At 36.7% G+C, this 288,358-nt stretch overlaps 2 protein-coding genes across 6 annotated transcripts; one reads left to right on the forward strand and one right to left on the reverse strand.

Annotated features, from left to right (window-relative positions):
• The first annotated feature begins 4,445 nt into the window (after positions 1 to 4,445).
• GFRAL (GDNF family receptor alpha like) lies at positions 4,446 to 62,363 on the forward strand. Its single transcript, XM_067755852.1, is given in 11 exon segments — positions 4,446 to 4,467; positions 8,552 to 8,686; positions 10,791 to 10,895; positions 10,898 to 10,945; positions 23,069 to 23,125; positions 24,021 to 24,351; positions 29,542 to 29,792; positions 58,701 to 58,796; positions 58,883 to 58,952; positions 61,428 to 61,446; positions 61,448 to 62,363. Coding segments are annotated over 11 exon segments (1,188 nt in total). The 3' UTR covers positions 61,502 to 62,363.
• Positions 62,364 to 78,938: 16,575 nt separating this feature from the next.
• On the reverse strand, positions 78,939 to 217,402 carry HMGCLL1 (3-hydroxy-3-methylglutaryl-CoA lyase like 1). Of its 5 annotated transcripts, none has more exons than XM_067753465.1 (10): positions 217,263 to 217,402; positions 216,834 to 216,958; positions 166,448 to 166,528; positions 166,113 to 166,220; positions 149,362 to 149,457; positions 147,019 to 147,167; positions 136,323 to 136,386; positions 132,084 to 132,272; positions 84,395 to 84,520; positions 78,939 to 80,259 (listed from the first exon to the last, which is right to left on the reverse strand). In XM_067753465.1, the coding sequence occupies exons 2-10, from the start codon at positions 216,939 to 216,941 to the stop codon at positions 80,158 to 80,160; spliced, it is 1,023 nt and encodes a 340-aa protein (XP_067609566.1). In that variant the 5' UTR covers positions 216,942 to 216,958; positions 217,263 to 217,402; the 3' UTR covers positions 78,939 to 80,157. The 5 variants fall into 5 exon arrangements, with proteins under 5 accessions (XP_067609566.1, XP_067609568.1, XP_067609564.1 ...); XM_067753467.1 differs by lacking the exon at positions 217,263 to 217,402 and adding an exon at positions 186,699 to 186,814 and having other exon boundaries at positions 216,834 to 216,957; XM_067753463.1 differs by lacking the exon at positions 217,263 to 217,402 and having other exon boundaries at positions 216,834 to 217,073.
• Between the last annotated feature and the right edge of the window lie 70,956 nt (positions 217,403 to 288,358).

The following is a 288,358-nucleotide window of genomic DNA, read 5'->3' on the forward strand; positions in this document are numbered from 1 at the left end:
TGCGTCTCCCTCCCTCCCACCCTCCCTATCCCACCCCTCCAGGCGGTCACAAGGCACCGAGCTGATCTCCCTGTGCTATACGGCTGCTTCCCACTAGCTATTTACCTTATGTTTGGTAGTGTATATATGTCCATGCCTCTCTCTCACTTTGTCACAGCTTACCCTTCCCACTCCCCATATCCTCAAGTCCCTTCTCTAGTAGGTCTGTGTCTTTATTCCTGTCATACCCCTAGGTTTTCATGACATTTCTTTTTCTTCTTAAATTCCATGTATATGTGTTAGCATATGGTATTTGTCTTTCTCTTTCTGACTTACTTCACTCTGTATGACAGACTCTAGGTCTATCCACCTCATTACAAATAGCTCAATTTCGTTTCTTTTTATGGCTGAGTAATATTCCATTGTATATATGTGCCACATCTTCTTTATCCATTCATCCGATGATGGACACCCAGGTTGTTTCCATCTCCTGGCTATTGTAAATAGAGCTGCAATGAACATTTTGGTACATGACTCTTTTTGAATTATGGTTTTCTCAGGGTATATGCCCAGTAGTGGGATTGCTGGGTCATATGGTAGTTCTATTTGTAGTTGTTGAAGGAACCTCCATACTGTTCTCCATAGTGGCTGTACCAATTCACATTCCCACCAGCAGTGCAAGAGTGTTCCCTTTTCTCCACACCCTCTCCAGCATTTATTGTTTCTAGATTTTTTGATGATGGCCATTCTGACTGGTGTGAGATGATATCTCATTGTAGTTTTGATTTGCATTTCTCTGAGCATTCTTTCATGTGTTTGTTGGCAGTCTGTATATCTTCTTTGGAGAAATGTCTATTTAGATCTTCTGCCCATTTTTGGATTGGGTTGTTTGTTTTTTTGTTATTGAGCTGCATGAGCTGCTTGTAAATTTTGGAGATTAATCCTTTGTCAGTTGCTTCATTTGAAAATATTTTCTCCCATTCTGAGGGTTGTCTTTTGGTCTTGTTTATGGTTTCCTTTGCTGTGTAAAAGCTTTGAAGTTTCATTAGGTCCCATTTGTTTATTTTTGTTTTTATTTCCATTTCTCTAGGAGGTGGGTCAAAAAGGATCTTGCTGTGATTTATGTCATAGAGTTTTCTGCCTATGTTTTCCTCTAAGAGTTTGATAGTTTCTGGCCTTACATTTAGGTCTTTAATCCATTTTGAGCTTATTTTTGTGTATGGTGTTAGGGAGTGATCTAATCTTCATGCTTTTTAAAATTGTTTTTATTTCATATTGGAGTATAGTTGATTTACAATGTTGTGTTAGTTTCAGGTGTACAGCAAAGTGATTCAGTTATACATATACATATATCTATACTTTTTCAGATTATTTTCCCATATAGGTTATTACAGAGTATTGAGTAGAATTCCATGTGCTATACAGCAGGTCCTTGTTGAAGTAATACCTTCAACAATACCTTGTTGAAGTAATACGACCACAGATGCTTTTTAAAAAAAAAAAACTGCCTTTAAAAATATTCTAAGGAGGTGCGGTCTATGGAGAAAGGAGATTGATGGCACAATAAAATGCTAAAAATCCCTGCTTTAGATGGTGACACAGCTGACTATTATTTTGAATTAAGCGGGAATATGACCACAGATGCTTTCTATACTTGTAAGCAATAGACCTCAGCAGCTGTACCTGTTTGGAAAAGATTAGAGCCATTCACCCTATGCCCTGCATTCAGTCTGCATAGCACCACTCTCCAGAAAGTTATAACTAACCTTCCTTGAACAGGAAATAGTATTTTGGTATTCTTTTCTTTTGTTTCATCAGTTTATTTTTCTTGTGGTAGCCCCACATAAATTCAACATTTATATGCTTTACTGAAAATGTTTTTTTTTTTTTTTCCTACCCAGAATTCCTTCACATGTGGCTCCTAACACCACAATTTTCCTTGGTAATGCATCTCTCTCCCACCATCAGTTCTTGTGGGTTCAGTAGGGCCGCTTCCAAATGCCTCTATGATGCTGGGCACCAAGTGGGACCAGTTCCACTTGGCAAGATTGATGGGCATGGGGCCCATCTAGAACCGATGTGAACTCAATTCTGGAATACTAATGGGAAGAGCCCCACTTCCCACTCTGGCTTCTAAGAGAGAAGGATGCAGGCTGAGAGCTTGACATCATCTTCCATCAAGAGGAAAGGAGCTGCCTGTGAATGGAGCCGACAGAAGAAAGCAACTCAGAGGCAGGATGGCAAGCCCTTCAGACCTCGAAGGTTTAAAACATGCAGGAAATCAGCTCTACCACTGGACTCTTCAACTAACAGAACCTCTTGGAGGAGGTCATCCAGGGCGTGTTACTGCAGTTTGATCTATGAGCTGGACCCAGGCAATTGGAAGATCCTTCCTGCCTCCTCTGTCCTCCGAATGTACATTCTGTCCACTGTTCCCACAGTGGGGCTGTTCTGAAGGACTCAGCCTTGAGAGAGCTCTGTGTGGTTGAGACCATCTGGATGGAGCACATGACTGAACCCAGTTAAGGCCTCTCTATAAAATTTTAAGATTCTGGTGGGTGGGTGCGAATATCTAATTGTCTGTTGTTCACCCCAAACAAGTTCCTTGTATGTAAGTTCCTTTGCTTATTAAATCTGATACCTACCTATCCGGAGTGATCTGCCCCTTTGTTCAGACTCTCCTTGCCCTTTGTGTAAGGGACCAGTTTGCAAACCAACAGAGCCACCAAATCTTTCTTGAGCTTAAGCCATTTTTAGTCATCTTATATCAAAAAGAATAACTATCTCAACAAAATTTATAATATAAGCTTAGTGACTCAGTGCCTTTTAAAAGGAAATAATTGATTAATTTTATGACATTATAATTATTGGTTAAATAATAACTAAGCCAGTGGGTGCAATATAACTGCCATTTGTTTATCTCTTGTAATATAAACCTCACATACATATTTAACATTTATAGCAACCATGGATACAGTCAGCCCATTTTACAGAGTAAATATAAATAACTTCTGATTGAAAGTCATTTACATATACCTACAGAGAAAAATAGGGTTATAATTTCAGTTTGTTGGACTCCAGAGTCTGTACTTTTCCATCATGCATTCTGAAAACAAAATACGCTATAACTTATTTTCTAGTGTAAATTAAATATGGACAAATGCAATCAACAACCCTCTCATTGTGTAACTTCGTACACACAAATGCTCCTCCCCCATCTCAAGATAGTTATCCGTACCTGTCTTTTCCTAATTTCCTGTTATGCAGCATTTTTTTACTTCCTAAGTGTTCATTACAAAAATGTCTCAGGTTATTTTAAAAGTCAAAGCCTCAGGCTGTCCCAGGTAGATGATGTGTTCTAGATTCTGGTGAGGAAGAGCACAGTCTAAGTAAGAGGAGATAAATACTGCCTGTCTAGTCCACTAAGGCTGTTATAACAATATACTGCAGACTGGGTAGCTTACAAATAACAGAAATTTATTTCTCACAGTTCCAGAGACTGGAAGTCCAAGATCAAGCTGCGAGCACAGTCACGGTCTCACGAGGATCCTCTTCCTAATTCATGGCTGACAACTTCTCACTGTGTCCTCACAAGGTGGAAGGAGCAAGGGACTTTCTGGAGTTTCTTTTTTTAAAACATTAATCTCACTCATAAGGGTTATGCCTCATGATTTAAGTAACCACCAAATGCTCTACCTAATGCCATCTCCTCTGGGGTTTAGGATTTCAACATATGAATTTGGGGGGACACAGATCTTCAGATCATAGCAATGCCTCTCATTGAAGCTCAGAAAAATAGTGTCGAGTGGCAAATGTCGAGGAGTCATTTCGTACACATTGCCCTGTTTGAAGTGTTAGAGGAACTGTGGCTAGAGCAGAACAAGTTTTAGGCACACTGGGGCACCTGTAAAGAACATTTCTTGTTTGGAAAGATGAAGTACACTGTTTTGATCCTAGTGGAACTTGAATTCCCCATACGTTTTCCTGGGCTTTGCTTATGCCTTTTCTCCTTTTTCCTATCCTCAAAGATATAAAATTGCCTGAATTATGCTAATTAATGAAGTAGAAACAGAGCATTCTCAAGTGTCTAGGAAAATTTTGAGTTATAGTTGGGAAGCTTGTACACAGTTTAGCATTCTAGTTGAATGGGGAAAAAACCCACCTTTTTCCTGATTGCACAGAGTATGTATCACTTCTTAGTATCTGGCTCTTGGGCTTTCCTGGAAGCATAATATCTGAGATCAGTACACTCAGAAGAGAATAATTGAATTTGGACCTATTTAGGAAAGTTCACAGCTCAGGAAAGATTGGTGAGGAAGTGGTGACAGGAAGCCGACTAGAATCAGTGATGTTTTTAGGAAGCAGGAGTACAAACTGAAGCTTTGTTGTGGATAGTTGCTGTTAAGAAGGTGGTTGGAAAAAGATATCTGCTTCTCTTCCAGGTGAACAGCCCCAAGTTGGCTACCATGATAGTTTTCATTTTCTTCGGTAAGTGAATTATGCTTCCGGTTTATCTGAATTCATAACACCAATTCTCAGAGAAACAAATGCTGTCTCCTGTCACTTAACTGTCAAGCTAACAAATGTTTATAATATAAAGTATTAATTGCAAATTTATACTTTAACAGAGCTTCTTAATTTTGCAAAAATGTGCACTTACTTTTACTCATTTATAGCTCTATAGAAAATGCACAATGTGAGAATTGCATTAACAGCTCAGGTTGTTTCTTTTTTATATATAGAATAATCCAATCACTTTAAGTAATTGATCAGGATTTATAGAATTGACATCTGTACTAGAGCCTTTTAGAAATGAAACCTTCCAGTACCTATTTACAAGTTATAAGATGACAAATTTTGAATTATTATCTATTTTTCTTTGGTATTAAATTGATATTAGATTAATTTAAACCATTCAATTTCCCTGATTTTATGTGTTAATATTTAATAAGAAGGAGGCAGTTAGTAGAGTAACACAACATGACATCAAATGCTTCTTCACATTTCAGTCAATTTTTGTAACCTAGAGATAAAGTGTGAACTTATCTCTCTTGTCTTGGGTAGTGTGAATTCATTGTAAGATGTTAGTAAAAAATAATGTATACGTAAAAGTAGACTCTATGAAGGCCTACTTGCTATATGTGTTATTGGAGAAGCTATTTATATTTTAATCAGCATGCAATAGAATCTACAAATTGCATTCAGAAAAGGGGATAGTTATAATTGTAGCTGAATATTAATAATTTACTCATTAAAACAAAGCCAGTGTATTTTCTGCTTACTCTCTGCCAATAGATATTGATGAATAAAGGCACACTTGTGGGCAAGAAAACAAAGAAGGTTATTTCAAATTATGTTGGAAGTCAAAATAAATCTAGTCAAAGAAAATAAAGGCAAGAAAGAAGAAATCATTTATATATTTTCAGGTTTGGGGGGGTTTAAGTAATCCTTATTCAAAATTTTGTTCCTTGCATTTATTGCTAATAATGTTTCCTTACTTCTATCATTTATAATAAGGAGAAATCTAGGAAACTTTAATTTTTGTAAATCAGGCAGCAATACAATGAAACACATAAAATAAATTACAAACTCATTATGGCCCCCATTGCAAAGGTAGTGATGGCCTCTTGTTTTCAACTTTCACTTCTAAATTAACCTAGACACTAGGTTGCATGAATAAGGGAAATCATACCTAACACTGTTAGGGTCAAAATTGTGCTATCTGATAGGTTTAATCAATATTTCCCATAGTGTGTGCTTCAGAATATTTGTTCAACATCATTTAAATAGGCTTTGTGATGCAGGAAAGTTCTGCAGCCAAAGAAATGTGAGACATAGTGAATTTTTAAAACAAAGCATTTAATAGCCTAATGAGTCTTATACATCTTTAAAGGGTGATAAAATGTGCAATATTCTCCATCTTATTTATTTTAAAATAGAACCTGTTTCTCACTTATCATTTCAAGATGCTCCTCGAAAACTCCTGGCTTAAATACATGGCCAGAAATCATAGTCAGGAAAGAATAAGATTCTGGAAAGCTGAAGTTATTTTGATTTTTCTGGGCCAAACCACTGAAGTGGTTTTCCTACTTGATTCAGTATTTCTTCTGAGTGGAAGGTGTGGAAAATCACGTAAAACAATCAAGATGATTATTCAACCTAAAATTTTAAATATGAAAGAAAATAAAACACATTTGGGAAAAATAATGATCATTGCACTGAGATACAAGTGAGGTTTGATGATATACCCAAGAGACCATCACCTATAAACTTCCTGAGAGAAGTATTCACAAGATAATAGCGATCAATGAAAAATGAAACTCTAGTTGCTTATAAATTGACTATCTGACATGAAATCCCTACTTCAGGATCTTTGGCAAGCTGGATTGAAGTAAGTAACCTTGGGCCAGAATGGAAGTGGCTCTTTCTCTTTCTCTAGGCTTGCTAACTTAGAACAGGAGCTTGGCTAGGTGAGGTTATCCATGAACACATGAAAACACGGAAAGCTGATATGTCAATTTCCACTCTAGCCCTCAACAAGAAAAATGTGACCAAGTCACACGCATGGGCTTAATCTCCAAATGCAGTGATTCAGCCAGTAATACATATGATCCAATCAGTTTTCATGGGTTCTCCTTAGGAGAAGAGGTTTGGAAAGAGGTAAGTTTTTTTTAAAAGAAGATGTTGTGGCTTTACTTGAAGCCTATAACTCTATGTTGTGACAAGTCGTTCATAATAACATCATCTTTTTAAAAATTCAAATAATTTGGCTCTGATTAAGACATAGCTTGAGGTCTCTTGACTATAGTTAATACACTGTCTCTAGAACTCAATTGTAATTCCCATATTTTTCTATGGATTGATTAAGCAAGTGTCAGTTTGTATGCTTGCAGAATTAGTTTGAGTAATTGGTACAATATACTAAATTAACATTGCTACGTTCTTGATATTTTAAAAAACTTTCTGGAATCTTTTCTCTTCTACCCAAAATAACTTGTAAATATCTAGAAGATGTTATATTTATTGAATATTAAGAGTTATTTATATATAACTCATCCATAAAGAACGATTCAAGTTGGTTAAGTCAACATGCATTAACTGAATATGTATGATCCATCATTGTGTTGATGATAGGGATATGATCATGAATTAATGCCTGCTGAGTAAAACCCCAGAACCCAGTGGTAAAGGCAAAAATAAATATACACTTTCATTATGGAGCAATAAATGCTATAGTTGGGAAATTCCCAAGATTGTAGTGAAACAGATGAGGGGTGTTGAATTCAATTTGAATGTAGGAAAACAGGTATTGAATTCAGGGAAATTTTCCCTTAAAATAAGTAGTTATTGTGTTGAGTCTTAAATGATAAAAAAAGTGTTATTCCAGAGTAAAAAGAAAAGGGGTGACATACAGTAAATGCTCAGAGGTACAAGGCAGCATGAAGCATCTGAGAAACTATAAATGCTTGAGGACCTCCAGATTGCACATGATGAAGAATAGGAGAGTCATGCTAAGAGTCATGCTAAGAGGACTCTTAGTCATGCTAAGAGTCATGCAAAGGATGAAGCAGAGAAACAGCAGGACTAGAATGATACATGAGGCAGATAAGGGGGTGTAAAGAACCTACCTGAATAAGATAGAACTGGAGGCAGACTGACTAACTGGTGAGTTGGTCAAATATTCAAAATGAGAATCAATGAACTATACAAGAGTGGATATGGGAGAGTAAAACTGAGGATAGAAAAGGAGCCTATCATGAATCCAAGGTTCCCAGTGTGGGTGCCATGGTGAATGGTGAAATTGCTGTTGAATTAGGGTGGTCCAGCAGGGAGTGATGATGAGCAGGACACTACTGATGATAATATTGTCTGGAAGTGTGTCTGGAACATTTAGGTGGAGAGAACATCATCTGTAACTGGAATACTGGAAAATAACAGGATTGAATTAGATATTTGAGAATCATCAGTCTAGATATTTTAGCTAAAATCATAAATACATGGAATTGTCCACAGAAAGGGTGTAAAATGAGAATAAGACAAGTCTGAGGATAGAACCTAACCTTCAAATATACTTTAATAGAAAAGTAAGAGGATCCTGGGAAGAATTCTAACTGTGGTCAGAAAATATCAAACAAATAAATATCAAGAGAATTAGAAGAGAGGGTTCCAAAAGAAAAGAGTTTCAAGAACAAAATGACAATGAAATGCCCAATGATAAAAGTAAGCAAGATGAAGTCTTAAAACTATTAAATTTGATGTTATGGAGATGATTGGAGCATTTTTTAAAGTAGTTTCAATGGAGCAATAGAAATAACAATAAATTATACGCTGAGAAATGAATAGGCAGTAAGAAAGAAAGAGGGCAAATACAGACTTTTTATTTAAGAATCTTATATAAGAGAAACAGAGATCTGTAGCTAGAGGGGAGGTTAAGATCCATTCCAGATTTGTAATAATTTTATCACATTTCAGTTTTCATAATTCTGGTCTTGATCATTAATCACTTAGTTTTGAGGTAAATAACTGCCATATTGCTGTTGTTTTTATTGTTCTGTTATTGTTGTTATTCAAGCTGTGGGGCTATGCTTGGAGAATGAGTCCACTTCCCAAACCATTGATTGCACATATTTAAGAGAACTCTGCCTAAGTGATGCAGATGGATGTAAACATGCCTGGAGAATAATGGAAGATGCCTGCAATGTGTCAGGTAAAACACGCTCTATACTAACAAAAAGTTTAAAACACACTCAAATAATTTCTTTTTACAGAGATAAAAATAGAATTTGTTCTTTTCTTTCACTATCCTAGGAACTAAGTTTTTTCTCTAAATACCTTACTTAAACTTGGTATTCAAGTGATTTGCCTACAATTACTTATTAGTGAATTTAGATACAAAAGACTGTTCTTAAATTACTCAAAGGCCCTAATGCATTGACACTGCAGGCAACTTTATGCAGGATTTCAGATTATTATTTTACTTATCTCATTAATGTTACAATTATACACATACCTCTCAGAAGCATGGCAACAATTTTTCAAATAAAATGTTCTTTTGCTTATATGTTACTATTAAGGATAACATAGGAAGATAACATTTGTCATAATCAAACACATTATTTATTTGCATGTACATAATGTGAGTTTTATATTTTTGCAACCTATACACTATTTTCCATTCCAACTGTGTCAAGAACAAGTTAAAACATATTTTTGCTTTTAACTAGTCCTATATTCCAAACATTTGAGAGAAGGCCCAATGGGTAGAGAATATGAAGATTGGAAAGTCACTGTCATTTGTTTAACAGAAAAAAAAAGTACTGAATATATCAAGTAACTGAATATATATTGAATGAGAGGATTATAGTAAGACTCCATTCACTAAAAATGATAAACGTATTATTTAAGGGGACATTGCCCTAATATTATTATGACATAACTTTTCAAAACACCCTATACTAACATAAGTTTTATCAACTTGTATAATGAATATGATAAAACCGTAAAAACCCAATAAACTTTCTGGCATATTCAGTAAGAGAACTCCAAAGTGAAAAAATAAAAATATATTCTTTCATGACTCACTTTGCTACTCCAACCATTTCATGAAGAATAAATTCTGTACTGCTCACAACCCTTTCCTATCTGCCTGAGCTTCCTCTACCTCCCAAAAATGTAAGGTGGAGTGTGTTGGGTTAAGAGGCAACCACCCATAGTTCTAACAATGTCAACATTCACAATCTCCAACATCAGAGCTCCTGTCCAGCCACAAGATTTCAAGGAATTACATAGGATGTAGACAAGGAGCAAGATTTCCTTTTCTTCCCTGCCCTTGAAAGGAGTACATGCAATGTTCGTACGCCAAAGAAAGTTATAGGTTTCTAATCCAACATTCTCATTACAGTTCAGGAAAAGAATTTCAATTGCAAGTTTTCTCAAATAACATAATAATATTAAGATGAGAATAAAGGACAATGACAAAAAAAATCTGTTATTTGTTTTGATGATGAATCTCCTTGTTATATTTTATAAGGCAATTTAAAATATCACATTCAGCGTGTCATGAATTATAACATATTTATTGATTTCAGTATACAAATAGCAAGTCATTTGCAGTGAATGGTAAATTTGCATAATTATACCATGCATGAAGTTGAAATAGAAATATTCTCAAATACACAAATGAAATGTACTCAAGTAGTTTTATTCAGAAAACTGAATAAAAGAAAATTGTTGGGTAGATGAATATGGCCTTTTAAATTAAAGCAGAACATGAAATATTGGTAATTATGAAAGATGCACTATTCAATAATATTAAGTGCTTTCTAAGAGTCAGGACCACATTTTTTTCCATGATAAATTTAGAGCCACTTGCTTGTCTCTTATTATTATCTTGGAATGACATGTAAATAAAATGAGGTTAAGACCAAACAGCTAATACAATTGCTAAACTGACAAAATAGCTAAGATTACAGAGCATTCTGGTCACCTCGTGTAAGGGCAGCCTTGATTATTATTAAAGAGAAAAAGTTGGCATTCTAAGTGGGGACAAATCTCCTTTAAAATACAGGAAGTTTTATTCTATTTTAGAAAGTAAATATTGGTGGAGAAAACAGTAGAAATAGTTTTTGCTTGAAAAGTCAATTATATGGACATGCTGTAGCAACCTCAACTCTAATAATGAATTACTAAAACTAATACGTTAAAAACTTTGGGTAGGGGGAGGCTCTTTAAAGCTTTAATGTATCTTGGATAGGAGGCCTCAAAAATTATATTCAGATTAATATCTAGAGTGTTATATGTTTGACTGTGAAATCCAGGCAACCCCTGCCAGATGAAGGATTCATCCACCCGTAATTTAAGTATCTGGCCTTTAGCAGAAAGCAATTTCCAATTTAAAAATTGTTTCTGCTGTACCTCTCCTGTACCATTAAGAAATTGCTTGGAAAAAAATGCATCAACAAATCAGGTAATACATTGTTATATGAAACATTTACTGTCATTGAAAAGTACAATGTCAAAATGAACCACATCTATGTAATTTGATGAACTCTTGTTTTTTCTGGTTACTTGATTAATTCTTCATGTAATTTAAGGTTCTGTGAGCTGTAGATCTCAGTAAGTGCATGATATATTTCTGTAATTGCTAACCACAATTTTCAAGTTTCATTCTATTATAATTCATTAGTATTATAGATTCACTCATTCAATACATATATTTGTGAGGCTCACTATGGCTTTGCACAAGACTTAAATGATAGAAGATAAATAAGGTACCATTTCTGTTGGTAAAGAATACAGGGTCTCCTGAGGAAGACCAAAGTATAACCACTTACCCAGAATTATGCTTGCCTTTGGATAGGAGAACTTGATTATTTAATATGCATGTATTTATTATCTACTCAAAGTGCCAGCCTGATGGTGAAGTAGTGGTAATCAAGCTTGTTGGCATGTGTCCTGAGCTTACAGAAAGATTTTCCAAGAGATACGTGGGATCCAATAGCCCTAATGTAATCAATTTCCATATCCTCAGTGTCCCTATGTACGTTCTCCGAAAAGTGGTCAGCTTGGGAATGCACCTGTTTTCACAGAGTTCTCACCTCTTCTTTCAGAATCCTCCTTCCCCCACTTTATAAGAGAAAGGTTTACCTCTCATCTATCTTGAATGGTTTCATTGTCCAGCCCCTCCAATCATTACTGGACAGTTTTCTGTTCCATAATTTTGCCTTTACCAGAATTTTATATAAATGGAATTATATAACATGTAGCCTTTTGAGCCAGTGTTCTTTTATTTAAAATAATATATTTGCGATTCATCAAAAAATTGTTCTCTTTTTTGATGAGTAGTATTCCATTGTATGGTTATTCCATAAATTGGTTATCCATTCACCACTGAAAGTCATTTACATTGTTTCCAGATTTTTAGAGATTATAAAGCTGCTATAAATAGTCACATATAAGATTTGTATGAATATAAGTTATTTCTCTTTGGTAAAAAAGTATTGGGTCATATAGTTAAGTGTATGTTTAACTTTATAAGGAGCTTTAATACTGTATTTCAGATATGAAGTCACCATAAATGTATGAAAGTTCCAGTTGCTCCACATTCTCAGAAGCACTCACGTTTTTTTTTGCCATTCCAAAACATATTTAATGGTATCACACTGTAGTTTTAATTTGCACTTAAATAATAATAATGTTGATCATATTTTCATGTGCTTATGTGTTACCTCTATATATTATTTGGTAAAGTCTCTCTCCAAAATTATGTAGTTTAGGTTCTATATTTAGGTCTATGATGCATTTTGAGTTAATTTTTTTTATATGGTGCAAGCTATGGGTCAGATATGTTATTTTGCCATATGGATATCTAATTGTCCCACCACATTTGCTGAAGATATTTTCAATTTCACTTTTCTCAAAAGATCACTAGGCTGTATATTGCTGGCTCTACTTCCAATTACCTATATTTCTATACTTTTGCTAATATTCCACAGTCTTATTTATTGTAATTTCATGGGATATCTTGAAATAAAGTAGTGTAATTCCTTTAATTTTTTGCTTTTAAATAGCTGATTCAGCTAGTCTCCTTCTTTGTTATCCCATATAAATTTTACAATCAGCTTGTAAATGTCTACAGAAAAATCCTGCTGGTATTTTGATTTGGCTTACCTCAAAACTATAGACCAATTTGGATAGCACTGACATATTTACTATGTGAGTTTTCAAATCCATGAACGTGGTATATCTCTCCATGTATTTAGGACTTCTTTGATTTCTTTTATCAATATTTTGTACTTCTGAATATAATAGTTCTTACATTTTGTTAAGATTTACAGATATGCTTCACTTTTTTGATGCTGTTGTAAAGGGCACTTTATTTTACATTTTAATTTTCAATTGATCATAGCTAGTATACAGAAATACAATTGACATTTTATATGGACATTTTATAGTTCTAGGGGTTTTTGTTTGTTTTGTTTTTTGTAGAATCTATAGGATTTTTTATATAGATAGCCTTGTTATCTACGAATAGAGAATAAAGAGAGTTTTATTTTTCACTTTCCAATCTGTAAACCTTTATTTCTTATTCTTGCTCTATTGTTCTGAGTAGAACTTCCAGTATAATATTAAATAGGATTGTTTAGTGTGGCCATTTTTTGTCTTTTTACCTATCTTATGAGGGATGTATTTGGCTTTGCACAATAAAGAATGGCTTTTGCAGTAGGCTCTTTGCAGGTTCTCTTTATCAGGCTGAGGAAATTCCTTTCTATTTCTAGTTGGCTTAGATAATTTTTATCACAAATGGATAAGTAGATGTTAAATTTTGCAAATGCTTTTTCTGCCTCTATTGAAATGATCATATGTTTACTTCTTTAGTGGTACTTGGTAAATTTTATTGTTGATTTTTGAATGTTGGATACAGCCCTTCATTCTGAGGCTACATCCTGCTCAGTCATGATGTATTATTGTATTATTCTTTTTATATATTGTTGGATTAAATTTTCTAATATTTTGTTGAGGGTCTTAAATCTATGGTCATGATGCATATTGGCATGTTATTCTCTCTTCTTAGAAAGTATTTGTCTGATTTTGTTGTCTGGGTAATACTGTCTTCAAAGTGAGTTAGGAAGTATTTTCTTCTCCTCTAAATTCTAGAATAATATAAAAAGAATTGGCGTTATTTTTTCCTTAAGTGTTTAATTCAATTTACCAATGAAGATATCTGTGCTGTTCTTCACTGGAAGGTTTTTAAATGTTCAGTGTGTTGTTTCAAGACTGTTCTATTTCTTCTTTTGTAGTTTGTCTTTCAATGAATTTGAAAGACATTTGTTGGATTTATGTTGAATTTTTACTTTTAGAGTTTCCATTTTACCCTTTCTTTTAGTTTCTATCACTCTGCTAAGTTGTTCCTAATATTCCCAAGTTGTCCTTTAAAAGTCTGACAAAGTTCAGGTGATGTCCTCAGTTTTGTTCAAGTACTGGATATTTGTGCCCTTCCTTCTCTCTCTTTCTATGTCTGTTTCTCTGTATTTACCTCTCTGTCTCTATCTTTTTTCTTTCAGTCTTTCTCTCTCAATTTTGCTCGACATTATTTCTTTTGCATTTGATTTGACTTGAAATTGATCCTCACTTTTTAGTTTCTTAAGATGAAATCTTATCAGCGATGTAAGCATCTCATTACATGAATTTCCTTCCAAGTGCTATTTTAGTCACATCTACTAATTTTAATATCTTGTGTTTTCATTTTTATTTATTTCAAAATATTTTCTTATTTCCCTTCTGACTTTTTTTTTATTTTTTTGCTGTACGCGGGTCTCTCACTGTTGTGGCCTCTCCCGTTGCGGAACACAGGCTTGGACGCACAGGCTCAGCGACCATGGCTCACAGGCCTAGGCATTCCGTGGCATGTGGGATCTTCCCAGACCGGGGCACGAACCTGTGTCCCCTGCATCGGCAGGCAGACTCTCAACCACAGTGCCACCAAGGAAGCCCCTGACTTTCTTTCTGATTCAAGGTTTATTCATAATATTATTGTTTAATTTCCAAATATTTGAGGATTTCTTAGATATCTTTGTTAATCATCTAATTCCAATAACATTAGAGAACATATTTTGTATGGTCTCAATTCTTAATGAAAATGATAACTGCTAAATATCACCTATACAATGTGATACACGTGAGTTGATACACATGAGATTATACACACACAATTACACACTTAAAGTTATACAAGAAGAAATAATGGAGACTTAGAAGCCTTCATAGAAGAAATAACAGACTTGGGCTTTTTAGGGTGAACTGGGCTCAATAGGGAGATGAAATAAAATGGATGTTCTAGACAGAGGAAGTAGAATGAAGCAGAAGACATTGGAGAGCAACACGTTCTTGGTAAAGCTGGATTATAGAACAGAGGAGTCTTAGGAGATACTGGAAAGAAACCAGATGTTAATAAGAAGGAGGAACTTATTAAACTTACATATCTTTCTAAGGAGATTAGACTTCAAAATGTTGTTTTGAGGAACTACTAATGCATTTTAAACAGAAGACTACAGAATCAGTATTTTGAAGGATATCGTTTGTTGGCAGTGGTGTAAAGGATGGAATGGAGGCAGGGAAGGATGCAGGCCAGGGATATCAGTTAAAAAGCCATCAAAAGAGTTTGGGAGAGAGATGACTCATGCCTAAACTATCACACTGGTGCTGAGGACTGTAAGGATAAGAGATATTTAAGAAATATTTATAAATTACAATCAATAGTAATTGGTTTCCGTTGGATATGAGGAGTATGGAATGTTGTTAAATGTGTGGTAGAAGCTGCTGGCTTGAGACAAGGGTATTGCTGTACATGGAGACAGGACTGGGGACAGAAGTGGTGAGTTATATTTGGAGAGTTTGCATTGGGAGGGCACACTATGGCACATTCATGTTAGAAATGTTAATATTTTGTTTTACTTTTCACATGATGAGTACATAGTTTAAAAAAAGCAATGATGGAGTGGACCTCATCTGGCTGGCATTTGGAAACATGGGTCTCACACTGAGGAGAGTATCCTAAAATAGACATACAGATTTGGGAGTCAATGGTTTGTAAGAAACAGGTACAAGAATGCAGGAGGATAAGACTGGCCAGGAAAAGATATGACGTGAGAATATAAGTATTTTTATAACAATGTTTTCAATCTAGTTGATGAAACCACAAGGAAGTTTTTAAAGACAGGAAAAACAAAATCTACAGGAAGAATTTTGAAGCCAGTGAAAGAGAGAAAGACACAGAGGAAATAATCGACAATTATAAATGCAGAGAAGTCAAATAGGATAGAGACTAAAATGACATTAATTAGCTAATGAGTAGGTCTTTACTAGTTTTAGGTTGAAGTAGGCTGAAACGAAAGTGTATAGAAATACTAAAAATATTTATTGACTTTTGTTTCAAGATAGTAGGGCTAGTTCATTTATATCTCAATGGCCATTTCTATCAGACCAAGATGCTGGCAAAATATAGTTACCAGCCACAGGCACATACAAATTTAGAGCAGTTAAACTGAAATCAGTTCACATTTAAACCATTTTTTTCCATAATAAATACTTGTTAAATGCTATTCTGTTGTAATGTTGATAAGCCAGGAATATAGAAACCCTGTACAGAGGACCTGAATGATCTCACAAATGCATTTCATGATGGACCTGGCCTGATCATGGTGTTTACCCAGAGCATCAGCTGCTTGCTTATAATTTAGCTCAGAGTGGAAAAGGAAATGATAATTGAAATCTTATTATTTCATCCTATTTTAACTGTAGCATCCTCCACCAGCTCTTTGGTCATCACTCCAACAAGATACAATGCCTCTCTCTCTCTCTCTCTCTCTCTCTCTCTCTCTCTCTCTCCCCCTTGCATTCCCAAAACATTTCTCAACATATAACAGACGTGCACTTTTCTATTCTTTATTATAGATTGTAAACTTCTTGAGCAAATCAGCTTTGACATTTCTTCCTTTTTTTTGCTTAATATGATAAATTTTCAACATACTGCCTGATACCTAGTAACTGATCAATAAATATATCATTTAATTTTAAACATATTTTGAGCATCTAAATTATATATTCATTCATAAGATATTTATTATTCAGTTAATATGTGTAGATATCATATAAATGCTGGAGGATGGAAATAAAGATAGGTTAAGACAGTCCCTGCTCTTGGTTAGCTAAAAACATAGCAAAGTAAAATTGACATTTAGCTAGATTATTTCATTTAGCCTTGATTATTAAATATAAATATATATATATAAATACTCATACATATATATGTACTGTAAAAGAGATTGACATTTAGACAGATTTACAGATTATTTCAAAATATATAATTACCAATATAATAGAACTAATTATATGAGGATGGCATTAATTCACATATATCCCATCCACACAAGTCTTGCATATGCTGGCCAAAAGGGGTAGGAGAGATGTTCTCTGTTCCAGTAGAGAAGCCTGATTTAAATAATTATAGCAATCCATGTGAGCTGTTGTTTGATAAATGTGCAAAACTTTATCACAGTGTGTGTCTCCAAACCCATGCAGTACAGAGGCTATACTCTGAACAGTGCTTCTAAGAATGCCCTGGTAGTTTTTAAGTAAACATTTTCATATCATGAAATAGATTATACTATCTTTATCTTGCATGAGGCATTTGTAAAAACTAAGGTATAAGAAAGTTCATTTAATAAACAAAAGAGAACAACCCTTTTTTTTTTTTAAGAGAAGAATACCCCAGGGGAAAAAGTTACTTTGGGAAGAATGGTAGGGTCAAGGAAGTTTTCATTGTGGAGATCCACATGAAGGACCTCAGAGGAAGATAAGACATTTTAGAATTAGACAGTATACTTCTGAAAGCTTAGGTTAAGCAAGTAAGGATTCTTATATTGAGGTTGTTTTCCTTATCTTTTTTCTATAAAGTTTATATAATTATGTGCTTATTGGAACTCTCTAGTAGAACATGCATTCTCTATGAGGATATAACCCCCAAGGGGTGAAAATTGGTTCTTAGGGATGAGCAAAAAACCTCTCACTTATATATAAAGCATAGATATACATACAGTCCCTAAACAGATGCATACAGATGCAAAGATGCAACAGATGCAAACAGATGCAAACAGATATATATCTGTGGAATTAAAATTTCACGAGGGGTAAGGGAATTAGGAAAAAACTGTCTAAAAATGCTTCTTAAAGGGGAAATAATGAAAAACTGTGGAGAAACACTTTAGTATAGGTAAATTTCTAGGATAAAATGGAAATTCACAAAATTTTATAGAAGAGAAATAATGGATTATAAGTATTTTAAGTTACACATGATTTCTACCAAAATGATTTCTAATCAAAATGTAATGAAAAGATGAAATAAATGAGGATAAAATATTAAATGAAATTGAGCATTACCATTATGTTTAGTTACATAATCTATAAATAATTAATATTTTTCTTTCAGTTTTTTAAGAAAATCAAGATCATTTGTAATGGCTCTCTTGCAATATATTTTTTCAATGGCTTTTGAAAGACAATAGATATTGGTATATTTATAAAAGATATGTCTATACACTTTTTAGAAAACATTAAAAGGTCATAATATTTAATTTTTAGTCATTTTTTATTTATAGAAGAATCAGCACTGTCCTCATATTTGGCTGCACAATCCAACATCACACAATGGCTCCATCAGAAAGATACGTCATTAACGATTGACAAAAAGAGCTACTGCGTCGTGGCAGCACGTATCTGCCAGGAATCTGAACATTGTGCTCTTTTGTATGAAAATTTTAAGAAAGCCTGTGGGAGGGAATCAGAGCAATGCAAAACCCTTGATGGAAGCTACTTGTGTGCAGCGTTAAGAGAAAGTCTGAAAGAAACAATCTTGTGGAATTGTCAATGCAATGACCCTTCAGAAGTAAAATGCATTGAAATTTGGAAAAGCTTGTTTGAGGACATTTGTATACAGGATGCTCCGATGAATCCAGTTCCAGCCTTCAGTGAAGACAATGAAGATGAATTCAACCTAGACATTGTTTCAGGTCAGTATTCAAGGGAGGAATTTGGGAACCTTAAGTATAATCACAAATATGAGTTTACTAAAGACTTTGCTCTGCCATTTCCGCCTGTGTTTCTCTTAGACAATGAAAATTAAAAAACGTAATACTATGACTATGTCTAAAAGGGGTTATGAAGAAAGACATAAATGCTAAAAGGTTTTAGAATAATGTGAATTTTATTCATTCATTTATTCATTCATTGAACAAATACTTATGAGACATTGACAATGTGCTAAGTCTTAAGTCTGGTGCAGCAGGATCAAAACAACAACAACAAAACTGTCCTTCATTTAAGAAGCTTCCTATTTTTTAGGGGATTTAAAAAATTAAATAAATAGATAATGTAGTAAGGGATGATGATTTATTTACTTAATAGATATTTCTTTGAGTGCCTACCATGTCCTAGACCATGTTCTAAGACCTGGGGAAAAAGCAGTAAAAAAAAGTGAACAAAAATCACAAAAACCATTGCTCTCTAGGGCTTTACATTCTCAGTTGAGGAGTGTCTTGGTGAGTTTCCCTGGAAACAGACTCTGAGACAGAGGTTTGCATACAGAGTAGTACTGGGCTGAGGGCTCAGGAATAAAATCTAGAAGTGAGAAAAACAGGATTAGGTGGAGGGAGAAATTGAAAGGCAAGACAATGACCACAACAAACAGTTGATTCCACAAGATGTTTGGCTCTGTAATGGCCTTTTAGAGATGTCATCCATTGAGACATGGGAGCTGCTCCTTTGAGCCCTTCTCATGGACTAGCCCTTAGATAGGAGCTGTCCCCTAGAAAAGTCTGCACCCTTGGATGTGGCAACTTCCTTTGGATGAGGCAATGCTGGAAAAGGACCAGCAGATGGGGAAATGAATACTGGGATCACCAAAAGGGGGGTCTTAGTAGTAGGCTGTAACATCCATTAAGAAGAAATTAATAGGATAAAAGATTTGAAGATGTATATTTTAAACAGTATGAGTGCTACCAAAGGGGAAACATGGGGGTTGGGGAGCAATAAATTAGGATCTTGGGATTAACATACACACAGTACTATATATAAAATAGATAACCAACAAGGACCTATTGTATAGCACCTGGAATTCTACTCAATATTCTGTAATGACCTATATGGGAAAAGAACCTGGAAAAGAATGAGTATATGTATAACTGAATCACTTTGCTGTGCAGCAGAAACTAACACAACATTTTAAATCAACTATACTCCAATAAAATTTAAAAAAATAAAATAAAATAAATAAACAGTATGAGTGCTAAGGAGAAAAATAATACAGGTAGGGGAAAAAAGAAGTCTGAGTTGTTGGTTTGTAATTTTAATAGGATGGCCAGAAAGTTGATCTGAAGAAATTAATGTTTGAGTAAAGATGGAATGAAGCAAGGGAATGAGTCATGTGGGTATTTAGGGAAAGAACACTTCAGGCAGTAGAAACACAAGCTCAAGGTGAGCTAGGGATAGTCTGGAAGGTTGACGAAGAGCAAAGAAGACACTAGAGGTAGAGTCGAGAGAGCAGGGGGAGAGATGCAGGAGATGAGGTCAGAAATAAAACAGGGGCAGTATCATGAAAGGCTTTGTAGGTCATTTCAAAACTTTTGGCTCATATTCTGAGTGTTACAGGAAACCACTGAAGGATTTGAGCCAAGGAAGTGTCATGGTCGGATCTACATCTTTAACAGGATAATTCTGTTTTTTGTGTTGACAACTAACTGAAGAGAAATAAGGCCCAAGTAGGAAGACCAGTTAGGAAGCTTTTGTAATTATGGGTGATGGACCAGTGTGGACAGCTGTCAGATTCTCGATATGTTTTGGTGTGAATGGATCATATGGGGATGCAAGGGGGAAAAAGGAATCAACATTGACTCCAAGATTTTTGTCCTGAGTAATTAGAAGGATGTGGTTGCCATTATTTTCATTGACTAACATGGGAACAACTACAGAAGATGAGGCTTTGGTGTGGACAGAGGAGAGGTCAGGAGTCAGTTCGGGACATGGTAAGTGAGAAATATTTGTTAGATATCCAAGTGAAGAGATCAAGTAGACAGTTCTAGGTATGGAATTGATATCTAAATTCATTGCATGACACATAGAAGTGAGATCTGTACTGTAGGTATAAAGTGGGGGTCATTCACTGATGGATCGCAAATGAGACCATGTCACTAAATGAGGTCAACAGAGAAATGCATGGTGTCTTGGACGAGAGTGGTAGCAGGGTGAAAAGATATCAGAATCTGCATATATTTTGATATTAATGGATCAAGAAGCGGGAACAGTGTACATTTTGTAATGTGTATGATCTTATAACGCAGATGGAGGTCTGGTGAGTGCATGTTTCTCTGTGTTCCCATGACATACTGTCCTTTAGCTCCTTTTCAGCAATTAAGCTACTGTTTAAAATATTCTCCGGAAAATGTGTATATACCTATGTATGCACCATATATTAGGATTTAATGTGGATTAGGATTTAATGTGCAGATAATTTATTATAATGCATTACTCATATTATATAAAATAGCATGGGTCCATAATAGAATTTGTTTCACCATGGTAAAAGAATTGTTTTTTTGTTTTTGTAATAATTACTCATATTGTGAGTGTATTAGTCTGCTTAGGCTGCCCTAGTTAAATACCAGAGGTTGGGTGACTTGAACAACAAAAATTAATTTTCTCATCATTCTGGAGGATGGAAGTTCCAGATCAAAGTCCAGCAGTGTGATTTTCTGGTGAGAGCTGTCTTCCTGGCTTCTAGATTTCCTGGCTCCTTGCCATGTACTCACAGGACATTTCCATGCGGTGTGTGTATGTGAAGAGGAAAGAGTGAAGAAACACACTAAGGTCTCTTCTTAAGAGGACACAAATCCTACCAGATCAGGGCCCCACTCTTAGAACCTCATTTAATCTTAATTACTTCCCTAGAGACACCATCTCCCACTATAGCCACACCAGGAGTTAGGGCTTCAACATATAAATTTTTGAAGGAGACAGAATTTAGTTCATAACAGTAAGTGAACTCAGTTTCTTGAATATGTTTTAGTCAGTGGCACAGCCATACCCAACAGTTCCAAAGCAGAGCTATTAACCTATCATAGAAGATCTAGCCTAGACTTTTGTATGTTACAAAAGCTGTAGAACTCTCTGAAATTTGCTTATTGGGATTTCATTCAATATGGAATAGTAGCACAGAAGAAGGAACATCTCAGAAACACAGGAGAGTGTGTTTCAGAAGAGACAGTGATTCTTGAGCTGAGAATTAACCAGTAGAAAAATGAAAAAACATGTATAATGAGAACAGATGGAACAAGGAGTCTGGAAAGGCTGTGACACACCGGGAGGTAAAAAGAATTTTCTTGTGATTGTACCATCATATATGTGCAGTAGATGGGCAGGCAGGGAGTTTGGACAGACAGCTCAAGTCAGGACAAATTGAAACATGAAGAGACACTTATGCCATAACAGAAGTCAGTATCTTAATAGCCAATGGCAAAAATTGAATTTTTATTTTAAAATGTGATAATTCTATTCTATCTCTTTATGCATATGTCTATTATTGCTCCATCTATTTTATTTTGATTTTGTTTGTGTGTCTCTATTTCTTAATAGGTTTGACAATAGGGACTGCCGATTTGTCTTCAATATGGCACCTGGTATATAGTAGGGACTCAACCAATGCTTCTTTTCTTTTCTTTTTTTATAAAGTTGATCTTTGAAAGAAAGAACAATTAAATGAGATTTTTAAACATCATTATTTTAATTGAAGTATAGCCAATCTCTGCTGTACAGCAAAGTGATTCAGTTACACACATATATACATTCTTTTTTTAAAATATTCTTTCCCAATATGGTTTATCACAGGATACTGAATATAGTTCCCTGTGCTATACAGTAGGACCTTGTTGCTTATCCATTCTAAATGTAACAGTTTGCATCTACCAACCACAAACTCCTGCTCCATCCCTCTCCCTCCCCTCTGGTGATCTAGTGGTTAGGGTTCAGCTCTCTCAACCAATGCTTCTCAAATGAAATGTTTTAGCATTAGATGGTCACCAAGTTCACTTCCATCAATGAGAGTCTTCAATTCTGTACTTACAATTCCTAAAAACTCTGGGAGGCTAAGATAGAGGTGGAAATAGTCTTTAAATTGCTTTTCAATCTAATTAAGACCTTACTGGGAAGAGTTTTTTGGTTCAGACAATATTCCTTCTGTTCTTTCTCTCCAGACAGACTCTTTGTTTACTTCTGAGCACATGGCCTAGTCATTAGCATTTGTTTAAATCTTCCAGTAACTGGATACTCAGAACAGGGCTGTTTAACTGACTTGAATGATATTTCAGGGGTTTATTTTTCTTCATCTGTACCTCACTAATTTTGTGTATCAAGGGTTAAATAAGGGTTACATGAGCTTATATGTACTTTTGCTTGATTATTCACTCATAAAGGTAGTCCACATTCTCCTATTAAATTTAGAACATTGTTCACTAACAAAATAGACTCTTTGTTTTCCTTCTAGATAACATGAAAGAGGATAATAAATTCAAGTGGAATCTAACTACTCTTTCCTATCATGGTAATGTTTATAAACTGTTATTTTGATCTGCATTGTAAATACTGGACAATATAATTTAAAATGTAGTTACTAGGTTTCTTAAAGATATGCCATTACAAAATAAATTGTGTGGATATTTTTATCATTCTAATACTACGAAGTGCAACAAAATCAAATCAACTATACTCCAGTAAAATTTTAAATAAATAAATAAATATAATTTTTAAAAAACAAAAAAAGGCAACAAAATCATTGCATTTCTTCCACTCATGTAACATCTGTTTTGCCTATCCATCGTTTATTCATAGTTATGCTGAAGAATACTTTACAATTAAAACCAAAGACTAGGTCTTAATTAAATTTCATAGATATTTTGATCACGTAAATTAAATTGAGGTCTTTTTGTGTATATGGATGTGTTGGGGGCGGGGCATTCACACATACCTGTGTTTTCCAGAATGTGAACATTTTTATATGTTGGAATAGCTACAGCCTTTAGTCAAGATTTCCCCCCCAAATAAAAAGTGCAACAGAACAAGAACATTTTGATTCGAGCCACTGAACGCACCATTAGCTATATAGCTGAAATGCAATTTCTGAAGATTTACTGTTTACATTTGAGAAACCTGGACTCAAGAATTTTTTTCTGCAGCTCAGTTTTGGCCCTACACACTTCCCATCACTTCTGGATCACAATACGTAGCCAGTGTAGATGAAAGACGATTCAAATAGTCCACTATTCAGGTCCCAGTAAGTTCATACTAACTCTAAGGGGGAAAAAAAGGAATGTTTGCCAAAAATAACACATGGGTACATCATTGTATTTTGCTCATGGACTTCTCACAGTGTTTTGCAGATTCTGCATGTACAGCTTTTTGTTTACTTTTCCACGACCTGGGCATATCATTGCTTTTAGGAATCAGAGGGATCAGGTCCTGTTTGGAAGTGGCGGAGGAGTGTGTGGCGGATGTGCTCTGTAACACACAGTTGGCCCTTTACCTGAAAGCTTGCTCAGCAAATGGAAACCTGTGTGATGTGAAACACTGTCAAGCAGCCATCCAGTTCTTCTACCAAAATATGCCTTTTAACACTGCCCAGATGTTGGCTTTTTGTGACTGTGCTCCTTCTGATGTACCTTGTCAGCAGTCCAGAGAAGCTCTTCACAGCAAGCCATGTGCAGTGAACAGAGTTCCAGCCCCAACTTGCCTCGATATAATTCACAGCTGCCAAAATGATGAATTATGCAGGTGAGTAAAAACACACATACCTTACTTTCTGATTTTGGCACCTTATTTGTTACAGTCTAGTCCCAACACTTGATCTCATTACATTAGCTAGAGTTCCCACCATCATTCAACATGATGTAAATAAAGCCAGACAATTCATAGTTTTAAATCCATAGTACATGTGTAGTATCCTTTTCGAAATTCAAATGCAGAATATGTTTTTGGAATAAAAGAAATTCAGTTTGTCAGGATTGGGTAGTCATGAAATAGCATTATTAAAATTTCATATTCAAGTGAGACTCATGAATTGCTTAATAGTCCTGTCTTGTATGTCAGTTTTATTATTGTTTTTTTGGGGTGTGATTATATAAGGCTGCTAAATGTCATAGAATTTTGACGAGGTGACTCTTTAAACTTCAAAATAAATATTTTGTGTCTTAGGCTGGAGATGAGGAAAGAGCTAGAGTTTGGATTTCCCCAACACACGTGTGCCATGGTGTCAGGAATGCACCCTTTTTCTCTTCCCAACCTCTCACCCTTAATTCTCGAGGCGATGATGTTAGTCATGTATTTGTTTATTCAAAAAATAATTACCAGGGGCTTCCCTGGTGGCGCAGTGGTTGAGAGTCCGCCTGCCGATGCAGGGGACACGGGTTCGTGCCCCGGTCCAGGAAGATCCCACATGCCGCGGAGCAGCTGGGCCCGTGAGCCATGGCCGCTGGGCCTGCGCATCGGGAGCCTGTGCTCCGCAACGGGAGGGGCCACAACGGTGAGAGGCCCGCGTATCGCAAAAAAAAAAAAAAAAATTACCAGGCGCTTACTACTATTTTAGGCATCAGGGTACAAGATACAAAAATGCCTGCCCTGTGGAGCGCGCACACACACACACACACACACACACACACACACACACACGTGCAATAAGGGGAAATGTGAATGGGCAGAGTGAAAGAATTGCAATACAAATGGGGTGGCCCCAGTAGAGACATTTTATCAGAGTCGAATAAGTGAGAAAATGAGCTTGTCTCAGTAAATATCGGAAAGAAGAGATACCAAAAAAAGGACGAGCCAGTGCTGAGGAAGAAATGTGTGTGGCATGATCTCAGGCAAGGAGGGTAGAGTGCACAAGGGAAAGAGGAATAGAGAATGGATTTACTCAGAGAAATAAGAGCGGTACTGGGAGATTTTGAGCAGAGGTGTGAATGATGTGCTCACTTGTTAAAATATCCACTCTGGCTGCTAGTTGAGACTAGACTTTACCTTTGCAGGTAACTCCTCCTGGAAACCATAAATTGAAACCAACAACTTGGCTTTCTCTTCTCCTCACTGTGGTCTTCGTTAACACATTTCCTTATATATTCAAGGTGAATTGATCTTTTGTGTGGTAAGAAAGCCACAGTTAAGTGAGCCTCTTTGGACATGAGTCAGAAGATGGAGGAAAGAAAGAGGATACTGAATAAACTTGATGAATCAAAACTACCTGTAACATTGATATTATCACATTAAAGGAGCTTTATTTAACAACCAGCATTAATTGGGATGAAGCTTCTGCTTCTTCTTGGGATAATTATCCCAAGAAATTCATATTAATTTGTTTGCCCAGTACCTTCTATTAGGGACTATTTTATTTAATTGTATGTAAATGAATAAAACTCCATATATAACAAATTCTTTTAAAGGTCAAAATAAACATTTAGTGTGGAGAAGTGGCTAGGTGTGATAGCTCAGGGCAAGATTTGTCACATTTGTCACCTTGCTTGAACCACTGGCAAATGAAATTTAATGACATCACTTCCTGAATGGGCTGATTCTTGGTGAACTGCTTTCCTTCCGCCTTTTAACTATCCTCACACCTTTACTGTCAGGCAATCCAACTGGCAAAGTAGCTGCAGATCTTGTAAACATTTGTCAAAAAAAGAGAACTGCTTCCCTATAACACATATTCTGTAAGATAAAGGGTAAAGATCTCAGCAGAGTGCTAAACCATTGACTATTTTTTTTTTTGCTTCAACTTATATAGAATGTCAAAGTTCTTAAGAAAGCTTTATTTGCAGATCTTTTCCTGCAAATGTTTATCAGTTATTTTAAGTTTTACTAATTATTTCTCTTGAATGAATAATAAAATAAAAATATTTTTTACAATGAAATTAAAAATTTTCAAACTCATTTATATCTCAAAAATCCTTATTCAGTGTATTATTGTATTTCATTGATTCAAAGATGCAAAATTTTTGCACATTTTAATATCCCTAACATGTTTGGAATGCGTCTTAAGCTCAGTGACCAAAAACAAAAAGTATTAAATTAAAACAATAACAACTGGCAACAAGTGATTTTCGTTGTAATAAAATAATGGTATCTCCTATAATCAATGAAATGTGGTAAAAACATTTGATTGCATTATTTTTCTCATATCACAAATAAAATATTACTGTCTATCATCTATCTTCACTAGCAGTGAAACCAAATAACATTTTACCCAGCCAGAGGACACTTTTTTTTTAAAGTAATCCCTGTAAAAATGCCAGATGTCTCCATGGACGGTACCAAGCTTTACCTGATTCCACTGCCAGGGCCCTGGATATTCTACATCATTATCTATGAGTTATTAGTATTCAATTTTCTCAGGATGATATATCTGAGTTTCCCTATCAAATACCATATTTTAATGTCAAGTGATGGGATCCGCTGCTACAATCCTTGAGAAGCCCTGTGATGGATTCTGAAACACAAACTCTTGCATGAACCTCACTTTGGCATCAACACATCCTCAAACTGACTGATAGAGTTGGTGATTTTCCTCCACAAGGACGCCAGGGTTTCACAACCTCTCCAAAGTGCTTGGTGCAGGGTCTGGAACACGATATGCTCTCAAAAGACTTCATCTCATTTCCCTCTACTTTTGAATATCTGTACTTACTTAATTTTTATAATGTTTTAATATACAGATATATGTCTCTTCTTATGTAATTCCTGTTTTTTATATATTAATTCAGGGAGTAAGGATTGTGTGTCTTTTTCTTTTCACCATGTGCAAATAGTCTCTGAATGAACACTTTATAGAGGTGATGGAAATATTATACAATATTAGTTGTCAAGATGAAAAGACAAATTCTATCATTTTCTCAAGCAGATTTTGCCTTAGGGAGATTTCCAGTATTTATATTAAATTATCCTTAATGTAATTCAGATGGAAAAAAAATCTCCAAAGAAAAACAACTTCTTCAGTGAGAATGTTAAGACTTTATCATGGATCTTTCCTGCAGAAGCCCTTATACATGGGGCAAAGCAGAGCAATTGGATTTGAAAATACAACTTCTGTCCCTGTGCCCGCTTACTCTTTCCATGATTGGTCTTGAAACTCCTCTGTTTATTTGAAAAGGCCAAAGAAGATGACATAAAGAACTATTTTTTTCAATTAATTTGCCCCATACAGATACACACTGGGAGGTGAGATTATATTTTGCCAATTATAAATGTTTAGGAATTTACAGGAAATTACAATACATTGTTTTTCCATATGTATGAACTCCAGAAAGTAGTGAAAAAAAGTAATTGCTTACAAGAAATTTTACCTACTTTTTAAAAGCAAAACTCCACAATAGACATATTTAAGTGCCAAAGAATATTCACAAAGTATTACTATATATTAGGTCACAAAGGCAAATGTAATACATTCTGTGTGTAGAAATTACACAGACCATATTCTCTTACATTTTACAATATAACCAGAAACTTATAGCAAAACTAAAAACAAAATAATCAACTTTATTTTAAAACTTACTCTTTTAAATACTTAATGGTTCAAGTAATAAACCAGAATAAAAAATTTCAGTATATCGAGAAAATAAGGATAATGAAACAGCTACACAGCAAAACATTTCAAACATAAAACAAAATTTCTATAATATAAAATATTTTGCTGTATTTAATTTTTTCAAATAATTTAGATAGTAAGTATACCAAAGTACTTTTTATAATATTTTAATTTTTAATTAAATACCCTTCAGTTCATCATTTTTGCAAAATTTCACAACTACTTTTTTGAATGAAATAACTTTTATGAGGAGATAAATCATGCAACTTAATTTGTAAAACATATATTTAAGAAAGACTAAATGGCACCTGTCAACCTCATAGATGACAACCAATACTGCCAATGCTTACATCTAGATGACATCTTATATATAAAACCCTTAATTGCATTAAAGGAACATATTTGTTCTTCTGGATTCAGAATTATATGCTCAAAAACTTTTTAGTATTTTATTAAATATAAATTCTAATATATTAATTAATTTTTACCACTGTATTTAAAAGCTGATTCCTTTAAGATGACTTAAAATACAAGATTATTGAAAATAATGTGATTTATGGATTTAAGCAGAGTAACATCATGAAAGCAAATAAGCGCAGGACAAATGACATGTACTCAGAGGGTTTTCATGCATGTTTGATGGTGACATATTCAAGACAGCGAAAAAAATAATTATACATGATAAATAGGAAGATTAATATTCTTGGTTCCACTAAGTAGATTTTCTTACTGTGAAAGTTCCAAATATGAAATTATTGTACACTATCCAGATTTTATTCAATGCTAATACAGCAAGAATGATATATGTAGTGAGAAAAGTTATGAATGGATATGGTTCTAATGGATTATCTCGACCATTAAATAAACTCATGTTTTGCTTTAAATTAGCTCATGCTGCCAGAGAACCTCAGAGCATTTTGTTAACTCTAATTAGTCTGCCTAGAAATATTGAGAAAGAATACAGTACCTCCCATCCTGTGGGAAAACTCTCTGGAAAAGTCAAGAGACTTTTCTGAAATCACTTGGTGGGAGTCAATGGCCAAATGCTAGTCTCAAAACCACATTCTGCTTCAGAAATTATTGCTAATAAATCTCGAAGGAGTTCTTACTACAAATCATCGCCCAGTGAAATAAAATTAGTAATGAAGAAAGAGTCATCCAGGGAATCCTAAACTTAACCTCTGTCTTTCAACACAAAAGGAAAATAATTCACAAGTTTTCTTCTGCACTCTCTGTTGGGATGTTTAAGTGTACAAACTTAGTTTTCAACTATGTTTATAAGCATCTAGAAGGCATTTTGCTTTATGTCAGTCTTTCGTTAGGTGAGGCAACACTACATGTTAGTGTGAAATAATATTATTCAGAGACTAATTCCATTTCCTGACTCTTTCTAGGAGGCGCTATAGAACATTCCAGGCAAAGTGCTGGCAGCATGTGATAAGAAAGTGTCATGAGGATGAGACCTGCATCAGTACCTTAAGCAAGCAAGACCTCACTTGCTCCGGAAGTAATGACTGCAAAGCAGCTTACATTGGTACCCTTGGGACAGTCCTTCAAATGCAGTGCACCTGTAGGACTATTACCCAAAGTGAAGAATCCTTGTGCAAGATTTTCCAGCATATGCTTCATAGAAAATCATGTTTCAGTAAGTTACCCAATTATATATATATACATATATATATATAAACACACACATATATAATATATTTCTTGTTTTTGTCTATACAGCACAAAGTAGTAATTCAGCATAGAAAATTTGGTCACAAAGTCAACTCTATGTTTCTAATTTTAAAATTTATTTTCTGATTATGCTTTGCACATTTGCTATTTTACTCTTATCTGCAAGTGATACATGTTGTTAATTTATATGATTGATCACTCCTAGGTGTCACATTGATTTCAATATCAAGAGCCTAAAAGGTTTATCCTACCAGATAACGGAATGTAACAGGTATCTATTGCAAGTAACAAACCAACTCAAATCTTGGTGGCTTGAAATAATTATTTATTTCTTCACAATTCTTCTCACTGGGCTTGGCTCAGTTGGGTGGTTCTTCTGATGGTCTTGTTTGGGGTCTCTCATGAAGGTACAATCGTCTGGTGGTGAGACCAAGGCCAGTCTGTTCAGGTGTTGTTTAACAAGGACTGTTGGCTGGGATGGCGTGGTTCTTTTCCACATGACCTCTGCAGCAGTAGACCCTGGATCTTTCATGGTGATGGCAGCATCCCTAGCAGCTAATCCCCAGTGAACAAGTACTTGTCAAGCATCTGCTTCTGCTATATTTGCTAGTGCCCCACTGGACAAAGCAAGTCACATGGCCAAGCTCACAGTCACAGTGAGAAGGATGTGTATATCCAAAGCTGGATTCATCGGGGGTAGTTAACAATCTACTATATGGCTGTCCCAACCTAAGTAAAACGTATTTACCCTTGGATTTAGTTATCTCCCCTTGGTCTTTAATATGTCTGCTAATCTACCTGTATGAGGGAATGGAAAACACATTTTCTAAAGTTATTATGTACAGTATTTTAGGGATAAGAAAACAGATTTAGGAATTTAAATAATTTGTCTACAGTCTCAAAGGGAACAAGTGGTTGAGAGAGATTTGGCTATAAGTCTTCTAGGAAAAAGCCTAACAATGTGATCACACACTAATTCAAGACCTCTCCATCATCTACCTTCAAGGTTAATCCATGCAACTATGTGAGTCCCAAAACATCCCCGGCTCATAAGACCCTAGGTGTAACCAAACCACAAGCACCATTTCCAGGAAGGAATAACAGACATTTACCATTTCATTGCAAAAAATCTTTATATTCATACAAATTTTGACAGATACATATCTGTATATATCTAACTATAAACAGATACACACATTTTTAAAATTTTGTTCTATTTTTCTTTAAAGATACTAAAGCGATACACATTAGCCAATATGATCAAAATTGTGATTTGTTATGTATTAGGTAATAAACATACGACTCAGAGTGTATGGTTTGATTCCAACAGGGCTCTCTTTGGAATTTCTATAATTAGCACTACAGACATATTTCAATTGAAATCATGATACAAAGAGGAAAATCGCATGATATATGTTGAGTCATATTTTCTAAATAATCTTCCTCTTTGATTAATACTAAGTGGCTAATTCTGTTGGAACTAAAGGTATTTATAATGAATGGCTCATAACATTACAAAAGGAAATACCAAATAAAGTAACTTAAACCAACAACAATATATACAATTACACTATCATGATTATTTATAAGTGGTTTTTCCATATTAAATGGTGTCTGGGAAAAAAAAATGTAGTTTCTGCAAGTTAGTGGTAACCAATTCCTTGGGCATAAATTCCCTAAGAATGCCAGCACAAGCAACCTAATTCTACTTCCAAACCGAGTTTTCTCCCATGTGTTTTCAATAATTCTTATGTTTTGCTTTCATTGTATTTGACTACCTATATAGAGCAAAAATACATATATATTCATGAAGAAACAGTAGAAATGGACACAAAAATCCATAAACATTGACATACTCTATAATGTTTCAGAAAAATAAAAATTCAAAATGATTCACTTTTCTTCACTCACTTTGGAAGACTAAACATTTTTTCTCCTCAAACATTATTTACTAAAAGTAGGAATTTTAAGTGATGCGTTTATAGAATTAAAGGAACCTTAAAGGCCTTCTGTCAGGGTTCTGAGTACTTGAATTAATAGGAAAAGTTTCAGACAAAAACACAAATTAAATCCTTAGCCTGGCTAGTTCTAACAAACCCTCATCCCCTGCCCCATATACTTGGGAAGTGGTAGAACATGGAGATTTTTGAATGAACTCTAACCACTGCCTCTGACTTTTCACATCAGCCCAGCATGCTCACGCTTTATCAAAATACACCTGTATCTAACACATCATTGTTAATCAACTATACTCCAATATAAAATAAAAAATATTTGTACATTTTATCAACCTCTCAAAAAAAAAAAAACAAAAAAACCCCAGCTCTCATTACAGCTGGTTTCCAAAGCCCTTCACCTTCTGCTCATTTTACCTGAAAGGGGCAGAACTGAATAGAACAGAGAGGACAGTTGGAGAAAATTTTCCATTTGTCACTTTTGTTTGGCTTCAAGTCATTGTTTTTCAAACTCACTTGACCTCAGACCACAGTAAGCAATGCATTTGACATTAGATTTTTACATGCTATGTCTTCTGTTTTTTAAAAATTATTTTTCTATTCCATTATATTTTTTCAATGCTGACTACCTACTAAATTGACTTCATGACTCACTAATGTGCTGCTCTTGGAAGTTTGAAGAACACTTGCTTGAAACAAATCTGGAAGTCATCTACCTTGATGTATCCAAGTCAGGGTCTTATAATAATTATAAAAAATGAGAGAGTTGCTAGGAGTGCTTATCTGGGGTCACATTCCTCATCTAACCTTAATCATTCCATGAGCTGGACAATATTATTTCTGCAGCTTTTCACATGGAAGGTAAAGGCAGCTGAGAGGTGAGCTGGGTCACTTGGCTTCCATGTCCAGGATGCAGTGGATGCAGGATCCCAGCCCTGGCTGGTTGACTGCAGCCCACGGTGTTCTCCTGCCTGTAACACCATGAGGACAACAAGCTTGTGTTGGTTCAGGATGCTCCACAGCCCTCTCAGGCAGAACCTCTTTGTTCTCATCTCAGATCTGAGCTTTGAAAACATGTTGAAGAGCGTGCCTCGGTTCCAGTCTGCAGGACCACATTTGGGCACTGAGCATCCTGAAGGTGCTGGGTATTTGGCCACCAACTTGCACTCACCTGCACAACTCTGCATCCACAGACTCACTTCTCTCTGGCATCTGGCAGCCCAGAGCAAATTGTTGGCAGTTAGAGCTGAGAGAGGCATGAGAGAAACGGAAGAGAAAAAAATTGGTTAAGACAGAGAGGACCACAGAAATGGAAAGAATTAAGAGATTGGTGTTGCCTTTCCCTGCTACACTGAAAAATTCAATCTATAGATGTGTGTGTACCACATGCTGACAGGAATATTCTCTTTTCTCCTGGTGCAAAGTTGTCTTTTTATGCCAACTGTAGACAAATCTCTTAAAGAGGTTTGGAAATAGACCCATTCTGCCCCTGAAGGCTCAGCTTCTTTTTGAAGAATTATTTTTAAAAAGAATAAATACATAAAAAGAGACTACCTATTTCTATTAAATCCTATAGGGAGCAGAAAACATTATAATTGGGATACAAGCTTAAACAAAATTTAAAGAATATAGAAACAAAAATAAGTTAAATTCTTCCCCCAATCTCATTCTCTAGAGAGAGCCAACGTTTACAAGATTGGTGTACATTCTTTCTAACGCTTTTTTTTTTTTGCCTTGTAAGTATACGTACCTTATTTTGTACACACTCAAACAGTGCCTCCCTCTCCCTTACACACACACACACAGATATTTTTTAATGGAATCAAACTATACATCCTGCTCTACAGCTCCCTTTTTAATTTAAAAATATATGATGGACCCATTTGCAAGTTGTACACATATGATGGCTTTATTCTTTTTAAAGGCTGCATAGTAGCCTATATTTAGAGGACCAGCCTCTTCCCAATGTGTGTCTCTTTCTCATGATGGATTTCAAAGCCCTCTCCACTCAGCTGGAAAGAGGGTAAGACAGAATGCAGAAAGCAACATAGTCACAGAGGAGTATTTCATGGTTTGGTAGTGGAAGCCGTGTACGTCACCTACACCCACGTCCTGCTGACCATGACTCAACCACATGGTCACAGCTGTCTGCAAGAAAGGTGGGAAACTGTAGTACAGTTTTGAACCAGAAGAAAAGGCAACTGTGGTTATTAGCTGACAAGTAAGACTCTGCCACAATTCACCCAATGTCTATTTCACTCTTCTGTCTACAAAGAGAATGTACTTACCCTTTCCCCAAGGGAGATGACCCAGTGTTTCCCAAATGTTCATCCAGCGACAGTCACTAGCTCAAAGACCTGGATCTTGGGTGATGTGCAATCCAGATGATGTAGCACCATGGAGTGGACAGGCAGCCCATGAACTAGAAAGAGCAGTTATTCCCTACCATCCCTCCAACACAAATAACACACACACACACACACACAGAGAGAGACACACACATGCATGCACGCATGTTATAGGTATATTAACAGGGACAGCATAACATCAATAAAGACGCCCATTCAAAATAAGGTAAAAAGGGAGAGTTATAGCACCCAGTAATGAAGTCCTGCCTGGTAGTCATTTGAAGCCTCTCTGACAGATACCTGGGAAGAACCACACTTAAGGCTCCCATCTTGCCCTCTGGAAGCTTTTTCCTTATCCACCATCCTCCACAGCTGTATCTGCAGTAGGCTGGGGAAGAGGATGCCCTCTTTCTGGAACAGGAGCTCTCCTAGACCATATCCTGCTCACGAGTTTTGAGAGACTGTGAGTTGCTTTAACATTTAACAGTCACAGACTCTTTGCAAGCCAACCGGTGGCTTCCTTGGCAACATAATCTCTTAAAAATGTGTTAGGTTTCTAATATATTTGCTTTCAGTCAGTTCCATGTGCCAGTATCCACAATAAAAAAAGTATTTTCTTGACTAGTTCCCAAGTCTGCCTTATTGCCTGGCTTCTTCACCCCCATACCTCTCTCTCTAATGCAATGATTTAAGCTAATCTAAACAATGGACTTGAGTGAAAATGTATTCCCCTTAATCTGATTTTTGCTGCATAGCTGAGCCAATTTGTTTAACTCAGAAATACTGGGACTCTTATGACTGGACAATCTTGTTCAGTCGTATCTCTTACTATTTGGGAACTAAGACAGTCAGCTTTCATGTCATAGGGTCCTCATTTTAACCTCTCTGATCTCTGCTTGAAAACCAGCAAGTTTCTACCTGAGCTCATATCTTTATTGTAAAACTCTGTACAATGCAGTCAAGAGGAATCAACTCACACTACCGCTCCATCTCTTTCAAGTGTTCCTGTTCCTTTTGGGACCTTCCAAGGTGCTTTGAGAAATGCATCTCAGAACTGTCTTCATGGCAGAAGGACAGGAAAGACATCCTTTGGATTCTGTGTCCCATTTCTCAGGGGTGGCCCCATGAACCTTGATTCCCTGGAAATTGTGTATAGTACATACATAAATGCTGATGGAGCCTAATGTCCATCTCATGCTGCAGGGACAGAAAAGCACTGAGGAGGGAAGAAGGAGGTGTCCAGGGCCAGATCCAAGGGGAAGCACTGTCAGGTTGCATCTGCACAAAGATGGACTAGGCATTGGAGGAAGTATTTGATGGTAAAGAGCAAAGGCAAATCCATACCCAGAATAGGTATAAATTCCAGCAGGAATGCATCACTGCCTTCTTCAGGGTGGAAGGGTTATGGTATCATCAGTCTGCCACCCACGTGCCAAACTGTGGGTTTCTGTTGTTGCTGGGCTGTTTGGCATTCAGCACTGGCAGAACTTTGATGGGACGGCCTGAAAGAGAGGGAGTCCAGTCTGTGGGGCCATGCATGGCTGCCATCCTTGTCACCACATGCTCAGTGCACAGGCATTGCATGGCTGAAGAGGGCACGGTTGGCCTCCTCTGGGCAGGTCACCAGTTGACCTGGTTGTTGAAGGCCTACTCCATGGTGCATACTATCTGATCTGCCCACTTTGTGCTACTACCACAGGACCTTCCATATGCCTCTTCCCCTCATTCCCTTGTCTACAGTCTTTCAAGGACGCTCTTTCCATCTCTCTGATTAAGCAATCTACCACTGCCCACCAGTCTTAACTTCTATCCATGTCTGTCTTTGCAAAGTGGGCAATCAAGAGCCCTGCTTATGCTCTCCCTTGGGGAGGATGTCCCCTCACCACTGGTCTCTCAGGCCACATCTAGGTGGGTCTGTGGTGTGCCAGCTGTCCATTTAGTTAGCAATGATATCCTGTACTCACCTTTCTGGGAACCAATGACTTAATGAATTTCTTCATACCCAGAGGCATGTTAGGAGCTATATTTTAACTGGCAAATGGGCTCCTCCTACAGATGGTGGAGGCTTGCTCTAGAATCCAAGGGGTCTGTGCTGTACCTCTATTAGGGCTTGTCAGAGATGCCATATGCATCCAGAGATCTTGAATGAGATTAAGTGTATAGACTGCCTGTTACATAGCAGATATTCTATACATTTTAATCACCCTGACTTTAAATACCATTGTTGTTTGGCACTGGATTCAGGACTGGACTATTAGGTTTCTTTATCTGATGTTAAACAAAAGCTATACCCATGTTTAGGAGTTTCTATATTAATGTTTCGCTAAAGACAGCTGGTTCCCCAACTCTGTTAGGAGCAATCTTTTCATTATTAATGAAGAGCCTGATGATCACAAAGACAACCCGCAAAGTACTGAGAGGATGGACGTGGAATTCTTGGCCCTCAAACCTGTTCATCCTTCAGAAATATCTAAAGGTTTGTTGAAAATATAGATATTTGACCCTAACCTCAATTATTCTAATTCAGTAGGCCTGAGGCAGAGCTCAGACATCTGTATTAAAAAAAAAAAAATCACCCAGGTGTTTCTGATTTTCAACCAAGTTTGGGAACCACTGCTTTAATCCACAAGTGGGAAAAACCCAGGCACTTGCCGGAGAACCCAGAACCTCTTTTAGCTCACACCTCTCAGGGAATGAGAAACTCCTATGCACAGAAAGGCAAGACTGATACCATGCAGCTCTTAAGTTGGCCTGCTTCACCCCAGTGCCTAAAAACACAGTTGGCACACATTAGCTACTCAATAAACAGTGAGTGGATGGATGGATGAATGAATCAACTCTATCTCCATGGCAGCACTGCCTTCTGAATACCGTTGTTCTTTTCCCTCCTTATTAGACCTCTCGTCATAATATAGCTTTCCTGTTAAGAGCCTCACTCATTTGTGTTTCCACTTAAGCTGGAATTTTCAATTCAAATATTTGAGCAAAAGAATCAGGAATTAATAAGACTGGGCTGCTACTGCCCACTTTAATAAAAACATTTCAGGCTCCTTATATTTTCCAGTACTTTTCCTCTTCATAGTTCTACTTTCAAAAAAGTCTGAATAGTGGGAAACTCTTTTACAGTTGATTCTTGTGTGGTGTCAACACTGAAACAGGCAATTGGTTCTAACACATTTTTGCTCTTAAATGTGTGTTATCCCCTTAATGAACTGTAGGATACAGGAAGCCCTGTCTGTTAGTAACAAGGATGAAAAAAGACAGTCTCCAATAGATTTACAAAACTACCTGGCTTTTGTGAAATATTCATATAAAAACTCCTAAACATGTGTATAGCCTTTTGAGAAACTTGGGAAAAGAGCCCTCAGATTAGTAAGTATTTCTACAACTTTATTTCTTCCTGTAGCCAGACTTCTCACCCATCTGTCTACTGAGGTCTTGTCTTAGATATCAACATTGGCAATAAGACTGTCTTACTTATTTGTCTCCATTCAATGGATAGATTATTTATTTCACTGTTTCATCTTGGCTTACAATATTTCATCTGTCTATTCCCAGTGAAGGTCTTGATCTAAAAGTAACATTCCATTAATGAGCATTCTTATAGAAAGTCCTTTAAATACACCCGTTTAGGTATAGAAGTGCTTAATACATAGTTTTGTATATTTTTCCTAAACTGTATAACATTTTACACTTACTTTCAGGAAAATAATTTAAAGACTGTGCAAAGTGGATTAATAGAGGCTCAAACTCACTTTTGTCAATTCTTGTTTTAATTTTTATTGTCATCTGGTCAGTGGCTGTTTGAGAAAGTAAGGTTATAGACTATAAATAAAACAGTGAGCGAAGTGAATTGTGAAAGACATTTCCATTGCAAAAATCTCTCTCTCTCTCTCTCCCCCTCATATGCTCACACATATGCACACAGACACACAACACACACACACACACACACACACACACACACACCACCTTCTCTTATAGCCAATTCATATAGGTTGGTATTCCAGGAGCTTTATGTTAAGTTTTGGCTTTAAATAAATCACTTCATCTAGCCAAAACCACTGACTTTTTCTTGGTTCCCACACAAAACTCTAATTCAAGTCCAGTTTCCTTCAAATTCAGTCCAGGTGCTAAAAAAATCTCTTGGTTTTCCAAGGAACATTCAAAATAATTTCTCTACTCTGTATTCATATTTATAACATAGCTTCTAAATTGTCCAGTATTTTGTATTTTCGGGATTAAAGTGGCTCCATGGTGAATTTGTAGTACATCCAATTCGTAGACACTCACTTATAAATGTATGTTTTTCCTCTTAAAAATTATTCCTTTAGGAACCTGTTTTTCATTATTTGCAAACTCTTTAGAACTCTTTAGAGAACAGGCATGTGTGTTATAAGTTAGTAACATAAAGAATAATAAAAACAAATAAACCATTTCTTTAGAATGACTTAAGTTACCACCCAATGTAAAAAAAATCAGATCCATGGTAAACTCTGTAACTCTAGGCTTTTATGTTACTTAGAATTCTGGATATTTCTTTGGCTCTGGGCCTCAGAGGTAAATCAGTGCATTAAACCTTTATTAACTTTCAAACCTAAAATGCACACAGAGCTTTTTTCACCTCCCTTCTTCCTTGGCCCCAGCCTTGATTTTTTGGTTAAAAACCATGATCAACAACAATGCCTCTAATAGTCAGATCTCATGTTTGGAAGTGTTAATAGACCTTATTCTAGAGCCTAGTCTTAGAGAGGCAAAATGGCACCAGCATGCTGGGTTTGGATAATTTCTCCATCATTTACAGGATAAGTAACTGTGAACAGGTTACTCATTTTTGGCCTCAATTTCTTGTCTGTGAAATGGAAAATCAATGTTAACCCAGAATGCTGGTGCAAAGATTATATCAGTTAATTCATGTAAAGAAATATTCATAACAATAGTAAAATTCAGCAAATATAAACTCTTACTATAGACTTTCAGGGATTTGGAAAATCACACAAATCAATAATTTTTGCATAACCATTATGATGTCACACAGATGGTGTGGGAAACAGACTAATTTCCAGAAGTTCTAAGGTGTCATATTTTCTCAGAATAAGTGACTTCTTAAATATATGTTTGAATGATTTTAGGTCAGATGATGAAGTTGGACATTTGATCTTAAACTTTAATGTGTATAAGAATTACATAGTTTCTAGTTAAAATGCAGATTCTGATTCAGTTGTTCTGGGTGAAGGCCTGAGATTGGCATTTCTAACAAGCTCCCAGGTGATGTTAATGCTGCTGGTCCAGGGATCACACTCTGAGTAGTATGGATCTAGACAATCTCTCAAAGACCTTTAAGGAAAAAAAAAAGTATAATTTAATAAATATCAAATAACTTACATATCTCGTAACCTGTCTGCTACTAAGAAACAGATCAACCTAATCAGCCTGGTATATTGTGTCAATCTAGTAATCAGTAGGCATCATAGTGTCATGAAAGATTCCAAGCAGATGTCCTTATCATTCCTAAAACTTTTATTGAGATAGTGGCTTAGAGCAGTGTTTCTCAAACTTTAACTGCAAGAGAATCACCTACAGTGCTTGTTAAACACATTGTTGGGTTCCAACCCCAGAGTTTCTGATTATGTAGTTCTGAAATGAAATTAGGGCATCAGGTGTTGCAGATACAGCTTGTCTGGGTACCATACATCAAGAATGTCAACCAAGAAATGCTGAACACTGCAAGTAACAAAAAGAGTTTGTTTGCGGTCTTAAGCATTGCAGTCTTGGAGGCACTGATTCATGTAGCAACTCAAATGTGCTCTGAGGGAAATAGAAAATGGTCATGTTCATAAAGGCAACAGACAAAGATATCCCAGAGAAGTTACATAGGTTATTTTTATAGAACTACGGGTTGCCGTCGGCAGGCATTCAGCCACTTGCTGGTAGTAGATTGACTGCTAAACTGTCATCTCTAGGGAGTAAAGAAGACAGGTTCCAGGTGGTCTCAGGATGCCTGGGTCAAAAGTACGTTGCATTCAGGGCTGGATGTGTGTTTCACTTCCTTAATGGCCTTCCATCTCCACTTTAGGTCCCTTTGACGTAAGTGACTACATTTTGCTGTTCATGGTCCACAAGAATACTGGCTTGGAGTACTTATTGCATTGATTCTTTTCTGAAGTCAGCCAAAGTCTACCAATGTTTTCTTACATGAGTCATCTATATAAGCATACACTATCTGCATTGGAGGAGCTTCAACATTGGTTGTTTTGAGATACTGTGACATTGTGATTTAGAATAAGCAATACATATAGCTGTCCCTCAGTATCTACAGGGGATTGGTTCCATCTAAAATCCATGGATGTTTGAGTCCCCTGCCTAAAATGGTGTATCAATAGTATTTGCATATAACCTACGCACATCCTCCCATATACTTTAAATCATCTCTAGATTATACTGTTCTGAAACAAATAGACTCAGATATTTCTTCCACAAAGATGAGTTTATTAGGGATCAGCAGAAAATTGAAACTTGGGGTCTAAAATCACGGCAAGCCACATGCAAGTTCCCAAATGGGAAGGGAAGGAGAAGGTTTTTACAGAAGGGGAAAAGGAAGTCAGGAGGGCTGGAGTAAATAGATTCCATGGCTTTTCATTGGCTGAGTCCTTGCCAGGAAAGAAGGGGAGTCTTTCTTCTTGTGTGCCTCTACTATTGTAATAGCGTGTGAGAGCTCCCCATTCTGCTCTCCCAACTCTATTTAATTGAGGTTTTTGGTTTTTATTTTTTTTTATTTTTTTACAATTACTTATAATACCTAACAATGTAAATGCTTTTGTAAGTAATTGTAAATACAATGGAAATGCTATGTAAAAAAATAGTACCAGCATGCATCAAATTCAAGTTTTGTTTTTTGGAATTTTCTGAAATGTTTTTCCAAATATTTTCAATCCTCAGATGTAGGACCCAAGATACAAGGGTTTGGTCTCTACTGTATTTGGTCTTCAAACTGGACTCTGCTCCTGGCACAGAGCTCCTAAAACCCTATGATAAGAGCAATAAAGGTGTCCTTTGTTATGTTAATGAGGAGATTTTGGGAAAACCCTTAGGTAATCTGAATAAGGGGCTGGTGGCCAGGGAGCCAACCAAGGGATTAGAGGGTTGGAACTTCCAGCACCACCCCCACTATCTCCAGGGAGGGGAGAGGGGCTGGAGGTTGAAATCACACCCATGATTTAACCAGTCAATGATTTAACCAGTCATGCTTATGCAGTGAGGCCTCCATAAAAACCCAAAAGGACAGAGTTTCTATAGTTTCCAGGTTGGTGAGCACATGGACGTGATGGAGAGTGATGCCTGGAGAGGGCTTGCAAGCTCCGAGCCCTTTCCCCACACCTTCCCCTATGCATCTCTTCCATCTGGCTGTTCCTGAATTATATCCTTTCATAATAATCCGGCAATCTAGTAACTAAAATGTGTCTCTGAGTTCTGTGAGGCACTCTTAGCAAATTAATTGAGCCCGAGGAAGAAGTCCCGGGAACCTCTCATTTATGGCTGGTGGGACAGAAGTACAAGTAACAATGTGGACTTGTGTGGGGCGGAGTCTTGTAGGACTTTTGGAATCTGACGCCATCTCTGGGTAGATGGTATCGGAATTGAGTTGAATACTAAAACACCTCTCTGGTGACCCAAGAATTGCTTGTAGATGTGCAGATCGCCTGCCCATTGGAATTGGTTTCAGAACCAAAAAAAAAGAAAAGAAAAAAAATGCCATCCCTAGAATCATGATTCCTAAGTGTGTTTTAGTTTGCTTATCAAGCCAGTGGAACAAAAGATCTCATCACTTCCCATTTATCCCCATGCGATAAGATATCCCCAGAGTCAACAGCAAGAGAGGTTCTGGTTTTGATTAAAGAATGGTGAGGTGATGCCTGTTTCTTATTATGAATAAATTATTAATATACCCCAGATGTATTAGGACCAAGATTGTCATGTTATAAATATGAAAAAGCAAACATGGATCCCTGGAGGAAGTCTCGTTGGTCCCACAATTTCACTGTCCACAGTGATAACCACTGATGTGATGGATAAAAGTCACAAGTCAGAAATCCTCAGAAGAGTGTCATCACTTGAGTTACTGCACACTACACCCAATATTCAGAAAATAGTGCAGAACTGAGTGAAATTGTGCTTGGAGGTGAAGAGTAACCACGGGGAAGGGGGGGATCAGCTGGATAAGGTTACTTGTTTGAAACTCCAAAATGAAACCTGAATGTATTTGAATAAGTCATATTTCCCACACTAACCTCCACACAGAAACATCTCAGTTTCCCTAAGTTCATTACCGAAAATTAGTCCTTGCCCCCCGATGCCGAATGAGAGTAACAAGGACTAGGTTTTGAGGACAAAGGAAAGAGAAATGTATTGATTCGCCAACAAATGAGGAGGGTAAGAGACTAGCGTCTTGAAAACTACCTTCCTGCCTTCTGGGGAGAAAGCAGGAGTCTTAAAGAATATTCTTGGGTTTCTATGGTTAAGATGAGAGAAACAAGCAAAACCAGCAAGAATGCCCACCCATGTTAATCAGTAACAAAGAATGTAAGTTTTTGTTCCCAGCAACGGAGGGAGGGACAGGCAAAACAGTTTCATTTAGAAATCATCCATCAGTTTCATCCTTGTGACCTGTTACAAGTTCGCCCTAGATTTGCCCACCCTCCCAAGGAGAGCGGTGAGTAAGTAAGACTCAGTTTCCAGGTTTGACTACGTGGGATGCTCAAACCTCTGTGATGGTGGCCTTGGGGCTGCCCTGGAAGGCACCATCTTTAGAATAGGGATGTGGAGCCTATAGATGAGGTTTTCCTGTGCATTTGGCTCTATTGACATCACTTGTTACAGAAGGCAATGGCTATCAGGTGTTGGTGCTCTCCAAGCACATTATCACCTGCCTCAAAGAAACTGCAGAAAGAATGACTGATGGCCAGAAGCAGATTCCTACAACAGGGTGTTAATATTGTCAGGATCTGGACCAATGCTTGAAAATAATCCTCCCATTTGACAAACTACAAAGAACATTTTAATGGATATGTTTGCCAATTCACCTCAACAATGTGAAATAATAACATGGAAAAAACTGAAGTAATATAAGATACAATATCCTTAAGATGAAGGTTTAGGGAGAGGAATAGATTGAGAGTTTGGGATTGACATGTACTCACTGCTATATTTAAATAGATAACCAACAAGAACCTACTGTATAGCACAGGGAACTCTTTTCAATATACTGTAATAACCTAAATGGGAAAAGAATTTGAAAAAGATTAGATATATGTATATGTATAACTGAATCACTTAGGCTGTACATCTGAAACTAACACAACATTGTTAATCAACTATACTCCAATATAAAATAAAAATTTAAAAATAATTTAAAAGAAAGATGAAGGTTTAACAAACATCTAAAAATACTGCTTGCCAGTTTAAAGCTGTCCCCTGGCTATGGACACTAGCTTACTTATCTTTTATTTCCTTTGAGCCTTATGACCTTATTGAGGGCTTACTGTGTGTTCAACACTAGTCTGTTCATTTGATGTCTTGTTTAATTAATTTGTATAAGCAACAGATGAAGGAGATGCTTGCTCTTTCACCAAAGAAAAAGTTGGGGCACTCAGAAGTTAGTAACTTGCCCAAGGTTCCACAGAAGACAACAGAGGCAGAATTTAAACAAGGCAGTTTGGGGTACCAGAAATTGTGATTTTTAAACAACCATAATGTACTGCTCTCATGTAATGATGTGAAATTTATAATTGTCATTGATTATAAATGTTACATTTCCCAGAGAACATGTGTGTAGAACAAAAGCATCCTTGAAAGTGTGTTTGCTGGAAAGGGAGTATGTTATAATGTAAAGAACAAGAGCTTAGGAAACAAGTTTGATCCCTAATACCCTAGGTGGTATGGAGGAAATCAGTTACACTCACCCTAGACCTCAGGTTTCTCACAAATTAAATTTTGGTAACAGTTTAACAGAAATAGATGATCTTTGATATTAGATGTGCCCTGATATTCTTGGATTAGGTGACATGATATTTGAGGCCAGTACCTTTTTGGCAAACCTCCCTGCTGCCTATGTATAGGAACAGCTCTGGAGAGATTTTTTTTTTAATGCCAAAAAGATGAGTAGTCTGCCAAGAATTTTCCTTCCTATGATTATACTAAAATCTTATGAAAGCATGTGTCCTTTCTTTCTTTGCCCTTGGAAAAACTGCTCATTCTTTCAGAGATCTAAGTTGAGATTTGGAGTAAAAGGGTTTTCCTCTAGTGTTGAATTACCTTTTATTGCTTTGTTTTCCAAATTCTAAATAGCTTTATAAATAATGTATCCCAGGCTTAGTAAAAAATCATCATACTATGTGTTTCTTTGTTTCTATTCCTTATATGTTTAAATCTATAAAAATGCATATTTTTGGTGAGGAATGTGGTAATTTTCACTTAAGACACAGTCAAAATAGGATGTGAAACTTTTGCTATATACAAATCCAATAAGTTAGTCATTATTTGCCACTCTGACCAGGCACGTGTGTGTGTGAGTTTAAGTGGATGTGTGTGTGTTGGCTTTTGTGTTTGGAAGTACTTGTGTGGAGGGAATCATTAGCTGGTTTAATTGGGGTAATTTAAAATCAGGTTTCAGAGAGACACACAACTTCTCATCTCTGAAGATCTGACTAAGAGAGACATCAGACCTGGTTGTACCTTCCATTTTCATTGGCTAATGTTCCGATCAGATACTCTATGGAGTAACCTGGCAGATTTCTTTTAGGAACTTTCAAAATTCAAAACTCCCTTAAGGGAAGCGACATGGGGTAGGGGGGTTTTCCCTAAAGATGTAGCCCATTCCAGTGGAGACAAATGCTGGCTTGAGTTTCACCACTAGGTTTACTTGCATGCAAAATTTCCCAATAAAATCCAGCTGGTTTAAATTTTGTCTGCAGACCTGAAAACCAGCAAATTTGGCTTGGCTTTTTATTTTGCAAAAAACGCTTCACACAGCTATAATCTGGAAATACTGAAGTATCCAAACCCTCCACAGAAACAACAGAACAGCTGTCCCCTACCTTCACTTTTTCCCAGCTCTATCCTTAAAGGCTTAGATGTTAAGGGAGGGGAAAAACTCTGCCACTGAGCATGATTCTGTGAATCATCCATGACTACCTTTGTCGTGTGCTCTAAACCAAAAAGGAAAGATTAAAGCGTTGCCATTGATGAGTGAGACAACTCACATTTTGGCAGCACTAGAGAAGGAACGAGCATTTAAGATCATGGAGGGAAATGAAACAACAAAACAATACTGTTACAATTTGAACAATCACAGGCTCCAGTATGTGAAAGCACAGTGTTATCTTTTCCATTTTCCACCCTTATGCTTTCATTGGCTTCATATAATCCCCTTGTTGCCCATAATTGGGGATGGAGTTAGTGCCAGAGCTACATAAAACAAGCAGTCTTTCCTTTATACTTTCTGTGTATCATGATTGTGTATGTGAAGTCATAAAAATCATTTATTATGAGCATGTGTATTCCTGGCTTAAAGAGCCAAGTATTCTTGTGACAACAATATAATAGCATCAAATGTATTCCCATAAAACACCACATGTGGACACTTAATAGTTATTGCCCTGGCACCTACATGCTGGGATATCATCTTAAAGGAGGACTTCTTCAAAAAAACAAACGTTTGGTACTTACACAGATAAAATCCCCTAAGTGAGACAGGTTAGTAAGTGGTAAAGATTTAAGAATCCATTGATAATGACAATCTTTCATCTTCTCTTAGTATCAGATTGTCTCAAACCATCTTCTCAAGTTCTTTTCATGGGTTCAGGAAGACCCTTTACAGAATTGCAAACATCAGTAAATATTCTTTCAATCTCAAAGTTGCAAGAATGCCCTAACACTACATTGGTATCTAGTAAACATAATTCTTATTCTTCTCACCCATTACTATTTGGAAAGCATTTACTGGGGGCTTGTGGTACAAATCACAGTAAACAAATTGGTTTTCAAACTAGGTAAAAGAGTGTGGAATGGATAAAAGCTGATTTGTTGGGCAGTGTGAGTGTTTGGTGATGTTTTTAAAGTGTGTGTCTGTGACAGAGATTATTCCCACTGTCTCTTGCATTTCTGCTGGCTTCCAGCTTAGGGTGGAATGGCTTCCTTTGGTTGCCACTGACACTGAACACTGGGCGTTCCCAATTTACAATACACTCAGAGTTTGCCAGAACTCTGGGACTGATGTTTTACTCTTGCATTAGTACCTGGGTCAGCTGGTCAGACACTGCAGGCATATGGTAGGGACTTTCAAAGCAACTCAACTTCAGAAAGAGGCCAGAGCCGACTAGTCCCTGATGGTACATCTACTTCAGGTGGGAATCAAGGCAATCTGAAAGGAGGGAAGCCATATAAATCAGAGTGCAGAGCTTTCTTCAAAGGGCACCTTATCTTAGGGATACACTGCTGTGTGTCCCTGAGGTCTATGTAAGAAGATGCTGTGGGTGATGTTTAAGTTTCCAGACCAGCCATTATTCCATACCTGCCTCTCAAGTCTCTCACTCTTCCTAGTGTAGCAGACAGCCTGAAATGTACAATGGTATTTTGTTTGAAGTCCATATGGTTATTACATTAAGAATGTACACTAAGCATATGTCTACAATCCTCATAGCTCCTTCCAACACTTCTACATGGCTGCATCAACCCAGTTAATTTTTCTCACTGTTCTTTGGCCCAAACTTCCATTCCAACACCCCTCCACTACAATGGAAATATTGTTGGTTTTAATTGTTTTTGTTCTTTTAATGCTGCCAGGTAGCTGAAAGGGAACGTGTGAGTTGGTAAGGTCTCTTACTGATCCAAATATTGTTATTCTCCATTGGTAAAACTGGCTCGGCAGTGACTATCCCTGTATCTGGCCATGCCCACCCATTCCTGATTTTTTTCAAAGCTGTGATCTATTAAAAAACATAATTCTCCAACCTCTTCCTCTCTTCCTCTCTAACAACTTCTATTCCATTAGCTCACAATAGTGTGATTTACAATATGATCTGTTTCTTTCACCTCCAAAACCATGTGTTTTCTACTCTCTACCAACGGTTCTCTATCCTGACCATAACACTGAAAGCATCTAGAGAGATTTTGAAATTAAGAATGTCTAGTACTTTAATTCTCTCTTCTCCCTTGACCTATTAAATCAAAACCTATAGTAATAAGGCCAAGGAATCTAATTTTAAATGCTCCATAATTAATACTTATATGCAACCACAATCAAAACATACTTTTCAAATTAAAAAAAATTGTAGGTTCTATGTGGACCCTCTGCAATATACTTTATATGTCTTGTCTCACTTAATCCTCACAAGTCAATAAATGTTATTATCCTCATCAAATAGAATAGGAAAGTGGGTACAGAAGAGTTTTTTTGTTTAAGTACATCCAGTCACACATTTAGCAAATTTTAGAGCAAGGACTTGAGTCTGTGGCTTGAAGCCAAAGGCTGGCCTCTTTCCACAATGCCATACTGCTCCTCACTATATTGTCTGTATTTACTGGTAGCCTCTCTTTATTTTCAACTCTCATTATGTCTTTGTGGGATTATTTAATGTGAAGAAACAGCTGGAAAATCCATATTAACAAACTCCTACTATCTTGTGTTGTAATGCAAGTCAAAGGAGTTTAGGAATAAAAATAATGGGGCCCTATTTAATTTGGGTATAATTTAATCCCAGTAGAGATAATGATATTGCATCTCATACTTATTTTTTAAGAATAAGGTGAACATGACATTAGTATTGGTGCACGAAAGATAAGGAGAGACTGCATGACTATACATCCCATGGCCCCATATTTCCCCCAAAACAGAGAAAAACAGTCTCATCCCCAAAATGAAGACCATTCTTCAATGGTCTCACCACCTTTCTCCAAGTGCCCTCTCCTCCTTTCTCACCTTTCTTTAACCTTTTTTTCGCTTTTTTTTTCTCCCTCTACCTACAATTCAGTTGAGAGTTATAAGAAAGGAGAGAAGAAAAAGAGGTAATATTAATTAAGAAGCTACCATTTGTCAACAATTTTCATTTGTGGTACATTATTACCCCTGAATTAGTCAGCTTTTGCAGGGTTAAGCAGTTACATACAATCTCCAAGCTTCAGTGACTTACAAACCCAAAGACTGATTTCTAGGTTATGCCACATGTAGGCAGCTCTGGGCTGACAGCTGAGGCTCTGCTCCCCATTTCTAGACTTAGGCTAAAGGCATGGCCACTCTTTGGAACATGACATTTTTGTGGTAGAAACAAAAACTAAGTGACGGAATCACTCAGACTTCTGCTTGAACATAACATACATCATTGCTGCTCACATTTTTTTTTAATAAATGTATTTATTTTTTATTTATTTATTTTTGGCTGCATTGGGTCTTTGTTGCTGTGCATGGGCTTTCTCTAGTTGCAGCGAGTGGGGGCTACTCTTCATTGCGGTGCGTGTGCTTCCCATTGTGGTGGCTTCTCGGGTTGCAGAGCACAGACTCTAGGCTCATGGGCTTCAGTAGTTGTGGCACGCAGGCTCAGTAGTTGTGGCTCATGGGCTTTAGAACACAGGCTCAGTAGTTGTGGCACACAGGCTTAGTTGCTCCACAGTATGTAGGATCTTCCCGGACCAGGGATCGAACCTGTGTCCCCTGCATTGGCAGGTGGATTCTCAAGGACTGTGCCACAAGGGAAGTCTCAACTGCTCACAGTTTTGACTAACTCAAGTCAAGGTCAAGCCCAACGGCAGGGGGCAGTAAAACAGACTCTTCTCAGAGAAGGTGGTTCTCTAAGCCACATGGCATTGGGTGGTAGGAGTTTAATTCATTACAGTGAAAGAGGAGTGAATCCTCCTACAAAATAATACAATCTGGGGGGAGGGATAAATTAAGAGTTTGGCATTAACAGATACACACTACTATATATAAAATGGAAAAACAACAAAGCCCTACTGTATAGCAAAGGGAACTATATTCAGTATCTTGTAATAACCTATACTGGAAAAAATCTGAAAAAGAATATATACATATATGTATATATATATATGACTGAATCACTTTGCTGTACACCTAAAACTAGCACAACTTTGTAAATCAACTATATTTCAATCTTAAAAATAAATAAATAAAATAAATAATACAATCTATCTCAACTCCCTTTCTACACGTGAGCAGCATGAGGCTCAGAGGTTAAACTAACTTGTCCAAGGCTACTGCAGCCAGTGGATGACTCAACTAAGATTGCGATGGAGTTCTGGTTCCAAAGCCAGGGTTCTTTGCTATGAGCAGTCAAGTTGAAAAGTAGAGAGGTAAACGTTGCAGTTCTCCCCTCTATGACTCTTTCATCTTTCAAGCCAAATCTATTCTGATACATCGTGTTGTCTCAAGAACCTAAGGGTCATCTTTGATTTAACTTTGCATTTTTAATGTCAAATAAAACTCTAAATTATATAATACTTAAAGATGATGTAATTTATTGAGCACTTATTTTGTGCCAAGCACAGTTCCAAACTCTCTTTATATATTGTCACATTTAATTTTTAATTAAATTTTGTGGTTGGCATTATCCAATTTTAAATCAAAGGGAACAGAGGACCAGTAAGTTGCCTAAAATGACAGCTCTGGGGGGAGGCAGAATCCAGGTCTGATTCTGATGCTTCTGCTACTCTGCTTTCTGACCATTCTGCTTTCCAACAGAAAGCTCTTTGTTTTAAATATGCCCTTACACTTCCTCTCTTCTCTACTCCAACTTCTCCCACCTATTTTTATTTTTCATCTTCCCATGCCTAAACTGCTGCTGTATCTTCCTTATTAGATCTCCCCATCATGGATAGACTAATTCTCGAACTTTGACTTGATCTTGTTATTTCTGTGTGCTCTCCACTGCCCCTGCTTTCATCTCTCCCACATCTGAATGCCTTCATCCAATTTTCAAGGACACCCAAAATGTAAATCAACCTTATTTCCCACCATTCATCAAATGTGTACCTTTTCCCTAGGTGTCCCTCATCAATTCCCACTGCGCTTGAATCACAGTATTCACCTTACGCAAAATTCCATTGAGAACTTCATGAGAACAGGGTCATGTACCATCCCACGAATGTATCCCATGTTGATTGTCATGGCGCTAGCTTTGAAGTAGGAAATAATTACTCAACTGGAAAATCTTTACTTGGGTCCAAATATGCTGGTTTCTGTTCTATGATCCTGTGGACATTTATAGGTGATTAGGTATAAGTGATCCATGAACTCTTAGCTCTGCTGGAATGGCTCTCCAAAGTAGAGGGCAGATTCTAAATTCTCCATATCCCATGAGGACACGTTGAGAAATTGAAGAATAATAGATTAACTAGCAGCAAACCTGGAATTAATGTTGCATCACGCCAACCACTCCAAGAGGCAATAAGAGTAGTGTTTGGGAGGTCAGACATCTCTCAAACCACAGGGTGAAAATTTTTCTTGACTCCCGGGAGTAGAGAACAAGAGAAATTATGGTGTCAGGTGCTTGTGAATATGTGTGCTTAATAGAGGGCAGGATTATAAATTAGAGCCTACATTGATGGGCACAAAATATTGTTCGTATGGTGTTCTCTGAATTTCCATTGACTAAGTACAAATAAGAATCCTTAATAAATATTTATGCCCACCCAAATACATAAATATTTGCCTCTAAGTCACATATGCCCCTGTTTTGCAAGATTTTTAAATGGATTCCCAGATATAACCCATGGAGAAAATAAATGTAGGTAAAGTGTGTCCCACTAGTATAGTATATACTTGCAGCAAAAAAGCACATAGTTTATTTTGTCTTACCTAGAATTTTACAAAGTTGTCTACTTATGGGCTCTTTGATTTTTCTAACACATAAAAGTATTCTGCAGAACTAGTGTTTCATGGAACAGCTTAGAAAACTGCCTCTTCTAACAAACCTGGACTTTACTATGTCTACCTGGAATCAGGTTTCTGAAATAGAAAATGACAGGTTTTACTTCAGTCATTTGGCCTCAGGAAATCTTTCTAAGGAAAGGGGACAAGGGAGAAAGGAAGGAAGGGAAAAGGGAAGGAGATAAAGAACCATAAAAGGAATCCCTTCTCTTATCCCTGTTTCCCTTCCCTTCATCCCCACCTGTGCATACTTCTTCTCATGGAAGTTCCCAAGAGCTCTGTTATTTTAATATTATTTCTCACTCTCAAAAATCTTGCAAACATAGGTATTACTAGTCTCATTTTACAAATGAGAAAACTGAAGCTCAGAGAAATTCTCAAAATTCTCCTCATCCGATGACCAAGATGCTTACTCCTAGCCCATCAATGAACAAACTTGACTGCTAGAATTAATCACCAGGTGAAATAGTTTCTTAACAGATTTTTTTTGATTGGGCAACAATATGCATGGCAGTTGGTACACTGAATTTACATTTTAAGAAGTGGTGATAATATGTGATTAATGTGAAGATCCTTGGCTAATGTCAGTTAAAGATGAGAAAGAACTAAACATGATATAGATATATATTTCAAAATGTATGTCACTGCACAGGGACAGATGTGTTATTTCAGACATGAAACTTGCTCATACACACTTTTCGGCCATCAGATAATTGCATGGGCATGGCATTGTGTCATCCATGTTATACTATAAATTAGATGGATATGATGCCTATTCTCATGAAGGTTACTGTCTAAGAAGAATTAATAGTACATCTCATACTTTGATATTCAACTTTTTGCTGAAGTTTCGCAAATGTATGTGCATTGAAAAAATACTACAATTGTATACCATTTTTCTCATTTTAAAACTCAGTAACTTACAAAATTTTCTGAATCACCTCATCATTCCAAATGACTATGAAGACTCTCCAAAAATGTATCTCTACCCTTTATTTTTTTCCCTAACTCTCTTTTTCTTGGTGTTTTCCATCAGTGTTTGAAACAATTGTGTACACCTGCCAGGTAAAGTCTTGTACATTTCCAAAAGGGTAGACACTAGTGAATCATTCAGTTCCAAAGACATCAGAAAGCTATCTGGACAATTAATAGTATTGTCACGTATACTTTTTCATTAAAAAAATTCTGTACGTTAAAAACCTCCAGACATGAAAACATAAACTTTTAAAATTAATAAAATATAGTGTAGATTATTCCCATTCTTAGCTTACATTTGTCTTATTACAAGACTTCCTATATAATTCAAGGTAAAAATTCAAGATCTCCTAGAATGTAATTCACAGTAAAAATTACTGTTCAATTTTGGGAACACATTTTTGTCTATTGAACTCATTCCAGATATAGGCAGATTTAAACCATGGGATTACTTTATATTTTTCATCTGATACTCAGGTTATATTGATGTAGACATACATTACAGCAACAACAAAAAATAGTTACACTGCTGTTTTGTGTATTATTTTTTGTATGCCCTTTGCCTGGTGAATACTCTGGAAAGCTTTACATATGGTCCTAACTCTACGTCTGTAAAAACGGAAAATACTCATATTGATATCATAGTCTAAGATATCACCTTGAAAATTGCGGCATTCATTTTTTAAAATATTTCTGTTAAATGTCAAAGTTAAAGTGGTTGATTTATTTGATCTGAAATTGAAAATGATGAACATATTTCAGAGGTGTGTGCAAGTTGAAAAATCCTACAGGTATACGTGAGGCATTTCAGATGCTTTAGTTATTAGATTTTATGTATTCTATTGTGATTTTCATCAACAGAAAATTATATATATGTATATTATATATATAATCATGGAGATTTGTGATCAGATAATACTACTAAATGCTTCTTATTGTACAACACTATCAAATTCAACTGGTCCCTATTATTTTTCAAATCTATTTCCTAATCCATATGGCTGCCACATTAGAAAAACCTGAAAATGTTTTACATGCTTTTGTGGTCTCCACGACATTTTTTTAAAATATATATTTGGTAGAAAATTTTGCTACAAATTACGCCTTCACTATTTATCAACTCTGTGATCTTGGACAAGACAGCTATTCTGAGTCTGAGTTTCTTTAAGTTGAGCTAATAATTCCTATGTGGCTAGTTGTTATAAAATTTAAACAGTGTTTGTCAAAGTGCCTTGTAAAGTATGAAGCACCATATACATGGAAGTAAAGCATTTTGTATGTTACATGAGTACGTACATGCATCTCTCTCTGCCATTCTGTGTACATATATATGAATATATATATTCTTCCAGCATCATCATCATCACCTAGGAAACTTTAAGAGATTCAGAATCTCTGCATTATCCCAGACCTACTGAATCAAAATTGGCATTTTAAGATAAACAGAAGATTCATATTAATGTTTGGAAAGCATTGCTCTGTGTGGTCTAGTGACAGTGAGACCTCTCTCTCTCTATCTATCTATCTCTCTCCCTACAAACACACTTATACATGTAGCAGCCAGAGAGCTAGGCAGTGATACCAACAAAAGAAAGTAGATTTATCATCTTAAGTTGATAAAAGAACAGCCTAGAACGCTACTTCCTATTTTAATTAGAACTGACCTTCAATAGTAATAGAAGGGCAAAAAGTATTAAACGGCTCATTCCTGGAATGGTGATGACAGTCCAGAATGAGGCAGAATGGAGCACTGCACTGAAATTTTGACTAAAATAATCTAAGAAGTCCCATCCAATTTTGTAATTCTACCCTACATACACACTTGCGTATTTACAGATATATACCCTAACCACAAATATTCTATTCCTATTTTTGATCTATATCTTTAGATCTATTTTGTATGAGCCCAAAACTGCAGATGACAGATTTTTTTCTTACTTTCAAGCTTTAAAACATGGCCTTCTAACACAATAATACTATATTGATAAAATCTAGTGTTAGTTTTCAGAAATAGTATAATTTGCATTCCAATTGCCATCTCAGTGACTATTTCATTATTTGCAGAAACTATTAAGAAAAACATAGAACATTTGAAATATTTTAGTAATGCAGTTGAAACTCACCATAATCACCAAGCAAATCCATTAGACATGTGAACACCACTGTCATTCAACCACAGATAAAAGAGTGGTTACCAGGCTTGTCAATGCAGTCATTTACTAACACTGAGCTTTTGGCTCATGACAAAAGATCTAGGCAAATATTCTTGAAGGTATACTTATTCATTTATATGCTTTTTGGTTTTTTTTTGTTTTTGTTTTTGATATACAGAAAGCTGTACATATTTAATGCATACAGCTTGATGAGTTTGAAGATAAGTATACACCATGAAACCATCACCACAATCTATACCATAAGCATATCCATCACCTCCAAAGATTCCCTGCCATCCTCTATTATTATTTTGTGTGATAATGTAAATGATCAGGACCCTATGGGGCTTTCCTGGGACAGACCCCTCCCCCATACCCTCTGTTTTAGCTCCTAGCATCTGATGCACATTTCCTGAGTTTTTCAGATGCTTAAACCACCACCAAATGGAAGAAATTAACTACTTGATGATCATGAGCATGTAGTCTGAAACTTCTGATGCCTAAGGATTGATAATGTTAACTGCCCAGTTACCTCAATATCAACCAGTCAGAGAATTGTGCATGAGCTGATCACATACCCTGCAACCCCTCCCCTCCCCTGGCCTTTAAAATGCTTTTCTGGAACCCTGCAGGGAGTTCAGGGTAATTTGAGTATGAGCCACCCGTTTTCCTTGCTGGGCCCTGCAATAAACCTTTCTCTGCTCCAAACTCTGATATTTCAGTTTGTTTGGGCTCACTGTGTGTTGGGCACACGAACTTGCATTTAGTAATAATTTGAGCACTTAACCTAAGATCTACCTTCTCAGAAAAATTGTAAGCATACAATTCAGTATTGCTAATGATAGGCACTATGGTGTACAGTAGATTCCTAGACTCATTCATCTTGCATCACTGAAACTTTATACCTGTTGACTAATAACTCCTAAGTTTCCACTTCCCCCCAGCCCCTGGCAACCACAGTGTGTTTAGCCACAGTGGAAGAAAATAAACCTAAGACATGCTTTTATCTTCTTTGAAGTTTGTGAACTAAATAAAAGAATATGCCTCATTGATGCATACTATGACTGTTTAGGGAGAGCATATTATTTAGTTGGTTTAGTTTTTACTACATACATTTTAGTAAAAATGATGTTATATCCATGTTAGGTGTTTACACCTTGATTTATCGTATTATTAAAGTATTGGTTTTTCAAACTTGTAGATGCTGATATGTTTTCCCTTCTTCCCAGAAGCAATGCTCCTTAGATCCACTTCAGCAGGATGTTTTCATACACTGATGATCAAAAGAGTCCATGATACATGAAATCTCAATCCTGATCATTAGGTGAAACAATTCAAAACTCACCTCTAATTTACATACCTTCAGATGAGACAATATTGACCAAATTATGAATAAAACTGACCCTGGGATAACCAAGAAGATCATCCTTGAATTTTCATTCTCACTAAGATGTTGCCATGGTATTGGTGCTCTTTTATTTAAACTTAGAAAGTAGACAATAGAATTTTAACTATGCCATGAGATGCATTAATGGGGTAAATTAGGATTTTGGAATTAACATATACACACTACTATATATAAAATAGATAACCAACAAGGACCTACTGTATAGCACAGGGAACTATATTTAATATCTTTTAATAACCTATAATGGAAAAGAATCTGAAAAAGTATATATATATATATATATATATATAACTGAATCACTTTGCTGTACACCTGAAACTAACACAACATTGTAAATCAATTATACTTCCATTAAAAAAAGACAGCTACAAGAATATATTTTAAAAACTGTTCTATGAAAATGTTCATTTTCATCAAATTTTTCCTCCAATAAGACTCTTCTAGATTATGCTTTATTTAAATTTTAATTGAAGGTTTACAGATTTGCAGTTTGTGCTAAGTTTAATTTCTGTTTCATGAATTCTGACACTTATTTTTAAATCATTACTTTGTATCTGATTTACCACATTTTTTACAATGCATTTACCACTTCATATAAATTATGCAAAGTAGAGGTTTGGTCTGCATCAGCTCTCAGCCAATGCTGTACAAGGCTTTTGGAAGGAAAAAGGAGAAATGATCCCATCTCTGAAGCTCATTTGGGGAGAATACTATATAAATTTGTGCTTACTGTAAGGTTGAAATTAATCTTGATTTCCTGTCAACTGTACAGGGATTTTACAATATAGTTCATAATAATGTTTAATTCCTCTAGGGTAGGAGTTAAGATAAACAAGTCACTGACAGTGTTTATCTATAGATATAGCAGATGGTGTGGGACTGAAGTTGATTATTAACTCTGCCGACTTTAATTTCGTGGTTATAAAGCACAGTAAATCTCACTGTTTATAAAAGGTGGGAAAGAATCTCCAATGGGCTTCAGTAGCCAAGAAACCTTCTGTAACATTAATCTCTAACTGATATTTGGTATCCTCCTAGGGTGCAATATTTAAGATTGTGGAGTGACTGCTAGTCACATAAAAATTTTCACTGGGATCATTAGCTAGCATTTCTGTCATTGATCTATTATAACTTTGTTAATGAGTTCCATGTGAGTGAAATTTAGTGAATGAGACAATTCTTTCTATGCCTTGCTAGGTGAATGTTTAACAATTACTTTAGGCAGTTATATATCTAAAAGATAGCCTAATTAATCAAAATCATACCTTTTTTCTTATACAAAGATGAATTGTAATACCTAACTAGGCAAGATGTACTGAATAATCAGCCAGTGTACATTATATACATTTACATTTTGGTCATGAATCTGCCTAAAATATCACAAAATACCATAAAATTTAAAAAGAAACAAAATAATTTATTCTTAATATTCCAATTTATTTAAATATAAGATTTGATTATGATCACTTACTTCACTAAAAATCTGTATGCTTAATTTGATTGAAATTAATTCTTCCCCCAAAAAGGACCACTGTTATAAAAATGGTATTATTTGAAATAGCTCGATTTTTCCATTCCAACTTTCTAGTGAATAACAGAATCATTTTATAACCACAAAAGTGAAAAAATAATCACAACCTCTACCTCTATTGTTTTTACATTCAGAAGAGGTTGATTTTTCACTTCCCAAGAAGGTCAGACTTTTATAAATATAGGATAATCTGATATATGAGTTGGGGATTAAAACAATCTTGAACTAAAAATGTCTTAACTATGTTGGAGGTCAGACTCCTTGAGAATGAGTTTTCAGTGACAAAATCCTCAGTTACTTTTCTAGCTCTTGTATTGGGCTGCTTCTCCTGGACCCACCCTGAGAGTTTTATTACTGATCTGAAACAGTCTGGCTCCTGTGCTTTCTACCAATTAGTCTCAGCACAGATCTCAAACCTTGACTTCCAAGGAGCTGGCTTCTGACAACATCAGCCCTGGGTGGAGAGAGGCTGAATGGAGCTGTTGGTAATATACCTTCTCATCTCCTTTCCTGTTCAGAGCCTCCTGTCACTCTTGTCATTGGATGCAATACCCTGCTATTTGATACACTCACTTCCACAAAAAACTATCCACTCAGACTTAGACTTCCAGGTCTCAAAATGCATGAAACATCTATAAAAGACAGCAAAGGCTCTCTCAAGTGGAGGCTTTGTCTGTTCCCCACCCCCTTTTTTTAAGTCTCAAAACCCACCTGAACCAATTATCATCAAATAAATTGGTTATTGTGTTATTGGTATGTTTGACATTCATATATGCGTTGACTTGAATCAAAACTAGGGATGATTTCACTTCAAAGTTATCAATAAAGTCACCTAAAAGAGTTCTATCAGTTAAGTCTACAGATTACATCTTCTTGTCTTATGAGTTGTGATGTGAGGGTGGAAATGTGTTTAGAAAAACATGGTCGAGAAGACAAGGGCCACAGAATGGCCAAGAGGATCCCTTCGGTAAGGCAAAAATAGGTAAAAGCAATAGAAAGTGAAGGGGCTGAAAAAGGGAGACAGAATAGGGGAAATAACAAAACCGGATATTGAAGTGTCTAGGTAGAGAGGCAAACAGTGTGATTTGTTTAGGGAGTCTCCCTTACGTACTTTAAGAATTCATAAATACTGTGGGTCTTAGGGAAATGAGATATTGTTAAAAGCACATTCAAACAATCACTCTTGTAAAGAAGGACTCTTTTTCTGTATCACAATGGGTAGCCTTAAATTACTGTGTTTTTTTTTTTCCTAGTCTATGTATAAGGTACTATGAGCTGTCTTATAAAATGTAATCATTTTCCTAGTCATGGTTTGGGGAAAAAAAAAAAAAAAGAAAAACAACCACACAACTTCTATTATGAAATTATTTGATTAAAGGGTGAAAAAAAGCTGTTAAAATTGAATAAAAGTACTCCCCGTTTCACCCAAATCTATCATATTTTATTAAGATAATATCATAGAAATAAAAATTGTTGCCTTATAATACAAAGCAAATTACAACCCACAGGATAAAGATAATGCATGACTTTTAAATACTTTTATCTCATTTTCATTATTTTCTTTCAGATTATCTGACACTGCATAATGTCAAAGGCATTGCATTGCATAAAGGAAAACATGCAAAGGAAATAACTCTCAGCGGATTTCATTCCCCCTTCAATGGTCAGTGAAAAATCCATCCTCTAAAATATTTTTAGTATTTATTCTCTCTAAAAATCCAGTAATTAAAAAAAATCTTTTGTTTCTAGAAGTCATCTATGCTGTCATGTGCATGGCAGTCACCTGTGGAATTCTTCTCTTGGTGATGGTCAAACTGAGGTAACTGGATGCAAGTCAGAAGGGAAGGGCTAGAAAGGGGCCAGCCCTGTGAAAGCACATTTCACAATGGCAGAGCTTACCAGGGCCGAGAAGGAAAGCTTCTCCATTAAGACTTAGGAAACCATTCTTAATGTGGGATGAGTACATGAAAACGTTACTCTGTCTTCATATGTAAGGTAAATGTGATCACAGGGATTCTTTCATGTAGCATTTTATAAGCACATATGCATTGTTCTCCCAATGAAATGGCTCCCAATCATTCTCCCGGTTTTCCTACAAAATCCAGATTGAACTTTGCTGCATTCCTTAATCAGATCACTTGCAGGATTAATCAGCTCATATAATGGACCTGCTGTGTACTTCATACACTTTATACTTAACTGAAAATTTACTCTTCACTCTAATTTCTTATATGCTAATGAGCTTTATTCATATTTTACCATGTAGTTATTAAATGAGACATGTAATGAGGCCTCACTGGGTATCCTTAGAAAGACGTATTACTATTGCCTGATGTTAATTCACTCTTTCCAAATCTTCTGTTTCCTTGGCTGCCTTCATTGTGAATGTGAGACCTCAGGTTAGAGATATATCAACTTCTAGATTCCTACATGTCTAGGGTTTAAAATATTTCTACTTATATAACACTTACAAATAGATATAAAGTGGTGTTCAGTTGCTTAGTTTTAATTTAAAAAAAACCCTCATATTTAAATATCAATGCTGTTCACTTGCTTATTCATGATACAAATGTATACATTTTTGTATACAAAATGGATTACAAATATTCCACCACAGAGGTATAATTTGAGTATCATAAATGTTAATGAAGAAATATATATATTAAGTGTATATATACATATATATTATATACATACACATAAAATATACTTATCAGTAAGATTAGGCCTGAGGGCAGCAGAGGTGGTGGACATTTCTCTGATCTCATGACGCTCAGAGAAGAAGAGTAAGTAAACTTACTTACTCATCATCAGTAAACTTGATGATGCTTGTACACATGTGGTTCCTCAGACTCCAAGGCTTTGATGACCAGACAGATCAAGTGCAAGATTTAGTGGGGAAGGTGTATGGTGGTACCAAGGAGTTGGGCACGTGATGAGGGTGTACTCTGTCTACAGACATTCAAACTTACTTATTTTTAAAAGTAATCCCAGCTAAACATATTCCCTTGTTGGACCCAGCTCCTCTAACTGTTTAACTTAATGCTGACCAATATCAATACCAAACACACTGCTTCTCTCCAAGGCCTTAAAAGTTGTATTTGTATGAAAAGATATTCTTTGAGTTCCAAGATATAGTTTAAAGGCCAACAAATAAGAGTCAGTTTCAAGGGGGAAAAATAGCATTTGGAATTTATTAAACTTTCCTTTATTTGGTTTAAAATATTTGCGAGCATGGTTCAGTTACTGGGCCTGCCTAGATATTCCATCACAGAGGTATTGTTTGAGAGAAGCACCAAAAACTTTCTAGCTTAGCAAAAATCTTAAAGGTTTTCAATCTTTATTTTTTAGTCACTCACTTAATGTATAAACTTCACATCTGCCACCTTGGTTTTATTACAGATTACTGTTGTGCCCCAGGTAGATGAGGCCTATATGGCTACTCAAAATTTCCTATATATCAGCTGTTATTTAACCTTTCTTGCCCGCAGAGAAAGATATATTTCTTTACTGGATGACAATAGGAGTGTTATAGGCAAAAATCTTGAATTGACTCTAATATGTATTTAAAAGCAAATCATTCATATTATATATTATAATATTTTTATTAGTTATAATATCACATTGTAATATATTATAATTATATTATACCATTATTATTATATTACATTTAGTTATCAATTATTTTCCACGCAATTTAAATTTGATCCTTACATGTAATCTGAAAGATCCAGACCCAGGGTTAAGAAATGACAAAAGTAAAAGCCATCATGGAAAGAAGGAACAAAACGAAACAGAAGCATCAGTAACAACAAAACCTGTGTTACTTCACATTGAAGATCAATAATACCTTCTTCATAAAGCAGGCTGCTTGCCACTCACCTGGTGGGCAAGTCTAATCCATATGAAGCAAATCTTCATGTGAACCATGTGAACCACTCACCTGGTGGGCAAATCTAATCCAGTAAAGATGAAGGATTTTGCATTTGCTCCATGTTATGCTAAATTAAAACAGCCCTAAATCTTCAAAGAAATTTGCAGCGAAAACAATGATTAAAGTTTAAATATTTGAGACAAAAGACTATTTTTCTTTTCGAAAATGGTTACTTGGAGATCATAGTTAAGTGCATGATACTTAGAAAGACCATAGAATATTCTACTTTTGAAACTTTGCATTCAAAAACTTAATTATCTTCCCCTCCAGGCATAGAATCCAACCAAAAAATAAGCACAGACACATTTTTAAAATCCTTAAAATAGCATACTGTTAACTTTTACTTTTACTTTTATATAGAACCTTCAGAATATCAAGTCAAAACAAGAGACCCTTCACCAATCCAAATACCTGGAGGACTCATGATTCATTGAGAGTCACGAATAATTAACAATCACTTTCTTTAAAGCAAGTCTTTGTAGCCAGTCAACAGAATATCCTATCCATTGTCAACAAAGAAAATGTTAGGATGGATTTAATGGTACTGGATCATTAAGTATGTTCATGTAAGGTATAATAATTGGAATGATGTTAGATTTGTTTTTTCTTAGGAAAAAATTCAAGTATAAATTTACAGTGGTATCTTTGGACACTAGTATAGAATTACAAAGTTACCCTTGAAGGCAAAAAATAGTGTTATTCTAAGCTACACTCTGCGTAGTTTGTTTCATAATAAATGAGTCCATATAAGAATAATTTGTTGTATCATAATATAATTTTATAGTTAGCAGAGTATTTTCTGGTCAGTTTTATAAATACCTATTAACTTGCCAAAAGGAAACTGCTAATAAAATAACCAGTGTATGTGTCATTTGTATATCCATTTCCAAGTCATCAACTACATAATTAGCATTAACTTTAAGTTTCTAAATATATTTGATTAGATGATTAGTCTTAAAAATCGGAAGTGATATCTTTGGATTTTTGTAATTTGAATACTATTGAACTGTACTTTGTTAACTTGATATTTTTATGTCATGTTCATAAAGATGTAAAGCAACTACACTGGCCAAAAAATCCATGTGCATTTCAATGATATATTTCATTTGTAAATTTAATTTTTTCCTATGCTAATTATTATGAACTTCTGCAATGATAAAGTAACATGATAATTGTTACTTTCTATATTGTTACTATAATGTTACTTTTGGCCTGATTTGACATCAGAATATAAATGTGAATAGAAAATTGTGGAAAAGATGTTTGTTAAGTTGTTGATACATATGTGCTTTTTAACTCTCTGCAATCACATTATACCCATTTCTAAGAACATACACGAGTTAGTTTTATCTGTAGTGACACAGAGACTCAAATATTCAAGAACAGGAACATATATTTAGTGATATATTTACAATTAAAGGTCAAACATTTTCTACCTGTTGGTATCAGATCTATTGCTCTTCACTATACTTCAGATCAAATTGTCTACATTAAATCAAATTTAAAGTTAAAATTTGGCTATGTTTACTTGTAGTAATGGAAAAGCCATCCTTTATCTTTTCAAACAGGAAAGAATAACTTGGTGAATCACAAAGCTCCCTCAAGGAGCTCTCCATATTCCAGTGGCTGCTAATTCTCTTAGTTATATGAAGAGAATGTAGGTCTTTCCATTTCCAAGTCACTGCCATTTATTGCAGGCTTGCTAATGCCTAGGAAAAGAACTGTTCCCTAGAAAACAGAGGAACAAAGTCAAGTTGCTTTTAGAAATATGTTTGTGTTGAGCAGAAAAGGGGGGGATGGAGTATGAAGTAATAACTAATAGTTAAAGAGATTAAGCAATTTCTCAAAGTCTCACACTAGTCAATATAAAAATTAGTAATTGAGCACAGATATAGCAGATTTTAGAATCTTTTATCTTAATTCCTAAACTCTACTGCCAATCACTTATCCCAGCTGTAATTGTGTCATTTTTGTACATAAACAACCAGGAAATACCTGTTTTAAATATTCCTCTCTGTAGTACCATCTATAGCAACCTAGATTACATGTCTAGTAATTAGATGCTTTTACCTGTAATAAAATGTCTTAAATGAAAAGGAATACACAGTATTTCGTATATCAAGAGGTCCAAAGCAGAACATCTCAAGGGTTGGTTGACTTAGCAGTTCAGTGATACCTCCCAGGACTCAAATTTTTCTTTTCCACCCTTTCATAGTCAATGAATGACTGGCATAAGTCAGACTTTATAAGAAGACATGGAAATATAGGAATTCAAATTGCCATAATTGATACTCTAATCCCTGAATCACCTGAAGAAAGGGTGAATTTCCAAGTAAACTCAGAGTTCTACTTAGCAAGGATAAACAGGAGAGGAATCTTGGGTAGATAGTCAACAGTTTCTGCTACAAAAGTCTAGACTATCTCCTTTGTAAATTAAATGATGTCTCTCATGACCTCAAACAAATAAACTGAACAGTTTGGACTTAAGTTCTATTTTTCATTGGGCTCTTTGGAAGTAAAGAGCCCAAACCTAAAACAGTGTTTCTCAGGCTGTCAAGGAGCTCAAGTTCTACCAATTCAGGATTCTTTTTCTATTCATTAACGAACACAACTCATCTGGTAGAAAACAATATTTGTTGCTTTGTGTAGGCAAGAACATTTCATCTTCCAGTGAATCTTTTTCCAGAAACATGGAGATCATCCATTCGTTGGCAGGGGAAACACTTGAAGGCTGTGCTACTGACTGTCAAGTTACAGGATCCGGTGAGTGATGAGGTAAACACTACTGTCTGGGTTTTTTGTGGGGACTTCCATCCAAGCAGAGGTGCACTTCAGAGGACTCATCTGTGTTGGGAACCTCTGCCTCAGTAGCACTAGAAAGTTTAAATAAATGTTTCCCAGATTAGTACTAGTAGACAATGTATTAGTAGACAATGTTTCCAGATATTAATAAAATAAAACATCAGGGGTCCCTGATGCCAAATAAGTGTACCATCAGGACAGAAGGGTCATGTTTAGAAGGTAAAGGTGAGATACAAGCTATGAAGAAAAACATTGGGAAACAGAATTTCCACAAAGAGGAAATTCAGAAGTTATAGATGTTCTGCTAAGAGCAAGCTTCAGAGACACCTATTCTTTTGGGATCATGCTATCAAAATTATTCTCTGCAAACAATAAGCAACTGGACTAAAACAGTAGAATTTAAAGGTATTTAATAGGAAAACAAAATTTGTTAATGCCCGATACCTCAATAGTAGAGGTCTTTGAATGTTTGAAGATCAGTTTTGAGGTATTTGGAAGAGCGAAAAGGTTGATGGGAATATGTTGTCTAACATTTCATGTTTGTATTGAAACTTGTTAGAACTGGGGGCAGGCAAAGGGGGGTGTAGGAGTGAGGATGAGGAGTGAGCAGAAGGGGGAGTGATCAGCATTATTGGCGGAAGTATTGAAATTCACGAGGATGGTTCATTGTACAAATTATAAGGTGTATTCTACCCATCATGGTAGTTCTTATTTCAAGTGTACAACTAGGTAATAAAGAAAACAAAACATCATTTTACACACTCATCTGGCTGTCTTACAAATACTGTAAATTTTCATCACAGGTATTAATCATTTTCCATATTTTCGCCCTCCACTCCTGCCATCTTTCTTTCCTCTAATTTTTTCAAGTTTCATAAAGGACGGGAGGGAAACAACCTCAGGAAAGGAGAAATCAGTTAGCTGCAGAATACTGTAAAATAGCTAACAAAGAGGCACCGCCCATAAGAACATTTAGATCCACGCTTTTAGTCATTTCACATCCCATTCTCTTTCACAAATGCATTTCAAGTGAAATAACTTATAAAGTAACATGTACATTCCTTATCTCATAAGCCATCAGCCTGAAGACAATTAGACATTGAAGGTGATACCACCTCACACTTCTGAGAATGGCCATCATCAAAAAGAACAGAGGTGAGTGTTGGTGAGAGTGTGGAGAAAAGGGAACACTCCTGCACTGTTGGTGGGAACGTAAATTGGTACAGCCTCTATGGAGAAGAGTATGGAGGTTCCTAAAAAATTAAAAATAGATCTACCATATGATTCAGCAGTCCCACTCCTGGGTATATACCCAAATGATATGAAACCAGAATCATGAAGACATATCCACACTCCCATGTTCATTACAGCATTATTCACAGTAACCAAGATATGGAAACAGCCTAAGTGTCCATCTATGGATGAATGGATAAAGAAGACACACACACACACACACACACACACACACACAGAGGAATATTATTAAGCCATAAGAAAAGGAGAATCCTGTCATTGGCAACAACATGGAGGGAACTTGAGGGCATTATGCTAAGTGAAATAAGTCAGACAGAGAAAGACAAACTCTGCATGATCTCACTGATATGTGGAATCTAAAAAAAGCTGAACTCATAGAAACAGAGGGTAGTGTCGTGGTTCCCAGGGGTTGGAGTCTGAACAAAATGGAGGGATGGTGGTCAAAGGGTACAAACTTCCAGTTATAAGATGAATAAGTTCTAGGCATGTAATGTACAGCATGGTGACTGAAGTTAACAATTCTATATTTTATACTTGAAAGTTGTTAGGAGAGTAGATCAGAAGAAATGGTAATTATGTGAGGTGACGAAGGTGTTAATTAACCCTGGTGTGGCAATCATTTCTCAATATATAATTGTATCAAATCATCACATGTGTACTTCTTAAATTTACCCAATGTTTCATGTCAATTATATCTCAATAAAGCTAGGGAAAAAAAAGAATTAATCTTGATTTCCAATCATGTCCAGAAATACATGTTTGAGTCTTTGAATCATTCAGTAGGAAAAAAGAGAAAGTAGAGAGAACTATTAGCAAATAACTTATATTTTTATATAAATACTCAGAAAATTGGTAAGAATAGCCAGATTTTGGTTATGGGACTACCAAACCTATGGACTAAGCATGAAGGGAACATTGTTAGTGTGGGTGTCTGATGTAATGCATGTAACCCATGTTTGGACAGGCAACACCTAGAGAAGTTGGCTTCTGCCAGTTGCATTTCAGCTTATTCATCTTCTTTGAGTGACTGGGAGGCAAAAGTATACAAAGAATAAAAATTATAAACTAAGTATTTTAGGGGTTGAAGAAGACAAATAGTCCCTTTTATCTGTCAGGATACCATTTTATAAGGCCACATTCTCATCCTCTGCTGTTCAGAGTATGTTGCTTGGGGATATTCTTTGTTATTAAGACTCTAAATTTACGATAGTGGCAGCTCTAATATTTTAATTGGTAACTGCCCTCACATAGGAACATATGAAAGAGGTCTGAGTAACCAAAGCAACTTTAAAAACTGGAAAGGATCCAAACATTATACTATTGACTTACAACATATTATAGCATGTATGTAATGGTAATGGATATTTACATTTATTTATTCATGGTCTGGTCTCAGAAGCCTCTATTCCCCTGATGATGAGAAACATATCTTAAAGTTGCCAAGAAAGGTAACCAAAATGCTTATTCACCTGAACTCGGCCCTCTTGGAAAATGAATCAGCTATTTTAACTTTGAATTCCCAGTTCGAGGACATCTCACATCTTTCTCTCCTCTCCCTCTCCAAGAGGGTATATTTATGAATGTAGCTTATGCTTAGGTATATGCGTGCTGCCTTCTGTATCTTTGCTGGTGTCTGCTGTGAGTGACTGTCCTGTCTGGTATCTGGTCACACTGCAGCAGAGTCTGCTGAGGATGGCTGGTCCACCCTTCTACTTTGGGTACCGTGGTTCCTTGTCAAGGCTTTCAGTTTTGAGGCTCCCATATATGGCAGCTTTCTTCCTCTTAGGTTGGGCCTCTTCTGGCTCCCTAGAGAGGGTCTCTGCATTCTTGCATTCCTCTGAGGAGCAAAAGGGCCATCTACTTTCTTTGCACATGGCTATATTATGCACTATTTTGTTGAAGCTAATTTCAAATCTTTCCTTCAGTCATGGCTCCTGTCCTACTAGAGTTCCAGTGCTACGCAGATTTGGCAATATAATTAACGTACAACTTTGCTGAGAGGAAAGAAGTAAGGCCTCTTATGCTGGGATTTTCCCCAAACTTATATGGGTGTAAGCATTGTTCCTCATTTCTGCCCTGGTCCCTAACACCCAGTGAGATCCCCCATGGATGGGATGGGATGGTGACGGGGTAAGGGGGGGATTGGTGGTTAGGAAGGAGTTGGGGCAGGATGCCAAAGCTTAAACTCTCAGCCTATGCCTTTCTCTCTCCTCCATCTCTCCAAGGTCGCCATCTAAAGTGGGCTTTTCTTGCCCTATGTCCTCCATATTTTTTATGCTATATCTTTTAGTGCAACTTTATGACTCAAGTTTACCAGAGTTGGATCATGATATATACAAGGACAGTTTTATCAATAGAACTTAGAAAACGCTACTCTCTTCACAAAGCCTGGCTTTCAATGCCATTGTTCCTTTAAGTACTTGAAAAGGCTAGATTTTAAGCTCCAACTGAACAATGACTCCTTTGTTCTAAGACTGTACACAGTCTTTTTCAGGAGTAATGGATACTTTGTTGCTTTACTGGTTTTGGAGCTGTAGAGAATCATGATTCAAGGAAAATGAAAAAAAAAAATGTGATGGCTTAAGATTTTCCATTATGTTTCTATCACAGACATACAATGTTTCAACTAAAAACGAAAGTTATTAGAGAGGAAATAAAGACAAGGGAAATGAGAGGAAAAGAAATGAGGTGATGTGAGGAAATGAGAAGAGAAAAAGGGAAAAAAAAGAGAACAACGTGCCAGAGGATTTGACAAATTGGTCCTGTTTCCCTCTTTGTCCATTTTCTGAATTATCTCTGCTCTGTTGCAGGCAGAAGACAAGAGGGTGCCTATTACAGGGAAGAGCCCCGAATATAAAACCACCTATGAGACAATGCTTGCAGGTCTATTCAAATTAGGCCTTTGGAGGTTATAGTTTTGTAGATCACTGGAATTATCATCACCACAGGTCAATCAGAGAAGCCCCTAAATCAATTTCCCCACATTGGATTTAATTTGCTGGTCAAATGTAAAATATTTTTGTTAAAGTGCACAAGGGCATAGTTGAGATTTCTGAACTAGAAGTAGTTTGATTCCCCTTAGGAACTGATTTACGTTTAAAGTACCCCTGGTTATACAAACTTTTATGATATTTTTATTTTCTAATATATATTTGAATTTGCCTTCATTATCTACTTTATTTATGATAATACTCCTAGTAATAAGTGTAGCAAACAGGATAGGCTGGGTTATCCTACAGTAACAAGCAATCATGAAATGTCAATGGATTACAATAAGAAAGCTCAATACAGGGAAGCTCTGATGCCATAATGGGGAGGTCCAGGCTGACAAAGCAGTTTTTCTCCAGACTATTACCAGAGGTAAATTAGAGATTGTAACAAAGTACGTGTTGGGTCTTAAACGTTCCATCAAGGATAATACCTGACATTTCCACTCACATTTCATTGGCCAAAACAAGCCATATGGCTGCCTGAATCAGTGAAGTATAATCTTCCTCCAGAGAGGCCCAGGGAATATTTGGGGGTAACAATACAGTCTATCAAAATAGGTAGCATTTATTTAAATAATTCTTCGGAACCTGGCATTTTTCTAAGACAGGCATTCTTCTAACCCTAACCCTAAACCTAAACCTAACTTTAGACACTATTTTATACCAGTTCTTGTGGTGGACCTGGACGTGACAGTCAAGGGCTGAAAGTCAAGTAGGGGTGACTTAGACTAAATAATAATTAATATCAATTGAGGCAGCATTAAACATTTTGGCAACACATCCCTTTGCACTCTCATTACTTGGTATCCTGAATTTGACAGGAAAGCAACATGCAGATGTATTCATTTCAAGTTTACTATCAACAGAATGGTTGAATCTCAATGGAATGGTTGTATCTCCCCCAAACACATATACTGGAATCCTAAACTCCAGTGTGATGGTATTTGGAGGTGGAGCCTTTGGGAGGTCATTTAGGTCATGAGGGTGGAGTCCTCATGAGTGGGTTTAGTGCCCTTATAAAAGAGACCCCGAGAGATCCCTAGCTTTCTTTCCCCCATGGGAAGACAAGGCAAGAAGCCAGCAGGTTGCAACCTGGAAGAGGGTTCTTACCAGAATCCAAACATGCCAGCACTCACATCTCACAATCCCAATGTCCAGAGCTGTGAGAAACAAATTTTTATTCTTTATACGTCAGCCAGTCTATGGTACTTTGTTGCAGCAGCCCAAACTGACTAAGATATATTATGATTAATTTATACTATATAATAGAAGGCAGGCATTTGGAGTCTTGTAGATAACTATTCATGACCAGGCAGGGATATGGAAATATTTTTTTATCAGAATTGAAAACTTATATCTTGAAGCTGACCATTTTTGAAGGCTTACAATTTTTTTTAAATTTCCTCATGAAATTTAAAAAGAATTCTATTTAGTACTTAACAGATTACACAACAACATTCAAAAATAATTTCGCAGGTACTTATGAGTAAACATTAATGTAGAAAATATCTTTGTTAAAATTTCTTCCATTTCTTCTTATGAGAACTGAAATTATGTTATAATAGACTTCTTTTAAAGTCTATGAAAATAAGAAGTACTATAAATTTAACTTTACTATAATAAAAAGCCTTACATTTTCTGGTTTCCAGAATCTATAACCATACATTATGTTCATCCTTGAATATCTTGAAGCATACATACTAGGAAGTTTAGCATGAAAGAAACAGGCACTCAAGCTGGTGGATAACATAATTTTCATTTTCCTAATGTATACCAGAGTCTAAATTGCATCTTGCCTTCATTTGAAACCCAACCATTCAATTTATGGTAAACTGACTTGATGGGAAGTTTATCTTAAGACTTATGTAATCTTTGCCCCTTGTGTATCATGATATTTGGGGGAATATATTTTCTGGGGATAACATATGGTGGAGCAATCTTTCAGGTTACCTCTTGTGACCCCGAGTTTGCCTTATGGGGGAAAAATATGCTTCCAATTAAAATTGTCCTATAGGGACACTATTCTTTATGAATTCAGAGTGAAGAATAGCTAAGGACTCCAGTCCGTGTTTGACAGCTGGTGCAAAGCACCTTGTATCAATAAAACTGTTATTAATTCCATCCTAAGTACTTGCTATTGGTTCACCTTGACATGATTCTACAAAGAACTGCAGATTTGAAAACCTCTAATACAGGTTATTGTCCAGAATAAGGCCAGTATTCCTGAAAAAGGCCAACATACAGATAAAAATATTATAACATCATATAAATAAAGAACTTCACAACAGCAGTTTGTGGTCACTGTTTTAGGTACTTTGAGGGTCACAAAGAAATTTAAAGACATACTTTATTTCCCTAAATGATACTTCTAGAAAACAAGACATAGAACTTTAACTTAAAGCTATGTAGACCAGGGCTTCTAGAAGTTCTTATCAAATACATAAATTGACTTTGTGTCAAATGACAACCATTCTTTAAAGGTCTCCTAGGTTGAACCCTGCATAATGCTAAGTCTACTAAACATTCTTCAGAGTCAAGTAAAATCTAATTACGGGATAATTTATCCTTTTTTTTTTTCCTTACTGTTCCCATAGCATAGTCTTTCAAGTTCTTCCATATTTAGTTTATCATCCAGTGCAAAGCAGGACAACACAAAGCCTTGTTAATTATTCATCATTTCTCCTTCATGACACATCTCTAGTTTGTTACTATACCCTATTTGTTTTCTGGAACATATTTTACAATTTTACCCTCTGATTCATGACTGAGTATACAGATCCAAAGAGAAAATAATTTTCTCTTATGTTACTAGAGCCCCACATCTCCAGGAAAAAATCAACTTGACAGGCAATAATGGGAGAGGAGTTGACCATTCATTCCCTTCCTCCCATTACAAGAATATCAAGGTAATTTAAAAAATTTTAAAAGATATGGTTCTCACTCCAAGTGTTCCTTAACAGACAGTCAATAGGAGGAAAGATACATCCGTCTCTTTTTTATATTTATTTAGACCTAAGGAATTGAGCGTGGTTTGAGAAACATTTACTGGAATAATGACATATCACATGGCAAAATTAATTCCTCTTAAGTAATTTAGCCCTTTTTAAATGTCTGCCTTCTTTTACCAAAAATATACATAGATGCAAAGAGTGATTGCTATGTCTTATCCATGAGCACCTGGGTGTGGAAGAAGTTTGAGGCTCTAAACATAACTCCCAAGTATCTGTCTATCTGAATTCCTGCATATTATAATTTCTGAGCTCTTTATCAACCAGCTGTGTCCACACACCCACATTCCCCCATTTTCCCCTGTGCTTCTGCCACACTGACATTCTTTGAGTTTCCCAGATGCATCCTTCCTTCCAAAGGGTCTTTACACATAATGTTCCCTTCAACATGAAATGGTCTTTTCCCTCCTCTTCTACTATTTAACAACTTAATTCTTTTTTCAGGTCTCATCTCTTGAATCATGTCCTACAGATGGAAATACTTGACAAGGTCATACCTCTACCATGCACGTTTAAAGATTAGTTTCTCATTCATGGCACTTATTCCACATGTAATTGACACTTGATGATACTTTCTATGATCCCCACCATCAGACAGTTCCATAAGGGACCACTGGTCATTTTGCTCATTATTATATCCCAGGATCCTCTTTGGCCTGACTGATATAGGCAGTTGCTTTCCCGGGATCCAGTCTCATGCATATCCATACAGAGAATTATGATTTTGTTTGGGGTGGAAATATACTCAAGTAAAATGCTTGAATTCCCTGACTTTAGCAGCTAAGCACAGTGATGTGACACAGTTCTGGCCAATGTCAATGAGTAAGTTAAAATTTTCCTGAGAAAAAGAGACAGATGCACCAAGTCTTTCATTGTCCATCCTTCTGGCCTTGAATGTGAATATAAAGACTGGAGCTACAGAAGCCATATTGGGACCATGAGGAAACCAGCATAAAATTGAAAAATAACCTGCTTTCATTGTGGTGAAGCAGGAAAATAGCATTACAGGGTATAATGCTATCTACTCACATAGATGGGATGGGCCTCCACCAAAATGAGTTCAGATGTGGAGACTGATGATGCCAAACACACCAAGAGGGTATGAAGAGATGTATGTCTCACATAGGGATTCTTTCTGAGAAGATCAGGGAAGATATTCAAGCAGGTCTGAAAATGGCTTGTGGAAGGAAGGGGTGAATGGCCCTGAGATTTACTGTGCTGGGGAGTAGAGCCAAGGGGCGGAGTGGTTCCTGCACAGTTTGAAATTCCCTGCTGGTGATGGCATGATTTGAATTCCCCTCCAGCACCAATGGACAGAGCACCAGGGCTTTCTTAAGAGCTGGCCCAGATCTGGCACAGAAGGATAATGGGGTATGGGGGTACTTAAATGCTATCAGTGGTCACGTGTCAAAAATGGAGTCAGACATTTTATTGTTTAAGGTGTTAGAAAAATAACTGCAACCATGTACCTCTGTATTCTCATTAGTCACAGATACATACAATCCTAATTATACAGTAGGTGCTCAATAAATACTTATTATTTTTTTATTGAGGTATAATTGACATTTTAGTTTCAGTTGTACAACACAATGATTTAATATTTGTGTATATTACAAAATAGTTATCACAATAAATCTAGCTAACATCCATCACTATACATAATTACAATTTTTTTTCTTGTGATAAGGACTTTTAAGATCTAGTCTCAACAATTTTCAAATATGCAATACAGTATTATTAACTACTGTCACCATTCTGTACATTACATCCCTATGACTTACTTATTTTATAACTGGAAGTTCGTGACTTTTGACCCCCCTTTATCCATTCTGCCCACTCCCCATTCCCTGTCTCTGGCAACCACCAACCTGTTCTGTGTACTTATGAGCTTAATAATACTATATTATATACTTCAAAGTTGTTAAGAGAGTAGACTGTAAATGTTTTCATCACAAAAAAGTAATGGGAATTATGTGACATTGTGGAGGTATTAATTAACACCATGGTGGTGATCATTTTGTAATATATCAGTGCATCAGGTCACCTCATTGTACATCTTAAACTTACACTATGTTACATGTCAATTATATCTCAATAAAGTTGGGAAGGAAAGAAAGCAAGCTGCCAAAGATAGGTGACTAGAAACAGAAATGCACCCAGGGCTAAACTTACAAAACCATGACTGAGGTTTTAAGTCCCATCCACCAATTTCATAGAAAAGATTTTATTGAAATTCACTAGGTGGCTGCCATGTATATGTCAGTTATTCTTACAAAGTTACCAGAAGAAATTGGACTTTTATATTTTAAGCAAATGAATTTTAAAAAGAAAACTACTGGGGTTCTTGTTGAAAGGTTTTTAGACAAAGTGAAGGAGTCATTTTCCAATGTTGTCTTATAGTGAGAAGATAGGAAGTTTTTATGGGGGGCATACATTGTTTTCAGCAAAAATAAATCTAAAAATGGAAATATTTCCAAATAAACTATTTTCGGAAGGAAGGAAGGAAGGAAGGAACAAAGAAACAAAGAAAAAAGAAAGAGCCAGACACTGGTATTCCAATTTCATTGCTTCCCCTCTACTTCGGAACATACACACATTCAGAATATGAATTTTATCAGCTGACTCCCAGATGATCCAGTTACATCTAGATGAATCTCTTGGGGGAAAAAAGAAAAGCAGGTGGTGCTTCTCAGAAAGTTTCCAGAATATCTGCCCAACAATCCAATATATTAGCATCCATGTACAGATAGAGAGGGGCCACCGTGAAACTATCTGATTGAGAGACAGCTCTTCAGGATTCAGATGACTCAGGATAATGGTGTGGTTAGCCGTGACATGTTGTTGGTCTACTTTACCAATGATCTTAAAGAACTAGCTGTAGAAAGGAAAGTTCAGATGAAACAGTTACCAGAAGTTGTGAGATATTACCATTTGATTCCTAGAAGTGTATAAGCCTTTCCCTAAGCCACATAAGCTTGATACTATGGCTCAGGTCAGAGGATGGATCCCTGGAACCATGGCTCCATGGCTCCCATGGAACCAAAGAATAGTCTTTTTCAGCAAAGCTCACGACTTCATGATCGAAGCATACAGAATGATATTCTGTAGAACAAGGAGAAAAGAGAAGTCTGCCTAATTTGATAGCCCACCAAGGAAACACTGGCAGCTCTAAGGTGGCAATAGATACCAATCCAATCATGCAACCATCAAAAGAGTAGGAATAAATTCCTAATGTTTGTGATATTTCTGTCTTTAAGTGATTCAGGATATGGAGACTAAGGCTGTTAAGATGTTCTTTAGACAGGGTTACTCAGCATAAGTCTCATAGTAAGTTTCTACAGTAACTACAGTCCCATGAAATACAGAAAAGTCAGCTCAAAAGGCATAGTTCAATGACGCAGTGTAAGAAGTGAAGCATGGAAATTTGGTGCCAATTTAAGATTACATGGTTCTGGGGTTTAACGGTGAGCTGTCTCTTTTGGGATCATGGCAGGCCTTTTAAGACAATGTACCCTTTTCATGGAACAGAATACAGGATGATCTTTTATGAAAGCCTCCATGAGGGTTAAACCACTCATAAGGGAGGAGGAGTTCCACTCCAGGGCAGTGCCCTAGAAAGGGGCAATAAAAATGATGATAGTTAACATTTATTGACCACTTATGGGCACTTTGCCAAACACTTGTAAGCATTATTTCATGAAATCCTTCCAACAGCTGTGTAAATAAGTGTCATTATTATCCAAGTTTTATATGTAAAGGAAGTGAGTTTTGAAGTGAGGTTTAAAGGGATTGGTAAATCAACTGAGGTTGCACAGTGGTTAAGTAATAGATCAGATGATGCCAAAGACAACTCAGGACAGATGGATGGGCAGTAAGTCCAGTACACCTCCTCTCTTCTGGGGCTGAGCATTAGGGTCAGTGTCTCCTTCTCACAGTTGATGTGTATATTTTAATTTGCTGTTATAATAAGCTTGAGGGATACCACGTATAGAAAATTGGTGAAATCTGTCTCCGATCCAAGCATCCTGGAGAAATCCTGATGACAAGCCTGTTCAATTGGATCTTGCCAGGAAACAGAATCCAGGGGAGGAAGCTGGCAGGGGATGTGACATTTGTGTCACATACTCCCCTTCTTCTTGTTTGAAATTAACTCATTTCTATTTTTATTTTTCCACCTAACCACTATGTAATAGATAGCTATTACTCCAGTCCCTAAGGAAGTAAGAATGTTAAACACAGCAAAGACCCTGCCCTCTTAGAGCGTGTATTTTCTTGGGGAAAGAAAGAAAATAAACAACTAAATAAACAAGTAGAGAGTTAAATAAACAAGTAAAGAGTTAAATGAAACAAGTTGATGTGAGAGAAAGTAACTAAAGCCTTACTTTAGTTGGAGTTGTCTGGGAAGACTCACTAAGGAGGTGATATTTATGCTGTCAGGACCTGAGTGACCAGAAATCACAGCCAGGGAAGGAGCATGACCCATGACTGGAAGAGAGAATAACCAGGTAAAGGACCTGCAATGGGTCCCAGGCTGACTTGTTCCAGGAGCAGAGAAAAGACAACAGGCTAGGACACAACACACAAGGGGAAGTGCCACAAGGTACTTGGAATACATGGAGCTTCCAATAAGTGTTAGATACCCGAGAGGAGGTGTCAAACTGGCAAGTGCTTCTCAAACTGTAATAAACATATGAGTCCTGCAAGGATCTTGTTAAAAATGCAGATGGTGATGCAGTCAGTCTGGAGTGGAGCCCCAGATTCTGCTTTTCCCAAAAGCTCCCAAAAGCAGGTGATGACAAAACTGCTGGCCACAGAACACATTTGGATGAGGGGGCGGGGTGTAAGCAATTTTGCATTTGTGAGTCTCTAGTTAAACACAATAGAGAGAAGAAGGAGACCAAACAATGAAAGAGGTGGTAGGACCTGGGACCAAGGATGTAGTAGGACCCAGGAGAGAGCAGGGCCACAAAAATCAAGAAGTGCTTCAAGAGGGGAGAGTGTGTGGAACACAGGTGTAAAGGTCGCATGAGGACCAGGAAGTGGACTTAGATTTAGCACATAACAGCCCCTGGAAAACTGTTACAGAGTAAGTTAACTTCATTTTTTTTTAATTGAAGTATAGTTGATTTACAATATTGTTAGTTTCTGGTGTACAGCAAAGTGATTCAGTCATACGTATATATGTATATATCCATATTCTTTTTTTTCTATTCTTTCCCATTATAGGTTATTGTAAGACATTGAATATAGTTCCCTGTGCTATACAGTAAATCTTTGTTGCTTATTTATTTTACATATGGTAGTGTACATCTGTTAATCCCAAACTCCTAATTTATCCCCCCCCACACACCTTTCCCCTTTGGTAACCATAAGTTTGTTTTCTATGTCTGTGAGTCTGTTTCTGTTTTTGTAAATAAGTTCATCTGTACTATTTTTTAGAGTACGTTAACCTGTAATACTGCTCTGGGTGGGTTTCACACATTACCATTCTTCTCAAGCCCTCACTCCACCCCCGGTTTTAATGCTCGCAGATCTCACTTCCTACCTTCCTGAAAAATATAGAGACCAATTAGCAAGATGGACTACTTTCCCCTTAAAACCTACTCCTCTCACGTTTGAAACTTTTTCTATTTCCATCCATTCCTCCAGTTTCAGAGAACTTGGATACATCTCCTTCCTGAGAGGTGTGAGCTCTTCTGCCTTCAATTCTCCCACCCTGTCTCACCAGGAAACGTGCTCCTACAGGGTTCTCTTTCCCCACCACTGCATGGATCCACTCAAGGTCACCCATAATCTTGGCTTGTGTATCCTAACGGTCTTTTCCGCACATAAGTGGTTAAGGGAGGGGCACATGATGATGTTCTGCCCAGTGAAACAGGAGAGGAAGTTTGGGATGGGGTGGGGGAAATGCTCTTCATTGATTAAAAACAGGCATTCCAGAAGAAAAAGCCTTCAGCAGAGGCTGAGCCCTGTGGGAAGGGTGAAACCCAGAAGTGCTACAACCATCTTGCAACTCCCAGGTGCAGGAGCCCAAAGGTGCCAACAGGGAAATGGGCAGAAACTCTTATCTTGTAACATAATTGAGTCACGAAGCTAAATGATGGTGGAAAAGCAATATTTCTGAGATATCTGAGAAAACTGTTGCTGCTTAAGCCCATGGAGTTGAGGTTTACTATCGTCTGCAGTTTAAAGCAGCCTAACTGGTGCTTCTACCAGAGCAGGAGATGCCTTCCACTGGAGCTGCTCACAGGCAGGACATAAATACAGTTTCTCAACCCTCTCTTTCTCTCCCTCCCTCTCTCCCCACCGTCTCCTCCTCCTTCCATCCTGCATCCCTCCTCCCTGCCTTCCTCCCTAGCCCCCGCTTTCCTCCCGAGCTCTATACCTCCAAAACTATTCCTTTTTAACTTTTAGACCTGCCCCACACAAGCATAAAACTTCTATCTTCTAGTCCACAAAAGCACTTTGCAAACAATTATGGGTATTCACAGCAAGTCTTCACGTGCCTATTTGATACAGATTTCTGGAGGGTTCCCAGGCCTTATTTTAGCTCTCCTTTACTGCTGTGATAGGGATATTGGTGGCTTACGTATTCAATGCTAAGTAACCTGTCACTTGCACGTCTGGAGTTCATGCACATAAATAGAAATGAATAGCCATATAAGTGTAGCTAAAAGGGTATTTATTAAATGTTATAGTGATCAGAATAAGTAACATAAAAGGGCATTCTGAATTTTCTCAGCAAGTCATAGGCAGTTTCCATTTCTTTGCTTTATGAATTTCATGAATCCAGAATTTAGAAAATTTCTACGTTTTACAGTAGCCTTAAAGGGCAGATGTCATAAAAGTTTACTTCTATATGTATTTCATAATTGCTTTGCCATTCCTAAGCTTTCACCTAGGGCAAACCCTGGTGTGGGTTTATGTGTGGGTGGGTTGTTTGGGTAGGTCCTACAACAATTCCAAAGTTTCCTAGTTAGTGGAAACATAGCTTTGAGGGGATTCTGCCTATGGACTTCAGGCAGCTTTATTGATTATGTGATTTTTTTTCCCCAAAACCAGAAAAGAAACTCTCTTTAAGTTAGCAGAAGGGTTTAGATGGTTTGGGTGGAGAAAGGATAACAGACCTAAAACACAAAATTTCCTGTGATGCGTGTGATTAGGAATCTTCCAGGTGTTCTGGGATATGAACTGGTAGACTGATGTGTGTGCCATGTAAGTGTGTGCTAGGCTGCACCTGGGGTTTTCACGACTTGCTCTGCCTTTTGGAGAGTCCGTGGTTTTTATTTCTAAACAACAAAGTTTTGCCTTTCACTGTTTCTATAAGCAGTTTGCATCAACTGATGCTTTGCCGAACATCTCAAAACTAAGAATTCCACAGTTGCATAAGAGAGAGGAAAAGTCAGTCTCCTCAGAAGATGGGTAGGTATCCTGCTGTGTACACTAGGGCACGTGTCCCATTCCTGCCCCTGGGTGCAGTGTCATGTTCTTCCTGAAAAGAGATGATGTAACAGATCCACAAAGAGCTGCAATTTTGCTTGCTCTCTGCACTGACCCTGCCCCAGCACTAACCCAAACGCAAGGAATCATTCAGTTCTGAAGACAAGCTCCTGCTCTGTCACCCATCATGACCTGAGCGTTAGCCTTATCCGTAGGAACTTAGTTTTTGTCAATTTCCAATATGCTTCCCTTGTGATCCTTTTCTTTTGATTGTGTATCTTTAAAGTTAATGTAGGTATAATCAGTACTTCTCTTATTTTCTTGAATTTATTTCTGTGGTTTTGATGAATATTTAACAGAAAGCTCACAATGCTCACTTTCATATTTCAAATTCTATTCAAATTTATTCAAAGATAAGATCACCCAGTATCCTTGGAGAAGTCTACATAAATAATAAAACTGACGATTCAGATCCACATGGAATAATACTGTCCCCATATGATCTGCATAGGTTACAGAAACGTTTCTTTCTTAACATAGCCGTCCTGTGCCTCTTCTCAACTTTGATATATTAATTTTTGCTATTTCTGGCAATGCTATTACAAAAGATAAAATTTCAGCCACTTCAACATTAAAAATAACCATAAAAAGTCAACCCCAAACAGATGTGATTTAATCAAACTGAATCAATGGAAAAGTTGTTTTTTTTCATGAATTTTAATAACTGCCTTAATATTCTTAGGATCACAGTGACATTTCTTGGACAATTTGGAAGTGAGCTGAAAATGATAAAAGTACATGTATCACTCTATTCTCATCACTGCAACTTAGACATTGGGATGAAAGTTGTACCCCTTATTTCTCAATAGCCGAGTAACATGCTCCTGGTTTTCACTACAGCTGATGAGAGGGAAAGCAAGGTAAACTGGATGCATGTGACAAACATGGAAGGTAATATGTTTCCAGGGTGTGGCAACTTGTCACTGACCACAGCCTCCTGGAACAAGATAAAGCCACTGAAATAATTAACAGATGTTAGCATACTTGAAATATAAAAGTTCTATCGCTAAAAATTATGTAGGGTCAGATGGAGATTTGGCACTTGGTTCATAATTTAACTGACTTGGCAAATGGGAAGTTGAGATCCAGAGGCACATAACGTATAATATGGAGGCCACACACTTTGCACACCATGCAGGAGCTCATAAACTACTGATGATATGTATGCTGTGCTAAGCCAGCTTGATTAAGTATTAACACAGTTTTTGATACTTAGGGAAATCTGAAGTCAATTTTCACGTCGACTAAATTAAAAAGTTATTTCTATAAGAGCAAAAGAGTAGACTTTTCTCCAAGTTCAAAGCATGTCCACAAATTTTATTATTTAGCCCCGGCTTGCAATTCACCTGATGACTGGTGTATCTTCCAGTCAATTTCTGTAATCTATCCAGCCTACTCTTTTTCAAAGTATCTCTTTTTTCCCCCCACTCTTGTCTATTACTTCACATTTCAGAACAAGTTGGCAGTAATGATTTTCAGTTGAGTATCTGTAGCTGAAATGGAGCTTCTCAGCCTTAACTCACAAATGCATTCAAGTCAAGCGTTGAATGAGGCTTGTGCTACTTTAGAGTTTGTAGTTTTATTCACAGCTTTGCAGATGAAGTCACCAGCTTCCATCACTTTGTAAAGATTCACACCCTGGTGAGACAAAGATGACAGTGATACCAGGTGGGAAAGGGGGTTAAGGAGAAAGAAGACAAAACAGATTCCTTTTAATTGTATTAGTCGTTACTTAACCACTTAAAATTACTAAACAAAATGCTGTTCATTATTGATGGGGGGGGCGGCATTTATCTCCATGAATTATGTAGCTTTAGATTTTTCTGCGTTATTAAAACATATCTTGAATCTGACCCTAGTATAAAACCATAGGCTAGTCACACCTGAATAACTCAGTGTAATTCATGCTGATACCTAAACTCTACAAAGGACAACAGTGGAACCAGAAAGACTCTACAAAATATCAGTGAAGGGCAATTAAAATGATAATCATTTGGAGGAGTTCAAAGTTAAGGACTTAGGGGGGAAAAAAGACCCTCTTAGTATATCTTAGGATATGAAGAAACAAACCTGATAAAGCTGTAAGAAATATGGGAAAGATGAATGTATAATTTTTAACCATGTTCAGAAACACTCTTACTGGCATGAAATTGAAGGAGGTAGTCCAATAAAATGAAGTAGTATTTAGTACACATCTGGAACTTGTTTGCCTGAGAGGCTGTACTGTTTGAAAGCATAAGTAGGATCAACAAAGGCTTTGGTAAATCCATGGATGACAGATCGACAGTTGAGTATGAAGGCCAAGTTCAAGGCAGGCTCGGCATCTTGGGCTTGGTGGAGCCAAAGATCACCATCGAGGTTTCCACCCTGCACCTGTGCTGTCACTGTGGGGGTGGGGGGTGGGGAGGGTGGAACGGGGGCACAGTGTTAGGTGGATTAACCAGAGATTTGCCCCATGTAATATTTCGTAAGCTCCTATGTCCTCCCTCAACTCAGACTAGAAACAACAGGGACTTAAAATCAAACAGACTCAGGCTCCCTTGCTATTAAGGAGTAGTTTTCAAAATGTATGTAAGTTTGTCGTTTTCTTAAAACAGACAAGTATAAATACTCATAGGGGCTTTTCATACAAGTGATCAAAAAGAGATCATCATTTTGATATAGGTAGTTACTTCTCTCTAGAAACTTTTAGGGCACTGTTTTCTTTGTAGTTTACTTCTGTTTAAAAATCATCAAAGGGCTTCCCTGGTGGCGCAGTGGTTGAGAGTCTGCCTGCCGATGCAGGGGATACGGGTTCGTGCCCCGGTACGGGATGATCCCACATGCCGCGGAGCAGCTAGGCCCGTGAGCCATGGCCGCTGAGCCTGCGCGTCCGGAGCCTGTGCTCCACAACGGGAGAGGCCACAGCAGTGAGAGGCCCGCGTACCGAAAAAAAAAAAAAAAAAAAATCATCAAAAATATTTTGTAAAATGACAGGTAAGTAATTTTCACTGTTTCTTTTTATTGTGAAGTTGTTTTTAGGGTACTAACATGTGCTTTGGTTTTGTCATAGTAATGGTTTTGGGTGGAGTATCTGTTAGGCACATTTTAGTTTTACATCCTTAATCTAGTAATATGTAAATTTTGTAAATAATAAGCTACATGTGTGTCTTTCATTTCTGAATTACATCTAACAAAAGATAATAAGATTTTAGTCACCAGCATTCTTTTTTGCTTTCCAGTAATTCCATTTATAGCAATTACGCAGTGGGATTGGTTGGTATCGTACTAAAGGATTCTGTTTCGGCCTTCCTCTACCGTTTTATTTAATGAACAGATACCTTTATGAAATAATGTTGCATTTATTCTTAAATCTTTTAGCACTTAAACCAGGTGTTTAAATACGTGTCATGTACTATGATCCATTTGGGGGTTTCAAGAACTTCTCGCAGAATATGGTTTCTGTCTTGAGGGTGCCTGTGGTCAAGCAGGCAATATGGAGCCCTAAACAGGAAATCCAGTACTTCCACTAAAGTCACTGAGAGAGAGAGATGCTCGGATGATCGTGAGGGCAGAGCTGCAGGGTAGTCAACCCACTGAGGAAAAGGGTATGGAAACAAATGGAGAGGAGTGTGTCAGGGAAGGGTGCCAGGAAGGTAAATCCTAACCTGAGGCTTGTACGGACAGTATGAGTCCTTGAGAAGAAGTAAGAGGAATGAGGCATTGTCAGCAGAGAAGGGTACCAGACATCTGAAAAATACCATGGGATACATGGAAAGGAATGGGCCGACGTGACTCGAAAAGGTATAAAATGTGTAGAACACAGCCTTGCTTTTCAGAAAATGGGAATCCACTGATGAGTACCCAAGTAGGAGCAAGGCATATTCATATTTGTGTTTTAGATAAAATCTTTTATGGTAGCAAGGAGGATGAATTTAAAGGCAGCCTGAAGCCAGCAGACCAGTGTGGAGGATGAATATCCAGGAAAGAGATAAGAACTTGTGCTGATGTAGCTACAGCAAGGATAGTAAGGAAGGAACAAACAACCAAAATATTTTAGAAGTTGAAGCAGTAGCTCTTGGTAGTTGACTAGGCATGGGAGACATAGTGATACAGGTTGTACAGAGAGTCTTGGCTTGTTGGCTGATATCCAATGTAACAACTGTCTTTGAACTGTGAAATTCTTAGGAATGGAGACATGGCTTATTTGCATTTGGACCCGCATGGCCTGACACATATGAAGCAGAGTTCATATGTTGACTCAGCTGAGTTCAACCAAGTCATTTAAATCTTCAAGAAAGGATTTCTATGAATTGGGAGTTTGGGATCAGCAGATGCAAACTATTATATACCGGACAGATAAAACAACAAGGCCCTACTGTATAGCACAGGGAAATGCATTCAATATCCTGTGATAAATCATAATGGAAAAGAATATTAGAAAGAATATATATATATATAACTGAATCACTTTGCTTTACAGTAGAAATTAACATAACACTGCAGGTCAACTATACTTCAATAAAATAAATTTTAAGAAAAGAAAGGATTTCTACTTCTGTCACGGTCATACATTTCTAATGGAAATGATGGAAACAATCAGGCTACTTTGTAATAGCTATTTCTAACCAGAGAAGAGAGGCTCCTGGCGTTTAGTGCCAAGTGGTATCAGTCTTTCACTGAACATTATTGAGGGTCTCTAGGCAACAGGCACCTGTGAATCAGCTGTCATACTATATTTCTGCCTGCAGGGGGACCTAGACACAGAAAGAAGATGGTTCTACAGCCTTGTGGTAGGTTCAGAGGAAGACACAAAGGTAGCCTGGAAACACAGAGGAGAGGAACCCAGCAGTGTGGGCCTGGGAAATCAGCAGGGAGATGCTAGAAGGTGCGTTTTTGAGGATGGTGGTGCCTCACTTTCCAGGTGAAATCGAGTATGGGCAGTAAGGCTATTCCAAGGGGTGGTGAAAGCAGGAGCAAGGGGTGGAGGTGAGAAACCGAATGCCACAGGGAAGGAGAGTGCCGACAAGCTGGCTGCTGCAGGAGCATCGCTCAGTAGAACGAGGGAAGAGGAGAGAGAGGAGAGATGGAGAGGACAATTCCATTCTGCAATCCAGGTGATGCTTTACATCTCAGAAAACATTTTGAACTTCTGATAATCTGTGAACAGTTTTTTGCCTTTTATATTTTATCCTTAAAAAAAAAGAAAATCTGCCTTAGAGACTGGTAGGCCATTTTAACAAGCATGTGGCAAAACAAGGTACTAATTTTCGTGGGTTATTATAGAGCATGTGACTTTTTCAGGTAGCACTTGTAAAGAGAGTATTCTTGCTCACATGCTAAGTATTATTAAGCTGTGGTCCTCCACTGGCCATTTTAAAAGTGCCCTGGGCTCTCTTCCAGAAGCCCTACTTGTCACCATGAGAAAATCAAGATCTTAGTTTTCCTCCAAGGAAAACAAAACAGCAAAAACAATAATCATAATAGCAAAGACAGGCTCAAATTTGCAAAGTGTGTGAAATCAAACTGGATACTAGATGAAAAAGGACTTTGGAGGTCATGAAGCACCATAAAAATGTGAAATGGTAGCATTATTGGTGATCTAACTATAGCAATAAGTTACTTTATAAAGCCCGCCCCAAGAATTTTTTATTGTATTTTCCCACTATGCATTTTAGCAAAGAGCAAAAGTGTAGTAAAACTTGACCTCAAAGTTGCTTCCCAAATCCAAGAAGCATTCAAATTTGAATCTGCAAGGAATGTATGAATATTAAAATATGCTAAGTTAACTTACTGTCTTGACCCCCAGGCCATTAAGCATGTAGATCAAATCCTCAGTGGCTACGTTCCCAGAAGCACCTTTTGCATAAGGGCAACCACCTAATCCGGATACTGCAGAATCCACCACATTAATCCCCATCTGGAAAACAAACCCAAACACCCAAGGTTTGTCTCATTATGGCATATAAGTTGTTGCATCTCTATTTAACCTGTTCCAAAGAGCAAATAAGGAAAATCTGAACCACGATTCCAACCTATTCACTTACCCACCTGCTGCTAGAACAGTCCCCGAGGTGCTAATTTCTTTTCTGACTAATCTCATCTTTTAGGCTAACAGACACTCTGCTAAGGATCTCGGGAATGAGAATAATCTTAGGTCAAAACTGAAATGGCGTTTTCATTGATAACAGAACAAAGGTAGGGGATGAAGACTGAAGTAAGATAAATACACACATGGGGTGTATTTTCCAACCTAATTTTGAGCTTTAGTCTAAAAACCTTATATAACCAACAGGAAAGATTTCCAACATCCTGACTCAAAATCAAGGTGCCTTCGAAGACAGACGGGGGGGGTGGGGGGGTGGAGAGCTGTCCTTATGTTTGAACTTGTATTATGTGGGCTCAACGTATTCACTCAATTCATCCAATTTTTATTGAGCCATTACTTTATTTTGTGCACAAAACCCTGCTGTTTTGGGAGGAGTGAAGAGACATTTGAGAGGCAGGACATCCACCACTAACAATTGTAGCAGCTCACATTTACTGGGTCCTCACTAAGTGCTGGATATTATTATTAATACCTCATGATACTAACTCACAATTCCCACACAAACCCAGGAGGTAGATACTCTTCCATCATCCCCAAATCACGATGAAGAAACTCAAGTACAGAGGGATCACACATTTTGCCCAAGGTCACCTGTGTCTCCAGAGAATTCACATTCTGCTGTGATTTGTGGCCTCTGGAAACATGCAAGTTGGTTCATGTTATGAGTCTGGGGATATCCAAGGTGGAGATCTCTGTGGACTGGAAAAGTTGTGAAAGACAAGAGCACAAAAGGGTCTGAAAGGGACCCTGGGGATCAGATTTGAATAACATAAGAAAAGAGGCAAGCAGAGCAGCCCTCTCTGGAAAGGGACAATTGGGAAATCAGAAGCCACTAAGAGGCTAATCTGACTCTTCACTCCTGGACATTGAAGAAAAAGTAATACGACCTCATCTAAAACGAGAAGTGCTGGGAAACAGAGCCCTTGGCCAATCTGCTAGATCAGCAGTTCTCAGTCACAGAAGCAGAATCACAAATGGCTGTTACATCCCCAGAGTTTCTGATTCTGGAGGTCTGGGCTGGGCCCTGAGAATTTGAATTTTTAACAAGATCCCAGATGCTGTTCTCACTGCTGCTCTGAGGAATCACACTTTCTTTCTTTTTCCTTTCCTTTTTTGATAAACTTTTTATTTTAGAATAGTTTTAAATTTTCAGAAAATTTGGGAAGAAAGTACACAGCATTTCCATACATTACACACAATTTCCCCTATTGTTCACATCTTACATCATTATGGTATATTTGTCACAACTAACGAACACATATAATATGTTATTATTAACTAAAGTCCACACATGATTCAGATTTCCTTAGTTTAGAAGCTAATGTCCTTTTCTTTTCCAGGAACTCATCCGGGTACCACATTACATGTAGTTGTCTTATCTCCTGCTGTGGCTGTGACACCTTCTCAGACATTCTTTGTCCTCATTGACCTTGACAATTTTGAATTGTTACTTGTCATGTGTTTTGCACAATGTCTTTCAAGGTGGGTATGTCTGATGTTTTCTCATGGTTAGACTGGAGTCCTGAAGTTTTGTGAGGAGAGCAACACAGGGGAAGTGCCAGTCTTAACACATCATATCAAGGGTGCGTACTATATGGTTTACAACTGATGATGTTCACTTGACCCCATGCCCCCTTTTCCATATGGCACTTTTTGGAAAAAAGTCACTATGTGCAGCTCACACCTAAGGAGTGGAGAATACCTACCTAAATTATTTAGAAATTTCCCATATGAGAGATTTGTCTATTTTCCCATATTTATTTATTTCTTCAAATATTTGTTTATATCAGTAGAGACTCATGGGTATTTAGTTAGTACTTTGGGTTGTAATCCAATATTCCTTTATATGTCTTGTCACTCACGTTTGAGATTTAGCTGTTGGGAGCTCTTCAGTTGGCTCCTATCTCCTTTGACATGCCAAGGGGGCTGCACATTTTTTAAATTGAAGTATAGTTGATTTACAATGTCATGTTAATTTCTGCTATACAGCAAAGTGATTCAGTTTCATATATATGTATATATATGTATATACATATATATACACACACACACACACATTCTTTTTTATGTTCTTTTCCATTATGGTTCAAGGGGCTGCACAATTTTACTGTTCTGAATTTTCTCTGGTGAGACCTAGAATGTTTACCAAGGCTCCCAAGGACAGAACCATAGTCCAAAAGCCATAGATGCCTTTGGGACTAATGCAAAGTTTACAGATATAATTGGTTTGCTTCTGTACCTCCATTTCTCCTCATTATACTACTCAACATGGGAAGGTGGCAATGGCTCTTCTTCCTTTATCACGACCTCTCTCAAAGCTCAATCATATTTGGGTGTTAATAACTGACCAGCTAAAGTACTGGTCCATTTAGGGCAGTCTACATTTGCAGTGAATCAAAATAGTAAGTTTAAAGAATTATGCTCTAGGAGTGAAATCTGTGGAATTGTCCAGTAGTTGGAAAAGACAAAGGTTCAGACACTGAGCTCATCTCTGGAAGTCTGCCAGGACATCAAATAGGCAGAGGCATTCTTCACCTATAGGTTAATATTTATCTATTCAGTAGAATTGAATCTATCACTCCAGGAGAAAGAGGTTTCAGTGGTTCTCAATCCTTACCAATTATAATCACCTGGGGACCTTTTAAAACTAACAGCCAAGTTTCTCCCCAGAATCTTTGTCTGGGAATGGGGTCAAGCATTGGTATCTCTTTAAAGCTCCCTCTGGTGATCTCTTGTGTAATTAAGTGTGGGAACCCCTGAGGTAAGGTTCTCATCCATCTCCGACTTTATCAACTGTGGGTATGAGTGAGCTTTCATTTAGAGATGCTCTGTACCCTGAGGCAGCAAAGAGTTAATCAGGACAGATCAACTTTTCAAGAAAACCTGTTTTTGAAAGAACACCCCAAAAAGTATGAGGTAGTGAATGTCAGCAGTACCAGCATGAGAGGTGAAAGATGGCTTCAGTCTACCACGAGGGCTTATGATTAGTGCAATTTTCTGTATGTGCATTAGACTTTGATAAACATCAATGACAAAAAGGAGGTGTTGTTGGAACTGAAGGTAAACAAGAAAACTTAAACTGGTAGGAAAATAACCTGGAACATTTTTTCTGTTGAACAATTAACTAGTAATTAGTCTTAATTGCCAATATCCATTATCCTAGAAATTTCTATCAAAAAAGTACTTCCTAGGAATATTTCACAAATTCTAAGTAAATAATTAGGTAAGAAATAAAAACAGATATATATGGGTGAGTGTATGTGTGTCACACATGAAACACACCCCTTATATATAGATTCATTACAGTATGTTTTATATGAATAAAAATTTGAAAACCAGCCAAATGTCTGTAATGGGGACTAATTTAAATTAATTAAGGTGTAGCTATAAAATGGAATGATAAATGCTATGTAAATGCATAGTTAAGGGAAAGAAACAGATTACAGGACATTATCATGGTGTATGGAACCATAATCCCATTTTCTAAAAAAAAAAAAGGTAGAATTTGGATGATATACCAAAATGCCAACAGCAGTGATCACTGGGTGTGTGACTCTAGGTAATTCATTTTATTTTAATTCTGTTTGTCTTGTTTTCTAATGGCCCCACAATGAATGTAATTACATATATAATTAGAAAAAGAAAAAGAAAGGTTTCTGCAAACTGTAGCCTGTCGTAGAATGACAGTAAATAAATGAAAATGAGAATAAATAAACCTACGACTGAGTTTATTGACCAACAATTTATTTTGCAACTAACTGATCTTTCTAGGATTTAAGTGTGCATAATTTCGTAAAGGCAGACGTGATCTGGGTGAAAGCCTCCCTGGAAAATGGTCCTTCCCTCTTTCCTACCATCACATTTGCTCTGGAACAGATTATATTTCTGTGAGTGCTAGTCACAAATCAATTGAATCAATTCTAAGAGCAGTATGTGGATTTAAAATTTCAATAAGCAAATTTAAAGAGAGTTTATTAAAGTATACCTTAGCTGTGAAGGAGAATATTAAGATATGTGTTCCTTTTAAAGTCTCTCTTCCAAAAAAAAAATCACAGTACTTTAAAAATAGAACTTTCTACATAATATCCTCTCAATTTTGTCTTCTATCAAATGTGCAATTCTGTTCCCCAGAAATACATATCTTCTCAATGGATAGTGTTACCCATACACTAAGTTAGATAACTTTATTTTGGAACAAGCTGCTTTGTAAATTTCTAGTCATAGTCATCTAAGAAAATTTGATTTCACTGTGTATGTTTTCTTTACCTCGACTTCCCTATTCCATTAGAAACGGTACATATTATGATGTAAACAAGTTCTTAACAGAGCAGGAAGAAAAACATTATTTCTTCTCTGTTGTTTATGGTAAATAGAGGAAACATGTTTTTACTTTGCTACTGAAATCATAGTATTATAGAAAATGCATTGCTATAATATCCTCATGTATTTGATAATAGTAGATGGGTTGCATAGCTTATTTTATCATGCAAGAGACTGCATTAAAAGATTAGTCTTAGATATTTCCTTTCCCATGTCTCCAAATCTAAAACACTGCTTTTCAGATGGTCAGATTCCTGGCGTCTGTGTGTGTGTGTGTGTGTGTGTGTGTGTGTGTGTGTGTGTGTGTGTAAACACACAAGCACAAATGGTTTTCTGCACCATACAGTATGTTGCAAAACAAAGCATTTGGGTTTTGTTTTGAAGGAAATATCTTCAGATTAATAACCACAAGATGGCGATGTAACACCAAAATCCACCAAGTTAAAGTCAAGCATTGAACTGCCACTGTGCTCCAACCCAGAAACAGCAAATACGTAAGTAAATAGCTTTATATTATGCAAATAAATATTGTGTTACCTTTAAAATAAGGAAACTTTTACTAATGGTGCGTAGCGCATCATCTGTGGTTCAATGTAATCAGTATATTTTTTATTATTCTTCCTTTGATTTGAACATGTTTATTGAGCATGTTCTATGTGCCAGGGACTTGGAATACATACAAAGCTCTGTAGCTCATGGAGATTAGTGTTAGAAATTAATATTAGTATACATTTTGTCTGTCACTGAGAAATAGTTCACTATTGCCAAATGAGAAACGATCCTCTCTAGAACTCAGGGAGCTAATTCTCCCTAAAATGAAACGAATATGTAACTCAAAGGGTGGAGGTGACTTTGGCTTCCACTTCCCTCAAAGCTCATGACCAAAGCTATTAACACAGTGACCCAGGTTATGAAAAGCCTGGTGAGTGCGGTTATGGGCTCCATCTGCTTGAGCTCCCAGACGTATACTTGGACTTAAGGCTGAGGAAAATGGATAAAATATGAGTGACCACTTCTTCTGGAAAATTGCAAATTAGCTGTAGATATAACACGAGCATTATCACTCTGTACTACAATCTCAGGTGAGCTATGAGGAGAATTAACTTTGTTAATTTTGCATAGTGCTTGGATGCCCAGATCATGCTGATACAATAATACAATACAATATACAATTGATACAAAATACAATACTGAAAGTATCATCTCGACTTTTTCTCATGCTGTAAGAACTTATTCTCCAAACAAAACTGAGAAATATGATAAGAAGAGGAGTCAAAGAAATCATTTTCCAAAACATATAATCTTCCATATATGTCTGATTTCAAAATATTTAATGAAATCTACAATTTTACATATTGAAGTTAGTAAAGTATTAAGGAACATATAGAAGAATTTTGGCAATGTTATTTTTTGAAATGATGTCTACTTTTTTTGCCAAGACCAAATTTTTCTTTAGAAATCTGTAATAATGTTACATTTGAATTAAAATAACAAGTGAATCTCTGACAGGGAAATTACTCATTGTGGGGATTTAAGTTACTCATGAGGAAAAAGACAAATATTCATGTAGGGTAAAATATTACAAATATACTCATTTTTCTAATATTTTTCCCTTCAACTTGTTCCTCACAGCTAATATTCCCTCCAAAAGAGGATTGTAATTATCCACATGTGATGCGCTACTTCTCCCCCAGCAGCCAGACCAGTGTCACTAGTGGGTCACAGCACTCTTTCCAGGGAGCCCAGATCTTGCTCTGAGATGCTACTCACCCAGCACTCTAAAGAATTACCATATATGGAGTTTTGGTACCAACTACTTGCCATTCATGTGTACTGTGAACATACCATGCTTTATAAACCACAGATAGTGAACCATTGGCATGCATGAATAAAGCCCAGTGTTTCCATACACTGAAGTTATACACCAAAATTGGTATGTAAATCATGATACCTTGCTGTTGGGGGTGAGTAAGCTAACGTGATGGATTATTAACGCTTTCATAGACCATCTCTTGTCTTTGAAAAAGGTTTCCTGCACGTTTCACTCCTCCCTGCCTTACCACACATAATGAGATAGATTATATTTGTACTTTCATGTAGTATATTTCAAACTGAGATAGAAATGGGGGTGTGTACATAGAAGGAAATAAGGAAATGGAAAAACATAAGAAAGTTCTCAATTTCAGTAGACTGAGAAATAATAAATACTATTAGTGAACATTGATTGAAGGCTTATTATATCACAGATACGGCACCACATACTTCACATATGAGAAAACTCCACAAAATCATGGTAAGTGGGCAGTAATTCATGCTCATTTACTGATGAGGAAACTGAGGCTTAGAAAAGGGAAGTGACGGTCCATGCTTCACACAGTTAGTATGAGACAGAGTTTAACAGGTATAACATTTGTGTGCTACTGTTCAGTATTAATAGTTAACTGACTATGTGCTAATAATTAAATGCCAGCTGCATTACTAAACACTTTACACACCTGGTTGCATTAAATCCTTATAACAACTCCAGGGGGAAGGGTGTGAATTAGGAAGAGAGCCATTGACAGATCAAAAGACTTCATTTTCTGAAGACGTGGTACGTATATACAATGGAATACTATTCAGCCATAAAAAGAATGAAATAATGCCACTTGCAGCAACATGCATGGACCTACAGATTATCATACTAAGTGAAGTAAGTCAGAGAAAGCCAAATATCATATGATATTACTTACATGTGGAATCTAAACAATGATACAAATGAACTTATTTACAAAACAGGAATAGGCTCTCAGACTTCAATAGCAAATTTATGGTTACCAAAGAGGAAAAGTGGCGGGGGGGGGTGGTATATTAGGAGTTTGGGATTAACATATACACACTACTATATATAAAATAGATAACCAACAAGGACCTACTGTATAGTACAGGGAACTCTGCTCAATATTCTGTAATAACCTACATGGGAAAAGAATCTGAAAAAGAATGGATATATGTATATGTATAACTGAATCACTTTGCTGTATACCTGAAACTAACACAATATTATAAATCAAGTATACTCTAATTTAAAATAAAAATTAAATTAAAATTTTAAAAGGAGACTGAAAACAACAACAACAAAAACTCAATTTTCTCATCATACTTTCTTCAACTCTCTGAAGAAGTTTCTATACAACTCAACATTATCAAGAAATTGAGAAAGTAAAGGATTGTTGTCCCAATGGTTGTATTTCTAGGAAGCTATCCCAAGAAAATAGCCAGAAATGTTAATATAGACTTATGTTCAAGGATGACTATTCTTTGTATTATTATTTGTAACAGTGAGAAAAAAGCCTGTAAATGAAATGTACAACCATAGGGGAATAGTTAATAAGTTATGTAAGACAGTTATGAGACAATTAAATGGTTTTGAAGAATATATAATGGTATGGAAAAATGCTGATAAGAAAATGGAAGATAAAAGAGGAGAGTAACTATATTTGCTATAAGTCATTTGTATTTCCAGATTGTTAACAACTATCTGTAATAAATATATACCACTTGTAATTAGTACAAAGGAGCCATATTAATAAATGTGTACCCTTCTTTCTCAATCATTTCCTTCTTCTGCCAGGACAACACCCCAAAGTACACTGACCGACCTCAGGCTCTATTTTCTCATTTCCTGGGTTCAATCCAAACCCTACAGATGACTCCTCTCAGAATCAGCTCCTCTTTTCTGTGTGTGAGTGGATGTCACTGGCTCCCACGGGCACTCCTTCAGTTACCATCCATGCTCTCCAATCTACTGGCACAAAATAAAATACAGATTTCTGTGCCTTACCCAAAAATCTGAATTTTTTTCTTGTAAAGCCCAAGTATATGCAATTGTTTCAAACTCCAAGGTGACTTTTATGGATAATAAAGTTTGAAGATCTCTAACCTTTCAGTTTAGCGGTTCATCTGTAGCAGACAGTACTGGCTTTTCACCAAAAAAATCTGTCTCCTCTTCTTCTGGGACTCAGCTAGACAACATTACCTAACTGCCCTTCTGTGTAGGTGAGGCTGCCTGATGTGGGTTAGCCAATGGCATGAGAGCAAAGTGATGCAGTCCATTTCCAGAACAAGTCCTTTCAGAAACTACGTGTCTTCTTCCTTTTTAATAGTCAAATGCCCATGACAATAGGCCTGAGGGAATGGTGTAGCCACAAAATGGAAAGAGCCAGGTCTCTGAGCGAACACCTGGAGGAAAGATGCCCGCTGCCAGGAACACGTGCAGTGGACCATCTAATGAGTGAGGAACAAACATCCCTGTGTTTGAGCCATTATTTATGTTGGGGGGTTCAGGGTCTGCTATATCAGCATAGCCAAGTAGAACTAATACATTAACTGATATGGTTGGATTAAAATCTGCTAGCTATTTTCTATATGCTCTATTTGTTCTATGCTTTGTTTTTCTTCTTTTTCTATCTTTTGTTAATTGAGCATTTTTTATGACTATATTTTATCTCTTCCTTAATATTTCTACCTCTTCTTTAAGTTGTTGAGTATTTTACCCTACGTTTTATAGTATAACTTAATACAATTAAATTAATATTATTTAATTAATAATAGCCTACTTTCAAATATCTATGCCACATGGAGGGAAGGATCTTACAGTATTACATACAATATATTCTCAATTCCTTCCACCCATCCCTGGTGTTACTGTTTCCCTACCTTTTACTTTTACATGTGTAAACTCACAATACCTTGCTACTTTTTTTCCTTTAGACAGTCGGTTATCTCTTAGAGCAATTAAAAATAAGAAAAAAGTAATTTCATCTTGATTTATTTCATTTCTGAGTTCTCTGAAGGAACTTGTCTAGAAAAGAAGAGCAGAGATTCAAATCCTGGTATTTAGTGAACACTCACTTTTCGGAATTAGGAGAAGGGAGATGAATTAGTGCAGGGGGAAGTTCAGTGTCATAAGACAGCGTAGAAATTTCCCTAAATATACCACAGTGATGAATGCTGAAGGTAGTTAAAGAAAATGAGACCAGAGAAAATTTATTGGATTCATGCCATTGACAAAGGTTGAAATGGGTCGTTTCAGCAGAGATAGAACAGGAGTGAGGTGGCAATAGATTCAAAAACAAACAGAGAACCTACAGCCTTGTGCTTTCAAGATCAGTTTCAGGAGACAGACTTCTGCTTGAACCTACTCTGCCACCTGTTAGCTGTGCGATCTGGAGGATGTTACTTTACCTCTCTGTTCCCCCAGCTGTAAAATGAATTTAATAGTACTGATTCACGGGCTTGTTCAGGATACAATGTGATGTTCCACGGAAAGCGCATATCCCATAGCTTGGTACATAACATGTGAGAAGTCTTGGCTTTCACAAGTATATGACAAGGATATAGAGGCAGACGGAGGATGTGTGTGTGACAAATGAAGAAGAGCATTGGGGCAGATTTCAGTGTGGAAGTATGCAAATGGAGAGACAGGTGAGTTGGCAGCCATGAAGGATAGGGCTCACTGAATAGGGGTAAAGAATGAGGCTGCACTAGAGGAGAAAATTAGCCAAAAAAGCCTTAGGGAGGTGGGGATGAGTTTGAGGTTAGGGCAGAAACATAGAGCTGAGCCAGGAAATTAATAGATAAAACTGTGCCATGAGGTAGGGCAAAAGGAGAGGGCAGACAGAGTGCCAGAGAGTCTTAAAGGAACAGTGACCCCAAAGCTTCCAAGGAAAATCAACCGTCAATCTTCTCAGAAACACAGTAACTGAGTTCATCGGCTGAGAGTCCTGGAAAGAGTTGACCATCTCATTCCAGCTCCTCGTAGACCGAGCCTTACCCCGCTCCCATGATGCTCTCAACGTGTGCAGAAAAAGTGATGAATGGAGACAATGGTAACAAAGTGAGGGGGAAGAAAATGGGACACAGATGGATAACTAACACTGTGTAAACATTAAAGATTTTGCACCTATAAAGGTAGAAGTCACCGTGTATTTTAGTCAAAATCCCTTATACGATGAATTGATTAGTGGATTGATTCTGGTTTAAAGGGAAGGAGCTAAGCCCCAGAGCTCTTAGGGATTTCCCCAAAGTCGCAGAGGTCTTTGGTGGTGGAGACGGGTCTAGAATTCAGGCCTTTATGCTTCTGGAGTTGCACTGGTAGGAGATAAATAATTTCCAGTTCCAAAATGGATGTTAGTGGGAGGTCTGCCTAATATTGTGAAAATATAACTAAATGTTCAGAAAAGAAAAAAGAACGTTAAGAGAGAAAAAAATAAAAAAGGAATTGAAAACACAGTGGTGCTGACAAAGAACTAACAGCGTTATCAATACTCACAAACCAGGCAGGGCTTGTGATAATGGAAAGATTACACCTTTTTATTTTCTTTTTTAAGTCAAAGCAGCAAGCAATATACATTAGCATCATGAGGTCAAGAACTTCACGCTACCTCACTCCATGATACCCTCAGTATACGGCATAATACCTAGAACAGAACAAGTTACTATTCAAATGTTTTTGAAAGTGTAATTGAACAAATTCAAATATTTTGAAGAACAATTGCAGGATCAAGGCCTGAGTGCAAGTATGACTACACATGGTGTGAACTGAACTTGATCCAATCCAACTGGAGACACAGAACGATGCTCTGAGGATAGCAAAATCAATGAGCCATGTCAGTGGATCACTACCTACTTTGCTCCCTAAACCTTCTTCTCTTGGAAATGCCATAAAGATAAGTTTATGGCACCTGTTTGTTTGTTTGCTCAGTGACTCTTTGTTAATCTTGGCGGCAGCTGTTGGAACCAAAATTGAGTCAATCACAGGCTCCTCCCCCAGAATGTGGCACAGAGACAAAGACAGATTCTGTCTTTCTAAGAGGTGAGATGTACAGCACATGAGCTATGGACAAGCAATTTTTTCCATGGACGACAAGCAGCAGAGTAATTTGGTCTGTAGGAGGGGGTGGAATAAAACATTCGAATTAGAGAAATGCCACCTGAATTCCAGGCAGCTTTTTGGTTCTTCCTGAGATCCAGCTTCATTTCCTCCCCACCTCTGTTTTTTTGTTTTTGTTTTGTGTGTGTGTGTGTGTGTGTGTGTGTGTATAGTCATCTTTATTAAGACATCTAGATTCTCATGGGCGTCTGCTTTTCTCTCATTAGAAAATCCACGGTTTATTTGAGAATGGTAAAAAGGGACACTATCTTAGTGTCATTAGGACAAGTTTTCACCTCATAGGAAACCTGAAAGGGGCTCTGGGCCTCCCAGGTCACCAGACTGCCTTAACAGACCTGCCCACACTCAAGTATCTTCTGGAATTCCTTATAAATTTCAATGGGCACCCAGGCAACAGAACATTCTATTACTCTGCTGGTTTTTAAGGTGCAAGTCCAGGGTTAAATATTGTGTCCAAGCTTAACATTTTAAAATTGTCCAGGTTTATTTTCCAAAAATACTGTATTACTCACTTTACCAATCTCCGTGCCAAATAAAGGACCCCAAAGCATTAAATGATAACCACAAAGAAGTTCGGTGAGGCTCCTCTTCTCTCCCCAAATCAAATTATTTGGAATCCCAAGCAAATGCTAGTACCACAAATGCAAGGCAGTAGTCTTTCCCGAAAAGCCCCACCTTTGTTTCTGAAATAACATTTAATGAGAGCTGTGCCAAGTAAACCATGTAGTAATCCTAGGAAGTACATACTATTATTATCATCCTCATTTTATATGTGAGAAACTTGAGCCACAGAATGTTTACTATGACCACACATAGTGACACATATTGGCTAAGTGGTGAGAGCTGAGATTCAGAATCAAATGGGAAGGCTTCCAAATCTCTGCTCTTTGCTTGTCTTGTTCCTTTAAGAGGTTTTCGTGACACACCCCTATATCTTCATAATACAGTCTCTTTTTTGCTTAAGGTAGCTTGAGTTGGCCACTGTTGCTTGGAAACAAAGAGTAGTAACTAACACATCATTAAGTTAATGACCTGGCAGACCAGATATTCATAAATACAAAGAACTACAATGCAAAGTAGAGAGTGGTAGCTATTATGAAAATTATAAACGAAGCTGTCAGACACATCAGTGAGATGGTTTCTATATTTCATCATGAAGCAAGGTTGGGTGGGGTACGGTTAAAAGTTTGATGACTAGTTTGGCTCTGAATTGGGCCTTGAAGGATGTTGACAAGTGGGGGATGGTGATGGAAGGGATATTCTACAGGGAGGGAACAGCTTGAGAAAATATACAGATGATGAACAGGCCAAGGGTACACTGAGATTTTAATGAGACTTTTATTGTAGGGAGTGTTGGGGTGTGGATGGAGTACAGCTCCTAATCATGAGAGGCCTTGGATGCCTTTCTGTACAAGCTAAACTTTATTCTCTAGAAAATAAAGACCTACTTAAAGTTGATGAATAATTGTGCCATCATCAGCATTTTGTTTCAAGCAGATTTCAGTAGCAAGGGAGCAATAACTGAGAAGGATAAAAGGTTGAGAAATATCTAAGTAGAAATACTAGTCAGAAAATTAGTGCAATGCATCCAGTCAATGGTGGTGAGTATTTAAAGTGAAGCAGAAGTGTAAAAAAAAAAAAAGGTTTTTTGTTAAGGAATAAATTTGAGATAAATTTATGAGATAAAATGGTGTCTAAATAAATGAAGACTAATAGTAGATAGCATACAAAGTAAAGTAAGTCAAAGAAAGACAAATATCATATGATATCACTTATATGTGGAATCTAAAAAGATGATACAAATAAACTTATTTACAAAACAGAAACAGACCCACAGACATAGAAAACAAACTATGGTTACCAAAGGGGAAAGGGGGGATAAATTAGGAGTTTGGGATTAGCAGATACACACGACTATGTATAAAGTAAACAACAAGGACCTACTGTACAGCACAGGGAACTCTACTCAATATTTTGTAATACCCTATAAGGGAAAAGAATCTGAAAATATATATATATATATATATATTCAGTTATATATATATGTATATATATATACACACACACATATATATATATATATACGCATATACATATATATGAGGTGTCGTTAACAGAAGCCCTGTGATTTCTAGCTTAATAGCTAAGTGGAGGGTGCTCCATGAATGGGAATCGTCAACTCTAGCGGAAGGTAGAAGCTGCTTTCTTGAAAATCATCATAGATAGAGAAAACTGGATATTTAATACATAATGTTTCTTAAAGCCTTCGTGATTGTTCCAAACTAACTTTAATTCCTTTTTAAATCTTTCATTACATACCCATTTCCACTTGCTTGTCTGCTTTGGGGATGATCTCATGGATTGGTAATGCTCAAACTCATGATTCAGTATTCTTATAACTCAAAGTATTGGTCTCCATGGGGCAGTAAAATAATTTTAAAAGATATAACCATGTGCTTTCTGGGACCCTGAGAAGAGTCCAAGGCTCCTCCTCTCTGCTGAGTACCAGGGATGTGGTTGTGGGTAATGTGTGACAGAAATCCCAGACACATTTAGAGGAGCCCCAGAGCAGCAGGGACTGGTTCTGCTTCCAAAAGGGTGGGCTGGAGGGGGATTACAAGACTCAAGAATCTCCCATACAGCTGTGGGATGCCAGGGCAGCAAAGGCTAAGTGAGGTGCCTGGCAAGTGAGACTCAAGGCAGCTGGAAAGACAATAGGGCACTCACACCTGGCATAGAAAGCATACAACAATTTCTCGTTTTCCCCGGTGGGGCTGAGAGATCACTGGTGGGCAGGAAGGAACTAGGATCATGACCAGGAAGGTTCAGAGAATAAGCCAACATCCACAGACCATGGTCACAGTACCATCACAAGGACAAAGGATAAACAGGCTAGAGAACTCCATCTCAGGGCAACAAGGGAGGACTAAGATGCCATCAGACCAGGTGACCCTTGCCCCATGGCAGGATGATACTTCAGCTCCCATCAAACTTAGCTCTCCTGTAGGAACGAGAGGAAAATGTGTGCAGGAGAAACTTGAGACACTATTTTAAATAAGAAATGACTGAGCTGATTAACAGTAAGCTGATGAATGTATTCAGCCATTTATTAGGAGATATTCATTTGGGGGCATTTAAATGGACAGATTCATTAAACTGGACATTGTCATATATTTACATGGATAATAGGGTTTAAAATATTTTGTAATATTATGTCACTAAGTAGTACCACCCACCTCTTTATTGTTCATTTTCAATAGCTCAAGTTCAACTTGATTTCTAAATGAGTTACCAAGGATCTTGCTTATGCTAGAGCCACCATGATCAAAATATCTCACAAGATAGTTATGGTAGCAATGATATTAATTTTTCTAAGCAGTGAATACAACTTGAAAAAAGAGAAAAAGCTGAGTACACATGAAATCAAGAATGGATTTCTCCCCAGTTAAAGCCAGTTATTCAAAAAGTTGAGAAAACAAAAGTAGGTATAATTACAGTTAAATATATAGGAGATGAAGGAGGTTTGGAGCCAACCAACATATCTGGAAAACATGATACAACCAGTGTTTGAGGCATTTGTGAGTATTTATCTTGGGTAAAAATTCAGAGGTAGATGACGGTTATAGTTACATAGTTCAAGATCATTACATGGGCAAAAAAATAGATATTCTGTATAATTCTAGAGGAATATAGGCAGAGGTAGATTTTGGTTGATATGAGAAATAACTCTCTAGCCTTTCAAAGCTCCCCAAACTTAAATGAGCTCACTCTCAAGATAATGATCTCCCTGCCACTGAAGGTATTAAAAGACCATCTAAAGGTTGTAGAAGGAATCTCTTCTATGGTGACTGAAGCTTATTGACTTTGATTGTTCCTAGGGTTTTATCCAATCCTAAGGCTTTCCACAAATGCATGTTGAATGTAGCTTGTTCAATAACATCTAATTCTGTCATACAGCTATAAACATAGCCAAATAAAAATAAAATTAAGGGCTTCTGCTATTGTAGTTGAGACAACACATCACTGCTGTAGGTCCGTTCCTTGGAACATATGACAGGAAAATTCTAAGCAAGACAGTGACTTCTTGGGAAGGCCACATGCCATAAGCCTCCAGATGGCATCCAACTGGGATGTCCAGTGCTAATAGCCAAGAAAAAGTCATATAAAACACAGTTTTAAAAGAAAAACACTTGTTGAAGATTCTCCTTAAAGGTGCCAAACCCACACATACTTGGTATTTGTGGCCAGGCTGCCAAATACCATAGACATATAAAAGCTTCCACATGACCTGTAACATATTTTAGGATTTTTTTTTAACTTTAATACTTCTAAGCACCTAAAATTCAATGCCACCATTCGTTAAGAATGAAAGTAGAAAAGCAGATGGAAATCTTGAGATCTGAGTCCAATTCAAAAGCTATTTCCCTCACTGGCAAGATAACATTCAGAGAAAAAAAAAATCGCTTATAAGATATACAGGAAAATATACCAAATATCAATCATGAAAAAAAAAAAACAAAACCAAAACAGGTTGGCCAAATATCTTCTCTGGGCAAGAATACAAGTTAGGCTTCTCAGCTTTCCCAACAGAACAAGAAAAGTACCATCTGCACCTGTGTTCTCCAAAGGACACAGCCTTGTGACAGTCAAGCTGTTTGCTCCCAGAGGTCTTGCTTGTCCATCGCTGTTGTGCATCTTATCACAGGAGACTGATCCCTGCAGGTTGCATCCCCAAGCTCCCATGTCTGCTGGACTCCTGCTGGGTTCAAACAGAAGGCTCCATTGGATGGAGAAGAATAGCATCCCCTCTCTGACTGCTTCAGGTGGTACCTCTGTGCTCCAAAGGCCCCTGATGACCATGGTTCCAACTCCCTCCTGGTGACTCTGGATGATGGGCTCCAGTAACACTGTCCTCTTCCTTTCTCTTCCTTTCCTCTTTCATTGTCCATCCAGCCTGGGGGCCTCAGTGCGGTGCCAGTGGTGGTCCCCTTGCTGTTGCTAATCTCAGGAGTGCCTCCTTAGAAGTGAGGCACCCAGGGAGCAAGATTTTAGGAGACACTCTCAGGGTTGGGCAGAACAAGGTCAGCACCGGAACATGAATGCCTCCTAAATTTTGTATCCTAGGTGCCTGGCTTGCCCTGCCCTAATCCAGGCCCTGCTTATCTCCCGGTTACCTCATTGTCTGCTGTTCAATTGTAGCTTTCTCCCTTTGCCCGTATAACCAATTCTCTATATTCCATTGCTTATATGTAGCCGGCTTTCTGGCTGGACCTTGACAAATTCTGGCATCCCTTTCATGGAGTTTAATCATGAATTTGCTTCTACCTAGCTTTTGTCAGAGGCATACTGAGAGAATATTAAGACACCTTAAGAAATATACGTCCATCCTTTTCTAAGTATTTCAGTTCTATCTTTATGTCAATCTAGCTCACCAGAAAAACAGATACCTGGATCTCATTAGCTCAGACTGTTGCAGAGATAGCTTCCCTGAATCCCATTTTAAGGTTATTCTCTTGTCTTTTATTGACAGTCAGTATAAAACATTAAAAAAATAGATGTCTTCCCCCACATTTATTCTAAAAACACCTGCTGAAGATATTGTCCCCTAATTTTACTATATTGTATCATGTATTAGTCAGGGTGACTAGGCTGAAATATTTGAGGGAAAAAAAGAGGGAACATTTTTGGGTTAAGTGGAAAGAGTTTGGTGGAGCTGATCTTGGGAAAAACTAGACCAAGGACTCCAACACTATTTTTCTTCCTTCCTCTCTCCCCTTCCCTTCCCTTCCCTTCCCTTTTCCCCCTTTCTCTCTCCTTCTCTCTTTCTCTCTGTCTCTCTCTGTCCCTGTCTCTGTCTCTCCTCCCCCTTCATTTCTTTTCTCACTGTGTTGGCTATATTCTTTCACGTCTACTATACCAAAAGTTACAGGGTCTAATATAAGAAAAGTGAGCACTTTTTCATGAGCTCCAGCCAGAAAATTCTTGGGAGAGGAAAATTTACTGACCTTCCTTGAGTCACATTTCCATCCCTGGACCAGTTACTGAAGCTGGTTCACACCCAGGAGGGGAGGGGGGTGTGGGTGAAAATGCTGTGATTTCTAGGCCCTCCCAAAGAACCCCATGGTTGGAGTGATGAGGGGATAGTTTCCTAGATGAAGGGAGATGTGGCTGTGAGCAGACCAAATAATAAATAGTCTCTAGATACCTTTTTTTAGAAGCCATTCAACATCTTCCATTTAAAGTTCAATACTATAAAAAGTTTAATGAGTGTTAAGCTCTCATGCATCTCTTTTTGTCTTTGTTTTCAGGGGATTTAAAACATGATTTAATGCTTGGTAGTGACAACTGCTCACTCTATCACTGAACAGATATTTGCTGAGTTCCTACATTTTTCTGGGTGCCAGGTATACAGTAATGGAAAATAACACCTACAAAATCTGGGCTCTCGTGGAGCCAGCTGTGTGGTGGAGAAGGCAATCACCTGTGATGGTCAAACAACAAGAATGCAGGAAAGCAAGGGCAGAGATGCTCGTTTCGGTCATTCTTTCCATGAACAATGTTCTGCTAAGAGGTATTTGAACAGAAACCTGCATGAAGCAGGAAAGTGAACTAAGAATTTATCGGAAATAATAGTGTTATAGTATTATAGTGTTTAATGAAAAATAAACAAGGTCAGAGCAGATGTCTTGAACAGGGAGGTTGCTGGTATGTTTAGAGAGTAGGAGGGGACCATTAGGACTGGAATAGAGGGACCCAGGGAGGCAACGTGAAAACATAACAGCAGACACGTGGCAGGGCCAGATGGTGTGGACTGATCTTCCATCTGGTCAGTATAATCAGTGTGTCCGTTTGGAGACCCATCAGCATTTTTTCAATGATAGGAATAGAATAGAAAATATCTTTGTGTGTTGAACTTTCTTATCTCAAAACTCTCTGCTGTTTGACAGGCCACAATGTGTTGAATTAGTAAACCACAACTGACAAGGGAGCACGTTCTGAGCCAAAGTTCATATGAAGTAATTGACAAATTCATTGGGGTCATTTTTTTTATTATTTAATTAATTAATTTATGTTTGGCTGTGTTGGGTCTTTGTTGCTGTGCACGGGCTTTCTCTAGTTGCGGTGAGCGGGGGTTACTCTTCGTTGTGGTGTGTGGGCTTCTCATTGTGGTGGCTCTCTTGTTGCGGAGCACGGGCTCTAGGCTTGTGGGCTTCAGTAGTTGTGGCTCATGGGCTACAGAGAGCAGGCTCAGTAGTTGTGGCCCTCAGGCTTAGCTGCTCCACAGCATGTGGGATCTTCCCGGACCAGGGATCAAACCCGTGTCACCTGCAGTGGCAGGTGGATTCTTAACCGCTGCGCCATAAGGGAAGCCCCATTGGGGTCATTTTAATGCTTTCTTGTCAAATAAAATACGTTTACTTGAACAAAAGTCTCCTGTATTTATTACAGAAGATTTGAGTTTCTCATTGGACTATATGAATTTCATAAATATCTACTAGTTGAACAAGTTCTAATTTTACAGGGAGACCTCCTCTGCTGTCAAAATTACTATGGAAGGATATAGCTCTTAGAAGCACATTCAGTTTTATGTAAGTCAAAGAATAAATCAGGAAATCAGCCACTATTGACTAATTATTTACTCTCAAAAGGCTTAGTGTGCCAATATATGTAAGATACAGTCTGACTGAAAAGACTTATGATCTAGTAGAAAAGACATGATGTATAGGTGAATACTTAAAATAAAAGAGAGACTGTGAAAAGTACTAATTTAGGTCAATTAGGAAAAAGTTGTATGAGTTCAAGAAGGACGGAAATTATCTCAGGCTGGGTTAATCAGAGCAGGTTTCATAGAGGAAATGACATCTGAACTTGGCCTTGAGGAGTAGGATGATTCTACAGAGTATGGGGTTGGGGAGCAGTCCTTAAAAAACAACTAAAAACAACACCAGTGACTAAATTCATTAATATCAGTCTCCTGTTTGCTGATGTTTAACGTTAGCCCTGACATAACTCTGGATCCCCCCTGTGTGTAGCACAGTCTGGGAGAATTATCCCAAATCAGTCACTATTTATTAAAACATACTTATTAAGTGATTTCTATGGACAACTCATCATGGGGGACACAAATAAAAGTAAGATGTGGTATTATAAATAATTCTAGTTGCTTGATAGAATGGATTTTTAAGATAGCATTATGATGTATGTATGTCTTCTATATATAAGAATATATAGGGCTTCCCTGGTGGCGCAGTGGTTGAGAGTCCACCTGCCGATGCAGGGGACACGGGTTCGTGCCCCGGTCTGGGAAGATCCCACATGCCGCAGAGCGGCTGGGCCCGTGAGCCATGGCCGCTGAGCCTGCACGTCCGGAGCCTGTGCTCCGCAACGGGAGAGGCCACAACAGTGAGAAGCCCGCGTACCGCAAAAAAAAAAAAAAAGAATATATATATCCGTATATATTCTTTTAAAATTTCAGTCTGCTACAGTATTGAATACGTTTAAGATAGCTATATATAAATATATGTAGAGACAGGCATATCTATATTAGCTATCTATGTGTGTATGTGTATTTCAGCTACACCACGCAACAACTGTTTAATTTAGAAATTTTCACTTTCATTATGGCTAGTGTCTACAGGACGTCTGTAAGTACTATTGCATTTCTTTTTTTTTTGTGGTACGCGGGTCTCTCACTGTTGGGGCCCCTCCCATTGCGGAGCACAGGCTCCGGACGCGCAGGCTCAGTGGCCATGGCTCACGGGTCCAGCTGCTCCACTGCACGTGGGATCTTCCCGGACCGGGGCACGAACCTGTGTCCCCTGCATCGGCAGGCGGACTCTCAACCACTGCGCCACCAAGGAAGCCCACTATTCATTTCTTAATAGAAGTATGTCTGTTCTTGCTCAGTATTTCAGGCCAGTACCTAATCTTGTATCAATTACTCACATCACCTCACGTGTCTAGGAGGGATTTACATCAAAGTTGGTGAGCCATCTCACAGACGCATGCGTGTTTCTCTAAGACACAGATATATTAGAGGCTGTACAAGGAGGAACGCTTCCAGGCATCATATCTCACTAAGGATGAGAGAAATCCAAAACCTTACACAAAAAGAAGCACAGTACAATACAGTTATCTATGCAAAAAAGTGCTAGCTATTTACTTCAATATATGTAAAACCCCAAATACTATTTTCAAGTTGATACTTAGCTCTAAACAGAATCATGCATGTATACAAATAATTCATTTTCACTTTACCACAGACAAATGCCAGACAACTGAAATTCATAGAAAACACTTAAGTCTAATTTTATTCAAGTTTTTGTCCCTTTCACCAACCACATATTTATAAACATGATTCAAAACCAGACAAGGTTTGATGGAATCCTATGAAATTGTAATAAGGGAAGAACAAATCTGGCTCCATATTAGATCTGTTTCTTGTACTTTAACCTTTGTGCTTTGTGGCCTGTGCTTAGTCATGCTGGCTCTGTACCTTATGTAAAAGAATGTTGCCTGTAGCCTGAAATATACAGGATAGCCTGTTCTCAGGGCTCTGACTTTTAAGAGTCCATTCATATAGAGATAAAAAGTTGCAGAACAGAGAAAAACATTTGTCTTGTTGGAGGTTTGCAGGAACATTGTGACCTGACCTATGTGGACAGCTGCAAGAACAAAGGATTCCGGCACCAAGAAGTTTGCAACAAGTAACCACACTTCTCCCTCACCTGGCCTTTAAAAATGCTTTGCTGATACCCTTTAGGGAGTTTTTTTGTTTTGTTTTGTTTTGTTTGTTTTAGGCAGGAGCCACCCATCTCCTTGCATGGCCCTGCAATAAACCTTTCTCTGCTCCAAACTCTGAAGTTTTGGTTTGTTTGGCCTCACTGTGAGTCAGGCATACAATAACTTTCTTTTGGTAACAAAGATGGCCTCTGATTTTGTTTTTAATTCTTCAGTAACTGGATATTTGACTTTAGAAAAGTCAATTATTAGCTATAATCACCATGCTGTGTAATGATTCCCAGAACTTGTTAATCTTGTAACTGGAAGTTTGTACCCTTTGACCAATACTCCCAATTTCCTCTACCACCCCCCGCCCCCAGCCCCTGGTAACCATCATTCTACTCCATTTCTCAGAGTTTGTCTTTTCTAGATTCCACAATTAAGTAACATCATACAAAATTTATCTTTCTCTGACTTATCTCACTTAGCATAATGCTCTCAAGGTTCATTCAAGTTGTCACAAATGGCAGGATTTTCATCTTTCTCATGGCTAAATAGTATTCCATTTACACATACAAACACACATACACATGCATACTATCATCTGTTGATGGACACTTAGGTTGTTTCCATATCTTTTTTTTTGGCCGCATGCCCAGTTTGTGGGATCTTAGTTCTCTGACCAGGGATTCAATCCGGGCTCCCTGCAGTGAAAGCACCAAGTCCTATCCATATCTTGACTATTGTGAATATTGCTACAATAAACATGCAATTGTAGGGGTGCAGGATTCTCTTTGAGATAGTGATTTCATTTCCCTCAAATGTACACCCAATCTTTTGCTAGATCATATAGTAGTTCCATTTTTAATTTTTTGAGAGTTTTCCATACTGTTTTCCATATGGGCTGCACAAATTTACAGTCCTGCCAACGGAGCACAAGGGTTCCCTTTTCTCTGCATCCTCTCCAACGCTTGTTAAATCTTGTCTTTTTGATGACAGTCATTCTAAAAGGTGTGAAGTTATATCTTATTATAGTTTTAATTTGCATTTTCATGATGATTATGAGGTACAGCCCCTTCTTTGGAAAAAAAATTATATTTAGTTCCTTTGCTCTTTTTTAAATTGAGTTGCTTTATTTTTTGCTATTGAGTTGTGTGACTTCTTTACATATATTGGATATTAATCCCATATCAGCTAGATGATTTACAAATATTTTCTCCCATTCCATATTATCTTTTCATTTTGTTATTTCTTTTGCTCTGCACAAGATTTTTGGTTGATGTAGTCCCACTTATTTATTTTTGCTTTTGTAGCTTGTGCTTTTGGTGTCATAACCAGGAAATCACTGCCAAGACCAATGTGAAGGAGCATTTCCCCTATGTTTTCTTCTAGCAGTTTTATGGTTTCAGGTACTATGTTTAAGAGTTTAATCCATTTCAAGTCACCTTTTGTGAGTGGTATAAATAAGGGTCCAATTTCATTCTTCTGCATGTGGTTATCCTGTTTTCCCAACATGATTTATTTAAGAAACTATCTTTTCTCCATTGAGTATTCTTGGCTCCCGTATCAAATGTTAGTTGACAGTATACGTGACGGTATAATTCTGGACTCTCATTTCTGTTCCATTGGTCTATGTGTCTATTTTTATGCCAGTATCATGCTATTTTGATTACTATAGCTTTATAGTATAGCTTGAAATCAGGAAGCATGAAGCCTCCAGCTTTGTTCTTTTGAAGGATTGCTTTGGCCATTGGGGTCTTTGGTGCCTCCATAGAAATTTTAGATTTTTTTTTTCTATTTCTGTAAAAAATGCCACTGGAATCTTGATAGAGATTACATTGAATATACATTCTCCAGTTTAGGATCTTGGGAATGAAGAGGAGCAGGACTAGAGATGAGGCTGGGGTTGCAGGCCGAGGGCAGCCTGCCAGGGGTTTGGATCTACTTTGACGATTAAGGGTACCATGGAGTCACAGAAGACTAAGCAGAATACGAGTTCTTATGTCTAACAATGTACTTGATAAAGTAACAATGGATTCCGGCTTCATGACGTGGGGATTATTTGAAAATGAATGACCCAAACTCATCTCACAGACACATGCACACACACATACACCCACAACAAAGTAAAAAAACAACCAGTCAAGTCTAGCCCCTAGCAAAGAACAGTATCCTACAGAAGGTACTCAATAAATGTTGGATGAATTCCTTCAAGGAATACTGAAAAGTTCTTTCATAATGAAATATTGCCACATTCAAATACCCAACTAAATTTTAGACTCAGGGTTGAGAGAAGAAGCCAAGTTTCCAGTGGAAATGTGGAATTCTTGAGTGATGTTCCCGATTTTGGTATGAAGGTGAAGCTGACTGTTAGCTGAGGAATGAAGCCAGTAGGAAAGTTGAGAAAAGCTAACACTTCCAGTGCCTACTGGGGACCTACATCCATTTAATCCTCACCATCACTCACAAGTAAATACTATGAACACCCCAAATTTACAGATGAGAAAACATGGGGCATAGGAAAATAAAGTAACTTGCCCAAGTCAACATTGGAACCTAGACCTTAGACTCCAGAGGCCCTGCTTGCAACCTGTATGCTCCTCTCTCCCATTCAGGGGCGAAGATACCATACCATACCAACCAGAAAAAAACTATGAGTTGGCTTAGAAGCAATAGCTGTGCTTTATTACTTTAAATTAACTAATGAATTCATTTATGTATTTGCACATTTATTTTAATGAGAGACCACACCAGATGCTTGAAAACAGGGAGAGCAAACCTCTTAAGTAGCATGGATTTAGTGGGAAATTCTGTAGACCTATATGTAGTTGTCCATATTTGCTTTATTCACTAATTCATTTTATGAGTTTCAATCCAGGCTTTTAGGATAATTTTTGTCACTGGAAAAAAATATATTAACGCTGAAAAGAGGGATTTAATGAAAGTAAAAAACTTGAAAAAAAAAGACAAAAGACAGTGAAGAAAACAAATAAAAAACCCTTGAAATAGCAGTTCAAAGTAAGGAAATGTGCTAGGTGAAGTGGGGAGTGGTAGGCAGCCCAAACCATCATGGAAGCTAAAGGGAGGAAAACCCAGTCCAAATCATGGCTACAGTGTACTGCTGTTCTATATGGCTCATGCACACAACAAGATGCAGGCAGCTTCTACCCTCCACGGACCTTGAAGCCAGACATTTATACAGTGACCCTAAAAGTTACTTATTGATAACATGCAAATATATATGTAAAAATAGTTCTTTTGTTTTATTTCTTTGATTATTTGAAATATTTGAAATATTTAATGCAATATTTCAAATATTTGAAATAATATTTGAAATAATATTTCAAATATTATTTGAAATATTTAATGCAATGGGAGGGAGGGAAGAAAAGAGGGAGTTCTTGCACGGGAGAGTGAGTGAGCAGAGGCAAAGGGGAGAGAGAGAGGAGAGGGGAGGGAGAGGACAAGAAGAAGAATGACTTGCTACTGTTCACTAATTTTCACCAGCCAAATGGAACACATGTAGAAGGGGACAAATTACAAAGCCCAAGTGTAAACACAGAATCCAGGAGGCGTCTTAAGCCATTGGCTTGATGCAGGTGGATATCCATCTTTTGGTTCATGTGGGAAATGAAAATTCTATTCTTTATTCTAATTCCATTAAGTTATTTACAACTTGATCTGAAGGTTTCATATTTATCATCATGAAGTATCAAGCCAAATGTCCCTTCTTCGGGAACACCAAAGATTAACAGATTAGAATGTTTTCCACATGTCCATTTTTACTGTCAAGAGAGTTTTAAAGAAGTTTTCCAGCTTCCGCAACTAAGCCAGATGTCAGTGGGTCCCATGGTGAAACAAAATTGGCAGAGCAGCCTTCTCATGACCCCAGGGTTGTTTTATCAGGGATCAGTTTAACATCTAAGAGCCATTCTTTGCTGAAGACTGTAAAGTTTCTGGGGTCCAATCTGCCACAATTACAGAAATCTGCTGACTTGGTTGAACCTCTGAAACCCAGCAATTTTTCTTACAACCTTTCTCACACGGAGCTGTAATTGTTGTTTGTGTTGGCTCAAGAAAAGTAAAGGGTCTCATTTCCACTGTATGTTTCTGGTCTCTGGTTTCAGAAACATCCATAGAGAATATTTTACCAGCCACATTTTTTGTTGTGTAAACAAGCCCTGGTGATTTACCCTATTGGTCACTCCACTGTGTTGACCATAAGCTGAAAGATATCAGATGAACACTTTCTAAAATAACTGTAAAATAATATTTTTTATTTTAATTGATAGCTTTGGTTCAGAAAATCATAGCCAAAAATCCAAATGTGGTTATACTGATATAGTTTTTTTCTTTCACTTCTCATTTCTGGTATTGTTTTGTGTGTGTGTGTTGGGGGGGCACATTTTATTTTATTTACTTTTTAAATTTTTTTAACATCTTTATTGGAGTATAATTACTTTACAATGGTGTGTTAGTTTCTGCTGTATAGCAAAGTGAATCAGCTATACGTATACATATAACCCCATATCTCCTCCCTCTTGCGCCTCCCTTCCACCCTCCCTATCCCTCCCCTCTAGATGGTCACAAAGCACCGAGCTGATCTCCCTGTGCTATGCAGCTGCTTCACACTAGCTATCTATTTTACATTTGGTAGTGTATATATGTCAATGCTACTCTCTCACTTTGCCACATATATACAATGGAATATTACTCAGCCATAAAAAGAAACTAAACTGAGTTATTTGTAGTGAGGTGGATGGACCTAGAGTCTGTCATACAGAGTGAAGTAACTCATAAAGAGAAAAACAAATACTGTATGCTAACACATATATATGGAATCTAAAAAAAAAGGGTTCTGAAGAACCTAGGGGCCAGACAGGAATAAAGAGAAGACGTAGAGAATGGACTTGAGGACATGGAGGGGGGAAGGATAAGCATTTCTGTTATGGTTGATGTAAAACGTGTATTTAAAGTAGAAAGTTTAAAACATAATAAAATTAAACATACTTCTACTTATCACACAGTTTAAGAAATAGAGCATCAACAATAATTGTGAATTCCCCTGTTAGCTCTCCTTGTTAGCATGTCTCCCACCACCCACTCCCTCACAGAAAATTCTGCAAATCATTATTTTGTTTTTCTTTATAGTGTAACACTGTAATATGATTGCTAATTTTGTCTGTTTTTAAACTTAACATATCCGGAATATTACTTTATATATTATTCAATAATTTGCTTTTGTTCATGTGTTATTAAGTTTTGGAGATCAATTACGTGATCACACAGAGCTCTAGATATTACTTATCAGAGAATACTTCCAAGTAATTTGAGGTGGAAATTGGAACTGATTCAGTTTTTACAATTATGAACAATTTTGCTACAAACTGTCTTGTCATGTCTCCTGCTGTACATCTACAAGATATTTTCTAAGTATATGTGAAGGAATGAACTACTGGATCACAGTATGCACATACTCAAAATTACTATAAAAAGTCAAACTTGTTCAAAAGTGGTTGTATAACCACATATTCTTACCAGCAGTATGTGAGATTTTCTGTAAATCCACATCATTTCCAACACTCCATATTGTCTGACTTTTAAACTTTTGCTGATATACCAGCATAAAATGGAATCATATATTTTAATTTGCATTTTTTTCTGATTAATAACAAGGTTAAATATATTTTATGGTTATGTGGCATTTGTGTTCCATTTTATGTATAACGGTCCTTTGACTGTTTTCCTGTTACTTTCTTTCTTTCTTCCTTTCTCTTTCTTTCTTTCTTTCTCTTTCTTTCTTAAGGAAACTCTTTAAGTATAACATGCATATAGAGAAGAGCACAAATTTTAAGTATACAGAACAATGAATGACTTCACAAAGTGAAAACACCACCCACATCAAAAAAGAGAATATTACCAACACAGGGCACCCCTCTCATGTCCCTCCCACATTATCTCATTCCCATCTTAACATCTATCACTAAGGATTGGTTTTGCATGTTTTTGAATGTTATATAAATGTAATAGTTTAATATAGACTTTATCACATCTGGCTTCTTTTGTTCAACATTTTTTTTTAAATTTAACAATGTTGATTGTTAAATGCAGTGTTTTGTTAGTTCTCATAAATGATAAATATAGATACCACAATCTCTACGTAAATTCTCTTACTGGTGTACATTTGAGTTGCTTCCAATTTGGGGCTATTACAAATAGTGGTAGTGTAAACATTCCTGAACATATCTTTCAGTGAATATGTGTACACATTTGTGTTGGTATATATTTACAAATAGAATTGCTGGGTTCTAAAATATGCATATGTTACAAAGTGATGTACCAATTTAAACTCTCAAAGCATCACGTGAAAGTACCATCTGTTTCACATTCTTGCCAATACTTGGCAGCCTTGATAATTTTAGCAGTTCTTGTGGTTGTGTAGTGGTATCTTATCGTGGCTTTAACTGACATTTCTCTGATGAAGTTGAGTACCTTTTCATGCTTAATGGCCATTAGCATACCTTCTTTTGTGAAATGTCTCTTCGTCTTTTTCATTATTCTTTATTTTTTCATAGATAAGTAGGATTTCTGTACATGTTCAGTATACTACTGCTTTGTTAGATACATGAACGGCCAATATCTTTCCCCACATTGTGGCTTCTCTTTCCACTCTCATAATGGATCTCCTTGTTTTTTGTTTGTTTGTTTTTTGGCAAGGGGATTTTCTTTATTTGAGGAGGAACTGTTAGTTTTTGAGGCAAAGGACCCCAACGTACAACAGTACACGAAGGTCACAGCAGCCGTTCAGAATGCAATCCAGTGCTACTCGTGTCACCTATGAGAAAAAAAGAGCTACTACCCAGACATCACTGGATTGTTTTCCCAGGAGGGTAGATAGAATTGAATCCAGCAAGGAACCAGAACCTCTGCCATCAACGTCAGGCATGAGTAAAATTGCAGTTTGCCCATGGATCTCCTTGTTTTAATAAACTTTTTATTTTAGGGCAGTTTTAGATTTGCTGAAAAAAAATGTAAAGATAGTACAGGGAGTTTTCATATTAACCACATCCAATTACCATATATAATTTCCCCTATTATCAACATCTTTCACTAGCATGTATTCTGCTGTCATTGGTATTCTACAAATATCAATTAGAACAAACTGATTGATAGCCTGTTCATATCAACTACTGTATCCTTACTGATTTTCTGCTGTCTTGAGCTGTGAATTACTGCAAAAGGCATGTCTAAGTCTCCAACCATAATAATGAATTTATTCGTTGTTTTAGTTCTAATGGTTTTACCTCATAAATTTTGATGCTGTGCTGTTAAATGCATACACATTTACAGTTGTTATTTTTTCCTGGATAATTATCTTTTCATCATTATGTAATGTACTTATTTATCCCTGATAATTTTTCTAGTTATAAAGTCAGCTTCGTCTGAAATGAAAATTGCTACCCCAGCTTTCCTTTGATTGGTGTTAGCATAGTACGTATATATTTCTCTATTCCTTTACTTTTAGCACTTCTGAGTTTTCATGTTTAAGATGGATTTCTTGTAGACAACAAATAGTTGGGTCTTTTATTCACTCTGACAATCTTTGTGTTCAAATTAGTATATTTATACTATCACATAATATGATACTAATCATATAAATGATTACAGTTGGATCACAGGTGGATTAATATTTTCTTTGTAAATAAAAATGTTTTGTAAATGTTTGTAAATGCATTCTATTAATTGCATTTTTTTCTATTTTTCTCCCTCTTTTTCGTCATTCTCTGGTTTTAACTGAGCATTTTAAATGATTTTTATACTTCTTTTTAAAACAGAGTGATTTCCCTAGAGTTTCCAATATACATTTCTAACTAGTCTAATTTCACCTTCAAATAATACTATACCATTTCATACACAGTGCTGATACCTTATACAGAGTATTCCCACTTCCTCCTTCCCATCCTTTATAACATTATTATTCATTTCACTTATCCATATGCTAAAATTGACCTATATTTAGTAACTATTATTACTTTAAACAAAAAGTTTCCTATTAAATGAATTAAGAATAATTAAAACAAGAGACTCTATTCTACCTTCATTTATTACATCTCTGATGCTCTTTCTTTCTTATGTAGATCTGATTTTCTGACATATAATTTTCCTTTTCTATGATGAATGTCTTCAACATTTCTAGCAGGGCAAATCTGATGATGAAAGCCTTCGGTTTTTCTTTGTCTGAGAAAAGCATTTGTTTCTTTAGCACTTTTGAAAAGTAATCTTGTTGATTATACGATTCTAGGATGGTGGGGTTTTCTTTAAACACTTTAAATATTTCACTCCACTCTCCTGTTTTCTGATGAGAAATCCAATGTAATCCTTAGCTATGTTTCATTATATGCAAGATGTTTATTTTCTTCTCACTTGTTTCAAGATGTTCTCTTTGTCTTTGGTTTTTTGCAGTTTGAATATGATATGCATAGGTGTTGATATTTTTATATTTATCCTGTTTGGTGTCGTCTGAGCTTCCTGGATCTGTGGCATCAGTCATTAACTTTGGAATATCCTCAGCTATTATTGTTTCAAATGTTTCTTCTACTCTGTTCCTCTTTTTCTTCTCCTGCTGGTATTCCAATGGCACATTTGTTATACATTTTAAAATCGTCCCACAGTTCTTGTATAGTCCGTTTTGATTTTCCACTGTTTTTTTTCTCTTTGCATTTTCCTTAGATCAAGTTTCTATTGACTTATCTTTAAGCTCCCTGACCTCTCCTTGGTCATGTGTAGCCTACTGCTGAGTTTATCAAAGGCATTCTTCGTTTCTGTTATAGTTACACTTTTTTTTTTTCTTAATTTCTAACATTTCCTTTCAATTCTCTCTTAGAGGTTCCATCTCTCTGCTTGTATTTCCACCTCTTTTTTGTATGTTTCTACTTTTGCCATTAAAGACATTCATATATTACTCACAGTTAGTTTAGATTCCTTGTCGGAACATTCTAACAATCTCTGCTGGACCCGAATCTGGTCCTGATGCTTGCTTTGTCTCTTCAGGCTGTATTTTCTTCTTGGTCTGGGACCTGCCTTGTGATTTTTGTTGTTGTTGTTGTTGTTGAAAACCAGATATATTGTATCTGATGATAGGACCTCAGGTAAATAGGCTGTGTAAGTGTGAGAGTTTGTCATTCTGACTAGGAGTTTGGCTGTGTTTAATGTTTGTTGTAGCTGTAACAGCCAGAGGGTTCAAATTTCTCTAGTGTCTTTGATTTTGCCTTCCCTCTTCACTGTGGGCTTCCCTAAGTGTATTTCCTCAAGGAGAGTCTGCATCTGCAGCTCTTTTATCTGTAAATCACTATATTGGGGACGTGTTGGCATGATGATAAGATGTAGGGGAAGGGAACCATTCTATAATCTTATGAGTAAATCTCAGATGTTGGCCTGTGTCTCAGGAGGTGACCTTCACATGTGGAGTTGATACCAAAATTTAATAATATATCTTTTTATGGACAGAAAATTCTAATTTTAATGTATCCTGTTTATCAATATTTTCTATCATTAGCTCCTTATTAAGTAACATGTAATAAATCTCTGCCTATACAAAATATTATCTCTCATGCTATCTTTTTCCTGACTTTGATTTACAATCCACCAGGACTTGATTTTGTGTACAATGTGAGGTAAGTGTTGACTGGATGAGCTGGATGTCCCCCTGGGCTCTTTTCCCACTGGAGGTACCACAGGCTCAGGGAAGACCTCACAGCATGGTACTGCATGGATCTGGAGAGGGCAATGCAACTGGCATGTATTTGTTCCTCATACCCTTCTAATGCAATCTGTCTTGATCTCTGTGGTAAACTGTGGGGTGTGGAGTGGTGGTGTGGGTGCTTTAGCCTTACCCCCATGATCTAGGATTCTCTCATCACTGTCTTGTACACGAAGTTGTTGGCTGCCCTTCTTGTGATGGGGAGCAAAGTCAAGAATGACCTATCTGGCCATCTTGATAATGTCACTTCCCTAAACTAATTCTGATTTAGGCTATTCTCTCATGGGACTGTACTAATTGAAAGATTTCATCCCACTTAGTTTCTTTTAATGAAAAATATATAAATTCAATATGTCGAGGGAGAAACCTTCCTCTAGAAATGTATTCTTCACTAGTATTTCTACCTAAATTTAAATCTTTGGAAGACCATGGATTTGAAATGCCCCCATGTCTCTCAATTTGTCTCTTTTTTTTTTCCCTTATCTTCTAACAGTGAATGGAACTCTGCATAACTTTAAGTGGCTTTGACATTCAATCAAGGAATCTCAGAGATCACTGAGTCAATTCTCCGATCTTAGAGCTGAAGACACCCAAGTTATGGATGTAGGAGCCATCTTCACCCAGCTTGGACTTTGTATACGGATCACTTCCTGTGCAACAGGAAAGCTCTTTACCAGCCTGTTCACATTCTCTATGGGGGTTTTTACTGTCAGTCAGCCTAGTATCTGCTGAAAAAAATTTGCCAATCCTGTTGTCCTTAATCACACGTATGAAACACATAGAAATGGCACCATTTTCCTTACATTATATTTGTACTTTAGTGCTGCATATATGTTTACATTCTAACATATGTCTGAAAGTATGGGATGTGGCTTATTTGAAATATGGGGTCCTAATAAAATTTAAGCAGGCTGAATAAATTTCCTGAACCATTTTCATGGAATATGAAATTACAAGTCCCCTGCCACTCTCATCCTAACCTTTTCATTTCTATAACTGCAAGTGATCCTCAGGCAATATTATCCTTTCTCTCCAGCTTTGATATAAATGCTCTTTTTTTTTTTTCACTTTTGTATTTTCAGAGCAGGTCAGTACAATGTAGAAACTCACTTGTAGACATTTAATGATTTTCTTTCCAAACTAAAGAAAAGAAAACACTACTTCAGTGTATGGAAGCCTGAACATTAAAAGGATATACAGAAAGATAATTACAAGTGTACTTTGTAGATACATTCTACTCCTTGTAGAACATATCTACTTTGTAGATAGATCTATTCTACAGCTTTTTTTTTAAACATCTTTATTGGAGTATAATTGCTTTACAATGGTGTGTTAGTTTCTGCTTTATAACAAAGTGAATCAGTTATACATACACATATGTTTCCATATCTCTTCCCTCTTGCATCTCCCTCCCTCCCACCCTCCCTATCCCACCCCTCTAGGTGGTCACAAAGCACCGAGCTGATCTCCCTGTGCTATGCAGCTGCTTCCCACTAGCTATCTATTTTACGTTTGGTAGTGTATACATGTCCATGCCACTCTCTCACTTTGTCACAGCTTACCCTTCCCCCTCCCCATATCCTCAAGTCCATTCTCTAGTAGGTCTGTGTCTTTATTCCCTTCTTGCCCCTAGGTTCTTCATGACCTTTTTTTTTTTTCTTAGATTCTATATATATGTGTTAGCATACGGTATTTGTTTTTCTCTTTCTGACTTACTTCACTCTGTATGACAGACTCTAGTTCCATCCACCTCACTACAAATAACTCAATTTCGTTTCTCTTTATGGCTGAGTAATATTCCATTGTATATATATGCCACATCTTCTTTATCCATTCATCTGTTGATGGACAGATTTTATTCACGTTAACTCAGCAGAGTTCAACAAAATTCATTTTAACCTCCATTGCCTAATCATATAATCCAGAATTCCTCTACTTACTAAAGACCACCATCTCTATTTGAGTCCTGAATTACTAAGATGCCCCAAGTTCTGTTTACCAATTTACCATGACCTAATCCCACCACAACTATCTCCTCCTTCAATACTTAGATCATGTTTCTAAAACTCAAATGCTTGCAGGAGTAAACAAATAAGTGGGACACACGAAAATGAGATCTAAGAACTTAGAGCACACCCAGTCAGTCAGTGTGAGCTGGAGAGGCTGGCTCTATTTCAGGGGCTACTTGTACCTTAGTTCCACCCTATTTTTGTCAAGCCAGAATATGAACACACTTTGATAACCAAGTTAGCACTTCATGAAAAGCCACAGCAAAGCAGGATTTTCGTGAGAATTCTTACCATTTAAGAAGGTAAACAATCAATGGCTTTATACCTATTATCTGTTTGTTTAACATTGTGCATCAAGATTGAAGGAAAAAACAATACACATATTTGCCATATTTCCTTACTAACGCTCTCTTTCCAATTGCACAGTTCAAGTCAAATGGCCAAGAGGGTCTCCTTTTCCGCCTCCTCCTTACTGTTTCTCCCCTTTTTTGCTCAATGCACATATAAAATTTCCTTAAGGAAACAGTGGTTTCATTTTCACTTCTTCATAATTTAGTGATATCTTCCCACCTAGACCACACATGAACTCACTCACCTGGAATTTCAGACAAGAACACATTTCTTGTTTCCTGATATCGTGGTTTTAAATAAACACCATAACCACATTGGCAAACCTAGTAATATTTAAAAATCACAATTAACTTTAAATTAACATGGTTTCAGACACACTGGGAACTCTTAAACCTTGGGGAGTTCTGTGTTTTTATTTTTAAGCAAACAAGGCAACAATAAAGTACGATGAACTTCAGAAAGTTGCCTTTATCTCTTTAATGAAGTTGTCTCAGCAATCAAAAAGAATTCCCTTTCTTTTTAACAATTTTTTAGTAGATTTGCTATGGATAACACTGTTGGCCTTCTTACAGCTGATGTGGGTCCTAATTCTTTTCACTCTAAGGTCTGTTATCTATAAAGCCTTGTGTATTTTCAAGGGGAAATGTTCCAAAATGTCTATGTAGAAAAATAAATAAGATTTTTCTTTCCTTACAGAATAGAAACAGTATTCTTTTAATTTGGACCTTCAATGAAAACAGTGGGTTTTGGTTACTGCAGTGAATGTTTCCTTTAAGAATGTTTACTGAACTGCAAACATTTTACTAAGAAATGTGAGCTTTATTTAGTTATCTGTTGTTATTATGAGATCAAAGTAAAAGAATCTAATTCTCAGAGCATACTCTTCAAACCTCAACTTTTTTACCTCAGGAAATTGAGGTCATAAACATATTTTCCATATCCTGCAAGGAAAGCTTTTCCCCAAGAAATTGCTCAAGGTATTCAGACATTTACTATAAATAGATTTAAATGTTTTAAACACAACTAAATACAAGAATGCTCTGAGAAATTTGAAGAAGTACTATTGATTAATGAAGAAATGAGTCTTGGTGAGACATAATTTCTGAAAGTTATGCTCACCACTATACCACCAACGTGAGACTTATAATTTCTGAATGAAGGGAGGAAGAAAGATTGATAGAACACAGGAAGAATCATTTCAAAATCAGGAAGAAAAACAGTAGCACATATTACAATGATTCTCGACCAGGGAGGAAACCTAAATTCGTAGACCTTCCACATAAAGAAAATCACCAAATTTCATTTTTATACAAACAAAAACCTGGATAAAAGGAAAAACCTGTCAATTTCTTGGATGGGGAGATGAAATTCTTAAGTCAATCCTCTCTAAATTAGTCTAGGTATTTAATAAAATGGATATTTGGGGGATGAAATTTGGGACAAATTCAGTTTAAAATTCAATTAGATAAAGTTTATAAAAATTTAAACAGGTTTGATAAAATGACTAATAAAAGGGTCATGCGATACTAGATTTGAAATCTAACATAAAGCCACGTTAATTAAAAGTATGGTACTTACACGAATAAATGACCAAAGGGACAGGAAGAGGTAAGATAAACTGGGTTGGCATCCTTGTTCTACTACCTTTCAGATAAAGGGTTTTGGGCAACTGACCTAACCTTGGAAAGCCACAGTTGCCTCATGTAAAAAGTTATAGTTATAAAAAAATTACTTCATAGGATTGTTACAGGGACAAAATAAAATAATTCATGTAAAACATAGTTTAAAAATTCAGTAAATATCAGCCAATGTTATCACAGAATAGAAACTCTAGAGATCAACTCAAGAATATAACAACATAGTATGTGTCATAACTGAATATTTTGTATCTCTGAGGAAAAAATAGGTTATGTAATGAAGGGATAGCAATGTGTTTATATAAAATATAGATTCTCATCTTGCGTCATGAATAAAAATACAGTACAGTTGGATGAAAGACTTGATTATAAGAAATAAAGTCAAAGAAAAGATAGGTAATCAGTTTATATAAGTACTAAAGTTTTGAAGAACTCAAGGTCCTTCTCAGCAAAATTCCAAAGGCAGAAGCCATAAAGTGAAGACAGTATTATCAGTGTTGGTCCCCGTCTTCCTTTACCCAGCATTTCACACCGAGGATCACCTCCTCTTTGATAGACTTCTTCCTTTAGAGTCTTGCACTCAAGACTGTCTTGGTTTTCTCCTACCTCATGAGTCACTCTTTCTGTCTCCACAATATCCTGTTTTCTCTGATCTCTTAATGATCAATATTTGGTGCTCTATCCTTGGTCCTCTTTCTTCTCTATCATCTCATGCATTCCTTGGAATTAAATACTATATATACTCTGTTACTTCTAAATTCATATCTTTAGCAAAGACTTCTCACACCAAATCAATTCTTATATAACAAACTGCCTACATGTAAGGGTAAGGGGAGGGGAGGGAGTTATAAGAATCATGAAGTGCAGTTTATGTAGCTCAATATGCTATCAAATATTCCTTCGTTTTATGTATATACATACATACATACATACACACACATACACACACACACACACACACACACACACACACACACACACATATCAAAGAGGCAGACCTCAGAGATCTTGCAGATTTGGTTCCAGACTACCACAATAAAGCGAATATCATAATAACACAAGTCACATGAACTTTTTGGTTTCCCAGTATATATAAAAATGATGTTTACATTATACTGTAGCTATTAAGTATGCAATAGCACAATGTCTAAAAAAAAACAATGTATGTACCTTAATTAAAAAATAATGCTGTTGCAAAAATGGCACCAATAGACTTGCTCAACACAGGATTGCCACAACACTTCAATTTGTTTAAAAAAATCAAAATAAATTAATAAAGCAAACACTAATAAATTGTGGTATGCCTATATACATATATATATATATATTCATATATATATGAATGAGAATGACCTATTTTGGTAGCTAATACTAATCTTCCTTCTGAGGTAGGATTATAAGTAATTAATTTTTCTTTATACTTATTTATATTTTCAAAATATTTGAACATCAACATTATTTTTTAGCTATTAAAAACCAATCAGTAGGAGGAGTGATGTCACTGTGATGACAACATAGGTCATTCCTGCCTTTGCTCACCCTTCCAAGAAGAACAACTAACAACTATTCATGGTCAAGACACCACTATGAGAATCCTAGAACACAGGGATGAGGCTGAGCACCCCTGCACCACAGACACCAAGAGACCTCATTAGAAGGTAAGAGAAGTGGCTACACATTGATCACCTTGCCTATCCCCCAGGCTGGGGCAGCATTATGCTGAGAGCTCCCTCCTGAGCCTATGACACCTCCAGTGGGAAAGAGAGCCCAGGGAAACATCCAGCCTGCACCCAGTGTTGTGGGTCGCTTTCTGGGAGCCCCTACTTTGACTTCACTCCACAGGGATTTCAGAAGAATCTTCAGGGATCAACCACTGGGAATCTGACCATGACAGAGAAATTGGGTGGGAGGGCGGGGCTTGCAACAAGAGAACCTGGATCTTGGCAGCTCGAGTTCCTACCTGCAGAACCTAAGCAGTAGTGCCAGCCAGCAGTTTTGCTCAACTGCAGAAACCAAGTTCCTGTTGCAGTCTGACCAGGGAAATGGATGGGTTCAGGTCTGCCTAATTCAGGTCCTCAAATAATGACCTGAGTTTTGGTGGCTCTAAGAGCGTGATTTGCCCATTGCCAGGCAAGGTAGCTGAGTCACAGCCCAACAAGCTTCAGAATGTGACTGAAGGACCTGACCAGAAGGGCTGGTGAGAACACTTGGAAGCTTCATAGTCTGGCAACACTGGAGCCGAGAGGCAGGCAGGCAGTGCTGATCGTCCACAGAACAGAGCTATTACTGGGCAGGGAGGTTTCCCCTGCTACACCCAGGCAGGGGAATTAATCCATAGCCTCACCCTTGCCATTTCTATTCAACATAGTGCTGGAAGTCCTTGCCAAAGTAATCAGGCAAGAAGAAGAAATAAAAGACATCAGAATTGGAAAGAAAGAAGATAAACCATCTCTATTTGCAAATAATATGATTTTATATATTGAAAATCCTAAAGACTCCACCAAAAAACTGTTAAATGTAATTAACAAATTCAGTAAAGTTGCAGGATACAAAATTAATGTGCAAAAAATCAGTAGCATTTCTGTACACTAACAACACATTATCTGAAAAAGAAATAAAGAGAATCATCCATTTAAAATAGTACCCAGGGATTCCCTGGTGGCGCAGTGGTTGAGAGTCCGCCTGCTGATGCAGGGGACACAGGTTCGTGCCCCGGTCCGGGAAGATCCCACGTGCCGCGGAGCGGCTGGGCCCGTGAGCCATGGCCGCTGAGCCTGCGCGTCGGGAGCCTGTGCTCCGCAACGGGAGAGGCCACAACAGTGAGAGGCCCGTGTACCGCAAAAAATAAAAAAATAAAAAAAAGGAGGGTAGAGAGTCTTGAGAAGAGTGAACCAGGAGAGTGTTGGTAGGTGTGGTGAGAAAGATAAGAGGAGAGAGCACTGGGAGTAAAGAAGTGAGGGCTAAAATTATAAAAAAATAAAAAATAAAAAATAAAAAAAATAAAATAAAATAGTACCCAAAAAATACTTAGGAATAGGGTCTTCCCTGGTTGCACAATGGTTGAGAGTCTGCCTGCCAATGCAGTGGACACGGGTTCGTGCCCTGGTCTGGGAAGATCCCACATGCCGTGGAACGACTGGGCCTGTGAGCCATGGCCGCTGAGCCTGTGCATCCAGAGCCTGTGCTCCATAATGGGAGAAGCCACAACAGTGAGAGGCCCGCATACCACAAAAAAACAAAAAACAAAAAACAACTTAGGAATAAACTTAACAAGGAAGTGAAAAATCTTTACTCTGAAAACTACGAGACACTGATGAAAGAAATCTAAGGAGACACACATAAATGGACAGGTTTCTCATGTTCACAGATTGGAAGAATTAATATTGTTAAAATACCAATATTACCAAAAGCATCTATAGATTCAATCCAATCCCTACCAAGATTCCAATGACATTTTTTATAGAAGTAGAAAAAACAATCTTAAAATTTAAATGGAAACAAAAAAGCAATTCTTTGAAAGAAGAACAAAGCAGGGGATATCACAATTTCCTGATTTCAAGCTATACTATAAATGTATAGTAATCAAAACAGTATGGTACTGGCACAGAAACAAACAAATAGATCAATGGAACAGAATCAAGAGTCCCAAAATAAACCAAGTATATAAGTTCAACCAATATTTAACAAAGAACCCAAGAATACTCAATGGAGAAAAGACAGTCTTTTTTAATAAATGGCACAGGGATAACAGATATTCACAAGTAATAGAATTAAACAAGGCCCCTGTCTTAAATCATTCACAAAAGCTAACACCAGATGAATTAAAGACTTAAATGTAAGATCTGAAAATGTGAAATTCCTAGAAGAAAAAGTAGAAAAAATGCTTCTTGACAAGGGTCTTGACATTGATATTTTTGGATATGACACATAAATATAAGCAACAAAATTAAATATGCACCCCAATGTTCATAGCAGCACTATTTACAACAGCCAGGACATGGAAGCACCTAAGTGTCCATCAACAGATGAATGGATAAAGAAGATGTGGGGTATATATACAATGAAACATTACTCAGCCATAAAAAAGAATGCAATTTGCAGCAACATGGATGGACTGAGAGATTATCATACGAAGTGAAGTAAGTCAGACAGAGAAAGACAAATATCATATGATAACAGAATCTAAAAAAAATTATAGAAATGAACTTATTTACAAAACGGAAACAGACTCACAGATGTAGAAAACAAACTTATGGTTACCAAAAGGGAAAGGGCAGGGGAGGGATAACTAGGAGTTTGGGATTAACAGATAAACACCTCTGTACATAAAATAGATAAACAACAAGCACTTACTGTATAGCAAAGGGAACTACATTCAATATCTTGCAATAACCTACAAAAAGAATCTGAAAAATAATATATATACATATATAGGTATAACTGAATCATGTTACTGTACACAATATTGTAAATCAACCATACTTCAATAAAAAAATAAAATAAACAAGTGGGACTATATCAAACTAAAAAGCTTCTTCACAGTAAAAATAAAAAACGATCAAAAAAGTGAAAAACAAACCACCCACTTGGAAAAAGGATGTGCAGAGCATACATCTCATAAGGAGTTAATATCCAAAATAAATTAAAAAGCTCATAGAACTCAATATCAAAAAAACCAAACACTCAAATTTAAAAAATGAGCAAAAGACCTGAATAGACATTTTTCCAAAGATGATACAAGAATGGTCAACAGGTAAATGAAAAAAGGCTCAATATCACTGGTCTTTAGGGAAATGCAAATAAAAATCACTATGAGATATCACTTCATGCATTTTAAAGTGGTTAACACCAAAAAGAAGGGATAACAAATGCTGGTGAGGATGTGGAGAAAAGGGAAAATTTGTGCACTGTTGGTGGGTTTGTAAACTGGCACAGATCCTAGACAAAACAGTATGTAGACTCCTCAAAAAATTAAAAATAGAATTACCATATGATCAAGGGATTCTAATTCTGAAAATATATCCAAAGGAAATGAAAAACTATCTTGAAAAGATATTTGTACCTCCATGTTCACTGCAGTATTATTTACAATAGTCAAGACATGGAAACAATCTAAGTGTCCATTGATAGATGAATGGATAAAGAAGATTTTATATATATATATATGAATATATATAATATTGTATTATATATTATATATATTATATAATGGAATAGTACATATAATATATAATATCATATATAATATTATATAATGGAATATTATATATAATATTAAATAATATATACAACATATTTATTATATATATTAATATATAATATATTAACATATATTTATATAAAACATACAAATATAATATAATATATAAATATATAATCTTGATTATATATTAATATATAATCATTATATTATACAATATATATTACAATTAACATATTATATAATATTTAATAAATAATGTGACTATATACCACAGCAGTGGTAACTATAGTCATCATGTTGTACATTACATCCCTAGTACTTTATTTACCTTACTACTGGACGTTGGTACATTTTGACCACCTTTCTGCAATTATACATTATACATGTAATATATATATAATATATAACATTAATATATCATTAATATATTAATATAATTTAACCTTAATATATTATATTATACCATAATATAATATTATTAATATAATATTAATAAAATATATTTATACTATATAATATATGTTAGTGAAATATACATTATATAGTATATTTCATTTATACACTGTATATTATATATTATGTATTATATATTATATATATTCATATATTATAATATATTAAACATTACATATATTATTTATATTTCATCATATATAAAATATTGATTGTATTTAACAAAATATCAAATATTATGTGTAATATATAATATAAAATATAATTAATATATTAATATATGATTATTTTATATTAATATAATTATACAATATATTATTTATATAATAATATATTTATGTATTGCATTATATTGTATATAATATATACTATATATAAAAACATTAATATTATATAATATATTAATATATTATACATTACATGATATATTAATATTTCTAACGTATGATATAGGTATATTAATATATATATCTTATATTATTATAATTATATAATATAATATATAATATGTAATATATTTTATATATTATATATACACGCACACTTGTTTTTGTCATTAGTGGTGAGCCTACAACCATGAATTGGTTATGTTACAATAGGCCAAAAAAATAGTTATGAGAATAATACTTTATGTTCAATACAAAACTACCAATTTCAAGCCAATATTCTTAAGGAAAAAATCTGGGTCATGTTACATTAATGGGCAAGAGTATAAATATTCATAAAGTTTCCTTGTAAATAGATATTTTTGTGAGAGAAAAAAATAAGAAAAAAGAAACGTGAAACGATATTCAAAAAACAAAAAGCTTAATGTGTTCCTATACAAACAAAAAGCTTAATGTGTTCCTATACAAACAACAAAAAGCTTAATGTGTTCCTATACAAACAACAGAGCAAAAGAGCAAGATTTCCAAATTAAAGGCGCATGTGTTAAGAAAGATGTGACAAGTACTTGATTGGAAATAAGGTATTGAAAACGAGATTAAAACAATCGGATGAGATATTTACAGAATGAATTAGAGAGGTGCTCGAAAATGTAGTGAGTTCTGAAATTTCCACCTCTTACATCAAAGGAAAAATCATATCATATCCTGGCCCTAATCCCCATCAACAATAATCAATTTTTGTAAGATTTGCCTAACTGATCAGCATGGATTAATTGCCATGGGAGAGGCAGAGCCGTTTGGGGCATCTTCTTTCTCGGTGAGTTTCAGGCTTATGATCTAAGTGTAACTCACTACATAAAGATTAAATACTTTCATACTTAGCATATTAGAATCAAATTCACACGCATTATTTTTAAACACTGATTACTTGAATTCCCGTTTAAAATGCCATCTAGCTCAGAAGGAGTTTTATTCTAACTGCCCCTTCTGTGTATATAGAAACAGATAAAAGTTATATTATCTCTGAAAAAAAACCTGACCGATTACCTATAGCCAAAATCAGAGAGAAGTTTATATTAATAAAAAGATGTTGGAGATAAACAAAACAAAATTATTCACGTTTTCTCATTTTTATCACTAATATAAGCAATCCAGCCACTTGCAAAAAAAAATAATAGAAAGGAACTTTTTTCACCTTTTCTTACTGACATTTATGGCTCAAAGCCTTGTTTTTAAGCACTCAAAAATTGGACGGTGTTAAACTTCTTCTGGACTCCCTGTTCTCTTTTATTTACTTATTTTTGTCTTAAAAGTAGTTTTTAAATACTTGATAGTATAGTTGATTTACAATATTGTGTTAGTTTACCTCTTTTATTTATTTTTTGATGATAACTTACACCTCATCCCACCTGAGAATATTTTCAACATAATACTGTCCTGGAGAAAGTTAATTGTGTAGCAAAAAGCAAACAAGCAAGAAAACAAACAAAAACAAAAATACTATTTCATACTCAAAAAGCTTCTGGAGGTACTGAGTTAGACTAAAACACTTTTCTCCACAGCAGCAGGACTGCTCCGAGATTTTACATCTGAATCTAACATCTAAGACAGTGTCTGATAAAATGAATATTTGTTGAATAAATTAGTGATGCATTTCGTAAAACCTATGTAGGAGCATCCAGTTTTCAACTTTTTGTTTTCTTTCTTGCTTGCTGATTTCTATTTAGCTCTTTAATAGATGTTGAATAAATGAATAATATCTAATTCATGTATTTACAAATTTACACATTTGCAAAGCAATGCTTTATGCCTCTGGCTCCTTGAGTAATAAAGGTTATAATATTATTGCTATTAGTATATCAGCAGTAGTAATAGTTTTAACTGTAATGACGGTAATAGTATGAAGTATCAACCAAATGCAGTCACCAAGACAAATGTTCTAGAAACTCTGCACCTCATCTCAGTTTTGTAAAATCTGAGGACATAGACATCATTGTACACATTCTATAGGTATAGAATTGAGAAGAGAATTTGGAATTCTAAAAATTTTCTTTGAGAACCTCGAAAACAAATTACATGAGGAAATTGTTTGGTAGCATTTAAATGTGGTTTAGCAGGAGTCAGTATAAAGAAATGAATGCTTTGTTGTAAAAATTAGGTAAATGATTTGGTTCTTCTAAAAGAGAATACTAAACATATGGAAAACATCATGAGGAAAGACACATTAGCTAAATGTCTATTAAATATAAGAGAAGAAAAAGGCACACGGTATTTCTTTAGGGGAAAGCTAAATATTGCCTGTTCTACTCTCTTTGCTACCAGTTAATGGGGTACTGTTACTTGTGATATTGGAACTCATTTGTTTTACTCTGTTTTTACCCAGTTATGAAGACTCAGATCATTTGAGTGAAGAAAAACAGAGACTGTGCAATTGTTTAGTGTTAAGTAGATTAAGTAATTTGTTCACTGGTGTTTTACTTAGGTACTTGGGAATATGCAAAAGGGTGAGACTCAATTTTTACATAAAAAATTAAGACAAGTATATTGGGCCATGTACGTTTCTTCCATTACTGAAATGCTGTACGTTTTGTCACCTCACTTTCTTGCTCTTTTGGGTTTGGGTGGTTATAAATATCCCCCACTCAAATCTATAGTGTCAATTATTTCTCTATAGTAAGGAATATCTGATAATTATGAATTCTTGACTCCCATACAACCATGTACTGCCCTATAAGTCATATGTTTAAGTAATAAAAAAAAATACAATAAACCTGGGAACCCAAGAATGATCCTTCTATTACATTATTAGTATGTGCTTTCCAGACTGAGGGGGATGTTCCATTTATAACTCTCATTTGTTTCCTACCATCATGGCCAAGTTTCCACCTACTACATGTCTCCTTGCCATCATTTTAACTTCCAGTTTGGAGCACTGTAAACTGTTTCCTAACCCCTAAATTAAAACAAATGATATCCACTCCACATGCACCAGCAATCTGACTAGAAGCCACTTCAAAGATTCCATTTTAAAGAATGAAGTATGGCCACTGCTTCCTGAAGCCAGAGTTAGCCTAGTTCATAACCAAGTGGGACTTTCTCTGATTTCCCTTCTACTTAAACACTGACAGGTTTGGTTTTGGTTTTTGTTTTTATTTTTTTCCTAAGACATTTTTTCTCCTCTGCTCAAGGTAATCCTGGTTATTTTGTTGTTGCTGCTGCTTTTATTGGGAAGGGCCCTGGAGGACTCTGCCTCACTCAGCGTTGCCAGGGACCAACCAGTACACATATGTCTGCAAAGACATTCCAAGACAATGCTCCGCTGTCTGTGTGAGCATACACCTCCCCAAACATTTACAGACTGTCTCAGCTACACACAGTTTCAAAGAGAGCAGAAGTGTATATTTTTTCTTACACTGGCACTGGCTTATCAAACTGGATGAAAGTGGATGAAACTGTTTGAAAGTGGATGGCAGCAAACACAAACTCTACAACTCCAACGTTAAATTGTTCATTTAAACTGGCCACTCGGGCTGCATATTGCTTCTTACACAAGCTGCTCTTACCCTCTCCTCCACCCACTTACACTGCCACTACACGTCAAGGTCTGGGCAATGCAATACCACCACGCTCCAAGTGCACTTTCCCAGGCCCCTCGCCTCCCTTCTGCCCTCCCACCTCACGTACATGCTTAGAGCTTGTGCACATAGTAAAAGAATAGAAAACACAATGACAGATACTTGTGGACACGTTTCCTGCTAACTTGTGCCAAAGAGCACAAGAGATGCCAAAGAGCAAAATATCGACCCTTCCCCTGACAGACATACACACACACATACACACCTAGACATACAGATACACATAGACACATACACACAAATACACATATACATGTACACACACATGCATACGCACATATGCATATACATATACACATGCACACACAGAGACACACACAGGCATACATACACACACAGAGAGACATAAACACACACACATACACATACACACATAGACACATACACACACACACACCCCAAATAATTCAGCTTAAATTGAAGATATGTTCCTTCTGAAAAGATTTATATTCTTCCTGACATCTGTAGGTGCTACTAATTCACACCCATTTGAAAATAATTTGCCTGCTTGAGTCTTTCACATTCTGCAAGCAATGTGAATTTCAACCCTAAACTCACAACAGGTCAACAAATAGTTATGACATATAAAGGGGGCTTGTCTATTTCTCCTTCACCCATAGCCAAAGCCATTAGAATAAATATCCTTGCTGCCTTCTCCCGTTGTTAGGTGGTTTTTGCTGGTTCACCCTTTTTGACTGAAGGTGTGGTTGTTTTTTTTGCGGGGTGAGGGGCCTCAGCCTTATACAGGTTCTGGCCTGTGCTCCCCATCTTGCTTGGGCCCAAGGTCCTTTCCTGTCCCCACCCCGTACTGCTGTTACAGTATGGATGGGCAAATGCCCCAGAATTGCAGTCCGCATCTCTTTGTAAATGGAGACTCTGCAGTTCATCTAATTCAGCGAATGTTATAAAGCTCAGGTTCCCTCTGAATACAATAGTCGTCTTTCAGCTCCTAGGACATGCTCTTCCCTCTCCAAGGCCTTTTGCCCGAGTGGTGTTTCATGTGCTTGAACATTCTTTTCACACATTGATGCCCATACACACACACAAACGCATGCACACACACACACACACACACACACACACACACACCCCTTATTGAGGTTCCTTTCTTCTCATTCTTTATATCTGATTTTAAATCTTACTTTCTCAGACAGCCTTAACCGTCACAATCACAATGGGGTAACAGCAATATTTTGCAGTGGGGCATTTTCAACAGGCAGAAAGTTTCCAGAATCAGATCTTTGGGTTCCCAGAATGTGCACTATAGCCCTGGATCCCAAAACCCGAAACTATCACTCATTATATAATAAATATGCTACATGAATAAAACATGACTCAAGTGTTACCGTCTAGAGGATATATCCATATGAGAAATGAGAGAGATGCACAGACACACACACACAGACACACACACAGACCTCTCCAGGAACTTGCTGGTGAGGAACACTTAATAAGTTACAGTTGCAGCTGAACACAGAATCCTCCTGAAGTGATGCCTAGTTCTCTATTGTTTTAGAAACTAGAATAGAGAAGGAAAATTGTCAAAACGCCCCAAAGTCCATGGGATATCATTTTTTCTTCTAATTCAATACAATGTTCCTTGCCTGTTTCCAGAGGACAAATAAGGATTTGTGCACATATGTTACAAAGTCCAAATAAGCCCTTGTGGGGCTTGATAGTCACAGGTTTTTTTAACTTCTGCCAAACAACTGTGCACTGCAGGATGATGACATTAAGCTTTATGTATTGATTTTCAGCCTCACCAAAAAGCTTTCAGACACTCTTATATTTAGTTGTCAAAATCTTGGGTTCGAAGAACATCCAGTGAATCTATTTTTATCCGAGTTTAAGAAATAACATCAATTTAAAAATAAATACCTTAAAATGCAATTTATATCTACTCCTTTCAATAAATACATTAAAAAGAACTGAGGTATCATTAGAATGTAATAAGCAAGTCTTAATCCTCCAACTTTCTAGCTCTCTTGATTTTGATCAGAATATACTTGATAAAAACCAGGGGTTCTTTCAAAAGAATGCTTGCCAACATCAAGAAGACATCTTAAACAAAATAGTCTGTATTTCAGCACACCTCCTCATCACAGAGCACCAAATTATCAAAAAGAGCATAAGTTACATGATTACAACAGTACACGCTACTATCTCCGTGCTTTGCACTCCTCAAAAATGCCATCATTTTTCAATCTATCAACTTTTCAGGCTGAGAGCAAGTGGGAGTTGAAAAAAGCAGACATAGCTCTGAGAAGATTAATACTTTTAAAAAGAACAAATTCAGGGATTTTATCAAATCAAATGAACAGTAATAAGAGACATCATTGCCCTGAAAAGCATGGGCAATTTACAAATATTTCCTGAGTGCACGTCATGTGTCAGGCACTGTTTAAATGTCTCTTGATTTTTAATCTAGCTTTTCTTCTGTCATGTCACACTGCCTCCCTTCTAGTTTTCTACCAACCAAGTTACAGCTATTCAATGTTCTCCCTTCATTCTAAACCTAACCACAGCGTTCAAACAATGGCTCGATTAATGTATACTTCTACAATAACAATTTCTTACTGGGTCAGCATGTTAGGAAACTAGGAGAGAAGGCTTGGCATGGAGTCGGAAGCCCCAGTCTCTGGTCTCAACTCCAGCACTTTGTAGCTGTGTGATCTTGGGCAGGTCACGTAACCTCCAAATCCTGTTTCCTGATACGTAACAGGTTAATGCTATGTATACTGCAAAGGTTGCTGTGAGGGTAAAATGAAATAACGTACATGGAAGAGGTGAACAAAGGGCTTGGAACACTGTGGATGCCCAATAAGTATCAACACTTGAATCTCAAAAAAAAAATGTTATATTCATAGCAATTTATAAATACTGTCTCACTAAAGCTCTTAATATGTTTATATGGCAAATAAGTGTACACATCTTTATACATACACACAAATAATACAAAATACCTGAAGGGCCGTAAGGATATTTGCTAAGGCTTGTCCGTATGTGTCATGACAGTGAACAGCAAGAGCCCTGGGTGGGATTTCTTTCATGACACTTTCCAACATCCTCTTCATGCTTCCTGGAGTTCCCACTCCAATTGTGTCTCCCAGGGAAATCTCGTAACAGCCCATGCCATACAATCTCTTAGACACCTATCAAGAAAAGTGACAAGCTAGTAAAACAATGGAAATGAACACACTCAAACCCTGTTGTTCCTTAGCAAACATCATCTAGAAGTAAACATCACAACTAAGATAACTTGCATATCCATGGAAAATGCATATTTTAGTTTTCTAGTCCTTTTCCTTGCTCATTAAATCCCAAGCATTATATAAAACTTTGAATGACATTCCTGTAGTTATCTTTCTCTAATATTCAAGTTTGCCTCAGAATCGTATCTATCTAAGTAGCTACATGTTCATTTATGAAAGTATAAGCTACAATTTCATTTATGGGAGGCTTATTTTCTCAGCCCTTTAATCAAACAGAAGCATCACAGATTTACTTTGGAACTAGTATTTCTCAAGGCGGTCCAGAGATGTCAATCAAGTAGCTTTGTAATCGGTACAGACACTTGATATTTTTGGCTTAAATTTTCTAGCTCATAAATAGATGCTCTTGAGTTTGGTAAACTTTGTGCTCCCTTCAAGCCAAATAACTAATGTTACTTTCAAAGAGCAATATGAATTTTAATGAAGGCAGCATGGTATGTTGACAAAGACATGGCTTCTGGAATCAGACAGGCCTGGATTGAAATCTCAGCTGCCACAAATGCTAGTCATGTAATACTGGGCAGAAGATGAACCTTTTGAAGCCTCAGCCCCTATTCTGTAAAATACAAACAATAAAACACCATTATTTAGCATGTTTTCTAAGCCTTACTAATTAATTTTTCAAAATCACAATAATAATGATGAAGTGAGTGTTGACATGTTTGGTTGTGAAAATGAGAATATATAAAAATCACTTTGTGCAAAATCAGACACATGGTCACCCCTTAACTCATGCCTTATGTGTGTCTTTGGTGCTTATTTTACATCAGGTGCTGCCCTAGATGCTGGGATATGATGGGGATGCAGATGTTAAGGGTCCAGGCTCAAGGTATTATGGAATCTGGAGTCAAGTGAGGACAGACCCTAATCAATTCCACTCAGGAATGTGTAAACACAGCTAACATAATAATTTTGGAACAAAGAAACAGGATTCTAAGAGCATGTAGCAAAGGAAATTGACCTAGATCTGTCAAGCAGGAAGGGCCTCAGTGACAGCCTGAGATAAAGTCAGCATCAACTTGTCAAAGAGGTTGCGGAGGAAGGGTGTGAGAAGAACATTCAGGTGGAATTTCAGGCAGCTGAAATATCAAATACTAAGGGGATTCCAAGTAGGAAGGAAGGTCATGGGAATTCCCTGGTGGTCCAGTGGTTGAGGTTCCGTACTTCCACTGCAGGGGGCGCAGGTTAAATCACTGGTCGGGGGAACTAGAATCCCCCATGCCACAGGGTGTGGCCAAAGAAAAAAAAAAAGGAGGGAAGGTCAGATGCAAAGGACAGATGTGACAAGAAAGCAAAAACCAAGGGGGAATGGGGCTCCATAAAGCTGGGGAGGAAGGCCCGGGGCAGAGCGTACAAACAGTACACACAGCCTTGCAAACTGACCGGGTTTCAGATTTTGGTTGAGGTGTCTATCATAAGAGCAGTAGAAAGCCTTGACCAAATGTGGAGTAGTGGTGACATAATGGGATTTATGTTTCAGAAAGGCAGTATCAATACAACATCAAAAATAGTTTGAAGGGAACTCAGAAGGGCTACCTAGTCCAGGTAGGAGACAATTATTGGATGGACACTTGGATAAAAAAAGCATAATACTGATTCTCCTCTTTCTTCTCCTTTATTTAAAAAGGTACATACATTCAACTGTTAAATATACAGGTCTTTGGAATCATAGAAAGCATGTAGATGACTAACTGATTTTCTCTCTTCATTTCCATCTGTATGTTTTTGGCCTCACATAGATAATTAATCTCCTCAAAACTCTCTATTAAATGCTGGAATTTCTTAATGGCCACATAGAGAAGAATGCGGCTTCCATTCAAGTGGCTGGAGGAAAATCCTAAGTGTGGGGTCAAGGCAATCCAAGGGCTACAAGAGTGCCAGGGATGCTGACTTAAGGAAGGGAAGTTTTCACATGGAAGAGGCTTGAACATGTTCGAGTATCAGTGGGAAGGGCTCTGCAGTTGCATATACAGGGGAGTAAGCGACAGGAAGGGCTAGAGGCTTCAACAGAGGGAACACAGTCTGCAAGAATCATTTTGGAAAGGAGACAGGGAGTTGTTCCACACAGGGTAGTGTGGAAGAGAAGACCAGGTAAGGTCGCTGGTCATGAATTCCTAATGCTTCCAATCTGCCTGTTCCAGGATTCTCTTCAGCAACACCCTGGATATTATGGAGCAGGAATGCAGAGCCTGAGACTGTGTGTGGTCTGTCCAGAGGTGGCACAAGCCAGAAGGAAGAAAAGCAAGGGGTGGGTGTATAGGCAGAGTTGGATTCAGGTTTTGTGGAGTCTGAAGTTATACTATTTTGGAAATGTTCTTTAAGAAAAGAATACATAAGGACTTCCCTGGGAGCGCAGTGGTTAAGAATCCACCTGCCAATTCAGGGGACACGGGTTCGATCCCTGGTCCAGGAAGATCCCACATGCCGCGGAGCACCTAAGCCCGTACACCACAACTACTGATCCTGCGCTCTAGAGCCCGTGAGCCCCAACTACTGAGCCTGCGTGCTGCAGCTACTGAAGCCCGCATGCCTAGAGCCCGTGCTCTGCAACAAGAGAAGCCACTGCAATGAGAAACCCGTGCACCGCAATGAAAAATAGCCCCCGCTCGCTGCAACTAGAGAAAGCCTGTGCGTGGCAACAAAGACCCAACACAGCCAATAAATAAATAAATAAATAAATAAATAAATAAATAAATAAAAATTAAAAAAATAATAAAAACAGTAAACTGATTTTTAAAAAAGGGATATATAGTTGTGAATACAAATTAATAACAGAGCCTTAGAAGGGTCCCATGCCAGCGAAGGACTGTAAAATTTCAGTTTCATAAAGATGCAAACTGTTATACATAGGATGGATAAACAACAAGGTCCTACTGTATAGCACAGGGAACTATATTCAATATCCTGTGATAAACCATATGGAAAAGAACATGAAAAAGAATACATATGTATAACTGAGTAACTTTGCTGTATAGCAGAAATTAAATGCAACATTGTAAATCAACTACACTTCAATAAAATTTTTTAAATATTTAAGTTTCATTATTTTATAGTATTGATATATCTGCCTCTGTGGGCAATTGTCTTGCTTAATTAATAGATGATGGTATATCTCTCACTGGAAACATCTGCAGTTCAAATGAATACACAAAACAGGAATTGCTTTAGCCAAACCGAAAGTTTATCCTGTCTAAAGTTCGATATTCTAAAAATCCCATCTTCACTGCTTCAGCACCACATCCCTAAACTTATAAAAATTAACCTTAACAGCAGTGCACAAGAATATGCTATTTCATATACAAATGAGTTTCTGAGTCTAATATAATTTCAAAGACAAGCATTTTGTATTCATTGGTATCAATTAAGAAAAAGGAACAGGAAGTAGAAAATGAACTTCAATAAGTAGGTCCTTAATGACTATAATAAATTGCTGTAAAATTGCTCTGGAATAATAGCAACTTGAATCTCAGCAGAAAGAGCTATAGAATCTCAAAGGAACAAAAACATGGAAGCAGTATATACTCTGATACAAATGCCAAAATACGTAGGCGACAACAAAGGGACACTACCTGAGCAACCAAGGCAAAGTTTGAGTATATGTGCAAAAACCGCCCCAGAATTCTGATAGAAAGTAGAAAGGTTGCTCAATATGTTCTATTCACATAAAAACAAATCAGGTGTTTTTATTCCCTCAAACTTTGGACACCCATATGATAAGAATCAAATGTTAACTCTGGACAGTAATAGGCACTATCTAAGTCCTTAGTGTTAAAATAAAACTATTATCTAAGTGATCTAATAAATGCCTCCCAGTCCATGGTTCTCTTGGTCTAGTTGTGCAAATGCAAAAAACATTAGGAAAAACAGCCCACTTTTTAAAATAATACACATCATTTTACCATGAACCAGAAAACCAGGCGTATATCTTACTTCTGTTACTTTCTGCGGTGTGATGTTTCCTTCATATGGACAGCCCAGGGCACAGGATACATACCTAAATTTAAAATACAGAGCCATATAAATATGCATCTGGTGGATAAGCCGTTTCCTAATTTCCATTTTATAAAAATGAAGAAATAGCCAGAGTCATCAAGAAAATTTATTTTACTCTATTCCTTCATTATTATTCTCAGACCAAACAAAAACAATTGGAAACATTTTCAATTTAACTCACATTTTAGTTTTTCTAATAATTACAATTTGATATACGTTATTGGATGGCAGATGGGAATAAGACAAGTGTTCATCTCGTGAGATTGCTTAAACTATAGCAATACGTGAACATTCAAAGCAGAAAATACCAGTGAAATATATTGTTTTATTTCAATAAGTATATACATTCAACTGTTAAATATCCAGGTCTTTGGAATCATATAGAAAGCACGTAGATGACAAACTGAACTTCTCTCTTCATTTCCATCTGGCTGTTTTGGCCTCACGTAGATACAGTCATTAATCACCCCCAAACTCCCAGAACTGATCACAACCTCAAAGTTCACCTTGTTTATCTCTCATGGGTGTACCTAAAAATCATCCCCAACAGAAGAGTGTCTAGTCTATGTTTAAAAGGCTCCAAATAAAGATATTCCATAAGCTTCTTCAACAATTTAATATAAAAAGTCAAGCCTTTCTTGCAAGGATGATGATACATTTCCATCTTAAAGTATGAAACTAGAAAAAAAGCCTCTTTTAGCTATTTTCAGCTCAACACCAATCCCATTTTATTAAAGTTTTCTCAGAGATTTTACAACACTTGTATTAAAATAATGCACCATGTGTCTGATCATCAGGAATGAAGCAATTCACATGAGGGAGAGAGGGGTTGTGGGGAAGAAGGCTGGAAACCGTGTTCTTTGGGCCAGAATATGAAAGGCTTTAGATAGCAAGCCCTTGAATACTGTGCCATGGAGCTGAAATTTTGAGATCCCTGAAAATTATTTTGAGACATTCGTATGACAAGATCAGGTTTGTTTTCCAGAAATGCAACTCTTCATAAATTCTGGAAGTGGGTACCAAAGATGGAGGCAAAAACATGAGCAAAGATGATCCCATGTTTCCTTGATTGAATGTATATATATGTGTAACTGAATCACTTGGCTGTACAGCAGAAATTAACACAACATTATAAATCAACTATACCTCAATTTAAAAAACAATGCTGTCAATTGGAAGATACACTAATTTCACAACAGGTTTTGGGGTAAAAACATGAAATATAGATTCAATAATTCAATACATATTCATTGATCTTAAAGATATAACTAAATTTCAAAAGTATTAAAATGTGAATAAAAATTGGGTTTTGGAATTAAAATAACTAAGCAGCTCCATAAGCCGGGCAAGCAGTTATGAGGATAGAGAAGGAGAAAAAGAGGATAAAGTCAAGTAAAATTTGAAAGCCTATGCTGGACAGGAAACCCATCTCTCTGCTCTTTCAATCACTATAATTTCAGCTTAATATTCAAATGATTTCTATAAATTTACTCAAGATATGCAGAAAAGAAAATGTTCTTATGTGAACATAGTACTGGAGAAGGTGGCAAGGGATGAAAAAGGATTTTCTTTTTTTTTTAATATCTTTATTGGAGTATAATTGCTTTACAATGGTGTGTTAGTTTCTGCTTTATAACAAAGTGAATCAGTTACACATATACATATGTTTCCATATCTCTTCCCTCTTGCATCTCCCTCCCTCCCACCCTCCCTTTCCCAGCCCTCTAAGTGATCACAAAGCACCGAGCTGATCTCCCTGTGCTATGTGGCTGCTTCCCACTAGCTATCTATCAATTCAGGTACAATGATGATAATGTGTTGAAAAGAGAAGTACATTTATTCTGAACCCCAAATATCTAGATGTGATTAGAAAGAAAGTCCAAGCTATTCATTTACATGCAATCCCTCTAAATGCAAAAACAAGCAAAAGAAACCCAACAAATGTAAGACAATATAAAACAAACAAACCTCTCTAGCATTCTCTTAACTGAAAAGTAACAACCTGGCTATAGCTGCCCCTTTATGCCATGACCCTAACTCTCTCCATGTGCATTTTCACTCACTAGAGTTTTCCCTCTGAGTCCTTCCCTGGTCTATGGTTGGCCTGTTCTTCATTCTCCATTGCATGTTACCTTCTTATGTTCTTCTCCACCCTTCTTTAACCTATTCACATGTGGGGCTACTTTCTGCAAAGTGAATGCAATGGTTCTTAACTGTGCTCATTAACTATTTTAACACTCGAAAACAGAGGTTGGCAAGCTAAGTCCCAGAGGCCAAATCCTGCTCATGGCTCTTTTGCAAATAAAAATTTTATTGGAACAAAGCCATGCCCATCTGTTTACCTATATTCCGTGGATATTTTGCATTATAGCAGCAGAATAGTAGTTGCATCAAAGACCATCTGACCCACAAAACCTAAAATATTACTATCTGGCTCTTTACACAAAAAATTTGCCAACCACTTGTAAAAAGTGAGGGATTTTTGTGAGTGTGAAATGGCCTCCCTCGTGATGAGAATAGGCTACCACGTCTGCTTTGACTGGTGGCAAAAGTCAGTTTCTAGACCTCTGCACTTCTCTGACAATCTATTACAATGCTTCTCAATCTTGACTGTACAGAATCATCTAGGGAGCTTAAAAAACAAAACAGACACTGGTGGGTAGGACACACTCCAAACCAATTAACTCAGAAACTCAGGGAATAGAATCTAACCACTAATTATTTTAAAATAATTTTCAAAGTTCTATTAAGCTGCCAAAATTGAAAACCACTCAACTATTAGCAATACTTCCTCACCTGGATTGTTGGATTGACACCCTTATGTAAAAGTGATGTTACACAGCCATGAGAGTATCTAATCTCAGGGATTTCCTCACTGCTACCCCACAGCATCTATCTTTGATTGGACCCACAGCATTCACGACATTTATCCATATTGAATTGGCTGGTAGTTGATTTCTTATAGACCTATTCCAAATAGTTTCTACTCTGCTGAAGCCCTGACCTGCAACCTCTCCATTTCTTTTTTCTTTTCATTCCTTCCTTCTGGCTCAATGTCCATTTTATTGAACTACAACCTTTAGTAATTTTTTCAGCAAGGATAGACTTTTGCAGACTACTTTGTCAACAAATGGTTTTATTTCACTTTTATCAATGTGTAATAGTTTGGCTAGGTATGGAACTCTAGGTTGACAGGGTTTTTTTTTTTTTTGCCATTTTGAACATATTATTTCACTATTTCTCATCTCAGTTTTTGCTGATGAGAATTTTTCTGTCTAATGATAATTCCTTTATTTTTATAGTAATTTTTTCTCTACTGCTTTAGGATTATCTGTTTATACCTAATATTCTACATTTTATAATGAGTATGTCAGGACTTGTTATACTTCTTCAATATTAACATTAATACTTTTTTCTCTTCTAGAAAATCATCAAAGTACTAGTTCATCAAAATATCTATTTTCCCTGTTTTCTCCTTCTGGGAATTCTATTAGGCATTCTCTCTTAATTTCACTTTCAAAATTTCTTTTATCTTTCTGTGTTTCATGATTGAAGTTTCCTCAAATTCTACTTCCAGACCATTAATCCTCTCTTCAACTGTAATCTGCTGTTCAATGCAATTATTGTTTTTATTTAACACATGTATTTTTCATCTCCATTTCTTTTCCTTAAATCTTCATTCGTTTTTCCATAAAGACCTGTTCTTTTATTATGTTCTTCCTTTGCCTTTATAAATAGGTTAAGCATTAATTTACAATATCCTTTTCAAATTATTCTATGTCCTTCTTTTCAGTGAAAATTCTCCTGCTTTTTCTTTTTCTTCTGCTTATTTTTCTTAGGATAGTTTGTTTCCTCATGTGGCCTGTAATTTTTACCATTAGTGCCTTTTCATGGTGATTTCAGTTTCTGTAGAAGGTCCTGAAGTGACAGTCCTGAGTTATTTTAATGTCCCTATAAAGGATATTTAATTTCCTTTTTCTCTTGCCTTGCAGACTTTACCAGTTCCCAGGCAAATGCCTACCTTCATTTCTCAATTTGGGTTTCCACAATACTCATATGTCATAAATCCACAACCCATAACACTGGCACGTATTTCAGTGACTTTGCACTGGCAAGGAAGTGCTTCCAGGCTCCAAGAACACTCAGTTCCAAATCCAGTCTTAGAAGAACACCTATCTTTTCCCATATAGATTTTAAAATCCCATTTCCAAGCCACCAGGGATTATATCTGGAATAGATACCCCCATGTGTTAGTGGCATCAGCTTGCATCCTTACCACACTTTCTTTGATGAAATCTGAGGACTTTCTTTTCTTTTCTGAGCTTGGCTATATGTTTTACAAGTTGTTATATTTATGTGTCTGTAATGGGAACAGAAAAGGGAGTTTCTGTATCAGCTCAGTCCCCTATAGTCTCTCTTCCAGGAACAAATTCCCAATATTCTTATGAACATTACAAATCGATTGCTTGACACATTCACATGGCATATGAAGCTCAATAGATCCAAAATGATGCTCATTCCTGTTTTCCCCACATTTGCCATTAAAAAAAAAAGATACAGTCATTTTCAGCCACTAAATCACTTGAAGGTCAGCTTTGAGAACACGTTCATTAACCAGCATTGGCTGGTTCTTCCCTCCAGGCTCTAGAGCATATGAGCTCTGCCAGCGCCAGCCCACATGGACAGAAGAGTACCCAAGCCCCTCCCCAGGATGGTCACAGACGTCACCTAAGTGCCCTCCTTGCCTCTAGTCTCACACCACTCCCTCATTTGCACTCCAATATCTGTTGCCAAAATAATATTCCTAGAGCATATTTTTACACTCTGAAAATCCTTAATGGCTTGCCATTGTCTACTGAATAAACTTGATATTCAAATTCAGCAATTTGTGAAGCCTCATCTTTCTGCCTCTCTTGCATTTCACGGCCTCAAAAGCTCTTATTACAGTAAATATAAACTTCTCCCTCTTATCCAAACATTTCTGGAGATTTCTCTTCACTATGCCTTTGCTCTTTGTAGATTTCCTACCCTGCCTGAGGAGGCCATCATTTCTGATTATGTTTCCACATTTTTACCCATTTTTAATGATTTCACTTTATTGACACCTCCATGAAGGCTTCTACAAATAACTCCAGAGAAATTTAATACAGTCTTAATTTGAACTTTCATAGGATTTATCTGCATGTCTCTTAAAGTACTTGGCTTTTTTGACCATATAATAATTATCTCTATACATATTACTTCCCCAGTCTGCTGGAAACTCTTCGAAGTTAGGCTTTTTTTCATTTTCATTATTACACATAGCATCATAAGAGAGCACACTATATAAAACAATATTTCTTGAATGAATTAATGCAAAAATATCTTAGTAAAGATGTCATTTTAACCTTCTGAATAATTTCCTATGAAATTCCTAATCTTTACAATCAATGTATAGCCAGATTCATGTTCTTAACATTCTAAATTCTGTAGTCAGAGATGACAGCACATATTTGGGAGTTCAGACTTGGAACCATGTTTTAAACATTACGTAGGATGACAGGGTAATACAGGAATCACCAACCATATTAAAGCCAATTGCACTAAAATTACAATAAACTCTGGATAGAAATGTGAGTTGTTTTATTTGTGCTTGCTGAGGCCATTTATCAATATTATGCAAAATCATGATAAAAGATAAAACAGAAGCATTCAAGTTTTTAACAACTTTACCTAGCAGAACTGAAACATGAAAAATAACCTACAGTTAGGCCTTACTCAGGTCTACCTTCCCACAATTAGCCCATGTTCCTCAAATCATCCTGACATAAAGGAACCAAAAGATTGAGTAAAAGCCTTCAATAAATATCAGAAACACTTGGAGTGTAGTCAACCACTGCTATCCTCAAAAGAGAAAAACAATGCCAAGGGTGATGAGATGAGATGACATGTAATGTCAATTAAAGGTAATTAAGACATTTAAATATAGGAACAAGTTTGATGAACCCATGAAGAATATATCAACCTACAAACAATATAAAATAGCATTGCATTATTAACAAGCCACTTATAAATAAAGTTGAGAGCCTATGATGCACTTATCTCTGTGGATGATATAAGAAATAATGACCTTCCCTTGGTCTCAAAAAGCAATTCTGCTAAAATTCTCCTTTTGCTCTAAAATGCAAATTTCACGAGAAATGACAAAACACATTCTTTGCTCAAAAGCTGTACATGAAGGCTATTTAGATGTGACTTCACAAACACAACTTACACATATTAACTGTAGCTGGGTATGTGTTATCTGGCAGACAGCCGTGACAGAATAATATGTGAGGCTAAAATAAGTTGAACTCAAACAAAACATATGTACAAAAGAAAATAGTTTTAACAGATGTCTCACTATTAGAGTTTCATGTGCCATATTTTGGTAGATGATGATTTGAATTGCTCTTCCACACCAATGCAAAGGCTTCAGTTTAACAGTAGAAATTGGAAAGAAACTTTGACCAATAAACTGTCCACTTATAGGAAGATGGTGCCATATATGCAAGTGAGTTCCACTGGGATAGATTACCTGATGGAACACATTTGCTTCATCAATGAGAAGCACTGCCTGCCAGTCACTGTGTATTTAAAACACTAAGCCCTAAACAAGGAGGCTCATTATCTTACTCAAGAAGGCTGCTATTTCAGGATCAGGATCTATAATGACATTTTGCATGAGGCAGGGGAAGGATAGAAAATACATGTTCACACGACCTAGATGGTTTGGCTAACAAACAAGTAGGCTGCTAATTCTTGAAGAAACGTGTTGAGTTACAAATTCTCTCTCCAAGGGAAATCCAGTGAAAGCTGACCATTTTGAGAAAGAACACTGAGCCCTGACTTCACAGCTGTTAGAAATGGTTGCCATTTTAAAGGCTAGAAATTATATAGAGTTAGGCAACCAGTCAAAAATAACTAAGCACAGGAAGAATTTCCTAACATTGAGGGTCTTTCCTCAAAGAAATTGGTCACTGATATAAATGATACAGAATTTTATTTTATTTTTATTTTATTCAGAAGCATTTAAAAACCGATTGGGTTTTCATTGGTTTTGTATAAGAAGAAAGTAGGTGATGAAGGTGACAGTAGGTGAAGAGCTATATAAAATATGCACCTTAGACTCATTATGGTTCTATGAAACCCTGGTTCCTTGTCTCCTCCAAAATATCTATTAATATTAATCACATTGCAATATTAATCATATTGTAAAACATTATCGCATCCTAAAACTGTCTTTGTTTTTCCATACCTAAATGTTATCTGTGGCTGTCTATATTAGTTTAATCGCTAATTTGCTTTTTATTCTTCCTTCTCATTATTTTGTATGTCTACTTTTTCTGGGAATTTGAGAATAAATTCAGCATTGACAGTTCATGGTGAAATATTTTTGCAATTTGTATTTTTTTTAACAGTGGGTGAATAATTTTGTTTGGCTCCTAAAAATGTTATCAGTTGACTTCTTTCAACATTCAGTAGGCTCAGATTTTCAGGAAGTTAATCATGGATCAGATCATTCTAGGCCATTTTATAGAAGAGGCCTAAGATGTTATCATGTAAAAGCACATTGCTTTGATATGCACACCTGCTGACTTTGTGAATTTATAACATGTTTATAAGCATCTAATAATGAAATGAATAAGGCACCTTAGAGATAGTTTCCTTTCTAAATTAATATTTTCACAAGAAGAGTGAGCATGTGATTCTTGTGACGTCATTAAAGAGAAGCTGAAACTCACTTCAAACAAAAAGGAATAAAACCTGAATGCCTGAATTGGGGAATTGGGATTGACATGTATACACTGATGTGTATAAAATTGATGACTAATAAGGACCTGCTGTATAAAAAAATAAATAAACTTAAATTTAAAAATTAAACAACAAAAAAAGAAGAAAAAAAAATCTGAATGCCTTATATGATAGATGAGAACACTACTTCATATCAGAGGGATTTCAATTTTAAACAGATTTTGACAAACCAAGGGATAATTCTTTCAATAAATGCCATTGATAAAAGGAAAGAAAATGATTCAATTTATAACAGGCTTCTATTTTTCTCTGTCTTTTTAATGTTTTAAAAGTTAAACAAATAAGAGAAAAATAACCTACATTTTTTAAACATATGTGAAATACACATTAAAGAATGAAGTCCAAATTGTAGACATTTCATTGCTCTCTAACATACACTGTACGTGCAGCAGTAGTTAGCTGACTCTGCATTTTATGTCAACGATCTGGCACCATGTCTTTCCCCAATGTGTCCCATATGTTACATAAAGTTCAGAGCATGTATAAAAACGTGTACATAGGCATATGTATGTGTGTGTTTCTGGGAGGGGAGGAAACAAACAATAGCCTTCATAATTTTAATAAAAGCTGCTATTTAGAACATATGAAACTTTACTGTTTTTATAGAAGCTTAAATGGCTTTAGTGAGCCTTTATAAAATGTGTCCTGCCTCATGGCCTTTAAATCTGACAGCAGCTGGCGATATACATTTTCTCGGTGATGGTCCATGTTGATGCAGCTGTTGCCATAGTGACACTGGCTGGAGCATCTACTTCAGGTTCAACTAGTTGAGCATGGCTCTTTCCCTTAAATGAGTACCAATGACCTATGACTTTTAATAATGAGTACCTACAATCTAGATTGCCAGTGAAAATAAAATCTAATTTAAACTCTGTAAAAGTTTGGGAGAGAAGATAATTTTCAACTGCACAAATAGTGAACTCATATCCATCCATCCGAAGGCATAGTTCTAAAAATGACTAGTGTTTCAGAAAATCGAGGGCTTGTTCTCCAAAGGAAGGAATTCTGCGTTGGAAAACATACATCTGTCTACAGTATAACTACAATAAGTCTCTGATGTACTTTCACTGATTTCATTTGGCTGTGGGTGAGTTCTCGTCCGTCTGCACTTCTGTACTCTTCTTATCAAAGCTTGAAAAACTTCTTAGGTTGTAGCATGGTTAGAAGGTTCTTTATTGATAGGACAATATTAAATGTTCAGCAATCAGTATTAAAGGGGAGTTAGGGTTTCTATTAGCCTTATTAAGTTACCTATTCTATTTTATAAAAACTAAAATGATAAAATTTGTTATTATGTAATTTTTTCACATCCATCTTTCAACATTTAAAAAAAAAACACTTCCCATTTGAAGCATAAGCTTACATGTACCTGACTTCTTAGAGTTTTGTGTTTTTTCAACTTTCCAATGTGAATTACTTTACTCCACATTTAAACATAAATTGAAATAGAAGAACAGCATCTTCATTTTTTCCTTTCCTTTAGAGGGAAGAGAGACAAAGCAACTTATGTATGCTTGAATTTAGAAACTTAAAGGACATCTCTCCTTTTTGATGGTGGTTATGTAATTTTTGCCTTAAGAACAGACATCTTTTATTTTCTGTCTATGGAAATACATTATCTTGGTTTTTAAACTTTCTTGCACGCCCTCTGAATGTTATGTATGCATGTCAGTTACAAAAAATATCTTTATATATTTAAAAAGTCATGTTGGAAATTTATTAAGGAGAAAGGAAAAATAAGTTAAAAAAAAAGGAAGCAAACCAACAAGATAGCTAACTATGGTGTAATCTAATTCTACTTGCTCTCCAAATGACCTTGGTTGAATTCCAATCCTTTTCTAATCCAGTCACTCCAAATTGGATCCACTTGTCTTTCTTATTAATGACTGAATCTTTCTTGCCACTATGAACTTTGCTTACTTCAACCATAGGGAATACAACCGGCATCTAAGCCCAGTGACAGCACTCAGCCTTCTGTTACAAACACTATGCATTTTAATTTATGAAGATGATACAGCATGTTTATCATATCTCCATAATTATAAAAATAGAAAATTAACTAATGTCTGAGAAACAACTTCTTTCTTAAGTAAAGCGAATTTATTATACATTTCACAGACATGGGCCTGAGTATAGAGCCTGTTTGCACTAGATGCTCCCCTGCTGTCCTGGAAGCAGACAAGAACCAAACCAGTTTCCTCTCTCTTCTCCTTTCCCAAATAATTTTGCTTTGGGGTCACACAGAGAAAACCTGGAAGTCAGCTGTTAAGGGGAGGCTGAATGGGTGGAATGATGGGCCCAGCGCCCCAGTGCAGTTCTCAATTTTACATTTTACATAATCTATTGAATTTCTGTACAATATATTCTTTGAAGAAAAAGCATGGTTCTTTAAAAAATTTAAAAATTTGGAAACCACATTAGATGATTCCTTTCCAAATGCTACTATGAGTTCATAACAATCTATCCGTTTACACTAGGCTGAGATCCAAAAATGGCTGCATTTGGATAATTTGGAATTAATAAAATGAGTAACAATGTCAGTTGCGATGTTGGTCCCTCTGACCTCAAATGCATGACAACATAAGGGCTAGATACGCCCTCATAAATTATCAGCTGATATTAATGAGGTAGTTATAGTAATAAGTATATAATCATGGCCCTGATCACATAAGATCAGGGTATAAATAAGATACCCTATGTATATTATTATATGTCATAAAACAATGTCTAGATAGTTCATAAAGAGTTTTAACAGTTGATGTTAATGAACTAAATAGAATTTGTGGGATTTCATAAGTACCCTCGTGTTGGAATATTCATGTGTCTTGCAGACTTAACGACCTCCTCAAACTTCTCCATACTTTCTTCAATAGCACAGTTAATATTCTTCTTGCTAAAGGGTTCAGAGGCAGCACCAAAAACGGAGATCTCAGTGGCTCCAGCAGCAACCTGAAAAATACAAATCAAAGGCCAAAGCTAGTAATTCCAAAAACATAAACAAGAGCAGCAGAAGCAATGTTAACTACTCTATAAAAGAATACTTGAATTCTTTAACATTCTGCTTAGAATTTTAAATTAGATTTTTCTCAACTTGCTGCATACGCACTTTTGAAATGTAAAAATATTTTATGATAGCACAATAATTCCACAAACTACAACACTCATAAATCACAGAATATACAATGATGCTGTTCCAATTTAATTTTGCCTTTCCTAAAAGTTATCCTCAGCAATATTTTAACCGTAATTATGGAAAATACTAGCACCACAATGAAATCTCTTGATATCTATGGAAAACTTTATTTTTACTTAATTATTAAAATTGAGGCTAGTAAATGCTTTCTGCTTTTCTTCTCTTCTTACCATCCAACAGAAAAATATTTTTCCAAGTCATCATTTAGATTTTGCTCCAAATTTTCTCCCTATCTCTTAACCTCACTTCCACTGTTTCATACCTTGACTGTGACAACCAAACTCTTGCATGTCTTAAGACCTTAATCCTCTTGCAAGTCTTCAAATCCAAAATGTCGACCTAATCAATTCTCCCTTTTGCCCCTTTGGCCATCTTCTCTCCTCCCTCCAGGCTTCCCAGTGCTTGTTTTCAACGTCAAGCCTCCTAGTTTTCCAGCTGGATTTTTAAGACTTTCTATTAATATATCATCTGTACCACTGTGCCTAGATTCCCCTTTCTCTATGATACCCTATTAATACATTAAGAAAAAAATTCTGTCATCTCTCCTCCAACATTTTTTTAAAAATACTGGTTTCCACTCTTCCATCCAAGATAAATTTTTAACCTTTAAAATTAAAATTTTGTGGATAAACAAGTTCCTACTGTATAGCACAGGGAGCTATATTCAGTATCTTATGATAAACCATAATGGAAAAGAATATTAAAAAAGGACGTATATATATATATATATATATATATATATATATAACTGAATCACTTGGCTGTACAGCAGAAATTAACACAACATTGTAAATCAACTATACTTCACTTAAAATTTTTTTTTTTAATTTAACTAAATTAAAGTACTATTTATTGAACACCTACTATATGCTGGTGTTGTATTTTGCATGCCCTATTTCTAATCCACAAACAATTTTGTAAATGAAGTATTATTATGGTGATTTTACAGATGAGAAAACTGTGGCTCAAAGAGGCTAAAACACTAAGAGGAGGTCCCAAGGCTAGTAAAAGTTCTGGGGCCATGTTTCAAACACAGGCTTGCCTGACTCCCAAGCCAAAGTTTCTCCTATTACTTTCTATGCTACCCTGAGGGTGTACTCTCATATCTTTCTCAGGATGGTTACATTCCCTACTTCTTTAGGACCAGATGACAGCAATATTTATAATTTCTTAAAATGTCTCTGTCTTTCTTTACAATGTGATAAAATTTGTATTAATTCAAATAAAAGTGGTTTCACAAGATACACTAATAGGTGATACACCAACTAGCGCCCACAATTTCAACTTCATGCAACCCAGTCACAAATAGAAAAATGAAAAATATCCATTAATACCAAAAATAGCTGCTGCTCAACTTTTACAATAAAGCCATGTAAGCTTAACACCTCAAGCCTTTACTTAAAACTACACTGATTCTTCTAGTATGTGAAATTACGAAAGCTTCTCGGCATATAAATTCCCAAGGCACATAGGATTGGAAGAAACAAACCAGAAGACAAATAAGGAAAGTTGGTAGAGGCAATTCCAAAGACAGTGATTAGCACCATGTAGAGGGCAGGAACAACAGCAACCTCAGAAAAAGTAACAAAAATAATTATCCACTACAATAATATTAATAATTATAATATCGTATTGGGAAATCTTTGTTATATTTTGTATTCCTTGCTTAAGTGGGGAGCACAAAATATACTTTCAAAAGAATTTCATCAAAATGGGTAATTGTATTTCTATGTTTTAATTCTTGAATGGTTAGACTGGAAGAGCCATTATGTGGAGCATTTTAGTCCCCAAAATGCCACAAGGTCACTGATCTCCATGTACCTGTATTACGGGTATTAGTGATAGTATTTATGCAGGATAACGAGGGAGTCATATCACACCAATTTAACTTCGAAAAGATCTTTACAACAAGAAGCATATCAGTTTTAGAAAGATTAGTAGCACACTTACAGCACGGTGGAAACCCTGAAGATTAGGAGTAAGGACAGGATATCGAATTCCTGGATATTGACGAATGCCCTTCATCACTTCAGTGTGATCTGCCATCTTAAATACATAATAGTTATATAGAGATATGGGACTTGGAATATTCTATCAATCATGTTGTTAGTTTTTCAGGAGGTTATAATAATACAGGCAATTATATTCTATCAATTCATGTTTGAAATAGCAAAACCATGCCAGATAAGTAGTTCTCAATGTCATAAATACATAATAACCAGATCTGGGTGTAACGTCCTCACATAACAGGATCTGTTTAAGTGACTGATTACAGACAGTCAGGAATTCTGAACTCCGGTGTTTTCACTTGACTGATCTTTATTCTCTTCCTTTCATTTTATGGTCAAGACTCCAATACCCCTGATAGTGGGAAGAGTTTGAAAGGCCATAGGCTGTGCATTTACCTTCCACGTGAAAATTTTACGTCCAAATAATTTTTAACATATGAAATTTTACAATATTTAGTAAAGTGTAAATTACACATATCCATTAGAAGAATTTAACAAGTTTGAGACCTTAGTATATTATTGGTTTTAGTTAGTAACAGTCATACTGCTTTACGTAGTTCTATCCTTGAGTTACTATTTGTTCTTATAACGTGAACAAATAAATACAATGGAGCACACAGCAGGAAACTTATCCTACAAAGACTTCATTTTGTATATTTTCTATGAATCTATTAAAAAAAAAGCCAACTTTGAATTAAAATATCAAATTTACCAGTTTGCTACGAAGTCTATAATTTAGCCTCCTAGAGCAATAACTGATGATCAAATCCCATAATCATCACATAGAGAAATTACCATTGACATAACCATGAGCTTTGCATATTGAAGAATAATAAATTATGGCATGAACAATAAATATAAGGAATAATATATAAACAATGAAAAGTATACAAAATGAACATGGAGAAAGCTGTAAAAACATGCACCAAACCAAACTTTGTATCTTCAGTATGGGAACGGTTGAGGGAAGACTTGTTTTTTCTCTATATACCTTGACTTGTTAAAATAAGCATGTATTGTTTTTAATTTAAAAGGAAATAAAAGTAAATTAGAGTATAAATGCTTTTATTAGCATAGCTACACATTTTTTTTAATGTGAAATATTACAATATTTACTCTTACTGGTCCATTAGTCTTATTGACTCTGAGTTAAATGCCCGTAGAATTCAATTTAATACTTTCAATGATTATTCTTTGGAATAATTAAATGAATTTTTAAATACATTTTAAATTTAAAATTAAATACTTAAGATGCAAAAAAGCACTTCCCACTGACTGCCATCATGCCTTATTGACAATTAAGCCTTCATGTTTCATTCAATCCACACACATTTAATTGTGTCTAAAATGTGATTCTTGTTCACTTATTTCTTAGAGATCACAGCCACCATTGCCCACCCCATAGCTGCATCCTTCACAAAGACCATCCACCACAGACATCTACGATGCATAAAAGCCAAAGCTTATTTTATTCTAAGCCTATTTCACTTTAACCCAGAGGTGTATTGAACATCAATTGTGTCCAAAGCCCTATGCTAGGCCCTGTGGGAAATATAAACACTGGAAAGTAACGTCCTTGCACTGAGCAATTTGCAATATAGTTGGGGAGATCAAAGAGATGCACTAGGAAAGTTAACAATTCAAAAAAATATACTGGTTGTGAACAAGAGCACAGTTTATAAGAGCTCAGAATGGGGAAAGGTTGGCAGGGCCTATACAAATCTAGGAACGTTTAAAAGAGTATATGGGATAAGAACTACAGTCCCTAATATGACATAATGACATTTTTTTGAAATGGCCACAGCAGTATTTCCAATCCCACATGTTCTTCCAAAACCTCACCGATCTCCATCAAGAAGTGGATGCTATTTATCATCCACTTGAACCTAGACAGGCTTGTGACTGCTCCAACCAATAGAGCACAGCAAAAATAATGCCATGTGAATGATGAGGTTAGCTTATGAAAAAGGATAGAGCTTCTATATGGCTTTCTCCTTGGGGGGAGCCACCATGGGAAAGTCAGCTGATCTGCTCTGAGAAAAACTAGCTCCTGCAGAGCAGCCACAGGAAAAGGCCCACATGGAGAGTCCCACGTGAAGAGGAGGTGAGCCCCCGGCCAACAGTCAACACTAATCCTAATCCTAAACTTAACCCTAACCGTAACCCTAACCCTAACCCTTAAACTTGTGATTGAAGGAGCTCCAGGTGATTCAGCCTGAGGCCCCAGACTCTGTGTACCAGAGACAACTTTGCTCCTGTACCCTGTTCAAATTCTGACCCTAAGATTTGATGAGCATGTCAAATGTTTATTGACACCACTAAATTCTCAGATAATTCATTACAAAGCCATAAAGGCTGAAACACTGAAAAATCAATAGGGTTGGAAAAGAGGAAGAGGTGGGTGTAGCAGTAGGAATACACTATCCAGCTAGAAAAGATTATTGGTAAACAATCAAGAAATAGATTATAAATTAAGACAGGGGGCCACACACTTTGATGTGTCTTGAGTTAGGTTCACATTATTCTAAAAATTCAGGATTTATTGTGAAGACAGTAGACAGCCACGAAGAGTGGGTGCTGAATTAGCAAGGGAAGACTGGGATAGATGCAGTATTTTAGAACGATTAACTTGGGAGAGGTGCAGAGGGCAGTCAAGAGAAAAGAGAGGCAATTCTCAGGCAATGGTGAGGATGCAGCTTGTGACAAGTTCCACTGCACTGAAATGGCACTGGGAATGGAAGTACCAGAGAAAAATTAATAGGACACAGTGGCTGGTAGTATAAGGAAGGTGACTTTACTCAAAAATGTAATCCTCCCTCTTTTATAACTTCTTTTAAAAATAGTCAACCTTTGTGCAGATTTCAACATAGTTCTTGATTATATATCCAGTTTGTGTCTGAGGCTAGAGTGTGAGCTCTGTCTCTCTGTCTCTGTCTCTCTGTGTCTCTCTCTCACACACATATATATGCAAACATGCACTCACAAATTATCATAAAAAATTTAGAGCACTTATTCCTAATTTCAATCAGAAAGACAAGTAAAGTTACTGCTAGTTTTAGGACATTGTAATGAAATCTAAAACACTCTTACTAGAGAATAATGTTCATTGATATTACTAATACTTATGTCTAACTAAACACAGTATGTTTATTTATGAGACACATTTACATTAACATGATAACAGAAATCAATAAAGAGTGCTTCTCAAATCAATATGCAGTTAGAGAATAAGGTGTGGCAGTGCATCACAGCATGAAGGAGACAAGACAAATTTTAATCTTCAAGAAATATAGGCCATATTAATCTGTAAGTGACTATTTCACTCTATATGTAGTTTAACAAAAATCTTGAATCATTATGTAGAAATTTATGTAATTAAACTGTGACTTAATAGATATTTCAATCAGCAGAACTAGAAAATAAGCAGAGATGACAGTAACCAAATTCCCAGGTCATGAAAGCTAAACTTTGATAATCATTGAAATTAATGAAATTATGATAAATACATTAATTAGAATCCAACAAATCAGAACATTTTCCTTTTTAAAAACAGCCACACTATAATGAGGTCATTTAAGACATAATAGTATTCTGGCTAAATTTGGTCAATAAAGACAATTATGTAAAGAGCTTTAGGAAATCATGATAGGATATAATTTTATTACAGTGAATAAAGTAGAGCAGGTTTCAATTAAAGGTATAAAATCCTTGCTTTACTTTATTTTTTTACTCAGAGAGTTTATATTATACTTCAATCTGATGTTATTTTAATGTCTAAAGTCTAACTATTAGTCAAACAATAATAGAACTATTCCTTTACAGTACTATTTTGACATCTTAACAAAATCTTTCTACATCTGGTTTGAATTAACATATTTTTAAGATTTTGCTGAAACTTTTCATTTAAGATCATAAAAATTCCCATTATTTGGTTAGTAACAGGATTTGCCATCATCTGGCCACGGTGTGGGAATGGCCATACCTACCTAGCCAATCAAACAGGCTATACCATGGTGAATTAATTGTTCTAGGTATCCAAATTTTGATATGGATTCAAATAGTCACAATAATTGTGCAATAATTTGCAAGCATCTTAAAGATATGCAAAGCATCACAAAAATTAGAATGTAATTTTTAGAGCTTTTATTTAGAGGTTTTATTTTACTTGCTACTAACTCTATCATGGGGTGATTATATTTGGACACTCCACATTACACATATTTAGACATTTTACTAATACTTTGTCATTATCTGAATATAATAATCTCTCCTAAATATTTATGCTTTCAATGTGTTCTCCAGACAACAGCAGTGGCTAAAATATAGTTTAAGCATTGTTAAATGCTCATCCAAATTCCCTGAGATTATTGGAATTTCAAAATAATGCATATGAATATATATTTTACAAATAGACTATAAAATTTGTCATTGGTGGATACAAAAGCTAATTTTAAAATATCGTGAGACCTTAAAAATGGACTTTTTAAATGCCCTTCAATGTTTGAATATTGACTCATTTCAACATTTTATACACTTACAATATATCTAACATTATGGCATTAAAAAATGATGCAGAGGCAGTCCATATACATATAATACACAGGCTAGTGGTGGGAAATGTGTGTGTATGTGTGTGTGTGTACATACCAAAAATACAAAATAATACAAATGCCATGTGATCTGAAGTTCTATGAAGCAGGTAAGGAAGTATTTTTCTTGGCAACCTAAAGTAGAATAATGACAAATATTTAAGCTAACCCTTATCTAGGCCAAATGTAAATAACTCAGGGGCATGTTTTTTAAAGGAGCAAAATATTCATAGAGTTTAATGGAGTAAGACTATGCATAAAGTATGAAATTATTAAAAAATAGTCATAAAGCACAACTATTCATATATTATATATGCAAATATAATTTCTATGATAAACTATACTCTAGTATACTATAAAAGGAAAGGGTTTAATAAGCCCAAACTTAAAACATAATTGTTTATTAAAATTCTTCTGATAATTATGGAGATATTCTATAGAAATTAATTTTTAAATTCATACCCTTCTTTCATTTTCAAGTCCAATGAAATGAAAAGTAAAAGTATCTATACCCTTTACCTCTCTTCTGAATAACAGTTGATAGAGAAAACAAAATATTCATTGAGTAAATTTTGTTCAGTTCCAACTGAATATATGTTGTGTGAGACGTTCATTTAGAATCTAATCACTGATGAACATTTTTTTTCCTTTTCCCAGAACAAGTATAATTACAAAGATATCACATTGTACAGGTCACTAAGTTCCAGAGGTGCATTTACCATATTTTTTTTTTATGTGAAAGTCTCACACACGTGTATGACACATAAAACTTTTTCCTTTATGATTTTAACTCAGTAAGAGTGAGTCAATAAGGAGAATGCAAACTTCCTGAGAGGAGTTGAGCTGTTTTGCATCACCACAGAAATTATTCAATACATCATGGTGGCTCTGGTGAGGCAACTGTATTGTGTGATGGAGTAGAATTACTCAGAGTTGAAGTTAGCACTGTTTTTAAATGGCAAATGTGTTTAGAGTAGAATCTAAAATCCAGGTAAGATACTCCATCTTTTTTTTTTTTTTTTTTTTTTTTTTTGCGGTACGCGGGCCTCTCACTGTTGTTGCCTCTCCCGTTGCGGAGCACAGGCTCCAGACGCGCAGGCTCAGCGGCCATGGCTCACGGGCTCAGCCGCTCCGCGGCATGTGGGATCTTCCCGGACCGGGACACGAACCCGTGTCCCCTGCATCGGCAGGCGGACTCTCAACCACTGCGCCACCAGGGAAGCCCTCTTCAAACATTTTTAACCACCCAATGAGAGGGACAGTTTCTGTAGAAGAAGAAGTAGACAGAGATGGAAAGGATGAGGAGAATCACCCAGTGAGTGGGGGAGAAGGTACGGGACCCTGTCTGACTGTAAAGCACACTCTCTAATTCCTCTTTGTTAAGCACATCCTCCATATTGTCTAAATATCTTCAAAAATCTCTAACTTTTGTAAATTTTACTGAAACACATGACCAGGTGAGCACATTGCTAGGGCCCCATCCAGGGTCTTGGGAGGAAACTATACAAATATTTTGTGGTTATTTTTCTGTCTGTATCGTATATTGAGGTTCTAAATAAAGTTTCATCCAGGGTGAAAAAAGTTCCATTGATCAAAGAAAAATAATAACATTTCGGAGACTCCAAGCCTGGTTGAAATTTCCTACCTCGCTCTTAGTCATATCATCAAGATAGTTAAGAATCTCTCTGAAATAAAGATCTATGGTGTCTATAGTATTTCTTTTCCTTACCATTTGAGTTCAGTTTGGCATGTCTTATTCTTGGTATATCCATAATATTTCTGGGTATATGTATTTTTATAAAGTCTCTGCTAAATAAACCATCTTAAATTTTGCCAGGAAATAGATTTATTCTCATGGACCTATAACCCTCACTAATACACTGTGTTGAATAATTTTTTAAAAATATATTTGAAGGATTTTTTTACCCCACCATCACCCAGGACAGCATTCAGATCTCTTCAAAATGAGCAGACAATATCAGAAAGTGTTTGCATACTATCTCCACTGGCTAGATGATATCTCATTTATGGTAATACTTTTCCTTATGCAGCAGGAAGGATGGATACAGGACGTGTTATTTCTTCAACACATGCCACAGATTACTATACAAATGTAAATAATGTGGTTTCAGAACCTATAACTCAAAACTCAATTTGAGCAGTAACTCCTCTTAAAGGTACACATTCGTAAATTCAGCCATGAGAAAAAAAATGGGACTAAGCACCCTTCCTGACAGCCATAAGTGAAAACGCTCTACCCAGCCATGAATAGCTTATAGCCTGGGTACTCCAACCCTGTCTCATTCACAGACTCTTTCCACAAACCCCATATATCTTAGCCTCAGTAGCACAGAGGAAATCTTGGTCTGCTTGACGAAGTAAGACAGTTTTAATAAATCACAGTCTTACAATAATAAACACAGGAAATCTCTGGAAAATTGAACATCTAGGTTTTTTTTTTTTTCTACCCAGTACCCTGTCTTGGCTGCCACTGCTAAAATGGTCTGACACCATACTCACAAAACTTCTTAAGTCCAGAAGCCTAAAAACTAATTTGGGCTGTGTATAATTTCCTGTGCTTCCTTATTCAACATTACCTTTGTGTTCTAAGGGCCTCTGTACCGCCCTCTATTGGAAGGAATGTGCAGGCTTCTTAGGAGTGACCCAAGCAAGTAGCATACATGACCCACACTCTTTTACTGTGAAACCTGCAAGCCATTTTCATCATAATCTATTAATGTCTACAAATATTCATTTTTAAATTATAAAATAAACGCAATCTACCCAATGGATTTGTGGGTTATACACTAGGAGACTAATGTTCCAGACAGAGAAACCAGAGTCATCTTATTCAATAACATTTCCCGTTTCCTAAGGCAAACATAACAAATATGCATTAGTGATTCTTTGTTCGGGTCAATGCCTTTGGTGACCACCCTCCTGGTCGTCCCATGTCAAAACAATCATGTTCCCAACATGACTCTGAAGTAGGGGCAAGAAGTCTCAAAGCTCCCAGTATAATTTTCTTTCCGTTCAACTGTGTTGCCTCTCATATATCATGCCTTTGTGTTTGTTAATAACACTGTCAACAGTGTTATTTCTCATGCATGGGAGCAGAAGTGACTTTTAAAATACTGTGTCTAATTGTATTCATTCTCGATGACTGTAAATGGACTTTCCCCTCTATACTTACACTTCCTTCTGGAAGCCCCCCTGCCCACAGTGGAGAGCTGCGCTGGTGAGCAGAGGGGAAGCTTGGGAGGTTTGAGGCAGACCATCTCACTGGCAATAAGAGAGCGCTGTAGCAAAAAAGTTCTTGTTATGCTGGCAAGCAATGCAGTCACAATAGCCTGTAAGATCTAACTGCAATGATTTGACATCGTATGGCTCTGAAGAGCTCTGTCTGGCTAAGCACTACAGAAGACAAAACTTGAAAAGCCTGGACAGACAACCTCTTAAAGATAAACTGTTGAACATATTTGGATTCCTAGGTTCTATTTTATGACAGCTCATTTACAGATATTCACTTGATTTTATAACCTCATTATATGAGTCAATTTTTTTTTTTAGTGATTTCATTCTTATTACCCATTTTAACTTTACAATTGGATCATTATACAGATATTGCTATCAACCACACATTATTCAATTTTTGATTACAAAAAAGAATTCAATGCAGTGTTTAACAGAGACACAATAAAAGCAGTGAATGGGTGAATAAATGAATGGAAAGAATCCAAGGCATAAAGGATGAAAATACTTTGCCAAATCATATCAGAAATAAGTAAGAATCAGGTCTCAGATTTTCTGTCAGAAAATGTGTATGTTGTTATTTCTAACCAGATACAATGATGTCACTGAAAGCTCAGGAAACCTACAACCTGGAGGACTTGTGAAGAAATAACTATTTTGGGACTACTAAGAAATGTGTTTCTCACTATATACTATAAGCTGAATTCAATACATGATGCATCAGTCTTGACTAAGAACAGTGTTAAAATTTCTTGATAGTCCCACATCACAGCAGTACAAGGTCTGGAGTAAGTAGTATTAACGCTCTCAAGTTGTTAGTGTGAATTTGCTTCAATATGTTGATATTTCAAAGAGTACTTAATTTAGTTTATAAAGCAAACAGGAATGTGAGTGCCTAGAACAATTAAAGCAGCTCAGTTTTAAACTCTGAACTTTTGTCTTTACAAATTTGAAGTTATCCAAGATATTTATAAAATGAACAGCATTCTTCAAAAGAATGTCCTATACATTGACGATGAACAAATAGCTAAAATTCATAGATGTTACAAAATATTCTATTATTCTAAAAATATAATTCCAATCAGCCTTTAATTTGATAAATTGGATATTCAGGATAAATGAATTTGGATAAAAATTTTTAAGTATAAGAATGTAAATGTTTTATATTTACTCTAAGTGAATAATATACATTTGTATTCCTTTTATTTTATCAAATATGGAAGAAGTGAAATGTTAGCATATATATGTCTCATTAATGTGTCAGTTTGAAATATAAAACTAACCTATTGCTTAATATTATTTTTGGAATGTAATATTACTTTTAGCATTCAGATTTATCTAATTTCCAATGTTTACTATTCCATATGACTCCTAGAGAACTTTCCAGCAATTTAACCAGGCAATATTAGATCAGTGTGCGTGTTGTGTGTGTGTGTGTGTCTGTCTGTCTGTGTGTATATCTAAAAATTAGGAAAAAATACTTTATTTTTATTTTTAAAAATTAACTGGAATAATAATTCTTTATAAACATATCAACAAAACATGTCTTTAAAACCATAATCAATTTAAAAATAATTAGTATATGTTTCATTTTCAGTGTTCAATGTACAAGAATCGTGAATTCTTAAAAACAAGTGATGCTTGGCATACTTAAAACTTATGATCAAAACAGTCCACATTTAATCTTAACACTTTAAACTTTAAACCTGGTTTTCACTAATGGCTGTGATTCTTCCCATGAGAGTCATAACCATGGCACCCAGGAAATACTTTAGTTCCTTGGAGTCTGGTCCACAGGACAAACTCTGCTTCTCTTAAAGTGGATTGCATGTTAAGTGGCTTAGTCAGGAGTTATATCAATGGAATTAGTTTATAGTAAAATAAGATTGACAAACTAATCAGCATAATGCAGAAAATGCCATTAAAAAGTTAGAATCAAGTCTTTCTGTGCCAAACTGTACTCTATTCAGCTTTTATACAATTGTATTATATGCAAGACCTTTCAAACTGTCACTGCATACTGATAATTCATGGTCCAATTTTAATATAATTTTAATCATATACAAAAATGGAATTTTCATATGATCAAAATGCCTTTGAAAGTTTTTTTCTTTCATGGGTAAACTTAGAGAAAATTTGATAAACACAATATAATTGTGAGATATATATAAAAAGTAAAATATATAAAAATATATTTATAAAATATATAAAAAGTGAGATAAAGTATTTTATTTGAACATTTTTGGTACATTTCATAAATCTAAGAACCAAAAAAACAAATTTTTAGTCAAAATGTAATTGATCAGATTAAGCAATTAGAAAAGCAGTGCATGTTGAGCATAGTAAATCTTTGAGTAGAATCATAGTTTTTGGCCTCATGGGGAAAAAAGTCTAAAAAAGTATTGAATTATACCCTACGATGTGAAAAAAATAAGAAAATCTAACCAGTAGAATTGTGACATTATTGCTTTTCATTATAAGCTTTGCTTTTTTCTTTGCACACAGAAGTGAAATTACATCTTAGGTCGAGAATGAGTTACTGTTGAATGCCAAGTAATATGTACAGTGCTAGCAACTCATTTTTTTTCCAATTTTGTTCCAAAGTATAACCTTAAACAAGTTCAAAAAGAAAAAACATGTAGTGCTCACCATCCTAATAAAAAGAAGAAAACATTTTCATATTTCCATGTTCTTTTCTGAGAGAGACAAAGGTGTTTTAAAAATCTGTGACTATGCTTTAGGCAATCTGCATGCTCTCTGTGACAACAGTAGCAATGACGTAATTGAAGGATGGAGCCACTTTAAAATATTGCACTTCATGTTAATCACTCAAATACCAACCTGACTCCCATGTGAGGCAACACAATTGTATATAGGGAGTGGATAGGAGTCAGGTAAACATTAGCAGCCCTGAGAGTACTAAAATATATATATATTTTTTGGAATTTGGGGGTTTCACAATGCAGAACCCGCTTTTCTATCAGCTGTATTTATTCTTTAATTATCAGTAAGAAAAAACACATGCAGAACTAGATTAATTACTAGATCATTTTAAAAAACATAAGTGTCACAGATTAGAAAAATGGCTCCAATGATATCTCCCCACCCATGTGCTCCTCTACAACGCCCCTCCCCAGTCAAGAGGTGGCATGGATCCCCTCCCTTTGAAACTGGATGGCTTTGTAACTACATCAACTAATATGGTATGGAAAAGTGATGCTAGAAAATTTATAAGGCTTGGCTATGAAAGGCATACCATGTTTGCTTGTCTCTTGCAACACTCACGTTTGCAACTCTAAATCACCATGTGATATCCTAACTAGCCTATCTGGGTGAAAGGACTCCTGTAACCCCACGAAATGGGAACTGCGGTCTTGTAAATTTCACCAGGCTCCTCTCTGGCCGATGGCAGAGGGCAACTCCTCTAGGATATAGGGGATGAGACTCGCAGAAGATGAAATTACCTTGCCAAGGACACTGTGCCTTATAAGCAAAAGAATTCCGGGGCTCTCCCCAAAAGCTCTCCACACCAGTTCTTCCACTTTCTCTCTCCTTCAGTCACGCTCACACACACACACACACACACACACACACACACACACACACACACACTCAACATCTCTGCCAAATTATCCCCTTCCTTGCCTCTTCACACACCCATCCCCCTCAAAAAGAGCAGAACAAGAAAAAGAAGCCAGGGGGCGCTCAGGGGCAGAAGCTACTGTCTCCTGCACCTCATCCATGTAAATCTAAGTCTTAAACTTCAATCCAGTAAATGTGTTTTCATTACCGATAAAGCATTAATTGCATCACCACTAAAAGGAGGGCAAGGAAAAGTTTACACATTCCTTCCTGCTTACACTGTGCTTGGGCCATATTTTTAAGTGTTAGACTGATTGGTAAATAATTTTTACAGCCTTTTATGTATATTTCTTTCTACTTTACAGAGAAAATCTATTTCTGCCCCTTGCTGATGTGGCCAGACTTGGGACCCACCCATTCCAAAAGTTAAAAGTTAATGAGACAGAGAGCAAATATTTATAACTGAGACTTTGTATACGACAGACATAAACATACAGTGTCTTGTACTTTTCATGTATTCTTATTTTTAAATAAATGGTATTCACTTTAATCACTCGTGTGAATGAACGTGTTTAAAACCAAATGGCTACATTAAAGATAATGGAAAACTCTAGCTCACCTTCAAAAATTATTGTATTTATAATGATTTAAAAGGCTCATTACTGAGAGCCACATTCCAAAGTTGCAGTAAACCCATCGAGTTTTTATAAACACATTTTCTTTCTACTCTTACTGCTGTTCGCTCCACTGAAGTGAGGGGCTATGTGGACTCATTTCAAATGTCCTTAGATTATATGTCACTCTAAGGAAACCCTTTTTCCAGATAAGTTGTAAAGAACATGTATTTTTTAATGGCAAGTATTTTATCATTTCTGGCCATTTAGATTATAGGTGTGGGATCCTGTTTTATATGGCACCCTGCTACTGTGGAACTTTTCTTTCAGCTGCTTTAGTTAGAAAAGCTGTTGCCAAACAAAACAGTAGGAGGGAAGCTGTAAAAACGTTTTGAAATGCTAAAAAAAGAAATAAGTGAGCAAGCAGCAATCTAAACATAAACCGGAGGACTCTTCCCATGACCCGCGTTTAAGGGAAAGAAACAGAAGAAGATGCAGAGAATTAACAGAATACCAATTTCGAGCCACATTCAGGATCTTTAGAAGGATTAGAAATTATTCAGAAAATTACATGTAAGCTGGTGCACTAAAATCGTTCTGTCACAAATCTCAGACATTATTCTGAGCTAGACGAGCCTGGTGTCATGACATTTTCTCCAAAAATGAGAGGTCAGAGAACCTGGAAAAGAATACGTTTATGTATAACTGAATCACTTTGCTGTCCACCTGAAAATAATACAACGTTGTAAATCAACAATACTTCAATAAAAAATCGATTATTTTTTTTTAAAAAATGAAAGGTTATAATATAAAAGTTCAAATTACCATTATGAGTTAGTTCTGTTGATTTAAGGCCTTTTTCATTAGCAACAGAACAATGAAATTGGTAGTTACATAATGAGATAACCTCCAACCACAACAATAGAAAAGGCTCACTCAGGCAAGCTCAGTGAAATCTAGAATCCAAACACCACTATAGAAAAACAAATTGTAAAACATGGGATGCTCTCAAGACTGTTCTTTGAAAAACCCTTGATGTGCTATGTAATATGTGACCAGTATAACTTTGGAAGTTCAATTTGATATTATCTTTGATCCAGGCACACTGCTCTTTTACAGATATGTGATTTATTTAAAACACTCCTTTTTCTTTTTTTTTTTTTTTTGACTTGGAATGCATGTAACCAGATGAGTATTAAAAGTGAAATATACAACATATTCCTTAGTATTTGAAGGATGAGTACCTTTATTTTCTTTTTTTTCCGAGCCAATATTTAAACTAAACACATACTTCAATCTTTAAGAAAAAGGCTGTTTATCCCAGAGAAGGTAACTAACCTGCATGGAACCCGGAATAAGTCAGTCAGTTGTCTGTCGGTCAGGCATACGCTCAGATAACACTGATGAGCCTGGTTGGGGCCAGGTGCTCTGGACTCTGGGCATCCACAGACAGGGACCCATTCATGGGCTTTATTGCCCTAAACCCTCCCAGGCTGCAGGCTTCATTGCTGGGATTCCCAAGGTTCAAGGAGGTTAAGTCACTTACTCCAGCTCCAGACAGAGTGTAGACAGAACACAGAACAGAGGTACCTCTGCCCTGCCACAGCTGTCCTCAGGAGCTTGTGGGGAATTCCGTCAGTTATTCAATAATACTTTGAGCCTAGGCCGAGTTCATTACATCTCAATAGATTAAGTCAATGAATCATGTTATTTTATAGTCCCATCAAATGTATCTACTTCCTGTGAGGCCAGAAGGCATTTTCCTATTACTGCTCACAGAGGGACGGCCTTCCCTTTGTTTTGTCCCTTTTTTCTTTTAAGTAGCTGTTTAAGGAGAAGAGTGGCTCTCTGCAAGGGGCTCTAGTCTCGTCCTTTGAAATGTCCCGGGGTGTGTCCTAGATCAAACTGAATCCATCAAACAATTCCAGTACTGTGGAATAAGAGAATTTCCTGAGCATCACTGTGGTAAAGAGGCGTATTTTGTAGGCAGCTTCACAAAACCACTGGGAAATAAAAGTATCTTGAAAAGGACTAGGAAAATATAAAATGTGAAATATAACTTTGGCTGGTCATCATTAATGTTACCTGTCCTCCTTCCTAAACTTTACTCTGAAATTACACCAGCATATCCAGTTTCTCTCCAACAATAATCAAATATGTGAAAAGAGCATTAACTAAATCAAATAAAGAGGCAATGTCATGAAGACTTAAAGATGATAAAGGGTCTCACATGACAGCTAGTAAAATAATAGTAGCTCACATTTTACAAAATGACAAGTCAAAGAAATACGTCTAGTCTCATCAAGCTGTTTGTGTCTTCCTAAGGAAAATATTTGTGGCCTTCATAACACAAGACCAAATACATGATCAAAAAGTAAGAGTCACTTGTCCATGCCAGAAAATTGAGCCATGTTATTATGGTTTCAGGCTGATGGATTCATTATTCATGTCACGATATTTATTGAGCACCTACTTACTGCACCAAGCACTGGGGATACAAGTGATGAACAAGAGAGACACGGTCACTACCTCCATAACTCTCAGAGTCTGGGAAGCAGATCATCAGACAATATTTATAAAAAATATATAGGATTATATACAGTGGCAACTGGGATGAAGAAAAGTGATAGTTTGTTTTGAGGAGGAATCAAAGTAGCCCTGATATTTGAATACTGACTCTGTGAAAAGTGATGTATTACTAATACTATTAATCCTTTTGTGGTTTCTATTGTTTCCAACACCTTGTAATTAAAAGGGCTTTAATGTTTTAAGCCTTCTTACACCATCTTGCTATAACTGCAGGGCAGTGTAGAAACTGAGATGTACATAAATGAATATAGAAAAAGTGCTGTATAGCTACAGAGTCAGGATGTAAGGAGGAACAAGAGGCAGTTTGGCTTGCCAGGAGCTTCTGCAAAAGGATGTAGGGCCAGGTAAAGAGACCTTGAACCCCAGGCCAGGTTTCCAGACTTTTTTAACAGGGAGAAGGAAGGTTCTAAAGAACTGAGGTTGTGAGTTTGGGGAGGCTAGTATTTCTGGGAGATTATCTTAGAAGCAATAGGCAAAATACATAAGGAAGGGAGAAACAGTGCTTAGGAATCTCATTGAAGGGACTATCTCAATAATTATTCCATAAGTGTATGGATTACTAATACATCCATGGGATTGAAGAGAAGAGACTCAGGAATAGGCTCTCCTGAGGAGGAAGAATTTTTGTAACTGACCAGTAACTGGTCAGTAACTGACCAGATATAAAAGACTTTTGAGAATTCAAATTCAAGATTCCCTAAGGAACAGTTAGGCTATGAGCAAAAAGTAGGATCAACAATGATGAGTCTGACTTTGAACCTGCTGAGTTTCAGGTGCTAATGGCATGTCTGGCTGAAACTTATCAGAGAGGACAGGACTGGAAATATAGAATTGTCATCCGCTCAGAAGCAACTTTTGATTTTGGAAGGGTTGGCAAAGAGGAAAGCACAGGCAGAGAAAATTACTAAAGAATCTCAAGGGAACCTTAAACTTGGTGGTGGGGAAATGATTGTCAGAGGTGACAAAAAGAGCAATGGAGGGGGATAAGTGAAGGAGGATTATAGAGGAAACCAAGGGAATCAGATGAAGAAGTAATCAGTGAAGTTAAGTGCTGGGCAGAGACTGAAAGATCCAAGGAATGAGAACAGGGTCCAAGGAATCCAGGGATCCAGGGAATGAGAATTGGATTGGGAAAGGAGTGGGGGGGTGTCACTGTTTGCTAATTATTAATCACGTTTCAAAGATCAGGGCCAAGTCTCAGAAGTACTGATTGCTGCCATATGCCAGACAACTCTGGATAAGGCTCTATCCTCTTCAAGAGAAGATTCTGGATGACTACCTTTGCCTTGTCTTTGATGAATACATATATTTTCATCAATATATATGAATATATAAAACCCTCTAGCAAATATAAGCATTAAAAAAAAGAGAGCATGTCTACACTTCTCACTGCTTAAAATAGGATTATAATGGGGAAGGTATCAGGCAACACTCAGCATTACTTCCTTGTAACAGACAAAAAAGGTAAATCACCTGGAGATACTCAGATCACTCATAAAGTCAGTAAAATGTTAAATGGAGGACAGGACCCTAAACTGCTATTAAGAGTCTTAGCCTCTACTCATTATATCAGACCATACACTCTTGCAGGTTTAGGATGGAGTTCCAAATAACTTTTTTGTTTGTTTTTTGTTTTTTGTTTTTGCGGTACGTGGGCCTCTCACTGTTGTGGCCTCTCTCATTGTGGAGCACAGGCTCCAGACGCGCAGGCTCAGCGGCCATGGCTCACGGGCCCAGCCGCTCCGCTGCATGTGGGATCTTCCCGGACCGGGGCACGAACCCGTGTCCCCTGCATCGGCAGGCGGACTCTCAACCACTGAGCCACCAGGGAAGCCCCAAAATAACTTTTTAACAACTAAGTCCAAATAACTTTTTAGGACTTAATTTATATATTTCATTAAAGAGGTTTTTCTTTAATTGTATCTTAATGCATGGGCTAATAATTACTAATTTGCTATGCTCTTACAAAATATATCAGGCTAATATCACAATGTATATCACACTGTTCACTAAATCTTGTCAATGTTGAATTAAGAATCTAGTTAAGGAATTATGGATTTGCATACCTGTGGTATCCATCGGGAAGACACAAAGCTTGTCACTTCTATTACAGGCAAGCCAGTTTGGGAAAGTTGATTGATAAATTCAATTTTTATATCTGTAGGAACTATAATCTAAGAAAACATTAAGAATTATAAGTAATTTGCATAAGTTATTTATTGAAGCATAAACAGAAAATTAATTCCTAACTGAAAGCAAATACTATTTAAGATTTATAAATTCAAGTAGCAACTAAGAACAAATGTAATCATCTAACATATGAAATCCATATGTCTTTAGACTCAATAAATATTTAGATTTAGCATTTTTTAAAAACTGTGTAAAATTAATATCAAGTTACCTTTTCATTCTGCAATCCATCTCTAGGTCCAACTTCTACTATTTTCACATATTCAGGGAGTCCAGATGGCTGGGATGATTCCTAAAATTAAAAATACAAGACAAGAAAAAGAGATAACAGATCATCAAACTTGTTTACTTGAAAAGTCAAACAATTTCACTTTGTTGGATTAAGTTCTCAGCCTGGAAAGTTAAGAAAGGTAAGAAATTGATATAATGATATAATCCAAATACCAAGTTTATGTTATTAGCAACATGAGGTCATTTTTTTTTTACAACCCAGTGATATTCAGTCTAATTATGATTAAAATCCAAAAGATGAATTTCAAAGATAAAACTGCGGAGAAGGTGACTTACTCAGGATCTAAAGAGACAATCTGCTGAGTAATTCTATGCGTGATGATAAACGTACCATTGTTAGAGTTCATTAAGAAATTAGATCTTTGTATTAACAGACTTCTACCAGCCACAATCATCCAGCTGCCATACCCTGAACTTGCCAAGTGTGAATTCAGTTTTCTGGCCTGTGTCAGAGAATAAGATGTGTTGTTTATTTCTTGTCTGTGTCACACAGCACAACCCGCACCTAAACGCAGCTTCCTAAAGGACAAACTCCCCCCAGGAGGACCTAATCCTTGATATTCCCCTCTGTTCCTAAACTAAGTATTATGGTCACATCATGTTTAGAAGGACACTAGTTTGAAACAGGAAAAATGGAAACTGACTTTCTCAACTTCATATTGCAGTTAAAATCGGCAGTAGGCTACATCTTTCCAGACTGGACAAACATAACCTCCTGGTATCTCTGAGCCCAGTTAAGTGTGGGTAACCAATCATCAAGGCCTTCTAATGGATAGCTGATGGAACTGACCCAGATCAGCATGACCTGTACTTCAAAGTTATTTTTTTGTCTTGCCTTTCATAAAGGATGATGACTCTGGGCTGACCAGTTTGCATTGTCTCACTCTGTCCTTGTAATAACCACAGGCATACACCGATAAAGTGGCTATTTTGGATGCACAACCCAGTTCGTTTCCATCACACAGCACAATGCTCCCTGCCCTTTCTAGGGTCCATAGCTGTTACCTGGTTTTATTAACGTTCTGTGTTAATTAACTCAGCAAAGGAACCCAGATGATCTCTGTTACAATGTTTACATACCACCCTCCACAATTTCCATGAAATCAGGCAATTCAATAAGCAAAAATTAACTGAGAAGGAAAAGAATTCTCATCTCTGCATCTCCTGAGCAGGCTGTGAGGCATGCAGTTGGGAGGGTGGAGGTTTGAGCGAGGACACATGGGGTCCCCCAGCTTTAGGCTCAGTTTTGGATGACAATCATGAAATCATGCATTATTTACAGGGTGGCCATCATTTCAACCAGGCAATAAGATAGAGGGATGGCATGGGAAGGCAGAGTAAAAAAGAGAAGCTCACTCCTCTTTCTTATTACCTCCAGTCCTAAAATTGCAGGGATGAAAAAACAAAAACAAAACTAGGCAATCTTAAGCCATGTGGTCTCATTATCGCTGATTGTTTCCTGAAACTCATTTTCAATTAGCAATTAGCTAATTAGCTTGGAGCAATTAGCTTGGAGGATACATGGATGAAGAATACTACTTTATTAAACAGCAGTGTTTAACCCCAAAAAAGGAACATAGTGTTTTTTAAGGTAATAAGAATATGCTGAGTACAATTAAAGAGCTTGGGACCTTCCTTCGCATCACTGGTATAGCTGGCAGAAGCAACAATCTGAAGAAATTAAAGTGTAATCTCCCACTAATTATAGCCATTTAAGTCAAAGCAGAATATGTGCATACTTGATATTATTTTACATTTCTTCTTGAATCTAACACTCCCATTTTGTCTTCTAGTCATGGATCTGTATTCCCTCTATCTGAATACCCAAGAAATCAGAAAAAAGTTATAATGTGTTCAGTAAGTTCAAAGAGTAACAAGTTTCCCTTTAAACAGCATATAAATAAATATATAAATAAAGTCAATACGTAATTTTTGAGTATGTGTGATGTGAGAGCCCTATCTTGGTATTTTCAGTGTCATTCTGGGCATTGCTATCTCTGTATTGACGTTTCTAAGCAACTTCAGTTTTACATAAATAATGCAATGCCTACTGAGCAAATCCACCTAAATGTTGTAGAAGCACATAATTTTCAATGATGCAAAACTGATCTCATGATTTCTCTGCCTCATTCCTCTCCTCAGATATTCTCCCACCACCTACTATCCGATTCCATCTCTCTTACCACTTACATCTAATTGGTACCTAATTGGTATTTTTATTACTGGTTCTATTTTGGCATATACCCAACACCCAACACTTAGCTTGTACTTAATAATTGTTTGTTGATTGTATTAGTGAATCTCTTTTGTCACTGGCTGTATTTAAATTGTCTTCCTTTTCTACTTAGTCTATTGCTGTAGCTTCCTAAGTATTCTCCCTAATTTTGTTTTTCCATGATTAAAATGCTTCAGAATGTACAAGTCACCTTTGGAGAGATCTATCAACCTAAGATAAAAGATGATTCCTGACTAGCCTCTCACCTTCTACCACACTCTACTTCATGCATCCTGTGATTTTAGTCATATTAAAGTCATGTCCTGCTCACTTTCACGACTGTAGACATGAAGTTGCTATTGGTTGGAAATAGCTTCTATCTGTGGGGAAAATTTTCCACCAAAACCATTTCTCTTCTTCACAGACACAGGACTGGACCTCATTTCTCCCCTAAGAGTTACGTTTGAACAAGTTCCAGTTGATGGAACATCAACGTGAATGCTATGTACCGCTTTTAGGCTTGGCCCATGAAAATATCCCATGCACATGCCTCAATGCTCTTTCCCCTCTAGCCAGCTTGATGCAGATGAGTATGGCAGACTTGGAAGCTGATAAAGATAAAAAAAAAAATTGAAGGAATCTACACCAGAATCACTGCTTTAATAAGAATGCCATGCCTATAAGAAACAATTATTTTGTCCCTCATAGAGATGAAAATAGATGTCAACTCTCTTACACCATTGAGGGTATAGGTATATCTTTTATAGATCCTAATTGTGAAATGTTATGAAGGGTCTGAAATTTTACCCTACTTCCAAGCTAACAAGTGAGCCTGCCATGGATGCTGGTGGAAGGCACAAGACTCATTGGTCAGAGAAGGAAAAAAAGGCTTATCACTTACAGCAACAGCAGTAGCTAGAAAATCAGGATTTGTGCTGGTTCCCCAAGCCCCAATTCCCAGGAAAAAAAGAGGACCATACAATGCTTGCCCAGACAATGGGTTACATTACAGGAAAGGAACCCCAAGCACAGGAACCTTGAACCTTTGCTAATGGGCAGTACGCATATCGTTCCTTGGTGACATATACACTGTGTTTATCATGCTTGACCATGAGTATGCCTGCCTTTGATCTGAGAGAAAGACACTTCCCCTTGGCTCCAGAAGGAGACACTAGTTCTATCATTCAAAACTATTTTGCATTTAAAAAATCCTTGAAAAGAGAGTCTGGAACAAAGGTAATTATGCCTCTGCTTGCAAGAAATACAATAAACTTATGCAGAATTATTTCCCAATAATATCCACTCTTCATTTTTACACCATCCTGGTTTATGGCAAATTTTCCCGCTAGTAAACCACTCTGTTGGCCCCTCTGATTAACTAACAGAGGCTGGAACCAAATCCACTCATTTTTATCTCAGAAAACATTTAATTAAGACTACTCTCAACAGACCTTCAAGGAGCAGGAGAAGGCCAACCTGCAATATTGACTTCTGCCATGCCACTCCTCCCCAGGGTCCTGGATCCAACCAGTGGAACGAATCCTATACTGTAGTGGCCTCTGCATCAGAAGCTCAGCGTTGTTTACTTTGTGCCTATTTTATGATGGTGGATGTGTTACCATGTTCAATGCTATGATTTATCCAGGCAGCAACAGTGACAATATAGGTGATGGAGGCTTGATCCGCAGCGTGATTCCAGTGTGCCTCATCAGAGTATGGGCTTCAGATGATCCACCAGCAGCCATAATTTATTGCCATAATTCATAGCCTCCCCCAAAAGGTGTCTTTAACATCTTAGTCTACAGTTTCCCAAATGGCAGACAAATAAGCTAGGCCAATGACCCCAACCCAAGAGTCAATAAAAACATGGCAATGGCCTCAAGTTCTGTTGGGCAAGTAGAGCAATCACATCCCCTTTCAGTTCTGCATGGCGGCTGGAGAGGTTTTACAACTGCAGGAGCCCAGTGGTCATCATCAGATTTCAGTTCGGCCAAAACATCATCCAACCAGGCTAAGAAAAGCACCGTGAAGAGAAGGGCCCCCACTGAGCCGGTAGCTTTGTTCCAGGCAGTGGAACAGGCAACAGAGGGCAAGGGTTACTTTTTGTGGGTAAAGCTGAGATTGCACTGGGGACAGGCCAACCACTTTCTCGAATATACAATTTCCATTTGATTAGTGTGGCCTGTTGAAAATGTCCAGCCTCGTTAGTCATTGACTCCAAGTTGACCCCCCAAAACGGAAATAGGGGCCAGAGAGTCACAACGGCCTCCCTAACTCAGGTGTCCAGTTTCAAAAAGAGCTCCAAGGCAAGCCAACAGCTGATTTTTAAAAGAGACTTGGATGGCTGTGTCATGGCAGTAAGGGATCCACAACACCCCAAAGTGCCACCAGGTAGAGGCTGCCTGACTTTGACAGAAGCTCAAATTTGCAAAATCACCAGTCACAGAGACTTAGAGATCAAAGAGGTCAGAAGGATTTGGGGACCCCCAAAGTTATGTTCACTTCACTACATACAGCTCTTCCCATTGAGACGATACCCTCTGGCACTTATGGGACAGAGAATTACAATCACAACACACATCAGTTTTTAATATACATTCAGACACGCAAGCAACAACAGGCGAGTGTACTGGCCATGAAGGCCTCACCCACAAGGCTGCGTCAGGTCCCCTTTCCCACTGAGAACACTGCCCAACCCCATCAATTGAATCAGGACTCCCACCCCCATGGGACTGATAGGATGGTGACTTGGATGGCTTTATCAGACAGAACCAGGAAGGTTAGAGTCCTTGCTCTCCCCACCATTCCCCAGCACACTCAGATGGATGATCTCCATCACCAGGAATCATTTTTTTCCTTAAATAGCTGAAGGAGGAAGGTTGGGAAAGATGAGGGGATGCAGAAGGGAGCAATCAGCACAACAGCTGCCCACTGCCTCAATCCAATGAACTTGCAATGTCTTTGGTCCACACAAAGCCCTGTATCAGGCAGCAAAAATCATCATTCCTGATGCCATCTATTTTAACCTTGGGAACCCCTGGCCTTAGCTTCCATAGCTGTGTTTGTTTCCAGCAGGATCACTGGTTTTTTTCCCTCTGGCTGTCAAGGGCTAAACTTGTACATGCTCCATTGTCAAGATACCATCTCTTAAGTCTTCATCCAGTTACAATACAAGGACTAAGGGAGTCTTGCAAGGTAGCAAGGGTGACTCTGAAATTCATCTACAATTCTTTGGGTCCTTTCTCATTCTCTAGTGGGTTGCTTTTCAGCACCTTATACATAACCTGGGGCAGGAGTACCCCACAAACTAGTCAATGACTCATCTATGGCTCCTCACATAGGAGTTTGTCCATCCCAGTGAAATCTCCCCAAAGTTTCTGTATAGCAGCCAAGACTCACAGCAGACCTTTTGCTGCCATCTCTAGTTGTATTAAGTTACGGAGGACAGACTGCTGGATGGGCTAAGAAGGTCCAGCTACTGTTATTCCTTATTAGAAGCATTAATTATCCCATCTTATCTCCTCCCAACTCAACCAATCAAAGTTCTTATGATTCACCTGGCTTCTTCCAATAATGTTGGCCAAATTTCTTCCTTCTGCACTCCCAGTAATTTTTTTTTTTTTTTTTTTTGGTACACGGGCCTCTCACTGTTGTGGCCTCTCCTGTTGTGGAGCACAGGCTCCGGACGCGCAGACTCAGCGGCCATGGCTCACAGGCCCAGCCGCTCCGCTGCATGTGGGATCTTCCCGGATCGGGGCACGAACCCGTGTCCCCTGCATTGGCAGGCAGACTCTCAACCACTGCACTACCAGGGAAGCCCAACTCCCAGTAATTATTAATGGACAGAGAGAAAAGAACCTTCAGCCCACCCAGGACTCATCTTAGTGCTACTTTTCACAATGGATGGACCTGAGGCTGACCAGTAGATCTCCAAGGAAGTTTCCCATCTCTGAGAAGAGTTAGGACAACCAGGGCACCACTCGGCCTTTGAACCTACTTCCCTGAAATCAGACAGCAACCATCTTTCCCAATTCCTCATCTTTAATAGACAGTAAAGCAGAGGACCATTCATTGCTCAGTTGACTAAAATCTGGGCAGCATGTTTGTTACCCATACCCATGGACTTCCCTCAAATCCCTTTAACCATCTGAAAAGCCCTCATTCTCCCTTTTCCAGGAAGTGTCTCTCTCAACATTCCATCTTCATCAACAAAACTGTCAAACCTGTGAAGGGCTGAGATTTTATCCTACATACTAAGTAATAAGTAACCCTGCCACAGTGTTCTGGATGCTGGCAGAAGATATGCGACTCTTGAATCAGAGACAAGAGGCTTTACTACTCGCCTTAATAGCAGTAGCCAGAGGACCAATAGCTCTTGTACCAGTTCCCTGAGCATTGCAGGGACGGTGCTTGGGGAACCTGACCATTTCATAAGGGGCAACAAGCACGTCTGCCCTTTGCTTCGAAAGGACACCCTACTATCAACCAAGGCCATCTGCTACACAAACACCTTGAAAAGATATTTCCAAAGGAACTAGTAGAATATGCAGAAATGTGAGACACCCATGAAGAATCATTTCTCAACACTATGATTACCTTAATTACTGTCCTCAATCAAAATGCTTACTCACTAACCAAGATTCAATCTGTCATCTACTCAAGACTTTTCTGACCTCCCAATATAGAATTAAGTACAGTTGACCCTTGAACAACACAAGGGTTAAGGGCGCCAGCCCTCTGTGCAGTCAAAAATCTGTGTGTAACTTACAGTCAGCCTTCCATGTATACCCAACTCCCTCCCTTCCACAGTTCCTCCCTACCTGTTGTTCCACACCTGCAGATTCAACCAACCGCACGTCCCATCAGGTAGCACTGCAGAATTTACTTTTGAAAAAAGCCCACATATAAGTGGAACCCCACAGTTCAGACCCTGTTGTTCAAGAGTCAACCATAGTTTCATTTCTATGACCCAATAACACTTTGTAGAGGCTTATTTTAAAATAAATCTGTAATTACTTCTTTGCCTGCCTGTTTGCCATTTTTCATTTTAAACTTTCAGGATGGACATATACTAAGCGCTTAATTAACACTGTTTGTTGAATGAATGAACAAATTCACATCTAAAATTTAGAAAAGCAAGGTTTACCTTTCATTTATATTGAATACTACACTTATTAGCCAGCATTATTATAGTTATTGGATACATGGAAATGATCCAACCACACAAAAAATCTCTGTCCATAACAAGATTACGTTTTAGTGGCACAGGGATGTGTGTGTTACCTTCTGGGAAGGGGGTCACTGGGGACGTGGCACTGTTCTTATACATTGCATATATAAGAGTTGATGAATGACTTATAAGTTCCAAGGAATTGCAATCTAGTTTGCAGAAGTGAGCATCCTTAAACAGGTTTTTGGTCTAAATTTATTTTTATGGCAATAAAATCCCTGTTACTGAGTTCACTTTATCCTGTTTAATGTGGAGTAGTGTATGATACTAGTGAACAACAAAAGGTGTATTATCCAGAATGAGGGTTTCAAAAAGCCAAGTTACATGGCTGAATGTATGCCCACATCTGGCATCAGATTTCTAATGGTTCACTTTCACAGGGTAACAACCAAAGCAATACTATCTTGCATTTATATGTTGCTTTATTATTCCAAAGCACTTTTCTATCTACATTTCATCTGTGGAGCTACTCTGTGGGGTAGGCAGACTGAAAGAGAGATTAAATGACTTTCTAAGGTTACCTAACTATGGTCCCTGGCTCCTATTCTAGTTTTCTTTAGGATGAGGTTAAATACATCACCAACTATTGAAAAAGCTTTGGTTGAAAAAGTAATAATGAACCATTCTTTCCTGCAGAACATAAATGGGCTGCTTTAACACACATTTTTCAATCTTACATAAAATTAAATGGAAGGCATATTTTGATGGGAATTTCTCTGAAATATTTAGGGGGTGTGTGTGTATGTTATTATATTATATATGTTTTCTATGTATTATATAATACATATACACATATGTATGTGTGTATATGCATAGTTTCCCATAATGGGTGGCTTCTATATATACAATCAACCCTCCAAGTGGTGACAGATATGATGCCTCATTATTCACTCTACAAGCACAACTTCTTTTTCCCTAGGAAAATGATACTATCCACAGTAGAAATTTCTAAACAGAATTTTATATGTTCTACTCATTCATTTCTTGAGGAGTAATTCTATGTGTAAAAAAAGTCTTTATGGATATTGAAATACCCTGTTTCATAGTCAGTATTCCCCTGGAGAACTGCTACAATGACCAAATGAAATGCTCCCACTACACAGATGAAATGTCTGAATCAGGAAACTGCATGATTTTCTTTTGAAATTAAATTGGACTTTTTAGGGGGCATTAGATTTCCACTTTTCCAAAAGAATCTCATTTTGCCATCTCATCTGACATATGCACATAGTGCATCTTGCAGTAATGGTAAACCATCCACATTGTGCTATTTGTTATTTCTTAGATATTAATTTATCTTTTAATGAAACATAGTCAGAAACACATAAAGCATTATCACAGGAACCTTGGTTCTCTGGAGCAGTCTAAAGATGGTTCTCTCCCTGGGTGCCTTTCTGGGATGAAGGGCTGAATCAACAAAGCTGATATCTGAAACCTTTCTTTCAGAATAGCTGTGCCCCAAGGTCAATTCAAAGGCAATCTCTGACAGTTTAAGAAGAATTTATTTGTAGCCAAGTGAAAATAAATTTATAATAGACGACTAAGTCAAACTCCATGAACAACACATCTTATTTTCCTGAATCAAAAGGTTAAAGGAAGGTATCCACTTACCTTTTAGCAATTATTGGACAGCCAGAAAGAAAATGTGCACTACTTCATTCCTAAATGCATTTGGTCAATGTTTTAACAGAGATTAAAAGCAAGTTCTAAAATGTGAACAATCCTCTGTATGTATGTGTACTAATATTTGTTCTTGGCACCAGATGGAAAATTAGTACTGAGTGTTAGTGTAGATATATAACATGATTAAATATGAATTCCCTCTAGAAATATATAAATTTTTTGAACACTTAAATAAATATAAAATCACCCAAAATTATTTATTAAAATAAAAAATAAGGCTGTTAACATCTGTGCCACATAATTCGCTTCCTAATTAAATAAATTCCATTTTTAAATGTGTCGAGAAATAAATGTATACATATGTATTTAATAATCATCCATTAATTATTGTTTTAATACAAAAAAACTGCATTTTAAATAAGATAGTGTATAAGAGCTGAAAATAGAGAATATTAAAATAGATTTTGTAAACAGTTTACGAAATGTAGATAGTAATAGAATAAGAGAAACAAAAGTAAGATGAAGCACATGTAAGAAGAAACAAATTGAAGAAATCAAGAATAGCAATTTTTAATGAGAGAATTCAATAAACCATCCTATAGAAGCATTAACATAAACTTGAAAGTTCAAAAGAGAAAAACTTCCATGTATTGATAGAGCACAAGACCCCCGCATATCTAGTTTTATTGACATTATTTACTTTCAAGAAATACCATTATTTATTCCTTTATTCAAGGCAACTTAAGAATTGAAAAAAATAAACTATGGAAAAATCTATAGATTTTTCATGACCATTATCAGTATTACTTAATTGAAGTTTAGGATAGTAATAAAAGTGTTAATTAGAAAATCAAAAGAAAATGTTTGACTTGAAATACTTGAAGTATGAAGTTTCCTTTTCCTCAAGGTCTTCACTAATAAAATTTTTATGAAACCACTAAGGTTACTTTGCTTTTTGCAAACACAGAAGCAGTAAAATTGATTGAAAATATATGGATATTTTTGGAAAGGCTGAATCTCCGAGGATAAAATGCAGTATGTCATATAAGATACCAAGTTTCATCATGGAAATATTTTTAGAATAAATTTCTGAAAACAGTGGTTTAAAATAAAAATGCAACTAACTATATTAAGCTAGTTATACAAGCAGCATGACCTTATAACCACAAAGGTAAAAAAAACACTACTGGGATATATAATTTTGTCAGAGTTTTAGAGTTTATACTCCCAAGTGGTACAGCAATGCTTCTGCTGGGGAAGCTTGGCTTATTATTTGGTTAGGAAGACACCATTCATTGTTCTAAATAGTTATTTAAATTTGGGTTGTTATTATTAACAACAAGCCATTATATTGCTTTACATGACTTTTTTTATTTATGCCATGTTGGTTGTATAACAATAATAAAACGGGAAATCATGTCATAGATATACCATGAGTTTTCAGCTTTATAATGCTCTGCATTAATTTCAATAACCCTATTCAGCCATCCACAGAATCCATTCAGACTCTGAATAAAATTTTTCAGATCTTAATGAAGCCCCTTCATCAAAACACTCCCTTACATAATATGTATTTTCTGATTGGCAAAAATCAATTGGAATGCATGAGTATTTGCATGGTTATATACACTAGCACCAAAACAGATGATCTAAATAATAAAGTGTGGTGCCTTACACCTCATGATGTGTAAACAGTCTTTGATATTTGATGAACTGTTGTGTGCTAAAGGTGGCAGAATAAGAGGTGGATGAGATACTACCATATGTTAGTGAAGATAGGTGAAGTCTGTATCTTTGGAAATTTTTATTTCTATTATTAATGGACGTTCTGCTCAGATACCCCTTTCAGGACTGAGACATTCCCAGAAGCTAGAGGTTTGGCAGCCGATGCCATTTCACTGAGCCCTGTGTCAGGAATTGCCCTCAACTAAAGAAATCCACCTTACCCCAAGTCATGTCCCCTCTCCATGATCATCCACTGAGTGGTTGATGCAGGGACATAATAGCCCAGCTCCTTTGCCTGAGAGAGTACAACTCACCTTAGGAGAGGCCTGTGGGATGGACTCAGGCCTCCCTCTGCTGGTCCTACAGCTCTTACTTCCCCACAGGTACCGAATCAAGGGCAACAACTTCCTGAACGCAAATCTTTATCCGAGACTGTTTCCTGGGAACTAGACCTAAGGAAATTGGTGCCAGAAGTGAACGGAGGAAGCAGTCTCTAAAATGGGATTTGGGAGCTACCTTGCTGGTTATTTTCAGTTGGTTCTCATCCATGAAGTAGTTTTGACATGAACACTCCCTGGAAACCTGCGGCAATGTTTAAAGATTATTAAAAGACGCACTGCTGGGGGTAGTTTTGCCCCACAGAGGACATCTGGCAATGTCTGGAGACACGTTTGATTGTCACAATCACTGGGCACTGCTGGCAACTAGCGGGTAGAGATCAGGGAATACCGATAGAACCGTTACAGTGCACAAGACTGGCCTCCAGAACAGAAGTATCCTGCCTGAAATGTCTTCAGATCCAGGCATGCTGATCTATACAATTGAAATACACCAAGGATGTAGTTGACCAGTTAGCTGAGGTTAGCTGCCTCCATAAAAAGTCCCTTGCCTGGTTTCCGTATCTGAGCCAATTTTCAGACCAAAACCCAACTGCCTGAAGAAAAAGCCAGATTCCCAGATCCTGTACTGCTACAGCAACTATTTACAGTAATCCATCTAATGTTTCCCAAAGGGACCTACAGCCACTTACTTGAGTAAATGAACACTGTGTGAAGGGGATACCAAACATTACAGTCTCCTGCACACAGGGCCCAAGTTGACATTGATACTCAGGACCCAAAGTGTCATTATGCTCCCTTGTTAGAATGGGGAGTAGAAGGACCACATAATATATGGAGGCCTGGTCCCCTACGTCCCCATGGTCATTTCCAGTCCCTGAATATATAGTTGGAATAGACGCATTTGATAGTTGGAACATCCTGAACCATTCATTCCTTGACCTTATAAGACCTATCACGGGAGTTGTTTTTGTCATTATCATAAGGGCAAGTGGAAGCCTCTGAAAATGTTCATTCCTCCCATTCAGCCAAGACAGGATGGAAGGGAGGGAGGAAGGGAGGAAGGAAAAGGGGGTGGGGGAGGGGGAGAGGAAAAAAGAGAAGAAAAGAGAAAGAAAAAAGGAAAGGAAAGAAAAGAAAAGAAAAAAGAAAAATAAAGGAGAAAAAGGAAAAAAGAAAAAAAAAAGCATTTTGTGAGATCTTGGAGAAATGGCAGAGATTATTGCCATCCTCAAGTATTTAAAGAAAAGGATGCAGACGTGATGACCCCATCATAAGTCCATTTATTTTTCCAGCTTTATTGAGGTTTAATTGCCAAAATTTTAAGACACTTAAAGTACATATTGTGATGATTTGCTATACTTACACATTGTGAAAGGATTTCCTCCATCAAGTTAACATCCATCACCTCACATATTTACTCACGTTTTTTGGTAAGAATATTTAAGTTCTACCCTCTTAGAAAATTTCCATTACATAACACAGTGTTACCAACTACAGTCACCATGTTATACATTACACATTAGATTTTCAGACAGTATTCATCTTATAACTGAAAATTTCTATGCTTTACCAACCTCTCCTTATTTCCCCCACCCTCTAGCCCCTAGCAACCACTTTCCTGCTCTCTGATAAACCCCCTTTAATCACCAGTACAGTGGACTACCAAACTCAACCCCAACTGTAGCTTCTGTGCCAGTAGTGTTATCTTTGCAAAAACAAATTAACACTGCCTCAGGTACAGGTATGTAGCCACTGTTTGGGATAGTGCATTGTTTTCTATAACTGATGGAAAGGAGACCATAAATAATTTCCATTTGTTTGGGACAAACCACATTAGACGTTTATATAATTTTCCCAGGGCTATAATAACTCTCCTACCATCTGGCATATTTCAAGGGGTCTAAACTATCTGGACATTCTGCAGAACATCACACCATTCCACGACATCAATGAAGAGTTAATCAAAATTCTAACAGTATGAAAGGCTACTCAGTGTGCATTAAGAAATTGTAAAAGTAATTCAGGGGTCTTTGGGGTTGTTTTTTACTGCAGGCATCCAAAAGCAAACAAAACAAAATAAAAATGACTGCAATACTCAATACAGAAGTCAAAGCATCAAACAGCCTGATGAATACCATAGAAAACCCACCTCCATAGAACATTGTATTAGCCAAAAATGTCAGGACTGAATATGACCACTCCTCCATTTCAGACTCAGAGTGGAAAAGAGTATATCAAACATGGCAGTTTCTCACAATGGGTCCTGGTACGGGCTCCTGGCTTTGCAGTATAGCCACCTCCCGCAGTATCTCCGATCCAGGTACATACCATCAGTTAGATACTACTGCCCAGGTAGGGACCACTATCTAGCTCCAGACATCCACTATTATCAATGATTGAACCCAGCACCCAAGACAAAAATCTATTTGCCATCCCTGGTGTGATGGAAATGTTCTTCTCACCACTATGTACTTCCTTCACTCCTCTATGAAATGGAGATCATAATAGCTATAAAGAGTTGTGGCAAAGCCAAGCTTAGTGCTGTACCTGTAATAGCCATTAGACTCATCAGAGGTACAGGCAATCATTTTTTGTTCATTGATTCACTCACTTAATTTTGATTGGACACTTAACATATGCAAGATCCTATGCCAGAACTTGGTCAAAGAAAAGAAAGTTCATTTTGAGATGGAGATCAAATTTAAAAAGTGTTACTCTAGTAAAGACATTTCTAAAATAAAGCCTTACTTACTCTAGTAGCTTTGTTTCTAACACCACTACTGAAGCAAATCTCAGAAGTCCCTTAAAAATGAAGGTGTAGTAAGCCAGCCAGAGTGGTGGCGAAAAAATCCTGGAGAAAAACCACCTGGCTCCACCTTGTCCTGATGCTCAGACCTGAGAAAATCACTGAATTACTTGTCCTCATTCTCCTCTGTTTAAAGTGGGAAGTTGACTCTCCTCTGAGCCAAATGGCACTTGGCCCTTTGTTCTGTGAAAATTAAATGAGGGTGTGAATGTAAAGCATTTCCCACAGTGCTTGGTGAGGGGTTAACACCCGATCCATGTTTATCTTTTGCCTTTCTTAAGGCTAATTTGAAGACAGAGAAAGTACTTCTAATATTTTGAAAGATAGGATAGCTTAAAATTATTCCATTTAGCATTTTAAAATGGACCTACTTTGCTTAAAATGTGCAATGAAAGGATTCATGGTTGATAGCAGAGCAGATTACCTTATACAACCCGAATAATACATGGAAATTACTCAAGGTCTTTGCAGCAAGGAGCTCCAAACACTTTGGAGACATTATCCCATTCTGGAGCCCGCCAACAATTTTCTCCACCTCCAGTGTGGACACCACCAGCTCCACCCATCCTGTTCCACTTGGCAATGTCAATCTCAGTTTGAACCTTTAAGAGGCAACAGAGGGGCACTCACTTCATCATGAGGGTAAATAAGTGTTCATATTCAAAACCTGGCAGCATGATGCCATAAACGAGCATGGCGGTCACAGCTATTTACTTGTTGGAAATGTTTTTATGGAAAAAATACAAATTTAAAAGGCAAATTAAATACATGAATACTTCTGATTGGCATCACATCCTCAGAGGCAAGAGTACCCCAAAAACCCTCTATCCTCTTCACAAGCTAGATTTTAATTTTTTCTTTCACCCCAGGGAGCTTCATTTCAACTTCAAAGAGTAGTTTGGGGGTATAGGAGATCTACATTTTTTTTAATGTAGATCTTTTTGTGCAATCAGGGCTGACAGATGGATGGTTAGACATTCATACCACAGCACAAGGTTTAAGTGGACCCACACCCTTGTGTAAAAGAGACTTCACAATGCCTTAAAGTAACTCAATTACTCATTTTGTCATTATTCTTGGAGGACACTGATTACTCTAAATGTCACTAAAGCTAATGGAATGGAAAAGCTTCTTGACCTCAAAATCTGTCAGAATTTTCAGAAACCATACCATTTGGGACATTCAAAATATGAAATAAACTGTGAAAAACTAAAGCAGTGGAGTGGGACTTTAGACAGTTTTGTAAAAGTTATGCCAAGGGAGGCATGGAGCCCAGGCAGGGGCCCTACTTGTTCAAGTCCAAGAATACTTATGTCGAAACCTAAGACTAAAGTTAATTCTCCTGCAACCTGTTCCCCTGCAGGCTTCCCCATCTCAGTAGATAGCCTATCTTTTCTTCTAAACTGCTGCTATAGCCTGGATGTTTTTGTTTCCCCCACCCACCCCCGCAAATTCATATGTTGAAACCGAATCACCAATGAGATAGCAGGTGGAAGCAGAGCCTTGGGGAGGTGATTGGGTCATGAGAGTTGGAATCTCCATGACTAGGATTAGTGGTCTTATAAAAGAGATCCTGGAGAGCTCCTGCTCTACTTGTGCCATGTGAGGACTCAGTGCAAAGACAACTGTCTACCAACTAGAAAGCAGGACCTCACCAGACACCAAATCTGCCAGCACCTTGATCTTGGACTTCCAGAATCTAGAACTAGAAGAGATAAATTCCTGTGGTTTACAAGCTTCCCAGTCTATGGTGTTCTATGATAGTTGTTCCAACAGACTAAGATAATCCCTAATGCCAGCCTACACATGGACTCATCCTGGACGCCCCTCTTCTTCTTATACCCTTTATCAGATCAACAAGCAAACCATGTTCTATCTTCAAAATAATCACTTCTCCCCTGAATGACTGGGAGAGATTTATAGGTGGTCTGTCTGCTCCTCCCACTTTTTTTTTTCTTTTGGTAGCAGATGGACCTGCAGAGATTTAATCGATGTAGAAAACACAGGATTGTCACCAGAGTGGGTGGTAACACATGAGCTATCCCCAAAGCACATAGAACGATCCAAATAACAAAATGGACATTCTTCTATGTGGTAGACTGATGCCTAAAAAGTATCTGAGGGGGTAACAAGCAAATTGGATCTTAGTTTCTTATTCCAGGACAAAGAAAGGAGGGGTGGGATGGTGGAGAGTTGGTTCTATGTCTGTCTGTATTCTTGACACCCACTCTCCAAGGCTCATTCTTTTAAAACAGAAATCCAATCACATCACTCCTCTGGTTCAGTACCCTCCATGACTTCCCATTTCCATTAAAGAAAAATCCCATCCTTACCTCCATGACATTGCACAGAACCCCTTTCCTGAGCTCCTGGCCCACCCCTCCTACACCCCAGCTCTGGCCACACTGAATTCATTGCTGCCCCTTGAACTCCTTGGCATTTTACACCACCCCCACTGGACTGTTCTTCCCCTGTATGTCTCTGTGGCTCATTTCCTTCAAGCATCTGGTCTCTGAAAAAGTCTACATAATATAATATGAAAAAAAATTCACAACAACAACACTCCTCTCCACTTTCTCACCCTTAATCTTTATAATGATTCTAGCATTCAACACCACCTAGCATGTTGTACACGTATCTGTTCATTTGTCTACTGTCTACGTTCTAACTCTTCCTATTAGACAAGCAGCCCCTTGAGGGTTCACTGCTGTATCCCAGTCATTAGAACACCTGGCATACACACCATGTTCAGTGAACACTTGTGGAATAAATAAACAGGTATGATTCATCCAACCAGAGTTCACATAAGTTATATTACAGCTTTAGAAACTAACAAAAATCCACTATCCATAGTGCTCCCAGAAACTCTGAGGAAGACAACTAGAATCACTATTTGCACTCAAACTGTGCAAAGGAAGCCTTCAAAAACACTTGGATATCAAGCATTTAGAGAAGAGTTAACACCTATCCTTCGCAAACTCTTCCAAAATATAGCAGAGGGAGGAACACTCCCAAACTCATTCTACGAGGCCACCATCACCCTGATACCAAAACCAGACAAGGATGTCACAAAGAAAACTACAGGCCAATATCACTGATGAACATAGATGCAAAAATCCTCAACAAAATACTAGCAAACAGAACCCAACAGCACATTAAAAGAATCATACACCACGATCAAGTGCGGTTTATTCCAGGAATGCAAGGATTCTTCAATATACGCAAATCAATCAACGTGATATACCATATTAAAAAATTGAACGAGAAAAACCATATGATCATCTCAATAGATGCAGAGAAAGCTTTTGACGAAATTCAACACCCATTTATGATAAAAACCCTCCAGAAAGTAGGTACAGAGGGAACTTGCCTCAACATAATAGAGGCCATATATGACAAACCCATAGCCAACATCGTCAACAATGGTGAAAAACTGAAATCATTTCCACGAAGATCAGGAACAAGACAAGGTTGCCCACTCTCACCACTCTTATTCAACATAGTTTTGGAAGTTTTAGCCACAGCAATCAGAGAAGAAAAGGAAATAAAAGGAATCCAAATCGGAAAAGAAGAAGTAAAGCTGTCACTGTTTGCAGATGACATGATGCTATATGTAGAGAATCCTAAAGATGCTACCAGAAAACTATTAGAGCTAATCAATGAATTTGGTAAAGTAGCAGCATACAAAATTAATGCACAGAAATCTCTGGCATTCCTATACACTAATGATGAAAAATCTGAAAGTGAAATCAAGAAAACACTCCCATTTCCCACTGCAACAAAAAGAATAAAATATCTAGGAATAAACCTACCTAAGGAGACAAAAGACCTGTATGCAGAAAATTATAAGACACTGATGAAAGAAATTAAAAATGATACAAATAGATGGAGAGATATACCATGTTCTTGGATTGGAAGAATCAGTATTGTGAAAATGGCTCTACTACCCAAAGCAATCTACAGATTCAATGCAATTCCTATCAAACTACCACTGGCATTTTTCTCAGAAATACAACAAAAAAATTAACAATTTGTATTGAAACACATAAGACCCCGAACAGCCAAAGCAATCTTTAGAACAAAAAACGGAGCTGGAGGAATCAGGCTCCCTGACTTCAGACTATACTACAAAGCTACAGTAATCAACATAGTATGGTACTGGCACAAAAACAGAAAGATAGATCAATGGAACAGGATAGAAAGCCCAGAGATAAACCCACGCACATATGGTCACCTTATCTTTGATAAAGGATGCAGGAATGTACAGTGGAGAAAGGACAGCTTCTTCAATAAGTGGTGCTGGGAAAACTTGACAGGTACATGTAAAAGTATGAGATTAGAACACTCCCTAACACCATACACAAAAATAAACTCAAAATGGATTAAAGACCTAAATATAAGGCCAGACAGTATCAAACTCTTAGAGGAAAACATAGGCAGAACACTCTATGACATAAATCACAGCAAGATCCTTTTTGACCCACCTCCTAGAGGAATGGAAATAAAAACAAAAATAAACAAATGGGACCTAATGAAACTTCAAAGCTTTTGCACAGCAAAGGAAACCATAAACAAGAAGAAAAGACAACTCTCAGAATGGGAGAAAATATTTGCAAATGAAGCAACTGACAAAGGATTAATCCCCAAAATTTACAAGCACCTCATGCAGCTCAATAACAAAAAAACAAACAACACAATCCAAAAATGCGCAGAAGACCTAAATAGACATTTCTCCAAAGAAGATATACAGATTGCCAACAAACACATGAAAGAATGCTCAACATCATTAATCATTAGAAAAATGCAAATCAAAACTACAATGAGATATCATCTCACACCAGTCAGAATGGCCATCATCAAAAAATCTAGAAACAATAAATGCTGGAGAGGGTGTGGAGAAAAGGGAACACTCTTGCACTGCTGTTGGGAATGTGAATTGGTTCAGCCACTATGGAGAACAGTATGGAGGTTCCTTAAAAAACTACAAATAGAACTACCATATGACCCAGCAATCCCACTACTGGGCATATACCCTGAGAAAACCATAATTCCAAAAGAGTCATGTACCAAAATGTTCATTGCAGCTCTATTTACAATAGCCAGGTGATGGAAGCAACCTAAGTGTCCATCTTCAGATGAATGGATAAAGAAGATGTGGCACATATATACAATGGAATATTACTCAGCCATAAAAAGAAACGAAATTGAGTTATTTGTAGTGAGGTGGATGGACCTAGAGTCTGTCATACAGAGTGAAGTAAGTCAGAAAGAGAAAGACAAATACCGTATGCTAACATATATATATGGAATCTAAGAAAAAAGAATGTCATGAAGAACCTAGGGGTAAGACCGGAATAAAGACACAGATCTACTAGAGAATGGACTTGAGGATATGGGGAGTGGGAAGGGTAAGCTGTGACAAAGTGAGAGAGTGACATGGACACATATACACTACAAAATGTAAAGTAGATAGCTAGTGGGAAGCAGCTGCATAGCACAGGGAGATCAGCTGGGTGCTCTGTGACCACCTGGAGGGGTGGGATAGGGAGCGTCGGAGGGAGGCAGACGCAAGAGGGAAGAGATATGGGAACATATGTATATGTATAACTGATTCACTTTGTTATAAAGCAGAAACTAACACACCATTGTAAAGCAATTGTACTCCAATAAAGATGAAAAAAAAAAACACTTGGAAAGGGAGTTGCATGGGGTGAGGAAGCTTCGACCAAAGAACAGTGGGTCAAACACCTGGACCACTGCTTTTCTAAAGTACAAAATATCCTGTGATTTAAAGGAATATCCATATTTCTGCTGAACAGTCTCCCTCAGGGCAGGGTGGGGTAGAGTAGAAAGTCTCCATTGGCATTACTGACTCTGATATATTAAGATAATATATCAAGAGTCTTGACCCCTGGGCTTCCCTGGTGGCGCAGTGGTTGAGAGTCTGCCTGCCGATGCAGGAGACACGGGTTCGTGCCCCGGTCCGGGAAGATCCCACATGCCGCGGAGCGGCTGGGCCCGTGAGCCATGGCTGCTGAGGCTGTGCGTCCGGAGCCTGTGCTCTGCAACGGGAGAGGCCACAACAGTGAGAGGCCCGTGTACCGCAAAAAAAAAAAAAAAAAAGTGTCTTGACCCTGAGGGTCCAAATACCTACCAGTGTGCCAAATCTCTGGGAGGTTCTCTAAATTGGAAGGGGAAGAGCTGTGATCATAGTTATCAGTATCCACTTACTAAAGGTCCCATGGAATTCTGGGAGTAATGATGAGCTGAACTTTCTTTTGTCCATTCATTTGATGAGCTCTATAATATAGCAGTGAACAGAGCAGACAAAACACCCTTCATGGAGCCTACAGATTGCGGCCAAAAAAAAAAAAAAAAGAAGAAGACAGAGTAAAGGTCTGGGGAGGGATAAATTAGGAGTTTGGAATTAACATATACACACTACTATATATAAAATAGATAACCAACAAGGACTTAGAGTATAGCACAGGGAAATCTACTTGATATTTTGTAATAACCTACATGGGAAAAGAATCTGAAAAAGCATGCATATATGTATATGTATAACTGAACCACTTTGCTGTACACCTGAAACTAACACAACATTGTAAATCAACCATACTCCAATATAAAATAAAACTTAAATTTAAAAAATTTAATTAAAATTAAATAAAGTAAAAAGGAAAATATATAGTGATAAGTATTATAAAGAAACCAAGGCAAAAAGGGAAGAGGAATTTGGGGGACAGGAGCCATGCTGCAATTTTCCATAAAAAGGTGTGCTTTGAGAAAAGGTGGAAGGAGGTGGGTGATGGGGATAGGTGCAAAGCTCTACAGATATCCTGGGAAAGAGCCTTCTAACAGCCAGTGCAATGTTCACTGAACTGATCATGGGAAGTGCATCTCATGTATTAACTGTTCTTGGAAGGCCTGGAAGAAGAGTAAGCAAGGAGTAAAATAAAAAGATAAAGGGACCAGAAGTACAGAGAAGGCCCAGATAAAGACTCAGTCACAGGCTGATGGAAAAGGACTGGAGGGCTTTGGAGGAGAGGAATGATCTAAGGGACATTGTACTGGGCTTCTTCTGGCTGCCGTAATGAGAATAGGCTAAAGGAGGCCAGAGTGGAAACAAGGAGAGCAAAAATTAGGTTACAGCAATAACCCAGGTGAGAGATGACGGCAGCGTGGATTAGGATGGTTTGGGTAGAGACGGAAGAGGAGACCCTGAGGGTTCAAGAACTTTTCACCGTGACAAACTCAGTCTTACTGGGCTGGGCAGGACAGGTGAGAACCTTATACCTGATTCTCCCTGGACGTTTGACAACGTAAAATTCAGATAAAGTCAGAATACTTACAAGAGGAAAATCCAGAGTCCAAAATATAAGAAAAAGAAAATTGTTAAATATATTCAAAAATCTGCTTCTCCATGAAACTCCTTTCTAACTTCCCCCAGAATACTACTAAATATTTTCCTACAAGAAACTTTCTCACGTTTTACATAGTTAAATTCAATCATCCTAACAACACCAATATTTTGTTCTGTTTTACTCCTTAGCATCCAAAATTGAGAGTTCACCTGCATCTACTAATTGATACCAAATAGTCTTATATAAAGATGCATTTTTTTTTCCATTTACTAAGCTTGAAAGTACCATATGGCTGTGTTGAATCTTTTTCCCACTTTAGGGGATGCTCTCCAGAGCCAGGGCACACACGTACTTGTGTCACTCTTCCTATGACAGCTAATCCCAGGCCAGCCCCCAGCAACAAAGTCACATGCCAGGTTGCCTGGGGCATCTCCATCCTCCAGGACAGTATTTGTCATCAGCATCCCCAGCTCTGCATTTGGGGATTTCGAGATGGCTTCTCTCCCACCGAGGGCTGCACTTGCTAACACACTGACCCCTCCCGGCCCCAACACAGATTAAAACGTTACGTTGTGCTTCCCGAGAGGGCTCTGAGCCCAGCTGATGGGTTCGCTAATGGCTTTATTACACACGCCTTCCTTTCCAGGTGGTCAATTTCATCTAGAGATGCTTTATCTCGAACCCCAGAAGTGGCTCTCATGTTGGGGTTGTGAGCTGGCTGGTGAGGGGTGGTTTGAATTACTGATCCTTCCTAAATCACATTGTTTGTGTGTGTGTTCATTCCCTGTAAGCCAAAATCTTGCCCTGCTTAAATGTTCTCTGTATACTGGGGGTGTAGGGTGTTACTCAATAAATTATGTTGCCTGAATACAGTACAGCTGGTCTCCATACTGTACTTAACAGTGCTTCATATCCTTGAAGACTGTGCCTAATTCATTCCACAACCTTCTATTCTCAAGCTGAACAAGTGAACAACAGGACACTTAGATAAAAGTGTAACCTATCGGGGTCAGTCTAAATACCCCTGCCTCACCCAGGATTTGGTTGGTCCTCATTTAAAGAGACAGAGAACTAAGAAAAGGTCTGCAAAGCAATTAAAATAGCAGCTTACAGAAAGGGTGAGAGAGGATGAAAAGCACTGGGAGTATAAAAACTAACGGGCAATTTTCTAACTTACTATGTAAAGTGTTACCCTACAAAGACTAGTGTTTCTGTTGCTTTTTATTTAGCACAGGAATTAATTGAAACCATAGGTTGGGAATGAACATGAAATTTTCTTAAAGTGAGGGCTGTTAAATACTCAAAAGGGTGATTGTTAGATAAATGCATTATCACTGTCTTAAAAGTAAGGTGACCTCGGGACTTCCGTGGTGGCGCAGTGGTTAAGAATCCGCCTGCCAATGCAGGGGAAACGGGTTCGATCTCTGGTCCGGGGGAAGATCCCTCATGCCATGGAGCAACTAAGCCCATGCACCACAACTACTGAGCCTGTGCTCTAAAGCCTGCCAGCCATAACTACTGAACCTTTGCACCACAACTACTGAAGCCCATGCGCCTAGAGCCCATGCTCTGCAAAAAGAGAAGCCACCCCAGTGAGAAGCACCCACACCACAACAAAGAGTAACTCCCACTCGCTGCAACTAGAGAAAGCCCGCACTCAGCAGCGAAGACCCAACACAGCCAAAATTAAAATTAAATTAAATTAAATTAAATTAATAAATAAAAGTAAGGTGGCCATACAGCCCTTTTAATTTGAGGAGGTCTTGATTTACACCTGATGTCCGAGGATAATTAATACTATTTAATATGCCTGTGTTTGGACCATATTATGTGATCATCTCACTTAAATTACCCCTGTAAATTTACTTGGAAGAAATACAGGCTTAATATATTCCACATCCCTCCTCAACACACCAGAATGCACAGCTTTCACAGTAAAGATCAAGCTTCCTATCCCCCACGGCATATAATTCTCATGTGACTACATGTGACTACAATGACAAAGAACAACCACAAATAAGCAAAGCCACCCCTCCCAGAACCCCTATATCTCAATACGTGGACACCCCCCAGAAACTAAGCCTTTTCCAGACTCTGCTTCTATAGAGCATTTCTCTGGAAATGAGGGTAAGCTCCAGGCAATGTGAAAAAGGAGCCCTGTTCTCAGCCTTTCTTCCTCCAGAGCTGCTTCTTGACTCTTTTTAAAAATGTTCTTTCTATCCCTCAATAAGTCCACCATCCTCAGAGTTATCCAAACCGCTGCTCCTTCCCAAATCTCATCAGAATTCGCCTGACCTGGTACTTAATCTGGCAGGACTATGATCCTGGTTATCTATCTATCAGGGCTACAGGTGGAGGTAGCCCTGAACAAATGTTGGGCAGGTTGGCATTCCCATCTCTTTCACCTACCAGTGGAACCAACACTAAGACACACTTCAGCAGTCTGAGCTGCCTTAGGTTTTGACTTCTCAGGGCCACCTGATGAAATGACTGTCCTCAGGGAATGCCAGTCTAAAGAGCCTGATACTCACCAGGACTGGACAGGAGGAGAAGCCAGAGAAGTATTTAAGTGGAATTCAATGGGACTTTTTGTTCCAAAGTTTTATTGAGAAGCAAATACTATACATTCAGCTCTCTCTTTAATCTGCCCAGTTAGTTTGTCCTTGAAAGTGCCCAATTAGATTTACACTTTCTTATCACCCGGAAAAAGAGCCTGCCTAGAGCTGTGACAGGAAGGTTAAGTCTCTCTGGTAGAGACTACCATGCACACACTCACATCCGGTGGAATCATTTGAGTGAGTTCTGGACAATGGGGCAAAGCAAAGTGTGTCACTTCACTCCAGAAGTGGTAAGAAGTAGATATGTCTTTCCCCTGGTCTCTCTCCCCCTCCTCTAAATGGCATAGAGCAGGGCAGTGCCACAAAAAGAAAGACTTTGGCTCACTGATGGCCAAATCACTCAACCTGGACTTGAGCAAGAAATTACCTGTGATGATTTTGAGGCACAGAAAATGTGGAGTTGTGTGTTGCAGTGTTTACACATCCTAGCTAATGAAACCCATCTCTTAGATTTTGAGCCTTGAGTAAAAATGGAGTCTTATGTCTGCTGAGTCTCCATACATTGAGATTAAAGGATCTTTAAGAGATTTCTGGAAGGGATGACTGCGGGTAGAGCAAGGCACTCACTTCCATAACATTGCCTTCTCTTTCTCTCTAATATCTAACTCTTCCAGATGCTCAAGTATCTGGTATCAAGAAGAAAAACTTGTATTCAGTGGAAACTTGATTTTGTTTTTAAGGATAAACATGAGCCTTTGGGGGAGAAATAAACTGTCTTTCATCCCATATCATCTAAACTGAAAAGAGAATTTTATTCATTCATTCATTTATTCCTTTTTTCACTAATTCATGCATCCCTTTATTCACTAATTCATTCATCCCTTTATTCACTAATTCATTCATCCCTTTATTCACTCATTCATTCCTCCCTTTATTCACTCAGTCATTCATTTGCAGTTGGGAGTGGGGAACTGTGAGTAGGCAAGAGGGAAGGGCAGGAAGAAGAGATTGTGTAAAACAGTTTAAAGCAACGCTGTCTTTACACATTATGAATGAGTTAGCACCAAACTGCTAAAGTAAAACCCCTCACTTGATTAAAGCCTTGATTTCCACTTCCAAAACCCAGAGCTTTCTTAGGATTTTAAAGTAGGGCCAATATAATCAGAGTAAGACTGCAAAGGTGTAATAGCAGGATGTCTTTCCAACTCTAAGACGTGATTTCCAGTGGCTCGGAATAACGAGATTTCATCGCTGTCCTTTACTGTTCCAAAAAAACACGTCCCAGTATGTTCTGTATTATGTGAATCTCGTGTTCTATTTCATGTGATATCTCTAAGCTGGTCTGTCCAAATTCCAATTCCAGCTTTTTCTAAGTTCTGCTGTGATCTACGGTTCATTCTGTTAAGTCTTTTCCATAATCCCTCCACTCCATATTATATATATACACCTTCAGTGCTCCTTCCCTCCCTCACATCCTAACACCTTCCCTTAATCGCCTCTTAATCATTTGCCTGAAAAGTAAACTGTCCAACCACTTATTGTTTCCTTCCAGATGCTGCCGCGGAATGACTCTCCATGGACTTCCTGAATATTCCATCATGGTCAGTTGGCTGGGCAGACTGTGAATGCAGAACTCCAAAGATTTTAAGCTCTTTCTTTCCAAGAAAACTCAGAGCTAACACCATTGTTTCCTCACAAAAACAGCTAACATCTGCAGACTGGAGCATCAAAACAAAAAAAATTGTGCATGGTTCTGCTAAAGTTGGATGCAAACTTTCTCGGCCACTTTAGGCAATAAATCAATGTTCTTCTTTTCAATTTCTATTGAAAAATAAACCACAGTGGCTGATTTTCAATTTCCCCTCAGAGGAATACTTAACAAACAGGTTACATGCAATGACTAATTAGTCCTTCTGCCTTCCATCTAAGCAAAGTCAGCTTCTATTTGGAAATCCTCTGCTCTATCTTAAGCCAACTTTTAAAAAAACTATATGAATTACCTAAGAAACAGACACAGACTCACAGACACAGAGAACAGACTTGTGGTTGCCAAGGGTGGGGGAGGGATGGATTAGGAGTTTGGGATTAGCAGATGCAAACTATTATATATAGAATGGATGGACAACAAGGTCCTACTGTATAGCACAGGGAACTATATTCAATATCCTGTGATAAACCATAGTGGAAAAGAATATGAAAAAGAATGTATATATGTGTATAACTGATTCACTTTGCTGTACAGCAGAAATTAATGCATTTTAAATCAATTCTACTTCAATAAATTTTGTTTAAAAATCTATATGATTATGCTTAAGTAACAGCTCATCACCATCAACTATAAAATCAATAAAGTCCCTCTATCAATATGTTAAACTGATAAAATTAAAATTCCAATTGTTATATTAATACCCATTCGAATTCTGTACCTTGAATAGCACTTTCTAACTTCTTCCTTTCAAATGCCACTATTTTATTCCTAAGTGGAAATGATTTCTCTTTCCTCACTTGGACCATTCCAAGCTGGTCTTCTCAGCATACACTAGAGTCAAAAACGAATGAGATTATAAACCATAATACCAGATTCTCAAACAATTCTATAATATCTCTTTACAAAGTTCACAAATCATTTAAACATTTTTTATCCCTCTTTAAATGTACAGTGGTATTTTATAAATACCAATAACAGGAACATCTACGTATATTAGAGATCACTAAAAGAAACACATACACACACAGAAACTATTTTAATGCTGGGTAGTTTGAGAGAATGAAAGACGGTTGTTCAGAAAAGGCCTCAGGATCTGCTGCCCCTACCACCAGGCCACCTGCCCTCAGGGTGTCTCCTTTTAGTCCTTGTGGAGGGAAGGGGCTGGGACCTCAAACCTTAGGTGGTTCGGTTAGCAGTAATAAGAGTCCAAAGTCACATACTACAAATCTAATAACTTAAAATGGTCATTTGAAAACTTATTTGAGATAATATATTGAAGTCTCAAGGACCCTCAAAGATGACAGCAGAACAGGCTAAGCAGTCAACTACAAGGCAGGCAGGACAAACAGAGCTGCATTGTGGAAGATTCTATCCTAATGAATGCCTTGTCCTACACGCCCACTTTTCAGGGGTTCCTCTCAGCTCTTATCATATCAATCTCATACACAATGTCCTCAACTACCCCAGGTCAGAATTTCCCCAAGTGCTCTAACTCCAAAATTTATGCTTTGATATATTCCCATTCACCCAACAGTAATAAATATATACTCATTTATATTCATAGACATAAACCTACATACTTGAAGACCTACATCCATGCACTTGCAGACATGTTTGGATATGGATGGTGTCTCTTTCATGCACAAGTTGATATATATATATATATATATATATATATATATATATATATTTACAAGAACAAGTTCATGAGCCATAAATTTTTGCCTTCATGAAAATTAGAGCAACTAAAATTTATCAACACTTGAAAAGTATTCAAATTTTTAGCTAATAATAACTAATAAATTATAAACTAGTGTTCTAGGAAAATATTGATATATGCTGGCAGGGATGTTAAAGCCAAAATGGAAAAAATAAAACACATAGCCTCTAGACTGAATATGATTACACTCTGCCTCGACAGTAATACAACTAGCAAAACTGTATAAGAATCTGTTCAGTTTTTCTGACTTTCAATTCCTGTGAATTCTATGGTATATGAGATTTATATATTTTACTAATGATTAGGTACATATTCGATTTTTTCACACTTACTTTTCCTTCCTGGAAATTAATAAGATATCATTATGTTATAGCATGTCTCAGTTCAGTTTAATTATTTTAAACTCTCTAAAAGAGTTCTCAGAACAGACTTGTTGTTGCCAAGGGGGAGGGGGTTGGGGAAGGGATGGAGTGAGAGGTTGGGGTTAGCAGATGTAAGCTTTTATATATAAAATGGATAAACATGGATAAACAAAGTCCTACTGTATAGCACAGGGAACTATATTCAATATCCTGTGATAAACCATAATGAAAAGAATATTTAAAAAGAATGTATATATATGTATAACTGAATCACTTTGCTGCACAGCAGAAATTAACACAACATTGTAAATCAACTATACTTCAATAAAAAAATAAAAGAGTTCTCAGCATTCACTTTTTACTGTCCCTACTGTTCAACAGAAAATACCTCCAACAATACTATGAATCTGAAAACAGAAGATGGTTATTACATGTAGTTTGACTAGTTAAATCATTTGATACCAAGTTTTACATGTGGCTTCATTAAAACTATTGATAGCTAAATAGGAGTTCACACAAAATGAATGACAAGGATCATCTTTGTCTTCTCCTTCCCAAGTTTGAGAAGGAGTTGCTGGTCTTCTTTCACATTTGTTTTTAGGAAAAAGAAAAGTGGCATCAACTATCCAGGGACTTGCAGCTTTCCCAGAGGTGGATGGTACAGCCTCCAAGCCTGAGCCCCCCTGGAACCGAGGCAGTCCCATGGAGAGGGGAAGGGACCATGGGAGCTCCTGACCCCTCACTAATCTGCACTCTCAGCCCAGGTTTGAGAAACGCTGAGCAGTAATGCAAGGATAGCAAAACTGCAGGAAAGAGCGGTGTGAGAGTGTTCAGTCCTAACTCATGTTCAGTCCTAACGTGCCTGGGTCTGGTTCCTGAGTTACTCAGGCTGAGTTTCTCAAATGGAAGATACTGAAGTCCTTCTCCTGAGGGCACATTCTTGGCATTAGAACAACTGCTTTGACAAATGACAGAAAATTATCATTTTCTATGCTTCAAAAAACCCATGTCTTATTAATAAAAATTTTTATTAACCTCACAAGTGTACTTCAGAACAGGTTAGGTCACTGAGTTGTTTTCTGTTTTTGGTTTTGTTGCATTGTAATATGCCTTTTCTCTATTCACTATGGTTTTGGATGGCCACTCAAAAAAAAAAAAAAAGAATAAAGATTCAACAGTTAAAGTAAATAGATTTTTCTGACAGAAGTTATGCAGGAACTTTCAATATGTATATGAAGTCTGCATACACAATATTTGGTATATAGGCAACAATACATTTTAAATAAATCTGACCTTTTTGATACAATGGTACTTGTTCATTTGACCTACTTACTAAAAAACTAAGGAAGAATGCGTGTCTCAGAAATATCCTGTAAAACTATTAACTTGAGCTCAGGACAAAGAGAAGGCTGCTGGTAGATCAGAGTGAAAGGAGGAGATCATGAAAAGTCACAAAAGTCTTTGGAATCATCATAAAAAATCTGAATAACTTGTCTCTGAAGAAGAGTGATTTATTCAGGTCTGTCCACCTGAGGCTTTAAATACTGGCTCTCAAAATAAACTACAGTTCAAAGCTAAGCTATATCATCCTAAGCCATTTGTAACCAACTTCAGTGATAGATTAAGCTAGAACTTTACTAATATGTTAAAAAGAAAACACATTAAACAAATGAGTACAAAATAATTTTCCTGTAACTGAAGTTCCTACTGTTCAATTGACTGACATGATATAGTGAAGAAATACAGGCTTTGGAACCTTACACAGATTCAAATCCAGTGCCTCTACCAGGTATTTGGGCTGGAGGAAGTAAATATTATTCATTCCCTTTCCTCATATTAAAAATGAAAATCACAGGACCTTCTTTGCAGGACTATAAGAGTTTGGAAAGTATGTAAATTCCTTAGCAAACTTTGTTGATAAAGAGTGGTTGTTGTCCAAATGTCCACTGAAGGATGAATTGATAAAGAAGATGTGGCACATATATACAATGGAATATTACTTGGCCATAAAAAAGAATGAAATAATGCCATTCGCAGCAACATGGATGGACCTAGAGGTTATCATACTAAGTGAAGTAAGTCTGATGAAGAAAGACAAATATCATATGATATCACTTACATGTGGAATCTAAAATATGACATGAATGAATCTACCTATGAAACAGAAACAGACTCACAGGCATAGAGAACAGACTTGTGGTTGCCAAGGGGGAAGGGGAGTGGGGGAGGGATGGAGTGGGAGGTTTGGATTAGCAGATGCAAGCTTTTACATATAGAATGGATAAACAACAAGGTCCTACTATATAGCACAGGGAACTATATTCAATATCCTGTGATAAACCATTACAGAAAAGAATATGAAAAAAATATATATGTATAACTGAATCTCTTTGCTGTACAGCAGAAATTAACATAACATTGTAAATCAAAAATAGTTCAATACCTATGTTTTCCCCTAAGAGTTTTATAGTGTCTGGCCTTACATTTAGGTCTTTAATCCATTTTGAGTTTATTTTTGTGTATGGTGTTAGGGAGTGTTCTAATTTCATACTTTTACATGTACCTGTCAAGTTTTCCCAGCACCACTTACTGAATAGGCTGTCTTTTCTCCACTGTATATTCTTGCCTCCTTTATCAAAGATAAGGTGACCATATGCGTGTGGGTTTATCTCTGGGCTTTCTATCCTGTTCCATTGATCTATCTTTCTGTTTTTGTGCCAGTACCATACTGTCTTGATTATTGTAGCTTTGTAGTATAGTCTGAAGTCAGGGAGCCTGATTCCTCCAGCTCCATTTTTCGTTCTCAAGATTGCTTTGGCTATTCGGGGTCTTTTGTGTTTCCATACAAATACCAAACGTAGGGTGGATAGCTAGTGGGAAGCAGCCGCATGGCACAGGGAGATCAGGTAGGTGGTTTGTGACCACCTAGAGGGGTGGGAGATGGAGGGTGGGAGGGAGGGAGACGCAAGAGGGAAGAGATATGGGAACATATGTATATGTATAACTGATTCACTTTGTTGTAAAGCAAAAACTAACACACCATTATAAAGCAATTATACTCAATAAAGATGTTAATAAATAAATAAATAAATAAATTTATTAAAAAGTAAAAAAAAAAGAATAGTTCAATAAAATAATTTTTTTAAAAAAGAATGTTTTGTGGTATCATCATCATCATCATATAATTTCCTAAACTCTTATTAATAATATTTATTAACAATTAGCATAATATTATGTCTCTCATATATTCTTAACTTTGTCCCATGCAATAAGCCAGTTGCAAACCTATTGCGATTACGCTAAAATAATACTCCTGCCCTAAATAATAACCGGTTATCACTATGACATTCCCATCAAAAGGTCAACATCTATATAATGCTTCGGAGAGCAAATAGATTTAAAAGATCCAGCTCTCTAGAGATAAGTATTTATGCAAGCTTCTGTTCCATCTCCTTTAGCTCAAGTTTTCCCTTCAACATTTTCTAGAGCATACATTCAGCAGAATTACAGTGAATTAAATATTAAAATCTTGTCATATGGGAATGGGAACTAAGTGACAGCAGACATTCACGAGTGAGCCTCTGAATCACTCCATCTGTTTCTCCACCAGTTCTGCAAATGTCTTCTAAACCCACCCCTAAAATCTAGGCAAAGAGAATTCCAAATTGCCCTCAGCTTTTATGTGTGATCAGGTCCACAGCTTTCTGCAAAACTCAAGGTTTGAACGGTGACATAGCATTTTAAAAATCAGAGAATCCTTGGTCCCTACGTAAAAATTCTCAAAAAGTAGAAATTGTGTCTAACTAAAATAAGATTCATATTTTGACTTCAAGATTCAGCTATGATCAGCTTCCATTTCACAGTGAAATAAATATAGATTGAGGAAAGAATTTAAAAAGTGGATGCCAAACTCTGCACATCCAGTGGGTTACAGACATACAAAAGTATTGGCAGAGAGCCCCTCCACTTCCTTCAAGATCCATCTGGAAGGAAACCCCAGAAGGAAAGATGTCTGACAGACATGTTCTCTTTGGGGTTTCCTGCCTCCTTGTCTTCCAAGCTTCCTAGACCCCATCAGTTGTTAATAAAGTTCACCAAAAAGACTTTCTGAAAGGCTGATTTCACAGTGTGAAACTTATATTAAAGGCATTTTTCTCTAGTTGAAGTTTCCTTCCATCTGCATTTCCCTACTTCACAAATCCAAGAAAGCGTGAATTGGAAAGTTGCAAGCATAAGGTGACATTTGATGTGCTATCAGTGGGATACTCAGCCCAAATGCTGAATCCAACACTGGAGACCATAGCTTACACACTGCAACAGAGAAGCTGCATCACCCTGAGGGTATCATTATACCCCTCGACGTCTCTACTCCTTCTCCTGTAAAATGGAGTTATGAGAAGATGCATATCATATGCTGTGTGGATTAACCTAATAAAAACCTAGATATACTAAGTGAATGAAAAGCTAGATTTGAAGTTGGTTTTTCAGAGACAGTAGTCTGCCATTTTCTCGGTCTGCCAGCTTTCCGAACAAAGTCTTATTCCCTGCCTCAACACCTCGTCTCCGATTCATTGGCCTGTTGTGTGGTGAGCAGAGCCAGCTTGGACTCAGTAACGCACTTGGCTTAGCCAGCAGGAGGCTTGCTGCTCTTGGCTAGCCAGCCCCCGTCAGGGAATATTGGGGCAAGGCGCTAGCAGCTGCCAGGACAGTTTGTCCTGAGGACCTTCCCTTCAGAGTTCCCTGAAGCGGCACCAGCTACCCCAGCGCTTGGCGGTTAAGGCCAGGAACCTATCAACTTCCATTTGGGGCTACGAGTTGACGGACTCGATTTGATTCTGGAGGGAGACGGGGTTGCACTACAAGAAGCTCCTGGCTTACCCCTGGCTTACCCCTGGTTCCTGACCAACACGTGGCCAGAGAAATTGGGGAGAAGCCTCTGAAGAGACTCTTGTGGCCTACCACTGAATGAAGCAGACCCTGACTCAGTATTTCAGTAGAGTGTTCCAGAAGCCCTCCTTGAGGAATGTACTAAAAAATCAGCTTCAGAAACCAAAATAACTAAAGAGACATTGCAGTAAGAAATACTGTGTGCAACACCGGCCTCTGCCGCCGCACTCCGTGCCCCTCACTCCCCCCACCGCCTGAGTGAGCCAGAGCCCCCGAATCAGCGACTTTTTTAACCCCGTCCTGTCTGAGCTAAGAACAGACGCCCTCCGGCGACATACACGCAGAGGCGGGGCCAAATCCAAAGCTGAGCCCCTGGGAGCTGTGAGAACAAAGAAGAGAAAGGGAAATCTCTCCCAGCAGCCTCAGAAGCAGCGGATTAAAGCTCCACAATCAACTTGATGTACCCTGCATCTGTGGAATACATGAATAGACAACGAGTCATCCCAAATTGAGGAGGTGAGCTTTGAGAGCAAGATCTATGATTTTTCCCCCTTTTCCTCTTTTTGTGAGTGTGTATGTGTAAGCTTCTGTGTGAGATTTTGTCAGTATAGCTTTGCTTCCACCATTTGTCCTAGGGTTCTATCCGTCCGTTTTTGTTTTGTTTTGTTTTGTTTTTTTAAAATTTTTTTTGTAATAATTATTTTTAATTTTAATAATTTTATTTTATTTTACTTTATCTTTTTTCTTTTTTCCTTCCTTCCTTCCTTCCTCCCTCCCTCCTTTCTTTCCTTCTTTCCTTCTTTCCTTCTTTCCTGCTTTTCTTCTTTCTTTCTCTCTTCCTTCCTTCCTTCCTTCCTTGCTTCCTTGCTTCCTTCCTTCCTTTCTTTCTTTCTTCCTACTGCTACTAATTCATTCTCTCTACTTCTTCTCCCTTTTATTCTGTGCCGTGTGGATGAAAGGCTCTTGGTGCTGCAGCCAGGAGTGTGTACTGTGCCTCTGAGGTGGGAGAGCCAACTTCAGGACACTGGTCAACAAGAGACCTCCCATCTCCACATAATATCAAATGGCGAAAATCTCCCAGAGATCTCCATCTCAATGCCAGCACCCAGCTTCACTCAATGACGAGCAAGCTACAGTGCTGGACACCCTATGCGAAACAACTAGCAAAACAGGAACACAACCCCACCCATTAGCACAGAGGCTGCCTAAGATCATAATAAGTCCACAGACACCCCAAAACACACCACCAGACGTGGACCAGCCCACCAGAAAGCAAGATCCAGCCTCATCCACCAGAACACAGGCACTAGTCCCCTCCACCAGGAAGCCTACACAACCCACTGAACCAACCTTAGCCACTGGGGAGACACCAAAAACAATGGGAACTACGAACCTGCAGCCTGCAAAAAGGAGACCCCAAACACAGTAAGATAAGCAAAATGAGAAGACAGAAAAACACACCGCAGATGAAGGAGCAAGATAAAAACCCATCAGACCTAATAAATGAAGAGAAAATAGGCAGTCTACCTGAAAAAGAATTCAGAATAATGATAGTAAAGATGATCCAAAATCATCTTTAGACAAAATGCAAGAAACATTTAACAAGGACCTAGAAGAACTAAAGATGAAACAAACAATGATGAACAACTCAATAAATGAAATTAAAAATACTCTAGATGGGATCAACAGCAGAATAACCGAGGCAGAAAAATGGATAAGTGACGTGGAAGATAAAATAGTGGAAATAACTACTGCAGAGAAGAATAAAGGAAAAAGAATGAAAAGAACTGAGGACAGTCTCGGAGACCTCTGGGACAACATTAAATGCACCAACATTCGAATTATAGGGGTTCCAGAAGAAGAAGAGAAAAAGAAAGGGACTGAGAAAATATTTGAAGAGATTATAGTTGAAAACTTCCCTAATATGGAAAAGGAAATAGTTAACCAAGTCCAGGAAGCACAGAGAGTTCCATACAGGATAAAACCAAGGAGAAATACGCCAAGACACATATTAATCAAACTGTCAAAAATTAAATACAAAGAAAGCATATTGAAAGCAGCAAGAGAAAAACAACAAATAACACACAGGGGAATCCCCATAAGGTTAACAGCTGATCTTTCAGCAGAAACTCTGCAAGCCAGAAGGGAGTGGCAGGACATATTTAAAGTGATGAAGGAGAGAAAACTGCAACCAAGATTACTCTACCTAGCAAGGATCTCATTCAGATTTGATGGAGAAATTAAAACCTTTACAGGCAAGCAAAAGCTGAGAGAGTTCAGCACCACCAAACCAGCTTTACAACAAATGCTAAAGGAACTTCTCTAGCCAAGAAACACAAGAGAAGGAAAAGACCTACAATAACGAACCCAAAACAATTCAGAAAATGGGAATAGGAACATACATATCGATAATTACCTTAAATGTAAATGGACTAAATGCTCCCACCAAAAGACACAGATTGGCTAAATGGATACAAAGACAAGACCCATATATATGCTGTCTAAAAGAGTCCCACTTCAGACCTAGAGACACATACAGACTGAAAGTAAGGGGATGGAAAAAGATATTCCATGCAAATGGAAACCAAAAGAAAGCTAGAGTAGCAATTCTCATATCAGACAAAATAGACTTTAAAATAAAGACTATTAGAAGAGACAAAGAAGGACACTACATAATGATCAAGGGAACAATCCAAGAAGAAGATATAACAATTTTAAATATTTATGCACCCAACATAGGAGCACCTCAATACATAAGGCAAATACTAACAGCCATAAAAGGGGAAATCGACAGTAACACATTCATAGTAGGGGACTGTAACACCTCACTTTCACCAATGGACAGATCATCCAAAATGAAAATAAATAAGGAAACACAAGCTTTAAATGATACATTAAACAAGACGGACTTAATTGATATTTATAGGACACTCCATCCAGAAACAACAGAATACACATTTTTCTCAAGTGCTTATGGAACATTCTCCAGGATAGATCATATCTTGGGTCAAAAATCAAGCCTTGGTAAATTTAAGAAAATTGAAGTTGTATCAAGTATCTTTTCCGACCACAATGCTATAAGACTAGATATCAATGACAGGAAAAGATCTGTAAAAAATACAAACACATGGAGGTTAAACAATACACTACTTACTAACGAAGTGATCATTGAAAAAATCAAAGAGGAAATAAAAAACTCTAGAAACAAATGACAGTGGAGACATGACGACCAAAACCTATGGGATGCAGCAAAAGCAGTTCTAAGAGGGAAGCTTATGGCAATACAAGCTCACCTTAAGAAACAGGAAACATCTCGAATAAACAACCTAACCTTACACCTAAAACAATTAGAGAAAGAAGAACAAAAAAAACCCAAAGTTAGCAGAAGGAAAGAAATCATAAAAATCAGATCAGAAATAAATGAAAAAGAAATGAAGGAAACGATTGCAAAGATCAATAAAACTAAAAGCTGGTTCTTTGAGAAGACAAAAAAAAATTGATAAACCAATAGCCAGACTCATCAAGAAAAAAAGGGAGAAGACTCAAATCAATAGAATTAGAAATGAAAAAGGAGAAGTAAAAACTGACACTGCAGAAATACAAAAGATCATGAGAGATTACTACAAGCAACTCTATGCAAATAAAATGGACAACCTGGAAGAAATGGACAAATTCTTAGAAATGCACAACCTGCCAAGACTGAATCAGGAAGAAATAGAAAATATGAACAGACCAATCACAAGCACTGAAATTGAAACTGTGATTAAAAATCTTCCAACAAGCAAAAGCCCAGGACCAGATGGCTTCACAGGTGAATTCTATCCAACATTTACAGAAGAGCGAACACCTAGCCTTCTCAAACTCTTCCAAAATATAGCAGAGGGAGGAACACTCCCCAACTCATTCTACGAGGCCACCATCACCTTGATACCAAAACCAGACAAGGATGTCACAAAGAAAGAAAACTACAGGCGAATATCACTGATGAACATAGATGCAAAAATCCTCAACAAAATACTAGCAAACAGAATCCAAAAGCACATTAATAGTATCATACTCCATGATCAAGTGGGGTTTATTCCAGGAATTCAAGGATTCTTTAATATACGCAAATCAATCATTGTGATAAACCATATTAACAAACTGAAGGAGAAAAACCATATGGTCATCTCAATAGATGCAGAGAAAGCTTTTGACAAAATTCAACTTGCATTTATGGTAAAAACTTTGCAGAAAGTAGGCATAGAGGGAACTTTCCTCAACATAATAAAGGCCATATATGACAAACCACAGCCAACATCATCTTCAATGGTGAAAAACTGAAAGCATTTCCACTAAGATCAGGAATACGACAAGGTTGCCCACTCTCACCACTCTTATTCAACATAGTTTTGGAAGTTTTAGTCACAGCAATCAGAGAAGAAAAGGAAATAAAAGGAATCGAAATCGGAAAAGAAGAAGTAAAGCTGTCACTGTTTGCAGATGACATGATACTATACATACAGAATCCTAAAACTGCTACCAAAAAACTACTAGAGCTAATCAATGAATTTGGTAAAGTAGCAGGATACAAAATTCATGCACAGAAATCTCTGGCACTCCTATACACTAATGATGAAAAATCTGAAAGTGAAATTAAGAAAACACTCCCATTTACCATTGCAACAAAAAGAATAAGATATCTAGGAATAAACCTACCTAAGGAGACAAAAGACCTGTAAGCAGAAAATTATAAGACACTGATGAAAGAAATGAAAGATGATAAAAATAGATGGAAAGATATACCATGTTCTTGGATAGGAAGAATCAACATTGTGAAAATGACTCTACTACCCAAAGCAGTCTACAGATTCAATGCAATACCTATCAAACTACCACTGGCATTTTTCACAGAACTAGAACAAAAAATTCCAAAATTTTTCTGGAAACACAGAAGACCCTGAATAGCCAAAGCAATCTTTAGAACGAAAAATGGAGCTGGAGGAATCAGGCTTCCTGACTTCAGATGTACTACAAAGCTACAGTAATCAAGACAGTATGGTACTGGCACAAAAACAGAAAGATACATTAATGGAACAGGATAGAAAGCCCAGAGATAAACCCACACACATATGGTCACCTTATCTTTGATAAAGGATGCAGGAATGTACAGTGGAGAAAGGACAGCTTCTTCAATAAGTGGTGCTGGGAAAACTTGACAGGTACATGTAAAAGTATGAGACTAGAACACTCCCTAACACCATACACAAAAATAAACTCAAAATGGATTAAAGACCTAAATGTAAGGCCAGAAACTATCAAACTCTTAGAGGAAAACATAGGCAGAACACTCTATGACATAAATCACAGCAAGATTCTTTTTGACCCACCTCCTAGAGGAATGGAAATAAAAACAAAAATAAACAAATGGGACCTAATGAAACTTCAAAGCTTTTGCACAGCAAAGGAAACCATAAACAAGACCAAAAGACAACCCTCAGAATGGGAGAAAATATTTGCAAATGAAGCAACTGACAAAGGATTAATCCCCAAAATTTACAAGCAGCTCATGCAGCTCAATAACAAAAAAACAAACAACACAATCCAAAAATGGGCAGAAGACCTAAATAGACATTTCTCCAAAGAAGATACACAGACTGCCAACAAACACATGAAAGAATGCTCAACATCATTAATCATTAGAGAAATGCAAATCAAAACTACAATGAGATATCATTTCACACCGGTCAGAATGGCCATCATCAAAATATCTAGAAACAATAAATGCTGGAGAGGGTGTGGAGAAAAGGGAACACTCTTGCACTGCTTTTGGGAATGTGAATTGGTTCAGCCACTATGGAGAACAGTATGGAGGTTCCTTAAAAAAGCTACAAATAGAACTACCATATGACCCAGCAATCCTACTACTGGGCATATACCCTGAGAAAACCATAATTCCAAAAGAGTCATGTACCAAAATGTTCATTGCAGCTCTATGTACAATAGCCAGGTGATGGAAGCAACCTAAGTGTCCATCATCAGATGAATGGATAAAGAAGATGTGGCACATATATACAATGGAATATTACTCAGCCATAAAAAGAAATGAAATTGAGCTATTTGTAATGAGGTGGATAGACCTAGAGTCTGTCATACAGAGTGAAGTAAGTCAGAAAGAGAAAGACAAATATCGTATGCTAACACATATATATGGAATTTATGAAAAAAAATGTCATGAAGTACCTAGGGGTAAGACCGGAATAAAGACACAGACCTACTAGAGAATGGACTTGAGGATATGGGGAGGGGGAAGGGTGAGCTGTGACAAAGCGAGAGAGAGACATGGACATATATACACTACCAAACGTAAGGTAGATAGGTAGTGGGAAGCAGCCGCATAGCACAGGGAGATCAGCTCGGTGCTTTGAGACCGCCTGGAGGGGTGGGATAGGGAGGGTCGGAGGGAGGGAGACACAAGAGGGAAGAGATATGGGAACATATGTATATGTATAACTGATTCACTTTGTTATAAAGCAGAAACTAGCACACCATTGTAAAGCAATTATACCCCAATAAAGATGTTAAAAAAACAAAAAAGCTAGATTCTACTTTTTTTTGACCTTTACAACGATAGCCGATAGCCATGAAAGAAAATAATAGACTTTCAAGTTTCCAAAATGAACACCTGAATTTAAAAAACAGACGTTCTATTCCAATACAAAAAATAATAAATAAGAGTGAAAGCTACTAATTCTTGTTTACAAAAATAATAGCTTTGATATAATTAAATACATATTTTTGCCATTTAGAAAGTCAATGAATGTGGCTTAAACCAGCTGAAGTTTACTCTATGAATGAATTTTTACTATATCCAAACTAATTTATTCTGCAAACATTTATCACGATCTAAGTACTTAAGTCTTCTGGATAACAGAAAAGGTAAATAAAACATAGTTTCACTCCTTGAGAAGGCCTCAGTCTAGCACTGCAAATATTACATATTTACTAAAGAGATGTTTCCACCTACTCAACCATCTTTGGGAAGGAACTGGGCTTCAATGCAGAAAACAAACATGGGTCCACCGAGCAGTATTCAAGAACTGGGGTTGGCAGGGGCAGCAGTGAAGAACACAAGGAAATACTTATAAGAAAAAGTTTCACCACAAGTAAAAGGCGAGTATCCATCTTCAAATCAAGTATGAAAGTAATAATAAGGAAATTTTTAAAATTAGGGATCTTTAAATTATTATTTTTTGTAAAAGATTAGATATATGAAAAATAGATACATACTTAGATAGATACATAGATTGATTGATTGCTTGATGGATGACAGAGAGATGATAGATGGATGATAGATAGATTGATTTATTGGATGGATGGATGGACGATGCATGAAAGATGATAGATAGATAAATAGGTAGATGACAGATGGGTGAAAGAAAGAAAGATAGATAGATAGATGACAGATAGGTGATAGATAGATATTGTTAAGGCAATTTTTAACATTAGGGACCTTTAAATTATTTTTTTATGATAGATAGACAGATGATAGATAATAGATTGATGATAGATATATAGATTGATTGACAGATGGATGGATGATAGAGATAGATGATATATGGATGACAGATATGTAGTTGATGTAGCTACAGATTGATAAACACAGATACAGATACAGATTGATATGTTATAATCATACATATATATATTTACCACATAGACTACAATCATCATCACTAACTCCCCCGGCCCTGAATTAGAATAAATGTACAGGTTTGTGTTTAAATGAATTGCAAGAAAGGATTGTGGGGGGTGGGGGTGAGGGGAAGTGGTCCAAATAGAAAGCAAAGCCAAGAAATTAGCTTTCAGAGGAACACATCAATGAAGAATGAAAATGTGGCCTGGGCTGCACCCTTGGGACAGAATCTCCAGTGGTTCTACCTCCCATGTGACACTTGGCCCTCCTGCCCCACAGCATCCTCACCACCCGGCAAGCGTCAGGGTCAGGGTATAGATCTTCCCCTCCCTGGAGCAGGTGGAGAAGTGTCAGCTCCCCCTTTCTAGAGCATGATTGCAACTCACAGCTCCAGCCCCTTCATCACTACCTAGAAACAATAGCTTTCACTTAAATTTTATATTTTTCAGAGAGCTTTTCCATTCTTGCTAATCTTGGCTTTTACATAAATTACATGAAAAAAAAAGTCCAAAATATGCCTCTAGGAACCTGAATAACTTTTTAAATTATCCTCCAGTAAAATTCAAGTAAAAATCAGTCTAATTTCAGAATGAATGTGTTTAGAAATAATATCTGGTGATCAATATTTAGTTTCTATGAGAAAAGAACATAAACATTGGCTCATACATATGGTTTGATCCAGGAGAAGAAATCCCCAAACACCTGAGCCTTCATTTAGGAATGAATTCTGATCACTATGAAAAGGAAGATGGTCCCAAAGGGAAAAATGGCAAACTCCTGGTAATTTAAAGACTACTTCCTGCCTGCTGAATGATTACGATTACACTCTACACTGTTGGAAAATATGCCAATGTTTAGAAATGTCCTGGATGGTCTCATTAAAGCATCCCCATGTAATTGTCCGGTAAGGACCACAGAATCAAATATCCACATGCACAGGAAGATAACCTGGGTGCCCGAGGTAGCTAAGTATATGAGTAAAGAGTACAAATCCTGTTTAAGGCATTCATATGTACTTATCTTTTAAGTGTAGTCTTGATCAAACAAAACATTTCCAGAGGTTAAATATGGCTCACCTGTGTAACAGCAAATTTGCATCTCCTACTTAAACTAACAATCGTGAGACCAGGAAACTTGTTTTCTTGTGTTGCTTTTACTGTGAGGTCTTCAAGCAGTCTGGACAACACTTTCAAATCAGAGTTTCTGCTAAAATGATATTCCCCACATATATGAGTTTGTACGATCTCTTTTAAATACCATCTGCTCCATAAAAGTGACCCATCAAGTTATGGGTCTGCACAGTCTAGCCCCTTGGTTGATGAGGGAAAATCAAAAGAAACAAAAATAAAAGCTAAACTTGGAAGAGGAAAATGAAGAAAGAAGAAAGGGTCAGGGAAAGTTACAGCCCATAGTGAATAAGCAGAAAGGAAGCCAGAAAACTTGGAGGAGCTCAGAGCTAATGAAAAAAACAAGAACACAGGGCAGGGGGAGGAAAGGATGTGAAAGCCAGCTGGAAGGAGAGAAAGCAAGGAAGAGAGGAGCTAACAGAAATCCAAGGACAGAAAGTATTGGAGATGGGAGGGAACAGGAAATTTATTGGAAACCAAGTTGTTTTTCCTTATGCATCCAATGCAATTCTATTCCAGGCAGAACTCTAGTCTCACCTTCAAAGAGGAGAGAAAGGAAGTCAAAACTCATAGGAGCCCTTCATGGGTTGGAGCCAGGAGCTCTCAGAAGACAGATTAGAGGAAACATGAGCCTACAGCTGACCCTTTGACAGAAGATACAGAGATGAAGGGGCAGCAGCATCACTCAGTCCAGCATTTCCCAAAAGATAGGTGAAGCAAAAACAGTGAGAGCTGGGCTCCAACACTCGGCTCCAATGTACTGAATTTCTAGCACATTTAATAAACACCTCCATTGACTCCTATCACCAGAAAGGTCAGGAAGCACTGGTATAGTGGAAAACTGGGAGCTCTGGAACCTCAGCTGACGGAATTCAATTCCTAGATCATCAACTACTGACCATGAACAAATTATTTAATGTTTCTGTATCCCAGTTACTAAACCTATAAAATGGATTGTTATGGGGATTGAGTTATGGCATGTAAAGCAGTTAGGCAGTGCCCAATGCATATTGAATATGAACCAGGAATGAATCAAGACAAAGCAAAAGATAGCATTGTAAAGAAAAGGTTAATAAGAAGAAGAAAATATTTTTACCCACTTCAGGGCCATTAAATGGAAAGATCCAAAATAATCTCATATCAATAGAGATAAAATACTGTAAATTTAATCACTCATTGATTCATTCATTTATTTAACAAATTTTATTGACCTATGTCACACATAAGGAGGGAGTAAATAGCATACTGTTTCCCCAAAGCAAGATACTTAATTTAGGCAGCACATTAATTTTTATCTTTAAAAAATATCTTTCACAATTTTTACTTATAGTGAAAATCATTATGTCAGTTTTTCTGTAAAATATTATTTTTCATGAAGCAGCCAATCTTTTAATTCAATTTTTGGACTTTAAATTGTTACTCTATACAAAGTTCAAGCTATAAGATGAATAAGTTCTAGGAATCTAAGGCACAGCATAGTGATTAACACTACAGTTAATAATATATTATATCCTTGAAAGCTGCTAAGAGAGTAAATCTTAAATGGTCTCAGCACAAAAAAGAAATGGTAATTATGTGATGTGATGCAGATGCTAGCCAATGCTATGGTGACAATCATTTTGCAATATATGAATGTATCAAATTTATATACCTTAAACTTACACAATGTTATATGTCAATTATATCTCAATAAAGCTTGAAAAATAAATACACAAGTTGTTACTGTCAACAGTTTGCATATTACCTGGAATGTAACCACTTCAAAAGCTTTGTAATATGGTAAATGAATATATTTTTTCAATTCCAATTATATTGCAAAATAGGTGTTTTTTTTAATATTTCCCCTGTTATATTAGTAATTTTTTAACTAGCTTGTTCAAAACAAACTTCTCACAGAGAACCAGAAAATCTGGTGAAAATATTAGTGAAAAACACTTCTTTGATAGCCTTTGGAGTCTCCAAGGGAGGGTGTACTTCAGTGGCCAAGATACTCGCAGAAGAAAAACACAGAGGGGTGATACCAAAATTCAGCATGAACTTTCCTCTTGAGGCATTCACCAATTCTATGCAATCAGGTGAGAAGCTGAGAAGAGCATCAGAGCTTCCAGGGGTCTTAGAAGTTGGGGAGGAAATATTTTTGAGCTCAGGTTCAACAAGGAGAAGACATTCTGGTAAACACTCTAGGCTTTTAGTTAGAACCCCTGGAGAGCAACAAAATAAAAGTAAGCGTGAATAGAAAAGACAAGCCCTCACAAATGAAGTAGGTCCAGCCTTGAATCAGCTAAACATCTGATTGGCTTAAGGTAAGCTACCCTTGCACTTATTGCCTGTTAGAAGCAAAAGATAATCAATCCTTCCTGCACCTCACACCCATCGGAATGGCTATTACCAAAATGACAAGAAATAAGTGTTGGTGAGGATGTGGAGAAAAGGGAACCCTTGTGCAATGGGGAATGTAAATTGGTGCAGCCACTATGGAAAACAGCATGAAGGGTCCTCAAAAAATTAAAAATAAAACTATCATATAATTCAGCAATTCTGCTTCTAGCTATTTATCCTAAGGAAAGGAAATCATTGTCTTGAACAGATATCTGCACCCCCATGTTCATTGCAGCACTCTTTGCAATAGCCAAGACGTGAAAACAACCCAAGTACCCATTGACAGATGAATGGATAAAGAAAATATGGTGTATATATCTACACAAAGGCATATTATTCAGTCATAAAAAGAAGGAAATCATGCCATTTGCTACCTGATGGACCCTGAGGGTATTATGCTAAGCAAAATAAGTCACACAGAAAGAGACAAGTACTTATATGTGACATCTTAAAAAAAACAAAATTAGATACAGAGAACAGATTGGTGGTTGCCAGAGACAGGGTGTAGAGGGTGGGCAAAAGGGAGTGGGGGGAAGGTAATCATTTCTGGAGGACAGTATGACTCAGAGCCTCAAATTATGTCTATAACATTTTCATAACAGGTGTCTAACCTAAACTGAAAAATTAGTAGGCATTGCAAGAGGAAGGATACATGAAAGAGACCCACTGGAGATCTGAATATTGGAGTTACCAGACATGGAACTTAAAATAACTGATAAGTATTCAAGAATTCTTGATAAGATGGAGAATTGTGGCAGAGAGCTAAAAATTGGTTTTAAAAACCATATAGAAGTCCATTAATTCAAAAATATAACTAAAATTAAGAACTCACATTAAATCAGCAGCAAATTAGACAAAGCTAAAGAGGGTATTAGTGAAATGGAATAGGTGAGAAAAAATATTCAGACTGAACATGGTGAGAAACAAAAGATAAAAAAATACAAAAAATGAGTATATGAAATAAATGGGTCACAAGGAACATTCCAAGATTCTTCAAGCTATAGGTCCAAGTTGGGGGGTGGTTAAAAAAGAGACAGAAGCAATAGTTGAAGAGAATTGATTGAAAAATTTCCAAAACATATGGAAGCCAACAAGCATCAAGATCCAAGAAGTGCTATGAATCATTATCAAATATAAAGAAACTACCTGTAGACTCATCATAGTCATACTGTTGGAAACCAAAGATAACAAGAAGAGAATGAAAGATATATTATCATCAAAGAACTAAAAGTAAAACTAACAGCTGATTTCCCTCTGGTTTGTCTCTGGTTTCCATTTTATCTGTTGAGAAATCTGCATTTCGTACTGCTGTCATGTCATGTATTCTAATTCTTTATATGGAACATATATTTATACTCAATATTGATCATATTTATGCACATTGCACACGTATATACATAAATGTAATTCAAGCAAAGAAAAACTGAAAGAAATTATCACCACCAGATTTTTACTAAAGAAAGTATTAAAGCAAATATTTCTAGTTGAAGGGAAATAATTTCAGATGAAAGAATGGAGATGAAGAAAGCAATAAAGAGCAAAGGAAAGAGGAAATATATGCATAGATATAAATGTATATTGACTATAAATACATATTACAAATATACCATATAGAAAATTAATATATACAACAACAATATAGAAAGCGAAGGCAGTAAAGGGAGTTAAATTATCATATTTTTAATAAGTTGCAATAAAACTAATTTATATAATATTTTAATAAGTCAAGGTTGTACGTTGACATCTTATAGGTAGCAACTACCAGTACCATAAAAACAGTACATAACTAACAAGCCAACCCAAGGGAAAAATGAATTTTAAAATTTACATAATTTCAAAAGAAGTCATAAAAAAGAGAAACAGGGCAGTAAAGGACAAAAGAACACCTGAGACAAACAGAAAACAAACAGTGTAATGGTAGTTTTGTTCCTTTCTGAAAATTCCTCCCCACTCACTCTAATGTATTTTGTAAATGTACTAACAGCTTCAGAGTTGTAAACTGAAAAGCATATAGTTACTTTAATCTTTTAATTAAATTTAAGCAAAAATATTGTACATTCCAATTAAATTCAAGTGACAGTTTAACACTAAATACTTGGAATCATAATATTTGCTGACAGCAAATGTAACTTAAAGGATCAGGATATAATGTAAACTAACTATAAATTTAATCTCACAAAATCTACAATTTTGTCTTTAAAAAACTAATATATTTTAAGTGTTGTTTATGATAGAATTTAGGTCCTTAGGAATTTTATTGCTGTAATGGGGTATTAATACATGAAGATATTTAGCTACTGCTTAAGCAGCACTTGGAAATCAAAGAACGACTACTTTACAGGGAACCTAATTTTAACCCAAACTTTAAACCACGAGTTAAGCCAGCTTCATCATATCCATTTTAACAGAGACAAATATAGAAAATAAAACAGGCCCTAAGAGATACCTTGAACCATAGAAGGATCAATTTTAACCTCCTGCTCTATTAAGGAAATCTGAAAAACCAATGCCATTAGTTACAAAAAAAAAAGAGAGGAAGAGAACTAAAGAATTTAATTAGTGGAGCTGTGGTAGTTCAAGCCTTTAATTCACATTGACCCATTTTATGTTTGGTAATAAATTGCTAAACTTCAAATGTGTATATTTGTACTTACACACACACAATATTTAATTTTATCTTAATAATATATTGGTAGCAGAAAAAGGGCTAGGTTTTGAATCTTTCTATTGACTAGCACAGTATTCTTTCAAAATAGAGCACTCTGTCTGTCCCAACTGCAGCCAAATTATTTCAAAACTTAGGGGTCCTGCCCATGATTCCCTCTGCCAGATTTAACAGTGGAGAAATAGTTAAGCTCTGTGCATCTTTTAACAGCTTCCAGAATCCATTTTCAACTCTTTCCCTATCAAAGTATGACTAGATTCTATAAAAAGATAACACACAACCCAAACGTCCATCTACAGATGAATGGATAAAGAAGATGTGGTACATATATACAATGGAATATTACTCCACCATTAAAAAGAATGAAATAATGCCATTTGCAGCAACATGCATGGAACTGGAGATTATCATACTAAGTGAAGTAAGTCAGAAAAAGACAAATATCACATGCTATCACTTATATGTGGAATCTAAAAAAAAAAAAGATACAAATGAACTTATTTACAAAACAGAAATAGACTCATAGGCATAGAAAATAATCTTACAGTTACCAAAGGGGAAATTAGGGTGAGAGATAAATTAGGAGCTTGGGATTAGCAAATACAATCTACTATATATAAAATAGATAAACAACAAGGTTTTATTGTATAGCACAGGGAACTATATTCAATATCTTTTAATAACCTAAATTGGAAAAGAATCTGAAAAAGAATATATACATATGTGTATGTGTAACTGACTTGCTTTGCTGTACACTGGAAACTAACACACCATTATAAATCAACTATAGTTCAATAAAAAAAGGTAAAACACAAACAGTAATAATACCCATCTAACAGCACTAAGACCAAACTTTATTGACACCTGTCTTCTCATCACTTTGGCATTCACATAACAAATAGTTAGCATTTTATTACAATGTGCTAATCATTGTTTTGGACCCTGAAAAGTGCTATGAAGGATTTCACGTTCCCCATAAATCTGAGATGCTTATGCCCTAGAAGGAAAAACATCCATTCATTTGTTCATTCAACAAGTATTCATTGGCCATTAAAAACTAGTCAGACATTTTGTTCATTGCTGAGGATTTTGTGGTGGAATTTTTCCTTACTTTTATGATACTTAGAGTCTGGTAGGGAATTAAACATAAAATGATCACAACAATAAATGTAAAATTCATATTATTTGTAATGAACAGTGCAAAGTAAGATAACAAGAAATGCTTGCCTTGAGAGTCTGGGAAAGATTTCATGAGGAAGCAACATTTGAGTTGAGAGCTCAAGGTTAGTTATTTGAAAAGAATCTTCCTAGCAGAGAGTAAAACAGGTAAAGATCATGTTTCCAGAGGAAAGATGATTGGAAAACTCAAAAGAAGGACACAGTGGCAAGGATAAGAGAACATAGCTTAAGAGGATGCTGCAGAGAGATGCAATGAAGAGAACACCTGAGGCTTCCAAGAACACATTAAAGATTTTGCTTGCTATTCATTCCTAAAAGCAATGAGAATTCACAGAAGGTTGTGAAACGGGAGAATAGCATGATTCTGTGTAAAACAGAGAACTTCTCCCAACTAGCTGTAGAAACAATGGGTTGAAGGATCGCAAGAGTCTAGTAGTTCATTGGAGAGAGAATGCCACTTTAAAATTGATAGCAGCAGTAGAGTTGGGAAAACAGATGGATCTGTGAGAAATTCGAGGTAGAATTGCAGGACTTAGTGATACTTTGGTTATGGGGGAAAGAAGGAAAGGAGCTCTTGGTTTGTGCTTCCAGGGCTGAATGAATTGCAATGGCATACCCTGCAATAGGAAATTCTAGAGAATGTCTGGGGTTGGAAGGGGAAGAAGAACGTGATTCCGATTTTGCAAATGTTGGGTTTGAATTACTTTTGAGATACCCAAGTGATGATGTCAGGTGAGCAGGTGAACATCAGGACTGGAGCTTAAGAGAGAGATTGTAATATGAATCTGGAAGACATGAGTATACTAATAGTAACAGGAACTGTGAGTGTGCATAAAAAGTCATGAGGAATCTGAAGATTTACCCCTGAGCCAGTCTAGTTCTAGCCTGAGGAACCAGAGAGGTAGGGCTTAAAGCAGCAACAATGTTGTTAAACACAAGCCAAAGAAGAAGGTAAATTTCAGAGTGCAGTGTCACTGCTGCTGTGTATTCAATAGGACATGACCTAAAACATTACCATTTCACAACACTGGAACTAAAACAGAACTATGCATAAAATGCCATGAGAGCACAGAAAAAGGCTAGCAACTCTGGAAGGAGAAAAGGGTTGGTCAAAAGAAGTGATATTTAAGCTGTGTCTGAGGAATAAATAGGAGTTTCTCACTAAAGCAGTCCAGGGTTAAAACAGCAATATTTGGAGAAGGTATTGCTATTTCTCCAAAAAGGAACAAAAAGTCTTTATTAGGCTGATGAATGTCCAAAAACCCTATTCCCCGCATTCCTAGATCAGTCATCCTAGTCATTTTCTTTCTTTTTTTCATCCTAGTCATTTTCAATTTCCCCATTTCCACATCCCTGCAAGGCAAAGTAGACATCCTCACCTAGCAGTCTAGCCTCTGTCATGTTCTCCAAAGCCCACAAAATTAGAATATGGGGGTTGCGGGAGAGAAAAATAATATTAACCCAGCAACAAAAGTCATATAAAGTCTCAGACTTCGGGACTGGAAGGTAAGGATTCCTGATTCTGTAACAGAGTGAATATAAGGTTATATTATCTTTATAATACAAAGATCAAATGAGAAGGCAGGAAAATTAAATAGAAGACAAGAGAACATACAGGAAGATAAAGAATTATTTTCCCTTTCTTGATAGTCAGCAACAGTCTTTGAGTCAGATGACCAGGGCCATCTTTTAAGTAATGAGGAGCAAAGTATCTTTTAGAGAATCCACAAACGCTGAACTCCAATCTGTAGAACTAAAATTACAATGCCACATATTGATACATTGAACTGAAAATACACTAACTATAAAACTATAGAAAAATGGATGCCTAATATTAGAATAGTTGATTTAAAAACACAAATTTAAATTATGCTTACCCACTAAAATATTATACTTAATACAAATTATTATTTTGTACATAGATGAATCAGGAATAAACATTTTTGTATCCACCAAAATTCAAAACAATAATAGCTAAACCCTGAGTCTCCCTCCCTTTTCCCACGTTTTCACATTCACTTAACAATTATCACTGTTATTCCTTTGTGAAACTTTAAATTTTAAGCTCTTTTAAGGGAAAAGTCTATTTCTTTATATAGATTTTCTTCATTTACTTGCCGTTTCCGGTTGAGAGTGCATTAAATCGCAAGTATGTGGATACTACTCACTTGCCTAATAATTGTCTTAAAATAGGCTTTCAGGAATCAACATGGGAATACATTTTGGACTGAAATCGCTGTTATTTACCATTTTTCCCCAGCTTGCTCAAGTGTGTTGAAGCATAAATACATTAGGGATAATTAATGATATGACGGATGATTTCATCCCACCGTGTTTTCCCAACCTTCTGTGTTGGCTTTGTTCCTTTTTCCGCCTCATATTCTGACAAATTCGTCGTCTTTGTCACACAATAATCAGGAGAAAACTGAAAAGAAGGGCGCTATCCTCGGAGGAGTGCTGTGTATTATGACTCATCCCTTCCAAGGGAAACACAGAGAAGGAACAGTTTCCTTTAGGCGACCTGCACGTGGTCAAGATAGGGATTTTAGTGGGTCTGAGCTGCAGGGGTGGGTCTGCAATTCACCCCAGAGAGATGATGGGAAACCTTTTAAGGGGTGAGGTTTGACATTACAGAACTGTCGCAGGAAGGGCCCAGGGTGAGAGACTACACAAGAAGGGGAGAGGAGGCCTGGGGGATGACGGAAGAGGGTGGGGACCCCCTGGGCCGCGAGGTGGTACCTGCGCGGGCTCGAACGCCCCTGCCACTGAATCCCCGATCCAGAGATGCTCCCGGAGAAGTTGTTGGTAGCTGAGGCAGTGCTTCACCGCGGATGGCACGTTCCCCATGGCCAGGTCCGGGGCGGCTGTAGGCGATGGGAGAGAGCGGGGAGGAGAGAGATGCGGGCCGGGCGCGCGCTGCGGTCCCGCGCCGGCCCCCGAGCGCGCCTCCCGCCTCCCGCGCGCGCTGAGCCCGGCCCCGCTCTGTGTACTGCAGCGGCGCCAAGCCGAGAGCGCCCAGAGCAGGGCGCGCGGGAGACACCTGCGCGCACGCGGGCCACCCGGAGCCGAAGCGCGGAGGAGATATTCCCAGCATGGCGCGCCTGCCGCTCTGCACCCAGCAAGTAGGGCTGATCGCATCTGCACACGCCCCACTCACCGGCTTCTCACCTGGTTCAGAATCCACAGGGAAGAAAGGGTTAGGTCTCCATCAAAGGAAGAGGGTCTGCGTTTTCTTGTCTGGCAGTTTGCTCATTCCCAGCTTTTGGCGTCCACTGTAGATGCGTCCGGCCTTGAACTCACTTGAGTTTATCTTCATGACAATAAACTTGACATACACACACAGATTTAAAAGATAACCAACAAGGACCTACCGTATAGCGCAGGGAACTCTGCTCAATATTCTGCAATAACCTAAATGGGAAAAGAACTTGAAAAAGAATAGATGCATGTATTCGTACAACTGAATCACTTTTCTATACACCTGAAACTATCACAACATTGCTAATAAACTATACTCCAATATAAAATAAAAATTTAAAAATAAAGACATCAGTCATTTTGGCTTAAGGCCCACCCAAACAACCCTTCAAATCAGAAAATCAACCTTGACACAGCACTACCATCCAATCTACATAGCCCATGCAAATTTCACCAACTGTATCAACAGTGTCCCATTTGCTCAAAAAAAATAGTTATATTTTTTAAAAGCTCGATTTTTAAATATTATGAGACAGGAAATATGCTCAATATTTTGTAATAACCTGTAAGGGAAATTTTATATATATATATATATATATATATATATATATATATATATATATATATATATATAAAACATAGAACACATATATGTTATAATTTAGCCCATACATTTGTACTACATATGCCAAGCTTCTGTTTTATTGTTTTCTTTGCTGTTTTTCTCTTTGCTTCTAATATTAAGGTTTTATATTTTGAATAAATGATGCAGATCCAAAGTCTTCATATGGAAGAATTTCTTTATGATCTTTCTTTTATTTCCTTGTTAGGGCCCCACCTTAGTTATTTCTGCAATGGTTTCTCTTTATATGAAATTATTATATCAATTATATCAATCTATGGCATATGCTAAAATAAATTTCTTGGAGAGTTAAAAAAAATCTGAATCATTTTGCTGTACACCTGAAACTAACACAACATTGTAAATCAGCTATACTTCAAATTTTTTTTACAATATATGAACAAAAAAATAAATAAATATTCTGAGGCAGTTTGCAAGGTTAGAACACTTATATACAACAGTCTAATAAAGAAGAAAAGATAGAAGGTGGTAAATTAGGGGAGATGTCACAGATAACTCGGTAAGTCAGTCAGTTGTCAGTAAATGGGTAGTACAGGTTAAGCACTGAAATGGAGTTCAGTTGTTTAAAGACACGCAGGGCACAAAATTATTGAAGCAGCTAAAGTGATTCAAACTGAAAAGTGTAAACATATCCTTACATCATTAGAAGAGCACTAGTCTTGAGTGGGGAGGTGTTGGCAAGATGAGATGGTACTGGAACAGACCACCTCCCTGCATCCCCCTGTTTCACAAGCACACCTACATCTACCCACTCTAAAATTCTTCAGCTGAGTTCAGCACCTGCAATTGAATGGACATCAAGAATAGCCTTGTGCTGCCAAGTGGCATGGCCAGGGGTTCCAGTCAGCCCCACTGGTTGCTGCAGCAAATATAAATTAGGAGCTGGCTGATACCTAGTCAGCCAGCTCCTAATTACACATAAAAGGATTCACAGATTACTTTGTACATCATAGTATAAACACACTTAAGGAAATTAACACCCAGAATTAGCAAACCTTCATTCATACTTGTGAGGGTGGTGAGACTCCCACTGGTAATAGAAGTAAAGCAGTTAAGGACAGAAAAACACAAACAATGGGAGAGGGATCTTTTTGATCCTTAGTGAAACAGGACTGGAAAGGCAAAGAGGATGAAGTGATCTTATAGCTCTCATCGCTTTGATCAAGGAGAGTTAACTTGGAGAACATGATCTGAGCTGCCAAAGTGAGGTCATGCAACTCTTGGAAGCCTTTAAAACTCTCTAATGCACCAAAAATTCCAATTATTATTTATCTGAACATGACTATTTTAGAGGTATATATTCATAGACCTAAATCTCTATGATAAGTTGTTTTCGGTAGAGCTCAACTGTTATTCTTCCAACACAGTTGAAATGAAGCTTAGAGGTTGCATCAATGTCTATTACCACTCTTCTCTCCTTTTTGTAATTCTATAACAGGGAACATGATATTTGAAAGAATTTGAAAGGGTCCAATTTGAACAACAGTAATTTAGCAAGGTAATTTTATCATGGAGTCAGTTGTTTAATTATTTGTCATCAGTCAGACAATTAATATTGAAATCTAAACTTTTGAAGAATATAACCTCTAAGGTAAGCCAGATATTGTATGATTCTCTGCTGTTAAGAAAAAGAACACCGAGATATAAACTTTACTGCTTAATAGTTTTCTAAATGGGGAAGTTTAGAAAATTTCGTATCTCAGTTAGGGACTTCCCTGGTGGTCCAGTGGTAAAGAATCCACCTTCCAATGCAGGGGACGAGGGTTTGATCCCTGGTCGGGGAACTAAGATTCCCACATGCTGTAGGGCAACTAAGCCCACACACCACAACTACTGAGCCTGTGTACCTTAACCAGAGAGCCCACGTGCCACAAACCACAGAGCCCACGCACTTTGGAACCTGCACGCTACAACTAGAGAGAAGTTCAAGCACTGCAAGTAGAGAGGAGCCCGCGTGATGTAATGAAGAGCCCACGCACTGCAACAAAAGATCTTGCATGCCACAACTAAGACCTGACACAGCCAAAAATATAAAATAAAATAAATAAAAAAAGAAAATTTCATATCTCAATTAGCTCACTATAGTAATACAGGTTTGTTTTTTTTTACAGGGAAACCTTATAAACATAAAAATATTGAATACAGTTTTATTTTCATGCATTTCATGTGGAAATTCTATAATATCAAAAATTGAAATTATGATTCCTGTAAATACCAAAACCATTAGCAATAATATGGACCAAATAAAGACTATCTTGAGAATGTTTAATCTCATATAAAAGGGAGTGAAAGTAGATGCACTTTTGCTGGCCTGTAATTTGATGTTAAATCTAATCATAAATGCTTAAAATTTATAAATTCAAAAAGCTTCAACTTATAAATTTGAATAATATTAGTGTACATATTTTCTGTGTTTATGATTAAAATGAAAATTCTCAATAGGTACCCCTGTTAGTGCAAATCTAAGAAGCTCTAGGTAAAATAAGAATATATATATATATCTTTTCATATTCTTTTCCATTATGGTTTATCACAAGATATTGCATATAGTTCCCTGTGCTCTACAGTAGAACCTTGTTGTTTATCTATTTTATATATAGTAGTTTGAATCTGCTAATTCCAAACTCCTAATTTATCCCCTCCTCCTTTCCCCTTTGGTAACCATAAATTTGTTTTCTACGTCTGTGAGTCTGTTTCTGTTTTGTAAATAAGTTCATTTGTGTCATATTTTAGATTCCTCATGTAAGTGATATCATATGGTGTTTGTCTTTGTCTGCTTACTTCACTTTGTATGATCATCTCTAGGCCCATCCATGTTGCTGCAAATGGCATGTTACATGCAAAATCATTCAAGTTTACCTGCCTCTCCTGAATTACTCGACTCCCATCGCTCTTTAACCTCCTATCCCAAATCTCATCTGTCAACCAGGGAAGTTAGTTAACATCTTGGACCCACCCATCCACTGTCTCTTTCTGTTCTCCTATTGACTTGTCTCTGTGCCCCTTCTCTTGGAAGGCATCACCGTAGTGCAGTGGTGAAGCTTAAGTGCTGGTTTTAGATTCTCCGTGATGAGAGTCTGGCTCCACCCGTTGGCAAATGTGTGACCTTCGCAAGTTCTTTAGCCACTGTTTCTTGTCTGTAAGAGGGCAATGATAAAAGTTCCTACCTGACAGAGCTGTTACAAAGATGAAACGGGCTAGAATATGTAAAGTACTCAACACAGAGTCTCTGGTACATAATAGACACCCAATGAATGTTAGCTATTATTACTACTGTAGCCTGGTTTTCTGCTCTATTTTGCATTCATAAATCTAACCTGTATAGCCTGAGACATTTTTGAAGATATATACCTGGTCAATACTTCTAAGATTAAAATCCTTAGAGACTTTGCAGAGAAATTGTTTCTTAAAATGATACACTTTTTCTTGATGAGACTCTTAGTTATCTTTCCAGTCTTAACTCCTGTCCATTTTCTAAACTCATCCTTCACTCCAGAAATATCAAATTATGTGTAATTCCCCAAGTTTTAGCCCCTTCCATGCTCTCGAATCATTCTAATCTTGTTCTTTATTATAGACACTTTGGGAAATACAGACGATGCATAAAGATAAATTACCCATCATTCTAATGCTAGAAATACTTTAATATATTTTCTTTTAGAGAAAAAAATAAATTAATATTTCCTATCTTTGCTTTTTATTCTGCCCTTTTCATTTAATATTGATTTAAATTCTTTAAAACTAGGATGTTAATGGCTATGCAATATTCATACATATATATAATATTTTCAATAATCTTTTAAAGTATAGCCTTTTACTTATTTTTGAAAGGGAAGATTGGTGGGTAGACTGTGATCTTGTGAATATTTGTATAAATAATTATGTAATTAATGTTCCAAAAATAGCATGACTGTGGAAATCTTCCACTACCGTTGTATTTCTGTCAATTTCTATTTATATTTTTTACAAAGTTTTGCTTTAAGTATACAGTATTTCCTTGGTTAGAGATTTGCTTGTGTAAGTTTATCTCTGGTGATGGTTTTTTGCTGTTCTGTCTTTTGTTATGTGGGAGGAGTTCTATGGGAATCTCGTACCGATTATTGCAATACCCCTAAAGAATGGTTTCATGTTTGCTTGGCCAGAATTTCTAATGAGTTTGGTTTGACAGTTGTAGGATTTATTGTTTGCTAATATCTTAGCTTGGGGTACCACAGGATATTCTGAATCTAAAACTTAAAACTGGCAAATTCCCTGGTGGTCCAGTGGTTAGGACTCCACGCTTTCACTGCCAAGGGCCCAGGTTCCATCCCTGGTCGGGGAAGTAAGATCCCGCAAGCTGCTCGGCATGGCCAAAAAATAAATAAATAAACTTAAAACCATACACAGTGTAACTTGGCTTCAGTTTTCTTGCAGGGATTTAATTTCTCACTCACAGACTTAGGTGAACTTTTTCCATCTCCCATACATGGAACCACCTTGGGAGACCCAGTGGTTCATGATCTTGGCTCCTGACTCTCAGATGACAATTGGTTTAGGAGGACCTTCCCATGTGATTAAAGCCCCAACCTCTGGCTAACAGAAGCTGTGTCCTCTGGTGAGTTTCTTGGAAGTATTAAGCCCCTGAGTATAAACTTGATATCAATTTTTGAGGGGAGGGAGAGGTATATCTCACATCAGCTTAGTTCTCCATATTTATCAGAATTGTAACTTGAAAATTTTTCTGTGATTAGTGTTTGCGCATACTTTTGAATACATTCTGGAATTCCTGTACCCTTTAGGAAAGAAAGGGTAGGAACCAAGAGATGCTGAACTGAAGTGAGAACATTCAATTTATCTCAGAGGGCCTGAGGATCTTACAATATAGTTCTGACATCTTGACTAACTCAAAAGAGAGAAAACTAGACAAAAACCACATTCTCCCATTCATCTCCTTATCTCTTTTCCATTTAAAATGACAGCAATAAATTATAGAGTGGTGCATTGCTTATATCCTAAGCAAAGTTTCTCAAAAACGGTGGCAAGTCCTTGGGAAAGAAGGGTCCACTTACAATAGGTTATCATGTGAATCCCTTTGGTCTCAAAGATGGGTATTTAAGGTTGTCTAAGAAAACAGGATGGATAGAATCAGAAGCAAGTGAAAAAAATAAAAATTGTAATAGCAATAAATGCAAACCGGCATGTAGCCAAGGTACCTACCAGGCAGGAATCAAAGACACATATGGTAAGTCTCAAACAATGATGCCATAGAACTTTGGCAAGAATCATGAGAGTAATGTGCTCCAGCCTTAAACAATAAAAAGGAAAGAATGAAAACAACTTGGTTACCGATACTGGATGATACCTAAGGGGAAGCAAAGCTTTCATAATCTCAGTTTTATTGCTGAAAAATTTAGATAACTTCTCACAAGTGTTATGTCTGGCTGATCTAAATTGATGGAAGGATAACAGAGTGTTTAAAAACATTCTTGGCGTTTGGTCACTAAAATCAAAGTTCCATTAACAATAGCATCATTCTGAAATAACACATTCTTTCGAGAATAAGTAATGAAATCTATTTTACGAAAATAGCACTCCACCCCAGGTGATGGATACCTGGCATTGGATACAGAAATCAGAACAAAGCTGCAAACCACATTTCTCCAGATGTAGGAGTCTATTTATTCTTTCACAGATTCAAAAGGATCCAAACGCACTAGCTTTGCCAACTATATTGTAAAATAAAAGATATAGACGTTGACAGCTCATTAACTATTATTAGTTCATTAGATGGCTGCATTGCACCTAATTTTTGCCAATAGATACAAAAGCATCTTTTTATTACATTACCTACAAATTCAGACCCTATTTGAAAAGTTGTTTTATCAGTCAGTGGTATATTCTGATGAGTTATAGTAAATGTGACCTTAACAGGTAATTTATATTAATTCTTACCCATGGACAGTATCACCCTTTGAATCTGTATTACTATTGAATGAAAAACAAGTCATTATGAGTACAAAACAATTGATTACAAGTACAAAGCACTTGGTATTTTGCTTTGCACATAGTACGTGCTCAATAAACCTTAGCTTTCTATCTTTTTCTTCTTTACAAATCAAATCAATCAGTCCACTGTTAAGAAGGGATATATGATGTTGCCGCAATTCGAGGGAATCTGTTAAACCCAAATTTAATGATTTCTATAGAACATTAGTTTAATTCACTGAAGAAATTTTTGTTTTTTTTTTAATTTGATACTCAATAGCTAATGGGAAAATAAATATGAACAGATATATAAGATATGCCTTCTTGACTTTAAAGACCTCACATTCTAGTGGCAACATCTGAAAAAACTAATTATAAATATTAGATGTAGCAGATATATCTTCATCAGAGAAATGTAAGAAATTAAATTCTACAGTTGTAAAATCTAGATAAGAAAACATTTACAGCAGAATTTTCATGTTTATCAAATGTTTATTGAATAATTAATTGCATAATAAATATAGGGCATTATAATACTGTGTGGAAGGTAATGATGAAGAAGGCAGTCTTTAACACAAAAAGTCTTCTAATTTAATAGTGAAATAGGATGTCACTCAAATATCTACAACAGAGCATCATGTTGATAAGTGCCAAGTGATAATATAAGTTGAGAACCATGGAAGCAAAGAGAGTAGACTCCAAGTTCAGTTAGGAAAATAAGAGAAGACATCAGGAAGGGGCACATGTGAGGGGGTTGGGCAGACAGAGCCCATCATGGAGGAGGGAAGGGGAGGAGGGGAGAGATACATTAATATCAATTGATAAGAGGCTGCATTACCACCAAAAACTATCAAGATGTGTAAATAACTATCAAATAAAAATCTTCATAAAATTACCAGATTTATTTTTTTGTCCGTGATTATTCCACTATGTATATTGTAAGTAAAACGATCATTTCCTATTTTGCCACAGATGAATATAAACACATAAATCCACCAGAAGTGCTAAAGAGCTAACTTTATTTATTTTGCAAGTCAGAATTTAATATACAGCTGTAGATTTTTAAAATCATCCCTGTTTGTGTCTATCTTGTTCTCCATGGGCAGGAACGGAAAGATCATAATTATTAAGTGAACAGACCTTTGAAGCACTTTGCTGGGTATTTTAACTCAGTGCATGAATTATCATCCCCATTTAACAGGTGAAGAAACCGAGGCTCAGAGACCTTGAACAACTACGCTAAAGTATAAAAAGAAGTATAAGAAATGGACTCAAATTTGTGCCTGTCAAAGCCTTTGCTCTTTCTCTTTCATCTCATGTTTTTCAAGAATAGATAGTAAAAAGACATTGTTCACACACAATCGTGTTCCTCAGAACGTCTTTCAGACATGAAAACCCTTGCTCTCGGAAGAGGTTAAAATGTTTCTAAGGGAGGTTCTTTAGAGCTAGAACTTGAACTCAGTCTTGACTCTGCATTCCAGATTTCTACCGTATAGGGAAGAACCAATCTCTTCCTTGAAACCCAGGGACCTTTTCAGGTTTGACAACATTAAAAGTACTGTCTATGGGAATGATATAAGGTTAAAGAATTCTCTTAACAACTTCAGCAGCCATGCCTGTTCTGTCTTATTAGAGGGTTTAAGCCTCAGCCAGAGGTCTTTTAAGAAAATTTGCAGAGGGCTACTTCATCTTGCTAACCATGGGTGGTGGTGAGATTTCTCTTTTTATGAGCCATTCAAGCCATGGACTTATTGTGGCTATAAGTTTATCAAAACATACACATATCTGATGGGAATTATGATTTTCGAGTTCCTGCTCACTTTATTTCCTTTCCATTATTTTCTCTCTGTGACCCGGCCCACTTATTAGTATATTTCCTCACATATCATATGTTTGTTTGCTTTCCCTGAAATAATTAAGTTTTACTCTACCACTTAAGGAAATTTTTCCATAATGGAAAAAGTAGTTGCCTTGACAACAGTTTCCCAGAGTTCTCTTGAGAGTCCAAATCTCTGTAGAATTCACAATTGATTGGATAATGGAGGCCCTTTCTTACTAAAATGCCATCACTTCAACTACATTTTCATTAAAAATTATAAGGGCAGAAAGTCACAAGTGCTTTAATAACTGGCATTATTCAATGCCCTGCATTTTTCTAACCTCAAATCTTCACTAAATTCACAAATGCAAATGCATCAATATGAATCATATGAGCTTTCAAGGCAATAATCTACAGTTATTGTGTAATGAAATATTAATTTAGCAACTTTCAAAAACTCATATGTGATATTTGGATAACTTTTCACTCATTCATTTAACGTTCAAAATTAACTAACATGTTATAAAGAAGCCTGGGGGTGGGGGGGGTGACTGAACAGGAGCCCTCCGAGATTTTCCTCTTCCCAAGTTTTCCTTCAATGTCATCTCTTTCACCTTCTTAGTCTGTGTTGTAGGAACTCATTTGCTACCTTATTTATTTTATTATTTCCTCAGAAACTTTTTCCTACCCCATGATTATATATTCATGGAGATTTCTGATGCTTGGTAATTCATAGTTTGCTTAACAGAAGCTTAGAAGATAGAGAGTTAATGTTATGATTAATCAACATTATTTGCAACATTTTGAAAAGGTTTGTTGGCCTTTAAACTTCACCTTCAACAACAGAATAATTTAAATTGGTGTTTCTCAACCTCAGCCTTATCGATAATTGGGGCCTGATGAGTCTTGGTTGTGGGGTCTGTCCTGTGTCTTGTAGGAATTTTAGCAGAATCCCTGACCTCTACACAGTAGATGTCAGTAGTCTCCACCAAGTTGTGAAAACCAAAATTGCCTCCAGACTCTGCCAAATGTCCACCGGGAAGTAAAAGTCACCACTGGTTGAGAACCATGGGTTGAAATGATGAGGATGATAACAAAACCTTATCATGTGCCAGTAACTATTCTAAGTCTTTAACTGAACATTATCTAATTCACAGGAAATGTTCTGTGATTCCCATGTTACAGATGAGAGGGCTTGAGCTCAGAGAAGTTACTAAGTCACTTAGCATCATGTGGCTAGTGAGTAAGCCAGCTGGGATTCAAATTCAAGCAGTGTGACTTCGGAGCCTGTATTTTTAATTATCAGTCTACAGCTGCTTTTTGAAATAACACAAGCAAGAATGAAATCCATCAAAAACATGGATCATTTTGGGTTTAAATTATTTTCCATGATGTCCAACATTTAAACGTTGGAAAATAGAGTTCCTGCAAATTCAAAATCTCTCCAGATAAATAGGTTCCCTTATTCGCCTAGTCATGTTCACTGAGCTTGTGAAATTCTATCAAACGTGAGATTTCCCAGACAGAGAGTTAAAGCTCAGGTCAAGGAGTTAGAGTCCTTGGATCACATCCTGGCAAAACCACGGTCATGAGTATAAGACCCATGACTATCATAGAAATGCTTACATGTTTTATTACTTTATAGCATCATTCACATAGTGAGGGTCTGTTTATGTTTATTATAATTAGTTTAGAAGAAAATAATTAAAATTACTTCATAGCATTTATCCTATGTCCCTTAGCATTCAAATATCATTTTATCTTATTTATTTATAGTATTTGTACTATGAATAACAGCCAGCAAAAATTAAATTTCTTTTTCCACTTCTCCATATTAACTGTGTGTGGCAGAGGTGCTATTTTCACACAAACGAAAAACTATCATACAGCATAATTTATAAAAGTTTAGCCTTTGAAGGTGTTTTCATAAAATGTGATTTCTCTCTTGCTCTAAAACCTTCTTTTAATTTGTTTCAGGCTGACTATAATTTGTTAAGAGGAATATAGTGTAATAAGCAAAGTTTTACATTTAATCAAGCACAATTAATTTATATAATGTTAAATAAATGGTATATATTATCTCCTTTCAAGCTTCTAGGAAAGTTGGTTGAAATAAAAATAATGACCCATACTTAGATTTATTGATTGATTTCTCTGTGCCGTGCACTATCTTAACAGTTCTTCATGGGCTAACATTTAATCCTCATAACAAGCCCTTTTAGGTAGGTACATTGAATATCCCTATTTTGGAATGAAAAATTGGACCCACAGAGAGATTAAAGAGCTTGATCAAAATCAAATAGCTAGGAAACCTTTAGCTGGTTTATAAACCCAAGTAGTTTGGCACCAAAATTTTGCTGGTATCACTTATGTATACTGACCTTCTAAAGTGGGGGAATTATCACCACATATAATATTATTCATCGTTGTAGTAAGTAAATGAATTAAACTAGAAAATCTATCTTATACTGACACAGTAGGAAATACGTACTTTGTCTCTCAGTCTGTGAAATTCTTGGCAGTGGAGGGTTAGAACTCTATTTTATGATTAAATGAATGAATAACTGCAAAAATGGTTTTGAATCCAACGATTCTAAATTATTCCTTAGACATTTCACTTAATTTCCTTCTTCCCCTCTCATTAGCTCAAATATCTGGATGCTCCATGCCCTTCACACCATCTACGTCAGTGAGATGAAGTTTCTCAGTTTACTTGGTTCAGTCCCGTGTTATCCTTGTCCTGGTGTCCTTTACTATTTAGAATTTCCTGAATTTCTCATGTTTAACAAAAACTTTCATTTAACAATAGTATTAAAATAAACCAGAATGAGTTAAGTCAACCTCTTCTGTGTCCTTCCAGTGCCTGCCACAATCTCATCTTGCGGTGCCTGAGACATTTGTTCCGAGAATGGAGCTCTCACTTTAACATGTGGTTAAATCTGTAAGATGACCGGCCGCAAACCTCTTTCTTTATTTGATCTTTTCCAGTTGCAACAGATAACTACTATCTCCCTTCCAAGGACAGCATGTGGCGTGCCAGCTGATAAAATAAAACGTGCTTTGTGAGAAGCAGCTATGGACAGCTGATGCCCTCTGCTCTCAGATGATGATGATGAGAGAAGAAATCTGTCCATCTGTCTCTATTGGTCTCTTGTCCTTGGCAGTTAGTTAGTTGCCCCATAACCCCTTCTTTGTCTTGTGAGATGCCTGAAGCTGTCAGGATACTAATCATCTTGGTCAATGGGAAACAATGAAAATTATAGGCTAAGCACACATGAATTGTGTAAGGGAATGGAGGCTGGGCAGCTCTGCTACGGGGTATAATGAGTAGCGAACACTCTATATATTGTGGGAGTTTTAAAAAATTCATTGTGCAATGCAAATCTATAGTTGTTTACATTTATAGTTGTTTTATTTATACTAATACTTTTTATTTTGAAACAAAGTCTTTAGATAGCAATTGCATGAGAAAATAGAAATGTGCATTTAAAGTAGTAAGTGCTGAATTTTCATTTCTCAAGCAAGTTGACAATGCACTTGTAATTTGAACAAAATGTGTTTCACTATTTACCATCTTACCATGAGAATTGTACTGACCACATGAAAATCAGAAGACATAAATTGACAATACAAGCATCAGCATTTTAAGAAGACAATGCCCAAAGACAACATCTAAACACATGCAAGTGTAGAAGTGGAATATATATCAATCTAGAAAGCATACTTTTTCATTTAGATAAATTACTATTAAAAATTAGTCCTGCCTATTTACATTCTTAGACTTTTTGGGGTGTGTGTGTGTGTGTGTGTGTGTGTGTATGCATGTGGATGGTAAAGAGAGGACTGTTAATATGTTCACTCCATGAGGAAGAGAACTTGTAAGAGATGCCTTACATTATTACTTTGTCTTTGGAGATTTCAAATAGAAAATCAGCTCAACTAATTACAACCAAAATTTGATTTTGTTTTCCATCTGACTCATGGAATCAAAGCTGTCGAAATTTATTCTACCAAGGTAAAAGATCTGTCTTTACTGTGAATGCTATTGTACGTTCAGTTAAAAGTTCAACGTTGAAGATACATTTTTTTCTTGCTGTGATAATAAAAATAAAAATTTTGGTGGAGTACAACAGTATAGTAAAAGCAATATTCTTTCTAAAGAACCTATGGAGAAAAAATGTACTTGGAATCGGCTGAGAAGCACAAATAATTCATGAATGTGGTCAAACTGGAGAAATATTCTACTAATCACAATTGAAGATATAGATGTCAAAGTTTATATATATTAGGAAATATACCATTGGACCACAATTTTTTGCAATGAAGTGATGTTCAAAACAAAACAAAACACTGCAGCTTAACGATGTAACATTTCTTCTTCACTGATCATCTTTGATCTGATTTTTGAAAATTAGAGCCTTTGTGTACAACTCTGTAAACCAGTCTCAATCTCTAATATGTATAGAATATTTTTTTAAAAGATTCCTGTAAGTTGTGTTGGCATTTTGTTCAAAAAGAGTTGGAAATCTTTAATACATATGTTCAATTAATGGAGTGGCCAAAACTTCAACTTTTGAAAATTTTAGTAAACTGCAACTATAGAAAATAAAGCTCACAAAGAGAATTCTTTAATATTTATCTTTACTACTTTAAGTTAAATGTTGAAATTTAAATGATATATAAAATTTAAATCCAAAATTGAATAACTGAGTTTTGTGATATCTTGAATTTGGGGAAGAATCTTCTGATAAAATTCTTATGTTTTCTTGCATAAATTTATATTCTGTGTGGGAATTAAATTAAATGAGAAGGTTTATACTTTCCCAACATGTAATTTGGAAAACATTCAACTAAATAGATATTGAATAAGATATTTATTTTGAAAGTTATTGAATTTGAATAGAATAACAAACATTCATAGAGACAACTTGCTTGATGAGTTTTATCTTTCAAAATTTTTTGTCAGAACGAAAGTATTCTAAATGCAATTAAAAAGACATTACTTTATAATTAGTTGGGTTAAAATGTTTTAAAATTTGAATAAAACATACAAATTAGGAATACCTTGTATTTGGAAGATCTTATTCTGTGCTTGCCAGGCAGAAACTATAAAAATATTTTCTCTATTAAAAAAATATTATGACCCATTGAGAAGAGTCCACTAAAGTGATAAAATTTCTATTTTATTAAACAAAATATATAACTTTGGAAAAGAATATAGAAATGTCATGGAAAATTTTGATGTTAAGTCTGTATTGAAAAAGCATACACATACACACATTTTGGAAAATATCAGTGATATGCTATTAGAGGAAGATGTGATTAACAAATGGATTAAGTTCATGAATAAATGTAGTTCTTAGATTTTTGTAAATGGTCAGGAAATTACTACAATGAAATCTGTTTAAAATATATGGGAGTATACTTTTATTTTTTTAAGAAAATTGAAAAGAATTTTTTGAAAAGTTATTTTATTGGTGACCAATATATTGGTCAATAAACAAATATAATTTTAATTACATTTATGCACTTTTCAAATTCAAAAGGGTCTCAGTTTGGACAATAAAATCATATGGGCTTTCTATATGATTAAAAACACAGCACAGGTGGGAATTTGCAGTACAATTGTATCAGTTTTCTGTCACTGTAACAAATTACCAGAAACTAAGCAGCTTAAAACAACACACGTTTATCACCTCACAGCTCCATACGTCAGGAGTCTGGGCACAGCTTGACTGGGTCTTCTCCTCAGGGTCTCACAAGGCTGTAATCACAGTAAGTGGGCTGAATTCTAAACTGGGGGCTTGTCGGAGAAGAATCCACTTCCAACTTTATTTGGGCTGTTGGTAGAACCCATTTCTCTGTGGCCATATGATTACAAGTCCTGACGTTTGCTGGCTGGAGGTTGGAGGCTGCCCTCAGTTCCCAGAGACCACCCATAGTTCCTCGCTCAGTGGGCTTCTCCAACAGGGCTGAGGGCTTCATTGAACCCACAGGGGCATCTGCTCCAGTCTGCCAAGACAGCCCCTCAGACAGTCTAATACAACCGCAGCAATGATGTTCCATCACCTCGCTCGGTCAGTTAGAAGCCAGCCTCAGATTCTGCCCACACTTGCAGAGAGGGGATTACACAAAGGTATGATCCCAGGAAGTGGCATAATTGGGTGTCATCTTAGGGTTTGTTCATAACAAAGATGCTATTAGATATATCAAAATTAAAAAAATGAATGTTCTGGTGTATGATTGCATATTACTTATAACATTGTGATGGTTTAAAATATGTCCACAAGTTCTTTGACACCCCAACCCTGAGAGGTGGTGTCTACACCCCATTCCTGGACTCAGGACCAACCTGCGTTGACTCTTTTCTAACCCATAGAACCCTGAGGAAATGATGTGCTGTAACCTCTTAGACTAGGTCAGAAAAGGTTACACAGTTTTCGCCTGATTCTCTTCAATCACGTGCTCTTTGGAGGACACACCCTTTCAGAACCCAGCCCTCATGCTCTAAGGACTCCCCATCACGTGGAGAGGCCATGGGTAGGTGCTCCAGTCAACAGATCCAGCCCAGATGCCAGAATGTGAGGGAAGAAACCATTTGGAAGTAAATCTCCAGGCCACAGCTGTTCAAGGCCACAGCCATCCCTAAGTGTTCCCAGCTGAGGCTCCCAACATTGTGGAGAAAAGAATATTTGTCCTCTCTGTGCCCTTTCCTAATTCCTGATTCACAGAATCCATAAACAAAATAAAGTGGCTGTTGCTTATAGCTCTGGGTTCAAGGTGGTTTGTTGCACAGCAATAGTAACTGTAATAGAATATATATTGAGGACCGATGTACAATTTTTGACTAAACCATGAGGTCAGGAAATTCTGATATAACTCAAAATGTCTGGCAAAACTATTAATAAAAAAATAGTGAAAGTTTGGGAACCTCATAGATTTGCATTTTAAAATCCTTCCAAGTACATTTTCCCATATAAATTTAAATTACATACTTACTTTTTATTTGATTTTATTTGATTTTCATTGCTAATGACATTTATTGTTTTCTTTCTAATTTTACAGTAATACATGTTCATTGCAGATAATTAGAAATACATAAAAGCATAAAGTAAAAAGTCACAATCACCCAACCCCTAGAGAGAACCATGATTAGCATTTTGATGCATTTCCTCCCAGTGTCTACATAATTTTTTTAAATCGAGGTAAAACTGACCTACATCACTGTTAGTTCCAGGTTACAACACAGTGATTCAATACCTCTACATATTACAAAATGATCACCATGATACGGCTATTACCATCTGTCACCATACAGAGATATTACAATATAATTGACGATATTCCCCATGCTGTACATTTCATCCCTGTGACTCATTTTTTGTTTTGTAGCTGGAAGTTTGTACATCCTAATCTCCATCACATGTTTCACTTATCCCCAAACTCACCTTCTGTTAATCACCTATTTTTTCTCTGTATCTACATACATATATACTTAATACATTACATACATACTTAAAATTTTTTTCTTTCAAATCTGTTATCAACAATTAGTTAATGAAGCTTACATCACTAGAAGCTCGATTTTGCTTTAAACTATTGTCTGCCAAGTTAAGCATTTTACATTTAAAACAGCTGTGACAACTGTATTTAGTAAGTAGATATTGAAAATCAATGACAAATACTAAAATCCACATAGCCCATAACGAAAGCCAGTTGTTAACTTATCAACATGGAAAAATATTTAAATACTACCAACGAAATGAAAAATATATTAAAATAACATGTGATGTATAAAAAGTACAATGTTATGTGTGAAATGCAATGATTCTTGATCAGCGACACAATGTGGGTATCATTTGCTTTTCCACCTTTCTCTAGGGTTTTATTTCAAGGTCAAGTTGCAACATTTTGATGTTATGAATAATGCAAGATATTCCTTGGAACCTAACATAAGGAAGCAAAAATATTGTGATTTTTGGCTTTCATTACAAACCCCATGTCAACAAACTTAATAATAATTTAATAAAGAAATTCTGAAAAAAATCTTGGAATCATATGTACTTTTATTTTATAAAGCCCAAAATATGATGCCTCTATGAGACTTCCCCTTTCATCACAAGAGTACTAAAAACATATTAAAATAAAAGGTTAAATATGATTTACAGCAGCTTTCTATCTGTAAAGACATAGCTTCTTCCATAACAAAACAGTTCTTATGTAAGAATTAATCCCAGATTTTCAAAGCTGTGTTTGAAAAGAATACAGAAGTTGTTAAGAGGGAATTGAAATACAAGATATATTAAAAACTCATAAAAGGAAGAGTTTGTAAGAGCTCAGGGCTCATAGCCCAGAAAATTAAATGTCTGGATTCTGTGGAAGTCCAAAAACAAAATCCCTCCACTTATTCCATTATCTTTGAGGAATGGTGGAATGGAACACCAGTGACAATGGCAAAATGAAGCAATTATGTTCAAAACCAAGAACTTAAAATATTAATTCCAGGTAAGATACTAACTGAAATTATAAATAGGACAATTTGTAAGTACAGAAAATGGAAATGGAAATCATGCCAGCACACTTTCACAAAAATAAGGCATTTTAAACTAAACACATTTTCTCTTTTTTTGCAGATTTACTAGCTCAGTAAGACAAGGAAATGGAGTTGAATATCTGAATATTTCATCTTAATAAGACAAAGCACACAAAGGAACATGATAACTAAAAGCATATATTTGGGAAAATCTGTCATAAGAGAATGAGATGGATTGTGTGTGACTTCAAAGATTAAAATCTGGATCAGTGGCTGAAAATCAAGTTTCAATGTAATGAAGAGTAGGTTTCCCACAATAAGAGGATGGTCAGCTAACCTGCAGATATCCAGGGCATATAAGGCATATAAGGCCTTCCCACTAGATGTGTTCAAGTAAAGATGAAAAACAACCCCAAAACTAAAACAAAACAAAGTAAAACAAACAAACAAAAAAAAAACCAACTTTGCTGTAGAAGGGCCTATCGGTTATCCATGTCATTAGGCTTGCCTTGTGTCCTGTATATACAGAACATGTCCTGTATTTAATTATTTTGTTCTGTGTCCTGTACTAAATTTGGTTGGATACCTTAAAAACCCTTTATTCAGATTTTGTCCAAAAATTACAAAACTATGACAGATCTATTTTTGTGCCACAGTATTGGTGCTTAAATCACTTAAATTGAGAACATTAGCTGAAAGCCATACCTCACAAATAAAGATCTGTACAATCTCTTATAGTTTTTCCTGCAGTTTTAGCTGAGGGGACTCAGAATTAATTAACTGTACTTATTTTTCATGTTCAAAGAAGGGGAAGAAAAGAACTTTGCTATGGGCAGACTTCTAAGTCATGTCAAGTAACCACCACTAAAGAGAGAGAACTTGGAATCTGTACACAATCTCTGATATCTTCCAGTCAACAACAGCCACACTTCTGAAAGGTAGTAAATGAATGAGAAATATGTACTACTACTAGAAATATGTTCTTATTCCCAAATTGCAAGCAAATTTTCAAGGGCCTAGACAAAATCTGCAATAATTAAAAAAAAAAGTACTGATTCCATTTACTATTACAGAGATTATCAAAGATATAAATGTCTCACTTTATTCCTGCATAGACCAAGGCTGCAAGTAATCACAATGCAAAAAATTCTCCCTTTGCCCATGAAATATTTCTCTTGTGAAAAATCTTACTTATAAGACTTGAGAAGCAGTAGAAAAATTTCCAGAGAATCTCTTATTAAGTTAGCAGTTAATGAGAAAAAAATGTACTGTTTTGGGGGGAGGTGATACAAATATAAATTTGTGAATGTTTGCTTGATGATATAGACAGTGTTTATTTGAAGTTGAAGCAAAGCATGAAAGGAAGGTGTTGGCTGTCTTGCCCCTTTTCTAGTAATGCTCCCCAAGCATCATTGGATGTCCTTTCTATTGACGTTGAAGTAATTGTTATAAAATTATTGTCTTACTTCAGTATTTGTCCTGTTCAAGATAGAGGATTAAAGAATTTTTGTGATTATACTAGCATTCAGCATTCTTTAATGTTCTTATAATCAAAACCCTAGGGGTCTCTTTATCACATACACTTGAGAGAATCCTCAATTTACAAGAAACTCTGAAATGTGTTTTAATTCTGAAAAAAAGGCCTGCAAAATTTATACTGACATTTTTAATAATCCATTAAGTGAAGCCTAGAATATCTCTTTAATGATAGGATTTTGCAAATTGAAAGAAGAGGGAACCGTGTTATTGAAGTATCCCTCTGTTTATAGGAATGTGTTGACTGTGTTAAAGAAAGAATTAATAAAAAATGTATCCTAAGTGTCAAGGCTATTCTCCAAAAAAAAATCAGTATCACTTAACAGGAAAATATTCTCAAAAAACTTAGTATCACTTAACAGAAAAATAAATTCTGAGTTGAAGGATATAATTGTTAAGGTAGTTGTCATGGCTATTTTTTGAAATGGATTTCATTCCTTAAAGAATTCAATTCTTGTACAAGGATGTTAGTAAATACTCTTCCAACATGAGAACATGAAATCATCATGTGTAGCATTGAAGAGGAAGGGAATAAAAATTGATAACAATGTCCTTTATTGTTAGTGGACAACATTTTAAAAAGTTGTTGATCAAAATATTCAGTGTCATCCTGAAGAATGGTAAAGCAAATTATGTCATTAAAAATAGTATTATGTGCTTCAAGGAATCACATTTGAAAATCAATTATCAGAATTACTAACTTTACACAGTAAGTACTCAGTATATCAACTCATTATGCTAATGTTGACTGTGTTTTCTCTTAAAGAATGTTCAATGGACCAAAGAATAAATGTTGGGTATGATGATTATAGAAGCTATGTTACAATGGAAATAAAACATAGACTGCAACTGCAAGGTATTTGATAGGCTAATTATGCAAAACAAGCAACTGTTCCATAGAGCCAAACCATCAGGGAAATATAGTTAAAGAAAGTATATAATTTAGATACTTATAATTTATTGAAGACAAATAATTTTAGTATAGATATGCCCACACAAATTTTGTTTTATCTCAATGAAATATACATAGCTAATTAGAAATAATTCAAATTTAACTGGGCATCTATTATAGTATCTTTATTAGCTAAATCTGGCAACCAAATGACCACAGATAGCAAAATATCTGTACCACACATTTGTGAATGTGAATTGTGCTGTGAATTGTGAGTCTGCAGGTCAGTTGGAGGGCTCTGCTGATCTGGACCAGGCTTGGTTAATTTTAGGTGGGCTTCCTCCAGCGTCTGTATTCACTTGATGGGAAAGTTAAGGGCTGGCTGTTGGAGGATGGCGTCACTAATTTGTCTGGCTGTTTTCTAACTGTTGACTGGGGCTATTGGCGTGGCTGGGACACAAGACTCTCGTCATTCTGTAGGATAGCCCTGCCTTGTTCTCACAGCAGTTGGGAAAGTTTCCAAGAGAAACAATGGATGCATACAAGGCCTCTTAACTGACACACTATCAATCCCACGGCATTCTATTGGCCAAACAAAGTCCCAAGTTTAATCCAAATTCAGAGGGCAAAGATATAGACTTTACTCCGTGAAGCTACTGATTCACCCTGCAAAAGGCTTGACTATAGGAATGAATGGAGAATTGTGGCCATTATTGCAATATTTACCACTCAGGGATTCAAGTAGTTGGGCTCTAAAATCTATTTTTTCTCTTGGTAGGTGAGCACACTTTCTAATTGTAAAATGTTCTTGATTAAAAGATGAATTGGATGTAAATTAATGCTTACAAAGACTGACTTGGCTATTAATCAGTGACTTTGACCAAATTTCGTAATTAGTATGTTTTATAATGTTAATTTCTCAAATTAAAGGCTATGCAATATAAATATTTAAATCATAAGTAATATGATTTAAGCTTTACGATATAAATATATAAACCATAAGTAATATGATTTAAACTTAATATGTTTTCCTACTTTTTAGCAATTATTTTCTTTTTTATAATTTTTAAATTTTATTTTATTTACTTTTTTATACAGCAGGTTCTTAGTAGTCATCAATTTTATACACATTAGTGCATACATGTCAATCCCAATCACCCAATTTATCACACCACCACCACCACCACCCCGCCGTTTTACCCCCTTGGTGTCCATATGTTTGTTCTCTACATCTGTGTCTCAATTTCTGCCCTGTAACCTGGTTCATTTGTACTATTTTTGTCGGTTCCACATATATGCATTAATATACCATATTTGTTTTTCTCTTTCTGACTTACTTCACTCTGTATGACAGTCTCTTGATCCATCCATGTCTCAACAGAAGACCCAATTTCGTTCCTTTTTATGGCTGAGTAATATTCTATTGTATATATATATGTACCACATCTTCTTTATCCATTTGTTTGTCGATGGGCATTTAGGTTGCTTCCATGACCTGGCTATTGTAAATAGTGCTGCAATGAACATTGGGGAGCATGTGTCTTTTTGAACTATGGTTTACTCTAGGTATATGCCCAGTAGTGGGATTGCTGGATCATATGGTAATTCTATTTTTATTTTTTTAAGGAACCTCCATACTGTTCTCCATAGTGGCTATATCAATTTACATTCCCACCAACAGTGCAAGAGTGTTCCCTTTTCTCCACACCCTCTCCAGCATTTATTGTTTCTAGATCTTCTGATGATGCCCATTCTAACTGGTGTGAGGTGATACCTCATTGTAGTTTTGATTTGCATTTCTCTAATAATTAGTGATGTTGAGCAGCATTTCATGTACTTCTTGGCCATCTGTATGTCTTCTTTGGAGAAATATCTATTTAGGTCTTCTGCCCATTTTTGGATTGGGTTGTTTGTTTTTTTAATATTGAGCTGCATGTGTTGTTTATATATTTTGGAGATTAATCCTTTGTCCATTGATTCATTTGCAAAACTTTTCTCCCATTCTGAGGGTTACTTTTTTCATCTTGTTTATGATTTCCTTTGCTGTGCAAAAGATTTGAAGTTTCATTAGGTCCTATTTGTTTATTTTTGTTTTTATTTCCATTACTCTAGGAGGTGGATCAAAAAAGATATTGCTGTGACTTATGTCAAAGAGTGTTCTTCCTATGTTCTCCTCTAAGAGTTTTATAGTGTCCGGTCTTACATTTAGGTCTCAAATCCATTTTGAGTTTATTTTTTTGTGTGGTGTTACAGAGTGTTCTAATATAATTCTTTTACATGTAGCTTTCCAGTTTTCCCAGCACCACTTATTGAAGAGACTGTTTTTTCTCCATTGTATATCCTTGCCCTCTTTGTCATAGATTAGTTGACAACAGGTGCGTGAGTTTACCTCTGGACTTTCTATCTTGCTCCATGGATTTATGTTTCTGTTTTTGTGCCAGTACCATATTGTCTTGATTACTATAGCTTTGTAGTATAGTCTGAAATCAGGGAGTCTGATTCCTCCAGCTCCGTTTTTTTCCCTCAAGACTGCTTTGGCTATTCAGGATCTTTTGTGTCTCCATACAGATTTTAAGATTTTTGTTCTAGTTCCATAAAAAATGCCATTGGTAATTTCATAGGGATTGCATGGAAACCATAGATTGCTTTGGATAGTATAGTCATTTTCACAATATTGATTCTTCCAATCCAAGAACATGGTATATCTCTCCATCTGTTGGTATCATCTTTAATTTCTTTAATCAGTGTCTTATAATTTTCTGCATACAGGTCTTTTGCCTCCCTAGGTAGATTTATTCCAAGGTATTTTATTCTTTTTGTTGCAGTGGTAAATGAGAGTGTTTCTTTAATTTCTCTTTCAGATTTTTCATCATTAGTGTATAGAAATGTAAGAGATTTCTGTGCATTAATTTTGAATCCTGCAACTTTACCAAATTCATTGATTAGCTCTAGTAGTTTTGTGATGGCATCTTTAGGGTTCTTTATGTATAGTATCATGTCATCTGAAAACAGTGGCAGCTTTACTTCTTTTCCAACTTGTATTCCTTTTATTTCTTTTACTTCTCTGATTGCCGTGGCTAGGACTTCCAAAACTATGTTGAATAATAGGGGTGAAAGTGGACATCCTTGTCTTGTTCCTGATCTTAGAGGAAATGCTTTCAGTTTTTCACCATTGAGAGTGATGTTTGCTGTGGGTTTGTCATATACGGCCTTTATTATATTGAGGTAGGTTCCCTCTATGCCCACTTTCTGGAGAGTTTTTTTCATAAGTGGTTTTGAATTTTGTCAAAAGATTTTTCTGCATCTATTGAGATGATCATATGGATTTTATTCTTCAGTTTGTTAATATCGTGTATCACATTGATTGATTTGCGTATATTGAAGAATCCTTGCATCCTGGGATAAATCCCACTTGATCATGGTGTATGATCCTTTCAATGTGTTGTTGAATTCTGTTTGCTAGTATTCGTTGAGGATTTTTGCATCTATATTCATCAGTGATATTGGTCTGTAATTTTCTTCTTTTGTAGTATCTTTGTCTGGTTTTGGTATCAAGGTGATAGTGTCCTCGTAGAATGAGTTTGGGAGTGTTCCTTCCTCCACAATTTTTTGGAAGAGTTTGAGAAGGATGGACGTTAGCTCTTCTCTAAATGTTTGATAGAAGTCTCCTGTGAAGCCATCTGATCCTGGACTTTTGTTTGTTGGAAGACTTTTAATCACAGTGTCAATTTCATTGCTTTTGATTTGTCTGTTAATATTTTCTATTTCTTCCTGGTTCAGTCTTGGAAGGTTATACCTTTCTAAAAATTTGTCCATTTCTTCCAGGTTGTCCATTTTATTGGTATAGAGTTCCTTGTAGTAGTCTCTTAGGATGTTTTGTATTTCTGCGGTGTCTGTTGCAACTTCTTCTTTTTCATTTCTAATTTTATTGATTTGAGTCTTCTCCCTCTTTTTCTTGATGAGTCTGGCTAATGGTTTATCAATTTTGTTTATCTTCTCAAAGAACCAGCTTTTAGTTTTATTTATCTTTGTTATTGTTTTCTTTGTTTCTATTTCGTTTATTTCTGCTCCAGCCTTTATGATTTCTTTCTTCCTGCTAACTTTGGGTTCTGTTTGTTCTTCTTTCTCTAGTTCCTTTAGGTGTAAGATTAGATTGTTTATTTGAGATTTTTCTTGTTTCTTGAGGTAGGCTTGTATAGCTATAAACTTCCCTTTAGAACTGCTTTTGCTGCATCCCATAGGTTTTGGATTGTCGTGTTTTCATTATCATTTGTCTTCTTTTTGTATCCAGTCAGCAAGCCTGTGTCTTTTGGTTGGAGCATTTAATCCATTCACGTTTAAGGTAATTATCGATATGTGTGTTCCTATGACCATTTTCTTAATTGTTTTGGGTTTGTTTTTGTAGGTCCTTTTCTTCTCTTGTGTTTCCCACTTAGAGAACTTATTTTAGCATTTGTTGTAGAGCTGGTTTGGTGGTGCTGAATTCTCTTAGCTTTTGCTTGTCTGTAAAGCTTTTGATTTCTCCATCGACTCTGAATGAGATCCTTGCTGGGTAGAGTAATCTTGGTTGTAGGTTCTCCCCTTTCATCACTTTAAGTATATCATGCCGCTTCCTTCTGGCTTCTAGAGTTTCTGCTGAGAAATCATCTGTTAACCTTATGGGAGTTCCCTTGTATATTATTTGTCATTTTTCCCTTGCTGCTTTCAACAATTTTTATTTGTCTTTAATTTTTGCCAATTTGATTACTATGTGTCTCAGCATGTTTCTCCGGTTTATCCTGTATGGGACTCTCTGTGCTTCCTGGACTTGGGTGGCTATTTCCTTTCCCATGTTAGGGAAGTTTTCGACTATAACCTCTCAAATATTTTCTTGGTTCCTTTCTCTCTTCTCCTTCTGGGACCCCTATAATGCAAATGTTGTTGCATTTAATGTTGTCTCAGAGGTCTCTTAGGCTGTCTTCATTTCTTTCCATTCTTTTTTCTTTATACTGTTCCACAGCAGTGAATTCCACCATTCTGTTTTCCGGGTCACTTATCCATTCTTCTGCCTCAGTTATTCTGCTGTTGATTCCTTCTAGTGTAGTTTTCATCTCAGTTATTGTATTGTTCATCTCTGTTTGTTTGTTATTTAATTCTTCTAGGTCTTTGTTAAACATTTCTTGCATCTTCTCAATCTTTGCCTCCGTTCTTTTTCAGAGGTCCTGGATTATCTTCACTATCATTATTCTGAATTCTTTCTCTGGAAGGTTGCCTATCTCCACTTCATTTAGTTGTTTTTCTGGGGTTTTATCTCATTCCTTCATCGGGTACATAGCTCTCTGCCTTTTCATCTTGTCTGTCTTTCTGTGAATGTGGATTTTGTCCACAGGCTGCAGGATTGTAATTCTTCTTGTTTTTGCTGTCTGCCCTCTGGTGGATTAAGCTGTCTATGAGGCTTGTGCAAGTTTCCTGTTGGGAGAGACTGGTGGTGGGTAGAGTTGACTGTTTCTCTGGTGGGCACAGCTCAGTAAAACTTTAATCCACTTGACTGCCCATGGGTGGGGCTGAGTTCCCTCCCTGTTGGTTGTTTGGCCTGAGGCAACCCAACACTGGAAACTACCTGAGCTCTTTGGTAGGGCTAATAGCGGACTCTGGGAGGGTTCACACCAAGGAATACGTCCCAGAACTTCTGCTGCCATTGTCCTTGTCCCCACAGTAAGCCACAGCCACCCTCTGCCTCTGCAGGAGACCCTCCAACACTCGCAGGTAGGTCTGGTTCAGTCTCCCCTGGGGTCACTACTGCTTCTCCTGGGTCCTGATGAGCACACTACTTTGTGTGTGCCCTCCAAGAATGGAGTCTCTTTCCCCCTGTCCTGTTGAAGTCCTGCAATCAATTCCCACTAGACTTCAAAGTCTGATTCTCTAGGAATTCCTCCTGTTACTGGACCCCCAGGTTGGGAAACCTGATGTGGGGCTCAGAACCTTCACTCCAGTGTGTGGACTTCTGTGGTATAAGTGCTCTCCAGTCTGTGAGTCATCCACCCAGCAGTTATGTGATTTGATTTTACTGTGATTTTGCCCATCCTACCATCTCATTGTGGCTGTTGTTCTTACAAGAAGGAGTGAGAGCATGTCCTTCTACTCCGCCATCTTGGTTCAGGGCCCCTAGCAATTATTTTCTTATACTTTTTTCCAATCTAGACAAATGAAATCTATTCAATCCTACAGCTTTTCCCCTTATAGGCCTTTTCTTATAACCTCCATGAAAGCTTCTCTACTTTAAAATAGGATCAATATGAGTAATAATACCTTATTAATAAAATAGCTATGTTATCTCTTTAATTTTTTATTTGGTTCTAGACCTCTTAGCTTGCTGAATAAAATATATGAAGATTACAATTTTAAAAATTCTTAGCCAAATAATGAAATCAGAAAAAGTAAGTGTGTAGAGCTTAGAGTAGTATAGAACTGGTATTTTATATTTGACTCTTTGGTATCAAAAGAAATTTCATAGATCTTTTAGTTTGAGAACAATTGATTGAATGTTGTTTACATGCACACAGAAAAATCGATAAGTAAAACTGTAAGAGAGAATAGGGTTTTTCCTCATTTGTTTTAAGAGTATTTCCATTCCCAGAGAGCCACAAAATGCTTTACAACCTGTAATTATATTTCCTTTTAAATCACAATCTTTGATGATACATTTCCAAAATTCATACATTTTCTTGGCTCATTCGTATTTTCTTCCACAATTAAACACAGAATCAGTAAGATTAAGGCCATAATCATCCAAGTGGAACTAAAAGTTTGTAACTTCTTATGCATCTAATAATTTTGGGTATTGTTTCACTCATAAAATTTATGAGAATTCTGTTTCAATAAGTAATATCAGTCCTTTGGTATTTTTCATTCTTTCTACAAAAAAAAAGTAATAAAAATAATCATATTCAACAATCGAACAAACAAATACTTACATACAGTTTAAGAAATGACCCCAAGGAAGGCAAACTTTTGGCATCACCATATGATGAAACCAATTGGTAATGAGTCAGCTAATGTCTAAAGTACATTTTATCTGAAATTCAAACATATGAAAATTTAGCTATCTATATAATTTAATAGAATGCCATTTATTTTTTTAATGATTTTTTTTTCTAAAACAATGGTTTTCGATCTTTAGCTTGCATCAGAATCACCTGGAGGGCCTGTTAAGACAAAGACTCACCCCAGAGTCTTTGGTTTAGTAGGTCTGGGGTGGTGCTTGAGAATTTGCCTTTTTTAACATGTTCACATATAATGACGATCCTGCAGGTTCAGGGACCAAAGTTTGAGAATTACTGATTTCAGAGGGACTTGAAGAAACAGGATAAAAATTATATAACTCATTATCCTTGAGTCTCCAGTCTACCACTTCTTTGGATCAATTACTCTATTTTCTAGGTACCTTAATCTAACTGGCTACCTCTCTGTGCTAATCTGAAAGCAGATGCTACAATTAAGGATGATATGACTAAGAAAAGTTTGAAACTTTTGTCATCTAGAACATTGATATCACATCCCTAACTTATTCTTAGTTGATAATTTCAGACACTTGGTAATGACTTTGAACTGCTTTATTTCAAATTTATTTAGGTTATAATTTATTTTAGGTTTTATCTCTAGTTAATCTCCATTTTGAAATATAAGATAGGGAGAAATTCGTGAATGAGCACCCTTGCTACCTGTGTTTATCTACTCATATCTGGATTTCTCATTGCTCCACTTGGGAGAGTTATAGCTTGCCATTTTAGCTGATAAAACCTCTTGTGTTCATTCAACACAAGAATGTACAGATTCTGAACACTAAACTTTTCTCAGTGGTCTCAGTATTTGCTTCATTCACTTCATGATCTGGGGGACAGAAATGTCCATGCCACCAGCTTACTCAATTTTGTGTCTTCTTTCAGAAAAATTGGTGATTTCCTTCCTATGGCTCTTTAACTTTAGTGTTTTATTACATCTCATCAGTCTGAAAGTTATTAGGTTACCTGCTTAAGCTGAAAAACCCAAAGTTATATAGCATATTTATGTTTCCCTAAATTTTATTTTTTTTAATCAGTAATTTATCTTGTATTTTATGATTTCTTCAACAAGAATGTTCTACTTTTTCTTAGTAGGAGCAAACAAAAGAGCAGAAGTATGAGAAGCATTCAACTAAAAGAAAAAACTTGATTTTATTCCATAAGTACATACAAATGTTATATTTATTCAATATCTATTTCCATAGAAAAGTTGTTTGTTGCAGTGTCTAGAGAGTTTGGTGGGGAGAAAGGTCATTCATAAAATTGTCTCCTCCAAAATTTTCTGCCCCATTTTCCTTTTAAAGTAGAAGAAAGTCAAGTGCAGCAGAGAACTGGTCCTTTAGTGGCCGGCTCTACCACCAGTGAATGTTTTATCTGCAGAGGTCTTTGCCAAGTTTCCTACTGACAAAGAAGCCCTGAAATATGAACCTTTAAGTCAATTCCTCAGAAAACAAATATTACATATAAATTAGTTTGAGGAAAAGAAAATCACACACATTCTTTAACTTCCATAGTTATTTTGTAACAAAACAAAGCCCTTCTACTTCTGCCAAAGTATGTGACAAACACATAACCAGCTACATTTTAAGCCTTAAGACTGAATTTGTATTTCTAGATTAGTTTCAATTAACTTTTGTATTGTTCAAGTTATCTAAGTGTGTATGTCATAATTTTTAAACTACATTCTCAAAGATTATACATTTATCCTCCTAAAACTTTCAAAGACAAAAGAAATTTTAAAATATTAGCGTAGAAACACCGATACTTATACTAGGGAAACATATCATAAACATAATGGAAAGTCAACGGAATTTTCGAGGGCTACTGGCATATAAAGCTTGCAGTTTTAAGGGTTTTTTTTTTTTTTTTTTTTTGGCTTTTAAATTAAAAATAAATGAAATGTTTTCCTTGAAAACATTCCAGTTGGCAGAAAACCTAAATATACAGAACAATTATTAGGAAGATAAAAGCTATGAAGACTTCACCCACTCTGAATGCAGGGACTTATAGTACTATTTTAAAATCACTCTTGGATGGAGTGGAAAGTTGGGATTAGCTGATGTAAGCTTTTATATACAGTATGGATAAACAACCAGGTCCTACTATATAGCACAGAGAACTATATTCAATATCTTATGATAAACCATAATGGGAAAGAATATTAAAAAAATAATGTGTGCATATATATATATATATATATATATATATATATGTATGTATAACTGAGTCACTTTCCTATACAGTAGTAATTAACACAACATTGTAAATCAACTATACTTCAATAAAAAATAAATAAGGGCTTCCCTGGTGGCGCAGTGGTTGGGAGTCTGCCTGCCGATGCAGGGGGCGCGGGTTCGTGTCCCGGTCCGGGAGGATCCCACGTGCCGCGGAGTGGCTGGGCCCGTGAGCCACGGCCGCTGGGCCTGCGCGTCCGGGGCCTGTGCTCCGCGGCAGGAGGGGCCGCAGCGGTGAGAGGCCCGCGTACCGCAAAAAAAAAAATATATAATAATAAATAAATAAAAATAAAATCACTATTTTCATACAGTGGGCATTATATTACAGGTGCATTCTAAGCCTATTTACATGTATTAATTTTCAACAATCCTGGGTAAAAGTGACCATTAAAAAATGAGGAAAGTAAAGTCCATGGTCAGTTAGTCATAGATCATGTACTGTTGGTCATAGTATTTAATTTGTTGATATTTTAACCCATCATGTGCTGTGTATGTGATGGACAAGGAGATCTGCCATCCAGATTCTCCCAAAGAAGAATTTGTAGCCCCAGCTACTAGAAATGCAGTTGGCAGAAAGCCTTCAGCTGGCAGCGCCTGCAAAGATTATCTCAGCTGCAGGGATCTGCACCCTCCCCAGGGCGGCCTCTGTCCAGTGATTGATGGAGCAGGGGTAAAAGGCTTGGTCATTCTCTCCAAGATGGGCCAACTCTGACTAGTCCTATTAGCTCCAGAGGCTAAGGTCAGGCATACATTTCAGCTTGACTATTCACTCAGTCCTTCCCCTCTCCCCTCCCTTCCCCAGATATTGATTCCAAGAACATTTCCTAATAAATTTCTTATGTGCTAAACTCCATCTCCGAATACTTCTCAGAGAACCTAACCTGGAACATTGTATCTGCCTAATAATGAAACATACTTGTCTACAATACACATTTCCAACTACTCTTTGTAGTGTTTCAGTAAACATCCTTGTACATATATGTGTAGGTATTGGTGAAATTTCATACTCAAATGGATATGATTTTTTAAATTTGATGGCTAATTTTGCTTCAGTTTAGTATTCCATAGCCTATCCTAAGGATTTATCATATTTTGATTTGCAAAAGTCACATTTTTTTTGAATTTTAGAAATTGAAGTATAGTTGACTTACAATATCATGTTAGTTTCAGCTGTACAGCACAGTGATTCAGATATATATATGTATGTATATATGTGTATATATATGTATGTGTATACATATGTGAATATGTATGTATATATATATGTATGCGTATTCTTTTTCAGATTCTCTTTCCTTACAGGTTATTATAAAATATTGAGTATAGTTTGCTGTGCTATACAGTAGGTCCTTGTTGGTTATCTATTTTATATATAGTAGTGTGTATCTGTTAATCCCAACCTCCTAACGCAATAGCTTTCTAATTGTAAATCTCCCAACCAGCTCCAACAGTAAGTCTTTTAAGACTAATGATCTCCTTATCTATTCCGTGTCATTTTCTGCAGTAATGATGGAGCCACATCACCACTGCAGCAATTCGCAGAATCACCTCCCCAAGCCCCTGACTTAGAAATCCATTCCAAATGTTGTACTATTATTTTTTTCATAAATCATTCCTAACTGTTATATAAACCTTAGGATTAGGTTTTCATCAATATCATATGTGCTTTGCAATTTTCCTCCACCAAAATAACAATGCAGTACAACTTGCAAAGTTTACTTTTTTGAAATAGATGTAGTAGAAAGTCTTTATAATTTTCCTATTGGGTAGGTTGAAAAGATACAGGTTATTGAAAGGCTAGTCATCCAATACAAAGATCATCCTTCTCTGTACTTCTGTTGCTGCCTTTTGAATATTTCATTTCTCTGTAAGGCCTCTGCTTCCTGGTTAGCTAAGAGAGCCTTAAAGGAAACAAGGAAGGAGAATTCAAGCTACTGAATGAAGTTCATTTCTCTAATCAAAGCTTTGGTTGAAGGATATTACAATTTGAAAAAATATATAAAATTTGAGATGTCTAGGTGATTTTTTTATACATATAACATATCCCCATGATTGAGATAAATAACCCATTAAAGTTTTGTAGAAAAAAGGTTTTTTTAGGGCTTCCCTGGTGGCGCAGTGGTTGAGAGTCCACCTGCCGATGCAGGGGACGCGGGTTCGTGCCCTGGTCTGGGAAGATCCCACATGCCGCAGAGCGGCTGGGCCCGTGAGCCATGGCTGCTGAGCCTGCGCGTCCAGAGCCTGTGCTCCGCAACGGGAGAGGCCACAACAGTGAGAGGCCAGCGTACCACAAAAAAAAAAAAAAAAAAAAGAAAAAAAAGATTTTTTTATACTTTATACCTCTAATGACCACCCTACATTTAGAAAGAGAAACTAAGAACTATGTGTTTTCACAATCAGTTAATGGCAGAGGCACGATTTGAACCCAAATACCTGGATTCCTGGTCCAAAATTCTTTCATTAGTCAATCAGCATTTCATGGACTACCTACTCACAGTTCTTCATTTAATATTCAGCACAGTGTAAACTAAGAGTTAAGCAAATTTTTCTAGGGATTTTTTGGCAGGTCTCCCCAAAGAAGGCTGATCTATATTTCTACACCAAGGTATGGGTATAAAGCTCTAGCACCTCAGCCAACTGGAGACACAGCAAAGGCCACCAGCACCAGAGCTCCCTGGGTGGGGTTCGTTGTGACTGTCACAAGGCCTGACTTTTTCCTCTATTCACTCTTGTTTATATCTCCTTCTTTTTCCACCTGTTGATCCCAAGAGCACTCTTTAACTTCAGCTAAACTACATCTCAAAACTCTACTGCTTTCAGAACCCAACCTGCAAGGCAGAAGATTCTTTGAAATTCTCTGATATTAAATATTTGTGAGATGAAGAGAAAGTAAGCCTTCCTGTTCCTCTAATTGTGATTTCTACTTTCATCTGAAAAACAATATTTTTTAAAAATGCTTTTTTTCTTTTAATGTAGCTAACTCTAGCCCCTCTTCCTGCTGGACCGAAATCATTTTCTATCTTCTTAGTAAATGTTAATTTACTTATTTTAGTAAGCATCTAGGATACAAATCTTGGCAGTCTCCCCAGTTTTCTCAATTATTACACAGAGTTGGTCCTGTTCTAAACCATTTCCTTGGTCAGCTGGAATCTATTGCCAGCAATTAACTTCTGACCTTCCTTCAAAAGTCTTAGAGTGTCTTTTAATATCCCTTTCATGGGATCCCACAGTTACATATATTATCTTTACAGACAGTCAACACCCTGCACTTGTCTCTGTCAGAGATAAATTCTAAGTTTACTGGTGAATAAGTCAGTGGTTCCAGAAAATTTGTGCATGTTTAGTTTCTCCCTTGCCCTGCTCCAGATTGAAATGCTGCTAACATCTATGTATTTCTGCTAAAGAACCAGATCATTTAGACAAAGGTACTGAGAACGGAAAAGAAGTTAGAAGAGCACTGAGCTAACTCATCTACAGCTGATCTTAAGGCAGCCAAGAATACCAGTCAGAAAAATTTCATCAGGGACTTCCTGGTGATGCAGTGGTTAAGAACCCGCACACCCAATGCAGGGGATCCAGGTTCCATCCCTGGTCAGGGAGCTAGACCCCACATGCATGTTGCAACTAAGAGTTCACATGCTGTAACGAAGGAGCCCATGAGCTGCAACAAAGGAGCCCGTGAGCCACAACTAAGGAGCCTCCCTGCTGCAACTAAGACCTGGCACAACCAAAGAAATAAATATTTTTTTTAAAAAAGAAAAATTGCATCAAAAGAAAGAGAAAATAAAAGCCCAATTCATTCTGGTAAGATAATGCCTCTTTTCCTAATGTTTTTTTCATCCAATGCATGTGGGAAAATCAAAGAAAAATATCTGTCTTCCTTCCAGTCTCACCTAAAATAATTTCTAAAACTCACACTGTGGAAGACCTAGAGTGTTATAAAATTTGTTTGAATAACAATTCTTAAAGTTGCATTTAAGGATATTGAAAAGTAGTAATATTTCTGTTTTAGTGACCAAAAAGATGTTATATTCTGAAAAATAGTATGATTAAATACTAATATGACTTTAATATTGTATTTTTTCAAAATATACACATTTTTACCATGCTATTTTTCTATTTAATATTATATACAGCCTTATATGTGGAAATGTGTAGATGCATTATATAAATAAATTTCATTTAAAATGATTATATGCTGTGGATTGAATTGTGTCCCCTCAAAACTTATATGTTGAATCCATAACCCCCAATGTGATAGTATTTGGAGATGGGGCCCTTGGAAGGTAATTATGTCATGAGGAAGGATCTCTCGCATGGATCCCTCATGATGATATTAGTGCCCTTATAAGAAGAGCAAAAGCCAACACACGCTCTCTCTCTTTCTCTCTCTCTCCCTCCCCACCATACACAAAGAATACAGCAATAAGGAAGAAGGTAGCTGTCTGATAACCAAGAAAAGGGTCTTTACCGAACACAAAATCTGCTGCCACCTTGAACTTGGACTTCCCAGCCTCCAGAACTGTGAGAAATAAAAGTTTGTTATTTAAGCTGCCCAGTCTATTTTATATATATATATATATATATGTATATACACACATATATGTGTGTGTGTATATATATATATATTGTTTTTCAGATTCTTTTCCATTATAGGTTATTTCAAGATAGTGAATATAGTTCCCTGCACTATACAGTAGGTCCCTGTTACTTACCTATTTTATATGCAGTAGTGTGTATCTGTTAATCCCAAACTTCCAGTTTATCCCTCCTCTCCTTTGCCCTTTGGAAACCATAAGTTTGTTTCCTATGTCAGAAAAGACCTATTTTTGAACATGGAACTTCCTACTAGCTTTATAGGAGCTAATTCCTAACTAGGAAAAAGTTAGACATCTTTCCAAAGAAGACATACAGATGGCAAAATAACACATGAAAAGATGCTCAACATTACTAATTATTAGAGAAATGCAAATCAAAACTACAATGAGGTGTCATATCACACCAGTCAGAATGGCCATCATCAAAAAATCTACAAACAAATAAATGCTGTAGAGGGTGTGGAGAAAAGGGAACCCTTCTATACTGTTGGTGGGAATGTAAATTGGTATAGCCAGCAATCCCATGCCTGGGCATACACCCAGAGAAAACCATAATTCAAAAAGATAAATGCACCCCAATGTTCATTGCAGCACTATTCACAATAGTCAGGACATGGAGGCAAACTGAATGTCCAACAGCAGAAGAATGGATAAAGAAGATATGGTACACATATGCATAGAATATTACTCAGCCATAATAAAGAATAAAATGCCATTTGCAGCAATATGGATGGACCTACAGATTGTCATACTGAGTGAAGTAAGTCAGACAGAGAAAGGTAAGTATCATATGTGGAATCTAAAAAAAGGTACAAATGACCTTATTTACAAAACAGAAGTCGAGTCACGGATGTAGAAAGCAAACTTATGGTTACCAGGAGATAAGGGGAGGAGCAATAAATTGGGAGATTGGGATCGACACATACACACTACTACATATAAAATAGATAACTAATAAGAACCCGCTATGTAGCACAGGAACTCTACTCAGTATTCTGTAATGGCCTATATGGGGAAAGAATCTAAAAAAGAAAAAGGGCAGATATATGTATATGTATAACTGATTCACTTTGCTGTACACCCGAAACAAACACAACATTGTAAATCAACTATACTCCAATAAAAATTTTTAAAAAACTAAAAGTCAAGAACAGTCTTAACTCTCATATGAAAGAAGCACTTAGAAAACTGAGACCAAAACAGATTTTTTTTTAAATTTAAGGAGGAAAACCCCAAACCAGTAAAGACAAAAGAATAAAAGCTCATGAAAACTTATTTAATATTCTTGGAGAGATAAGAGACCATATTTCACTATGTAACAAGAAACTATAGTTATAGAAACAGAATCTTTAACAACAATGACAAAAGTGCTATTGGAAATTTTAAATACAATAACAGAAATGAAAAACTGAATGGAAACATTGGAAGATAAACTGAGAAAATCCTCCAGAATCAAAGACAATAAAACAGGGAGAAAAAAATAGAAAGGAAAGGATAACAAAATTTGAGAATAAGTCTAAGAATTCGAGTATAAATAGTGTAAGAGACATTTAAGAAAGAGAAGACAGAAAAAAAAGAAGAAATTTTCAGATAAATAATTCAAGAATTGTTTTAAAAGTTAGGAACATTAATGTTCCAGATTACTGCACAATAGTTTAAAAAGGACTGACGTAGGGTATATGATTTTGAAAACTTACAACTCTAACAACAAATATCATAAAAGCTTACAGAGAGGAGAAGAAAGGGAAGAAGAGTTCATATGCAAAGTACTTGGAGTGAGAACGTTATAGGACTGTTAGATAAGTAACTTTTAAGTTACCTTTTTAGTAATTTTAGTAATAAAAGTAACTTTTTCTTGCACTGGAGCAGAAGAAGCTAAAAACCATTGAAAGTTTAAAGGCACTGAAAACTAAACACGTTGAAAATGCTGAAGGGAAATAATTCTCAACCAGAATTATACACCCAGTGAACCTGTATCCGATATGAAAAGGAGCTAATGACATTTCTCAGGCGTGCAAAGTTTTGAAGTTTTGACTTCTCACTCAACTTTTCTCAGGAAATTACCAGAGGAGGTGTTTCCTCCAAAGAGAAGACAAAACCAGAAAAGGGGAAAACATGGATTCCTGGGATGATGGATCGATTACAGGATGACGGAGACCATCGGCAGCCCTCCGGAACAAGCCAGTAACACTGAGGTGGGAGGAGGGAGGATTCTAAGAGGGATGTCACAAAGAAGATAAAATTGATAGCATGCTGGATGCAAGAACTTTCATGCTTGTTTCCATGCACTCACGTATTATGAGGTTGAATATGCGTAGTACTTGTAGTGAAAAATGTTTTGATGTAGAAGAATTGTGCATAAATGCATCAAATGAGTACTTCCTGTAAAACAGAATCTAAAAAATGTAATTTTGCTTTTTTTTTTTTCTTTTTTTTGCGGTACGCAGGCCTCTCACTGTTGTGGCCTCTCCCGTTGCGGAGCACAGGCTCCAGACGCACAGGCTCAGTGGCCATGGCCCACGGGCCCAGCCGCACCGCAGCACGTGGGAACTTCCCGTACTGGGACACGAACCCGTGTCCCCTGCATCAGCAGGTGGACCCTCAACCACTGCGCCACCAGAGAAGCAATAATTTTGCTTTTAATATAAACTAAGAATTATATTTCTGCAGAGTTAATAAGGCAACTGATTCTAATGACTTTTCACAGATTTCAAATTCAAACCAAAACTGAAAGAGTGGACGATTTCTGTAGCCTACCTAGACTTAAATTTGGTCAATTAAATGCTTTTGATTCCTCCACAAACCAAGGAGTTAATGAATACCTTGTAATGAACTATTCACACCACTACAACTAAGAACAATTCCCCCAGGAAAGAAAAAATACGGTAAAGACACTAAGATCATGGTTGTCTGCCAAAAGCCAAGATGCCAGTACAGAATCTTTCAGAAGTGTGCTGTCCAACAGATAGCCCACACCTGGCATTGGTACTCAGGACCCCTACACCACAGTGCATTTCCCATTAAGTCCCCTGATTCTAAGTGAGAACTAAAGGATGCTATTGTTAGAGCAATTGTCTCATACATTTAAAAATGTAAACTGGAAATAAAATAAAATACTTCATATGAAAAAACAGTAACAATTTATTGATTTCCTTTGTACCATTACTGGGTACCGCCTCCACAACTGACTCTGGAGTGGATTCATGTGTTCTGAATACAACGTGATAAGTAAAGGAATACATTTTAAGTACAAATTAAGTTTGGTGTAATAATGTTTATACTCCCTGCTCTCTTATGTCAGGTCTGGTACTGACACTGTAGTTTAGAAATCCTGAAGAATAGCAAAGGAAGGGGCAGAACACTTCAAGGATATGTTTTATTCTATTAGCCTTTCTTGTGTTCTCATACTCCTGCATTGAGAATAATCTCTGTGAATTCCTGTGTTTCCTAAGCATTGAGGTTTTTCTTTCTTTTTAAAAATTTTAACTGAGGCCAGGACTGAAATAGATCAATACATCAAGAAGGCTGCCCAATAAAGAAGCAGTGAACGTCTAACGACATTTGAGCCAAGCTGAAGGATGCATTTAAAACAAAAAAAAGGTTAGAGGACCATTTTTACTTGCTTCACATTTCACCTTAGTAAAAATATACCATACGATGGCAATCCGAAGAAGAGTAAATAAAGTTCTAATCCATCATATGTAAGAATTTTTATACTGAGAGAAAATGGCAAATAACATAGCTAGTCATAATAAGCTAAATTAATCAGGGCATAACCACTGTATCTTTATTAATTGAATGAACATATTTTAATATGTTTATGTTATATATGTAGTTTTTATTAACTAATAATTATTATCTATATTTAAATTTTAAATAAAGCTCTCTATAATATATGTAATTCATTAATTGAAATTTTATTTTTCTTCTGCATAAAATATCAAAAAAGCAAGCCTCACATTTTGGATCAAACTAACAGAATAGATTTCTTGTTCCATTTTAGATTTTTATGATAAAGTCATGTCAGTTTAAGTTTTTTGGAGGTACTAACTTTCTTTCTAAGGGACCTATTCAGCACATCAATTGAGAGACAGGTGAATTTTGTACATATTTACATGATAGCATATGTCATATCACAGGGGATGCTGAGGTCCTGAGCATGAGTAAAATACAGTAACAGGTACCATGTCTGGTAGGTAATCAATACATTTTGGTTTAGTAAAGGTATTATTGTATTCTTCCTTGGACCCTTCTAGAGATTTCTGGAATAGTTCCTTCTCCTGTGAATTTTATTGACTGGCTGGGCAGACCACATATCTATACAGAAGCAAAGAGGAAGCCACATAAAGCACAAAGCCCTCGCCATCTCTGAGAGGATCATCTAGAGTCCTGTTTGAATCTCTGTATTGGCAAGGATTTGCATTTGGGGGGTGTTAAATTTTATTACTCTACAAAAGACTGTAATGTGAATATAAAGCAAAGGACTAAGGTATCGGCCAGTTTGCTGACGAGTAAGTGACTCACTAGCCCACACCAGCCTTAAACCTGTATGATTCAGAGGTCTGCCTCACCAAGTTACATGGAAAAATTACATGGACTTTTGTGATCTTGCAAAGGTCAAAACCACCAATGTAAATATGAGAATGTCTATGGTCTAATATGTGGTTAAGTGTGTCCTTGAGTTACAGGAATCAAAAAAATGAGTAGGCCAAAATGAGTTTGTCTAGTCATTAATTGTTCATGGAAGAGAAATACGTAGCCTCAGAAGAAGGGTGTGTTTAAATAATCAAAGAGAGAATTCCAAGTACATAAATGAGTATAATTTAGGAATAAAAGTCAAAATGAGAATGATGACCATGAAACAATGAAGAAACCAATTGAATGCAAGTAGAAGGTAGATGTATGAAAAGATGGAAAATGAGGTCAGGAAACTATTGAGGAATGATATTATGCCAAAAAAAAAAAAACATTAAAGTTAATCTGAAAAATTCAAACTTCATACAGCAGGCTCAGGGAACAACTTGGTTTTTAAGCAAGATAAAGTGATGCAAAGAATAAATATAAAAAAAAAATAAAGTGATGCAAGCAAATAGTGTTTTTAGAAAAAGTAAGTCAATGTTGGTGAGCAGAACAGACCAAAGAGATTACAATTTTATAGCAAGAATAATCATTGAAAAACTCTGAAAGGACTCATTAAACTATGGGCAATGAGAAGTGATGAGGAATGTAGAAATCTAAAAACATTAAAATTGTATTTTGGCCAAACTTTGGTGACTGGATTTCGGCAAGGAGAGATAAAAGTGCCAAAAAATTGTTTTTCTTCTAAGCCAGTTTCCTCAGGTGTTGAAAATATCTTCCAAAGAAATTTGCAAATCTCAAAACATCTAGCTTTGACAATTGCTTCAGCCTGCCTTTTAGCAAATATTACACTCAAATCAGTAATGTAGTCTCGTATATTATTACTGTCAACACTTTCACACTTATGAAAGAATTAAATTTTTAATTTTTTTGTCTAAAGTTTTACCATCACTTTTTTTTACCTGAAAGAAGGTGAAATGTTTGCTAAAAACAGCATTGAAGCCTCCTTGTCAAAGACAGAAAGCAAAGTTGATGAGTGAGACTCAGAACAGGGCATCCTGGATCAACCAGCAGTTGAAAGTAGGGAGGCCATTAGCCAGATGACAGATATAATAAAATTGATAGATATATAGATATAGATTTTACTGAAAATGTGTGTGTGTGTGTGTGTGTGTGTGTGTGTGTGTGTGTGTGTGTGTCTGCTCAATGTTTGCTGAAACATCTGTTTGGCTACAACAGCCAGCAAGAGTAAAAGAAATAGGAAGGAAAGGGAGATAACAGAGTAGCTTTATGTCTGAAACCTCAGAATCCCTGAGTAAGGTTTTGCCACTTGACTTTAGCACTCTTTCCTCAAGGTTACTACTGCGAACCCAGCAGGAATTTAAGACAAAGAGGAATTGGAGAAATGACTTGGAACATCTTAATCCACATAGCCAGAAGTGATCAATGACATTTCTAAAATAACTAAGATGATTCTGCCCAACATTCCTGCAGCCAAATGTCTGTGATAATGAAGGGAAACACATCAGAGCTCCTTCCTAAGTAGATCACTCTGTTGAGACCTCTCCTGAATTCCAAAACCTTACTTGGTTGAAATAGTAGTAACCCTCATGACACTCCAAGTAAATTCACATCCATTTGTGGTACATAGTTCTTATCCTGGAAAAAGGAAGATATCTTGGAAGATCATTTTAGTCCCTAGAATATGTTTTACTTCTCTTGCTCACCACCTAATGGGGCCTTTTGTGAATACAATCAAACACTGTTTAATATGAGGGTGGAAAATTGCATCACATGAAAGTAATTTGGAGATGACGATTTCTACATATTCTAAAAATAACTGAGACAGTTTATCATCTTTAAGGCACACATATCCTGAGTCTCCAAGTAAACAAACCTCCGAATGCAATAACTCAAACCCTCCCTAAGGGATAGTTAGATGTTCCTACAAACTGGAAATAAACTGACCTAGACAAAACACTTAAAACTATATCATCTGGATAGACAAAATGATCTGATTCTAATACATGTGTAGTCACATCATTCTGGAGAGCTGTAATTTACAGAAAAAAATTGTATGCCCTGACAACAAAAATAGAAGAATTGAACTATATGTGGAACTTTTTTCCATGTAAATTTTCTCTTTCCATCCACGTGCAATAGAAAGCTGAACAGACAACGGAGACCTAGCTTTGAATTCACATAATTACACAGCTAAGGGAAACACTGATTAGGTAAAGGCCAGCCCATAACTTAGTCTGCAACATCAGAAATCAGAGAGCTAGGCAAGTTCTCTAGAAGTTACATATGATGAAGAACAGATGTTCCAAGCCTAGCTAAGTGTCCTCGGTGAGAAACACTCCATTTTAGTGGAATATACTAGCTGAAAAAAAGGAACTGAATTTCATATATATTTTATTTAATTTTCTGTGGTTGAATTGACAATCATATCAAATTACTAAGACTATGTACCTTCTTTCCAAAAATGCATACTAGCTGTCAGTTAGATGCCATTTTTACAGAAGGTCAATTTTCACTTTTGCTTATGTTTGCGGAGAAGGTCCATCACTTTGAATTCTCTGCCAGGCATCAAAAGCAGTATTTCATCTTTACTCATCTCTAGGGGAACGTGGCAGGGGTAGAATAAAGGGGGCTCTAGTGTCAGGGCAGAAACTCTGAATGAAAAATTCTTTGTCTCAGTTTTTTGACCCTGAACACAGAGATATGGTGATGTGTCATAAAGAATGTGACCAGAGGAGCAGAGTTAAAGTTTTAGAGAATTGTTGTAGCCAAGAGAATGGAGCACAGAAGCTACTCTGGGAAGCTGGCTTGTCTGCTAGCATTTCCTGCCATCTGACCCAGATGTTCAACTACTGGAGGCACCCAGAAGTTCTTCCACAGTGCACTGAACCACTGGGTAGATCCAGACTCCACTCTGAAATGCTGAAACTGTAAATCTCATCATCAAGGGAAGCACTGGCTTTTAGGATGTGTTTTTCACCTTCAAAACCAATCAGTAATATGACTCGGGATGTGTTACAGAACCTACTCACACGTTAATAAAACTGAGACCATCTCCAAGGGAGATATAAGCAAGGATTGGTCAAAAATATTCGAAATTAGAAATAGACATTTTGAGCATTTCTAAAAGGTTGTTGTATCGATAATATTCTATAAATATGAGGCATAGCAGACACATCAATCTTCAGATAGAGATCCGGATGGAATTCAGTAGAGATAGCAATAGAACTTTGAAGGATAATATGAAGAATGAGTCCAACTTATAGTAACACGTTCTCACTGAGAACAGACGGTCGAAGTTTCCTGGCTTTGCCTTTGGTAGCTCTCTTGAATTTCCATATGTCCTTCTTACTATAAATGCTTTGTTTCCGGTGTTACAGCTGGACTCACAACCTAAATCTTTTCAACTCAATTGCTGGTAAGCTAAATAGCTTATGGCATAGTGTAAGGATTCATATTTCTTAAGTTTAAGCAATGAGTTGTTGCCTGTGGGGATGTGTTAAACTAACATGTGAATAATAATATGCCTCTAGAGAGTTCAAACCAAGAGGTGCCTTGTATTCACACCAGGTCCCCCAGGTATTTTTCTCATAACAATTGCAGACCAAATAGTATCATTTAAAAATCTGTGCAATAGTAAAGAAAGAAAGTTTAGAGACCAAGGTGATGAACTGTTTAACAAATTTAATAAAAGGAAAAAAGTGCTGTATAAGAAGGTGGATGGAAGAGGGTTCCTGGCACCATTACTCATGTCTGACAGACTCCCTGGGGTGAGGGATGCTGTAAGAAGCCTCCTGCCATGATACAAACTTTTAAAACCCCAATTCAATTGTCCCTCAAAAGTTGAAAGAAGTGTGATAATAAAATTACTTCTCCCACAAAAAACACATTTGAAAAGTGACTTTTAAAAAGTCAATTGAAAAATAAAAACAAAGAGATGATTCTCTTTTTGAAATATACACATTCAAGACATTTCTTCTCTTCTCTGAACATCTCTGTTAATACTCATTTAAATGTTTCAGCCGGAGGACTAGTAAATGGTTATCTGAGTAGAGACGACATCTGATGATCTAGTTTTCTGTATTTCTCCTGGAATAATGAAGCACAGGATAAATATTAAAATGACACATATGCCCACTGGTCTTTCTTCTACAATTTGATGTGCACACATACATAAATGTACAACGTTGTTGACAAAATTACCCAGTAGAGAATTGAGAGTAAACCATTTGTCACGACAGTGGGTTTGTGAGTTCAAGGCAAAGGTCAGTGAGAAGGTATACAGGGAAGATTGCCCAGTGGCTGCCCAAAGCATCATTTATTTTACCCATACTACAGCCAAACGTTGGAACTACAAACCTCATCTTCACGTGCTCTAAATGACTTTGGCTCTAGAATTCAATGCCTAAAACTGATACAATTATGTCAACATTGCAATCTTGATCATTTTACTACAGTTTGGTTAGGAGTATAGAGTAGGACAAAGTGATACTAGAAATTAGAAATAAAGACATTTTAGAAACAGGAATTTCATCCCATTGAGAAAAAGTTTATCAATATTTGCCAAACTAACTTAAATGACAAAGAGCAGTTCAATACCAGAAAAGTAAACCTCAAAACAAAACAAAACAACAAAGTAAAAAAAAAAGAAAAGTTCAATCTGAATTGAGTCCTGGATTTTTCATTTTCAACTGTTATTATCTTGAACTATTATCGTGAACTTCTTGAAAACTTTATTTCTTCATATGTAAAGTGTAGGTGGTAAGCCTGCCTAATCTACAGGTTCTTCTACAAATGACAAGAAATAGGGCAAGGGAAAAATTTATTTTGATGTATCCCTGACTTTTTTTTTTTTTTTTTTTTTTTTTAGGTAGCCTAGTAGTTTTCGAAAGTATATACAGTAAAACAGATTGATTAAAGGGTTTAGGAAATTAAAATAAATGGAAAATAAGAACAGAAAAATAAAGCCAGGAGTATAATAAACACTAAATTTATACCATACAGTCCTAAATATTGTTAAAGATGAGCCACTATTCTAAATCTGTGTTTCCTAGCAGCCCAAGTGAACTCTGAAATAACATTTACATCTGAAAGATAAAGACTATTTTTTTCAGTTCATATGTAATTGCTCTGTAAATTCTAATTGTAATTAGTAATAATTATTTAAACTTTCTTTGCTTGTTTTCTTACTCATGAAATGCTAATTTTACCTACTGAAAGGATAGTTGAGTGATTGGATTAAATAATTCATGTGCCTGACATATAGTGCAATCTCACTAAATACTAGTGGTTATTACCACTAGCAACATTTTTTTTTGAGTTTTTTTTTTAACATCTTTATTGGGGTATAATTGCTTTACAATGGTGTGTCAGTTTCTGCTTTATAACAAAGTGAATCAGTTATACATATACATATGTTCCCATATCTCTTCCCTCTTGCATCTCCCTCCCTCCCACCCTCCCTATCCCACCCCTCCAGGTGGTCACAAAGCACCCAGCTGATCTCCCTGTGCTATGCGGCTGCTTCCCACTACCTATCTACCTTACCTTTGGTAGTGTATATATGTCCATGCCTCGCTCTCGCTTTGTCACAGCTCACCCTTCCCCCTCCCGATATCCTCAGGTCCGTTCCCTAGTAGGTCTGTGTCTTTATTCCTCTCTTACCCCTAGGTTCTTCATGACATTTTTTTTTCTTAAATTCCATATATATGTGTTAGCATACGGTATTTGTCTTTCTCTTTCTGACTTACTTCACTCTGTATGACAGACTCTAGGTCTATCCACCTCATTACAAATAGCTCAATTTCATTTCTTTTTATGGCTGAGTAATATTCCATTGTATATATGTGCCACGTCTTCTTTATCCATTCATCCGATGATGGGCATTTAGGTTACAACAACATTTTTATCACTGGCATGAGCACTACCATCACTACTTTTACTGATAACATTTTACTACCACTGATACTATTACTAACAGGACAATGACTTAGTAGCAAACAATTAATTCATCTATTAGTTCATCTACTAGAATTTTCTGAGTAGAGAAATGACACAACTTGACTTAAACTTAAAAATATTACTCTGGTTTCTGTGGGATGAAAAAGAGTAGGAGGCAACTTGTAAGCGGGTTGAGGGAGAACAGTTAAAAGGCTGTTGCAATTGTAAATGACATTGTTTTCTTAATTTCTTTTTCAAAGAGTTTACTGCAAGTGTATAAAATGCTACTGATTTTTGTATTTTTGATTTTGTATTTACAACTTTACCGAATTTGCTTATTAGTTCTAACAGTTTTGTGTGTCTTTGTGTCTGGAGTCTTTAGGATTTTCTGTATATAATATCATGTCATCTGCAAGCAGAGACAATTTTACCTCTTCTTTTCTAATTTGGATGCTTTCTTTTTTCCTTGTCTAATTGCTCTGGCTAGGAATTCCGCTATATGTTGAAGAGAAGTGGTGAGAGGGAACATCCTTGACTTGTTCCTGATCCTAGAGGAGAAGCTTTCAGCTTTTCACTGTTGAGTATGACTTAGGAATAAATTTAACCAAGGAAGTGAAAGATCTATACACTGAAACCCATAAAACACTGATGAAAGAAATTTAAGAAGATACAAATACAGGGAAAAATACCCCATGTTTATGAATTGGCAGAATTCATATAGTAAAAATGTCCATAATACCCAAAGTGATCTGCAGATTCAATCCAATCCCTATCAAAATTCCAATGCCATTTTTTCAAAGAAATAGAAAAAAAATCCTAAAATTCATATGGAACCACAGAAGACTACAAATAGCCAAAGATACTTTAAGCAAGAAGAACAAAGCTGGAGGGGTTACATTCCGTCTTCAAAATATATTACAAAGTTATAGTAATCAAAACAGTATCATACTGGCATCAAAACACCCATATAGACCAATGAAACATAATAGAGAGCCCATAAATAAATAAATGCATGCATTTACAGTCAAGAAATCTGTAACAAGAGTGCCAAGAACATACAATAGGGAAATGGCAGTCTGTTCAACAGTGTTGGGAAAACTGGATATCGATATGCAGGAGAATGAACTGGGATCCTTATCTCATACCATTTATAAAAATCAACACAAAATGGATTAAAGACATAAGTGTTAGACCTGAAACTATGAAACTAATTTCATAGTTTTCACTATGAAGAAAACAGGGAAAAATCTCCTTGACATTGGTCTGAGCAATGGCTTTTTGAATATGACCCCAGAAACACAGGCAACAAAAGAAAAAATGGACAAGTTGGATTGCATCAAACTAAAAGCCTTCTGCACAGCAAAGGAAATAATCGAGTTAAGAGCCAACCATGGAATGAAAGAAAATATGTGCAAACCATACATCTGATAAGAAGTTAATATCTAAAATAAACAAGGAACTTGAACAACTCAATAGCAAAAAAAAAAAAAAAAAATTAAAAAATGGGCAGATGACTTGAATGGACATCAAAAAAAAAGACATACAAATGGCCAACACGTATATGAAAATCGCTCAATATCACTAATGATCACAGAAATGCAAATCAAAACTACAATGAGATATCACCTCACACCTGTTAGAAGGACTATTACCCAAAAGACAAAAGATAACAAGTGTTGGGAAGGATGTGGAGAAAAGGAAATCCTTGTGCACTGTTGGTGGGAATATGAACTGGTACAGCCATTATGGGAAAAAGTATAGATTTTTCTCAAAAAATTAAAAATAGAGCTACCATATAATCCAGCAATCCCACTTCTGGGTTTATATACAAAGGAAATAAAAATTTTGAAGAGATATTTGCATTCCCATGTACACTGTTGAATTATTCACACTAGCCAAGATATGGAAACAGCCTAAGTCTCCATTAATAGATGAATAGAGGGATTCCCTTGTGGTGTGGTGGTTGAGAGTCCGCCTGCCGATGCAGGGGACACAGGTTCGTGCCCCGGTCCGGGAAGATCCCACATGTTGCAGAGCAGCTGGGCCTGTGAGGCATGGCCTCTAAGCCTGCGTGTCCGGAGCCTGTGCTCTGCAACGGGAGAGGCCACAACAGTGAGAGGCCCGCGAACCCAAAAAAAAAAAAAAAAAAAGATGAATAGATAAAGAAAATGGCACATATATATACCATTTATTATAATATATAAAATAAAATATGTATTCATATAGTAGATTGAACTTGAGTGATACGAGGGGAAATGAAGAGAAGTGGAGAGATACAAGGAATATTTGGGAGAAATAATCTATCACTCATGGGAGGATATAGGTGGTGAGAGAGAGAGTCATGTTAAGGGTTACTTCCATATTTCGGGCTTATGTAATTGACTGGTTGGAGATGTCATTCCTTGAGAGAGAGAATACAGAAAAAAAATAGAGAGTGGGAGCAGGGAAGGGCAAATGGCTATTTGTTAAATGAATAATGCAATAGAATTATATGATACACCTAACTGAAACAGTGTATGATTTCATTGGATATTGTCTCAATTACAGACTCAAAGACTCTCAGGAATGAAAACCTGTGAATCTATTCTCTCTTTCTCGCTCTCTCTCTGTCTCTCTGTCTGTCTCTCTTTCTCTCTCCTTCTCTCTAAGGGGGCAACCCAGTCTACAGAAGTAGAATCAGAAACATATGTCTTAGAGGTCAAAGTGAATGCTAAAGAAAATAACTGGTGTAATTGCTTAATTGGTGGTTGGCAAGTAACTGAGAAGGGAAGGAAATGCAATTAGAAGCTGGTGATTTTCCGTACCTTTCAGATATCTATCATATTCTTTCTTCCTCTGTTCAAGAGGTGTACATGAAGTATAATTTTTCATTGACTGGTTTACTGATATATTTACATTTTTTACATTTTCTGGGATGTTGATTTTCTTATAAAACAGTGAATTTGCCTGAAGTTCCACAGCATGGATCTTCACTCTTCACTTTATGCTGTGTAGGTACCAGATAATCCTTCCTCAATACAACCGAGAGGTAAATGACCCCACAGTACCCTCCAGGCATAAAGTTACCAAAACATTTCTCAGAGATGTGGCAGTTTATAATGTAGCTGTAAGATCATATAGTTACTAATCTCTCTTTATATTTTGGAAATATCACTCTCTGACCACATGACAGAGGGCTGCAGAATTCACAATTCATTTAATACACTACATTCACAGGGTATTATGGTACCAATGTCATAAAGGGGCAAAGCTACTTCAAAATAAATGCATCCGGGCCACTTCCCTGGTGACGCAGTGGTTGAGAGTCCGCCTGCTGATGCAGGGGACACAGGTTCGTGCCCCAGTCCGGGAAGATCCCACATTCAGTGGAGCAGCTGGGCCCGTGAGCTATGGCCTCTGAGCCTGCGCGTCCAGAGCCTGTGCTCCACAACGGGAGAGGCCACACAACAGTGAGAGGCCCGCGTACCGCAAAAAAAAAAAAAAAAAAAAAAAGTAAATGCATCCTTTAGTGTTTTCATCCAGGCTAGACCCTCCCCCCAATTCAGGAAGGAGTCAATTGAACAGCTGGTTAGTGAACTGAATTCTGAATAATGCACCTGACATACCTGAATGACTAACAAATATTTAGTAAGTATTTAGTAAGTAGTTATGTAAGTTTAGTTACATAATTAACAAGTAGTTCGGCATTCTGTCTGCCATTTCAGAAAGTCGGGGACAAAACCAGTGTACTTAATGCCTCTCACATTGCTTTTACTTTTTTTCTATTTTTTAAATTTGCCCAGGTCCCTTCAGTTGCCTTCCTCCCCCTCGATCTGCTGAACAGTTTTGTCTTTGTTATGGTTGTGGCTTCTTCAAAATGAAACGCTAACTACAGCACTTCCCTGAAGTTTTTTCTATGCCCCTGCACAAGTGATATCACCAAAGGAAAGTGACTCATCCTTGTTCATCCATAGAGCCTTCTGCTGACACTTTGTAGGTGGCCCTCAATAAACACAAAGTGATCTAAGTACAGATGAACTCCCATTAATCATCTTTTGATGACTGGTTCAGTTATCTCAAAATTCCATGTCCACTTACACACACAAAAAAAAAATAATAATAATAGAAAAACAAATAACCAATGGGGCAAAAACTTTGAACATATAAAATAGATGACTGATGTCCTTAAATAAGAAATGCTTCTATAAATCACAAAGAAAAAAGTCAGAGATCTGATTTTTTAAAATGGGGAAAGAATATAAATACACAGTTCATAGGAAAGGAAATACAGAGGGTTTTTAAATATCTTGGGAGATGTTCAACCACACTTGTAATTAATATTAGATCTTAAGAACTTATTTATTTAGACTTTGAGACTGACAAAGATAAAAGTTGGAGAACCATGTTAATAAAAGTGTGTGGAAATGACCATTGTCTTACATTGTTGGTGGGAGTGTAAACTGAAACAAAGTTCAAAGAGGAAAGCTGGGCAACATCTATCTAAACTAAAAATTTTTTAAAATCTTTGGACATAGCAATTCCACTTTTTGAAAATGTTATCCTATAGGCATAAATACAAGATGTTCATTTTAGCATTGTTTGTGATAGCAATATACTATAAACCAAAATGTTCATCAGTTGGGAATTTGATGGATGAATTATGGCATGTAGCCATTAAAAACAATAAGGCAATTGATAACTTGATTCTAAAACATGTCTCTAACCTGGAAAGCAACAGGTATAATAGTTATGTGGATGGCTACTATGTATTTTTGAAAGATGTATAACCATACTTATTTATCCATGTATTGACTGTCTTCAGATGGATACATGAAACAGTAACAGTGGTTACTTCTTGGAAAGGGCACCGGAGAATGGGGAGCAAAGGATGAGAGAGAAACTTACTTTTCAAATATCGACAGAGATGAATTACATATGTGCAGATATGCATTAGTGAATATACTATCAAAGCTATGTCTATTAAGTAAAATGTTACATTTTTAAACAATCAACTGAAATATTTTGATTTAGCTATCTATTATGGTCAGGTAACAAATTACCCCCAAACTTGGAGCCTTAGAAGAATTAACTTTTATGTACAAATTTCTGTGAGTTAGGATCTGGATGAAGCTTAGGTGAATGCCTCTGGCTCAAGGTCTCTCATGAATCAGTACAAATTACTAGCCAGGCTGTAGTCATCTCAAAACTTCATTAGCACTAAGGATTCACTTCCAAGCTCACTTATATCATAGTTGGCCGCCCTCAGTCCTTTTCTACGTTGGCCTCTCCACACACATAGCAACTCCTCACCTACATAGCAGCTGGCGTCTCCCAGAGCGAGTGATCAGAGAGAGAGAGAGAGAGACCAAGAAAAAGTCATGATCCTTTAAATAAGCAAAACTTAGAAGTGTCACTCTATTCCTTCTACCATATACAATTCTTTAGAAGTGAGTGAATAAGTTTAGACCATACTCAAATGGAAGGGATTATACAAGAGTATGAATACAAGGAAATGGAAATCGTTCAGGCTGTTTAGGAGCTGCCTACTGCATGGTTTTACATCTCTATGTTAAGGGGATAGACGTGTATCTAAATCATGCAAGAAAATTTTAATTTTGCCTTCATGGGCAATCTTTTCGATGTTTTTGGTTTGATTTTTAGAAGCAAACTGTTATCTTCTTAAATAGAAACTGAAAAGTATGGTGGATAATAATTAGGTGATGTGATTTACTCCAAATAAGGTTGTGACCATAAAGTAAGAATATACTCCCTGGTTGAGTCATTGATGTTTTAATTCATCACAGCAGCTACAAGGTAATTTTCAAGTACGCACATTTTCCTAATTAGGCTGTTCCTTTATGTTGTGGACAGGGAAATGGTAGTCAGATTACAGGTGACTGGGGAATATAAGATTTAGGAGGAGATTCCAGGGCAGAAACAAGGGGTTCCCCTTTCTTGCTAATTTCACTAGCACATGATCTGTCTGCTTCCCCCATGCAACAATTTTGCAGCTGGAGAAGTTGCTTTCTCATCCAAGTCAGCTCCAAACCCTTCCTTTTGTTCTTCTTGGGAAATCCTCTTGAGCTTTTAACTGGAATTAAAACATTACTGAAAAGTCATCTGTCTCAAATTTCAGCTGTGGTGCAAAAGATCGTCCTGTGAACTGATCTAGTTACAGGAGGAAGTTTTTGAAATCATTGTTAAAAATCCTTGATGTAACCTACTCTAAAATTTGGTAAATCAATGGAAAGTATCATTGAAATGTCTATTTTCCTGCGCTCTAGTTTATATTTTATAGCATAGGGAACTATAACTATATTCAATATTTTGGAATAATCTATAAGGGAAAAGAATCTGAAAAAAAATAGACATATATGTATGTATAGTTGAATCACTGTGCTGTACACCTGAAACTAACACAACGTTGTAAGTGAATTATTCTTCAATAAAATTTTTTTTTTATTATAAAGACAAAACAATGTAATACAGCCACTATGAAGTTGGACAAATCTGTAAATCCGAAACCTGCAGGAAGGGCCACATGGCCCCACAATATCCATACAAGAATCTACTGCTCCCTTGGCAAGAACATACGCTTCTGACAATGACAGAACATAGAGAAGGGAACCCCTATGCTCATAAATTCTCAGCTCCCAAGCTTTCCCTCCACAGGAACACACTTTTGTAAACCCTCTTCTTTGGTTCTGAAACAATTAGAGACTCTGCAGCCCCAATTGTATGCTAAAAAGTAATGGAACCAACATGACCCAGCCATGAAAATAATTTTTACAAATAGGGCCTAAGCCCAGCATTAACAAAACTGCAATATGCCAGAAATAGGATCCCATTTCAAGAATTAATCCACAGGGTCCTCAGTAATAAGTTAACCCTCTTCATGGAAAACCACATTTTATCCACTCAAAGTATCAGAAATCAGTGATCTTTCCGAAGTGCCTGAGTTAGTCAGGGGAGGTACTTTTTCTGAGTTAGTTAGGGGAGGCACTTTTTCTAAGACCTTAAGCAAAAACACTTACATTCTTTTTTTCGCTTGTTGCCATGTGAAAGAAAAAAATAAAACCTACATGTTACATCTAATGTTACATGTTAAAGCTTAGTAAAGATTAGAGTTTTATTTTTTTATTATGGGAGACCAGGCCACAAATTATCACAGATTCATAGCAGGATTAATTAATTTTCTGTTAATATTTTCTAACAGAGTATGAAGGACTCACACAGATATTCTTTCCAAAGCAATAAAATCTCAATTATCTTCTCTGAGCTATCATCTTAAACGTTTGATTTATACCGAAAGGAAATAAATCTTACTGCATGGGAGTCAGCCAGTTCAGAAAGCTGCACCAGTTAAACATTTCAAAATTTTGGAAACATTCTTTGCCAAAGCTGCATGGAACACCCTTAAACAGACAGGGAGGAAGGACCAAAAGACATTGCAGTCGAGTCTCTTTTATCATAACATTAGCCACAGAAGCCAAAAAACATTCACAATATTTTTCAAAAGTTTGGACTTCTGTACATGATGTGCTTATACAGACTAGGTTATAATAATCATGAGCTGAGTTTCCATTGACCTTTGCCCTGACTTCTTAACTTTGAAGAGCCCTGTGACTTCTGTTTGAAGATAAGCATAAGGGTTTCCAGCAGAGATAGTCCAGATTCCAGCTACCTGCTAAGACCACAATATACAAGAAGGTGGACCTGTTTAACATTTAGAAGCCTTTCAATTTATTTCTACTCACTTACTAAGAGTACATAATGAATCAAAAAATATCCACTTGTTGCAAACAGATACTTTCATTTTACTCGACATTGAAGATTCTTTGAGTATCTTAGGAGATAAAATGAATACATTTTATTATCATATCAAAGAAAAAGCATTCATAATATTAAGCATAACTAAAATTTACTGAACATTTACTATGTACCAGGCTTTACATTGATCTCCATTCATCCTCTCAGTAATTCTATGAGCTTGGAACTGACATTATCACCCTCATTTTACAAATACAAAGCATGGGGGCAGAGAAGTTAACTTGCCCAAGATTGCTCAGCTATTAACAGGAGAGGGTACAAGGCAGGCTTTTTTCACTTCAAAGTCTGTGCTCTTAACCACTACACATTAAGATGTAAATACTACAGAGGGCAAGAATCCAGTGTGTGTGTGTGTTTGTTTATAGCACAGTCCTATAATGGAAACGTGACATTATGAATTCTTAAGCACAATAGTACCAGTATCTATATAATGTTTTTCTCATCAATCTATGGTCAATGTCACAATAAAAGCACTTAAAAATACCAGTTAATTTCATTAAACCTTCTAGGTATACAAAACACATTAGTACTTTTATCAGCAAAATTGATTACACAGTGTTAGTAAATAAGGCAGGATCAAAGTTTCTTTTGCTTTATACAATATATTCAAAATGCAGTAGACATTTTTCACATTTCCTGGTTGCCCAACACGTTTTGAACATCCTCAGTGTGCCGAAGGGATTTCCCTCCATGAGGCAGTACCCATAGAACTCACTTCCATGGCCTTTTAGTGTTAAAAATACAGGCATGGGACTTGATTTGCACATAAAGGTGTGTGACATGATTTTCATAAATTAGATTCACCTATGAGAGGCTTGGATTTAGAATGAGTGGCTTGAGCAAGAAAACATTGGAGATGAAGATGAACAGTGGTTTAGGTTCTGGACATGGAGATTGACTTCCTACTGGCAGCAGTAGCCATTGTTGAAAACCCGAATTTCTGTTCCCTGCTAAGCTGTTCCCTGGTTAAGCAGGTTCCGTGACGGAATTAGCAGCATTGTCACTGGAGCATGGCCTCTAGACTCATTCTTCAACACTCCCAATTCCTTATATTATCCAATAACCTAAAAACAAAAAACTGCCAGAGTCAACTTCCATCATTTATATTTAAGAACCCCAAGTTGGGGGTTCTGGGTCTGGGTGCAGTGGGAGTAAACACATGCCGCCCTGTCTCCTTCCCTGAGAACAACTATAAAACCTGCACAGGTTGAATGTGCCACACTTGGAGGACTACGAAAAGTGGACACACCAGATGGGCAGAGGAAACGCCCTAAAATTCAGAGTATCACCAAACTTGTGGTGACTTGACCATTCCTTCCCTTCTCTTTGGAACCAAGTCAAGCCCTCCTGGACTCCTGCCTCCAGAACCCTGAGGTAATAAATGAAGTTGATTGAAGCCACTAAGTTTGTGGTAATTTGTTATGAGCAATAGAAAAGTAATACAAGCACATAACTAAAGAGCTTTGACATAAAACCAAAACTGATGGAACTGAAAGGAGAATTAAAGATTTTAGTCTCTAGTTGAAGACTTCAACACTCCTCTCTCAGTAACAGATAGAACTAGTAGACAGAAAACCAGCAAAGATATGTAAGAACTTAACCTTGAGATTTGTCACTTATTTAGTTTTAAATGGTAGAGGCTTTCAACTCAGTCCTTGGAGGAAGGAATAGATGGAGTCAGATACCCAGATTAAACTTCTGTTATATACACATCTGAGACTTGGGGATTTTTATCGTTGTTACTGCAATAACATCTAGCTTATTTGGTCAATACAGTCCATCAAAGAGGTACTATTTAAATAATTACAAAATATTCATGTAATAAGATTCCATATGAACATTAGATAAATGAGAAAGCTCTCTGGATACTGATGTGGAATGATCTCTAAGATACATTGTTAGTTGAAAAAGGTATGGTACAAAAGAAAGTAAAAATCTGCTAGCAGGTAAGGACACGTGTTTGTGTGGATGTGTGCTTGTGATCAGCCTGGGAGGGTGAGTGAATTGACACTTTGGGGGGCAGAACTGGGTGCCGGGGAACAGAGTTGAGAGGGAGCTTTTCAATGTATACCCTTTCTGTGCTTTTTGAATCTTAAACCTTAATAATGTATTACCTTTTCAAAAACTAATCTTAATTTTTTAAAAATCCGTATTATCCTGATCGTGTTTAAAAATACTTTTATAGAAAAGAGAGGAGAGAGAAATAAACTAGTATACTACTTTGAAAATTTTCTGTTGCCTTAAAATTTAGTCTGCATACTTTTCTATGTCTTCCATGTTGTCTAGAATAAATATAAAAAATAAATTTCATGAATTTAAGTTTTATAAAATAAAAGTGTACTTATTATGCTCAAATTCTTAGCCTAAAGAGTACACTTTAATTCCTTGTTTTGGCTTTCCAGATTTTGCATCATTTATACCTAATCTAACTTCCTAACCCACACTATTGGCTTCCTTACTAAGCCTCCAATTATAATCAAATGGAACCACTTCCTCTTTCCTTGAATACATCTTGCATTTTCTTGCCAAAGGGCTCAAATATACTGTTTCTCCTGAAAAACCCTGTTTCTTTCAGAGATTAAGAGTATGTAATAATGGAAAAGAATAACAAGGCCAATTTGGGATGTAGACACTTTGAAATTGACATTCACCGACATGTCTTATTACTTAACATCAGGTTTAAACATAAGAAGGACTATTCAAGAGTGCCTATATCTCACTAAAATTACTATTATGTAATTGTATAATATTATAATAGTCTATCGATTTTATTCTTTATAGGAGCCTGTATCCCACTTGAATTTTCCATTTTGGGTTATTAATAATTAGCACTCCTGCATGCTAAATGTAAAATGATTGGTTTTGCCATAGGAACTATTTGACTCTAAGTATTACCCATTAGCATGGAAAACTGTGAGGCACACAAATATTGGAATTTTTTTTTAAGTTCTGCTGGACTAAGATTTCCAATTTTCTCAAATAGATAATCATCATTGATGACTCAGTTTAGCCAGTGGATGACCCTAACAGTCTTCCTCAGAAGCTCTAGAAGAAGCTTAGCAAAGTGAGCTCCAAGACCTCCACTGATATAAATACTAATATGCAAACTTTATAGGGAGCCATTGTCCAAATAGAAAGTGTTTCTCTTGCCAACATGATTTCAGAGTCAGCTTGAAAGTCCAGAGTTTTCCAACTCTGTTGAGTGAGGCTCTGCCTCCTTGTAGCTCCTGTGTAAATGTTAAGGGAGACAGGAAACGGGGTTCCTCTCTACATGGGGAATCTAGCTATACTCAGCCTAAGTTTATTGTTTAGAAACAAAGTAGACATATTGTGGAGAGCCAGCCTCCAACTGTGAGCTTCATTGAGCCTGTATTAGTTGTTTTATATGGTTATTGTCTTCTTCCTGTGTTCTATGATTGTCGAACATAAAAAAACACTACCCACATAAAGACAAATGATGCAGTGTGACCAAAAAACCTTAAACCAAGACAGAAGTAATGCTTTAAAGAGCACAGGTGTAAATATACAGCTTGTGAGAAGATAGTAAACAACCATTAACAGATTTAAACAAGCAAGTAAACAATAACAACAAAAATACAGGATTGGAAAGCAGTCATGTTAAAATATTCCTAAGGTCACTAATACATTACAACTAAAGTATGAGTAATGTGTAACAGAGAACTCTATGTCAGTGGTGATGTCACTCAGGGGATGATGATAATAATAAAAATAATAATAGAATTGCAGTGCTAGTGATAATACGTATTGTATGTTCATTGTGTGTCAGATATTTTACAAAGTATCAAATGTATCAGCCCACCTAATTCCCACAGCCACCCTGTGATATTGTGGTCAGCTTTGGTTTTGTCATTTTATAGATGAAGAGACTGAGGTTTAAAAATATTCAGTACTTCCATGTGAATCAGAGAGTTAATAAATGCCAAAGGTAAAACTCAAAACCCATGCTTTTAACTGCTGAAATATATATATATATATATAATATATATACATATCTACATATACATACATGTGTAGCATATATACAGTTAACATCTATGAATACAAATAGAATAAAAATAGATTCAGAAGTTTGAGAGTAAGGAGGGAAGAAAGAGATTGCTTCAAAAGTTACTCACATTTTGCAATGTTTGTACATGAAAATGTGTAGATACATATCACCATTTTCAAATTTTTCTCTAGATGTCATTATTTCTACATATCCTGACTCCAACAAGGACTTTAGTGAATTAGTAGGGTAACTTTTCAGGAAAACTGAGATAGTTCCATGACTCGTTCTGACCTCTACTTACAAATAAAATACCTAATCTAAGATAGAATGAATGATTTCAAAAATACTTAAATTAATCTAGGTCATAAGTCACAAGAAGAACTGATTTAAACGAAATGCAATACAAAATTACTGAATTGTGAAAAACAAGGAAAGAATCACATGGAATCTGTAAATGTAATGTACCATTCCTCTATGGTATTATCATAATTACTTGAAATGTTATGCAAATGAGCTAGGCAACCATACCTTTGTGATAAATGTGGTCTTTTTGAGGCAACTCTTCTCAATTTGGGGCTCCCCACATGTGAGGCCATGGCAGTGTGACTCTAAGATCACATCCAACAATTTTAGCAAGAATAATAGGACCTATGAGGAAAATTAGGACTTGAGGTTTTCAAATGAACTGAAAAAGACAAAGTTAAGGAGGAAACAGTTATTGTAAGAGGGTGATGTCCAACAGCTGTTCTCTTTTCCCAGTGAACGAGGAGGAAGAGGAGACAGGCTTCAATTATGACAAGAGAAATTTAGGTTTGACATCTGCTGAACTGATATAATGACCCCATATTTTTTGAAGCTAAAAGAAAAAATCCATGAGTTAATGTTTGAAAATATTTTTAAACAATTTCATAAAAGACAAAAACCGAGTCACTCCAATACATTCTCCAGGAAAGAAACAAAAACATTTACTTGTGCCTAAGTAGTATTTTTTTTGTTGCATCATCTGATAGTACGCTAAATAAATATTTTTGATTAAAATACTTAAATGAAAAGTTCCATGTAAACATAGGCATAAGGTAGAACATAGTCATTAAAATTAGTATAGAATATACTAAAAACTCTTTACAGGGAGTTTCAAGAATAAATTTTATGTTTTAACACAGGCAAAAGAAAAAATGCAAACATTTTTATCTGGTCTATTCTTATTCTTTCCAATTACACTGATACTAACACTGCTAGTAATAATAAAAAGTTTTTCATTCTTGGAATAAATTATGAATCTTCTCAGGTGTCAGTGGCTATGTTCTAACTGACTAAGGTATCCAGGAATGTTTGTTTGTTTATTTGTTTGTTTTAAAGCTGTAATGACTAGCTATCTTATTGTAATTCTTGGGATTCTAGGTTCCTAAGGCATTTGAAAGATCAACAAAGTGAGTGAAATAACAAGCAGTTAATGAATTTAGGCAGGAGACATACACAGTGATAGTCACTGACTTTCTTTTCTGTCTTGCATCAAACTTCTTGAAATCCTTAAGACTCCTTTAATAGATCTGACCTAATTATGGCATTCTTTGGGTGTGTGCATGTGCTCATTTTTATTATTTCTGCATGTAAAATAGGGGCTTCCCTCGTGGTGCAATAGATAAGAATCTGCCTGCCAATGCAGGGAACACGGTTCGATCCCTGGTCCAGGAAGATCCCACATGCCACGGAGCAACTAAGCCCGTGCGCCAGAACTACTGAGCCTGCGCTCTAGAGCCCGCGAGCCACACCTACTGAAGCCCACACACCTAGAGCCCGTGCTCCACTGCAATGAGAAGCCCGTGCACAGCAACGAAGAGTAGGCCCCGCTCGCCGCAACAAGAGAAAGCCCGCGTGCAGCAACGAGGACCTGACACAGACAAAATTAAATAAATAAAATAGGAATGTTTTTATTTTATTGTTCATTTGAGAATTGATAGTTATGCAATTATTTCCATTTACATATCAAAGTCTCCAGCTCCTGTACTACAGTCCCTCGAGTCAAGAACGGGATGCTTACAGCACCTTCGGCCAATTTTGCCTAAAGTTTGGTCTTATGTGTTTAATTACTTCTACATATTTAAGGCATATGCTTTTTGAGAAGGCACACTACATATTTTTAGAATTTCATCACTCAAGGCCACAGCTGGTTAATACCAAACACCACTCATTTCCAAACTTTTAATGACCATCAAAGTACAATTCTGCATGTCAGAGAAACGATATTCTTATGCTCAGTTAAGGGACAACATAAAAACAGGCAAAGATAAACAAAAAATAAGGTGCTACACTGCAGCTACTATAAAGTACTGGCAATACAGAGGTGTAGCAAATGCTCTTTCAATTCTTTTCTTCTTCTTTTGTAAGAAAAGCAAAACAGTGTGAATATTCAAACAAGATGCCTTCCAAAATTTTGACACTAGTAAAAATCTGTAAATGCTAAGTTCATTAAATAGCCTTGCACTGAGGAAGTGCTGATGGCAACAGGGTAGCCTAAATGTCTGGCTTTTCCTCACCCCTTCTGCATGGCCCATTTCCAAACATTTCCTTCACTCACTCTACACATTTGCCCAAACTTAATAACGTCAGTGCAGGCCCAGCATGAGACCGAATGTGGAGACTAATCTTTATAGCACCTGAAATATCCAAAGTTATTATAATCCTCATACACTTTCTTTCAAAAAATGCTTCAGACAAACATGTGTACTAGAACTCTCCAGTTTGCAAAATGTTTAAGTTGTCCACTGTTTTCATGTAAGAACCACAAGTGAAAGCTTGTTTTTAAGAATATAGTTTCTTAACAAAGGAAATCGAGAAACAATTTAAACTGCCTATCTTGATTGAAATTAAGTTCATAAGAGATGGTTCCCATATGCAGGGAAAAATGTTATGTCTGCTTTTGTATTTGCTTAACACTTGGGGCTTATTTATGACTTCATATACTTGGACACAGTGGCAGTTAGCACATAGTTACAATGGTGGAGAGAGGTGGTATTATGGTAGATATAATCTGAGTATTAGCAAATGTCATCTAATTGTTATTTCCTAGGCTTTATCAAGCCCGGATAACAGAAAAAGTCAATGATATGACTTTACAAAATATGTCCTGTATAATACTTTAACAGTCTGAGGTATACTGTAAGGAGAAATTTACCCCTTTAAAACTCACACATCTAAACCCAAGACAGTTTTTCTTACAATACTAAAATCTACTAATACCTACTGGCTGCTATTTTATTTTATTTTATTTTATTTTTAACATCTTTATTGGAGTATAATTGCTTTACAATGGTGTGTTAGTTTCTGCTGTATAACAAAGTGAATCAGCTATACATATACATACATCCCCATATCTCCTCCCTCTTGCGTCTCCCTTCCACCCTTCCTATCCCACCCCTCTAGGTGGTCACAAAGCACCAAGCTGATCTCCCTGTGTTATGTGGCTGCTTCCCACTAGCTATCTATTTTACGTTTGGTAGTGTATATATGTCCATGCCACGCTCTCACTTCGTCCCAGCTTACCCTTCCCCCTCCCCATGTCCTCAAGTCCATCCTCTACGTCTGCGTCTTTATTCCTGTCCTGCCCCCAGGTTCTTCGGAACATTTTTTTCTTCTTTTTTTTAGATTCCATATATATGTGTTAGCATACTGTATCTGTTTTTCTCTTTCTGACTTACTTCACTCTGTATGATAGTCTCTAGGTCCACCCACCTCACTACAAATAATTCAATTTCGTTTCATTTTATGGCTGAGTAATATTCCATTATATATATGTGACTGGCTGCTATTTTAGATTCGAAAGGATTTTTGAGATTTCTCTGGTTGGGCATTCCGTTACAGTCATTCTTCAATTAAAATATGTCTTAAATGTGTCACAGAATGCTATAATCCTACTTCAGACTATCCCTGCTATCAAATGATTACATAAAGAGGTATTTATTTTGCCAAATAACCTAATCACATCTATTTACAGCTCAATCTTTAGTAATTGAAAGTAAGTGTGAAGCAACCTTCAAATGATAATATCACAGTGGCAATGCTCTCTTTCAATGGCTGTTCACATGCATCTTGTCTCATTCTCACATTTATCCCATAGGTAATGATAGGAAGCATATATTTTAGGCATCTTGGCTGACTCAGTTCTTCCACCTGTCATGTGAAAGATCCTAATATTAGGGTCTGACAATGATGGTGGTATTGATGATGATGATGACTTATCTGCAGGCACCTAGTGAGACTGTGTCCTTGTACCACAGACTAGACTCAAGGACACACCCCAGCCCCCAGAATCTTCCTACAACACCATGCTGAAAACACCTACATGGTATGTTAACAGCCAGAAAGCTACCTCATGTGAAGAATTATTAACATCTCTGGGTCAGGACATCACCTCATGGATGGCTGGTATTTTGAAAGGCAAGAGCTATGGCTGAGATAATGTTACTGACATTATCCTGATGCACAGTGAGGCCAAACAAACCAAAACGTCCGAGTTTGGAGCAGAAAAATGTTTAGGCAGGGCCATGCAACGAGACGGTGGCTTGTGCTCAAAAACCCCTAACTCTCAGAAGGGTTTCAACAAAGTCCTTTTAAAGGCAAGGTGAGGGAGGGGCATGGCTGGTTGTTACAAACTTTCTGGAGTCAAAATCCTTTGTTCTGGCAGCTGTCCCCATAGGTCAGGTCATGATATTCCTGTAAACCTCCAACAAGAGGAATGTTATACTCTGTTCTGCAACTTTTTATCTCTATATGAATGGACTCTTAAAGGTCAGAGCCCTGAGAACAGGCTATCCTGTATATTTCAGACTATAGGCAACATTCTTTTACAAAAGGTGCAGAGCCAGCATGACTAAACACAGGCAACAAAGCACAGGGTTAAAATAAAAGGAACAGATCTAATATAAAGCCAGATTTGTTTTTCCCTATTACAATAATATTAAGTAGGGATTTAAATATTTGGCATGGGCCAATATATTTACTCTGGAAGGGTCATTCCAGGTCTATCCTTGTCTTTCTCTTCTAAATCCTTTATCATTATTCTTCACCTAGATTAAAAATGGAGATATAGCTGCAAAGACTTTTGAATTTACCAAGGACAGGAAAAGACCAATGGCACAAGCTGTAGAGCCCCATTGCATATTATTATACACACCAGAAAAATGGCATGTGGAATAAAAGAAAACACAGGGGATAAATACAAAATTTATTTATGATTTATGGTCTTAAGGGGACCAACTAGAAGGACTAGAAGTGAAGTAATAATAAAACGGACCTGCATTGTCAGGTATAGAGCTTGTGACATCCGACCTGCCTAGTGATACTGAGCAAAAAAGAAGCCACAAAGAGAAGGTGGCTGTTTTGATGGGATGTGATCTCATTCACTGCCATTTAGTTTAAAAAAAAAACTAGTTTTCTATCATTTAGAAAAACAATCATCTTATTGACATTTCAGTTTGCTCCTGTCCTTGGAAAGTACAGAGTCTGAAAAAAGACACAAGGCTTCGCCAGAATTCTCTGTATTAACTAGTTAGGAAACAAATGAGATGGGGGAAAAGGAGAAAAGGAAGAGAGTGGACAGATCCCCAACACATAAGTATTATTAAATATTTATTTGTATTTTGTATGATAAGTTGGGTGTAGTTTCTCCTATGAATACCCACATGCACAGTGCACACCCATGTACCTCACTCGCTGGGCTTAGGTGCCTCGTGTGTTCTCTACGGTGTTGCTGTTACACTCTAATTGGCTCTGGGTCATGTGGCCATCACGTTAACATGCAGGCTCTGATTTAGGAGGCTTGGGCTGCAATGAGGTACCCATGTTGCTTGTGCAGAGATCACACTGTGATTAACACTGCTTCTTACTCCACATTAGCTTAAAACTGAAGGTCTTAATAGCACCTGCTTTCCTTTCACAGAATAGATTGTAATAAAGAGGTTACATATTTTCCCTTACTAAATTTCTAATGAGGACTTGTATCTCCAAAGACTAATTTCCCACTCTAAGCAGATAATAGCCAAAATGAAACGCTATAATAAGGAGCAGTGCTGCAATATCTTCAAGATAGATATTAAGCAGGTGGTTTCATAATGAAATCTTCCAATAAAAATGGTGAAATAATGGAACTGAAGACTGTCTACCTACACACTCCAGGGTCTACAGAGTTGCAATTCTTTTCAAGTGAGTTTTAGCAGCAGTTGTATTGTTTTTCAAATAAAACCCCTCATACCTCTGTAGTCAATATCCAAACATATGAAACAAATCAATGGGAAAGAGAATGCCTTTCTTTGGACAGTGTCCTTGTGTAATGATGCTAGAAAGGTTGTAAGTACCACTGGGAAAGTCCTCTGGTGTGAAAACAACTTTTCCAGGAAAAACGCCCTGTTGCATTAAACCAAGCCTGAAACTAGAGTCTCACACATAAAGCAAAACAGAAATGAGTCTTTGCTCGTCAAGACTTGTTTTCAGCTCAATTAACTCTGTCCCTTTCAGTCCATTGACCACAATGCCAACAGTGATTTTACTTAAAGATCACATTTATGATGTTGCTTTCCTATCCAATGAAACCTTCAGTGCTTTCCACTGCTTTAGAAAAGCTGCACGTTTTTATTAATACAATGCTCAAGATTTGGAATTAAGCATGCCTTTTAATTTACCCTATGACACAAATCTCTTGACTACCCTGTTTTATGTTCCCCAGCTCCAAAATAAGGACATGCAATTCAGCTGAAAGAAATTTATAAGAAACTATTTAATTAGATAAGGTTTTTTTGGCAAAATGATTATTTGGTAAGAAATGAATCCCACAAAGTACTTCCTTTGAAACATCACTGAGAATTTTTATAATCTCTTTTGACTTTTTATTCAGAATTTTTGTTGGTTTTGAAAGATTTTATACTTGTTTGATTTTTTCAATTTCATTTTCATTCAAATATTATTGTTTTTCCCTATTTATATTAGTCATATTAATTTAGTTTATAAATCAATATGTATGTGTATGCTGGAGTAATAAGACATATAAACTCAGTAGAAATAAAATAAAATGAAAATTTATACATGTTCATAATATTACACCTAAATATTACACCTAAAGCAAGTAGAGAAATAAGAACAAAAAACCCCCAAAGTTAGCAGAAGGAAAGAACTCATAAAGATCAGATCAGAAATAAATGAAAAAAAATGAAGGAAACCATAACAAAGATCAATAAAACGAAAAGCTGGTTCTTTGAGAAGGTAAACAAAATTGATCAACCATTAGCCAGACTGATCAAGAACAAAAGGGAGAAGACAAATCAATAGAATTAGAAATGAAAAAGAAGTAACAACTGACACTGCAGAAATACAAAGGACCATGGGAGATTACTACAAGCAACTATATGCCAATAAAATGGGCAATGTGGAAGAAATGGACAAATTATTACAAATGCACAACCTTCTGAGACTGAACCAGGAAGAAATAGAAAATATGAACAGACCAATCACAAGCACTGAAATTGAAACTGTGATTAAAATTCTTCCAACAAACAAAAGCCCAGGACCAGATGGCTTCACAGGCGAATTCTATCAAACATTTAGAGAAGAGCTAACATCTATCCTTCTCAAACTCTTCCAAAATATAGCAGAGGGAGGAACACTCCCAAACTCATTCTACGAAGCCACCATCACTCTGATACCAAAACCAGACAAAGATGTCACAAAGAAAGAAAACTAGAGATCAATATTATGGATGAACATAGATGCAAAAATCCTCAACAAAATACTAGCAAACAGAATCCAACAGCACATAAAAGGATCATACACTATGATCAAGTGGGGATTATCCAAAGAATGCAAGGATTCTTCAATATACACAAATCAATCAATGTGATACGCCATATTAACAAACTGAAGGAGAAAAACCATATGATCATCTCAGTAGATGCAGAGAAAGCTTTCAACAAAATTCAACACCCATTTATGATAAAAACCCTCCAGAAAGAAGATATAGAGGGAACTTTCCTCAACATAATAAACACCGTATATGACAAACCCACAACCAACATCGTCCTCAATGGTGAAACATTGAAACCATTTCCACTAAGATCAAGAAAAAGACAAGGTTGCCCATTCTAACCACTATTATTCAACATAGTTTTGGTAGTTTTAGCCACAGCAATCAGAAAAGAAAAAGAAATAAAAGGAATCCAATTTGGAAAAGAAGAAGTAAACCTGTCACTGTTTGCAGATGACATGATACTATACCTAGAGAATCCTAAAGATGCTACCAGAAAATGACTAGAGCTAATCAATGAATTTGGTAAAGTAGCAGGATACAAAATTAATGCACAGAAATCTCTTGCATTCCTATACACCAATGATGAGAAATCTGAAAGTGAAATTAAGAAAACACTCCTATTTACCATTGCAACAAAAATAATAAAATATCTAGGAATAAATCTACCTAAGAAGACAAAAGACCTATATGTAGAAAATTATGACACTGATGGAAGAAATTAAAGATGATACAAATAGATGGAGAGATATACCATGTTCTTGGATTGGAAGGATCAAAATTGTGCAAATGACTCTACTACCCAAAGCAATCTACAGATTCAATGCAACCCCTATCCAACTACCACTGACATTTTTCACAGAACTAGAACAAAAAAATTTACAATTTATATGGAAACATAAAAGACCCCGAATAGCCAAAGCAGTCTTGAGAAGGGAAAAGGAGCTGGAAGAATCAGGCTCCCTGACTTCAGACTATACTACAAAGCTACAGTAATCAAGACAATATGGTACTGGCACAAAAACAGAAATATAGATCAATGGAACAGGATAGAAAGCCCAGAGGTAAACCCACAAACATATGGTCACCTTATCTTTGATAAAGGAGGCAAGAATATGCAGTGGAGAAAAGACAGCCTCTTCAATGTGGTGCTGGGAAAACTGAACAGCTACATGTAAAAGAATGAAATTAGAACACTCCCTAACACCATACACAAAAATAAGCTCAAAATGGATTAAAGACCTAAATGTAAGGCCAGATACTATCAAACTCTTAGAGGAAAACATAAGCGGAACACCCTATGACATAAATCACAGCAAGACCCTTTTTGACCCACCTCCTAGAGAAATGGAAATAAAATCAAAAATAAACAAATGGGACCTAATGAAACTTCAAAGCTTTTGCACAGCAAAGGAAACCATAAACAACATGAAAAGGCAACCCTCAGAATGGGAGAAAGTATTTGCAAATGAAGCAACTGACAAAGGATTTATCTCTAAAACAGATAAGCAACTCGTGCAGCTCAATATCAAAAAAACAAACAACCCAATCCAAAAATGGGCAGAAGACCTAAACTGACATTTCTCCAAAAGATATACAGATTGCCAACAAACACATGAAAGAATGCTCAACATCATTAATCATTAGAGAAATGCAAATCAAAACTACAATGAGATATCGTCTCACACCGGTCAGAATGGCCATCTTCAAAACATCTACAAACAATAAATGCTGGAGAGTTTGTGGAGAGAAGGGAACCCTCTTGCACTCTTGGTGGGAATGTAAATTTTTACAGCCAGTATGGAGAACAGTATGGAGGTTCCTTAAAACACTAAAAATAGAACTACCATACGACCCAGAAATCCCACTACTGGGCATATACCCTGAGAAAACCATAATTCAAAAAGAGTCGTGTACCAAAATGTTCATTGCAGGTCTTTTTACAATAGCCAGGATATGGAAGTAACCTAAGTGTCCATCAAGAGATGAACAGATAAAGAAGATGTGACACATATATACAATGGAATATTACTCAGCCATAAAAAGGAAAGAAATTGAGTTTTTTGTAATGAGGTGGATAGACCTAGAGTCTGTCATACAGAGTGAAGTAAGTCAGAAAGAGAAAAACAAATACTGTATGCTAACACATATATATGGAATCTAAGAAAATAAAAAATAATGGTCAGAAGAACCTAGGGGCAAGACGGGAATAAAGACACAGACCTACTAGAGAATGGACTTGAGGATACGGGGAGCGGGAAGGGCAAGCTGGGACAAAGTGAGAGAGTGGCATGGACATATATACACTACCAAACGTGAAATAGATAGCTAGTGGGAAGCAGCTGCATAGCACAGGGAGATCAGCTTGGTGCTTTGTCACCACCTAGAGGGGTAGGAGGGAGGGAGATGCATGAGGGAAGAGATATGGGAACATATGTATATGTATAACTGATTCACTTTGTTATAAAGCAGAAACTGACACACCATTGTAAAGCAATTATACTCTAATAAAGATGTTAAAAATAAAAAAAATCATAGTATTCTATGGAATAAATATAAATAATAACATAACATTTCAATTATATTAAAAATTTTTAAATTACCCCATTATAGGTAACCTTCAATGAGTTATCTTTGGAGAAAATGGCAGTGATTATTTTAAAAACAATGCTATCAACATATTTTAAAGGATTAAATTTATTACACCATGTTTCTATTAGAACACCTATGGTTGTTTAGGTCACAGATGACATTATTTAAAATCAAGGTCCAAGTAGGTTTAAATGCTGTGTGGAAATTCTGTCTTTTATCATCTATGAATTCTCGATCCATGATAAATGGCTTGTATATGGAAACCTATTGACACATTAGAAAACCTCAAAAAAGTGAAAGCTTTCCCTTATGAATTACTTGTTGTATCTTAAAAAATGTTGATTCAATTTAAATAATTGTACCTTATACCCAGAAAGATATATGCAAAATGTTTTAGGTAGCTTAAGAATCAGACATATTGTATTTTAACCTATAAGTACAGAAGTAAATATAAATTTGCCATTTTAATATGAAGCCTTCACTATTTAACAAAAACAATAAAGATGCATCCTATAAATAATGTCAGTACCTCTGACATTAGTGCTTGGTGTAAGACGTTGTTTCAATTTCTCATGGGCAATGGACCAAATCTACCTACATACGTTCCCATTAGCTTTTCTGTTCTTAAAAGAATTTAAAAATCCACCCTTTGGCAAGTTCCTTTGATGACAGCGTCCGCTTTCTCATTGTGTTCTCAGTACACTCTGCACTGCAGTGTTATCAATCATCCTCTCACCTCTGTTGCCGCCTGCAATGTCTCCTCTCTGAAACCTCAAATGTCTTAGGTTTATAGAGGAATCCCATCACCACCTTTGCTGTCTGATCTTAACACACTCAAGTGACTTACTCTGTTGACCAAATATATATATATATATATATATATATATATATATATATATATAAAAGCAATAAAATCGAAACATTTTATGGTTGTTAATATTGTCAAGATTTATATTTTTGGTCTAACACACTATTTGCAGATTAAAGTGAGGAGCATTATCTTCACAAAAGAACAAACTATCTGTTCATGATTTTAGGCAAGAAGACATTTATTTTTTCTTAATCCAGCCCATGAAAAAGCATTTCCTTTTATGTGGCCTCAATGAAGTAAAAACATCATACTCTAAGCAAAGAAATCATGGCAAGAACCCCTCACTCTTGTGAGCTGATGTTAATACAGAAAAGAGACTTCATGGCTGGAAGGCTTCCGTGGTATTAACCAGGCTAGGGGACTGGGAGGTGCTGAGAGGGGTCCTGCAGAGCAACAGGCCACAGGAATGCAAATCTCCCATGGAGCCAGGAGTGGAGCCAGCAGGTGGCCTTGCCCGCACATCTGATGTCAGCCCGCTGCTGGGCTTGGGCAGTGGAACATCTGGGAAGGCCTCTGGCGCTTCTCGTTAAGTAGAACACAGGCCACACAGTGTTCCTTCCTACGGGAAATCCACCATCAAAACAGGTATCTTCTGTACACTGAGGGTCATGCTCATGATACAAAGAAATGCGGGCATTTACCTTCAATTGTGCGGTAGTTTTAGCCTCACACATTTTCCATATGTTATTTCAGCATTTTATGAAATATATTTCTTTGGCTTTTTCATGACTGACCAACATGTTCATGAGGGAAGAAATGTGTTCTTTCAGTTCCTTATGATTAATGCTTTATTCTTTTGAGATGCTTCTATGTGAAGGAGTTTTGGAATAACCATAACACAACTTTTCAAAATGGAGTTATAGAAGACTAACCTACCACAGAAAGAAGTGTCATAGTATAGAATTAAGTTATTTTCTGAGGTCCGAATCTAAAGCCTTAATTATTTGAAACCGTAATTCTACCTGGAAGTGTGTGTGCGCGCATGCACACACACACACACACTGAATATATCAGGTTATGTAGAACAAAATACTGTCAAAAACTACTTCAATCACCACTCTTTTTTTTTAATTTTTAAAAGTTGCTGTGTAGCTTCTTTAATGTCATATAAAATAGATTTTTGAAATCAAAAAGTAGTATTAGTCATAGTTAATACACCACTCTTTAAGAGCCTAATAAGAATGAAATTTCTTAAAGATATTAATTATGCATAGTAAATATTTAAATTAGAAAGGCCAGCCAGGGTAGTAAGGGTTTTAAAGTTTCATTTAGAATTTCATGACAATGATCTTATGATTTAATCAGGTTAGTATTTTCCTCCTTAAAATATCTGTGAAAGGCAGAATTTTGCTTTCAGAAGTAAAAATGTTCAATGTCTTTGTGGGAAAATATGGATTTTTGCTGGAAATAGGTTATGCTTCCCTATACAAGTAATTGGTTGATATAAATTCTAAATTGTAAAGTAATGGTTCATTTTTTACTAAAAGTCTAGTAAAGTATTAAGAGAACCATACTAAGAACTTCCTGAAATCAGGGATTATTTATTTTATACCCACAGCCATACATCGGTGTCTAACCCATGATAGGTGCTCAAAATGTGTTTGTTAAATGAAGGAAGGATGGAAGGAAGGAGGGCACTTTTGATAAATGATAAAAAGAGTAACAATATAAAATACAAAAATGGCACATGCCAATATAATAAAATATATGCAATACACAGAGGACGATATAATTCCCTCCATTCAGAATCCAAACTTTTGAGCGAGTTGTTTAACATTCTTCAAAATCCAGTTCTATCTAGATTCTGGCTAACGTCCCATGATTCTTTCCTGATAATTCCACCTCTATCCCTATGTTTCTCACCTGTTTGAGTGCATCAAACACACCTGTAGAACTTCTTCTATATCCACATAATAGAGCCCACTCGAGACCCACTGATTCAGGCTATCTCAGTGAGGTCCTTGGCATATGCACCATATATGAGAACAGTAAGTGTTGTTCTCATGCCCAGCAAACATCGGTAAGCACTGCAGTAGTCACACCCAACAAAGTGCTTTTCTTTCAACATACATCTTCTTACTTCCACACTTTTGCTTATGCTCTTTTCCCCTTCTATTTCTAATTGACACTTACAGATTCATTCTAAGTTTCATATCTCTCCCTCCCACACTTAAGTCCCTGGAAAAAATGAATTGTTCACTGCTGTCTCCTCAATCACTTCATCTGTCCATCTGTCATTCATGAGGTTGGATTATTCTAGAACAGTTTGCAGCACATTAACTTTGGTTGCAAGCCCTCAATTGCCAGCCAATCCCAATATAGACCATGACTAGAAAACTGCTGAGGTTATAAGGGACTTTCTTTTAGGGACTTAGATTGGGCAGACAAGCATCGTCTTCTCTTCACTGAGAAAGTCCTTCCACACTAAGAAGACGTCTTGAGCTCTGGGACCATAGCTGAGGGTGCAGCCTCCCCAGGCATTGGACACATCTATCCCTCTCACGGCCCTGAGAGGGAGGATCCCAAGTCTTGCCCTCCTGGATCAAGTACGTTCCACTTAATCAATTCCTGGCGTGAGTTTCTCAGTGGGCTTCAACCTCCAAGATACAACCTGTGTAGGGATTATCATCAAGGAATTTTGAGAAACACAAAGGAACTCTTGTTTTCCATCCCACTAAAAAGGAGCCTAGAATTCAGAACACAGGTCTATATAGACACCTTGGGGCTCTTCCAAGGGGCAAATGTACCTGGCATGCTTTTCTGTCTCCATGGCAACAAAAATAAACCACAAAACAACCTCTCAATATATTATCCCTCCACACAATTTTAAACTAGTTACATGGATAGATATCTGTTTTTCTCTCTAAAATGTCAATGATCTTGTTATAAGATTTATAATCATTCATTCAAAAATACATATTAAGCAACTACTCTAAATGTGCTAATGGTGTACACAATATGTACACTGTGTAATACACACTGTGCTAAATGCAGGTGACGAGAGAGAAAAGAACATCCCCACCTTCAGGATGCACATAATCTGAAGGAAAATTTGTGCAAGTAAACAGGTAATTACAATGTGGCATCCTGAATGCTGGACCAAGGACAGGAGGTTGGGAGTGTACTCGACAAGAGCTTTGCACCAAGGTTTCCTGCTTTAGAATCCGGTGCCTGTAGATTATTGGTGCTTATGAAATGTTCATTTTATGAACTCAATCATTTTTCGAAAGCTTAAATGAAAAGTTTACATTGTGCACCTCCCTCAACACCCATTCTTCAAGGTGGATGAACGCCTACCATGTGGGGGATAAGGATGAAGCAGTTAGAAAGATAATTTTCTTTCTTGACTATAGAATTAAACTCTGCTGCCGTGAGAATGAATACTTATCTTTAGGACAGGGGAGTGTGAAGAGGGTCTACAGTTATTTTCCAGACTATGTGGAGAATAAGCCACACCAGTGGAGAGCTGTCACTGGTATCAGAAGAATTCCAGGTCCCCTGGTGAGATGTAGAAGGACCAAGCCCAGCACTCCCAGTACCATTCAGGAGGACGTGAGTTTTAATGATGAATCATATGGGGCTTTGGAATCATTCGTCTCTTGATTGATTAAGGTGTAGTGATGAGAAGGTGATGAGTCCTCAGGCAAATCAATCCTGCCACTAAATTTGGAGAAAAGTCTGATAAAATTATAGGTTGAGTGGTGGTGATGTAGAGAAAGGGACAAGGTCGGAAATTGAAGGCACGTTACCCCACAACAGATTCCCTGCTCCTTCTTCTGGGGAAGAGCAGTATGTATTTAGGGACCTGGGTCTGAAGACTCCAGGCAGTGACCAGTCATAAAGTAAAAAGTTTTCCATGATGCAGCTAAGAGCAATATGGATGGGCCGATGAGACTAGGGTGTGGCTTAGCTCGGAAGAAAAATATAAGAGCCTCTCCCACCCACCCTCAATACACCCTAAAGGAAAGAAGGAGAGGTAGATGATTAGTTACTCTAATTTATTGTAAGCAAAATATACTTTTCTGTCTCTCTGCCTCCTATTTATTGTTACAAATGACCCTGTGTGACTCCTATGCTAGCTGTATTGGTAGGTCATATGTACTTCTGCAAGAGGATATCCATCAGGGGTATTAAGGAATATGTATAACAGATTTTGTTCTGAGTAAGTGTGACAATAAATAGCCTCAAATTTACT

The sequence above is a fragment of the Pseudorca crassidens genome, chromosome 10 (assembly GCF_039906515.1).
Source record: "Pseudorca crassidens isolate mPseCra1 chromosome 10, mPseCra1.hap1, whole genome shotgun sequence".
NCBI classification, from domain to species: Eukaryota; Metazoa; Chordata; class Mammalia; order Artiodactyla; family Delphinidae; genus Pseudorca; species Pseudorca crassidens.

Bases quoted from the DNA above. Each gene is read 5' to 3' on its own strand.
- HMGCLL1 (XM_067753465.1), bottom strand. From the start codon at position 216,941: ATGGGGAACGTGCCATCCGCGGTGAAGCACTGCCTCAGCTACCAACAA. The intron at 147,168-149,361 runs GTAAGTGTGCTA...TGTATTTTTCAG, and splicing joins TTCAGGGTTTCCACCGTGCT to GTTGCTGCTGGAGCCACTGA. The intron at 136,387-147,018 runs GTACTTATGAAA...TTTTAAATTTAG, and splicing joins ATGAATATTCCAACACGAGG to GTATGTATCCTGTGCCCTGG.